General features: G+C 36.8%; 5 protein-coding genes and 1 long non-coding RNA gene across 14 annotated transcripts in view; 3 read left to right on the forward strand and 3 right to left on the reverse strand.

The window, feature by feature from the left end:
• Positions 1 to 16,833: 16,833 nt before the first annotated feature.
• Positions 16,834 to 98,705, reverse strand: LOC120534014 (death-associated protein kinase 1-like). 5 transcript variants are annotated; one of them, XM_039761224.1, is made up of 17 exons: positions 80,895 to 80,931; positions 79,349 to 79,431; positions 79,122 to 79,220; positions 78,113 to 78,217; positions 72,459 to 72,557; positions 70,166 to 70,264; positions 59,616 to 59,714; positions 57,934 to 58,056; positions 54,315 to 54,395; positions 53,998 to 54,138; positions 48,248 to 48,341; positions 31,941 to 32,104; positions 27,231 to 27,348; positions 26,972 to 27,126; positions 23,868 to 23,942; positions 19,321 to 19,434; positions 16,835 to 18,643 (listed from the first exon to the last, which is right to left on the reverse strand). In XM_039761224.1, exons 1-17 carry the CDS (start codon positions 80,914 to 80,916, stop codon positions 17,468 to 17,470), a joined length of 2,847 nt encoding a protein of 948 aa, XP_039617158.1. In that variant the 5' UTR covers positions 80,917 to 80,931; the 3' UTR covers positions 16,835 to 17,467. The 5 variants fall into 5 exon arrangements, with proteins under 5 accessions (XP_039617161.1, XP_039617158.1, XP_039617157.1 ...); XM_039761223.1 differs by having other exon boundaries at positions 79,325 to 79,431; XM_039761226.1 differs by lacking the exon at positions 80,895 to 80,931 and adding an exon at positions 98,685 to 98,705 and having other exon boundaries at positions 16,836 to 18,643; positions 79,325 to 79,431.
• LOC120534016 (protein SCO2 homolog, mitochondrial) lies at positions 98,246 to 112,854 on the forward strand. 5 transcript variants are annotated; one of them, XM_039761231.1, is made up of 3 exons: positions 98,246 to 98,333; positions 99,982 to 100,052; positions 111,096 to 112,854. In XM_039761231.1, the coding sequence occupies exon 3, from the start codon at positions 111,097 to 111,099 to the stop codon at positions 112,069 to 112,071; it is 975 nt and encodes a 324-aa protein (XP_039617165.1). In that variant the 5' UTR covers positions 98,246 to 98,333; positions 99,982 to 100,052; position 111,096; the 3' UTR covers positions 112,072 to 112,854. The 5 variants fall into 5 exon arrangements, with proteins under 5 accessions (XP_039617165.1, XP_039617164.1, XP_039617167.1 ...); XM_039761230.1 differs by having other exon boundaries at positions 98,254 to 98,337; XM_039761232.1 differs by having other exon boundaries at positions 98,273 to 98,348.
• A 232-nt stretch (positions 112,855 to 113,086) lies between these two features.
• On the reverse strand, positions 113,087 to 149,786 carry ncaph2 (non-SMC condensin II complex, subunit H2). The gene is made up of 21 exons (XM_039761229.1): positions 149,655 to 149,786; positions 146,164 to 146,285; positions 145,861 to 145,962; positions 140,925 to 140,980; positions 138,397 to 138,478; positions 134,197 to 134,268; positions 130,927 to 131,006; positions 130,435 to 130,586; positions 128,433 to 128,531; positions 128,141 to 128,253; positions 127,958 to 128,035; positions 127,190 to 127,256; positions 126,942 to 127,049; positions 123,044 to 123,097; positions 119,093 to 119,151; positions 118,900 to 119,008; positions 118,690 to 118,767; positions 118,554 to 118,603; positions 118,260 to 118,361; positions 114,903 to 115,052; positions 113,087 to 114,549 (listed from the first exon to the last, which is right to left on the reverse strand). Exons 2-21 carry the CDS (start codon positions 146,272 to 146,274, stop codon positions 114,409 to 114,411), a joined length of 1,863 nt encoding a protein of 620 aa, XP_039617163.1. The 5' UTR covers positions 146,275 to 146,285; positions 149,655 to 149,786; the 3' UTR covers positions 113,087 to 114,408.
• Positions 149,787 to 196,115: 46,329 nt separating this feature from the next.
• socs2 (suppressor of cytokine signaling 2) lies at positions 196,116 to 201,869 on the forward strand. Its single transcript, XM_039761236.1, has 3 exons — positions 196,116 to 197,092; positions 197,589 to 197,845; positions 200,927 to 201,869. Exons 2-3 carry the CDS (start codon positions 197,719 to 197,721, stop codon positions 201,382 to 201,384), a joined length of 585 nt encoding a protein of 194 aa, XP_039617170.1. The 5' UTR covers positions 196,116 to 197,092; positions 197,589 to 197,718; the 3' UTR covers positions 201,385 to 201,869.
• Positions 201,870 to 208,298: 6,429 nt separating this feature from the next.
• On the reverse strand, positions 208,299 to 280,994 carry LOC120534020. The gene is made up of 3 exons (XR_005634665.1): positions 280,880 to 280,994; positions 238,424 to 238,503; positions 208,299 to 208,392 (listed from the first exon to the last, which is right to left on the reverse strand). It is a non-coding gene; the product is annotated as an uncharacterized LOC120534020 (long non-coding RNA).
• The window catches only part of cradd (CASP2 and RIPK1 domain containing adaptor with death domain), a 102,306-nt gene continuing 94,468 nt past the window's right edge, over positions 280,521 to 288,358 (forward strand). The window contains exon 1 of the mRNA XM_039761235.1: positions 280,521 to 281,002. Within this exon, the coding sequence (XP_039617169.1) occupies positions 280,696 to 281,002 (307 nt within the window). The 5' untranslated portion in view covers positions 280,521 to 280,695. The remainder of the gene's footprint in view (positions 281,003 to 288,358) is intronic.

Genomic DNA, 288,358 nt, shown 5'->3' on the forward strand with positions numbered 1-288,358 from the left:
GCCTCACCACTTCTTTTAAGTTTTGTTCTTGGAATTCTAAGGAGACACTCATTTGAGGATCTGAGGTTACGATTTGGAATATAAGGTGTCAGACATTCCGATATATAAGATGGGGCGAGATTATTCAAGGCTTTATAAACCATAAGCAGAATTTTAAAGTCAATTCTGAATGACACAGGTAACCAGTGTAGTGACATCAAAACTGGAGTAATGTGTTCGGATTTTCTTTTCCTAGTTAGGATTCTAGCAGCTGCATTCTGCACTAGTTGCAAACGATTTATATCTTTTTTGGGTAGTCCTGAGAGGAGTGCGTTACAGTAATCTAGTCGACTGAAAACAAACGCGTGAACTAATTTCTCAGCATCTTTCAGTGATAAAAGAGGTCTAACTTTACTTATGTTTCTTAAGTGAAAAAATGCTGTCCTAATGATCTGATTAATATGTGATTTAAAATTCAGATTACAGTCAACAATCACCCCTAAGCTTTTTTTGATAGGCTGCATGGCCTCAGCTTTTCCCATATGAGAATTGTGTGTCTCAACTTCTCAGCTTGTGGAGATCCTGCTCTACTGCCCTTCTTCATCACTCTCTCTTTTTCTGGTGTCCCTGGCAATAATTTTATTTTTAAGTGCAAAACCTAAATTAATAGTCAACAAAATGACCTTCTCTTCACACCCATGTTTTCAAAGGCTAACATTTGAATGCAGATGGTGAGAAGCACTACAAGGTTTTGTATGGAAGTTAGGACGGGCCATTGTCTACACAAGGTACCAAAGAACCATCCTGGATTTGGTGTGCATCAATGCCCAGTTGGGACACCAAAGATTAGTATGGGAGTTGCCATAAATCACCGCTTGGATAAAATGTCAAGAAGCCATCTGGGAGTTGGCCTGAACCACTTTTCTGACCAGATTGTCAAGGAGTCATCCACAGGCTGGAAGATGCTACACAGCATAAGGACATGGAAAACTTCTGAAAGAGATCACAATGCCAGGGGCAAGTCTTCCATGCCTGTCAGAAGCAAGAGGAAGCTGGCACATTTATGGGTGCTATTGTGAGTTTAAGGGCCCTACAAAGCCCAGATACAAATACTTCATCTAAAAACTAGGCCTCAGAACTCCAATGAGGCCTGTAAATATAAACTAGGCCTGGCTCTGGAAGCCAAGAAGCAGGCTTGCAGGCAAAGCCTATAAATACTAATAATGGCAGAGGGGAACTTTACACTCCCTGGGCCAAAAGTGCAGAACAAATTTTTAAAAACAAAAAGAAAAATAATAAGTACAATACAGAACATTGTTTCAAAAGTCAAAAGCAAAGAGCAAATATTTCCATAAACCCGAACTGAGCCCAAAAAGAGCTAAACCCCATGGGTAGGATATGTGCAACCTTGAAACCAAACTGAGACTTATCAGGCCTTTGTAAAGGCTGAAGGTGGTTCCCGCAGCAGCTGTGTTGGGGGACCCACCCCCTTGGGCTGAACATATAAGACACAATAAGTAACAAGCTAAATTGACATTCCTAATAATAAAATTATCTGAAAACAAAGCACCTTACATAAAAATATCAAATATCAGGAGTTAAAAAACAGACACACATAACAATAACCAAATCAGAAAATAACAAAATAAACAAACATGTTCAAAGAAAACAGAGACCTGTGAAAAAGCCCTAATAAAGCCACAACAGATGCCCAGCCTTTTATTTCATCAGCCATATTCATCCCAAAAGGCTTTGTGAAGCCCGCAATTACACCCCAGCTGGATGGCCAGTACTCCACAAGTATTCTATCTCTGAACCTATGAGCTTGGACTCATCAGAGAAGAGCAGGCAAAGGGTCACTCTGTAAGAAGAATGAGGAGGGAGGAATACCCAGAAGTTCGAAGTGATGCAGGAAGATGACTGTGACTTTTGTATCCCCCTGAGCCCTTAACTACTGCCAATAAGCCCTTATTTTGGCTAAACTCTGGTGTGTCTGAGCATCCTTCGGTTTGAGAGTCATTCAGGAGAAACCCCCTACAATTCTACAACTTTACAAAAACCACGACCCCAGCTGCTGAACTTGATAACATATAACTACACTGTTCCAGTATCTCACTCAGTTCCTAAATAATGGCAGGGAACCTACTTATACATTTGACAGTTATAGTTAACAGTATGTAGAAAGCCTTTTGTCTTTTTTCGGAGACCAATCAGCATGTAAATTGGCACACTTTTAAAAATGATAAACAAAAGCAATGCAGTGCCAAAAATGAAATTAGACACGTCTATAAACTGCAATTACTTCATATAAATTGATGCCCTATTTGACACAAATAAACAGATAACAAGTATACTGAAAAAAATCATGACTTCCAATAAAATAAGTAATATGGCCAAACACTGGAAAAGTAGGTCAGAATGAAAGGGAATGAGTGGGAAGGAAAGAGAGAGAGGGAGATGGGCAAGTCAAGAGACACAAAGGCACAGGGTGGGAGGGAGAAGAAGCTGAAAACACTTGTGCACACCCACGCCTTCCCACATTTTCTCTTCTCACAGACCTTCCAGTACAGTATACTAATTGTAGGAAGGGGGATTAAAAAGCATGGTTTATTAGATACAGCAAACAGCCTTGAATGAAGTATCATAACTGATTTTTTTTGTTACTGAGAAACAAGGCACAAGTGCTTATGTAAAAAAAAAACCATGAGATTATATTGTTTCACCTTCTGAAATGCTGGCAATAATTCAGAATTCCTTATTAATCACATGGTTACAGCAGCAGGTAGAAAACTTGTGAGTATGGCAAACAAAGCAGTTCCATATGTACCTTAAGTATAAATTCTGTATAAAAAAGAGCCCTTCTTTTTATACTCAACAGAAAAAACAGAGGCTTGACACTGTGACACTAGAGGGCACTGTCATGCCTCTAACCCGACAGACAGATGTCCAGGACACCAGGTAAAAGTACTAAGAAGTATTTTAATACTTTTTTCCTTTTATAAATAATGCCTCTAAACACCACAGCCGCTATACACAGGCAAGTAAACACAATAATCACACACAATTCTCTCTCTGTCTCCTCCATTCCTCCCAGCAAGCTCTGTCTTCTACCTCCCAACTCCAGCTTGCCTGCTGGGTCCTCAGTAGTCCCTTATATAGTTCTTGACCTGGAAGTGCTTCTGTTCTTCCTCCCATGTGACTTGCCAGCACTTCCAGGTCAGAGAGAGAATTCCAGTTCTTTAATCAGCCCAGAAGTACTTTGTGGCTTCCATTGTCGTAATCCATTAGTACTTCCGGGCTAGGTGAGAATTTATTCTCCTACCATCCTCCTACAGCATCACCTGGTGGCACCCACTGTACCCAGCAGGGCAGTGTTGCTGAGCTCCATGTCCCATAGTGCCCTTTGGGAATCCAGGGCACCACTGCAGTCCAGGGAAGCTGCCATCTAGCATTTTGGGGGAGGTAGTGTCCTTGAAAAGCTGCCTTCCTCTACCTTTTCACCTCAGGGGTGTCCCAGCCGGGTTGGGCTGCTTGCTGTCTCTTACAACACCTATACCAGCAGTATTCATGACTTATAAAAATATTCATCACTAATGAGGAGCAAACCACATGCAGTTCACTTTGCTTTGTGTTTAGTTAAATGACGGAAATGTCTGAACACTCCACGGAACTCCGCATAATGCATTTCAGTCAAAGGGGATGGAGGAACTGAACTAATTTAAAGTGGTGTATAGTTGTGAAATGGTCTTGTAAGTGTTCTAAGGGCTAGCAAAGTGTCTGCCAATTATGCTTAGACTGATTATTTTGGCAAAAAAATGTGATCGCGCTGCTAATCATTGCACCACCATGCCACAAACAACAAAAGCCACAGTTGGACTGAATTCCACAAACAAATACAATAAATGGTCACAAACTGGCAATAAGTAAATTATATATATTATATATTGTGATGGATGGCCGGCTTCATATTCCGGCCCTCACCCCCAGGCCGCCAGGAGGAGCTCTCCCGAGTGCATGGATGGGTCCCGAGTTCCAGCAGGGCCTCATGGACTATGTAGTTTTTATGCGCAGCCCTGCTGGATACCTTGGAGACCACTGGGAGTCGCTGTTGGGAGGCCAGTAGACTCATTTGTGCACTATAACCTGGAAGTTCATCACATGAAGAGCGACGGGCTTCCGGGGTGAAGGAAAAGGACTATTTACCCTGACCCGGAAGGAATAAGAACTTGTGGACTGTTGGCCAGGAACACTTCCGGGTCAGGGACTATAAAAGGACCATGGGAACTCCCAGACAATGAGCTGAGCTGGGTGGTAGGAGGGCAACACGTCTGGGAGTGGAGGATTGTTTATTGTTATTATTATTGGTATTGTTTATGAGTAGTGAGGAGTGGAGGACGCTTAGTGCACATAATTATTATAATAAAAGAATTATTGCACTTTTACCTAGTGTTTTGGCGTGGTACCTGAGGGTTCAAGGGAGCACTAGCGCCCCCTACTGCGACAATATATATATTATATATACGAGGAATATCCAGAATAAAAGGTTACAACAGCTGTTAAAAATTTAAAAATTAATATATTTCAACCAAATTTACAGGGTATGTTCCAAAATATGTGTTTATTTCTCAACATAATCGCCGTCAACTTCGATGCACTTCTTCAGCCTGGGCACCAGCTTTTTTATACCCTCGTCGAATACGCTCTGCTCCACCTCCGAAAGCCACTTCTCCACTGTCTCCTTCACCTCCTCATTGCTGGAAAAACGTTTCCCACCCAAGAATTCTTTCCATAAGTTTCCACTAGCTGACGATGGATCTCGGCCGCGGATTCGCGACGCAAAGTGAGGAACTTGATGACCGAACGAATCTCGCATCGGCAGTATGTGGAGCAAACGGCCTCAGCAGAGGTTGACGAACTCGCTTGCTGTGATGACATTTCACAACTGACTGACGCGGTCCCGGGCTTATTTTGACCGTTCGGACCCCCCTACACGCAGGTATGCCAACCTTCGAAAAAAAAAATTCCCTGCACCCTCCAGGGCACTTGTAACCTTTTTTTCTGGATATCCCTCGTATATATATACACACACAACTCACAGAGTTCCATTGTTGGAGCGCACATTAGTTGTGCAATGGCAGAATGAGAATGGCTCATTCCATTGTTTGAATCACCGGCTCCTGGCAAATACTGAAATGTGTTTTTTGTTTTCTATCTATCTGTGTTGATACTTTGCACTTTATTCTTCCCTCAAGAAGAAAGAACCACTTCATAAACTGTAATAAATCTTTTGTTATTATTATTTCACAGGGTCTGCTGTGCTTTCTGACAAGGGGAGGACTCCTTTAAGGCGTGTTTTGATATGGAAACTGGGCACATGCCATGCAAATTAGCTATGCGGTGCAGTGCTATCAGCATACAGGGGTCACTGTTACATACACAGTGGCAATATCTCATAATATTGCCATTATGGTCAGCTAATGTATCCCAGAAACGAAAATGCTATTAGTTTTTTTTTAAAAAAAAAAAACAACTGCGGGATAGGAAATCTGGCTCAAATTCTGATTGGGTCATGACATCACACATGCCTGAAGAAGATCTGCATCAATCTTACAGTTCACATGTGTGAAAGTTCTACAAATGGCTGCTACATGTCTGTGATGTCACACTGGTCTAGTAAAGCATCATGGGGCATTGAGAAAAAATAAGTTTACCTGAAGCGGTAGCAAGGAGAGGTTACAGGAAAATATTCAGTGAACAAGATCTCCAGGGAACAGCTTTCACCACTATTCATCACTAACCCCTTTCTTTGATGCTTTCATATTTATTGTTTTGTGATTTGGAGTACTTAAAAACTCATTTAATATGTTTTGCCATAAATCAAAACAAAAGATTTTAATGTCAACTATACTAACCAAACTACTTATGCTGCTATCCTGTAGCACAGTACAGAAAAGGAGATGAGAAAATTGAGAAAACAATTGCAAATTTCATCTAGTTTGGTCATATCTCCCAAAACAACGGCAGTAAAGCCTTCAAATAATTTAAAAGATTTGTAGAAAAACAATGTCACTCTGGGGCATTCATGTCACTCATTTTTGACTAGAGGTTCTGTCACATGATTCACAAGAATTTGACAGAACATCAGTACTTTTTTTATTCTTCAGAGAATTGACAACGTGACACAACTGACCTCATGTGCATTGCCGTTAATCTAAACAACTCTTGCCTGGGGACTAGAAAATCAGAGTAGTGCATGTGTAGGAAACGTGTTTACATGGAATTAACTTTTGAATTAAAGAACTGCCTCATCATTTCATTCATTGGTCAAGAATCCCGTCTTCATTTTAAAAGTGTGACCTTATTTGTATGCCATTTTCATTTTCCAGAGATGTCTATTTAACAATAGTTTAGCCAAAATACATGTGTTTTAAATGTTGTGAACATACAAAAGGATAAATGACAAGTGGATTATGTGGCACAAATAACATGAGGGTATTTTTGTATGTTTTTGAAAATATTTGCTCTCATCCACTGTTGGTCACCACAGAAATGTTATTTCTGCTCTCTATTAAAATATGACTGTAAATTTTTTTCTTGGCCATCACTACAAATCATGTGTGCCATTCCTTTATAATAGGCTGGTGGGTTTTGAAATGTATCTGCTAATATGTATATATTACTTCTTGGAAGACAAATCCCATATCAATTCTTGTCACAGTCACACTAATATAATAAGAAATACATGCAGTGACAAATAATAAGCTGTGGTGCAGTTTTCTTGAACAGTCTAGTCAGATAGTATGGTGATCTCGTCCATTACGCTCACCACTACAAGTAGTGGGTTATGGATGATATCCAGTCCATACCACTGTTGGTGTGATCTCCCAGTGAGAATTTAATGAACATCAGCCACAAGGGAGAAGTGGGAAGCTACAGTGCAATAGTACAGTCTGCTTCAAGAAAAAAAAAATCCAGCGTCATTCTACAATAGTGAGCAGATAACGGCTAACCTTGTAATGGAAGTAGCTCCTGAAAGAACCTGCTGTCAGCCTGTAATTCATGGTGGTCGATGTGGTTAGGCATTGTAATATTGAGAAATGACATCAGGTTGGTCTGTCGTGAAAATGAATGGAGCCAGGATCTCCTTGACATATCATTACTTGCTCAAAGTTCTACATGAAGATAAGACACTGCTTGGGTAACCAACTAGCAAAGAAACCCAATACCCCATTTCCTCTCATTCCATCATGGTGCATCTTACACTGCTCTGTAACTGTAGTGGATTTTTTAGAACCTAACGCTGGAAAGCACAAAGCTAATGGCACTGGAAAAAAGAAGGAATGATTTGTAAAAAGGATATCATATGAATGACAGCCCTTGTCCTCTGTACACAGGCTCTGTCTCAAACACATCTCCAAGCTTCTGGATAAAAGCCAGCCTGTATTAAATGTGCTATTTTAAACATCATATGCTTCAGGTCTCACACTGTCATCTGCACAGTGTTGAGTATTCACACTGAGACTATAAGTTATTGTGGGATAAGAATGGGCATCCTGGCCAGGGAGGAGCAGGGTTTATTACCTGGATGGGAAGCTCAAGAAGAATGATGAATGAATGGGCCAGCTGGACGAAAAGATAACATTGTGCCCAGTTGGTATAAAATAATGGAAGGACCAGCAGAAGCCCACCATTACCCATATGCCAGCTGTTAGTGGTCCAAAAATGAGCACCCAGTCAGGACACACATAGGGGCGCTTGCGATATGGAGTCCAGAAAGCACAGCCCTGTTAGGGTCTCTACGTTCCAATATAGGGTGCTTTTGGGAGAAGACCTCCCTACTTTCATTATGGCCCGGAAGTGCTCCATGGAAGACGTGGTGTGGCCCTTGAAACATTCCTAGGTCTGGCATAAAAGGAAGCCTGCTGCCACATACAGGCAAGCCAGAGTCGAGAGGCAGCGGGCAACACTCAGCAGAGGAGAGAAGGAGAAAGAATTGTGCTTTATTGTTCATTAATTGTATTTGTATTGGCTTATATCTGGAGAGGTGATCCTTGGAAAGGTGCTTGGTGTGTATAAATACCTTGTATTTTATTTTAACAACATTTTATTGCACTGTGTCTGTGATTTGGGGCTCTCTGGTGCCTCCTTGTGGTTACACTATGAATTGTGACTGAATATTAAAGGAGGCATCTTCAAATATTGACTTGACAGCATTATTGAAAAGTACAGTATATGTGGACTTAAAAAAGTGAAAAAAATAAGTACTACAAAAATAATACTGCAATGTGCTGGTCTGCCTGCTAAAAATAAATAAATAAATAATAATAATAATAAAACTATGAATGTGAATCTGAATTATTGCACTTTCTATGTAGTTAAGTATTGCTGTAAATACCAGTGACTCAGAATGAGCACATTCAACTGTCATAGCTAAGTAGGACATCGTTTATTAATGTAAGTTTGCATATTGAGGTCCTGGACTACTCATGCAATGCCTCATTAGGTGCCATGCCAGTCTTCCGCTTGTTCCAAAATGAATTTTGCACATTCCTATGTGCTAAATGATCAAGAGTGCATAAAAGCGTCATTACGGGGGACAACCGATCAAATGCACGTCATTTCATATAAAAGTAATTCTCATATATGATTATTTTTGCTTTGTACCATGCAGCGTGTAATACCTTTATTTTCATTATTAGCACCTATGCCGAATTATGGCAAAAGATGTGTTAATAAAAATACACACAAGTCTTCACTTCATGGGTTGTATTTTTGTAAAACAGCCAACACAAATACTGCTTTTGGGGAGAAGCAACCCTATACCAAAAAAGTCTAGACATAAATGAAATTTTATGTTTTTGATATTTTGATAACAGAAAACTGTTAACATCACATTAAAACACATTAATAAAGAACACAACCATCAAACATAAACTTAGTATAAATAAATAAAATCTAGCAATGAGCATCATACTTGCGGTGAAGCATGAGATCAAACATATCAGGCATAAAAATGAGCCAACATTTAGACTTGACTGAAGTCTTGGTGCAAATGCTAACTGTTGTAAGTGCCTAGGCTGATGGACAGATTTCCCGACTGGGATGGAGGGCAATTTCTTGGAAGGATGGCTGGAATGGAGACACAACCCAGCCTGGGACACCCTGCAATCTTAGTCCCAATTGGGAACAAAGAAAATTGGATGGACTAGGGGATGGTAGATGGCAGAAGCAGGTCATTCCCCCAGATGACAGGTGGCAGTGTTCCTCTAGGCTGATCCCAGTTGGGACCCCCACAGGGTGGTGTGGGAATTGCAGTTCGGAAGTGCAGGCCTGTCAGGGTCCATGGATGCCACCAGAGGGTACTGCAAAGGGAAAACTGCCCTGGTTTCTATATAACCTAGAAGTGCTCCGGACAACCAATGCAGTGACACCAGAAGCAGTCTTGGGTCTTGTTTAAAAGAGGCCCCCAGCCTCACCACAGGGGGTCAGAGTCAGGAAGCAGCAGGTGACCCTCACCAGAAAGGCGGAAGGAGCAGAAGAATCTTGCAGTTGTAACTGGGTACTTTGGCTGCGTTCACTGGAAAAGGTGTTTATTTTATTCAGAGTTGTGTTGGGTGACATTGTGTCTGTGGCTTAGGGCTCAGTTGCGCTTCCCTGTGGTTATACTGTTTATCTTTTGATTTAGACCTGTGGATGTTTATTAAAATTAAACTTCTTACAACAGACTACCACGACAATAAAAACAAGTTAAGGTACATTAAGTTAAACAGAGCCATGCTAGATATGTTAAGGTACAGTCTGGCCATATAACCTCTCATTTAGACTCTCAAGGTGCTATGAAGGGACGGCACTAATTTAGAAAGAAACAGTTACTATGTCCGAAAGGGACATCTAATCCTCTTTAATAAAACCCCTGTGTGCGTCCAGGTGTCCGTGTGTGTGCCTTCTGGCGAAGTGCGCATGCATGGGGCTGCGCCGCACATCGGAACCGCGCCCCGCCCATGCGCACAGCACAGTGGACGCACACACACTTGAAACTGGGCACACAGTGAACGGCCTAGCCACGGCCCTGCATGATAAGCAAATACTGTAAAGCACACACACTGGAAACAGGGCACACAGTGAATGGCCTTGCCACGGCCCTGCATGATAAACAAATAAAGGACACCATTGCTGGGGAGAGTGCTGATTGGGTAGTTGCGGCCACGCATATAAAATCCGTTGCTGGGGAGACGCCACACATACAAGAATCAGCTGCACGCCAGCACAGATTAAAATACTTGCTGGGGAACTAAACAGTAAATGCTGGTGAGATGCCACAGGCACGATTATCAGCTGAACGCCACACATTACATCAGTTGCTGGGGACACTCTGCTGATTGCCCACTGTTGTGACAGAAAATTAAAGTCATATTACGGACATCAAAGCCAGTATTACTGTCAGAGAAAATTACAGGCATTTTACGGAAATACAAACCAGTATTACTGCGAGAGAAAATTAAAGACACACAATACAGTGACGCATATTACAGCCACATACAAGCCAGTATTACTGTAAGAGAAAATATTACGGACGTATCTGCTAACAACATGCCACCCAAAAAAAGGACACGTCAAGTAGGACAAAAGACACAGACAATCAAATCCTATATAAGCAACATCTCCTGGAAGAACGGTCAGCTCAACAAGTAAACATCAACAAAAGAAAGGCTGAAAGACAAAGAGAAATACGAACAAATAGATCGATCGAAGAAAAAGAAAATGAGCGTCAGAAAAATGCTAAATGAGAAAGACTCAAAAGAACAAACCTTAGAAAAAGTTGGCATTTACTTGCCAGAACCAGTATTCAGCCACGGTTAGTTTTATGTTGCATTATCAAGAGTTAGAAGTTTTCCAGATGTTGTTGTCAAGGTTGTAGATGGTCCTGAACAAAGCAAACTGTTGCCAAACTCAGACAGAATTTTTACAAGAAATGTTGTCTATAATGAAATTTTATAGAAACATTTCATGAGGTAAAAAAATTGAAACTTTTTCCTAAATATCTTCTTCAGATATTGTGTATTACAGATTGTTACAAAGTTTTACACTAAGGCAATATTAATTATACTTACTGTATTGTCATATACGTTTCTATTTTATTTTTATTATTATTTTAATTTAGGCTTCTTGCAAAAATATTTTTGACAAAAAAAAATTAAGACAGCAAACAGAATGTGGTCAAGGTCCCTTGCCATTTAATACAGACTGTTCCTACTAATGTTTATGCACTACGTTATTGTAACGGGCTTAATATCTAGTATACAATAATCCCTCAGGTCACGGCTGGCAGATGATTAATTATTCGCTTGGATTGCCTAATCTATACCAGAGGTCGATGATTCTGTACAAAGGAGAAAACTGGGTGGCCACAGCAGAGGATGTGGTCTAGGAGTGTGTTTGATAAAGTGTAGCACTAGGCCATTAGTTAAGTCAAGTTGAAAGGACAGATAAGGATCTCAGGCAAGCGTAAGCAGGTTCAAGGTGTGGCAGGTTAATTATGATTTTCTCTTTTGTACTTTGTGTTAAACTCACAATTTACCCATTCCTGTGTTTCTATTTCATGTAGTAAACATATGCTTTTTGAACACCTTCTAAGTTTAAGGATGTCACAAGAATGCCATCTAGCTTCCACAATATATACATATACACAGTATTGCATATTTTGATCATTTGTGCTGTGTTCCGTGCCCTGGCACAGATTCAGCCACCTCAGTTACAGGAAAACACTCTTTTACACAGTGTTCTAATGCTAAAGACTGTGGAACACTCTTCTAAACAGCATTCAGTGCTAAAGAAACACATTCACAGGATGGCAGTTGTCAGTTCAGTAGCTGCCATACCACGTAAAGCAGTCATTGTATGTTACTGTATTACGAGTCTTTAAAGCCAGTGTCACTCACCTGTTTGTTCCGTTTATCTTTTTTCCTGTGCAGACTCCCTCTGACTCAGCCTCTGGCCAGCCAAGTATGTCCAGCAGTTTTGTGTGGTTTTATATTCAACAAAGTCCTTCTCACAACAGCAGTAGAGAAAAACAGTCCCTGTTCTTCCATAGGATGGGTGGACTTCCTCACAGGTATGTCTTTCAGGGCATCAAACTATGCAAAGAAGTTATTTAGAATGTCTGGAAGAAAGGTATCATAATAGCCGAAAAGTGGTGTGCTTTTATAGCCTATGATGGCTTGAATTCCCTGCCACATGAGCCATGTGTCTCTGTGTCCTGAAAGTGGATGTGTTTTTTCTTGCCATATTTTTGCTTAGCTGCTTCGATGCCCCGAGATAGGTTTGCTCTCGCTGTCTTGTCTACTGATTTAAAAAGCCTGTATTGTGTGTTTTTAACAGTGCATGTACCTCCAATATCACCCATGGTTTCTGATTTGGACATGTTGTGATGGTCTTAGAGACAATCACATCATCAATGCACTTGTTAATGTTGCCAGTTGACTGATGAAGCATACTCCTCCAAGTTGATCTTTTGGCCATAGGTGGCAGCTACTTTAAACATGACCCAGCACATGTGATCAAAACAGTCCTGCAGGGCTAAAACAGCCCAATTTGGCCACAGCCTGAATTGTTCAAGAGTTGGTTTAGACCATTTAAGCGGTATTCTGCATGCAGGCAATTGCAGGATGGGAACAAGTTCAGAAAAACTGAGATGTGGGTGGGGTGCAGCTTTGTAAGCCTCGCGAGAGTTTGCAAACAGAAGGTCTAGTTTGTTCTCTGTCCTGCTGGGAAAGTTAATGTGTTGATTAAAGTTGGGGAGAAAAGTCTACAAGCTCATGTGTTTAAAATCACCAAAAAATACAGGGATGCACAGTTTACAGCAGTGTAACCATTCTGTAAAGTACAGTCATATGAAAAAGTCTGGGAACCCCTCTCAGCATGCATAATAATTTACTCTACTTTCAACAAAAAAGATTACAGTGGTATGTCTTTCATTTCCTAGGAACATCTGAGTACTGGGGTGTTTTCCGTACAAAGATTGTTTAGTGAAGCTGTATTTAGTTGTATGAAATTAAATCAAATGTGAAAAACTGGCTGTGCAAAAATGTGAGTCCCTTGTGATTTTGCTGATTTGAATGCATGTAACTGCTCAATACTGATTACTTGCAACACCAAATTGGTTGGATTAGCTCATTAAGCCTTGAACTTCATACACAGGTGTGTCCAGTCATGAGAAAAAGTATTTAAGGTGGTCAATTGCAAGTTGTGCTTCCCTTTGACTCTCCTCTGAAGAGTGACAGCATGGGATCCTCAAAGCAACTCTCAAAAGATCTGAAAACAAAGATTATTCAGTATCATTGTTTAGGGGAAGGCTACAAAAAGCTGTCTCAGAGGTTTAAACTCTCAGTTTCAACTTTAAGGAATGTAATCAGGAAATGGAAGGCCACAGGCACAGTTGCTGTTAAACCCAGGTCTGGCAGGCCAAGAAAAATACAGGAGCGACATATGTGCAGGATTGTGAGAATGGTTACAGACAACCCACATATCACCTCCAAAGACCTGTAAGAACATCTTGCTGCAGATGGTGTATCTGTACATCGTTCTACAATTCAGCGCAATTTGCACAAAGAACGCATGGCAGGGTGATGAGAAAGAAGCCCTGTCTGAACTCACGCCACAAACAGAGTCACTTGTTGTATGCAAATACTCATTTAGACAAGCCAGATTCATTTTGGAACAAAGTGCTTTGGACTGATGAGACAGAAATTGAGTTATTTGGTCATAACAAAAAGCGATTTGCATGGCAGAAGAAGAACACCGCATTCCGAGAAAAACACCTGCTACCTACTGTCAAATTTGGTGGAGGTTCCATCATGCTGTGGGGCTGTGTGGCTAGTTCAGGGACTGGGGCCCGTGTTAAAGTCGAGGGTCAGATGAATTCAACCCAATATCAACAAATTCTTCAGGATAATGTTCAAGCATCAGTCACAAAGCTGAAGTTACGCAGGGGTTGCATATTCCAACAAGGCAATGACCCAAAACACAGTTTGAAATCTACAAAGGCATTCATGCAGAGGGAAAAGTACAATGTTCTGGAATAGCTGTCACAGTCCCCTGACTTGAATGTCATTGAAAATCTATGGGATGATTTGAAGCAGGCTGTCCATTCTCGGCAGCTATCAAATTTAACTGAACTGTTGAGATTTTGTATGTAAGAATGGTCAAAAATACGTCCATCCAGAATCCAGACACTAAGGCTATAGGAGGCGTCTAGAGGCTGTTATATTTGCAAAATGAGGCTGAACTAAGTATTGATGTAATATCTCTGTTGGGTGCCCAAATTTATGCACCTGTCTAATTTTGTTATGCTGCATATTGCATATGTTGTTAATCCAATAAACTTAATGTCACTGCTGAAATACTACTGTTTCCATAAGGCATGTCATATATTAAAAGGAAGTTGCTATTTTGAAAGCTCAGCCAATGATAAACAAAAATCCAATGAATAAATAGGGGATTCCAAACTTTTTCATATGACTGTACATGTAATTGGCTTGAATAAAAATAATGGTAAACTCCCATGGCAAGTAAAAAGGATGACACTTTACAGTTAGACACTCCAGCACTGTAGAACAGTAGGTTGCTTCTACTGCAGTGGTTTTTTAATCATTCCTTGTTCACATAAACACACAGACCACTACTGTGCACCTTACTGGTTGATTAAGCAACTCTGTCCACTTGGAAAGTGGTTAGTCGATCCAATTGAATGGCTCTCTCAGGGATGCTATTATGGAGTCATGTTTCAGTAAAGATAACAATGGAATAGGCCCTCACCTCTCACTGGCTTATCCGTTGATGTCTGAGGTTATGCAGCAAGCAAACATGTGAAAGCACAATAGATGGGAGTCCCGGCTAATTGTATTTTTTTTCTATCCTGATGTGGACACCAGATTGTTAACCTTGCTCCTGATTCTTTTTACTTTATTTATGGCTATCAGCTATCATTTTATAGTCGATTCATGTGAAGCTGTGTTATGGCAGCCGGATCTTCGCAGAATACCAGGGCTGCTCAGCTGCTCCCTTAATACTGAGGTAATGTACGCACACTGTACGTGATCACTGATGTAAAGCACTAGCGACAGTAGGTGTTCTGCATAATATATTGTAATGCGTGAGTCGGTGTTTTGCACCCCAAAACAGGAGGCTGAGTCTCAGTACTTTAGCAAAACCAGCTTTTTTCAGCTTGAAACAGGAACAGCACAGTTATTTATTGTAGCGGGATCTACCATTCTACAATACAGAGACACAGCAAACAAGCATGGTCATAGCCAGGTCAGTGGCCAAGTAATACTGTTCCCTGCATTTTTAAAGATCTTTGCATCACCCATCGACGGTAAGCACTTATAGTGCAACTGTGATAGACTCGGGTTCGCTTTAGCTGCGAGCCACTACAGCATTGGGAGCCCGCGGTTGCCCCAGCAACTGATAGACTGTCATCCACAGACAAGTTGATCGCGATTCGGGATGCTCTTTAGTGTGTCGTCCTGTTGGGAGGAGTCCCAAAAGAGTTCAGAAACCTTACAATATGCATGACAATACACATGTAAAGCAACATTTTTAACACATTTTGCACGGAATTTGTCTGACCCAGAGGAACAACTGTGTCTGCACAAGCCACCAGAAAAAAAGATCTAAAAGAAAATGTGATTCATCAGACCAGGCTACCTTCTTCCACTGCTCCATGATCTACCATATATACTCACTTATAAGTTGAGTCTTAAAACCCGAAAAATTGATCAGAAAGTCAGACCCTGACTTATATGCCTGTTCAAAACTGCCACAATAGATTGTTTTTTTTAAATCTTCTTGCTTCCCCTAATCTCGCACCTGTTTCTCAGGCACATCAAATTTTGTTGCAACAGTGCAGTTACCAAATTCTTTTGCCACTTCAACGACTTTTAATTTAAAAACAGCTTCATATTTTCTTCTGATCGAACGCTCCAAAGTAGATAAGGAAAGCTCTTACGATAAATGTGTATGAGTAATTGAGATACAGAAAAACACACAACAGTGAAAACGTCGCTTCGGAATAGTTCGGGTATTACCGTGTGGTCACATAGGCACAATCCATAGAAAATAAGGCAGTGTGCTCCGTGGTTACTCTCTCAGGTGGGCGTTAGCATATCAAACTCTTCGATCAATAGTGGGAGTTTTCCACATTCAGCATATACGACTGACATTATAAAATACTTAAAATTATACGCTAAAATCAAGCACCGGCTTATCCGCGGGAGAGCTTAAATGCAAGCTTATATGGTGGTTGTGACATTAATGTGTCCATTATAGGCACCACACAGCCCCAGACACCACAAGCTGAGATGCACTATGTGTTATGACAAATTTCGCTCATGCCCAGCTTTATGTTTTTCAGCAACTGTAGCTATTCTGTGGAATCGAACCATTTGGGCTAGCCTTTACTCCCCACATTCATGAATAAGACTTGACTGCATATTACCCTGACACTGGTTCACCAGTTGTCGTTCCTTGCACCGCTTTTGGTAGGTACTGACTACTGTATACTTCCAACACTTCACCTTCTAGAACTGACTGACTGTTCACTTGCTGCCTAATATACCCCATCCCTTGACAGATGCCATTGTAACGAGATAATCAATGTTATTCACTTCACCTGTCAGTGGTTTTAATGTTGTGGCAGATGGAAAAACAGCATAGTCAGAAAAAATGATGAAGATGTGAAGAACATACAAACTCTATACAGACCACGAACAGCCTGAAATTCAAGCCCAGGCTACTGGACCTATGCATCAGCAGTCCTAATCATAACGTTAAACTTGACAAATAAATAATGCTGGTTTGTGTAATACACTTTCAAATGCACCTTGGCAATTTAAGAATGTAACTGGGGTGGTGCAAGGATGTTATGTTTTTAAAATGACAGTACAAATGGCTGGATTGATTTAGAAAAGAACTAAAGTACTCCAAAAAGTAATTAACTAATGCAGTTTATTTAGCTTGTCTTATATACCCATTTGAAATATTGAATATTACCGACTGCTGTAATGTTTAACGACGGGTACTCCACTCTACAGACTTTCTCACACTTTTGATATTTTCTGGTATTCTTATAGTTCTCGGTGGTGCAAAAAACATGTACTTCACCTTACCAGTAGATTGAAATTTATTAAAATACTTTAAAATAATGTTACGAGAAGAATATGTGGTATATTAAACTTAATACAAAATCTTCTTTGCACCTCTGTTACAGATATGGATTCAGTGTAGGCCATAAAGATGAACACGCAATGAGGCAATGACAGGTTGATATTATATTTAGTCTACAACATTGGTGCATCGTTATATACACCCACTTCGGTTTTCACTCAAAGACCCTTAATACACCCTGAAAATTGTAACAGCCTAACACCACACCCATCACTTATCAGCTTATTGTTGTATCACTCCGCTTGACTCCTACAGCAGATACTTCTCAAATAAAATCTTGAAACATAGCATTAATTGCATCCACACAGTCCTCCCTTTCAAGACCACTTAAAGCACAGTTTAATTTGAATATTGTCATGTCTTGACATTTTTGGAACAGCACAAATGTAGGTGATAATCCTTCTCTCTTGGCTTGCTCTGCTAAAGCCTCACAGTTCTGATTCGTTCCATTGGTAAGCACTTCTAAAAGTCCCTTCCAATGCCTTCCAAGGGGATGCTCAAAATCTAAAAAGGCACAAAGTTTGTCAACTGTGTCTGCTTGTAACCACCTAATGCTGGCATCCCACATCAGGTTTTTAACAACAGTCAGGTCATGCCCTGAAATTAGGACATCACAGGGCTTTTCATCACATCCTGTTAATTTATTATAAAGGAGTGTATTACTTTTTTCAGCATCTAGGATTTCCTTCATGGTATAGACAGTAAAATCAGCATTAAATATGCCCATATTGGCTTCCAGTTCCTTAGGGCTCAAATATAATTTTTTCCATTCATCTTTTGTTCCAAACCTCAGAAACAAACTCTCCACTTGAAAACAAATGGCTTCAAGTATTTCAAAGCATTGCTTGCATGAGTCCTGTGGCTCACAGTTATGGCTTCTGTATCCTCTAACAGCTATATTAATGCAGTGGCGACCTTTTGGCACTTGCACAAGGGCCTCTGTGTCATGTATGCATTTTATTCCATTGGACCAAAGTACAAACTTCTCTTTGACTGTGCCATCTTGTCTGAGCTGTGTAAAACATTTCATTAATTTCATTTGAAGCCGGGCAAAAAACACATGAGAAATAATTCCATTTTCTTTTTTCCAGGTGTAAGATATCCCATAATAAACATTATAACATTTATGTTTGGTCCATATGTTTCTTGGCATCTGTTCCTTAAGCCAAGCTGGTACAATATAATTTTCTCCATTTTCACTATAAAGTAACTCCAAGACTTCAAGAACCTTCAAAATTGTAGCTGCAGAGCCTTCTACATTTAAAATTGCCACTATTTCACTTGCTGTCCATGTCTCCTTAGTACATGGTAATTTTCCAAGCCCAAAGCTGCCAAACTTGCCAAATATATCTTGACATAGCCACTGGATATCCAAGATTATAAGGCCACTGTCCTCCTCAGATGCAGAAGACTCAACAGTAAAATCTGGAAAAAAAAGCAACTAAAAACAACAAAAATATAATTAAGGTAGCAGTTCAATATAGTTATACACATTTAAACAATATACTTTGTTTGCCCAATAAGTAGCTTTAAAAACTTAAAGCAGAAATATACAGAATTCATTAAAATAAGTTTATCTTCTCATCATCCATGACTATCTAGACAGAAACTGCCGAAAGCCTGTCTGGCATCCTAGAACTTCTTGAATTCCAACCCCGGCACCATTTTTATCAAAAGCTTTCTTCTGGATAAATAGTTTAAGCCTATAACGATAAGATTCACATATTTAAATATTTTCATTATCTGTACAGTATTATTCACTTGTCAGAACTCGAAAACTAAAAACTACATAGGAGTAATTATTTCGTACATTCTCATGGTAGTATTTTGCATATTGTATATGACCATATTGTACAACAGTCCCACACAACGAGACAGTTCAGAGTTAACAATAAACTGATCTCCAAACCAAACCGCTGGAAATGAAGACAAACTATAGTTCCTTTAGAAAAATTATGCAGATTGGGGGGTGGGGGGGTGTGATCATGCCAGGATTTGAACTTAAGTCTCCTGGAGGATCAAGGCAACACTGCTATCTACTTTGTTATTCATTCTACAGTACATTTACAGTCAAAAACTAATGTTAATAGGGTGATGAATACAGAAAAATAAAATCACCTCAGAAATGTTGTGAAGATATTCTATAGTTGTTTTCAGGGTTTCACAGCTAACATCTTCTGACAAATTCTTTTTAACAGATAAAATAAAATCTTTCCAGAGCAAGAATTTAACCTGGAAAATAAAATGCATTTCAATTTTGAATGAGTTAAAAAAATATCAAAATGATTAGCAGTTTTTGTTTCTATTGCATTGCAATTATATTTTATTTATATGGATCTGTTTACCACTTCTTATCAATAAGATAGATAGATAGATAGATAGATAGATAGATAGATAGATAGATAGATAGATAGATAGATAGATAGATTCACTTTCTGCACACTTTATTGTGCTGTAGATTTAATTTTAAATTGATGAATTTACCATTTTACCCTTCAGTCTATAATAAATAACATGCAATGACAACGTGAAAACATGTTTTCACAGGGGTTTGGAAACTTATTACAAATTAAAAATTGACAACTGAAACCCCCTTTTAAACGGTGATACAATGGGAAACAAATACTGTTTCTTTTTACCTCCTCTTTGCTTGATCAGTTGCTGGCTTGCTGCTGCAGTGCCATGTCATCTGCATCTCGCGTGGCGCTTTGAACATTTAAAAGCCTGTACAGTATCTATCCTTTTGTCTCACTGCCTTGTTTCGCTTCTCCCCCAGACATCCTCTGCTCCTCCTAGGGGTCCTGCTCCCGAGACACGCACCTATGAAGTGGAAGATTTTCTATTCTTTTAATTAAGAGACGGAACTGTCCCCTCCGACTACACACAGAGCTCGGTTCACTCCAGAAAGAGACTTATGTTTGTTTGAATAATGTTTCTGTCTCTAAAACCTCCTATGTATCTGTGCAACTCTGTGATTCAAGCGTATGTGGATTTCACTTTCACCAAACAACAAATCTTTTAATTCTCGCAGATACACCTCTTTATTGGGAAGCAACACTACTTTTCCCTGATGGCAACACGACTTAGACAATCTACAAGTCTCCAACTTAAAGTTTAAATCCGAACAATATATTTGATCTTTTTTCGCTGTTCCGTTATTTCACCAAGTAATAATTTCCGGTTGTTTGTGCTAAAGCAATCTTAACTATCATTTTTTTAAGACTTTCTAATTTTTGTACTTTCATTATCTCTGACCTGCTCTGAATGTGTATCACGCCCACTTTTTTGAACTCTTTATGACGTTCTACTTTGTCATCTACTCTTTGTCTTTTATTTACAGCCCCAGGCGTGGTTAAATCTCTTGGCACAAAGTCTCGTCTAGCGGGATGTGAAAGTATCTCTCTGAAAAAGTCACATCTCGTCCCAGGATTTTTTTTATTATAACAGAGAGATAAGTATTCAGACCCATAATTCAGCACTTTGTAGAAACCCTTTTGGCAGCTATTACAGCATTGCATCTTCTTGGTTAAGTCTCTACAAGCAGTGCACACCTGGATTTGGGCCGTTTATCCCATTCTACCCAGCAGATCCTCCCAAGCCCCATTAAATTGGATGGACATTGCCATGTTCAGGTCTCTTCAAAGATGTTCTGTGGGGTTTAAATCTAGGCTTGGGTTGGGTCATTTGAGGACAGTCAGAGACATGTCCCAAGGCCAATCCAGTGTTGTCCTGACTGCATGTTTCAGGTCATTATAGTGCAAAAAAGATGAACTGCCACCTCTTTCTGTGGTGGCATGCACTTTGGAGCAGGTTTTCGTCAAGGAATTGTCTGTATTATTCTGTATTAATCTTTCCCTCAATTTTGACCAGTTTCCCTGCATCTGGCACTGAGAAGCACCCCTATAATGCTACCAGCATCATGCATGTTTTAGGTAGGTTATGAGAAGTTTCTTATCTTTGCCAGACATAGAGCATGGAGTCCAAACCAAAGACTTCAACTTTGTCCTATCAGACCAGAGAATCTTTTGCCTTATGCGTTCAGAGCCCTTTAAATACCATTTGGCAAACTCCACACAAGCTGTCATATGCCTTTAACTTAAGAGTAGCTTCTGTCTAGCCAATCTACCACAAACACCAGATTGTTGGGGTGACACTGAGACTGTCATCTTTCTGAAAGGTTCTCCCATTTCAGTAGAAGGGTTTTGAAGCTCTGACAGAGCAAGCACTGGGCTCTTGGTCAAATCCTTAAGAAGCCCCTTTTTGCCTGAGATGGTAAAATGAATTTAGGGATGCATGGCAGTGTTGCGCTTAGGCTCCAGGGTTGGTGCAAGTGTGTGTGGTAGCGTAGCTGAGTGGCATTAGGAAGCTGATGAGGAAATTGGTTGGGCATACAAGCACATATGGACATAAGCGGCTCAGCCTCATTGCTCAATTCCTCAGCATCTGTCCTCGCTCTGAGGTTTGTAATTAAAGAACCTGTGCCCACTACAGTATAAGAGGACCCTGAGGAGGACAGAAAATAGATGTCAAACAGAGTACAAGAAAGGAAGATTAGAAAGAAAGAACCAGAGCATAAAAAAAGGAAAACAAAAGAAAGGAGAGTAGAGTCAAACGGTTGAGAAATAGTCCAAGGTAGACCAAGAGGATGGCACTCACGGGGGTTAGGCTTAGTGCCCAAGGAGCAAGACTGACCAACTGCTCTGAGTGACTTCTGCAGAATCCAAGGTATAACTTCGGGAGAAGAGAGCAGGGCTTGTGGGGTTCCACTGCTTGTATCAAGGAGTATTTATTTATTTATTACAAATTACACCACACTTTTGCACACTATTTGTATTGTGCTAAATAAAATGCACTAAACATTTTTAAAGCACCTACTTTACTGTGCTATGTGTCTTTATTATCCAGTGCATCATCTTTATTTTACGTCGATCAATGTCCTGGATTCAAGGAGGCAGACAATCTGGGAATGACTCCTGGTTACTCAGTTTGGGTGGATGGCCAACTCTAGGAAGAAGCCTATTGGTTCTTCTGTTTCACAATCATTGAGCCCATTGTGCTCTTGGGAACACTCAAACCTTAAGAAATGATTCTAGACACTCGCCTTGATGTATGCTTCATCACAATTTGAGCATGGCAGTCTAGAGAGAATTCCTTGGAGTTCATGGTTTGGTTTTTGTCTAGAAAAGTAATATCGAATTGTGGGACCTTATATAGACAGGTGTGTGTCTTTCTAAACTATGTCTAATCAGTTCAGTTTGCTACAGTTCTGGACACATTTCACAGTTTTTAGACACATCAGATTTCTTTTTCTGATTTAATGACATTGATTCACATATAGTTAGTAAATGTGTGAAATTTGCAGGTGGCAGATACTAAGGAGGCAGCAGAAAGAAATCAAAAAGAAGCGGACATGCTTCAGAACTGGGAGAACACTTGGAAAATGCAGTTTAATGTAGAAAAGTGTGAAGTGCTACATGTGGGCAAAAGGAACGTCAGTTATAAATACAAGATGGAAGAAACTGTCCTACAGGACGCAACCTCTGAAAAGGATATATAGAAGTTTATGTTGACACAACATTTTCAATGTCTAAGCAATGCACAGAAGCATTTAAAAAGGCGAATAAAATGTTAGCTTATTTAATAAAAATAGCTTAATATAAATGCAGGTGCATTATGCTCAAACTATATGCACTAGTGAGACAACATCTGGAGTTTTGTGTGCAGGTCTGGTCACCACTCTACAAAAACTATATAGCAGCACTTGGAGCTGTGCAGAGGAGAGCAACAAGGTGTATCCCAGGACCTAAGGACATGTGCTACTGTGACAGCCTTAGAGAATTAAACCTGATTATTCTCGAGCAGAGGAGTCTGTATGGAGACCTAATCCAGGTCTTCAGAATCCATTGATAAAGTAGATATAGCAGAATTCTTTCAGTTTAAGTGTGAATCACATACTCAAAGCCATCAGTGGAATTAAGGGGAAGAACATTTAGGATTGAAGCCAAGAAGCACTTCTTTGCACAGAGTTGTGGGAATCTGGACCAAACTAGTGAGGCATGCAGTTGAAGCCAAAACCTTGACAATTTTTAAGAAGTATCTGGGTGAGATATTGGGACAACTTAGCTATTCGCTAAACAAATGAGCTTGATGGATTGAGTTGTCTTCTCTTGCTTGTTCTTAATTAAAGAAAACAGGAAACACCTGACCACAGTTTGGATACTCACAGTATCCAATCACAGTCTGAATACTTATATACAGTAGATCAGAGATTTCAGTTTTTGATTTTTGAAATATTTGTAATCCTTTCTGTAAACTAGTTTTCATGGGTTATTGAGTGTAAAAAATGGCAGATTTGTTCATTTAAAAATAATTTTACAACATGATAAAATGCACAGAAAGTGAAGGGGTCTGAATATTTTCTGAATCCACTGAAAATAAGAATCCACTTATTGATTGACAGATAGACATAGATGTCATTAAAGACAGAAGGAGAACCTTGCAAGAGCCTTAATACACTTTAAAAGTTTTCAAAGCCACTGATTCTCAAAATTACCCATTTAAAGTCTGTCAAAACATAAAAAATCATTGGTCATTAAACATGCTGCTGTTCTTGCAGAACAGTCTTTGTTTCTTAATTTAAGGTCCAGGAACCAAAGGTCACTTACATCACCATTATGTCTTATGATCTGTAGTTCATTCATCACTTCTTTGCATATTGAGGGTAGAGTGCTGTCCACAGACTATAATAAAATGTAAAATAAAAATTATAAAATAACTGTGCTATTCCCAATATAGCTGAAGAAAAGCACAACCAATAGACATGGCATTTGAAATATCAATGTTACAGCAGTGTGCGAATGGCATTTAGGCATAAAATGGGTTGATTGTAAACTCCAAAATACACTTTGTAATTACATTTTAGATCCCTCTAAATTCTAAAAACAGTTTATTACATTCAATGTCTCAGAAGGCTGAAGCGTAGCCCATCACAAAGTAGTGGAAGCTAGAAATTATTAGGTGTGGGCTGCTAGCCTACCATTTGGTAAATGCAAATTCATCCAAAATACTGTGCTGTGACTTGATCAAGGGTGCTAGGTTAGAGCAATATTTAGGAACATCTCCTCAGAGCTGCAGAGACATAGGTTCCCCAGCTGAATCTTAGGTTGTTTGGCAAATCTACATTTGTCCCATATGGGCCTCTGCAAGAGTGTGTCCAGTGATACACTAGCAGCCTATGCAGTGTGTCTTTCTGCATTGCTTTAAATGTTTCTGGGATAGGTTATTTTTCCATAAGCATCTTAAATAGAACAAGACCCCGAGATACTTGAACTCCTTCACTTGGGGCAGGATCTCGCCTCCAACCCTGAGAGGGCATTCCACCCTTTAAGGCTGAGGATCATGGTCTTGGATTTGGAGGTGCTGATTCCTATCCCAACTGCTTCACATTCATCTGCAAACCGATTCACAGAGAGCTGACGATCAAGGCCTGATGAAGCAAACAGGACAACATCATCTGCAAAAAGCAGTGACCCAATCCTGAGTCCACCAACCCGGACCCCCTCAATACCCTGGCTGCGCCTAGAAATTCTGTCCATAAAAGTTATGAACAGAATCAATGACAAAGGGCAGCCCTGGTGGAGTCCAACTCTCACTGGAAACAGGTTCGACTTACTGCCGGCAATGCGGACCAAGCTTTGACACCGGATGTACAGGGACTGAACAGCCCTTATCAGGGGGTCTGGTACCCTATAATCCCGGAGCACAGTGATGCGGGCCCTGCATCGGTCTGTTGTGGTGAAAAAAGAGCTGAGCCGTAAGGCAAAGCTCCCAATTTACCAGTCAATCTACGTTCCTACCCTCACCTATGGTCATGAGCTATGGGTAGTGACCGAAAGAATGAGATCGCGAATACAAACGGCTGAAATGAGTTTCCTCCGCAGGGTGTCTGGGCTTTCCCTTAAAGATAGGGTGAAAAGCTCAGTCATCAGGGAGGGGCTCAGAGTAGAGCTGAGTCAGATGAGGTGGTTCGGGCATCTAATCAGGATGCCTCCTGGACGCCTCCCTGGTGAGGTGTTCCGGACACGTCCAACCGGGAGGAGGCCCCAGGAAAGACCCAGGACACGCTGGAGGGACTATCTCTCCCGGCTGGCCTTGGAACACCTTGGGATTCTCCTGGAAAAGCTAGAAGAAGTGGCCGGGGAGAGGGAAGTCTGGGCCTCTCTGCTCAAGCTGCGACCCCCGCGACCTGACCTTGGATAAGCGGAAGAAGATGGATGGATGGATGGATGGATGGATCTTAAATAGAAAAAATTCAGAAGATTTCAAAACATAAAACATTTGCAGAAAAGGTCAGTAAGTCACATATGTTATATGAAATATGAGTAAAGAAACATGTAGAATATCACACGTGGAGCAACACAAATTGAAATACAAACACATGTAAGGCAGGGATGGCAATAGGAATATTTGTAACTACAGGATGGGATTAACCACTGTTACTGTATAAATTGTCCATAAAATATGTTAAAGAAAAAACTGTAAAAGAAAAATGCATTCCAAAATAGCTGTTAGAAAAAATAAACTGTCATTATTAAAAACCAAGTTTTCATATAAAAGTTTGGATAATTCATACTGACATTGCACCTGTAATCATACCATTCAAATAATATTAAAATAATAATATTAATTTCAGCATTTGTTATTGATGTCTGCTATTCAATGAGAATACGGCAATTAACTAATCCATGTATGGAATTTTTCACTTTCTCAAATTTTCAAATTTTCAAAATCTCACTTATTTTGGAAGCAATCAGGGTTTATTACATTTAATAAACAATTTAACCATTCCATTTTTCTTTAGAGACTCATATAAACCTGCAGCTTATCATAGCATTATAATAAAGCAAGACACAGACAAACCCCTGTTGGGATACCAATCCGCATAAGAGGTATGTATAATCAGTCAGACTTTGTCAGTCATTGCTTTTTTGTTGATAAAATGCAAAGTGCCTATGGTATGGAAGCCATTTGGAGCTGATTCTGTTTGTATCATTTTAACTGGATTGCTCTCCACTGCCTGTATGTATATATGAAATGGAAATATCAAAAAAATCATATAATAAAAGTTTCAAATATAAAGCATACAAATTAAATGATTTGGCAGCAGAAACACAGTGGTTAGCTGTTGTTTCATAGCAGTTCAATTCCAGGTTTAAATACAGTTATGTCTTATATAGACTTTGAATGTTTTCCTTAGGTTTTCCACCCACATCCTAAACTATTACATATTAAGTTAAATGGCATCTCTATATTAGTCCAGCGTGAGTGGATGAGTCCTGTGATAGTCTGGCTCTTGCCCTGTGTCCAGTACTCCCATGAAATGCAGATTAGAAATGGATGACAAGAAAACATTCAACTCACTTGACCCAAAATGGGGTCATGGGGAACCACAGTATATCCCAACAGCATTGGCTACAAGGTGGGTGCCAATACTGGATAAGATACCAGTTGATTGCCAGATACATGCACCCATATTTTGCACAGTGGCTTAATTCAGACTCACTAATTAACATGCCTTGCATATCTTCTGGATGTGGAAGTAGAAAGGAGTGGCTAAGAAATTAATATGGAGAGAACGTGCCAAGGTCAGGAATGAATTTAAACCCAGTGTCATAGAGCTATTAACAACTCTTGCACAACTGTACTGTGGAAATTTAAAAAAATCTATTTACAATTTCTGATTCAAATTAATACAAAAAATGGTGTTTACCTTCTGGAAAGCCTGCATACACTCCATTAGCTTTTCTCTGAGGGGTTGCACATCACTAGCAGATTTACAATTCATTTTGAAGTCTGTTGTATCAATGTCCAGGCAAGTTTGGGAATCCTTGATGTTTTGGTGAATGGACTTAAAAAGGTACTTGACTATAGCAAAATCAAAAGTATACATTACCTTTAAATATTAGCTTTTAAATATTAAATATTTACATTAGAAGAGGCCTTTCTAATAATAACATTGGTTTTCTTACCAACTTGTTCTTTGTTGTCCATTTCTAGTTTGTCATAGTGACTACCAATCAAGAACACTTTAGCTTTATTTATAACGTTGTTCTTGCAGACATCTAGGAAACGTAGCCAGTACAAAACCTGGAACAAATAATGTATCAAAAGCTTGTTCTTCTATATGTGTACAAACGTAATGTTACAGTGCAGAACTATATGTCATTTTAAGCAATGACATGTTACAGTGCAGAACTACATGTTGGTTGAAAAAACACTATATCAAATTACACTAACTTTATACAGTAGATCAATTCTTTTAGAGTATACAACTGTGATAAATATAGCTTTAGCATTTTTCCCAGCTTAAAAGTGGGAAAAATTAAAAGGTTTTCTAAATATGAACAATACTGAGAAATTAAGTCATGCATCTATTTCATGTAGGATTTACTACTGCAATGTATTATTCACAGGTTGTTTAAACCATTCTATATACATTAAATTGCTGTAAGAATTTTTAGTAGAACTAGAAATTACAACCTCATATCTTCAGTTCTTAAGTTGTTATTCTAGTTTTCAGTTAAGCTTGGGGTGGACTTCAAAATCTTCTATCATACATATAAAGTCTTAAATGGCTAAGGCCGTGGTTTCATATCTGATCTTATCATTACTTACACACCAGAGTGTGCATTAAGATCTCAAGACTATGTCCTACTAAACATTACAAAGATTAACTAAACAACAGCGGGAGGTCAAGCTTTTAGCTACAGGGCCAAAATTCTGTGGAATGATCTGCCCGCTAATATAAGGCATGTCCCTTCAGTCTTAGCTTTTAAAGACACTTGGTGTAGGTCCCCAGGGGCCTCATGTATAAATGGTGTGTACACACAAAAATGTTGGGTACGCTTGTTTCCACACTAACATTGAGATGTATAAAAACTAGTGCTGGGCAGAGATGAGAGATATCCTCCTGGAGCTGTGTGCTGTTAGAATACTAGAATGTATACTATTACATTTTACAGATAAATTTTAACTTAATTATACTGTTAATAATTAAACATTGGGGCATGGTAGTGTGGCGTAAGGGCTGCTGCCTTGCAGTAAACTCCTGCTTGGAGTTTGCATGCTTTTCTGGAGGGCTTCCTCTGCATTCTTCTTTCTCCTTACCAAAGGCATGCAGGTTAGGGGATTTGGTGATGTTAAATTGACACTACTAGTGCGTGTGTGTGTGCGCTTCTATTCACCCTGCAAAGAGCTGGCGCCCCATCCTGGAACTGTTTTGGCCTTGAGATTGATGCTTGCTGAGACTAGGTCATGTACATTAAATTTCACATTGATTTGGATTTATAAAGGGAAAGTACGTGGCACTTTGTTTATGCACAGTTTTATGAATCTGAATTTTTTCCTAGTTTTGTCTGTATGCCATGTTTTAGTGTGAATTCTATTCTATTCTGGCATTTGTGCGCTGATGTTTTCACATATATTGTCTCTTTCTTTCAGGTGTGTAATGGAAACCACAGCATAGAGAGAAATGCAATATTATTTGAAAGCGAACAGCGTCCGATCAGCTGTAAAAGTATGGTATTTCTAAATACAGTCAAACTGTATATTTGTCTCTTATTCAGTGCACGCAAGAACATGCAGGTGGCCAGATGCTGTGTGCTACAACATGCTGGCGGTGATCAATGCACATTTTAAAAAAAGAAAGAGACAAATATATGTGATGTTTTGAAGAAATCATTTTATGACACGATTTACCTTTATTTATTTACTTACTTCCTAAAGCCTAAAGTCACAAGTAGTGTGCAGAGGGCATGCTCAAAACTGTGTGTAATGCCACGAAAAGTGCCTGCTGACACTTTAGTATGCAAGCAATGGTATGTGCATTTTTGCTCCGATGTAGAAGGGAGCTGAGTTTACCTCTGTTACAGCGCGTCTATGTGAAAACAGCAGTATCAGATGCGGGGGTGGGGTGTGTTTGGGCTCGTGAACGCGGCTGAGATAATAAAACTGACTAAAAAAAAAAAAACAAAGCTAACCTTTACAAGTATCATAAATTACACCATCTGTTACAGACTGAAATCAAATGTACGTTTTTATTCTAAAATAGTAAGACTAAGAATAGTTTACTTCTCAAAACCGAGTGGTGCAGGATCAAACTCACGACCTTTTGATTGCCATTCTGCAGCTGATTCTATTGCGCCACGGAGGGAGTCATAATGAACAAGCTGTCAATGTCACATGTTAAGGCAGCTTTTTGTTTCTGCAGTTAGATTTTTGAATAAAAGCGCAATTGTGTTAGATTTGTACCTTTTGTGAAAGTGTTTCTTTTATTTGGACTTCAGGCTTCATACATTATATATTTATGCCTACATTTTGTCATCTACTACTAGAATATAAAAATGTTTCTGTTTTAACAATGTGTTTACACAGATTACTGTAGAAACGGAACAGACATGAAATGCGTGTGTTCCAAACAATGATCTATTATTTCCACTCTAAAACTCCCCTTCACTCCCAGAAAATCAATCAAGGCATGAGCTGGGAGAAGTTTGTGCAAGTGGGGGGATGGAACAGCTGGCTGCTTGCAGCCTGATTTTATCAGCACATTTAGATGAGAAAGGACGCTGGTGCAGAGCTGTGAATGATTTTAAGAAGCGATTTAAGGTGGGACGGATTTACGAGTTTTTTCGTAGGCTCTGGTAATTCTAGTGTTAAAGCTTGGTCTCAAAGCATGCCATAACAACAGTCTCCAGCTGCCTAAAAGATAAGTTTAGTACTGTACTTTTCAAGTCAAAGTCATTTCTTCACAAACATGGTACAGTGAACCCTCATTTATCACGGTTAATCTGTTCCAGACTCTACCGTGATAAATTAATTTTCAATTTTTTAAAACCAACCCCATGCCACGAACTGTAATGATTGTGATTTGGTATTTTAGAGCAAACCACCCACCCCAGCAGGGTGAAGGGTTTTTCCACAGGAGGACTAATAGCTGAATCTCATAACACTGGTGGTGTTTTGTTTAAAAATGACATGTACAAACTATTTTACCATTTGTGTATAACTGCAAGATATAGATCGATAACTATTTTGTATTTGGTCAATTTTTAAGCTTTTCCTCTGTGCTACATAGCCCCAAATATATACTAACTCTGACATAGACAGGCAAGACACGAGTTGTCACACAGCACTCCTTTATTTACAGCTGGGGAGTGCTTTTCTCTGCTCCCCATAGCACAGTACATAAAGAACAGTACAGTCCTCTTTTCCTTCTCTCTTCTCTCCGACTCCACTCCTCTCCTGGCAAGCTTCGTCCACTTCCTCCCAACTCTGGCTCCCTGAATGGAGTGAGGTGGCTCCTTTTATTCAGGTCCTGGGAGTTTTCCATGTGGCTCATCAAGATTACCTGCAATCACACCCAGGTGTGAAGAAGTCCACTATAGGGCTCCGCAGCTCCCCCTGGTGACCACCACGGAACCCAGCAGGGCTGAACCAAACTCTAGCTCCCAGCGTGCCCTGTGGAAATCCGTTGTGCCACACCAATATATATATGTGTATATATACCCCATGTTTCTGAGGAAATAATTTTGGCTTAAAAAATATAGAACTTATCCATTAATATGGTTCACAGTTATAAGAGACTTGACACTACCTTTGCAGCACCAAGTGCATGGCAGAAACTAATCCAGGACTGGATGCCAGTCAATCACCTTGTCATTCGCATTACACTCACTCATGCTCACCTGCATTTAACATGTGGCCTGCTCAAAAAATAACAGAAATTGTGACTAATGGAAGACTGATAAACCAACCAAAAAATATATTTTAAAGACAGGATATATACAAATAGGAACAAATATACAACAAAACAATAAAACCCAGCTAGCCATGTATGGGCATGCTTTGACAGGCTTGGGAATATTCAAACAGCAATCAAGACATCTTTCTTCCCTAAGCTGATACTGTACATGTAGAAGTGAAATAGTGAATAACTGCCTGTACTTGGCCAAACTAGGATATTAATACTAAATCCATGGTACATCTCTGGAATAATGGCTCATTAATAGCCATGTTGATGCAGTGCCTATGATTAGCACATTTGTACTAAAGCAGAAACTGCACAGTAGGCATAAGAATACATAAATGTTCAGACAGCTGCATCATTCTCCTAAAGTGAAAATTCAGTAGGTAACAGACGACAGTAACAGTAGTTACTTAGCCTCATAAGTGTAAGTGTTACCTAGTACTGTTGAGACAGGAACCTGAGGGGGACAGAAGACCATTAGGTATCCCGTCTCTTGAAAAATAGTTCAGACTGAAACTGTTATGTCATGAACTGTTTAGATGAGACAATGGATTGTAGCCTCACAACCTAGTTAATTAATTTTTAATCTTAGTGATATGTACTCAATTGATAAGTATGGGCAACAAATGCCAATAAGGAGTCAAGAGGTGAGTCAGGGTGAAGACTGGCAAGGAAGAAGCTTGAGGGTAATGTCTAATAGGGTGACATGGGTCTATTGTGAACATAACATGGGCAAGTTGTTGTTCACTTTAAGACATACAGTTTAAAACAAACATTCTTGCAATATCACTTATTTTGAAAGAAAGACAATTATAACTTATGAAATTTGGTTGGTAATAAAATATTTGAAAAAAGTCACAAGTTAATATTTTAAGCTGTTATAAAATTCTTAAAGTATATTTGTTACAGGAATGAACCTTTGAAAGTGTACCTGAGTAATTGCTTCAGACTGGTTTCCTGTTACTTCACTTTGAATCTGCTCAAGGCTAAAAACAATACAATACAACACATTCTCACTTTGTGTCGATAAGAGCAGGGAATGAGTGAAGTAATATTCCATCTGGCCGGCAAAATCCCATACCACAGCTTTGTCTCCTAAATGAAAGTGAAGCAAAAAATAAATAAATAAACAAATACATACTTCTCCTAAATAAATAGATATGTAAGGAATTTTACACAAATATGAAAATTGGCAAAGGCTCTTTTTACTTCCTTCATAAAGAGCTTTGGGGTAGGAACCAAAACACTATTGAAAGTATGCTAACTGAATGCATCGCAGAGTGGTTTGGTAACCTGACCTGCCAGGATTGCAAACTCCTGTAAAGGGCTGTCCATGCAGCTTCTAAAATGATTGGCCCTGATTTTCCCCAGCTTCATACCATCTACTTAACCAGATTTCTGAGGTGAACTAAATCCATCATCTCTGATGACAGCCACACAGCTCATCCACTATTGTCATTTCTGCTTTCTGGAAAGTGCTACCGGAGTCTCACCACTCGCTCTAGCCACTTCAGGGACTGCTTCTTCCATTAGGCCATATGGTCTCTGAACTCTCTGTTCTTATATGGCTTATGCTGTACCCACCTGCAGGTTTATGTGTAATTGCGCTGTATCTTACAGGTATACTGCCATCTACTTCTTTTTACTCCTATTTACTGTATTTATTTTTCTTCTGCTACTCTTATTTATTTACTGTATGTGTACATCATCATCTTATTATCTTATTGTATAATAGTGGCCATACATACTTCCCTACTCCCATCCACCCTGCCCACAACTGTGACACAAGAATTTCACTATGCTCTTGCAATATATGTAACAGTAAAGGTCTTTAATCTGTAATAAAAAAAAACAAACCAAAAGTACATAATGCAAACTGAATAAATTAAAAAGTAAAATCAAACATTAATTGTACCATTATTAATCTTAACACAATCATATCCATATGATTAGGAATCATTTAGCTTTCTTACATTGTTACATTACAGATATACACAAAAAAAGAAATTATATGAAACTTCAAAACATTACACCTGCATTACCTGCTTTGGTTAAAGTACACTGTGAAATTAATTGATGCCAACTATAAAAGAGGCTTCAACATAATGTATGGTTGCATCCTGGACTGAAGTTATACTGAAAAAGCATCTCAACTGTTGGCCTTCTAATAACACGCTGCCCCCAAGATATTTACCCTGGCTCAGCCTGATATAGTCAAACCATTCTGAAAACTGTTTATCATGGGTCATGGGAAGCCACAGCCAATCCCAGCAGCACTGGGTAGGAACCAACTGTAAAAAAAAACAACCAACTCATAGGAAATCACACTTTCACATTCAACTAATTTTGAGTAGCCAGTTAAAAAGAGTGCATATGTGTTTGTGATATGAAAGGGAAATGGAAGATGTTTTGTATTTTTGCATACAGTATTTTAGCCATTAGTTTTACATTATTCTTAATCCCTGCAGTGGGCTGGTGCCCTGTCCGGGGTTTGTTTCCTGCCTTGCGCCCTGTGTTGGCTGGGATTGACTCCAGCAGACTCCCGTGACCTTGTAGTTAGGATATAGCCGGTTGGATAATGGATGGATGGATATTCTTAATCCACTATTTTAATATTACTCTATCTAATGACACTTCCACCTTCCATTCTCTTCAGATTAGCATCAGGATGGAAATCTCTAGAAAATATTGATGTTTGCAATTCATTTCCAATATGTATAATTTAATTCGCTAGGAGCTGTCAACAACATGAGCTCCTGAAACTGATCCCTCACACTCTGCCTAAAGGCATCACCTAATGGACAAGCTGGTTTACATTTATTTCTTTTACAAATGATTAATTTTGTGATACTGAGAAGGGTATTTGGAGGGAGCAGGAACAAAGGGTTGGGTCTCATTGGAAAAACCTCTGTAGTATTACTAATTTATGTGCACTTCTCTTATTTAAAAAAACAAAAACAAACCTATGATAACAAAAATTGTGTTTGGGTAGTACAATGTGGTTTTTGAATTCAATCAACAAAAGAAAAAGAAAACACAAGCAAATACAATAACATGTTCTGGAGAAAATCCACCAAACTCAACACATACATAGCCTCAACCCAGCTCAGAGAGATAATGAGAAAGTCCCATCTAAAGTCACACATTATAAAGAACAAACCAAAAAATCAATTGAGAAAGGTCCAGCACAGGCTCTGCATGTTCACTTTACAATTACATTAATGAATTCTTGTCAAATACTGAAAAACAAATCCTGAACATGTTCTTACAAGGAGAATTTTTTTTCCAATACGTTTTTTTAATCTGTCTGGTATTAATAAAAATATTACTGTGAAATTATTAGAAGTGATTTTATATCCAAGGCAATGCAAGACATATTCAGAGATTTTGTCCAAAATGGTTTGAAATGTGCTATATTCCCAAAGTATCTGACCTATCAATATGGGCCTTAATGTCTCACGGTTTATATTTAAACAATGTACATTAGAGGATCAGCACAGGTTGAATGGTTGGGAAACAAAGTCAGAGAGTTGAGATTGCGATGGTTTGGACATGTGCAGAGAAGAAATGCTGGGTATATTGGGAGAAGGATGCTAAGGATAGAGCTGCCAGGCAAAAGAAAAAGAGGAAGGCCAAAGAGAAGGTTTATGGATGTGGTGAGAGAGGAGATGCAGGTGATGGGTGTAACAGAACAAGATGCAGAGGACAGAAAAATATGGAAGAAGATGATCCGCTGCGGCAACCCCTAACGGGAGCAGCCGAAAGAAGAAGATATTTTCTAGCTGAATTATGCCATCCTTGGCACATATTGAATTATGTATGGCTAAATTTCATTCAGTTTCAGAAATGATGGTTAAAAGACCTGTTTCCTACATCCCCTAAGGTCATCAATATATACATTCATTAAAACTTGTTGATAAAATCTAGAGATGCTATCCAATTTTTCATTTGGACTAGCTAACATCACCTCAGGGATACTTAGGTAGATTAGTTTTGACAAAGTTTTCATTTGTATATAAAAGGAATGGTGTGTCACCAGGAGATTACATTTGGAGTGTAATAATTCAGAGGATGCGAATACATTATCATCATAGATCTCCAAATGTCCCAATCCCTAGTTACTTCCTCAGAATGAATATTGTATAGATTAAAGAAAGCTGAAAAAAGAGAGTATTGTGTACAAGGCCAGCAGATAAAGGCAGCATCCCCAGCCTTAAAATGTGGCAAATATCAATTACATGTCTTTAATAAATGGTGAATGAACCACTGCTTTTGGAGGTAGGTACCTATGGTCCAATTGTAATTGCAAAAAGCCTTTTGATAATAGACACAGTTGTCTGGTTCCCTATTCTAATTTGAGATAATCATATGTTTTATAATGAAACATAGCAGCACCTATATCAAAACAAAATAATGTTGTGGCACTATGAATTAAATAACCACTATGATCAGGAATATTCTACTGCAATGGTAACTGCATAGAAATGTATTCAACATAAAGAAACCCATATTTCCCATACAAAGCAAATTCTCAGAATGAAATCTCATAACACATTTGAACACTACAGTTAAGAGCAAAACATTGTCATCAGTATAATGACCTCTTCCTTGAATAATCTATCAGCTTTCCTTTTGTTGACTCTTAAGGTATGTATAGTCTATGTATAAGTACATATTTTTAATCTTTGAATCAATGATGGGGATAATCTGTGCAATGATACCCTCTCACCATTTTGTAGTTATACCTGAGAGTACTTGGACCTTTAAATGTCACATATTGCATCACCTAAAAACACTTATTGAGACTGGCCTCTGATGATGAAATTTTCAATGTCTTCATTAATTTTTGGAAGTACTAATGCAATCATGTTTTTGTTGATTTCTTAGCACAATGTAATAACAGACTGACATTTTAAAATACTGATTATGGTGTTATACATAATATTTAACATAAACTGGAGAAGCAACAGAGGTTTCATGTCAGTGTACCAAAATGAGATGGAGAGGGCATTGAGTCTTACTATTGACAAGGTGTATATGGAGGGTGGAACTCATTAAACTGCCTGTTAGACTAGATTAGATTAGATCAACTTTATTAATCCCATAGGGAAATTTTAAATTATTTCCATGAGGAAATTCAATAGAGACCTGGGGCCTCATGTATAAACGGAGCGTATGCACAGAAAAATCTATTGTTAGAAACCTCAATATCGTATGCCCTAATGGAAAATCGTTTGTTTCTTGTTTTCCCGGTGGTCGTGTCCGAGATGTGATGAGACGTGCACCGGCAATCAACGCGAAGCACAAGAACAGGGCAGTTGGAACAACTGTTTTGCATGCCGGCGTAAATGATATAAGGCACCAACAATCGGAAATCCTCAAGGCTGACTTTGCAGCATTAATTAAAGATACGAAGGAGAGGACCCCATCGGCAAAGATCTTCATTTTGGGTCCACTACCTCTCCTCAGAAAATCAAACGAGTACTACAGTCGTCTGCGAGGATTAAACAACTGGCTGCAGGATTTCTGCAAGAAGCAAGCCACAGGTTCAACAACAGTTGGGACCTCTTTTGGGAAAGACTGCGTTTCTTCAAGTGAGATGGCCTGCATCCGAACAGTTTCGGTGCCTGGGTCCTCTCCGAAAACATATCTAAAGTAATTCGTTTATCTTGACTATCTATCTCTGCTCTTAACCCCATCCAAAATGCTATTGCTGTGCTAGGACATGATAATTGTTTAATAAAATCTTCCGTAAACGTGCACAACATTAATACTGTAATAAGCAATCTCAATGCACGCAGAAAATCTAGGCAATACGGCATAAACTCCAATAATCTAATTAAAATTACTATTTTAGCTGAACAATGTATTAAAACTATAAAAACAGATTATATATTAAACAAAAAATACACACAGAGCTAATAAAAATAATTTAGTTCCTATTCCAAATATCAATAAGCACATAGTATTCATCTCTGCCCTCCAAACATTAAATATGGCACTATTAAATGTTAGAGCTTTAACTAACAAGACGTTGTTTTTATCAACGATCTTATTAATGATAAAAATAAATTTTATTGCACTAAGTGAAGCGTGGCTTAGCTCAGATGGCACGGCTGTTTTAATCGAATCTGCGCGTCCGGATTACAGTTTTACTCGTGCAGACCGCCAGGAAAAGGGGGGGCTTGGCAAACATTTACTCGAGCCGTTAAAATGTAAAGATGTCAGTTTTGGTAAGTTCAAGTCCTTTGAGTATCTTGCCGTTGTTATCCATGGAGATTCTCACGTTCTAGTATCCGTGTATAGACCTCCAAAATTCAACGTGTCTTTTTTTGAGGAATTCTCTGACTTAATGTCAATTTTAATTACGAACTATGACACACTCTTAATAGTTGGCGACTTTAATTTTCATATAGATAATCAGTGTGACCAAAAAGTAAAAGAATTTATGAACCTCCTGGATTCTTTTGATTTGAGACAGCTCGTAATCAGCCTACACATAAAGCAGGTCATACGTTAGACTTAGTGATTACTAAAGGTCTTAAAGTTGATATAAAGATCATTGATATTGGTCTATCAGACCATTTTCTTCTACTTTTTAATATAGAAATAATGATAAAAACACTCATGAGAAGCATATTGTTAAAAAGCTTCTTTGACTCATCAGCAGCTTTAAAACTTAGAAACATTCCAAGCAATCAGCCCGTTTACAGTGCCAACTATAATAGCGAGGATAATGTAAATAGTAAGGTGGAAAGATTTAATACTAAAGTGAGAGCTGCTGTTGACATAGTTGCACCTGAAAAGACAGTTAAAAAATCTTCTAGCATTGTTATACCATGGAAGACCCAAAGAGTGTCTGATTTAAAGAGAACATGCCGTAGAGCTGAGCGTAAATGGAGGAAGACTAAACTAACTATCCACTATGAAATATTAAAAGTTAAAATAACAGAATACAATAACACTGTCCGTCTTGAGAGGCGCTGCTATTTCTCTAAGATTATAAATAACAATGCTAGTAATCCCAGAGTCTTATTTTCTACAATTGATGTCTACTAAACCCAGGTAACTCAAAGGAATGCCTCCTAAGTACTTCCAGTAAAACCTGTGAGGCTATGCTGTATTTTTCAATCAAAAAATTAATGATATTAGAAATAACATAGTATATCTCCCCAACACTAAGGATCCTCCTAAACCCCAGCATCCTGTTATAAACAAATTAAACTCTTTCACTAGGATAGATTTACCTGATTTACAAAAAATAATATCTCAATTAAAACCCTCCACCTGCGTCCTTGACCCAATACCAACAAATTATTTCAAAGAAGTATCAGGCGTGCTAATTGATAATGTTCTTGACATAGTAAATTCGTCATTAGATACGGGGGTCTTCCCAGACTGTCTTAAGACTGCTGTAGTTAAACCCCTACTTAAGAAACATAATCTTGACCCTCGCTCTTGAAAATTTTAGACCCATCTCTAACCTGCCTTTCTTAAGTAAAGTTCTGGAGAAGGCAGTCATTATGCAGTTAAATGACCACCTAAATAAACATGCTATTCTTGATAAATTTCAGTCGGGTTTTAGAACAAATCACAGCACAGAAACTGCACTTGTTAAAGTAGTAAATGATCTGTGGGTAAATGCAGACAGAGGCCATTTATCTGTTCTCATCCTCTTAGATCTGAGTGCTGCATCATTGCTCATAATATTCTTAGAAATCGCCTTAGTCAATGGGTGGGCCTCTCTGGCAGGTCTTAAATTGGTTTGAATCCTACCTGGCAGGGAGAAAATTTTGTTAGTTGTGGTAATTACAACTCAAAGACACATGATATCCGATATGGTGTTCCACAAGGCTCTATCCTGGGTCCGCTGCTCTTCTCAATCTACAGTGGGTACGGAAAGTATTCAGACCCCCTTCAATTTTTCACTCTTTGTTATATTGCAGCCATTTGCTAAAATCATTTAAATTCATTTTTTTCCTCATTAATGTACACACAGCACCCCATATTGACAGAGAAAAAATTGTTGCAGATTTATTAAAAAAGAAAAACTGAAATATCACATGGTCCGGGATATCCCTGTACTTGGCCGCATTTATCTTTCCCTCAATTGCAACCAGTCGTCTTGCCCCGGCAGCTGAAAAACACCCCCACAGCATGATGCTGCCACCACCATGCTTCACTGTGGGACTGTATTGGACAAGTGATGAGCAGTGCCTGGTTGTCTCCACACATACCGCTTAGAATTAAGGCCAAAAAGTTCTATCTTGGTCTCATCAGACCAGAGAATCTTATTTCTCACCAACTCAGAGTCCTTCAGGTGTCTTTTAGCAAACTTCATGCGGGCTGTCATGTGTCTTGCACTGAGGAGAGGCTTCCGACATTTATGGCTTCTGCCATAAAGCCCTGACTGGTGGAGGGCTGCAGTGATGGTTGACTTTCTACAACTTTCTCCCATCTCCTGACTGCATCTCTGGAGCTCAGCCAAAGTGATTTTTGGGTTCTTCTTTACCTCTCTCACCAAGGCTCTTCTCCCCCGGTAGCTCAGCTTGGCCGGACGGCCAGCTCTAGGAAGGGTTCTGGTCGTCCCAAACGTCTTCCATTTAAGGATTATGGAGGCCACTGTGCTCTTGGGAACCTTAAGTGCAGCAGAATTTTTTTGTAACCTTGGCCAGATCTGTGCCTTGCCACAATTCTTTCTTTGAGCTCTTCAGGCAGTTCCTTTGACCTCATGATTCTCATTTGCTCTGACATGCATTGTGAGCTGTAAGGTCTTATATAGACAGGTGTGTGGCTTTCCTAATCAAGTCCAATCAGTATAATCAAACACAGCTGGACTCAAATGAAGGTGATCTCAAGGATGATCAGAAGAAATGTAAAGTACCTGAGTTAAAGATATGAGTTTCACAGCAAAAGGTCTGAATACTTAGGACCATGTGATATTTCAGATTTTCTTTTTTAATAAATCTGCAACAATTTTAAAAATTCTTTTTTTTGTCTGTCAATATGGGGTGCTGTGTGTACATTAATGAGGAAAAAAATTAATTTAAATGATTTTAGCAAATGGTTGCAATATAACAAAGAGTGAAAAATTGAAGGGGGTCTGAATACTTTCCGTACCCACTGTACATGCTTCCGTTAGGTCAGATTATCTCAGGGCAGAACGTGAGCAACCACAGCTATGCTGATGACACACAGCTGTACTTATCAATAGCACCTGATGACCCTGATTCTCTTGATTCACTAACACAATGTCTTACTTGTATCTCAGAATGGATGAATAGTAACTTTCTCAAGTTAATTAAAGAGAAAACTGAAATCTTAAGTGATTGGCAATAATGGATACAATGAGGCTATTAGAAATAAACTGGATACATTAGGATTAAAAGTCAAGACGGAGGTAAAAAGCTTAGGGGTGATTGTTGACTGTAATCTGAATTTTAAATCACATATTAATCAGATCACTAGGACAGCATTTTTTCACTTAAGAAACATAGGAAAAGTTAAACCTCTTATATCATTGAAAGATGCTAAGAAATTAGTTCACGCGTTTGTTTTCAGTCAACTAGATTACTGTAACGCACTCCTCTCAGGACTACCCAAAAAAGATATAAATCGTTTGCAACTAGTACAGAATGCAGCTGCTAGAATCCTAACTAGAAAAAGAAAATCTGAGCACATCTCTCCAGTTTTGATGTCACTACACTGGTTACCTGTGTCATTCAGGATTGACTTTAAAATTCTGCTTATGGTTTATAAAGCCTTAAATAATCTCGCCCTATCTTATATATCGGAATGTCTGACACCTTATATTCCAAATCGTAACCTCAGATCCTCAAATGAGTGTCTCCTTAGAATTCCAAGATCAAAACTTAAAAGATGTGGTGAGGCGGCGTTCTGTTGTTATGCACCTAAAATCTGGAATAGCCTGCCAATAGGAATTCGCCAGGCTAATACAGTGGAGCACTTTAAAACACTGCTGAAAACACATTACTTTAACATGGCCTTCTCATAACTTCACTGTAATTAAAATCCTGATACTCTGTATATCCAACTCATTATAATAACTATTCATGGTGGCGCTAAAATCTATACTAACCCCTACTCTCTCTTCTGTTTCCTTTTCCGGTGTCCTCCACCACCATATACTCAAAGCACCGTGATGTTCCAACAATGATGGATGGATTAAAAGCCAGAAGTCTGTATGACCATCAACATCAAGTGACTGACTCAATGAAAACCCTAACTACAAAGAGGACTATTTCATTTATGTTAGGTAGAATGCCCAGACGGGTCTGGGCGGTCCTGTGGCCTGGAACCCCTGCAGATTTTATTTTTTTCTCCAGCCGTCTGAGTTTTTTTTTTTTGCTTTTTCTGTCCACCCTGGCCATCGGACTTTACTCCTTTTCTATGTTAACTAATGTTGTCTTATTTTAATTTCTTATTTTGTCTTTTATTTTATTTTCTTCATTATGTAAAGCACTCTGAGCTATTTTTTGTATGAAAATGTGCTATATAAATAAATGTTGTTGCTGTTGTAAATCGCAATGTAAAAAGCTTAAACTTGGCATAAAGCCACGCAGATCTTCACAGTAGCTCATACCCTGTCATACACAAGTTCTCCACGCGGTTTTGCAGACTGGTGGCACCCAGCGTCAAAGCAGTGCTACTGTTTCTGTGTGGCTTATCTTTCTTTTTCAGATCCACCTCCCTGACGCAGCTTTATAAACTTTATACACTGAAATTAACCACATATTGCTTATTAGTTTAATGCATCTGATTGTAATTAAACTGTAACAATATAATGGTCCACAGAATGGTCAAACTATTCCAAATACCATAACTGCTTTAGCATTGTTACTCTCACTGCACCTTCTTCTTCTTCTTTCAGCTGCTTGCGTTAGGGGTTGCCACATCAGATCATCTTTTTCCATATTACTCTCACTAGACCACTCGGAGTATTTATATCACTGTATCTGAGTGTGAGTCACAGCTGTACAGCAGCAGATCGGAAAGAGAATTATTGGTATACAGCATCAAGCACACGCTGCCTCAGCCATTCGCTATTTGAACTGCTCTCATCCAACAAATGCTTCAGAGTCTTTCCTGTACTGACCTTGCAGTTCAGAAACAGTTTCATCCCAAGAAGTATACACACACTCAATCAATCCATCAAGTGCTCTTTGTAGAACTATCTGTACTTATAAGTACAATCACCGGACTGTAAACTTGTGATACAGTTATAATATTGCACAACCTGAGCTACTTTATAAAGTGTGCATTTACATATGATGATGATATCATTTTTAAGATGAAATGCAGCAAAATATGTTTATTATATTATACAGATAAAACTTTAACTTTAACTACACGGTGCTGCAGCGCTAGCCAGGAGCTGGAACTTCGTTCACGGATTGTTCCTGCCTTGCGCTGTATTCTTGCTGTGGCTGGCGCGACACTGGAAGGATAGATGGATAGAAAAATTAAACATTATGAAGATACTTCAATGCTTCTTAAAAGTTTTGAGGAATCGGCGTTCTAAGCTTACAGATGGCTTAACATCTATTACAGAGCTGATTGTGTGGTGATTGGGTATTTGGAGAAATAAAAGTAAGGACAGGAATTGGGGGTTAGTACATTTGAAAGAGACAATACTGCTACAATAAAGTATTTCATTGAAGGTCGCGCATGGCGCAGCAAGCATCTTGCGTGAGACATGAACAATCACTGCGCCACTGTGTTCCCATGTTTAATAACATGCTTTAACTCCTATCATCATGAAAATGATATCACATATACTTCTCAGTATTTTAATTATTCAGAGAGCTGTAATATTATGAATGTAATGGATTCTGTGTCCTGTCAGAGGAAGAGAAAGCCCAGAAGCATGTAGTGATTCACACACATAGATCACATAGAAGATCAAATACAAAACAAAGCATTTAACATGCTACTTTAGTTACAATGGGATTTGAGAAACTAGTAAATTAAAAGATTTTAATATGAACTTTATAATGTTCTACTTTAATGACAAAATAAACCATGTGATTAAAGTGGAAATTTCGAGATTAAACTTGACGTTTCGTGCTTTTTCCCCACTGTGTGCCTTTTTTTTTCTCTGTACCCTAATAAGCTTTCATATGACACTCAGACGGTGGGCTACGACTTGCCTTTTCATGGCGACTTTGATATGTGACTTCTTTTTTTATTTTGGCACTGTGTAACATTGTGAACTTGAGCTTTCAAGTTTCTCCGACACGCTATGTCACTCGATCAACTTCCTTTTGTTGTTTATACCACTGTTTAAACCAACAAATAGTAAGTTTTTCCTTGCCTCCACTTGGTATTCACTGAAATTCTATTTTCCCTTGTACTTTTGATATTGTCTTTTCACAGAAGGCTGATCTTAAGCGATATTTATATTGATTTGCATATTCAAAGAGGTGTAATTCTGGGAGGAGATGGGGCAGGACAGCAGGCGCATACATGTGCGTTACTTTTCACATTGACCGGGATTTATGTAGCGGAAGAACGTGGAAGTTTGTGAATGCACAGATTTATGCATCTGGATTTTTTTGTGTGTAAGTACATTTCTGCTTTTGTGCTTACATCATGTTATAATGCGAATTCTACGCACGGCGTTATGCATGAGGCCCCCTGGTATGGATACAAGCACATTGTTTTTATTACAAAACTGGGATTGCTGCTGGGAAAAAGCTACCACTTTACAAAAACATTGGCTCCTGCAAGACAGGGGACATTTCACTATACACACTAATACACATGAAGGTCTAATAGATTAAAAACAGATGTTCCAATTTGTACTTCTAAAAGACCATAGTCTATATTCTTAGTTGATGCAAGTTGACTTTCTCTACATTTTCTTTTAGCTATTCATACGATAAAAATAGTTCTAATAGCTTTAGTATATGTAAAAAAAATGTGTCAATGTTAATAAATGTGTCAACAAACTGTTATATTCTTTCAGATGCACAGCTTTATTTGATCTGATCATATTTGCTGCATTTGTCCACTGTGGGCTATTACCCCTTAGCTTGACTGCTATATAAGAGACAATGAACTCATTTGATTGTTTCATTTCATGTCAGACTATTTTTTAATTTTTTAAAACCACATACTGGTTATCCATTATTGATTGAATTGTGTGTGTTTGACAACAGCTGGTTGAATGAATTTAGGTTATGTTTAACAGTCAGTTTGGATCTACTACAAATTTTAATAACCAAAAATGGTACAGGGAAGCTTTAACCTTTATAGTTGTCATTACTCCATGTGCCCACCTCACCAACCTTCACCTGGAATGGGCACTTCAATTTCCCAGCAATTAAGGACAATTAACAACTATGTGTCAAAGATCTCCACAACTACAACACAATCTCTCCCTAGCTTGCCTCTCTCTTTCTTGTTTCACCTAAATCTATAGGTTCTTCAGGATTTATACGCTCAGGTAGGCAGCATTCTTTCCGTTAATCTCATACCAGTTTTCTGAACAACATCCACTAAGCAATCTAAAGCAGTGCATGGCTCACCAGCTCATCTTTAATTTCTTTGAGCCCAAACCTTTTTAAACGGTGAAATTAAAGTTTCCCTTCTCCCTACTTACTTCAGCAGCTAGTATGAAAAATGTTACAATATATTCTCTAATAGGTTTAAATGCCTACTTAAGTTCTAGTAACCTACTGACTGCTATTTCTGAAATATTATATCATATATTTCCTCTCACAATTGAATCTATGGAATAACAACAGGGATGGTCAGCATCATACATAGTAGATGCCCATTCAAGGGACTCATCTTCTAATAATGATATAATATATTCTACCTGAACTTGTTCAGAGGGTAAGTCTTGCGCTACAAATCAAAAACCATACCACATTGATTTAGGAATCCTATACATTTAATAGGATCTCCAGAATAGGCCATGAATGTTGACGACTATTGTCTCTGATTTAATCTATTCTTTGAGAAAGATTGTTTAATTCCCCCACATTTGCTGGAGAAGGGTCATAAATTACCATGTTTGATATTTCAGTCCCATTAGATCCATTTGTAATTGCCTTATATTCCTTTTAACATGTCTCTTTTGGAGTAAACCATTTTTAAAATTCAAGATTGTTTTCTGCTAATAAATGCAGAATGAAATTTCAGACAGAGTTTCAGAGAGACCAGAAGACTAAGCATAATCAAAATAATAGGCCAAAGACTGTAAGCATAAGGGAAAAAGAAATCTGGTTATGTAACCAAAACAGAATTGAAGTAAAAAAAAAACATTCAAAGCAAAAGGGAATCTTTAACTGGGAAATACTTGAGAAAACCACATATGCAAATTCTTTGACTGTCTACAATGTTCAATGACTAGGATGTACATGATGCTGACTTTTATACCCTCACAATTGTGACGTCACATGAATTGTACCTGTAGTCAGTTTTCCATTATAAAATTATGGCATTCGATAGGCAAAATGGTGGCACACACAGAAAACAAAAATATTGTGGGGAAATGATGAAAACAATTTTTAACTATGGTAAAGCAAAAATGAAAGTAAAAATTTATTTCAGAAATGAAATCAGCACTCCAGAAACCCTTTTAAGTATGAACAAGTTACCCAATTGAAGAAAAAAATTAGGAGTGTGCTCCCCTCGACTTTCTCATATACTGAGATAAAGGAAAAGATCATCAAAACCACTTAAAATTGCGCAATATTTCTCAAATATCATATGTCTTTGTTTCTCATCATAACTAATTGATAATATTGATACAGAATCATTTATCTCTATTTATAATCAAACTTTATATTAAAATGAGTACAAAGCATACAATCATTCAACTTAAAATCATCTATCGAGCACATCTGTCTTGTTTAAAATTGTCCAAAATGTTTCCAGGGCAAGATCCAACCTGCGAATGCTGCAATCGAGCTCCAACCTCATTGGGCCACATGTTTTAGTTGTGCACCAAATTAACATCATTCTGGACCAAAATCTTTAAATGCCTCTCAGACTGCCTTGGTGTCACAATCTCTCCTCTAATCCATTAACAGCTGTGTTTGGTGTACTTCCAGATGAGCTTAAAGTGGAGAAGGACAAACAAACTGTAATCACCTTTACTATAGTATTGGCACGTAAACTTATCTTGCTCAACTGGAAGAATCCTAACTCACCTCTTTTCAGTCAGTGGGTAACCGATGTTATATGCTACTTGAAGCTGGAAAAAATTAAATACCTACAGGATCTGTGCAAAACATTAAAAACCTGGCAGTATCTAATTAATAAGATTTTACAATAAGCATTTAAATTGAGGAAGCAAATTGTCTTCCCCTGTTTATTTTATTTATTTACTTACTATTCTACTATTAAAGTTTATATATGTTTGCCTAGCTCTCCTTCTCATGTGTGGGGGTTGAATGGACTTGAACCTAGACATGTAAAATTGTATTTGCTTGTATGGAACGTTGTTTGATTTTAATAAATGCAATAAAATCTTTTTTTAAAAAAATGATATTTTCACACTTAGGTTGGTCAAAAACGGTGGTGGAATGTTTTCCTGATTACATATACATTACCTAGATTACATGCAAAGTAAACAGAGTTACAGTTACCTAAAAACATAGAGAAGGTGTTAGGATTATGTCATATTTATTGCAATAAATTGTTATAGGTAAAACTGCATTTAGCTACATTTAATTGTGGTAATGATGGCAGAAATAAAAAAAAATCATCAAATTAAATCTATCTATCTATCTATCTATCTATCTATCTATTAATTACCAGGAAGATAACAGGGATGTAGCAGCATATTGTTCCCATTATATTTTTATATTTACATGGCAAGTTCAAAGTTTACACGCTATTGTTAAACTGATGATTGTCAGGGATGCCACAGGCAACGACCCGGCCGGGACGCCGTGAGGGACCGGATGTGGGTCTGCGCCCACCCTGGATCACGTGGGGGCCACAATCCTGGTTGCTTTGGGGGCCACGGGTTGAGGGCATGGAAGCCCCACCCTGTAGGGGCCCGTGGTCACCACCAGGAGGCGCCCCAATGCCTTGGGGACCTGTTACCTCAGCACTTCCGCCACACCAGGAAGTGCTGGGAGGAAGATTGAAGAGGACACCAGGTGAGCTGCCTGGAGAACAGCCGGCACTTCCGCCACGCTGGGGCATGGCCAACGGGGGAGTGTCGGAAACACCTGGAGCTCATCCGGGACATGTATAAAAGGGGCCGTCTCCCTTCATTCAGGGCTGGAGTCGGGTGGAAGCAGGACGAGGCAGAAGAGAGTGTGGAGGTGGCCCAAAGAAAGGCATTTTGTGGCCAGGACTGTGTGTGTTGGGGTATCTGTGCACGGGACTGAGTTTGAGTTACGGTAAATTGTAAATATTATTGTAAATAAATACGTGTGGTGGTGATTAACAACATGTCCGCCTGTCTGTGTCCGGGTCGGCTCCACATGATGTATAATTTAAAATAAAATTTATAATAATTATTGAAAGAATATGTATTATATTGAATACAGTTTTTAATATCATGCACATGTTTATATTTCCATTATACAAAAAAATCAGATGGTTGTTTAAATAAAATACTACTTCTGGTTCAGTAATTTTTCTCAAAATTCATATCTGTTTGCTTTTTATCATTATAAATACCTATACAAAATTTGAATCATCTAAATTTTCCAAAAGTATTCAGTTAAAGTACCACTTCCGGTTGCCAGAAGTGGCCCAAAAGTTGATAGGATTCCTTATTTTTGATATAAAGCAGGTATACAAAATCTCACTGACCTATGTCAAAGGTTTTCGAGTTATTGTGTTTACACACAGACAGACATAATTTCAAAAATAATATTTTTGGACTCAGGAAGGTATAAACTGCCAAAATTCATCAAAATCTTGAGGTCGAATTGTTTCAGGATTCCTATACTTTCTCTAAGCTGTGTATACGAGAAAGTAAAAAATTTAAATGTTATCCTTTAATGGCAACTACTGTAGATAATCAGATTTACAAAAATACTTTAATTCTGATAGTACATATATGATTATAACACCAAATAGCTTAATTATTTTAACAAACATTAAATTATTGTTGATTTCACATGAACATTTGAAAACATTTTGAGACATCAAGAGGTACAATAAATTTTAATATAGATACATTGATTAATGAAAGCACAAAACAAATAGACTTTAGAAAGTATCTCTTTGTCATCACAATCTCACCTGCAAAATTGCTTTTTGTAATCTGTACACCTTCGGTAGATGGTGGAGAGTCTGGATCTCTAAACCAGCGTTGGACATAAGATAAAATACCAGTCTTGCAAAACAAAAAATAAGAAAACTTAAAATTTTGAAGAACTTACAAAGGAATTATGTATATACTTTATAAAATAATGTCTACCTGAAGAGTACTGAAACTGATGTGCATTGTAATGATTATATTATTAGAAGCTATTTATGAAGAATTTATAATAAGCTACATAACAACTGGATTTCTGTGGACTAAAATTAACAGACTATAAAGCACTGCTGTAGCACACACTTCTGATTCACAGAGAATCTACAAAATGAATGCTGTGTTCAAAATTTGATTGTACTTGTTTTCTTTTTTTTACTCAATGAAAAGGAGAAAATATGAGATAAACAGAATATTACAATTTGTAATAGAATGTGTCTTACTTAAGAGGAAGGCAGTCCTCTAAAATGACTGCATTAACAGGTTAGCCAATTAATGTAAAATACAACTTTCACAGTAAAAACAACCAAAACATTTTCATTAGTAAGCTAGTTACTCTAAGCACTTAATGGATAAGTTCAACATTTTTTAAGTCAAAGTTATTTCTTCACAATCATGGTGTATCAATTCATCCCATGAAGCTATGTTCCACCGTAAAGCATTTTTTATAAATGAAAAAAATATATACAGTACCATGTATTTTCTTGCCATTTGAAAATATGAGCACCAGTCCAAATTTGAAAACAAAAGTCTTAAACTTAGTGAATATGTTTTTTTCGAAGTAGCAAGTTTTGATTTAAGAAAATGTGTCTTCTGCCTACAGAAAAGATGTAAAACGTGCACCCACATTTATAATAGTCTGTATAATTATACCACACTGCCGACTAAAACATCACATAAAGGGATCATTTTCCTGCAGATCACCTAATGTGGTCTCCCTAATTCTCTGCATGAAATGTCCTGACACTGCACTCTGTGTGGGAGAAACTGGACAAACACTCCGCCAAAAAATAAATTTACACAGGTTCCACATTAAATGTGGCAACACAGATGTTCCTGTAGCGGCCCACTTCAACAGCTATGAACATTGTGAGATGGACTTCAAAGTCACAGTGCTTATGGGCAACTTCAGAACACAGCAAGAGAGAAAAGAATGGGAAGTTAAGCTCATGTTAAAATTTAATACATTACAAAATGGTTTGAATAGAGACAAGAGTTTTATGGCCAGGTATGAGGATTGTTTGCATCTCTCAGACTGACACAGACAACCTGACTACAGATCCACATTGCATTGAAAAACTCATTAGAAACTTCAAAAGACTTTGTTGGACAGTTATCATATCCAAATATCTTGACCATACATTGTTTTTCTCTCTTGTTAAATGAACTCTAGCCTGAAGGAGTCTATTAATTTTTTACATTTAAGATTTCTCACTTTACCATTGCTGTTTTTTGTCCTAGTGTGTATATAAACACAGGGAACTCCAGTCTCTGTTATTACATCTTGCCTGAAGAAGGGGCCAGATGTTGCCTCGAAAACTTTCATATTGTAATCTTTTTAGTTAGCCAATAAAAGGTGTAATTTTGCTTGACTTTTCACTAAGACATTTAGAAATATTTCTGCTTTTTCTATAGATTTAAATGCTTAACTCTCTTTTGTTGATTTCATTATATTTTACCCTTTCTATGTGCAGTTTTCCCCTTTTGTTGTATCTTATTAAAGACAATTAAAAATGGGCAGAGCAGACACACAGGCAAACAACATTAAATAATCAAAGGATGAAACTACTTTAGCGTCAGACCCACTAATTAGTAAATAATGGATTAATTAAACAATTAGAACACCTGGAAAAGTAGAATGAAAATCAAGATGAAATATTGTTAAAAAGAAAAAAAATACATTATTCCCATATAACTGCTTGGTACATTTTAATATTTTTATAATCCTCTTTAATAAAACCCTTGTGTGCATCCAGTGTCCGCGTGTGTGTCTTCTGGTGAAGTGCGCATGCGCGGGGCCACACAGCACATGTTCAGTCTCTTCCTGTGCATTCCCTGTGCAGAGAGATACACACACAGGCGCGCGCGAGTCACGCACACAAACAGGTGCGCTCGAGTCACGCACACACACAGGCGCACGCGAGTCACGCACACACACAGGCGCACGCGCGTCACACACACACACACAGGCGTGCACAGTCCGTGTGTGTGTCTTCTGGAGAAGTGCACATGCGCGAGGCCACACAGCACGTGTTCAGTCTCTTCCTGTGCACACACACACACACACAGGCGCGCGCGAATCACGCACACACACACACACAGGCGCGCACGCGTCACACACACACATAAACACACGAGTCACACACACACGAGTCACACAGGCGAGAGACAGACAGACACACACACAGACACAGAGGCGTGCGCTTAAGAGACACAAACGCGAGAGGCACACACAAAGGTGCACAAGAGAGAGACACACACACAGGCGTGCATTGTTGTAATGTTACTTTTCTTGGTTGTTTATTAAATTACAGATTTTTCAAATGTTCATTTTTTCCCCTGTGCTTAAAACTCATTAAAAAAAGAGTTTTTAGCGAGCGGGTCATAAGGCTATAGCGCAAATTCTTGCAGTGTTAGTTTTCTCTGTTGTTCAAGGTTTTCTTAGTGTTAGTCAATGTTTTTACATTTAGTTTACTATTACGCTGTGCTTTCTATGGTATAGTTAACTATATTTGTGCTTAAAAACTTAAAAAAATATATATTTACATACAGTTCATACGGTCTGGAACGGATTATGGTCGTGAACCGAGGTTCCACTGTATTACTGTCAGACAAAATTACAGGCATTTCACGGAAATACAAACCAGTATTACTGAGAGAGAAAATTAAAGGCACACAATACAGTGACACATATTACAGCCACATACAAGGTCCCTTGCCATTTAATATAGACTGTTCATACAAATGTTTATGCACTACTGTTCTAGCGCCCGTTATTTTAACGGGCTTAATGTCTAGTTTTTATATATTTTTATCATTTCTATATTGTTCCCAAAACACAGAACTTGAGAAATAACAGTTCACTTAATTAGCCCAGGAGTCCAATTAAAAACAGAAGCTGGTTGGAACAAAAACCTGCAGCCACAGGGGGTCCCCAGGACCAAGTTTGGGAAACACTGCTCATGAGTATATGCCTGCCATAAAACCAATGAGACCGTATGTGACTGAAAACATGCAACTCCTCTCGAAGCAGAAATGTATTCAAATTATATATATATATGTGTAATCAAATCATGTTTTCTATATGTAAGCCTGGCACATACACTAAATGAAAAAAAGATACAGCAGTCTGACAGCGGATGTGCACTCAAATCATACAGTAAGTTCCATGATACATTGATCATTCTAGCTACAGCCAGAAAACTGTCATGAATGTGCGTTAGCATCAAGCAACACTATTTACACTATTTAACTACTTAAAGTGCATTTTCATGCATTGCTGGATATGCTTCATCTGTGATAACGTTCTACGCATGCCACATTGCAGCACTATGCTTTTCACTCATGTTTTCATTAGCTTACTCTGTACCATTTTTTCCTTCAATTACATGGAAGCAGGTGCAGGCTGTGCATTAATTACTTCAAGTTATGCTAGAAAAACTTTAATGTATTCGCAGTGATTTCCATTAACCACATTACTTATATGGTGTGTGTGTGTCTTGGAAAGGGTGGAATGGTGGGTGGTTGTAGTAGGGGCCACATTTTGCCTATTACATAATTCTGTGTTGATATATTTTTACATAGCCTGTAGAGTGAGATTCAGGTTGTTGGGGGGACAGCAGTGTCAAGTGTGCAGCTCAATTCTGAAAATAGGAGTTTCATTGTATTTTGTACAGGTGACAATATATCCTAACTTATTACACTACATTATTTTTTTTTTTACCAAAGCCTTAGATTTTTCAAAGTCACTGTTAAATAGAACAAAATAATTATCAATTTTTGATAGTACATGCAAAGTTGCCCTTAATCAGAAAATGGTGGAAACAGAACAATCTAGGACAGCGTTTTTGAGAGAGAAAAAGTAATTAGTGAGTTTCAGTGTTTCTTGTCAGTAGCCATTTTTTCCAAGTCCATAAAATGATTAGGCTGTTCTGGAGTAAGATTCATAACAATTTTAAATCAACTTTTTATGATTTGTAAATAATCTTTATAGCATTACTAAACACTGCTACTGTTGCGGTCTCCTGTATTCGCAGCAGTAATACATATCCTGCAGCAGACTCTGTGTATCCCCAATCACACCCCTGCTGCCGATGCTTTCCATGGCCCTGGACTGAAATAACTGGAATACCAACAGTTTGTTTGATATGTCTAAGATCTTCTTTATCGTATGTAGTGAAAGACTGTGATAGATTATAAGTATGACTTTTTCCTATAATTACTGTCTATGTACCTTCAGAACACAGACAGCAATTCACACCTGGCCAGCTAACATCAAATAATGTTAATAACAGCGGCAGGAAAGCATTTGCATTTTTCAAACCAATGGCACATTTTTTTTAAAAAACAGAGTCAGACTCCTATGGAAAAGTTCTGGATGAGCAGAAGGGCAAAGCTGGTTCCTGGAGTGAATAAAGTAACCTGCAAATGCCTTTGTTTGGAATTCTAGGTTAGGGGTGTTCTTGTTGGCAGCATGATGGCAAGGTGATAGCGCTGGTGTCTTGCAAAAAGAAGCCTGTCCAGGGTCTGCCTGCATTAATTTCGTAGATTCTACCCATTTCCATTTGGATTTCCATTCTGTGCTCCAGTTTTTTCACATAATTCAAAGACTTGCAAGTTAATTGGACTGGTGATACTAAATTGGCTCTAGTGTGTATGAGTGTGAGAGTGTCTGTGTGCTCACCTTGTGATAGTGGGGTTGTTCCAGCTTTACACCCTAAGCTTGATGTGATTGTCCACCTTCTCTGGGATCCTGTTTAGGATATAGCGGACTTGGAAAATGTTAATGTCTTGTTAATTTATACAGTATGAATTTTTATGTATTGTTTGAAAATGATGATACAAAACATGATTTTGAAATTTTAAATGTTCTGTGCCAGCTGGAATGCAAAATCAGTTCTGTAGTGTCCTTTCGGTGATGTGCAGGGTTGGGGCTGAATGAGAGCTTAGTTGACGTCACCAGGAACACATCATTGCTGTTTAAAGGTTGTTCCTGCATACAGAAGCATGAGGGATTCTTTCTTCTTTTCTTGTTAAGGAACTGCTTCTCAGTGCCTCTGTACCCTAAGCATTACAGTTTGCTGATGGTCACTGTCAGTTACTACAGCGCAAATGGCCAGACTGGGAGGAATCTTGGTGTATCTTACTCACTCTGTGAAACAAGTTCTTACTGCCCCAATACTGATCCTGTTTCATATTTTTTATAGCTATCTATGATTACATCTTGCCTGAAGAAGGGGCCTGAGTTGCCTCGAAAGCTTGCATATTGTAATCTTTTTAGTTAGCCAATAAAAGGTGTCATTTTGCTTGGCTTTTCTCTATGCTCCATCATAAATTGAAAAGTACTAAGCACTTTTTCCATTGATTGCTACAGGCCTCTTCTAATCCCCCTTCTAATCCATAACAATTTGTATTTTTCTTTAAGTGCAGTAAAAATAACTAGAATATCATATTCTAATGCCTTGAATATAATATACTGTATAATAACTTAAATATAATATATATAATATATATATACCTGCTGCAGAGTTTGCACTAGGGTTGTCTTTCCCACTCTGCTATGACCACAGATAAATATCTTTGTCATTCCTCCTTCTCCCTCTCCTTCTCCTCCTCCTTTTCCATCTAATTCTTTCAAAAGAGTTTGCCTCTGAAGTTCCTAGTAAGAGCAAGGGGGGCACAGCACCAGTTACTTTAATACACTACACTTCATAAACAACAGTAAATCATAGACTTATCATCACAGGGACAGAAATGCGTACAAAGAACATTGAATTTATGACTTACTGTCTAACAAAAGCAGTTCAATGGCAAATAGAATAATGTTTGTTTTACCTGTGTTTTCTTTTGGATTAATGCTATACTGTTTAGAGGAATCTGTCTCTTCCAGGCAACATCAAGGACTGTCAAACCATCCTTAAAAACAAATAAACAGCCAAAGCTTCACTGAAGTCTTGTAACTAATACTGTTCTGTAAACAATGTGCTTCATGTCATCATCACATTAAAACTGTTGTTACTGAAACACTAATGTAAACATACATTTTCAAGTGGTAACTTATAAGAGTTAGATTGATATAAATATATCAACCACATTTATTTTATTAATTAATATTATTCTTTTTTCCAAAATAGTACAATACAGTATAATCCATGCAAAGTGTGGGAAAAAACTCTTATATCTGCTTGTTTTGATGGATATTAATCTATAACACCTGGACGACAGACAAAGCTCAAAAAGGTTGTGGATATACAATATAATATACAGTATTTAATAATATAAATAAATAATATATTTAATAATATACAGTATTAGTATACAGAGATGTCTTTTTAAGGATAAAATTGACAATAACAACATCAAATAAAATTGATGTCTGTATTGATACCAGATGATAATATTATTTTTAACCATTGCATTTTTGCTATAGCTACAATAGTTTGCAAATAAAGGTGCATACAAGAAAACAGAAAGAAAATAAGATTTCTTTTGTGCCAATTGCAATCTGAGGAAATATACTGTATAATAATTGCAAATATTGCTTTGTCAAAGTATTCACCTTTCAGCAGAACAACTGAAATGTTGGTATCCCAAAACCTTCTAGGAAAGTAAAGAAATTACAGGCTTTCAAAACATCATATGCTGGTAGTGTCAAAAGGTATAAAAAAGCTCTTTTTTCAAGCCCACTTCAAAACAAAAAAAGAAACAAATCAGTACAAAAGATGGCAGTTTTTGGGAATGAGAAGGAAAAAAGACTTGAGCTCACAGTATTAAAAAGTGTCAGGTGAGAGTAGGGGATTATGTGAAATCATGCTGGCCAATGGACTCATAAGTGTATTACCTTACCCTGGAAGATCAATTATTACCCAGACAACATGGTAAGATTACCAGGTGGAATAAGCCATTTATTAAAGGATGATTTATGGAAGCAAGGGATCCATCAATTTGTCTTTAGGTAGTGTGCACGGCTGGAAATGTTTAAGGAGAACCCTACTTTATATGTAGACGTCCAAATTCAGGTCACGTGGCACTTTTCAAAGAGCTTCTGGGTTCTAGAGCACAGTGATCTTAACAACTGTTTAGTACTATGTGCCAGTGGATATGGCGGTTTTACCAGTGACTTCAGACAAGGAGGTAAATTGCATGATTGGTTTTAATGGGCAGTTTTTCCCAGAGTTAAATAACATTGCAGTTATTTAACTGTAGATAAAGGATTTCACTGGGAACAGAGAAGGGAAGTTGGCCAGATTTAGGAGGTGAGAAAGGAGGTGTGAGAAAATTTTAGAGTAAGTGGACAAAGAAAGGACAAAAACACAACTGCCTTCACAAACAGTAAGAAATCCCTCATCTGTAAAAATGTTACATGTACAGAGCTTATAGTGGTTGCACTGTGAATTTTTCTGAACCTATTTTAATATTACTGGAACTCAGGGAACTGAAATGCATCCTAGAAATATCAGGAGCATGGTAAGAGACAATTCTGGACAATGCATTTTTCCATTACAGGCCTAGACATGCACACAGTTTTACAAGTCCAATTTAAGGCCATCTGTTAAACCAACATGCTTGTGTTTGGGGCTGATGGTGAAAACCGAAATTGCTGGAATAAACCTGTGAAAACACAGGGGGAAGGCACATATTTCACACAGAAAATGCCTAGATAGCACAACCACTGCCCTTTCTGCTGTATGTGGTTGTTGTTCCCATAATGTTGTTACACTCCCTAAACTTACTCTCAAAACACTGCATAATGGTTTCAATGACTAAAATACAACGCATTTACAAGTTAGAATTGTTATGATGAGCAAATTTTATTAATTTTTTAAGACTTTTCCGAACTCAAAATTAACAATTTGTACATTGGGCTTTGGAACTCAAGGATTTTTTTTGTTTAAAAACAATATAAAAAAGTAAAATATTTGTACTCCATCTTTGTTTTGCCATGGGCACTGCAATTTCAGAGTAAATGTATCAGTTGTTTCCATGGCAAATGTACCTAGAAGTCCCTGGATTGCATGACACATCATGTTACTGTTTCGACAGTATAAACTTTGGTGCGTGCATTTCTTGAAAATCTCAGATTGTGGGCTGTCGCTTATGTTGTCTACATTCCTCTCCCAGTCACTATCATTCTATACATACTGTCTCAACTCAAGACAGTAAAAGAGTCAAATTGAGGATTGCAATTTATAAAAAAAAATTACATTATCTTACAATTCTTTAATGTGTCTATTGTCACACATGTGCGATTTGCAGGGAGCTGAATGGACCAAGTGGAAGTAATTACCCGCAAGGCCAGGGGGTGGTAGGGTGCGCTAGACCTTATTCTGTTATCTCTGCAGACCAAATATGGGAAATCCTGCCTGATTTAACAACAACCTCACTTCATGGTTCCGGCACCATGAAAGATGTCACTTCCATTTCCGATTCCAAGGAAGACATCACTTCCGGCTTTGGCCTCAGATGACATCAGTTCCGGTCTCACCCTTTAAAACAGCCATATTTTCCACCACCAATTCAGTTCAGTCTGGAGCTCAATCTATAGACATCAGTGCTTACTTAAAAAAACCTTTTGCATCGAGGGACAATATACGGGTGGCTGCCCCAAACCTTTCCAGTGTGTTGAGACTCATTCTTTTACACTATATATATGTGTTAGGGTTTCACTGAGATTCACCTTGCTTGTCTATACTGAAAGCAGCACAATTTAGTACTTGTATAAGAAATTACCAGAAAGTACCAGATATAGGTGACTAATATACATAAATCCTGAAGGATGATCATAGCAGTCAACAATGCACTTAAAACAGGATTCAGCATATGGAAAACTAGGGACAGAAAATCTGTACAATCACGCTTTTTTGCATTACAGACTAAAATGAAAATGCTTATGAACGAATTATGACGTATACTAAGAATTACAAACAAGTTTTCACATACCTTTACATCAAAAATGAAATACTGGCTCCAGTTTCAGAAATTGTAAAAAGAAATAGAAGATTATACATTATCTGAAAAACAGCTTGTATAAGTAATCTTGAGTGTATTTTTGGAGCACAGATGTAAGAATTTGATGAAAGATCATTTCTTAATCTCTTTAAAATAAACTAAAATCTAATGCTAAATAATGATCAAATAAAGCTGTGATATTTGGTTCTATTTAAAACTTAAAACCAAAACTGACAGAAAGGAATGAGGAATATAATTTTTAATACAATGAATATATCAGTTGATCTAGCCACCTGCTGCTATACCCACTTAATCCAATTCAGGGTCATTTAGGGACCAAACCTTATCCTGTGTGTATTGGGCACTTCACACGAAACAACTCTGGACAGATTCAAACTTGATTACTGGGCACTCTTGGTCCAACTAGACCAATTTAGAGGTGCCAATAAAACAAACAGCAAAAATAAATAAAATGTAATAGATTAACAAAATAAACATAGAGTACCTTATTTCTATTTAATAATAGAGATGAAGCCTCTTCAATGAGCCAAGTAACAAGATTATAATAGTCATCTTTAGAGTTGGTGCCTGCACCATTCACTGCACAGAACAAGACATTTTCCGCTTTCTGTAGGAGATAACATGGAAAAAACACTACATTAGTACTTTTTCTTAAATTATTTTTATTTTTCTTATTCATCCAATACAAATTGTTAAACTAAAAAAGAAGGTCAGAATAACTCCATCCCAAAACTGTATATTCTAAAGACCCCCAAATTAAAACATGCATGTGTTTAAAATGTAATATCATTAAGCAAATGCAAAACATTAATTTTTTATTATTTAAAATATATTTTTTTATTTAGTAACTAATGCTATTTTGCTTACAATTTTTAAAGCATATACAAATTAAGTTAAACAATGAAATTCAATAGTTTAGTATAAGAAACCTTTTTCAGTACACAATGCTGAAATATTCTAAAAGGATTTAATCAAGATAGATAGATAGATAGTGTCACAGAAGGCTGGGGTCCTTACCCAGCCGGGACACCTGGAAGGACCGGGAGTTGGCATATAAGTCCTCCAGGCCATGAGGGGGCAACCGCCCTGGATCGTGAGAGGACCACGGGAGAGGAGCAAGGAGGTTCCAGCCCGTTGGGACCCGTGGCCACCGCCAGGGGGCACTCCAAGCCTCATGGAGCCCGGGAAACATTTACTTCCGCCACACTCGGGAAGATGGAGGAAGATCCTTCCAGGAACACCTGGAGTGCTTCCGGGTGCAAGGGCAGCACTTCCGCCACACCAGGAAGTGCTGCCGGAAGGACATCATCAGGCACCTGGAGCACATCCGGGTGGAAATAAAAGGGGCCGCCTCCCTACAATCAAGGAGCTAGAGTCGGGAGTGGAAGCAGGACGAAGCTTCCATGAGGAGAGGAAAGGCGACCACGGACATTGAGAGAGAGGCCCGTGAAGAGGTTGATTGGTGCTGGGAGCACTGTGTGCTGTGTGGAACTTTATCTGTGTAAAATAAACATGCGTTTTTTGTATAAATTTGTGGTCTCAGTCTGGTGGTGTCCGGGAATGTCTCACAATAGATAGATAGATAGATAGATAGATAGATAGATAGATAGATAGATAGATAGATACTTTATTAATCCCCAAAGTCTGCATTTGCAGTGTACTGTAAAATGTGAAGGGCTATAATTTGCCAGAATTTCTGATTACAGAGGGAAATGGTGGAAAGAAGGTTCATATAAGAAATTTTATTGCATATTGGACAATTGTTGCAAATATTTTTTTTATAAAAAGGCAGATACCATATCCTGCTACTGCTCTCTGTTTGTCCCAGTGGTTTAACATCTAAGTGCTGTCTTGTTGGAAGTCAAAAAACCAGCTAGCCCTTCAGCCTTTTCTCTTAGAGTTTCTATTCTACCGGAGACTCCAACATGATGAATTTGATAAAGTGCCTGAACAGTTGTTTGTTTCAAACAGATTACAATTCAGACTATGTGCTATTTTTTTCTAATGTTCAAATGTTTTGTTTTTCACTACCTTTTTTTTTAATATTTCTGGGCTAGCTTTTGACTGTGAGACAAAAGAACATATTTTTCAAGGAGTGTGTGTTCATGCAGAATACAGACCCCTTTAAAATGTTTCTTCCAGATAACACTTCTTTTTATGACCTACCTTATTTTTAGTGTGTAGAGATGCTCCATTTTTAACTAACATCTGACAGATAGGTAAAGATCCACTTCTCACAGCAAGGTGCAGTGGCGTATCACCATCCTGTAGCAATATATTTAAATACATTATTAGATATGTTGATTGTATTAGAATATATTTATATATAAGCATATTTTCATTATCATGTACCCATCCATTTCCTGAACCCATGTAATCCTGTGTAATCCGGGGGCTGAAGTCTGTTTTGGGAGAAATCAGACCTGGACAGTTCATTACTTTTGCATCCTCACACACAATCATTCATACAAGGCAAGTTCCAAAATTCTGTTCAGATAGACTTTTGAATTTGTTCTATATGGTTTATTTTCTCAGAAAATCATACTCAACTATTCAGAAAAACCTCATGAAATTGTCAGGTTTGTAAGTTATCATGGAGACAAGAAATGAAGGTAGAAGTGAATACTGGGCACGTTCATGAGTGAATGAATCAGATGAAATCAAACAAGTGCTCATCCTTTACCACAACCAAGTGTAAATTGAAAGACTTGGGTACTATACCACAACAATGATCCTGCACATCGAGTCCTCCTTATTAGTGCCTCTGGGGTTAACTTACTGGTCTGACTCTGCCCCATTTGATTTCTGGCTCTTCTCCAAAATCAAGGTGTACCAAAAGTAAAACTAACAAGGGCAATATGAAAATTCTTTGAAGACCATGACGGGGTTAAGATGACAATTCAGATTCTAGAAGCTGTGATACAGCAGTTTAAGTATGCCATATATGTCTGTGCATGTGTGCACTTTTCAGGATGGTACTGACATCTTTTTCAAGAATTTTTTTCAAAAGGTTTAAACCATGCCCTTCTAGCCAAATGCATATACTGTCTTTATGTATTGTGGCAGACAATTAGAGGTCATGCCTGGCTGAGACCCCTCTGAAATGAAAGGACCGGGAAGAGAGTGTGCTCAGGGCATTATCTGCCCCAGATCACTAGATTTCAGCCTCCCTGGGTTGCTTTGGCACCTCATATTCCCACAGGGCATACTGGGAATTGAAGTTTGGTGGCTCATCCCTGTGGATTGCCGGGGGTGCCACCAATGGGTGCTGCAGGGTCTCCTGTGCCCTGTTCCATCAGGCTCCCACCTTACCTGGAAGTGCTTTTGGATCAATCGTATGGGACAATGTAAGCTGCCACTGTTCCAGGGCCAGAGTCGGAAGGAAGGTGACAAAACATATGGAGGAAGGAGGATGAGGAGAGAGAGATGAAGAAAACAAGAGTTGTGTGTATTTCTGTGCTATATGGAGTCAATTTGGGAAAAGTTTCCCACAGCCAAAATAAAGCCGTGTGTGTTGCTGGACTTATATCCGCATCTGTCTGGGTTTGGGGAACTAAATAGATAGATAGATAGATGCACTAGTGTTCAAAAGCTTAGAATCACTGATTTCAGAATATAATCAGTCATCAATGAATAATAATGTATAAATCAGTTGTTTGAAACACCAGCATTTGCAACCTTAGTAATGTCTTGCATATATTTTTAAATCAATTTTATATTCTGAAAAAAAGTAACATGAATATTTCTGGATGATTCCAAAGTTTTGAATACTAGTTAATATGTGATTGGACAATTGCATTTTTGATACAAGAAAAAATCAGGGGAAAAGAAGACATATGGACATGGAAAGAAGTACAGATTTTATGCAGACCGAGACTGAAAGTTGAGCCTACTTTCCTTACCTGAGAAACCGGAAGCCTAACTTATATGCCACGGTGCAAACAGTTCACACACACACTTTTGAATGATCATTTTTAAATAATACTTGTAGCATGTTTCATCATAGTATGTTCGTAAAATAACATGAATCTGAAAAGAGAGGAAATACATTTATAATATGTAGCCCTCCCACCATTAAACTAGCTTGTTATTTAGGTCATGGGATAATGAACTGGTGGGATGCACATCCAACATACTCAGATTAAATTAAACACAAACAATAGGTTCAGAGAATCTAATATAGTTAAACCTACCATTATAATGTGTTGTGAAGACTCACCTTTAAGTTAACTGTACAAGATAAGTTAGATATATAAGATATACACTAATTAGCTTTTTGCTTACATGTAGTATATCACTATGCACAAATATGGTTAATATTCAACACAATTATGGATATGCGTTAACAAAAAAAATTAAACACATGTTCAAGAAATATCTTTAAACTTTAGCTCAGTTAAATTGGTCAGAATTATACCTCAGTCAGTATTCACAAGTAACAATACAGATAAATTGGTCATAATAAAATTAAAAGAGGAAAAAGATTATATGCTGTACACATATCCACTACACATAGGCTACTTTCTAGAACGTTTATCGAGGATATCAATGTGGAGTGTGATGAAACACTGCAGCCTAACACTACAATGCTGGAAATGCTAATATCTCCATTCTGAGAGTGATAAATCCAGCGTACCCTTTACATTTCTTTTTGATCACAAAATGCAATGAGACAACCATACACCACTGCAACTTTTTCATAACAGAACTTTTTTTAGACTCGTGTTCATACAATCTAGTGACTTCACCTGCTAAACACATCCTCACACTTCATATTAATATGAACATAAAATAATAAAAAAACTCTTTGTAAGTTCTTTCTTTGCTCTGCCTTCTCCTATTTCTCTATCTTTTCATTGGCAACTAATGAGGTGCTATGTTTTGTTTGGTAGAAAAAAGCATCAATTACATTTTTCTTTCTTTATCTCTTTTTTCTGCTTCTGAATAATGAAAAATTGTGTTACTGTATAAAGTAAAAGAAAATTTGAAGGAAAGGGGCTTGACTGGAGAGGTTGCAGAAGGATGATTGAGCACATTGACCCTACACAGAAATGGGAAATGATGAAGAGGAAAAAGAAGAAAAAAGTTTTAATGCTACAGCACACACGTCAATTAATTGACAATTATTTTTCCATTTCTTTTATCACATTTTGCAATATCGTTTCCATCCACTGGGTGGTTTAGAGAGCTATAAAAAAAGACTATATTTGCCTTGCATGCTCATTATAGTGTGGTGTGTTGGGAACTGAGAAAAAAGCAACAAAACCAGAAAAAACTTTGAATTTGCATCTTGAAAAAAAAAATAGAAAGAAGTGTAATATTATGATTTAGTGGGTGACATTGCAAATGTAACTGGCAAATGTTACTTGTGCATGAACAAGCGGATATTCTATGAAAGTTAAGATTGCTCATAAAAGCTCATTATGTGGAAAATGAATTTAATGTCTCACAATTAATGACTGCAAGGTGACGTTGCAGGGTGTAGTGTCTAATGCTAATGTCCAACCAGAAACCTACATTCTTGAATCAATGCAAACAAATAAGAAATGAAAGTAGTGTTTAGTCCAACATCCAACAGGTTGTGGAATTCAAGATCACACAAAGCATCTTTGCCCCATAAGATGGTTTGAAAAGTAGAAATACAATTCAAGCAGCTGTACAAAATGATACTGTCAAGTAATTAACCCTAATCATTACCTAATCTTTTTTTCTCTCAGTTGGACACAATTAGCCACTGAAACTATTTACTGTTATATGTTTAAACTATGGCACGGGCTAAGGGCATTTAGCATTCTGTAACACACTTTGTTTAATTAAATAAAAAGTACATTTTCAGAAAGACGTTCAAATGTGAAATTCATTTTGACAACAGCAAGAATTGTGTGTCCTCTGAAGTGACAAACTGAGACTGATGAGCCATATTCACATGAAACAGATGTAATGCATATTAACACTGTTAAAGAATTCTATTTAAACTAATTCCTATATGTACCAATGAATACAATACTGTGTCATCTCCTCATAAATCATTTCATATGATGCCTTTTCATCAGCCCAAAGGTACAATTCATGCCTGCTTAAACTGAATCTGAGAACTATTTTAGGCCAAATTAGTACTGCAATGACTATGACTACTGTTTTATTTTCTACTGTAAACTCTGTGTTTTCCTTGCAGCATTATATTGTAATATCTTTTGCTGAATAATAAAATGACAATTGGAATGCTAAAATTCTTTTGGGTGCAATCTTTAAATTAACTAAAACGTTATCAATTACTGAAGAAATGAATACTGTTGTAGCAAACTCTGGCCCAGATTTTGGCTCATTGTAAACAAATAATTAAAAGGATATTGCAATTGGAAGTTTTGAATAATGCATGAAATATAGATACAGTATAAAATATAATCTATTTAATGGTAACTTACTTTGATGTTAACAAAGTATAAAAAAATCTAATTACCTTTACTGTTTATAAAAAACAACCATCTAGACAACATCTTGCCGTATTTATTTTTTCCCATGGTGAATTCTGCCTAGTGTAGTTCTTGGGTCAAACTCACAAGTATGCACTTATATTTTAGGTAACAATAATAAGTATTACAGTTTCATCTTCATCTAGGATAAAAATCATTTGTCTGCGTCTTAATTGAAACCACATAAAAGTTGCAACAAAGGCAAATTATACCTGTAAATAAACCCATTTTTAATTAGACTACTTGTTCTATGCAATTTTTACTTTTGCTTTGGTTTTCTAAAAAATATTACTGTCCAGTGTTCAGCATAATTGTTTTTAATCCTTTAGGGTTATTTTTGAGTAATTTAATTCATAACATTTTACCATATTCCAAGATACATTTGAACTTGAACATCTACATTGGAATTTAAGTATCAATTCTATGGCAAGCTGAATTGACATTTAGAGATATCTCAAAGTGAATTTCAGATATCTTAAAATGTAATCTACTTTTTAAGATATCTGAAACTTGCTTTGAGATATCTTAAAATAATTTCCTTTACATTTTAAGATATCTGCAACACACTTTGAGATATCTCAAATGGAGTTCAAGACATCTGAAATACATTTTCAAATATTTAAAAATAACCATGCCTGCACTTCATGATATCTTCAACTGAATATTTAGATATCTTAAATTGACCTATCATAGATTTTAAGGTATCCCAAATGCATTTCAAGATATCTCAAAACCATTTCCTGTAAAAATGCCTATTCTTTCAATGGGACTTCCTGTTTATTAGACGATATCTTAAAATGTATTTGAGATATCTTTAAATGAGCAGTACGTGATTTTGAGATATCTGAAAATGTATTTGGGATGGGGACATGATGGTGCAAGGAACCTCATCAGAACTGGCCGATGTCAAGAGTGGTGTTCTACAGGGGTCAGTGCTAGGGCTGCTGCTATTTTTAATATATATAAATGATCTAGATAGGAATATAAGTAACAAGCTGGTTAACTTTGCAGATGATACCAAGAGAGGTGGATTAGCAGATAATTTGGAATCTGTTATATCATTACAGAAGGCTTTGGATAGCGTACAGGCTTGGGCAGATTTGTGGCAGATGAAATTTAATGTCAGTTGATGTAAAGTATTACACACAGGAAGTAAAAATGTTAGGTTTGAATACACAATGGGCGATCATAAAATCAAGAGTACACCTTATGAGAAGGATTTTGGAGTCATAGTGAACTCTAAGCTATCGACTTCCCAACAGAGTTCAGAAACCAGAATGTTAGGTTATATAACATGATGTGTGGAGTACAAGTCCAAGGAGGTTATGCTGAACCTTTATAATGCACTGGTGAGGCCTCACCTTGAGCACTGTGTGCAGTTTGATCTCCAGGCTACAAAAGGACATAACATCACTAGAAAGAGTCCAGAGAAGAGTGACCAGGCTGATTCTAGGGCTAAAGGGGATGAATTATGAGGAAAGATTAAAAGAGCTGAGCCTATACAGTTTAAACAAAAGAAGATTAAGAGGTGACATGATTGAAGTGTTTAAAATTATGAAGAGAATTAGTACAGTGGATTGAGACTGTTATTTTAAAATGAGTTCATCAAGAACACGGGGACACAGTTGGAAACTTGTTAAGGGTAAATTTCGCACAAACATTAGGAAGTTTTTCTTTACATAAAGAAGCACAGACACTTGGAATAAGCTACCAAGTAGTGTGGTAGATAATAAGATGTTAGGGACTTTCAAAACTCGACTTGATGTTTTTTTAGAAGAAATAAGTGGATAGGACTGGAGAGCTTTGTTGGACTGAATGGCCTGTTCTCGTGTAGAGTGTTCTAATGTCCTAATCTGAAAATGGACAAGAAGCTGTTTTAAGATATCTGGAAATGTATTTCAGATATCTTAAATTGTATTGAAGGTACCTGAAAATGCTTTTGAGATATTTTGAATTAATTAAGGGTCTTTTTAAAGATATCTTAAAATGTATTGTAGATATCTTGAAATACAACTTGAAATATCTAGAAATATATTGTAAGGTATCTGAAATGGAGCAGAGACCCATTCTAAGATATCATGAACTGAATTTTACATATATAAAAATGTATTTTAGATATCTCAAACAACAAAGAATTTTACGTTATCTATACTAATAAAAGGCAAAGCCCCCGCTGACTCATTCACTCACTCATCACTAATTCTCCAACTTCCTGTGTAGGTAGAAGGCTGAAATTTGGCAGGCTCATTCCTTACAGCTTACTTACAAAAGTTGGGCAGGTTTCATTTTGAAATTTTACACGTAATGGTCATAACTGGAACCTATTTTTCTCCATATACTGTAATGGACTTTAGCCCGATGGCCATGGGGGCGGAGCTGCGTGTCACATTATCACGCCTCCCACGTAATCACGTGAACTGACTGTGAACGCAGTACATAGAAAAGAAGGAAGAGCTCCCAAAGAGCGCTGAAGAAAAACGCATACAAACTTATTCATAAGTGCAGCTACTGTGGAAACAAAGCACTGTGTAAACCATAAGTTTAAATTAAGTTTATGGACACGCTCCAGCTGCCATTTGTCATGCCTTCGTCGAATACTTTATTTGTGAGATACAAGTTTAATGAGAACACACAAGGTCTAAATGAGACTTTGGATCACTTTGTAACGGAGATAAAATTGCTGTAGTGAGAAACGTTTAAGTGCCGGGTCTTAGCTAACATTAAATAAAGCCGTGGACATTGCAACATCACACAAGAGAGCAGCTCACGTGAACTGACTGAACGCAGTACGAGTGATCACTTCCATGCATCAAACCTGCTCAAAAAATGCATTATACAATTGACAAGGTAGGAAAAGAATATGCTCTGAGCTGAGCTCCACAGCTAACGCGGTCTTGCGGAAGCAACTTCGTCACGCTGCCACCAAATACTCACAGAAAAATCCACAAGTTAATACACACGCTGTCTCTAGAGTTTCTCCACACTCAATGTATTCCTTGCATCCCCGTTATACCCTCTGATCTCCCATTTCAATTCAGATGCCTCCAGTTTCCAGTAAGGCTCTGCTGCGCGATGACAAGTAAGAAGTCTCAGGGACAGACCCTACAAAAGGTTGCAATTGATTTCAGGCAAGATTGCTTTTCTCCTGGACAACGATACGTTGCATTCTCAAGAGTGAGCTAGCGCAGCTTCGTCATATTACAACCAGAGTGCTGAACTGACAACGTGCTATATAAAGAGAACTATAACAATCGTAATAAACGAACAATAAAACAGCGGAGAACCCGTGGATTAAATAAAAAGGCAGCTTCCTTGGCAAAACAAGGAAAAAGGATGGCCTTATATGTCATTCGTTTATAAAACAGTGGAGAAGCTGTGTAAAGGCTGCTTCACAAAAAAACAGCGGAGCGCCTTATATGAACAGGCAGTCAGCTAAAGAAGGGAATCAATAAATATCTATAATCGTAATAAACAAACAAAAAATAGCGTACAAGCCATGGATTAAATAAAGGAAATGGATACCTGAACTGTAAAGTAAGTCTCGAATAGCTACACAATAACTATAACAATCGTAATAAACGAACAATAAAACAGTACAGAACCGCGAAGCAAGGAGAAACGACGGCCTTATATGCCGTTTGTTTATAAAGTAGCGGAGAAGCTGTGTGAAGGCAGCTACACAAAAAAACAGCAGAGCGCCACACTCTGAATGTATTCCTCGCATCACCGTTATACCCTCTGATCTCCCATTTCAATTCAAATGCCTCAAATTTCCAGTAAGGCTTTCCTTCCAGATGACAATTAATAAGTCTCAGGGACAGACCCTACAAAAGGTTGCAATTGATTTGAGGCCACATTGCTTTTCTCCTGGACAACTATACGTTGCATTCTCAAAAGTAATCTCAGTACACAGCTTGGTATTATTACAACCGGAGTGCTAAACTGACAACGTGGTATACAAAGACATCCTTAACAGATAGTTATTGGTATATTTTCCGTTTAAAAAGATTTTCTTTTCTTCTTAATAAAAATTTAAAACCAGTTCTTCGTCGCTGCGAAGTGCGGGGATTTTGCTATATACAGTATATATATGTTGATATATATGTATGTATGTATGTATGTATGTGTATATATATGTGTGTATACTGTATATGTAGATATGTATATATGTAGATCTGTATATATATGTATATATATATGTTGATATGTGTATATATATGTATAAATATGTAGATATGTAGATCTGTATATGTAGATATATATGTAGATATGTGTATATGTAGATATGTATATATGTATATGTATATATGTTTATATGTGTGTGTGTCTGTGTCTGTGTGTGTGTGTGTGTGTGTGTGTGTGTGTGTGTGTGTGTATATATATATGACACTCATAACAGTGACAAAACAATTACATTGACAATCATGTTACATTATTTTTAAAATGTTTCCTTTTCTTTTTCATAACTTCTTTAACACACTACTTCTCCGCTGCGAAGCGTGGGTATTTTGCTAGTCTTAATTATATTTCGAGATATCCTAAAATAACTTCCCACTCATTTTAAGATATCTCAAATTCCTTCCCTAAGCTTCTGAGGTGTGACCAAGTGAGCGTGAAGGAAGTAGGAAGGAGAGCCGACCTTGGATGGTCTGGCTGCGATATCTGGAGGTAGCCAAGACGGCAGTCGGCTGAAAGGAGTTCATGGCTGCTGAGTCTCCGCCGGCTAAATGAGCAATGGGTGAGCTGGGGAGAAAGAGAAAGAGGTGGGCTGAGATCGGGAGGAGTTAGTCTGCATTTTAACCTCTGATTTTTAATGGATTTATTTATTCATTTTTATCCCCCCTTTTCACAATGATTTTATGGATTTATTTATGTACTGTTTTCAGAACACTGCACAATGGACACTTTTTTGGTTTTACTTTTGTTTTTGACTGTTTTTGAACAAAAGCACTTGGGCACTTTTTCTACCATCCTCTGGCATCATCAGAGAATTGTCCTCATTTGTCAGCTCATCTCAGTCATAACTATCAATGGTGTTGGTTCAGCAGACTCCCATGTGGGAAGAGGGAGTCTGTAGGGCACCGGCATCGTCACAAACCTATTTCGAGATATCTCGAATTTTACTTAAGATCTCTTGAAATGCATTTCAGATATCTCAAAATGTAGAGCATATCATTTCAAGATATCTTAAAATCTATTTGAGATATCATAAAATGCTTTTTAGATATCTTAAAACATATGTATTTTTAGATATCTGTAATTCAATTTGAGATATCTAAAATACAGTTCTAGATATCTTAAAATTCATTTTGAGATATCACTAAATGTTAATTCAGCTTGCCATAAAATTCAGTTTTCTACCGGCTTCACTGGCCTTTGGATCTGCTTTTGCTTGTAAGTATTTTGACTAACTCTACCTTCAATTGTGAACAAGTCTCAGAGGTACTTGAACTCCACCATTTGGGACAGGTGTCCCCACTACTTTCTAGGAAAGGATGATGACCTTAGATTTGGAGGTGCTTGTTTTCATCCCAATTGCATTACACCAGCTGCAAACTTTTCTAGAGTATTGTGAAGATCACAGTCAGTTGGTGATAAAAGCACAGTATCATTTGTAAACAACATAAATGCAGACTTTAGGTGCCTAATCTAGATATTCTCCAAGTACCTTGATATCTGTTAATGAAAACCTTGCATAACAGAGGAGAAAAGGTAAAAATCACTATGGTAGGAATTGTAATAGGGACTACATGCAATACCTCAACTGAAATGAAACATGTTATTTCAAATTTCAGTGACATTAACAACTTTAAGCACAGGTCTATTACTAAATTACTAGACTGTAAGATAATGTAAACTATGATAATCTCTGGGGTTGGTTTCTGCCTAGTGCCTAATTCTGCAGGGATAGTTTCCTGCATCCCACAAACTTCTACCGAAGACAAAATGTAGAGATTCAATTCTAGAATGAATGAATAAAGGAAGAATACAACTAGAGAAATGTGTAAAGAAGCACTGCATAAATTATAAGTGTGCACATCATCTAAAATGTTACAAAAGCTCTGTAGGAATTTATTATGGAAAGAATTGAAATGATTAGTGGGATATAAAATGCAAGTCAACACTTTTAGAAGTTACGCTGTCACCAAAAGAAATTTTAATCAACTCTTTTAATGCACATTTAAATACAACCTTATACAATACATTAATATGTATATTATGCAAATACGCCAGTCACACTACCTTATTTTTAAGTTCCACATTTGCTCCATATTTTAATAGTTTACTGCAGATGCCCTCTGACTTCTGACATGCAGCAAGGTGCAGGGGAGTTTCACCATCCTAAAAAAGCAAAACATTTGCACATCATGTTGAAAAGAAGCTACTATGTCATCATAAGAATTTTCGGCTAAGTAATTTACTTTGTGAACACATTCCTTGTTGTTTGCAGTATGAAATCAAAACTCTGTATATTATTTCAGCATCTAATTTCCTCTCATAGTCCAATTGGTGATCCTAAATTGTGCTTGGGTTTGGGTGTGTGTGCATGCCCTGTGGTGGGCTAGCGCCCTGCCCAGGGCTTGTTTCCTGCCTTGCACCCTGGGATTGGCTCCAGCAGACCCTCATGACCCTGTAGTTAGGATATAGCAGGTGGGAGGATGGATGGATGCACTTTACATTTATCTGTTATGCACCTGAATTGTACAAACTGCCTCAGCAGTCATGTAACAAGCCCTGTTTCAATCTGTAAACAGTAAAATTGTAATGGGTAGTTTATGAATTCTAAGCACTGTCCAAGATGTCATAAATATTATAGACCTAAAAGGTTTGCCTAGGGTATCAAGATCAAGAGATTTCTAGTGAAAAGTTGAAAGGATGGAAGGGGGTCAGACAATGACAAGAAAACCCTCACTGGCATTTAGAGAGCACCTCTACATGCTACGTAAAGACAATGAGGTGACAGAATGGCCTGTTAAGGGAAAAGAAAGCCATAGGAGCAACTCTCCAAGGTCACTGTAGGTGACAGACAAGAAAACACTGAATTACAAAGGGTGGTATCAGAAGTGAATAATCTGGGACATGTGAAGTTCTGTGGCCTATGACCAAAAAGGTCCTTCAGAAGCGGCCTTGGGAGGCTGTCACAAGGTGTGTTATGGAAGACAAGCAGGGGAACCGCTGAAGTCCACTTCCATCTAATACTGTGAGATATTAGCCATTACATATAGGTTATGAAGGAACACTAATTCCAATTGTTTTAGAAAGAAGTGGAAATGAAGGAAAACGTGGGGAAGTCATAGGATTCTTTGTGAAGACCCTATAAATTTCTGCTGAATTTCATAACCCTATCTGTACAGCCTCTGTGAGACTAAACTCAGGTACAGAGCTAGTGTAACGGTTCAAATGACAAAAGAGTGAAAGGGAGAGAGGAACAGTAGGTTCTAGGGAAAGTATTTGGTACTTTGTTCTGAGCAGCCATGTAAATGAGTCCAGCTAATAGAAAGACCCTCATACCTTATCATTACATGTGAGGCAGCACACTTTTTGTTAAATTTACACTTTCGGGATGGCACAGTAGCTCAGATCTTAGCTCTGTTGCCTAATTGATCTAGTGAACTGGATTCAGATTCTGTGCTCAGTTGATGTCTGTATGGAGTTCCTCCCATGCCCATGCCAGAATTCCTCATGTTACTCCAAATTTGTCTGCTGTGTTAGCTGGAGATGTGAGTCAGTTTGGATCGTGTCCTGAGATGGACTGGTTACCTGTCCTGGGCTTTTTCCTATCTCACTCTCAGTGTTGCCATGACATTCTGTAGTCCCCCAACATTAACTGGATTAAGTTGCTTTAGAATGTATGTATGTAATTTACACTTTTATGTTCTCTATGGGTATATCACTCACTTGTCATTATTAACTTAAGCAAAAGGCTTTATTTCTGATAATTCTACTGTTTTAGTCACTTTTACCTTGGGCTACTGAAACCTAAAAGGAGACATTTCAGTTACAGAACTAGCAGCCAAAGTAAAGCAAACACCTAATAACAAATAATAATAATAATTTCAAGATATTAATATCGATTTTGTTACACTTCTTTGCGTGATTAATCTCCCCCTCGAATACTACATGTTAAAAAGAAAAAAATAATTTAACTTGTTTTCCATAAAATTGTGGTTGGGCAAGATGCTGTATGTGTACATCGTAAAACAATGCAATAAAGTTTTTATTTTAAAGCATGGAAAGACTGTCCCTATATCTTTGTGGTATAATAAACCTTCTAAAGTGTCCCAGAAATCACAAGGGTACATAACACATATGCAAGGTACAATGCCCTAGTACACATCACTAAAAAGTATGTCAACAAAATATCTGGATGCTTGTATAACATGAAAACCTCTCGTGTTCTGAGGTAAGACCTCAGCCTGGGTAGAATAAACTACCGGTAATCTAAATCTATCTAGTTATTTAAGTAATCTAGATTTTTGTGTCAAGCCTTCAATATTAAAAGAAATAACATTTAAAAAAAATGACAAATCAATACCTTATTTTGAAGGTCACAAATTGCTTTATTTTGGAGCAGGAACTCCACTGCTTGAACTGCTTTTCCAATGACAGCTTCATGTAGTGGAGATGACTGATTCTAAAACACAAACATTCATAGTAATAATGTATACCACACAGTCTTAAAAACTAATAATATTTTCTTTAAAAATATTCTGACTATTATAACCTTTAAAATACTTGCCTTTACATTATACTCTTATACATGTCAACAAAAAAAATAGCTCTGGGGTTTAAAAATGTTACATCTCTTTAAAAAGGAAACAATCCTCACAAACTCTTTAATAAAATAAGCAGAACATTTCAACATTTAATGTCATGCTTTAATAGATATCGATGTAAACTCTTTTTTATAATATTTCAAGCAAAGGCACTGATTACTACCTCTTCTCCCAGTGAAAGCAGGGAATGTGCACAGCAGCCTTCACAACTTTCATAACAAAAAAGATACATCTGTTTTCTCCAGTTCCCAGAGCCTATCCTAGCAGCACTGGAAACAACACAGGAACCCTGTTGTATACAATACTAGTCCATTATGGGGTAAACTCTCACACTTGTTCACACTAGACCAACACAAAATGAAAATGAGTGGCATCACAGTACAATTGGTAGTGTTGCACTTGAACTAACAAATACACAATGCTCAACTGTAAAAGTGCAAAGCAATATATAAAGGTCCATCTACCATTCTAACTTCACTCGGCAGGTCCAATCTACTAGATGCTATGCTTAACACACACAATCAGCATTAAGTATTCCACAGCTACCATTATCTCAATACCTGTTGCGGTCACTGTTTATACCAGACATCTCTTCTTGAACTCTTGAGCAAAGTCAGTTACAAACTCTGAAGGGTTTTAAATCCCACCCTGGTGTCACTAATAGGCCTACAAGTAGTTCCACTTTTGTAAAGGAGATAGCAGGTTAGAACTCCCAGTAGCAGACCCTGTTTTCTCTGCACCCTGAGCCATTGGTTGTATTTAAAACATCATCTATAGAAGGCAGGCTCCCATTTTTAGATTCTTGATAGAATAGCTATTAAAATGAGATATGACATTTAATTATGTTTGAATAACAGGAAAGACAGTCTGGTTAAAGATCATAATACTCTTCTTCGTCTTCGGGCTGCTCCTGTTACGGGTCGCCAATATGGATTATCTGTTTCCATATTTTTCTGTCCTCTTCATCTTGTTCTGTTACGCCCATCACCTACATGTCCTCTCACCACATCCACAAACCTATTCTTGGGCCTTCCTCTTTTCCTCTTGCCTGGCAGCTCTATCCTTAGCATCCTTCTCCAATATACCCAGCATCTCTCCTCTGCACATGTCCAAACCAACGCAATCTCACCTCTCATTGTCTCCAAACCATCCAACTTGAGCTGACCCTCTAATGTCCTCATTTCTAATCCTGTCCATCCTCGTCACACCCAGTGCAAATCCTGGCATCTTTAACTCTGCCACCTCCAGCTCCGTCTCCTGTCTTTTCGTTAGTGCCACCGTCTCCAACCCATATAACAAACTGTAGCTGGTCTTACTACCATCTTATAGACCTTCTCTTTCACTCTTGCTGGTAGTTGTCGAAGATCATAATACTAGAAAAGATTAATGCACATAATACAGAAATGAAAGAAAATCATCACTGTTGGAGCAGGCGTCCTGCCATAATTGCTGTAATAGCATGCCACATAATGCTGACGAATTCATGAAGACTCCAGGGTGGCTTGGAATTGACAATTTCTGAATCCACAACAATGAAACACAGGATAAGGGAGGTGATTGTGTGAAGTTACTACATAGGGAACCACTTTCACCTAAAAACATTGCCTTCTGTATCAGCTTTGACCATCTTGGTGTTTTATAACATTACAAAAACAATGTTTCATAGACAGTTGAGGGAAGAACTTTGGGTAAAAGGACACCAGGCTATGTCTCATGCTAAAGCAAAAAGTCATTCCAGATGTGAAGCAGGGTTTTTGGAAGAAGCATAATGGCGAGTGTCTGCTTTGCTACCTCAGTGAACTGAGGAAACAATGAATTACAGGGTATATCAGCAAATTCTGCAAGAGAATATGAGGACAGCTGTCTTTGATCTAAAATGCCAAATACAGGAGTAAATCAATAACAGATTAGAATGATGCAATTTACAATGCTGAAATCTGAATCCTGACCTCAACTTACTAAAATACTTTGTGTGGTCAGATGCAAGCTATTTCATAAATATAAATGAACTCAAACTGCTCTTTGAAGTGGAATTAGCTAAAATACCGACATAATGAGGTACAGGTTTGATCAAGAGTTATGTAAGTGCTTGATTGAGGTAACTGCTGCAAAGGGAGATTCCAATGGTTACTAAATCTAAGGGTTTACATACTTTTCCATTCATAATCTTTAATATTCCATAACTATGTGTATTTATTGATATAATACATATGTTCAATGAAGATATGGCACTGTATATGAACTGTCTTATTAATTTAATCAGACTTCCTTTATCTGTAATTATGACTTATATACAGATCAGATATTAGATAACATTTATAACATAATACACTGAGAAGCTTTTTTAAGGGATAAGAATGGAAAAACAGCATTCTTGGTTTTAAGAGAAATCCAAAAGTGCAGTCAGCCATGCCGGCAGGTTCATTTTCTCTAGGAAGCAAATAAGCTAAAGGACAATTCAAGTCATGAGTTATTAACCAGGCATGAAGTCAATAAATCAATAAACCAGACAATAATTTGAATTCAGCAAAACACAATGTTTTGTTTAATAACGAGTGTTTATTTTGAAATAGAAAACAACACATGTTAAACAATCCACAATCCAATCTTTTATTATGTCTGCCATGAAGTTTAATGGCACCTTGTGAAAACACATCAGCTTTCCCTGAAAACATGCAGCATCACAGCAATGGGAAGTCATAGTGGCATCAATGACGTAACCAACAAAATGGTTAACAACAATTTGTTCATTTGTGAGACATTGCACTGAGCAAAGTAAAGACCCAGAAGAAACCTTTAAAGAAGAGAGAACTGGAATGCTGGGTCATGCTGGTTATATGATAAGAAAATGTTTCATTCACTTGTGAAAGTACTATATCAAAATGACGTAACACGTAACAGGAGTTTAGGGTGTTTTATATAAAAAAAAAAAACAATAATAATAATAATAATAAATTGGTATTTTGTAAGAAGACTTCATACAATTTCAAAACCAGAAAATCCAATTAAATTTAATGAGATAGTCATTACCAGAATGAGGCATGTTAGTGGTACAATTTAACCATAAATAATTAGGGGGGTTGCGAAACGGAAATAGCTAAGCAAACACACTTTGACAGATAAAAAAAATCAGTTTCATATTAATACCCTATAGTCAATGAACAGCAACCATGAAAAAGTGGACTCACAAAATGTTACATTCAAACTTACAAAAAGAAAATTAAGAAAACTGAATAAAGAAAATTTAGAGGAAGACCAAACAGAGTAAGGCAACAAACTTAAGAGATTTATGTACACAAAATACTTCAAAGCATGGAGTAAGAACCAGTACACAGAAAGACTTGCTGAACAATGAGATCAAGTTTGACATTTTGGTTCACAAAGACACTAGTATGTCAGGAACCAATACAGCAATGTCTGTCTGCAGCCATGTCTGAAGTAAAGTGGTAATACTGTCATGATCTAGGGAAGCATTTCAGAAATAGAAGCAGACTTTGATTAATGAATGGTTACAGTACCTTCAACAAAATGACTTATTGGCAAAAACTTCATCTTTCAGGACAATAACTACCTAAACACACTGAAAACATAATAAAGATCTACTTGGAACAGAACCTACAAAATGAAACAGTAACAGTATCAGATTGACCAACTAAGAGTCTCAACTTCATTATAAATGAAGCTGTGTAGGACAAGGAAAAGAATAAAAAGTAGTCATAATCAAAAGCTTGCTTAGGGAAAATCACACAAGAGGCTTGGATGAATGAACTGCAAGATAGCTAGAAAAAAATGATATACAGTAGCAGCATAAGAAGGAATTTCTTTTGTTCTGCGAAGAGAAAAAAATTGACTTGTTTTGAAAATATGAGACATTCTTCTTACTTTTCATTTTAAAAATGTCTATTTGTGATATTCTACAAATACGCACATACTATCCACATAACTAGCTAAAATAAACTAAAAATATTTTTCTTAATACTTTTAAAAAGTACTGAATAAATGAGTTTTGAGTCTAAACCCGAAAGAGGTATTCGATAGTGGTGGTTTTTGAAGTGGTTAAAGATGAGCTCCTATGTGCTAAAATATGTGAATTACACGTTTCTAGCATTTGTGGATAATAGTTAACGGTACTAACTTTCTTGCCAACAACTGTCCACTTCATATGCCATCCTTCTATATAAAAGCCATTGGGATTGTCCTTTCATCCCGTGAGTGCTACACAGGCGTGGAGTTTCACACACGCCCCGTCCATTTTGCAATACACGATGGGATTTGTAGTTTCGTTTTTCCAGGTAAAAGATGATTTTCTACTCCAGACTGTGCGATATCTTCTTCTTCTTTCTTACTATATAAAAGCTGTCGGGATTTTCCTTCCGTCAAATGTGAGTGGAAAGCGTAGCGGTATTCCGCTTATCACAGACTTACTACTTGCAGCTTGCGGTACGAAGCGACATGATGTGAGCAGAGTTCTGGTGCCCCCATCGTTCTCCTGCTTTTGTGCGCGATGCGCTGGAAAAATAGACAAAATTATGTCTCTGGAAATAATTCATGTTGATGGAGTACAAATGCCTCACCGCATAGTAAATATCAGGGGGGTTCAAAAGGGCGACCTCAATATAGAAAAAAAGTTTAAATTTCATCACAAAAATAACAGAAACTACAAGTATTGAAGTAATACCGCTCAAATGCAATATAACCAAATTAATGAGTTTGTATAAATATCAAATTGATCTACATATTGAATTGCCTTAAGAAGTGGTCAACTTAAAAGTCGGTCGCCTTAAAAGGCGGGTCAGCCTAGTAGTCAAAATTTTCTGCTATATAATTTCATCCTGGCAAGAGTTCAATGGCATTTGATACTGACAATATAAAATAATTGTTGTCCCCATCGAATGAATTATAATGAACTGAAGATTAACCACGTGTGAGCTAGCAGACACTACTGGGATTAGTTATGAATCACTTAAATCTACTATTCACAAACAGCGAAACCCAAAATGTTGACTCCTGAAATTAAACATAACCATATCCAATGTGCCAAGGAAAATCTCATGCTAAATCATTAAAATAGGACTGGCATAGAAAACCTTTGTGAATGTTGCAACAAGTATATCAGTGTTCACGAGGATTATGCTGAAATATAAGCTAGTTTGATATGAGTTTCTCTCAATAAGTCAGGCTGAAATCTTTTTGATTACCCCTTGTGTTAATCCAAAGTAAATAAAATTAATCAGATAATGAAAATATGATTACCAGCAGTACTAGAGAGTTATAAAAACATCAGGACATAAATGAAAAATATTATCATTCTTATTGCTTTCATGAGTTTAACATTTTTCTAGTGTAACAGCAACACCTGCTGGCAATGCAATATTGATGTAATGTTTTTAATGGGTCTAAGGAACACTTGTACCTTATCAGCCTGGTAATTTAAAGCTTCTTGGTTTCTTTGTAGAAGGTAAGACAACACCTTCTGACTCCCTCCATAGGCCGCAAAATGAAAAGGTGTTAGCCCATCCTATTGAAAGAAAATGCATGTACATTATAACACCATACAGACACAACAGCAAAATACAATCTGCACAGCAGAGTTGAGTATATTCTTATTTTCAAGATGCATTACAAAAATGTATATAAAACTCAATCTTAAATTTAACTTTAATTTTAGTGTTTTTTTCATTTTCTCTTGTAGTGTTCTATCATACATACAATTCAGAATGTTAATCTCTTATTTGTGCTCCCTTCACAATTCAAATATCAATTCAATAGCTGGAGATTTTACTTTGTCTTTACTGCTCAAAAAGGAAAAGATACTGTAAATATAGTGTGCATGAAATATAGTCAATAATCAGTATGTTATTTATGTTTAAATAGTTGGGCAAACATGTCTGATTTTTAGCTATATGTGTAATTGTAAACCTAGATTTTGGTTGCAAGGATTCTCACATAATAAAGTATTTTAGCTTGTACTAGTAAAAGTATTTTATTTATTATTACGTAATACAGGCAATATATAAAGATCCATTTTTAAGCTGCAAAACTTTGATTAAAATTGTACCATATCAGCAATCATATGCCATAATGTTTACTGTTGGGATTCAGGCAATGATAATCAGTGAGGGTTCTTACTACATCTTACAACATATTTGTTACAATTCTCTAAACGATTTTCTATTTTTTAACATACATTGGCATCATTAGTATTTGTCCATTAATCATTTTTTCTGTTTTTGCACAAAATGTTTCCAGGTCTTTGACCAATGTCTAAAAGTTCTTGAATGATTGAACAAATACTTTTTCATTTGTTTGTTTCTTCATTTAATTAATTTAATGTAATAATCTAATTCTAAAACTAATGATTAAGAAAAGAATGGTTTGATGGATGGTAAGATACTTTTAGTATCTAGTTTTAGGGAATTTACCATATTAGTGCTCAGCATATCTCCGCCAACTCTCATTAAGAAGCAAACCACATTTAGCTTCTTCATGATGGCAGCATAATGAAGGGCTGTGTTAGCATACTGAAAAAAGTAATTAAACAAAATCAGAAAATACAACATCAAATAATTAAACATACAAAGCACTATAAAATGACAGCTCCCTTAACTAGGCAAAGTTTGTATACCTTGTCACAATAGTTAATATTTACTTGATGATCGTAATAAACTTGTACAATCTTCTCATCAGGCCAAATTTTCACACCTTTCAGAAACTCTTCTTCATGCATTGTTACTAGAAGAGAATAATTATATGTATTAAGTACAAAAAAGCATAAAACACAGCATTCATTATACAGCTTTCATATTTATGAAGTCATAACACATTAGCAATTTAAACTCATTTTTAACAAATTTTCTCGAGTGTAACACAACAAACAAGCACAGTTCACATTTGCAAAAATCTAACTATAAACAAAATCAAGAACAACAAAAAAGCATATTAAAAAACAGTCTCCTATTAAAGTTATGGAATACAAAAGAGCACTATGTAAAGCATAGATCACATAAAAAGTTAAAAATATATTTAACAATAGTAGTGCCCTTCTGAGAAAAACTTCTGTGATTCTATTCACTCAGAGCGAGAGCTATAAACAATTGCAATGGAAAGAGGAAAAACACCAAATACTACACAAAGTTATTATTATGTATTTTACTATCTTTCTATTATAATAAAAAAAATCTTGGAAGGAGAGACGAGACGTGACTTTTTCAGAGAGGCAAAGAGAGACATCTTGCAAAGCCCCATAGTATATACATATATAAATCTGGATGGAACATGAAGCTTATTTATACATGTCATTGAACAACTATGACAACAGGTAATATAATGCCACTGTCAACTAAACTGTGCAATTTTTTTTTTTCCAATATTCTGGCCTCTACAGCATTAAAAGTGTCACTTAACAGTTTATTATTTCTTCAATTTATTTTCTTCTAATTAGTTTTGGACAAAATGGTTTTTAATGCCGCCTGAGAGCACCAGGAATCTGTATTTAACCTCCATACAATTTAATATCTTCTGGACAACCAGGGGCATACCACTCCCCAAACCCTGAACCAGACAGGCTGAGACACAAGTTCAACATAGCACATGTTTTATTCTTCAGTGGGGAAACATTTCTGTTGCTCCCCACTTCACAGCACAATAAAAAAAAAAACAGCAAATAATATGACACACAGTTCTTTCTTCTTTCTCTCTCTTCTTCTTCTCCACTCCTCCTTGCAAGCTTTGTCCTCCACCGTCCAACTCTGGCTCCTTGCTGTGAGGTTGGCAAGTCCTTTTATAGTGTCCAACCTGGAAGTGCTTCTGTTCACATGGTCTGTAAGCACTTCTGGGTTAGGTGAAAACCCCATGCCACATGGCTCATCTATTTTTACAGCCCCCCCTGGTGGCACCCACGGTACGCAACTGGGCTGAGATATCGAACTCCAAGTCCCATAGTGTCCTGTGGAAATCCGGGGCACCACTGCAATCCAGGGGAGCTGCTATCTACCGTTCTGGGGGAAGCAGTGCCCTAAAGAGGCTGCCTTCCCCCATCTTTCCACTTCTTGGGGGTCTCGGTTAAGTTGGGCTGCCAGCCGTCTCCTACAACCTGTATGGAGTTTACACATTCTCTTGTATTGCATTGGTGGTCTCTATGTACTTCAATGTGCTCCCAAACTTGCAAAAGTTAAGATTGACTTGTGTGTGTATACCTTGAGATGGACTAACTAGCATCTGTTCCAGAGTTCGTTCCCCTTCTTGTGCTCTATGTAGCTGGCATCAGATCCCCATGATTCCTCCAAGAACAAGGCAATGTCAGAAAAAGAATGACGTTAGAAAAGCAGGACATTTTTCTGGCTTATAGTACCATGTAATGTAGTGAAAAGTCAAGCAAAATGACTGACACCTTTTATTGGCTAACTAAAAAGATTACAATATGCAAGTTTTCGAGGCAACTGAGGCCCCTTCTTCAGGCAAGATGTAATCTTTTAATGTAATATTGTAATCTTTTTAGTTAGCCAATGAAAGGTGTCATTTTGCTTGACTTTTTGCTGCATTCATAATGGCTAACATAGTACAACACCCTAGTACCATGTAATGTAAACCTTTTCAGGTACAATTTATTAGAGATCTTTACTGCGCTTATTTACTACTTGGCAGCTAAACTTAAATTTATCTTTTTTCTGTCCGTTCCAAAAGTTTTTTCAATCCTGTGCTCCTCATCTGGTTATCGTGAACTTTTTCAGAAAAAAATAATTCAATACAATCTTCATGGCATCAGTTGCCTAAAGCTACACTACTGGAAAGTTTCTTCCAATTCTTTGTCCAATTCATACTGTTTGGCTTTTTATTGTACAATTTCCCAGTTATGCCATTCCAAATTCCAAAAATAAGCCTACGATCTCAAGTTTATATTCTGAATCTTGTAGTTACTAAAATGGAAATCACAGCAGCCAAAATAAACCATAATCGATTTGCATGAATCACTTCTTACTTCAATATGTTGATTTTTTTATTCAGAGTCAGTTAGCCTTGCACTTGTGACAATATGCACTATTTTCCTTGAAACCATCTCTAGGACAAAGCAAAAACCCAAAGCTGAAAGGTTGGCATAGTGGCAAAGTGGTTAGCACTGTTGCCTCACAGCCCTAGAAACAAGTGTTTGAATCCAAGCCCTGTCACTGTCTATGTGCAGTAGATCTGGTACTTAAATGCCACAACTGAATCGGTTTTCTTTTGATACTTCCTCACGCTGCAAAAAAAAAACCAAAACAAAAAAAACCCCATAAAATTGTCTATTTGTGTGACAGAATTAAAGCAACACAAAAAGTTTATTTTAAAGTTATTATAAAACCTTACATACTCCGTAATAAAAATATCACGATGTACTACAAGTTATGCTGGCAGAACTAACACTAGAAATGTATTAAAAGTGAATTCAAAAGAGACAGTTTATCTGAACATGTTATTTACCTCAAAAATGTGTTTATTATTCATGACTTAATAATGATTTACATCGAATTAAATAAAATATTGTTTAATTTTTTTAACTTACATTCATACATATTGCTCAGCATGGCCAGTGATGAAAACCAACAATAACAGGGGCCGTTATTCAGCAATATAATGAATGGATGATGCCTTGAAGGTAATCTCTCCCCAGATGTAGGGATAGAATGGAAGACTACGGGGGACCACATAATACAGCATTATACTGGCACCTGGGGCCGCTAGAGGGAGTTCTAGCAGGGTGGCTTCAAGAGTTCCAAAGGGAATTCTGTGGCAAAGAAGTAACTTATGAGCCTTCCCTGGAAGCCCTGGAAGCTTCAGGGCATTATTCAAAACTGCTTGGAAATGGGAAGTTTAATGTTTGCAAAAAAGAGAAGGGCCAGAAGAAGGAGAGAAGATAAAAAAATGAGGAAGAAGAAACATAAAGTACTATGTTGGTGGGAAAATACTTCAAGCACTTGGCATTTCAGATTTGGTAAAAACCACGTATACTTAGGCCCAGAGTGGCTACAGGTTATTTATTCTTCCTTATAATTTTGTACCTGAATATCTCTAATACCCTGTATCAGTCAGTTAAATATATTAAAATAAACTCAGTTTTAAATTCAAAAAAGCTAAAGTATAAATTTGGGTCCAGGCTGATTCTGAGAGTGTTCCCAAGAGTCCACAGCTAGTTAATTTAATTCAATTATATGCTATGTGGCTGTAATGTTGCTTTCTTTGCAAGATGTGCAAGCTAAACTCATGAGAATATGAAGAAACTTACCAACAGTCGAGGAGCAGTGAAACAGGTTTAAAAATGTTTTACATGTAATGCAGGACAGATACATACCTAAATTTGGAATTAATATGAAACTAAAACAAATTCTACAGTGAATTAATAAAGATTTAAAAAAGAAGTTGTAAAAAACTGCTTTATAAGGCATTTAAAACTAATGACTGCAAAGAGAATCATAGAGCATATGAGAACATGAGGGCAACCATTAAGAAGGATATCAGGGAGGCTAAAAGACAGTTGGAAAAGATTATAAAAGATAAGGCGAAAGAAGATCCTAAGAGAAACTTTCATTATTTTAGTAGTAAAAGAACAGTCAAGGGGAAGGTCAAGTGCATCAGAAATAGTAAAGGGGAGTTAAAAGATACAGACAGTGAAATAGCGGATGTCCTAAACTTACATTTTTCTGAGGTGTTTACAAGTGAGCAAGTGGATAACCTCCCAGAGGTAAACACGACTACTAAGGAGGTACTGAGGGAATTGGAAATTGTAGAGGGAGAAGTGCTGCTCAGATTAAACAAGATGAAATCAAACAAATCACCAGGACCAGATAATATGTATCCTTGTGTTCTTAAGGAGGCTAGTGAGTACATATATAAACCCTTGACACATATTTTTAGGAAGTCACTGCGCACTGGAGAGATTCTGAAGGACTGGAAAATGTCAAATATCATCCCATTATATAAAAAGGGTGACAGGGCAGATCCAAGCAAACTATAGGCCAGTAAGCTTAACATGCATTACAGGAAAATTAATGGAAGGAATTATTAAGGATAAGATAAGATTGAGCAACACATGGCAAGGACAGGAGCTATTCTGAACAGTCAGCATGGGATCAGAAGAGGGAGGTCGTGTTTTACTAACATGCTGGAATTGTATGAGCAGGCAACAAAAGGATACGATCAAAGTGGAGCTTATGATATTATTTATCTGGACTTTCAGAAAGCATTTAATAAGGTGCCACATGAGAGGTTGGGCATCAAGTTAAAAGAAGTAGGAGTTCAGGGTGATGTTTTTAGATGGGTGTAGAATTGGCTCAGACACAGGAAGAAGAGTTTGATGGTGCGAGGAACCTCATCAAAACTGTAAGATGTTAAGAGTGGTGTTCCACAGAGGTCAGTGCTAGGGCCGCTGCTATTTTTAACATATATAAATGTCGACTTCCCAACAGTGTTCACAAGCCATTAAGAAGGCTAACAGAATGTTAGGATATATAGCACGATGTGTGGAGTACAAGTCTATGGAGGTTATGTTCAACCTTTATAATTCACTGGTGAGGCCTCATCTTGAGCACTGTGTGCAGTTTTGGTCTCCAGGCTACAAAAAGGACATAGCAGCACTAGAAAAGGTCCAGAGAAGAGCGACTAGGCTGATTCCAGGGCTACAGGGGTTGAATTATGAGGAAAGATTAAAAGAGCTGAGCCTATAGTCTACAGTTTAAACAAAAGAAGATTAAAAGGTGACATGATTGAAGTGTTTAAAATTATGAAGGGAATTAGTACAGTGGATTGAGACTGTTATTTAAAAATTAGTTTATCAAGAACACGGGGACACAGTTGGAAACTTGTTAAGGGTAAATTTCGCACAAACATTAGGAAGTTTTTCTTTACACAAAGAACCATAGACACTTGGAATAAGCTACCAAGTAGTGTGGTAGACAGTAAGACGTTAAGGACTTTCTAAACTCGACTCGATGTTTTTTGGAAGAAATAAGTGGATAGGACTGGCAAGCTTTGTTGGACTGAATGGCCTGTTCTCGTCTAGAGTGTGCTAATGTTCTAACAACCGTTCAGTTCATCTGGCTTATATGATTTTTCAATAGCTAATCTGTGCTAGTATCTCAGCCAAATGTTTATTAAATAGAATGTCCATTTCAATTACATGTCTGGGCTTTATTCTAGCTACAACTATTCTCTTTGTATGTAAATGGGTATTAGTTTTTGTTCAGCATGCTCCTTTCTTCAGTTTCCAATAGTACATTTGACAATTGTTCTGTTTAGCTTAATTAATTATGTTGCCAATGCTTTGTAGAAATATGAGAAATTGTTTTTTTATATATTGATGGAAATCACATTTTCTGGAACGAGAAAACTATAGTTACAGCTTGTGTACTTTCAGAAAAAATTAAACTTTATCATAGAACTTCTATCCCTAGTGTGTGGCTGGGGTTGGTGTGTGTGTGTGTGTTCGCCCTGGAATGGACTGGCACCCTGTCCAGGGTTTGTTCTTGCCTTGCACCCTATGCTAGCTTAGATAGGCTCAAGCACCCCCTGCAACCCTGTTTAGGATTAAGCGGGTTAAAAATTGACTGACTGAGTGACTTCTAACCAAAAAAACAGCTTCTGCAATGAAGAACTACAACTTACCAAACAAAAATACATAAGATGCACTTTCCCACATAAAGGTTTATGTATAGCAATGCCTGATCAAGTCAGCTTTTAAAACGATCCTAATTCAAAGTTTAAGTAAAAGCAAGAAAAGGCCACACTTAATTTTGCTTTTCTGTGCATTCTAAAATGACATCAAAAGCAATGGAGAGGACCTTTAACATGTCATGTAGTAGTGTTACGAGATATTATTAATTAAGCTGTTCCACTGTTTTCCGAATGCAGTTCTGGATACTGGCATGACAGAGGACCATCCAAGATCCAGATGCCCTCAAGTGACCACACCAGAGCAGTACTGATACATGAGTCTGATCCATCAGTTAGATTCTGCCACCATCACAGCCACTAAAGCCACAGGCAAACACAATACCTGTATAATTAATAGTACAGAAAGCGACAGTCTCCATGCTGCAGGACTTAGAGCAAGGTAACCTGTCAGCAGCCCTCTGCTCCCACCTCTTTCTGAACCTGTAGCAGGACTATGGTAGATCATATACCTAGCTACAGTGGTGACAAAAGTGATGAGGAACGACAGTTGATGTGGGTGTGTTCCCTTGACCTGCCCTTTTTCCTGATCATAAAAGAGTACCTTTGGGGTGCCCTAGATTGCAACATTCAGAGACGCAGCCCTCTGCTTGCTTATGGCCAGCAAGTTTGTCAGGTTGTTCTGATGCAGGAATATTACACAACTGTAGATTCAGAGGCTTGCTAGCTCTGTGCATGAGCAGGGCCGGATTAAGGTGTGTGCTATTGATGCTGCATTATTAGGCCCATTCCTGAAATAGGCCCAGATGAAAAAAGACGATAATTTTCCGGAAACTGAACAGTTTTCCTTTGCTATATTAACCTCAAAATTATTCTTAGAATGAAATTTAAGAATAAGAATTTCGGACGCCTAGACACAGAGTTACTTATTATACAGTTACTATTGTTGTTTGCGCTGTGACGTAACTATGACGTTGTTGTGTTTATTGTTAAACGAAGATTTCAAGTTAATGCTATCAATTTTACATTAAACAGTTTACTTAGTAATTTAGCTGCATTTTTTACAATATCTTGGGGATTCTTGCCACTTTATAATTGTTCAGTAAGTACCACGTAGCAAATTTTTCACCTTGAAAGTTAGTTGTACATTAAAAATTGATGGCTATTTAAATGGTTATCTGTAAAGGTAAAACTAAAAGCGGCTCATGGCCTGGCATGGATGTTTAGAATTTTTTAAATCCTTGACAGAATTCTGGTCTATTATGAAATTTAAATCGTGGACAAATTTTTACCCTCAAGAGCCTGAACTGAGTAACTTTGAACCAATGTGTCTGCAAATTCATTTTTTCTTACTCTGTTTCGTAAGAGAATTGCGAAATTTTGTGTATTTCATTGTTAGGTTTTCTGCATTAAGTGCATTTTTCAGACAATTGCTATTGAATGTTGATGTTACATAGTTTGATGTTAATCTTGAGTTGTTATGATACTACGTCGTTATTATTATTCACGTTCAATAAAGGCTGTTTGGTTGCATCGCAAGCAATTAAGGCTCCTTGGTCAGTCTGAGTGTGCATGTACGGTAAGTGTCGAATGCACATGCACCAATGCCGAGAAAAAATAGGCCTTTTTTGTACTGCAGCATCAGGCCCAATTTCGTCTTAATCAGGCCCTGTGCATGAGGTGTGTCAAGCAGTGGTGGCAGCAGGAGAAGCTCACACAAGACACTGAAGAACTGCAAAGCAACTGTTAATGCTCATACTTTGTATTATTTTCATAGTGTTTTTATTGTTGTACAGTTTTGTTTTTCTATTATTCTCTTTTCTTTATTGTTATCTCAGCAATTGTTGAAATTTTAGTGCAACAGCAAGTGCTGCATTTCTCTTTTATGTGCAAAATATTTAAAAACTGAATAGACTGATTTCCTTTTGCTTCTGGGAGAGTGGTATACATTCTGATCCAGAGATGAATCTAGTTGCTCTTCACTGTATAACTTTTAGCGCTGTGATGTATTTTTTGTATCACAATTACAAAACTGAATTACAATGCGGTGTTATATCTTATCATGTCTGAACCAATTAGCAACTTATCAGAACTTTAATTACATCTGCATATTGCCTGAAGAGTTATGGATTATAATTAATCTTCTTGCACTCTGTACATACAGTGTCTACACAAAATTGAATTTAAATGGTTTAACCAGTTTTGATCTTTATTAAATATTCTTTTGCCTTCCCTTTTATTTTAGAGTCTTGATTTACTTGCTACATCTGAATATGCATTACTATTATGAAACTAGGTTTTGGTGTTTTTTTCAGTTTTGCTCTGCATGCATGCAACATATTGTGAAAGCCCCTTCTGCCTATATAATACGGCAGCATACAGTACTCTGCATCCAAGCTTTCAGACTCATTGTAAAGACAAATGTAGCAGATACTAGCAAGTAAAAACAACGTTAGGTGAGGGCTTTGGCATTATTAACGTAGACTTCTGGTTTTGTATTTCTGACCTTGACATATGGTTCTTTTGTTTTTTTAACTCTACCTCACCTTTTGGTATTCTGATTGCTGCCTGCTTAGCCACTTAGATATAAAGTAGCCTTCTCTATATACATCTGTTTATCCCATTGTCATGTTCCTCATTAAGATATTCTTTGTATATTATTTTCTGCCCATAAAAATTGCCAATTGAGAAAGAATAAATAAATTAGCTGGACTTTAGATCATTACATTTGTATAACCATTTTTTAAACTTGCCACTATCAGTTCCATTATTTTACAGTGGACAGGCTTACTGGTTTATAATGACTGGAATAAATTTCACTTGACTTTCCATTTTCATAGTCAATTCAAGCCAACTTTATTGTCACATGTTCTCAGGATAATGAATTTCTCACTTTCAACTTACCTAGGCGATATACTCCACAAAAAGGAAAGGTCCCTTGAAAAAACATTTAGTCATTTAGACCGCTTACACTTTTTCAGCTGTTGTTGGCTTGAAGTTATTCTTGCAGGTCTTTTGTAAACATGTAACTGATAATTTAATAATTAACTAATATTTCACTGGCATGAATCATCTTCTGACTACATTGCACTTAAAAATTTACTTAGCAATAAATGAAAATCTCTTAATAAGGTAACAAAAATAATAATAATAATAATAATAATAATAATAATAATAATAATAATAATAATAATAATAATAATAATAATAATAAAATTATGTTATGAGACAGCAGTGGTGGATGACAGCCCCATGAACTAGAGTTCACACCTCAGTCTAGTCAATTTCACCTTTTCCCTAGGTCTTTGTGTGTGTGTGTGTCTTCAACAGGTTTTTTGACAAATTTAAAACCAAAAAAAAAATACAGTTCTTGGCTAGGCTGACTGGCAATTCTAAATTTCTTTGAATATTACTGAGCATAGGTGTGCATGAGTCCTGGTATCCTGTTCATTGACTGTTCCTACCTTGTACAAGAGACACTCACTGTTACGAAAATACAAGTTTCCATTGAATTTGGTGCCACTTTTGATTTAGCACTGGTGTATTAATGCATGGTTGACTAGGATCTCATCATGTTTGCATGTCTTTTTGTAGTATTTCTCCTTTTGACTTAATGCATGCTCCATGCTACTACAACAACAACATTTATTTATATAGCACATTTTCATACAAACAGTAGCTCAAAGTGCTTTACATATTAAAGAATAGAAAAATGAAAGACACAATTATAAAACAAAATAAATCAACATTAACATCGAATAAGAGTAAGGTTCAATGGCCAGGGGGGACAGAAAAAACAAAAAAAAACTCCAGACGGCTGGAGAAAAAAATAAAAAAAATAGTAATGTCCAAGTGCTTGCAAGTGTATTACATGTTATCTTCATTTTCACAAGATGCTCTTTTTTTGAAAGCTGATATTGATGGTTGGAAAAAGGGATAAAAAAGACACAAAATAATTTTTAAAAAGTATTCAGTATACTGTTGGCCAAGTTTAACACACATTTTATATTAGAAATATAAGATGTACCAAAAGTCACTATACACTTCCATTTTTCTTATTACCACCACCGTTGCAGGGGAAAATTGCCTGGAGATGCTGCAGGAGTTTGCTGTGCCACAACTTCTAACGTCTTTTTTCAACAAGACGGAGCCCCTCTCCACTTTGCTAGGTTAGTCATAGATTTCCTGAACATCAAGTTTCCTGACCGATGGATCGGTCAAAGGGGTTCCCTCGAATGGGCTCCGCGCTCCCCTGACCTTACACCTTGTGACTTTTTTTGTGGGGCTATATCAAAAGCAAGGTGTGTGCCACTAACCCCCGTAACCTGTCACAGCTTGAGGAAAGAATCCGCATGGCCTGCAGCAAGGTTGGGGAAGAGATGCTAAAAATGTCGGAGAGGCTTGCGTCCGAAGGTGGCTAAAAGTTGTTGAAAATGGAGGTGCTCATGTGGAGGTATACAACTAGTCGTCAAGGTGTTAGAATGTGATGGCAAGCCTAGCAAGTAAAACTGCAACGACTCCTTTGTTGATGCTAGAAATATTATTAAACTCAGTTTCTTGTGTAATTTTTAGGAATTTATTAAAAATGTATAGTGACTTTTGGGACACCCTGCACTTAAATGTATTAACTAAATCTCATCAACATAGAAACACGTAAAATTCAACGTAAACAGAGTAAAATGGCAATAATAATGAATACAGTTTCCCCTATCTGCTTGCAAAATAAATAAAATTGTCTTATATGTATATAAAAACCTTATAGCCAGTGTTCTATAATACTTTTTCTGCACTTGCAACCCATGTCGCTTTAAACATAGCCGTGGCTAAGCAGCAGAAATCTATTTCCCAGTACGTTATATCTACAGCTAGATGAATAAAACTGATTCATTTTTACTTTTTTATTTTTGTAGGGGACACATTATGTCTTTCCCCTACCTGGCACTTTCAATATTTTATGCTAAGAAAATAACCTATTTGTATTTTTTTCTTGATTTTAGTAATACTTAGCCCTGCATTACTTGCATATGCATTTATAGCTAACTACATTCACAATTGGGGAAATTCAGAATGACAAAACGACCAGTCAACATGGTGTAAAAAATGGTAGGGATAAGGAGGACTCAAAGGAAACTCATACAGATATAATAAGACTACTTAATTCTACACAAAAGCTATTTGAACTTAATAATGAACCTGAATCCAAGGGAAAAGGTGGAAATGCTGCAAAAGGCATGCTATCCATGTTTTTTCTGTTTGTTGTTGTTGTTTTTTTTATGATATCCTTAAAAATAACACAAAAATGTAATAAGACTACAACAAAGATTAGTGCAACTACTCATACAATAGTATAAACCAGTTTAAAACACCAAAAATATAGCACCATACTTTGTCTTAACAGCTGTGTTCATCATACCTTCTTGCACATGGTGAAGTGAGTCCTTTATTTGGATGACTCACTATTGTTTTTTCATTCACACATATACCCCAAATATTATCTTTGTTTTCAAGTACAGCTGCAACATTTTTGGGACATGATATTTATTGTATTACATTATTCTGACTCTTTCAAGTAGCTGTAGTTGCAACTTGAAACAAAATATAGACATATAGAAATAACCCTATATGCAATTTGTGTATAAAGATGACACAATTCCACAAAAAGATTCTCAGTTTGACAAAAATGTAAAAGAAGAATAAATTGCCAATATTTCCCCTACATTTACATACTTTAATCAGTTTCAAATGGCGATTATTTTTTCAGCTGCAGTTCTGCAAACATCAAAAAGATTTTGGTGAAAATGTACCCAGTGAGTTTAGTACACTTGATACAATTAACAACAGTGTCATATTTCATTTTTGCTGTTTAGTCAGCTTTATTCTATTATTAGCAAAACATTTGTCCTTTCAATATCACAAGATAATGAGATTAGGAGAAACTATTTCCCAATCAGAACACACACATATTGCCAGTGAGCAGGTTATACTTTAATTCAAACATTCTTCGGCGAAAATATACCTTTCACACCCTGTAAATCTGCAGTTCACAAATCGTTCATTGTGTTTAAACGGAATTCTCACTGTTCTCTTTTACTATTATTCAGAAAAGAGCCACAAAATGTATTATATTTTTATTATATATTTGCAATCGTCTTGACGTTTTTGGTTATTAAAAACCAGGTATCAGGTTTTTTTTCTTTTTAATGTGTCTTATTTTTCTTGACACATAAATAAGTTCAAACCTCTTTTCAATAATAATTAATATTAAGAAGTTAAATACCAATACAGTACGACCTTAAAACCTCTTCTATGTTCTGTCCGTGTGGAGTCCTTTATATAGATGTGCAAGCGTTTTGATTGAACAAGGCATGTCGTTGCTCTCAGCTTGTGTTGTACATAGGGTTTGAAATGGGCTGGTAAGCTGCAGTACTCCGCGCTTTGCGAACCGGAGCAAACCTCGAATGGGCCACCCCGCCTATCAACTATATTGCATGTATTTTAGTACCACCAATCCGCCCTCCGTAAGACCCCGTTCATTGAAGTTTATGTATATAACAGTTCTCAACAATCCATTCTGGTATTAGTTTGAATATATTTTATGTCGTATTGTGATGAACAGAAAATACCTGATACTGGGAGTACCACGTTTACCAAAGGAGGCCACTTGCCAACCTTGTCTACTCTGAGTTTCGCATAACCTTTCTTTGTCCACTTCACATCTCATTTGCCATGCAGCTCGCCACCTCATCTCTTTTCCTCTGCACCGCAACTGCCCTTTTTCACTCGCCGCCAACAACACGTCTCCCCGATTAAAGCTACAGCTTGTTCGATGGTGCTGCTCTGCCTGCGGCATTTGTCTGCCGGAATTACATACCCCATTTCTCTGCATGATCACTGCCGAAACGAAAAAAAAGATCACGCTGCCCACTCGCATAAAGCTTTATTAGCAATGAATATCAAGAAACAAACACCTGTCGGCTAATTTTCATTTTTTCTATGTCACCAAATTTAAGTCAAATCTGTCAATACATTTTTAAGATTTTGGGGTATTTAACTTTTCTTTTGGGTGGTTACCCATTATATAGATGTATCGACATATCCTTTCTTCGCAGATGCCTATACTGCCAAATTTCAGCTTCTAAGAAAATGGGAAATAGTGCTTCTGTTGGTGAGTGAGTTCATTTTTTTATTATATATTAGGCCTATCTATCTATCTATATTATAAAATGTCTTCTAATACTTTGTACTTGTCCACATTAAACTTTAATTTCCAACCGTTTCCCCACTTTTAATATTGGCCATGTCTTTCCTTCTACTCCTCTTGTTTCAGTGTTGTCTACTAAATTTCCCACGATATCTGATTAAGTATATAGTTACAAATTATATAATGTGATAGCCTGAGCATACGACTTCCCTACTGACCTTGTGGTTTGTCCTCTTGTTTCTGCGCCTCATTTTAGTTAATTATCATTGGTGCCGATCAGATTCTTTTCCAATTGAACAATATCAAAGTGTTCTAAAAAGTTTACATCATTAATAAAGATTACTACATATGAAGATAACATACTAAACTTTTACTGGCACACCCTGTCTCATACACATTTGGGGGCCCCTTGTGTAGATCGAGAAGGGGATCTCCAGCCGGTGCACTTGTGTCAACTCGTGCCAGCTCCTCAATGGAGGCTCCTCCGACTGGCATCAAACTGCATCCTGAGGGATCTGCAGCACAACAGTGGAAACGATAATGAATGAGTTATTCATTGTGCTAATTACTTTAATAAAACACGTATTTTTTACTATAACATTATGAAAACAGGCGGCACTTAAGGTAAAATGTAATAAAGCAACAAGCTGAAACAGCCAGGCTTGAAGCCACGTGGCTATTATAATACAGCTATCGCCTGGATAATGGACAGTTTTGGAGCGCAAATAGACGCAAGCATCATCAGAGAATAGTCGTGGAGGAAAAGAGTTCTTTCTGTAAATGAGTGTGTCAAATTATAACAAAATACAAGGAAAAGAGTTCACATGCATTTTTAAGCTGGATGTTCCTTTTTATTGTGCCGAGATGCAAAAGAATTGGAAGCGAACGCAAAACGCACATCGAGTCTTGGGCGGTGTTGTAGTGCCAACAGCCGTCGAATGTTATTTTATTTAGTGACTATTGTCAAAATGATGTCTGTAATTCAAAAAATAAGTAGCACCAAATTTAATGGTGTGTTTTAGGTCGAGGAACTGTCGTATAAGCTTAGAAACCAGTTTTTGCGACATTGCAGAGAGGCTCAGTACACAGTACACACACATATTTTGAGCTTTATACTGTATATTAGAAACATAATTATTAGATACGTGATTTTTCTATTTGTTTACATCGTTTACTCAAGGTTTTTTTTTTCTTGTTTGTTTTTTCGTCTGTTGTATGTGGTCTCCGCTTATTTAATACATTTGTAAAGAATTTCGGAGACGTGGGGGATTGGGGGCGACACTCTCGTTCGAAGTAAGCATACGAGCATGTAAATACAGACCACTTCGGAGGGCGGCGATGGCGGTAGTTACCAACCATCTGTAAATATACTGCCACTCCACAAAATATATAAAACTGAAGGCTGTCTAAAATTCCCTAAATGCATTCCGTAAAAAATACACCATTAAAGACAGCGACACTGCAAAATCAGTCTCCATATAATGCACGGACGTAGACGGTTATTTCTTTTGCATGAACCTGTCTATTAAATATCTGAACAACCCACGAACGGCCAAGATATACAGTACGTACATGTGCTTATAACAAATCGGTTTATTAGAGTGCATTGAGACATATAAACAAAGGTATTGACGATCCACCACAGAAAGTCCGGCATTGTTTTTTTGCAAACAGGCATACAGGCAGATAAAGAAAACAGTAAAATGCATATTGCTTGCGGTGCAAAAGCACTTTTTCATTTGCCTGTGGTAATGTTAGTGATGTGTGCTAGTAGCGTGAAGCATGGTGGAACTGCTGCTAAAGACAGGGGGCACATTTGCGAAGTACAGTGAGTGTTTATACTATGTTAAGAGTGTCAATAAAATGTCTATGTCAGTAAAAATGTCTGCGCTCAAGAGGTATTATTAGATAGATAGATAGATAGATAGATAGATAGATAGATAGATAGATACTTTATTAATCCCAAGGGGAAATTCACATAATCCAGCAGAAGTATACTGATACAAAGAAACAATATTAAATTAAATAGTAATAAAAATGAAAAGAATTAAAATAAAATTAATGTTCGCATTTAGTCCCCCGGGTGGAATTGAAGAGTCGCATAGTGTGGGGGAGGAACGATCTCTTTAGTCTGTCAGTGGAACAGGACAGTGACAAAAGTCTGTCACTGAAGCTACTCCCAAATATATATATATATATATATACCAAATATTACTGCCACAGCTTCTACCACCCGCACTCAAGCCTTAAAGCTTGTTTTGCTTTGCATGTATTTCTTGGGTTTTACTGATTTTTCTCCTTCCATATGATAACTCGCTTTCCACAACAAACGTGATGTTCCTTCCTTTTTCGTGTCCCGCCTCACCCTCTGTCCACACTATATTATCAGTGGTGCTGTTCGCGTGGCCCGTCAAGTCGCCACTCATTTGCATAACCTCCCCTCGCAGAATATAGCGCAGGTAATTAATGTTAGCATAGCTACAGTTCTGACCCCAAAATATTGATATATTAGGTAAAAAAAGGGTCGCAATATAGTCTGTGGTCTTCCCCTGATCAAATGAGGGAGCTGTGCAAATTCTGGTAGAGACTGGTCCAACAGTGTGGATTTGCATACCAGTCATACCTGTACATACATATATACAGTATATACAAATAAAACACACACACATTTTGAACTTTTTCTATTAGATGCAAATTTGCACATATTTATATCTCAGTTTAATTTAGAAATGTTGCTGCATGTGGCCTGTAATACTTTGAATATTTAACTTCTTGTGCCTGAGCATTACATTTTACTTTCATATGTATACATCAACATATGCACTCTTTCAAACTGTAATATTTCATATATTATAAAGTGCTTCTTTGACAAACCAAATCCAATTCAATTCAATTTTATCATTTTTTTATAGCACTCTTCACTGAGCATAGGCTCAGAGTATGTGTATAAATTTAAAACTATAATGCAATGTTAGAAAGAATTAAGTTATACGTTGTTTACATACAATATGTGAACACAGTGTAAAACAGCAATTTTAATTAAATTATGACAAACATAAACCATTAACACTATAAATGAGATTCTGCATGTCTAGTCAAAATGCTGGTGAGAAAAACAAAAACATCCGGAACATCATAACTGGGGCAAGGAAGTACTACAGAATAGCACCTAAGCACATGCCGGACAGCTGGATTCCTTCAATTTTCTTTCCATTGTTCAAATAGAAGACACGGGACGGAGATTTCCATCGATTAGCCCCATTTGTAGAAACGAATTTTCTTCCAGATTCAAAATGATGGCAAAGTCCATAATGTAAAGAAGGCGCTACAGAACTCTGTCTGCAAGTTTTTCAATATATTTTGATCCGTTTTAAATATCTAGTTTTAATTATGCATCTAATAAAAGGGAAAATGGATTTCCATAGCATAGCGGCAGACGATGAAATTATTTTCCTTTCCGAGACAGCGAAAGTGGTAACAAGGTGCTATTGAACACTATCTAGCTTTTAAATACACGTTGGACATTTTTTAAAATTCAGTTTTCACAGGTAGATGACAGAAAAATGTATTTCCACAGGATAGCCACATCAGTACGAATGAATGATGATGACACAAATAAGAAGAAATTACTACTGAAACTTTTTGAACGCAATTTGATCAAAGTCTACCTTCAAATTGTCCATGTTTTATACAAGTTATAACCCCTGCTATCAAAATAAACTCCCTTCCCATTTTAAAGTAGTGAAGACATCAGATAAGAGATAGAAAAAAACATTTAATCAACAGCTGAATATCTTCAAATAAAATTTAAAGTTTATGCATTCAGTTTTTCATATTCCAAAACATAACCTGTGAAAGTTGATTTCTTCCAAGAATAAGAAATACAGCGTGCCAGTAGGCTATTTTACCAAGAAATAACCATTTATAGTTTTCATTAAAACAGGGAAATAGCAAATAGCAAACGTTTTAAACAGCAATCGATAAAATTTATATCTATCTATCTATCTATCTATCTATATATATATATATATATATATACTGTATATATATATATATATATATATATATATATATATATATATATATATATATATATATATATATATATTCTCCCGTGTCTGCGTGGGTTTCCTCCGGGTACTCCGGTTTCCTCCCATACTCCAAAGACATCCAGGTTAGGTGCATTGGCGATTCTAAATTGTCCTTAGTGTGTGCTTGGTGTGTGTGTGAGCCCTGACCGGGGTTTGTTTCCTGCCTTGCGCCCTGTGTTGGCTGGGATTGGCTCCATCACACCCCATTGACCCTGTAGTTAGGATATAGCGGGTTGGATAATGGTGTTATATATATATATATATATATATATATATATATATATATATATATATAGTATATAATGTGTGTGTGTTTGTGTAATGGAAATCTGTATGCATGCCAAACCTAGTTAAGATAAGTTAGTTTTGCCTTTACCGAGGTTTCTTCCATTTTTTCCCTACTGGGTTTTTTTTGGGAGTTGTTCCTTGTCTTCTTCTTATTTAGTCAAGGCTGGGGGGCTGCCAAGAGGCAGGGCCTGTTAAAGCCCATTGCGGCACTCCTTGTGTGATTTTGGGCTATACAAAAATAAATTGTATTGTATTGTATAACACTGAGCCCTAAGGTAACACCGCGGAAACCGAAACTCATGGAAGACGAAAATAATAAATACACAAACTCAGAATTTCGACTTAAGGCGGCGCTCTCTTCGTCTCTCTATATCGGTTCAACAGTGCTATGCGAGAGCAGACGGAAGAACAAATGACTAAATAAATGTACGCATTACCGAGAATCATAATCTGTTTCTGGATAAAATCAAAAGGAGTACAGTAATTCGGCAAATGCACTCCGGTACGAAGAGATCACAAACAATTCCACCTTAATGCGCTTCCGCTGCCTTCGCCGAAACTATTAAATGAAAAAACACGTTAACAGTGCGCATATACTGTAACAAATCTCAACGTTAGAACAATTTTGACGAGCACAGGCCATTCTGCCCAAATAGCTGTTCACACAGATTCCATATTTGAAGGTCTATAAACTACTACTGTCTATTAGACTACTTGGTTATTTATCCAATGCATGTACTTTTGTTACAGAGAAGGAAAACTTGTCTCTTAATACATTTCTGTGTGTCTGTTTCTCTTGTTGCAGACTTTATTTTTAAAGTAAACGCGGGGTTCCGCTGTATTTATAATAATCGCATACCCTACTAACTCTGATATAACACTATATCACAAGGCTTTACCGAAAAAAAACTGTCAGTTTCTAAAACTCAACTAATACTTAAGTACGCGTGCGGCTGCTAATGACACCCGAAGCAGTTATAGGAACAATTACAATTACAGACTTAAATACCATGCTATCAATATTTCTTTAAAGCACAAGATGATTTGTGTACTATATTCACTGAAAGCGTTTACCTTTTTTCGAGTCAGCTCACATGCACTTCTTAGTATTATTTTATATTCGGGTTACACATTCCAGAAAAATGTACATTGGGAACTGTAGTCTGCCGCAGATTACTGTGAGGAGAAAAAGTACATTTACTGAATGCGGTGTTTTACCCTACAAACCGAAGAGTCTATACTCGGTTATGGATCAAAACATGCATGCAAATTATTTTTCATTAATTTAACTCAAGTTGAACACTTAATTCATTTGTGTCGAATCAGCCGTAACAGAAGCTGCATAATTTTACTTGCTCCGTACGCAGACTCGTGTGAAGGAAGTATTGCAGGTGTTCCTGAGGTCAAAGAAAGAAGTTGGTTTGTTTCTGGTTATGTTACTCCCTTGTATTTTCATATAACTGTAAACACAAGGCAATGATTTGCTACTGATGATAATAATATGGGAAATATTTACGCGTGTTCTTTCTGTACTGAAATGCAGAGTCGGTGTCATATGCAGTCTTTTCGGTTCAAGCATGTATTGCGAAAACGTATTCATTGTGGTAACCTTGTGAATCGTGTCCAATTTACTTTGGTTTTAGGTTGAACGGCATGCTTCAGTCATCTATATTTAACATTTAGTTTGAACACGAAAGTGCGTATCAGTCTGCACGTTACATCACAGTATATTTCTAATACTGCTAATTGATTTGATCTGCTCTCACCTTACCCGGTTAACTGCACCAGGCGGATGCAGCGCCGAATTGGGAGCCAGTCCACCTTTGCAGTGTATCCTTCTTTTTCTGTGTAAATCGATATGCTTTCTTTATCGGTTGCTCTGTTCATTGAGTCCGGGCTCAGAGCGCCGAATAAATAATTACTTTATAAGTTAATTATGGATTTGTTTCCCAGAATCTCTGAAGGACGGAGCAGGGCCGACATTAAACCATGTTGAATGTGTACAAGTTTATCTTATCGAACTCATTTAGTATGACTTCATAAAGGATACAAGCAAGGATGCAGGCATTCAGATAATACCGTTGGCTTATTTAGTCATTACAATGTGCCGTTGCAAAATTCAATGCAAAAGAAAAAAAAATTCTAGTACAGTATCAATCAGGCAAAAGAATAGAATTTAACAAATTAACCAATTCCACTTGTATTTTACACTTACTATCGAGAAGAACGTGATTAAATGACTTAAAATAAGTATACATATATTAGTGAAGAGGAGAGACCAGGACACGTGGCTTAAATCTCTTGTCAGTTTTTTTTACTACAGTTTCCATTGACTTCAGATTAAGTTTATTAGTGAATTGGTGACTGAATTGCATGGATGTTTGTGTGATAGACTGGTGCTTATTTTCAGGTGTTGATTTCTACCTTCCAATAGGCTTATGCCTATAGCCTATTTGTGCTAATATAGGGATGCAGTTACAATCAAGTTATTTTATGATACTTTAGATGTACATTGTATAAGATATTTGCAGGTGGATCTTTGTCTACAGGGATGGGCAAAGTCAATCCTGGAGGGCCACAGTGACTGCAGGTTTTTGTTCCAACCGAATTGCTTAATTAGAAATCAATTGTTGCCAATAATTTAATTTCATGGCTTGTTACTACTTTAACTCTGCCATGTCAGGTCATTCTCATATCCTAGATATTGTTTTCCTTTCTAAGGATATCATCCAAATGATTTGAAATCTAAAACCGGATGAGTAAGTCTCAGTCCTTCTCGTTTTTTTTTTCCTTCACTTTCATTTCAAGTATTTAAATAAACCAAATAGTGCACAATAAATACACACAAGTAAATGAAGAACTGCTAATAAGGAACAATTAAAAACTGAGACCATTCTTAATGAGCAAGACAACGAAAATGAAGCAGAAGTGTTACTTGAGCAATAAGTGCTTCTTATTAAGCAATTGGATTGGAACAAAAACCCGCAGGAACAACTTTGCCCATCCTTGGTCTACAATAACAACATATTTAGCATCCATATTAAACAGTCCTTTCCATTACAGGGTTGTTAGGCGTCAAAGCCTGTCCCAACAGTATTGGTCACAAAGAAGAACAGACCAGACTTAAATAAGAGGTGAGTCAGTTGAACTGTAAAGCAAGCTGAGATGTTTGCAATGATGTGGTGCCAGAGAGGCAAGTTCCATCCATTATCCAACCTGCTATATCCTAACTATGGGGTCACGGGGGTCTGCTGGAGCCAATCCCAGCCAACACAGGGCACAAGGCAGGAAACAAACCTCGGGCAGGGTGCCAGCCCACCGCAGGAGAAGCAAGTTATTATGGATAAAATTAATTATTACTAGTAGTATTACTGTCTAGCGATGATATTATACATACAATTAAAAATCTAATAAGGCTGGTAATAAACTGCTTTTTTCTTTTTTTTTATCCATAATAATTTCTTGCAGTTCTACTGAATTTATGGATTGTATCAGATTTATTTTCTATATAATTTCTTCCAGTTTTATTTATTCTTATTAAGTGAATTTTTACTTATGAACCTAACACACTATGAAATCTTTACAAATATAGTGTGGAAAAGAAAGAAGTGCAAAATAAACACAGAACATAATATTAATATACACACACAAGCAAAATGCATATATATATATATATATATATATATATATATATATATATATAGGGGGTTCAGAAAGTACTCAGACTCTTACTTTCTGCATTCTTTATTGTGTGGTAGGTTTAATTTTAAGTCATTGTCTAGCTGAACTGTCACTTATTGAGTTGCATAATTAAGTAATTTGCTTGGTGCTCACTTCTCTTATACTTTTCTAAGTATTACTCATTTTCACTGTTCTTTCTCATGTTTACTGCCAGCATAGACATTTATAAAACAATTATGAATTGAGCATATGACTAACATATTTGGAATTTGGAACATGTAGCTACTAAGCTAACTAGCTGAGTATGAAAGAGGGAATTGTTTCCACTAATTTTAAATATTCTTATGTCTGTTGAAGAGACACTTCACTGTTTTGAACCCAGCGTTCTATGTAAAGACTGTATACCATGAATAGAGCTGACGGGCAGTCTCATGCTCATCAGTGATGTTTGGATTCTGTGTGAAAAGTTCTTCATTTTTTTGTTTACTTTCTTAGTGTTTAAAGAGCTTCCATCAGATTTTATCAGATTCTTAGTTTGTGAAATTAGCAGTATTTGGGGTAATTCTAAACTTCTAGCGCATAGTTTGATTTGTAGGCAAATAATTACCAAACCAAATTACTTACAGCTTTTTTTATGGAAATACACTTTATGGCAGTTTGTAGTCAATTTCAGAATGTTTCTGGCATCCTAGGAATAAGCTGTACCAGGAAATTTAATATTTGGAAATATTGCAAGCAATGTACATATGCAAGGGTAAATCAATAGTTATGTGCACTTCTGTGATAATTTTTATTGGGTTGGCTGTACAGCTTTATCCACACATATGTGGAAACATGGCGTGTCTATGGTCACAGTGGTAAAGTTTCTTTGGTTAGTTTCTCTTGTTGTTTTTTAGGAGTAAACATGGCCGTTTCACTCTCTGTTTGCACCAAAGATGAAATCCTTGTTGGTTTGTCAAAATTATGGTACAAACTTGCCTAGTAATGTTGTTTGTAGTGGACGTGGAATGGCGTCCCACACTTTCTGTCTGCTTAACACTTGTATGACAATTTTTAAACTGCTCAATCCATTCATAAACACTCTACAGTGGTAAAACAGTGTCTCCATGTTGTGCTGAAAGGCATGTAAGGATTTTGGCCCCTGGTACTCCTTCACCCCATAAAAGGCAGATCACTGCTTCCTGCTCTTCTTTGTTGCAAGTAGAGAATGGAGAAGCCATGTTTACCTCAAGAAAACAACAAAATAAACTTACTGATCAAGGTCAAAACTTTGCCTCTGTGACCACAGATACACCATGCTTCCACATGTGTGCAGGGAAAGATGTACATCCAAAGCAAAGAAAATTATCACAAAAGTGTGCATAATTATTGACTTGCTCTACTACATTAAATTATTTCAAGCAAGTCATACAGATCTGTTGTTTTTCACACCATTCTGGCCTTCATCTGCTAAACAGCAGTACGTAGATCAGTACATAGAGGACTTTTTGGCTGCAGGTTTTCTTTGTAACAAGTTTCTTACTTAGATTTTAATTGTTGATCACAGCTGGACCTGACTTTCTATTTGCCATTATTTTATATAGTTAGCAGTTATATAAACCCTTGACACATATTTTTAGGAAGTCACTGTGCACTGGAGAGATTCCAAAGGACTGGAAAATGTCAAATATCATCCCATTATATAAAAAGGGTGAGAGGGCAGATCCAAGCAACTATAGGCCAGTAAGCTTAACAAGCATCACAGGAAAATTAATGGAAGGAATTATTAAGGATAAGATTGAGCAACACATGACAAGGACAGGAGTTATTCTGAACAGTCAGCATGGGTTCAGAAGAGGGAGGTCGTGTTTTACTAACATGTTGGAATTCTATGAGGAGGCAACAAAAGGATACGATCAAAGTGGAGCTTATGATATTATTTATCTGGACTTTCAGAAAGCATTTGATAAGGTGCCACATGAGAGGTTGGGCATCAGGTTAAAAGAAGTGGGAGTTCAGGTTGATGTTTTTAGATGGGTGCAGAATTGGCTCAGACACAGGAAGCAGAGGGTGATGGTGTGAGGAACCTCATCAGAACTGGCCAATGTTAAGAGTGTTGTTCCACAGGGGTCAGTGCTAGGGCCGCTGCTATTTTTAATATATATAAATGATTTAGATAGGAATATAAGTAACAAGCTGGTTAAGTTTGCAGATGATACCAAGATAGGTGGATTAGCAGATAATTTGGAATCCGTTATATCATTACAGAAGGACTTGGATAGCATACAGGCTTGGGCAGATTTGTGGCAGATGAAATTTAATGTCAGTAAATGTAAAGTATTACATATAGGAAGTAAAAATATTAGGTTTGAATACACAATGGGCGGTCGGAAAGTCGAGAGTACACCTTATGAGAAGGATTTAGGAGTCATAGTGGACTCCAAGCTATCAACTTCCAAACAGTTTTCAGAAGCCATTAAGAAGGCTAACAGAATGTTAGGTTATATAGCACGATCTGTGGAGTACAAGTCCAAGGAGGTTATGCTCAACCTTTATAATGCACTGGTGAGGCCTCATCTTGAGTACTGTGTGCAGTTTTGGTCTCCAGGCTACAAAAAGGACATATCAGCACTAGAAAAGGTCCAGAGAAGAGCGACTAGGCTGATTCCTGGGCTACAGGGGTTGAATTATGAGGAAAGATTAAAAGAGCTGAGCCTTTACAGTTTAAGCAAAAGAAGATTAAGAGGTGACATGATTGAAGTGTTTAAAATTATGAAGGGAATTAGTACATTGGATCGAGACTTGTATTTTAAAATGAGTTCATCAAGAACATGGGGAGACTGTTGGAAACTTGTTAAGGGTAAATTTCGCACAAACATTAGGAAGTTTTTCTTTACACAAAGAACGATGGACACTTGGAATAAGCTACCAAGTAGTGTGGTAGACAGTAAGACGTTAGGGACTTTCAAAACTCGACTCTATGTTTTCTTGGAGGAAAAAGTGGATAGGACTGGCGAGCTTTGTTGGGCTGAATGGCCTGTTCTCGTCTAGATTGTTCTAATTCTAATTCTAATTTCTCTAAATCTGTGAATTTCAAATATGAATTTGAAAGTGGAAATGTGAAACTGGCAAAGCAATTTATTGGTGCTACAATAATTGATCAACATTGGTTCATTTTTTCACCACCACATTTATTAAGATTTGCTGTTTTTGTTTGTTTTCTTTTTTGTTGTTTCTTTTTATTATATTGGGTTTTTTATTTGTTATGAAACCCCTTGGTATGTCTGGGCCTCTGTGATGTGTGCTATAAATCCCTAGTTTTAAAGATTAGCTTAAGGTAGATGAAAGCAGATCCATGCAGTGGTTAGTCCTTCTGTCTCTTACTATTCAAACCCAGAGTGCTGGGTGTACATCCAATTGCTTTAACCGTAATTACATTGAATTCCTAACTCAAGTCATGCTTGGGGTTAATGCCAAGGAAGTTCATATGCCACATTCCACTATGGTGATTAACCAATTTACTGATGCTTTAAGAGCATAATTAAGGCCAGAAAAAGCATTTCTTAAGGCCTTGTAACATAAAAGAACATGAGTAATAAATGCACTGAAGTGTTGCCAATTTATTGATTATTTTTACTTATCCATGTGAGTTTTCAAGATGGCACAGTACCAGCATTTTGGGAATATCGGTACTGTAAGTAAACAGTAGTTTTGACGGACTTGGTGCTCAGCTCTTATTTCATCCGCTCTCTGATGGGCTGTAGACTCCATGGGGGACTAACCCTTCCCTGCCCCTTTCAATGCACTACAGTTGTGTTTAACTATGGATTGCAAATGTTTGTGATTTGTCGCCACATTGTTGTGCAGTAAAAGTGTACTTTTGTGTTGCGGGAATATGTGTAACAACACCATTGACGCATCACAAAGCTCTTTTGCTTCTATGGCATGATAATATAAAATGATATCCTCACCTCTCATTTTCCAACCTATTAAAAGGTCAGTCTCAGAAGACAGAAAGCAAAGACATTTAGAAGATGGAGAGAAAGGAGGAAATGACAGATGCGCTTGTAACGTAAAGGGACTGCAGTGCTAAGATAAAAATGTCAGAATGAAAATAATAGGGGTGGAGGAAAGATGTGACTATTTTCAGGGTGCTATGAAGGGTGAATGAATTGGGTAAGAGTATGCCGTGCCAGTGTTCTACACAAAATGCAGTTTCAGTGGCAATGAATAACTCCTCTGTGGCTCATGGCATGTTCGCTGTTATGGCATATATTGGACCCAAATCTGTTGATAGAGGCGGAAAGAACATTTACATTAAGTTTGATGTGCCTTGGCAAGGAAGAATTCTTTCTCATCAACTGTAAGACTAAAAAATATGAAAAGGTTGAGATAAGCAGTAGACATTCAGCACATGTGAGTCAGTAGAATGAAACATTACAAACTGGACTGAAATCTTAAGCAAGAGTTATTCCACCACCTGTATAAAATACAAATAGTGCTTACATTTTTTTTTTGGAATGATTCTTTATTTTTTTTTTTTTTCTCACTTAATGGAACTGTTGAATGGAACGTGGGGTATATTCATTTAGAAAAATGTATTGTTAATGATATTATTTAAGGTAAATAAACTGCATCGATTTAATACATTTTTGAACTACTTCCTTATTCAGCACCATATATCATGTGACTAAGTTATGTGACCTTTCATATCTTCGTGTTGCACCCTATTGCTAAATTTCGTTCAGCTTTACTAAATCTTACACTAAGCACTTCCACTGGCAGTGATATACCTTAGGAAGCTATTCCCTGTTTTGAATGTAATTGTTTTAGGTTTTAAGACCCATGTGTTCCTTGTTTTGTATGTGCGGTATAGTCCAGGTGCTCTGGTGTCCTCCCACGGTTCAACCACACACAGGTTAGTGGGACTGGCAATCCTAAACTGGCTTTAGTCAGTGTTTGAGTGTGTCTTGAGTTTGTTCACTCTGTGATGGACTGGCACCCTGCTCAGGAATTGTTCCAGTCTTGTGCCATATTTAGCCAGGATTGGCACCCGCCGCCTCACAACCCTGCTCTGGATAAGCAGGTTTGGATAGATATAGTTAATATTGTTTTAACAGTGCATTTGTTTCCCACTTTTCTTTTTAAGTCATATTCATGTGAGAAACATGCCTGAATGGAAACTTCTCCTAATGACTCCACTGTCATTTTGGAAATAAATCCTCTTCTTGGGTCCTAGTGTCATATCGATTTTCTTATTTGAGCCCTCAGATTAAAAAGTTTTAAGAACCCCTACAGCAGAGAATTCAAATGGTAACTACTGCTTGTACCAAGGCAGTGAGGTGCTCTGTAAGACTCAGTGTGGGACAGACCCCTTAAACACCCACTCCCCTTTGACATGCTTTAGATTTTCCAGTGGACAAACCACCTTACCCTCCCACTTCTTCTATTCAACATGCTCGAGAATGTGTGGGGACAGCAAATTTTGAGACACTGGAACATTCATAGGGAAAACATACTGTAGCTTGTAGCAAAGTAGGGAGGCCTGTGATTATACAGCTTAACAGGTACAGGACACGTTTGTGTGGCATATCGGCTAGGCTAGCAATTGCATGACGGCATTAATAACACCTCTAGTGGAGTGATGTTACTTAAATTGAATGTCAGCCATTTAGCATGTGAAAAAAGTCTGTTCAGTTCCTTTTGTAGAGCTCACAGTCCATTGACAAACTCAAAGCACTGTACACTTTAATAAATACAGTAGGGCCCAAGAGTTCACAAATATTTGACCATGCTAATATGCAACTAAGTACCGCAATTTGTACTTAATGGCTGGACTTTCTTGTTACTTGTGGGAGGGGTGATGAAAAATAAACTGCAGCTGGTTGTTTGAAATATCTGCTTTTTGTCAAAGCAGCTACATACATCATCACTCACTCGTAAAGCTGGCTTCTCTTCGGTCCTCTTCAGGCCAGATTTGTAGCAGCAGGAGAAGTGCATCTCTTGCTAAAAGGAGGTGTTTTCCTTAAGTAAGATGAGAGCACCAGCAAGGTGGACTTGTGTCATGTGGCAAATCAAGGTGGTTTTTTTTTTTGGCAACAAGGCGCTTCCTACTCCTCTTTCTTGTTGATCCTGTTTATTTTCTCAAGCCAAATTCTTTTAAAGGATCAAGGGAAGGAGATGAGTGATATATTTTTCACATATGATCTTGGTTTGGCCTGAAGAAAATTAAGTCTGTGATGCTGCAAATATATGACTTTGTTTCTGCCCATGCTTATTGTATAACTTATTATTTCAAGCACCATTAATTTAGTGGTGCGATTGGTTAATTAGTCCATTGCTTTGTGCAGATTAATATTTTATTTAAGTCTTTTGTGTAGAAAGGGACATTTTATTGAACCTGACAAATGTCTGGATGTAATGGCTGAAACACTCTGAAAAACACTTAAGTATAGCTGAAGGAACAAATAGTCTCTTGCATTTCACCCAGAAATAAATAGTAAACTACAAGGGCAACAGAGTTAAACAGGAATAACTACAAAGTTGATTATAAAAATAAAAGACTTCAACTACTTAGCTTTACAAACAAGAAGAATGCAATTGCAGTAACTTTGAACATGGAAAATAATATCCTAGCCTGTTTAAATATGGAAGATAAAGCCTTGAACACCAGTCAGAAATCAGCAATGCAGTGTGAAATGGAATAACATAGGTAACATATTTAGGAAATTAAATGTTTTACTTGTAAGATCGTAAAGAAAATAACCGTCACACAAAGGTTTTTTTTTTAATAAAATAGAAATCCCATGGATCCAGGCTTCATACAACTCAGTTTTTTTTTTACTTGCATAGGCTAATCAACATGCAACATGTCACCACACCCAGGCACTATCATTAAAAGAGTAGAACTACTAGTTCAGATGGAAGTGTGAGGTTTTTAATCGTGGCTGGAGTGCCAATTCTGCCACCAAACCCCAGGTTTTTCCCTGCAGGTTGGAGGGCCTAAATGCAGGGCTGGATGCAGATTAACATCATACCCAGGACAGCTTAATCTAGACTCCTCAGCAAATTACCTTCTACCTAAAACACTGAAGAAAAAATGAAAGCAATTTAAAATGTGCATTCCAAATGTTTTCTTTAAATGAAAAAATTGATGGCAACAGTAATTTATACTTCCAGGTATAACTGTCTGCCCTCTGTACTTTGTTTTGGGTTATTTGAATAACTGACTAGCACATGCCTACTTCAATTTCTCCCTTACAAGTCAATCATATTTCCCCATTCTTTTAATATACACAATATTTAACAATTACAATGTGGTTGGTGTTATGCCCCCATTGAAGAATTTTAGACCACTGGCAGAATGGTGACAGGTTACCCCTTGGAGAATCGTGGATGATCATCCAAGAATCCTGGTTTTCCCTCTTGGTGAACTGTGGACAAACATCAGATTAGGGGATGAAGGGAATGAGGTTTCAAGGACGATCATTGGAGCAAATTTCATTTCTTAATCAATTCTGTGACCCATTTATCTGTGATATATTTTACTTTTTATCAACTTGTGTGAAGCTTGGTCTAAATTAGTCCAAAACTTAAGAATATACTGGGTCAGCATCCTAATTGTGAGCAATGTTTTCACTTACCTGTCTCTCCGAGTCCTATGTTTCAATTGTTCATGGATTGTTGTAATTCTTATCTTGTTCTTATCTGTTGTTTTATCTACCACTTGTCTTAAATACTCAATTGCAACTGCTAATATTTCAGATGTTTATCCAGTACTAGCTAAGATTCTGCAGTGTATAATATTGTATAAAGGTTTATCTATATAAAACGGTATATTTACAGACAATATTATGCAATTGTGTAAGTTATCTCAAATAGAATACTTTCAACCTACCCTTCATAACAAAGGGAAATGGATGTCCTGTAGACTAGGAGAGGAGAAGAAAGGGTAGTTGATCTGATTGTGCATGCATGTTAGACTAGCCTGTAACTTTCTCATTGTAATGTAATCAACAAAAATCAATAATATATATGCAGTATATATATATATATATATATATATATATATATATATATATATATATATATATAAAATCTAGAGAAAATGGAACATCTCTAATATTGGCAGGCTGGATGAAATTATTACTGTTTAAGGTGGGACACAGTGTTGAGAAACAGCATGACAATGAATTATCACCTCAGCGTCACAAGTAATGTCAGACTTTATGAATAATGAAAAAGATTTTTGTAAATACAAAGTAAACCACCTAATCATGTTGTCTGGGGCAACATAAATATTGGGCCTGTATAGTAGCATGTTTAGGTTACATACCGTAAAAAGCTGCACTTAATTCACAATACATACATTTCTGTCATCTAAAGATATTACAATCTAATGAAAACAAGTTAAAACCATTTCAGTAATTTTCCTCATGGTTGTGGATTTCATGACTAATAACCTTTCTGAGACTTTGGAGAGAAATGATCTATCAATGTTCCTCACCACCTTATCCCAGTACTGGGTCATAGTATGCTAGAGCCTGTATGTATTTGTTAAAAAAAATTCAAGTCTAAATGTGACATCTTTAGGAAGGGTCAAATAGTGACCACTTGGAATGGATCAGGGACAGTCTCTGCCAATAATGAGACATTAATTATACAGGTAAAATTCCATTACAATGAACTGCCAGGGACCTAAAAAATATTTTGTTGTAATGAAAATTTAATTGTAATGAGATTTTGTATTTGTTATTATAGTGCTTTCTTTAACTTGCGTCCATGCATTTGCAATCATTTCAATTGCTAAGTTCTGCTGATGAGAATTGTTCTCAGCATTTCCTTGCGATAATACACTTTCACAGTGCGAATGATACCCAAATCCAATGGCTGAAGTACTGCCTTGCAATTGGGTAGAAGGAATTAAACCCGAACATTAACTAAATGCGGACGCATGTTGTGGGCAGCACAGTTATCAATCAGAAACCGAATCATCCTTTTCTTCTTCTTCATATTGTGAGGTTTCTGAACTCTTTTGGGATCCCCTCCACTGGAAACAAGATGCTGAAGTGCGTCCCAAAGTACGATTTCTGCGTCTGTGGATGATTGTTTGTCTGTTACCGGAGCAGGGCAACAGCAGGCTCACAGCGCAGCAGTGAAGCGCCACAGTAGCAAATCCTAAAAGATTGTGGTTGCGCTATAAGTCCCTGTCTTGCACCCCAAAACACGAGGCTGAGTCTCAGTACTTTATCAAAACCAGCTTTATTCAGCTTGAAACAGGGACAGCACCGTTATTTATTGTTGCGTGATCTGCCACTCTGCTATACACAGACACAGCAGTCAGGCAGGGTCGTGACCAGGTTACTGGCCAAAGAATTCTGTTCCCTACCTTACCCATCGAGATCTTTTCTGTTTGCTTTGGTGAAGAGTCGCAGCAGAGCTGTGAGCCTGCTGTTGCCCCAGCTACAGATAAACACTTCCACAGATGCGGTGATTGCACTTCGGCGTGTTGTCCAGTTGTGGGAGGTCCCAAGAGAGTTTACAAACCTCACATTTTCTTGAATGAGTGCCGCATTAATAGGGATGTTACTTGAATGAGCATCACTGAACCCCATAAAAACGTTTTTTTCGACGTCTTCAAATGCAATAATTTGCATATTTTTGCACCCTGAGATTTTTCTTCTTTCTTTGCTCGGTCTTTCAAGAAAGTTGACAGTGTCGATGGCAAAATTACGAATTCACTGACATTGTCTTTTTTCTTTTTGCCCCAATCGAGAGCTGCAAAAATGTAAAGTTTTTTTTTCTAATATGAACTGTTATCGTTTTTTTGTGTCTGCCGTTTCTATAGGAGGGTGACAATGAGTTAAATTCCAATGGATGTTTTTCAAATGTTGATGAGCAATAAGCAAAATGTATCACTGAAAACAAACACAGCAAAAAACAGTACGAGGAAAGTTCGAAGAAAGAAAAATAAATTTACAGTGTTTGTTTGGTGATTGTTGCGCGCAACTGAGCTGCGGCCACAGAACTAGCTGCTCTGCAGATGATTCATTCAGGTATTTCAAGGTCTTTTGTGCACTTCGTTGTAATGAAAGTATCTGCTGAATGCACTTCGTAGTAACAAGATTTCTATAGAGTCATATATATATTCTATATTCGTTGTAACGGAATTTTACCTGTATTTCTTATGGGCTGTGCAATGCATTCATTCATCCGTTTCAACACTTTTCATTTTCTGAGGTGACACATAAGAAAATGCATAATAAAACAGCATGCATATTGAATGTCATTTTTTTCAGTATTTTCCTTTTTTAGTTTATTTTAAAAGTCATTATTGCTTCTATTGTAGGATTATAACTCATACAGTTCTCTAATAAACATTTCTACTGGATACAAACGTGTAGGGTTGTTTATATACACTTACTATGTTGTGAGAGTTTGAATGTTGTCATCTAAATGTCACATAATGCAAAAATAAACACAAATATTTGACCTTGTTTTGTTTCCTCTTTTCATAGAATGTACCTAACAAACACGAGCAGGCTGATCTGTTTCATGTCATCTTCATCAGCATGTATCTACAATCCTATGAGGATAAAAGCAGCATGGACACAGTTAATGGTAACCAGTAGGAGTCTTTGGAAGTATGGCTTTTTCTTAAACAGAGGTTCTTCCAGACCTCCTGGCAAATCTCAATCCTTGGTAGCCTACTATTGTGGAGTGAAGCACAGCAGCAAAGGAATTCTAGACACTGTGAAACAACTGAACATACCTCATGGTAATGGTATCAACTACTCACATATTAGTAGAAGAACACTATCCCAACAAGCCCATAAACCAACCTCTAGTCCCCAGATTAAGCTGCGAACACGTCTTTTTGTCACATTGATTTTTGGAGGCAGCATACTTGGCTCATGGTGGTATGTTTATGAAGAAAAGGAGAAAAAGAGACAGCTACAAAGAATTGAGCAGCTAAAGAAAGCAGCAATTGGAGAGGGTAATTTTAACCTGACTGACCATAAAGGAAATCCAAAGACAAAAAAAGATTTTTTTGGCAAATGGATTTTAATTTACTTTGGTTTTACCCACTGTCCAGACATCTGCCCTGATGAACTTGAGAAAATGTCTAATGTAGTTAATATTTTAGATCAGGATCAGAACCTACCACCAGTTCAGCCCATTTTTATTACAGTGGATCCTGAAAGAGACGATGCTGAATCCATGGCTAAATATGTTAAAGAATTTCATCCACGTTTACTTGGGCTGACTGGTACACCAGAGGAGGTTAAAAAGGTAGGAAAAGCTTACAGAGTGTATTACAGTGCTGGTCCCAAAGATGATGATAATGACTATATTGTGGATCACACCATCATCATTTACCTTCTTAACCCAGATGGACTCTTCCTAGATTATTACAACAGAAGCAAAACAGATGTTGAAATTGTAGAGAGTATCAGAAAACACATGCAGAACTATATTAAACTATTCTCTTAAAGGCTGAAGGTGTTGTATATTTTGAAATATATTTAATATGTTTATGTGTTATTATTTTTGAACTACTGCATAAAGAATTATTTGTTTACCTGAAATAAAAGTTTATACATATATTTTCAGACCACCTGATTTAGGGTTGCAGGAGGGCAGCACCTATCATAACATCATTTAGCATAAAGTGGGAACTAATCCTGCATCCCCGGTCTTAAAGACACTAGTAGATATATTATACAAAACCATTCTATTAAAGCAGACTGCCTGACTAATTTCTATGGTTCAGCATTAAATAAAAACAGCAAGTATTATTGAATATTGAAGAAAGTTGACTGCAAAAACTAATTTATTGTTACATACCATTGATAAATGGAGCATGCCAGTCAATAAAACATTTAGAATCTGTGGAGAATGAAGGAAATCATTATCATAACTGGTTTAAAAGCCATCTTGCAGGTTTTCCAGGACCTCTCAATATTTTTTTCTTCGCTCTCCACAGTCCCAGACATCCTCTGAGTCAGACCCATATACCACTTCCAGTGGCATCATTTTGGTGCACCACTTAATCAAGTCATTCTCTGACTAATCGTGTAAAGTATAAAAGAATTTTAAGTTTTTGCATGACCAGCAAGATAAAGTGACCAATGACTATACTTTGATGTTAATGAGTTGCTGCTGTCATATGCCAAAAAATGCAGATTCACAAATTAGAGATATTTGAATATTACATAGCTGCAACGACTGCAAAGTGCTTTATAAAAAAAAAAAAAAGCAGTTGGCCCAATTTAAGGCAAATATGTAGAACTTTTATAAGTAACCTTTTGTGCATTCTATAATGCAATTAATCGAAACATGCAAGTGTTCAGCCTTTAGCCTTGACCAAAATGTATCAGATTAAGTTTTTAAGGTCTTTGTATATCAGTGACATTGTATCAAACCTAGAAGTGTGTCTTTGAACTTTAAGGATAACCGGGAGTTTTGGTAGGATACGAAAATAAAGAACATAAATAACCTTAAAAAATTCTATTTGTGTGAAGCAGAAGTTAACATCCTGCTACATTTTTTATTACACATTGTCATTTATTAATTTTATAAATTTTCAATAAAAGGCATTGTAAATGTAGTAAAAGGAAGCAGTTTGAGCAGTAGGAGTGTAAACATTTTCCTGGATTTAAATGTTTATATGCTTTAATAACTGTCCACTTCCAGTTATGTTATCAGATGCTCTCCCTATGCAGATGTTTTTCCAGTTTGCACACTTGAAATGTTTGGAGGCCCAAACGTGACTGGGTGTGTGTGAGTGACCAGGGTTGGGCCTTTTCCAAGTATGAAGAATGATCATAAACAAATGAATGCATGACTAACAATACCTACCAGTCTATTTTAAAGGGCACATTATATGGTGAAAACTATGCCTGAACCTGTAACTAATACAAGACACTGTTGTGCCTTGACATACAAATAACAAACAAAAGACAGTATAAACCTACAACCTTAGAATTTCAAAAATGATAATAAGAACGTGCTGACAATGTTGAAGCCCAAGTATTAAAATAACATATGTATGAGTCATTACTGTTAAGTAAATTCAAGATTAACTATCTTGTTGGTACTGCTCTTTTAATAAAAATATTTACAAACATAGTAAAATAATTTTTGATATGCAGTACAAATAAAATATTAACAGTGACATGAGGCATTTTACCAAGATAAAATACAATAAAACCTCAACTTTTGTTAAGTAGAAAATAACAAGGAGGACAAACCTTAATATTCTTTCCCGAACAATCTCTTAAATGTTCAAGAAATGTGCACATAAATTAATCTACAAGTATTAAATATAAAAAATAGATGCGCCAGAAAGTCTTCCTGGCAGGCAGCATGATGCAGCATTATGGATTTTAGTTCCTGACTTGTGCCCATTACATGTTCTTGGAAGTGTAGCTTTGTAAGATAGTGCACACAAATGGTGTTTCTCCCACTGGGTGTCTGTAAGGAAAATTCCTTAACATTTCAACTGCTAAATCTTGAGTATCTATGTGTATACAATACACACAGCCAATAAAACATATAAAGAAGGGCACAATAATTGAATCAGTTATCAGGGTGGCAACAATGTTATTAAGGATTCAGTATATTTGTTATTATTAAAAACAAATCTCAAAACACTAAATGAACTGATTCTGTACACTGGTAAAAATGTCTTTACAGTATATTTTTGAAAGAACATTACTTTTTTTTCCCCCCAACGTTTTACGGTCATTTGTTCCTCAGCACCACACATAGGATAATCTATTTTCAGTTATCATTCAGAAACATGAATACGGGGAGGCAGAGTAATATTTAATTATCAGAAAGGGAAGGAGCAGTGTATGTTTTAAATCTTTCATGTGCACGTTGCTGGCTGAGTAACTTAAGTCCCATTGTATCGAGTGCTTCATGAAGCCCTGGCTTTTGATCTATTTGCACGGTGTAGTCATTTGCCTGAAAAAAGAAAATTGACAATAAATATAAAATTACAATTTGAAGCCTCCAGTAAATCTAACCTGCACACCTTTAAGGATATACCAGAGAAAAAGTCATACATTAAAAGAAAAGAAAAAAAAAGAAAGAATGTTTACATCCCACGGTGACTGTGCTTGGGCTGCCACTCTAGCCCAGGGCAATGACAATGGAGAATTACAATCAACATCAAGTTCTAAATATAACTGTATTACAGGGTTCCCCAGCTAGGATCTGAGTACCAACTTTCAAGAATATTTCAAATCATGGTGTTGTAAGCACATTTGGAAATGAAGTGTTTTACACATATTAATGGAAATAGGTTTTTAACTTACCAGCTGCAGAGATGCCAACATGTAGCGACACACCTCAAATGCTTCTTTGTCACGGACAATAGAAGCAAATAATTTTCTTTCACCCACATGGTTAAAAGCATCCACAATCTTATTTCCATAATCGTGGATATCAAATGGTATTCTTTCCTCCTGCATCAGAGAAATATTCTAAGTACATCTCTTCACATAATATTCTTATTAATCTACATATACAATGAGAAATTATGCATGTACAGTAAGATCCATGAAAGGCCATTTGGCAAAATCAGAGTCATAGAGGCACAGCAGGGAATTATTCCCAACCTATTTAAAAAGCAATGCATCTTTCTTCCAGTAGATAGAAAAAGGAGACACAGTGTATTGTATACTGAACAACCCAAGAGTTTAGTAATAGTTTAATTGAGAAATATGTGGTAGTTTTACATAAGCAGGCAATGTAATTGATACAGGAAGTGTTGTAATTACAGCATCCTATTTTTCTAGTAGGGCTTCTTCCCTCTTTTTATATTGAAAAAATACAGTCATATAACTCATTGATAACCTTTTTGTTCTGTCAGTTACAATGTTGGAAAGCCAGCATACACATACCAAGAAATTCTGGCTTTAATTCAGTAATAGTGTATATGCCATAATTCGTAAAATGTGATATTAATATGTTTGAAATGATACAATCATGTGACAGCTCTGTTAGGTACACAATGTAAAATGGTACATCCATACTGTTTACATCAATAGTTTATAATTAACCATTGCCAACTGTTGTTTAAGAACATTTTAAGAAGCTGTCACTAATCTAGCCCAAGACAGCATCCGTGCATCTGTGATTTAAACTGCAGGTTTATTTCATTCCCTTAAAGAAATACACCAATACAGAACTTCCTTGATCTAAGCTGTATCACTTTTTCTGTGATAAAACAGTTCAGGAAATTGCTTATCCAGCCTTATTCCCTATAGCACTGTGAACTAACAAAACATACATGGCTTACACATTGGTGGCCTTATTCTATATGTGTGTGGCACCAAAGTAAATTGAAAACAAAGACCTGCATACTGATCAATAAAGGTATTACTAGAGAGGGAATGATTTTGAAGAAGTGAGAAACTTTAGAAAGAGAAGGAACAATCAGAACAAGCGAACAAGAGCAGAGCAGGAAAGAAAAGCACCAGAACCAAAAGTACAAGGCTCCTCTGGTTTGATTCTGGAGAGTCACAGTGGTGGCAGGTTTTTCTTTCAACCCAACTGCTTAATTTAGACGCAAATACTTGTTAATAATTAGACTTTTTTTATTTAATTGTTTAACTTGCTATTGCTTTCATTCTTACGTGCTAAATACCATTCTTGTATAATAGATTTCTCCTTCCCATGAATATCATCCAAATTATTTGTGAACTTGAGCAGATTAGTAATTGTCAGTTTTTCATTTGTTTCCCTTCATTTTTTTTCTAAATATTCTATTGAACCAGATATTGTGCATGGCTCACTTTACAGTATGAAACCAAGTTTCTTCAGAAAGAGATCAGTGGCACATGGAATAAATTACCAAGTAGTATGGAAGAGAGAACTTCGAATCTCAACTCAGTGTTATTATGGGCAAATTAAGTGAATCAGATTGCTGGACTGAAGGCCTGTTCTCACCAAAATTGGCCTAATGTTCTAAAATTTGAAGTCTTTCTCTAGTGCAATCCATTTGACAATCGGTGACTTCTTTTTCCTTGTCTAATTGATCTTAATGTTTAAGCAGTTGTTCCTCAGCCAAATTTAAAACAGGAGTTAGTTGAACTGAGAAGCCACAGACACAGTGGACCCTCTGTATTGAAATTGAAAACCATTGAGTTAGCTGGAGAACTGGTGGTTTCTTTATTATTTACATCTCATTGTTATTTAGTAGCAAGTTAGGAAAACCAAAAGCAATCAAAAACAGTGAATGCAGTTGTTTAAAGCTAAAAAAAAAAGCAAATAAGAGTTTAGGAATCTTAACAAGGGAGTCAGTGAAACTGAAGCACAAAAACACTGCTTAAACTATATTTGATACAGCATTTGAATTAAGAAATTGGAGTGGAACAAACTTCTGCTGCTACTGCAGCCTGCCAGGGCCTCATTTGAGAGCACTGGACAATAGTATATGTGTATACTGTGCCATATACTACTAGTAGCACTGCAGTGTGCACCTTATTAAAAGAATTACAGTGAAGTGGAATGGTGCCAGTAGCAAGCACAGGTGCCTGGAGATGTGGAAGTGGTGAAGGAAATGTACATACTATTTTTCTCTGTTCATTAACAAAGTTCTCATTTGTTATTGTTCATTAACTCGGTTGGATCATTATGAATCTTCACCACATGCCACCACACGTGAGTACCAAGAGTAAGGAGGGGAGATAGAGTGCTTCAAGGTGGTCTAGTGTGAACAGCAGTCTGGGATCTATAAATAAATACAGTGCATAACTATACAACTCAGATACATGAGTCTCTGAACAATTTAGAAGTCAACTTTGTTCTGATAAGATGACTGTCACATTGTGGACCACTTGACTTGTGCTTGTTTGATGACAGACCGACACTGGACTAAGCTTGAGAACCACTAAAACAGGTTACACTCCAAGTTTATTAACATAAATCAAGCCATTCATAAACCATCACCAGACAGCCACCACTCAGTGCAGCCTTGTATGTTTTAATTCATCTGTTGTGGATGGAAAGATGCATATTGTATATGAATTTGATGCTCTTCACAAAATCACCAGCAGCACTGGGGCAACCGGGAAGGGAAGCTCATTAAGCCCTGCAATTGAGTTATAAATATTTTTAGCACAATTTTCCATCTCAAGTCAATTTAACTTATGTGATTCAATGGTTGGTACAATGGCCCATTTAACAGTTTTAGGTGTGCTAGTGGACGTGTTATTCTTGTTCCTCATTACAGCAAGTGTTGCAGTAAATGGTTGTTCAATGAAGGTGGCCATTTTGTGACTGACAGGTTTTGTAAAGGTGAGAAAGAGAGGTTACAAAAAATAAATAAAAAGCACAACAGTAGTTGGAATCAGAGATTTTCTGTGATAGTGACAGTAATTAATGTTAACCAATTGCCAATTTTACCAATCTTCCAGCCACTCAGACATGAAACAGTAAGCTGTCTGGCAGAAAGAATGAAAATTATAAAACATGAGAAGGAATTGGCTGTTCTGTACTAATTCTTACCATCTAAAAGAGGAAAATACAAATTATATATACACAAATAATACAAATATATATACAAATTACACCCACTATAAAACTCACTATACTTTTTAATCACCCAAAAAACTATCAGCTTTGAGAAGTTATGACTTTAACAAAATACAGCACATATTAATGGGTACCTGTTCTGTTAAAAGTGGCCTCATTTGATCTTCCCATTCTTTAATTCTGACGGACAAAGCTGTCTCCTGTGCATACTTTTGAGAGTTGGCAATAAACAATTCCTAAACAAAATAACACAGAATCAGTACTCAAAACCAAATATTCACATTTATAGTTTTCAATGATTAAAGCAAGTAATGTTTAGAACAATTTGCTTTAATGTGAATTGTGAAATGTTTAGTTTTATGTTCTACTTATGCATCTATCTTCAGTTATATGTAAAATAAAACAAGATAAAGGAATTTTATTCATACCACATTTCTCTGTACCAGATCTTCATAACTAAGCCTTTCTTCTCTTATTTCTGAAATAAATAAATAATGTTATGTATTTAAATTTTTCATATATACTGCTAACCTAATATTTATTACATATGATTAAAGAAAATACCGTCTGATAATATTTCTTGCTCATGAACTATGCTCATAGGATCATTTGCATCTTCATCTTCATGATTGGAAAATGAATCTTATAAACAAGAGGAAAGTTTAAGTCAATAAAGTTTGTGTATCATTAATTTCTTTTTTATATTAAACATAAACCTCATGAAATACATTTTTTTCCATTTTACAAAGATAAACTATCAGAAAAAAACTTTACCTTCTTCAACATCAGGATAATCACCATGACGTAATGCTTCAATATCATTCTCATGTTCATTGTCAAAATTATTCTCCACACCACCATTCTCATTTGAAAATAAAATTCCCTAGAAATATAAATACACTTTACTGAAATTAAGCTTAAAAGACAATCATTTTTAAAAAAAAAGATCAAGAAAGATAAAACATACCATTCTCTTTTTTCCCTTGAACCTCTCTTTCATATGCTTCCAGTATAAAATTTCCATATCTATAAAATATAAATTTAAAAAATTGTGCCACTGTTTGAATTTTTATTGATGTGCATGTGAATATGAACTTTGTCACAGTTATATGCCATTAATAAAATATGTAGCATCTGCACACTTAAAACCTAAAGCCCACCCAAGATATACACTTGTACTAGTTAGTAGTTCAAACTAACTCCTGACTGGTCTCCCACCTCATAAGAAACAAATTCTCAGCCTAACCTAGGAGGCTGATTACATCAGTTTGTGCATGCGGAGCATATGCAATTTGCCAATGCATTATTTGTAAATCAGTTTTTAAGCATCACCACCCATTTGCCACATGTAACCAAACTCTCATTATGGTCCTCCATGAAATACCTTGCATTTTCTCTGATCATTTCAATAACAACAATAAAAAAAAAAGATAACACACAAACAGGCTATGTCTGAAAGTGATATGCGAATAAAAGATGATGATCTGAAGAGGTCTAAATATTACACAGTGATGTTAGACAATGCTGATTAAGGACACTAAAATTTTCCATTCAATTTCATATATTCAAAATATAACACACATTAAAAAAAATTGTCATGAATGAGGCAGGCCTGCCCATGCTGAATTCAGAAAAGTAAGTTGATGGACAATGACAAAAAAGTCATAATGTAACCACAAATTAAAAGCCTTCTGACACAAAGTGGTGTGTATTATCTTTAAAGTTTCCCCAAGTGATGCATTTTCCCTATTTTTTCAATAATCACATAACTATAAAAACATTTTTTTTGCATCTTATGTTTGCTTGATGTTTGTCTCCTTTTGCTGTCTTCATACAAAACACCAGTGCTATGCATCATTGCAGTGAAGAAATCTGACAAAATTCTACAACAGAAACATCACTGAAATATTCCCTGCAGGAATTACCATCCATTGGCTTCAGCAAATCCATAAGAATCTCCTTTCACTGGCAGGAGGCAATTCAACACAGATTTGTTCTCCAAAGCGTCACTATGCCTTCCCTGGCTTCACCGTGTTATATTTCAAACTACTTTTCCTCTTACTTCTAAATTATAAGCTCTTCTCAACATGCCCCTGAAAGTGAAGGAGTGTATGAAATGCTGATAATGAGTTTAAGAATTGCTAACTAGATACAATTTTACTGAATCAGTGATGAATAATTTAGAATATATCAGAAGAACACTGCATCTACCAACAGGTCTCAAAAATTCCTTATGAACAAAACATGAAAGAAAAAAAAAACCCCTGTCAGTTTCAAAGGGTATAACAGAGATGATGCCTTGAATGAAGGGGATAAAATTAAACATTTCTGATAAACCAAGTAAACCACTATATAAAATCTCATTTGAACACTTAAGTATTAAATACACTGCATGTTCATTTTTATAGCACTAGTTCTGCAGATTGAGACTGATATTTCCTGAAACATGCCACTGTTTAAAGATCATGTTCCACGAGTACATGTGTTAAAGACTATTAGCATACTATTTTCATAAAGTTTTTACTGCATTTTTTGGGTGAGGTGGAGGTTTTTTTTTATTGTAGTTTATAACTGCAAATTTAAAATTGTTTTTGAGATACATGGGATTGTGTTTCTAACTGAACAGACTTACATTTCTTTAGTTTTGTTTCACTAAAATGTATGTTCCTTTTGTAATGCACGTGTTTGCAAAAAATACATTTTTTATTGCACTTTTACAGGATGTGATACTGTTTTTAATTAACCCTAAAAAATACATCATGTGATGCTCTGCTCCCAGGGTCTTTTAACATTACCTCTTTTTTTATTTTTATACAACTTGCCATGCTAGCCAGCTTCTTCAGCAAACAAGCAAAGCAGACTTAGTCACAAATATGAAAGACCGCTTTTTCTCACTGAATAGATATGTGCATTTCTAACTGATGATTGAAGCTATGCAATTAAAATAGGCCATAGGCCATTCCTAGAAGAGAACGTACAAATATGATAAGTTAGTTTCTAAAGCAACCAAAACAGGCTGATCCTAGGTGTGTATGTGCAAATATGGATACATTTGATGCAAAGTTGAATAAAAGCTGTGGTCTCCCGAAACAGCATCCACAAAAACACAAAGATCAGTTGAGTGTTGAAAATGTTTTTTCCCCTTCATTTTTTACAGTTCATAATATAATATACTTCAAACATATTTGATATTCAGATATTAATTTGACAGACTTGTCACACAAAATTATTTAATTACAATGTGTCCATAAAAGGGTCATGTGAAAAATGCTATTTCCTATGAGGGCGAACAAAGTATATCAAAATCCTAAATAAACAAATTCATATAAAATAAACAAGGAGGGTATCAGCCTTTTTCCTAACTGTACATAATGTATTATATACTATTAGTGAAGATGCATATTGCATTAATAATAATAAAACACTTAGGGCAAATATACATGGATCTAAACAGAAAGAAAAGTTCTTTCACTTCAGACATGCAATTCACCTATAATACTGCTCAGTCTTCATATTCAGAGTAAAAGAAAACATTCACAAAAGTGCATATTTGCAAACCTTCATAATTTTACAGTCAGGAAAACACTTTTTCATGGCACTTCACACCGATAGCACAATATGCAAAAGGATCAGTATACTGTAGATGTGTATTTAATTTTCTATAAACAAATTCAATTATAACACAATGTTACATCAGGCAGAAATATTATTAAAGAAGAAATAATGTTTTTTCCCCCACACAAGAGGAGTATTATATACACATTACATTATATATAAAAATGTTATAATAATAAGCAGTATATAAAAAATGTTTCATAGACTGGCTAAGAGAAGTACTAATCACTCATGAGTCCTCCTCTTTGTTTGCCCCCACTATAATGTATTGTGTGGCCACCAGTGAGCCCCAAACCCCAACACAAACACACAAATACAGTCCTGGGGTCAAATAAAGGGTTGCTTATTATACAAAAATACCTCTGTATAAGCACAAGCAAAAAACATAGGTTTTCTCTCCTTCCAATACCTTTCTTTTCACCACCGCACTGCCCTCCTCCAGTTAAATGTTGCTTTTCTTTCACCAGCTCCAACTTGCCTGGACAAAGAACTGTGGTCCCTTTTACTGAGGACCTAGGAGTACTTCCAGGTCACATGGAAGTCCCACATAATAGGGAGTACCTCTCCCTGCAGCACCCTCTTACCCCAGTAACACTGTGCTGTCGGACTAAAACTCCGGCATTCTCTGCAGGTTTCCAAATGGGTGCCGATATTGAGGGAATAAACACCCATCCACCCAACCCACCACAGACAGTCCTTCTCTATGCTCTTCTTCTATCCCAGCCAGGGAAGGTGCTACACATGTACCTGGTTGGGCCACCTGTCCATTTGCTTGGGGCTTCCTGTCTGGGTAAGGAATCATCCCCCTCGATGGACTGGAATGTCCGTCTATCTACTTGGCTTGGTTAAGTCACCTTTTGCTCTACCGGTCAGGATGCCTGTCCATCCAGTTGTGGCATCCCATCCAGTTAAGAAACCTTCCCCTCTCCAGGTAGGGATGCCCATCCATCCCATGTGGCATTCAAAGTACAGTACTGTATATATTGCCAAATATCATACTGAAACAGATATTCTATGATGAACACGCACACAGACAACGCAAATAACACATTTGCTGATTAGCTGTTGATCCCCTTTTAATTGCATCTAATAACTAGGCTCTAGGTGATTAAGAAAACCGATGTAACTAAAGAGTGTATATATACACGTGCTAAAGTAAAAGAAGCAACTGAGGAGGAGGGAATCTGAAAACAACTGTGTACTATTAACAGTAATGCTGACATATAATTAAAAAATGGAAACCTGCAACCAGTGTCACCAAACCAGGTTTGAAACCCTCAAAGTGAAATATTCAAGTACATACCTGCAAAAGTAGGTCCATTCTTCTTGTTTTTTCTAATATCAGATACTTCACAAACTGCCAGCAACAGGAAAAAAAAAAGTTTCAAAAGGCAACAATGGCTTTTAACATTTTACATTATTTCAAGGTGTACTTAAAATTACCATCTGGGAAAACAAACACAGCATATCATTGGCATTATAGTGGAACAGTTATTACAACTGTAATCCCATGGGGTTCTGGAGTTCTCATTTTGACTCCTGGTCTATCCATTGTGAGTGTGGTATTTGTACATTCATCCTAGTCCCTGTGATTTAGTCCCAGATGCTCGATCTTCTTCCTATGTACATATTAAGTGCAATGACAAATAAGACTAAGCCCAATGTGAGTGTGTTTTCACAGTCAAGAAAAGACCTATTAGTGTATGAGATTGTTTGGATTTTTTGATCAAGTAGTGATCAAGCAGTTTCCAAAAACCTACAGACAAGCAATCTTAGGTAATAAAGTTGCAAATGAGGAAAATGTTCATCTCCTGATTTTATACTGAATTAAGATAAATATCTTCATTATTCAGGTTATTCTTCAGTGAGAAAATATAAGTTTTTGAATTTGCTTAACAGTCATTTCTTATACATAGGTGTACCACTTAGCAACCGACAAGTTTTCTTTAGGAATTATGACATACCAAATTCATTAAGTTTCTGGACTAATAATAACAAAAGTGAAATTAAAAAAGCTGACTGACCCATTACAACACTAAGCAATACACTTCAATATAAAACTGACACATACTAGTTTGTAGAAAAAGACACATCAGTTTAATAAAATGCAGTGGCTAAACAAAACAAAAACTCACTACAAACTGAAGTGTCTGATATTAATATTGTTAATAAAACAACAATTCATTTGCATCCTTCCGATGCATTTCACTCAAGATTGATGCTTGTCACTTTTCCTCGCACTGTAGTATCTTACCTGGTTGCATTCTAAAAATGTAGGAACATTTGAAGTTCATCTATCTATACATATTAAAAGATAAGTTCAATATTTTTCAAGTCAAAATTATGTCTTCATAATCTTGGTATATATTAGCTTGCCACATAAACTTGTGTTCTAAATTGAAAAAACAACCACCCCACTCTTGTGGTTTATAATGGTGATTAAAGGTACTAGAGTTCCATTGTAAAGAAAACCATTAAAATTTAGCAAACAAGTCCACTTTGAAGAACAAATATCTTCAGTTTAAAAAAAAAAAAAAAAGGTTCTGTTTTTCAGAGGCAACAATAAAAGGACAATAAAGCATTTTATCACAGATTCTTGTTTGTATTTTCTCATGGTAAGGATGCATTTCTTGTTCATTTGACCAAACCCAATGCCGACCCACCCCCCCATTATATTCTGTGTTATTTTACATAGCCTACTAAGTGAGACACTCGTTGAGTAACAGCCTAGTTACACATAATAAATAAATGTGAACTGAACTGATAATATTGCATTATTTTTAATAAAAGCCTTAGACTTTTGAAAGAGTCAAGCACCTGTACAAAGCACTCCCTTTGGCATGTTGTGTATAGGCACATTAAAAAAATACTCAGAAAAATAAAAAAGTAGAGTGTAAGTTAAAGAAGATTGACATACTACAAACTAATTATCGAATTTTAGGTGAACTGATGGTTTTTAAGTGGCTGTGTGTGTGTGTGTGTGTGTGTGAATGTACGCCCTGTGATGGACTGGTGCTTCGTCCAGGGATTGTTTCTGCCTTCTGCTCTTTGACTGCTGGGATAGGCTCCAGCTGCTCTGGGACCCTGCCCTGGATAAGCAGGTTAGGAAGATGGATGGACAGATGGATGCATACCTATAACATCTGTTCAATTCTTGTCGTTCCAAAATGTATACACTCTCTAACTGAAGCATATGCATGATTTATCACTCTAGTGCAAACAGGCTATCTTTTTGAAATAACCAAATAAGCTTTGGTATAGTGAAAGAATTATAAGTGTGCCTTTTTCAGTTAATACTTTCTAGTTGTCTGTAGAACAGATACAGCAATTCACATCTGGGAAACAACATTCTATGTAAATAACAACTTTCTGAGGTAAATCCACACCCCTAGGGCTGACAGGACGCTGTGGAGGAAGACTAATGGGATAGATGATGAGGTGAAATTGACTAACTGTCTCCATTTTAAATGGCAAATTCTCCCAACACTAGTTTACTTTTTTCATTTTCACCTTCTTAAAACAACATGAATGCCATGTTTTGCAATAGGTGTGTAACCTCAAGACGTGGATCAATACTCAGTAACATTTTTAGGTCAAAAAATGAATGCATCTGGTTAGTTTTAAGGCTTTTCTTTTCAACAGGACCCTATTACCTCTCATTTCTATTACAAAAGGGTGGGTTAGTTATTTTTCTTTAATTTATAAGATATTTTTCATTTTCGAGCACAATTTCACATTGGAAAACTATTATACACAATGATTATGAATAAATAACTGACTTGAAAAACACCCAACTTATTTAACTATGGATTAAGAACTTTCAAGCAATCAAAAAGCACCTGGTACTAAACTGTTACAAGGCCATAGAAATATATTTAAAAACATATAATGAAAGATTAAACTGTTGGGGGGTAGGGGTTCTTTTTGTCTTGATTGAAGTGAGCCTTATAAGTTATTACCCAATTCACTTATTATTATTTCTCTTGTTTATGTGTATTTTGAAGGAGAACAGCTTTGTAGCACAGTGGTTAACATTCCTGGATTTAAATCCCAAGGTCAGCCCAAGACCTTGTAGAGCCTGTATGTTCTCCCTATGTCTGTCTAGGTGTTTCTCCAAGAATGCAGGAGTTCAATTTTACATTAATAAAACAACTAGTTTTTCGCACTGTTCATAGCTGTTGAGACTGCACAATCAAATCAATCATCATGAACAACAGGGTGGTATTAGGGTGTTCTGTCTGACATATAAGCAGACTGTGTACTATAACGTGGGCATGTATGCTTAGGTCTACAAGGATGTCAGTCTCTGGGGGACAAGGCAACACCCCTTTACATCACTGATATACAATGAAAATTACTGGGAATAGTCGAGACATTCAGCCTGCTTTTATGAAACTAGCAGGCAGTCCTTTGTTTCCTTTTCTATCCACTGTTCCAATGAATTCCTGCCTGTTTTTGTATATTTTGGTGGTTTGTTTTTGCTCTATCTGGTTAACTCTGATAGACTTTGAAAATGAATTTGCAAAAAAGAGATTACATTTTCATTGTATACTTTTAACTTTCATTTCCTTTTTTGTAGAAAATACTTCCTCATAGTCTGGTCACCAGCTCAATCTTGTTTTTTTTTGGTAACCATTGGGTTTGTTTGTCGTAACAGTGTTGCAAAGCCTGTCTGAAACTCTTAGGACGGCTGATGTTTGTGGGCATGCCTGAAGATTTGCAGGACAGGACTGCAAATTCATTTACTGCTAGTACATGAAGCATCCAGCGTTACAGAGGGGTCTATAAAATCAAGGGGGTCTGGAAAGCGAGAACCTGCTTTAGCAAGGAATAACCAATTGCATTTGCCAAAATCATTATAATCTCATTTCCAGTTCTGGCCCAGAGATTCCTCCTCTTCCTGCTTTTTTTAACTATATAACCGCTATATTTCCTAACCTGTTTAGTTCTGTTGTACACCCTTGTCTTTAAAGACCTTTGCATCAACCTTGTTCTTACAATCAACAGCCAATTCTCAATTATACGGGAGGCTGCCCCAAACCTCTTACTGTGTCAAGGCTTGATTATTACCACAGCTGTTATAATATAAAGATTCCAAAATACTAATTTCCATTAAAATACAAGTCTGTCTAAGAGCTGGCATGCACTTGCTGTTTAAGACTCGTTATGCTGGGAAAAAATGTTCATTAAATGGTTCTCACATGTCCCAGAAAAAAACTTTCTGAAGTCTTGAAATTTGGTTGGTGCTTTCCTTTTTCTCTTGCCTCCTGCAGTTTCTTCAATGTTTTTAGGTATAGTAAAATACTTTCCTGGTAAAAATAGAAAATAGATATAGGTAGGTATAGGTGTCAGTTAATGGAAATACAAAGCAAAACATTATGCAGATTAACTGCTAGAAATTCTAAAGTATTGAAACTAATTTTGTCAAAATCATTTATTTTGCACCTACCATTTCTAAACGGTTTATCTTCAGAAGAAGTGAAAGGATCAAGACTTTTCCAGGGATCTATAACTTCCTACAATAAAGTAAAAACATTAATTTTTAACATTTAACATTTTTTTACTGCCTTGATATTACCTTAAAATATACAGTTTCATTAAAGGGTTACTTTTTAAAATTTCTGTAAGAATATAAACTCTGTAGAACATCCCACAGCTGAAATACCACAAAACAAAGAATGCAAAAACAACGAAATGAACATCATATGAACCTTCTGTGACAAAAATTCTATAGCTAATATACTTAATTACAAAGTAAAACCTCATTATAGTTCATCATCACACTATATATATCTGAATCATTAATCTAATTTAAAACTATTAATGAATGATTTTAATTTTCCACATCAAAATAATTGATTCTGATATTTCAGCTAAAACAGATTGCAAGATCTTTTTAATGCAATTTTTGAATGAAAAACATTTACACAAATGAATTATGCCATACATTTATTTCATCATCAATTCAGATTTGTATACTATTTGGTAATTTATTACATCTATACAAATGCTTAAATCAATGTAAACTGATTTTTTAATCAAGTTAGTGAATTTAACAGCATAAAACATGCACAGCTTGTGCTGTATTTTTAATATATTTATAAATGGTACAGTTTATTTTACATTAATGGTGTTTTAAGATTTCAACCAACAATAACAATAAAATATTTACTACAGAAAAAGATATCAAGCAGTATTTTTATAATTTGGCAAATACCTGTACTTTTTCTATCTTTTCTTTGTTTAGCACAAGAGGCTGCTCTCGCAGCAAGTACCTGTCACGAGTAGTCTGCACCTACAATAGCAAATAAAAACATTAATATTTCTAAACAGGGAAACATTGACTAGGCATATAGAAAGGTCTTAATGACAAAATTTCGCCCTTTAGGAGAGGATATACCTTTTGAGTTTCAATATGCTCTTGTGGAGATGTATCCATGTTCATTTCAACATCTTGTGCAAGTGGTAGGAAAGACCTGTCCACAGCTGTATCATTCAGACCATTATCATTACCTGAAAGTACAATAAATGACCATGAAGTACAGCTATTAAAACCATTAATTATTTTTTCCTTTGAAATATACAAATATTAATTGTAGTACTGTACACTTTTAGAACAGATGACCCAAGCCTGTCCCACATTTCTGATCAGTCACGAACAAAATCCAGATCACTTGTTATAAGAAACTTACCACTGGCAGCTGAAAGATCAAGAACGGGCAAGGGGCAGTCATGGCTGCTAGAATCAATGTGTGGGTTTGCAACCTCTTCCATTGGAACAGCATTCAACACTGAAAATATAAAATATTGGAAATAAATGTATCTTGACGGTTCAAAGATATGCAGAAACATTTAATCTTATTTCAGGAAAAAATACACAATAGGGAGACATCTTCTTCTTCTTCTTTCGGCTGTTCCTGTTAGGGGTTGCCACAGCAGATCATCTTCTTCCATATCTTTCTGTCCTCTGTATCTTGTTCTGTTACACCCATCACCTGCATGTCCTCACTCACCACATCCATAAACCTTCGCTTAGGCCTTCCTCTTTTCCGGCAGCTCTATCCTTATCATCCTTCTCTCAATATACCCCGCATCTCTCCTCTGCACATGTCCAAACCAATGCAATCTCGCCTCTCCGACTTTGTCTCCCAACCGTCCAACTTGAGCTGACCCTCTAATGTACTCATTTCTAATCCTATCCATCCTCGTCACACCCAGTGCAAATCTTAGCATCTTTAACCCTGCTACCTTCAGCCCTGTCTCCTGCTTTCTGGTCAGTGCCTCCATCTCCAACTCATATAATATAGCTGGTCTAACTACCGTCCTGTAGACCTTCCTAGGGAGACATATGTATTAGAAATCAATTTATTTTCAAACTTTTATTCTATAATATCTGAGGCTATATTAAGACTACATGATTACCATTAATGTAATAGTTAACCCCAACTTCAAAATTTCCTAGTTACTTTCCTAGCCCTCAAATACATTAAAGGGCAAAGAGCAACCATCAACTGAATTAGTTGTCTAATGCTGTCCATGCTTCAATGGAAATCAACGGAGCAATAATAAAAAATGCAAATAACACCTTCTAAATCAAAGTCAGCTTACACAGGTATTTTGACATTCCATGGAATGGTACTCTGTGTACACTTGGTTTCTGTATCAGGGATTGTCTCCAGCCTTCCAAGATCTTAAAATGGATTAAATAGGTTTGAGAATGTTATTTACAGTTTAGTAATATGGGATCTCTGACTTTCACTGTAACAGGGATAGCATTAGTCTACAGAATACTGCTAAGCAATTTTGTCCAAACTGAAAACAGTAATTGCATGAAACCAAACAGTTTTTAAAAGAAGAAACTGATAAAGAAAAAAGTCATTTACAAACTTTAATGTTTGGAAGCATATATAATATAAACCTGAGCTTACAGTATTTTTTAGAAAAAGAATTAAAAATGATATGCTTGATCACTAAAAGAAACCCCACCATTACCAACATTTATCTTACTCAAATACAGTGTCACTAATTGTAATAACAGTGTTTTAGAATTTTAGAAAATAATTTGCATGTTTTAACACATTTAAAAAAAATTTCCATATACCTGGGTTTATCCACTCAACATAATTCAATACATTTTTATTACTTAAATTATTTTCAACTTTATTATCTCCATGTAAAACATTTTAAATTAAATGTATTGCTTATTCAAATCAACAAAAAAATGGTACATTTCTGGCACAAAGCTGACTTATACAAGTATGTCGTCAACCATTTGCCATCTTTATAACTACAGTTCTTGGTAATTTTCAACTAAAACACTACTGTTACTGTCAATTTTTCAATGTTGTCCTCATAATACTGAATAATTAAAATATTTTTTTGTTTAATACAGGTGTACATTAACATCATTTTAACTTGTACAAACATATTTGTTTCACAACAGTAGCACAACAAGAAAATAGAAAAGAATGTCCAAATTTAGAATAAACAAAGATTAGACAGTCAAAGTACTATTAAAACAAAGTACAGTATTATTGTAACCAATGGGTATACACAACACATTTAATTTCCAAACTTGTATATATACAATAATTCTGGATTTTTTCATATTACTGTTAACACTAAAATTGTAGCTGCAAAGAAAAAATTGACACACACAGCAATTAAGCAGACCACTTGCATGTTTTATATTACCTGAACAGTTTAAGTTGTTAAAATGAAGGTCTCTTAGCATAAGCTGTGTTGGAGATAGCCCTGCCAGCTCCAATACATAAGCTCCATTTACATGTGGTGTGTACGTATTCATGCGGAAATCTTTACAACTTGCCAGAATTTCTCCTTTTCGGCTGAAAAACATTTTTTTCAAAGACAAGTATCATAAACAATCTGCTTTCATGTTGTGCCTATAGAATACCCAAACCTATTTTATTATAATATTGAGCTGTTAAAAAAATGTATCACATTTTTTAAAAAAAGAAAATAAGATTTCTGAGCAAGACCAAATCCTGAGCATTTAAAACATCTGTGTTTCCACTGTTCTTAAAATGATTTACTCTTATGTTAATTTGTTTTACAATATTTTTATTGAACATGTAGGACCTTTTGACCCTCTTATGGTATCAGTAAATATAAATGCATTTTAATAGTTGCTTGAACAGACTAGTAACATGTTTACAAAAATCTTACCTGTAAAGTGGATTATTTTTTTTTTCTTGCTCTTCTGGTGGCACTAAAGCCATAGGTGTTAAAGGAACAATCTCTACAGCCTTCAAAATAAAAATATGAATGTCCAGTTCAAATATAGAAATGAATATCAATAACGTAATATGTAAACAAAATTCTTGAAGGTCAAAAAAATGTAATTAAAATGTTCCACAAAGTAGAAAATTTTATGTTTCTGACTTACTGCTCTCCAGACTGGTTTCAAATCGCAGTGTTAGAATGCTTTTTTTGCAGTTACTGGACCTTATATCTGTTGTGAGTTTCTTTTAACATATATTGTACTCAAGATATCTTTCCCACTTCTCAAGAGTTTGTACATTAATATGCAACTCAAAATTTGCTTGTTACATGTTAACTAGGGTATGTGTAGGATTCTATAGGAATCCTAGGAATTCTAGGATTTTATATATTAAAATTAAAAATATATATATTAAAAATAAAGTATGTGACCTAGAAAAACAGTGGCACATACACACACACAAGCTGCTTTAAAGTGAGGTGCATCATATAGCCTATTAAATGGACATACCTTGGATTGAGTAGAGTGGCGATGTAGAATGTCTGTTTTATACCCAGCTGTCACGGCATCTACAACACTTTGCTGTGCAAAAACACCCTTTGCCACTGCCAGCTGGAGTGTATAAGCAACACAGGATAACCTTGGGACAAAAGTCAATCTATTTTATCAAATTTTTAGCATTGTCATGGACCACAACGTGCACATAACTTTTCGGAATGGCCCAAGTGCCAAGCATTTCCTGAAATGCATCTGCAATTGCTTGGCCTGTATGGGAGAGTGAAACTGTTATCAGTCCATTGTGCAGTTAAGCGGATTATAGATATCTGAGAAATATTGCTGCTTAAAATGTCAGTGGAGAAGCTGACAGCTGTTATGTTGTGCAATAAGCTGCTGAAATGCTTCTTGTTCATCCTTGGCATTACTTGGAAAGTTGTACTTGGATTCTAACACATTAGACACAGGTGCAGAAATCTGACGTTATCAACAAACTACAGGGGTCAATCGTTAAGAACAATATACTGGGAAAGATCTTTTATTTACACTGCCCATGGTTGATGCTGCGCACCACTACAGGCATTTTAGCTTTGCTCATTTTTATGTTTAACTTTTGAGATGTTTAATTAGGTTACTTGTGTGTAAAACATGTTTTCGTACCTCCTCTTGATATTTTAGGAGAGCAAAGTTTACAGTCTATGCTTTGGTTTTGATTGCTAATTTTAAAGAACGTCCACACTGCAGACATGCATTTTCCATTATTTTTTTTGGTTTCCTAAAATTCACACAATCACGTATGTATGTTGTGACAGATGGCCAGTGCCCACGCCCGGCCAAGACCCCCCTGCAGCATATGTTCCAGGGTAGCAAGCATGGGAAACCCAATATCTCCTCCTGGGCGCTAAATGGCAGCCTTCCTGGGTTGCAGCAGTGCCTCGGACTTCTGCAGGGCTTCGTGGGAGCTGGAGTGCTGTGCAGCCCTGTTGGGTTTTGCAGGCGCCGCCAGGAGGTGCTGCAGCAGGAGCTGCTAGCCCCTTTTGGGCACTAGTTTCACCACACCCGGAAGTGCAGCTGGATCTCAGCAATCAAACACCTGGAGCACTTCCGGGTGCCTAATAAAAGGAGCCAGCAACCACCACTCATTGGCCAAAGTCGGAAAGAGGAGGACAAAGTTTAGAGGAGTGGTGGTGCAGAAAGAGAGGTGTGTGCTGTGTGTTAAGTGCTTATTTGTACTTGTGTCTGTGTTGTGGGGATGACAGGGAAGACGTACCCCACATGTGAAGAACAATAAAAAGTCTATTCATTTTATACGTGCCTCCAGTGTGAATCTGTGTCGGGTTGGGCACTTATAGAGCACCTTGTTACAATGTTAAATAGTATTGGTTATAGGCATCAGTGCATTTTTATGAGTATACATACAGTATATGAGCACTGTATCAGACCAAAACCCATCTCCAAAATCTGTATCGTTGCACCCCTAATTAAAAGTCAAGGCAGACGTAAAGAATTTAGGTGTAATATTGGACACTGACCTAAACTTTAAATAGCACATTAACTACATTACTAGGACTGTATTTTTTCACTTAAGGAACACTGCAAAGGTTAGACCTCTTATAACATTGCAAGATGGAGAGGAATTGTTCCATACTTTTGTTTCTAGTTGACTAGATAACTGCAATGTGTTCCCTAATAGGACTACCTAAGAAATGCATTAATTGGTTCCAAGTAATGCAGATTGAAGCAGAAATTCTTATTCTAAGAGTGAAGCATAAAAGAAGTGGCGAGGTGTGTTTTCGATATTATGCACCAAAAATCTGGAATACTTTACTAGAAGAGCATGCCAAGCTAATACTAATTTTAATAATTAAAAAAAAATTATTACCCCATTTTGTAATTTGGATTTTTTGCAGCTACATTTTAGTTGTACTCTTAATGGATGCTATAGGCATAGAATTACCTTTGTCAGGGATTTATAATCTTTACTAATGTCAACTTTTCCCTGGTTTCTTTTCTGCTTCTTCTGTGGTGACCTTTTAAGTCACTACCACCTGATTGAAGTACTATGGATGTTCTGTAATGCCCGAATGAGAACGAAATAATAAGGAATGATTTAAGGATATCTATGTTAGTTAGAATGCTTAGTGGTGGGCTGAGCATTCTTTTGGTCATGGGACCCCTACAGATCTTGTTTTTCTTCTTCAGCTTAACTGGAGTTTTTTATTTTGACCTTACCAACAAACTCTTCTGTAGATACAATATTATATTTTGTACAAAGATGCTACTTTTCAACTACTTTTATGTTAAATAAGCTTGTATGGATGTATTTACGTATTGTTACTTATTCATTATCATTCTTACCTAATTTTGTTTTCTTTTTTTGTAACTTTCTCTTTGCCATCTTATAAAGTACTTTGAGCTACATCCTTTGTATGAAAATGTGCTACAGAAATAAATGGTGCTGTTATTTAGTTCATCAATTTAAAAGTAAAGCTAGAATGATAGAAAAACATTGTACAAGGGTTATTTTTCAGGGTAAAATTATCTGTCTATTGTAATTTTAAATAGATATATTTAGAAAGGATAATACATTTGTAAGAATGCATTAACAGAAAATACTAAATGTTGTTGTAATAACATCATGCTTCTTATGCTGGAGAAAGTTTAACTATACAACATTAAAATATTGAAACTAATAAAAAAACTTTTCCAAAAAAACTTACATTAGTGGACCTATCATTCTTCATATCCACGTTTCCTTTGATTTTATTACAAATATCATCGAGAGAAAGAAACTGAAAAAAAAATGCACATAACCAAGTTAAATCACTACAACTTTAAGAAAGAGTTACATTTAGTTTTAAACTCCCTTTTAAAACAAACATTTTCAGAAAAATAACCTCTTAAAACAGTATGAATTATGAAAGTGTCAAAAATTACTTAAAACAATTTTCAGATCGATCCTGAAGCATTTCTGCTGCATCACTGTGCCTAATTTTACTATGATCAATGCCATAGTTAAAAAAGAGATAAGAAAAGTAAAAAAGATAAGAAAAGACTAATGTGTAGAACATGGTCAATAACCAATGTGAAATCAAAATACTGTAGGTAACAAAAAATTAGTTATGCATGCACACTCCACATGAGTGAAGCACATGATTGATGAAACAGTCAGGCTGCTGCACTATCATACATCTTTCATGCAACAATCATCACCATGCCATTTAAACTCGCATAAATGCAGTGTCAGTAAGAGTTCTTCTACTAAATCATAACATTTTCAAATTTGTTATGACAAATTAAAGAGTTTTCTTCTCCATTTTACATGCATATTGCAATTACTTTATCATTAAATTCAACTATATCTCTCCATTATAAAAAAAATCTTGGAAGGCAGGAAGGAGAGGCAATGTGATTTTCTCAGAGAGACACTTTCACGTCCCACGAGACAAGTCTTTGTGCCAAGAGATTTAACCACGCCCGGGGCTGGAAATAAAACAGAGAATAGATGACAAAGTAGAATGTTGTAAAGAAATCAAAACGTTGGTGAGGTACACAGGCAGAGCAGGTTAGAGATAATGGAAGTACGAAAATTCAAAAGTCTCAAAAAAAGGATGGTAAAGATCGCATTAGCGCAAACAAACTGAAATTATTACTCGGTGAAATGACGGAACAGCGAAAACAGATCAAATACTGTATATTGTTCGGATTTAAACTTAAAGTTGGAGACTTGTAGATACTGTAATTTGTGTTGCCATCAGGGAAAAAAAAGTAGTGTTTCTTTCTAATGAAGAGGCATATCCATGAGCATTAAAAGATTTGTTGTTTGGTGAAAGTGAAATCCTGTGACAGAAATCATTTCTAATTTGTATGAATGCTATTGTCAGACACATTCCTTGTAGAAAGAAAAACAATATTCACTCACGGGCAGTTAGCTATACGTTGCCTTGTTACAATGTAATTCCAAACACGGAATCAAAATTCAATGCGATATTGATGAAACGGTAAAAGCGGAAAGAGATCAAATATATGGACATAGGTTATATGAAAGAAATGCACCGCGCAAGATGCAGATCACGCAGCAATGGCTCAGAGTGTTAATGATACAGAAATGCATGAACACATGTCAAAAAGGAAAACAGCATAGGTCATATCTGGAAATGCTTTTGTGTTCGACCCAAGAAAATTTCAGCGAATGCTGAAATCATACTTGTTATTTAAAAAAAGGGGGAAAAAAGCCCACACACAGAAAGCCTTGCGCTATTGACACTTTTATCTCATTATGTTATCAAATTAATTCAGAAATAGACTTGTCTGTGCTTTGAGAGCAAAATAACATTACCAGTCAAGAGAGTTGGAATCATTTAAATTGTATTGTCACATATTCATAACAGGAGATGATACGATGATATTAATCGCTTTTAAATATTGTCCTACACAGCCCTGATAAATGACCGAAGGCTTCGCATTCATTCTCTGCTTGTAATGAACATGTCTACGGATGCCTGTAAGTCTTTATGTCTGTCCATTTGCTACCCAGTGTATACAGTCAAGGGTTGCATCCCTGTGTGACTTCGACGAATCTATAGTTCTGCATATAGGACTGTGGGATTTGGGAGGACTAACAACAGCTGTAGCAATTAAACATGGATGCAAGATTCAAATAAAGAGGTATTTGGCTTGCCTGCACCAGCTATGACAAGATTTTTTTCCATTTGTTAATGAAAAAATAAAATTTGTCATTTCAATGCTTTAAAAAGACAAGGCGTCTTCCTATTAAAATGACATGTACTGTGTGTGGGATAAATAATCGGCAAATTGCACAGTTATGACAATCAAAACAGCATACTTCATTGCTAAAAGTGAATCATCAAACATTGAATATGTGTTATTCGTTTTGTTTTTGAAGGAAAAATGATGTTCATTAATATAATCCATAAGTAAAAGCACACATAATATACTTGAATGGTACACTGAAGATTGTAATGCAGTCTAAGAGTTATAAACACAGGTAACAACAGCTCAGTTTTTAAATTCTGGATTTGTACACAGGCATAAGAAATAAAGTCTGATTATTCATAAAAGAAAAATGGACAGATTTGGAAAATTAACGCACCATGAGTTTGACGTTTGAAATTTGAATTATATTGACTAGTCCATTAAATATTACTATTTAGTAATATTTTTAACCAGCTAATTATGCAAATATAAATCTTACATTAGCAAATAGCACAAACCTAACAAATTAATTCACTGACAAACCAGATTTTAAAAGCACATGGCTACAAAAACTGCTTTAAAAGGTTAGTTTAAATGGAAAAATCAGATAATTATCATGAAATTAACAAAATCATCTGTACATATATAATAATACAGTACTTGAATTTTTATTTTAGTATGGATTTTAAACAGTAATGTTCAGTTAATGGACAGAAAATGTCAGAATAAATTTAGAATGTGCACATGTTAAGACAATTCAGGTAGTTCATGATATAGTATTCTTTAGAAACCCTATACTAAAAACCTCCACGATTATAAACCCCATTTGTTGTGACACTGGGAAATCTGCATCTATGCCACACACTGAATTTTAAGCCATGCATTGTATAGTAAAAGTTGGGTAACTACATGATGGATATACCAGTATTTTTAAAGCTGTTGTAAGTATTTATATATTTTATACTATATTACTGAAAAAGGTACAAGATTGGAACAGAGGAAAAAAAAGCCATTGATTTCTATTTTTGCTGTGGATCAAAAGGCATAGAGTATTGTAAAACTTCACTAGTACTGGTATCGAATGCAAAACTTTTGGTGGTAGGACATCCTTAGTCATAATTATAACACTATTTATAAAATCCATCAGGATGGTGTTGACTACAGAAAGGCACCCGGCCATGTAAGATGGAAAAATGACAGAGGTCTAGAGCTTGAATTATGTCATAACATTTTCTATCAGCTCAGATATCTACAAGGGAGTGTGGTCTTTTTGGGAATCTAAGATAGGCAAATGACTGCCTTACTGACTGTGTATAATCTGAATCCATGAAGCCAGAATACTATAAATTATAGCTCTTAAAAATTAGAAAATTCTTCATACTGGATGGAAGAACAAATTAATGAATAAGCATACCAATTAGTTAAAATCTTCCCAAATCAGCCTAGGCTACGCACATCAACATTTGCCTTATGCTTTTGACAACAGTAATGCACTATTCTAGAATTATCGAGTCATAACCTCTTTTGCTGTTATTTGTGTAATTTGTAGCAAATTTGTTTCAAAAACATTTACTAACTTATGAAAACATTCAAGTATAAAGAATAAATTGTTCCCACGAATTGCTAAAGACATTTTTGAGTGTAACAAAATTAAATTACTTTTTAATATCAGGGTCAAACCAACATAAAACTGGGATGTGAAACTGGTTGTTGAGTGAAGGGGCAAATAATATGCTGTATGCATTATCAGTTTAAGAAAAACATCAAATTAATGTTTATTGTCATGGGTACAAAATACACAGTGTACAGTTGTGTGAAAAACTATTTGCCCCCTTCCTGATTTCTTATTCTTTTGCATGTTTGTCACACAAAGTGTTTCTGATCATCAAATACATTGGATTTTTTTCTCCCTAAATAATAAAAACCATCATTTAAAAACTGCATTTTGTGTTTACTTGTGTTATATTTGACTAATGGTTAAATGTGTTTGATGATCAGAAACATTTTGTGTGACAAACATGCAAAAGAATAAGAAATCAGGAAGGGGGCAAATAGTTTTTCACACCACTGTACATACTACAATGAAATTGCTTCTTGCATTACTTCTCAAAGTAATCTTGAGACTTTTTTTGAGGCATGAGACTATTATATAGAAAACTAGTACTGTATATTAATAGTAAAACTACAATCATGTCTAAGTTTACCTCTTCCTCTTCATTTCTGTTCACAAAACTGGCATCATTGTCAACACCATCCTGTCCTATGGAAGTAGGCTGTTGGTTTCTCCTGAGAAAGAAAACGGTTAAATTAAGAAAAACACCACAAGAGTATAACAAAATTAAATAAATGGCCACTACTTAAAATTATTATATTTTTTATAATTACAGAATAATCATTACATTAGTTGTTTAACAATCTAAAACAATATCTATCAAAACTGTAATAATGAATTTAATAATAGAAATAAAACTGGAATTCATTTAGACAATTACAATACTTTTAATCTAAACTGTAAGAGTTTCCAAATATTTGGATTAAATTTAAGTGTATGTCTCATAGAAAGAGTAAAAAGTACTTTACCACATGCATACAGCCCAAAAAAAAAAAAAAAAAAAAAAGTTTCGATATATGTCTGTGCTATCTTAACAAATATTTTGAAACTCAGACTTTGATTTCAGAAGCCTGCACAAAACTAATGTCAAAATCAGGAGGGGTTTAGTTATGCAATGAAAGCCATTCAGTCAAAAAGCCAAACCTCAGCCTGAGAAAACCCATTCTTAAGAAATAGCATTCTTGTACAGATGGATGAAATGATATGGTTTCTATTGGATTTGTATTGTATTTTCCAACAGTTTAAAATCAGTGCATATTTTATGGCTGTTTTTTTGCTTTCTCATATACAAAGTATAGGGAAAGTATTGTAATCATCCAAAAATTCAACCTTATGATTTTGATGAATCTCGACGTTTTAGACCTCCTCAAGTCCGATTTACTTTCTCGCAGGGAAAGTATTGTAATCATCCAAAAATGTGATTTTGATGAACCTTGACGTTTTAGACCTCCCAGAGTCCAAAAATGCCATTTTTGGAATTATGTCTGGGTGTCCGTCTGTGTATGTGTATGTATGTATGTAAACATGATAACTTGAATATGCTTGGAGTTAGGTCAATCAAATTTTGCATACAAGCATTAGGGACGAAACGCAGATTTCTATCAACTTTTGAGCTATTCCCGCTAACTGGAAGTGGTACTTTTTTGTTCATGCAGCTTCAGTCCAATTTATTCCACTTTTATATTAATTGTTCAATATATTATTAATTTGATTTTGATGGCTCTAATGTACAGAACATAAAAATATAATCATCCTGCAGTTTACTCCTCAACTATCCATCTCCATATCTGAGTATACGAGAAAGTCTACGGGAGACCACTCCTGATATTTTCATTTTTGATTATTTACATCTAAGGTACATTTCCAAAGTGGCTGTAACTGTAAGTGGGTATGACAAGTAATAGTAACTTTGGTTGAACTGCGAAAATCTAAAACTAGAGGTCTTAATATTATCGGAACAAATGCAATTTATAAGATAAATACGTACAATAATAAATAAAAAATATTCATGCACAGCTAATACATTAAAATGTATTGTTATACATACATACTCAGTTGATCAAGGTGCTCTGTGGGACATCCTGAGGGTTCGCGGGATCCCCTCTTGGTTGCTGGATATTATGGCCGGACTGTATACTGGTACTGTAATTGCTGTGCAGAGTGGAGGCAGAACCTCTGTGTTTTTCCCAGTTGATTCTGGGGTTCATCAGGGGTGTATTCTTGCTCCTACTCTGCTCAAGGTTTATATGGACTGGGTGTTGGGCAAGGTTGTGGGGTCCAGCAGCTGTGGGGCATCTGTTGGTGAAGAAAGATTCATGGATCTCGACTTTGCTGTGATCTTTGCTGAGTCAATGGAGGCTCTGATTTGGGCTTTCGTGAGACTGAGCGAGGAGTCAGAGTGTCTGGGCTTGCGAGTGTCCTGGATAAAAACCAAGATCCAGGCCTTTACTGACCTCTTGGGCACAGCCATCTGCAGTGTGTCTGTCTGCGGAAAGAGCGTCAACCTTGTCGTGAGGTTTACTTACCTTGGCAGTGACATTCATGTCTCTGGTGACTCTTCCTATGAAGTCAGTCGACGGATTGGGAGCGCATGGGGGGTCATGAGGTCGCTGGAAAGGGGCGTGTGTGGTGCTCCCGAAATCTATGCAAAAGAACGAAGGTCCAAGTCTTTAGAGTCCTGGTGCTTCCTGTCTTGCTATATGGTTGTGAGACATGGACGCTATCCAGTGACCCGAGACGAAGACTGGACTCCTTTTGTACTGTGTCTCTCAGGAAAATCCTTGGGTACCGTTGGTTTGACTTTGTGTAGAATGAGCGGTTGCTGATGGAGTCCCAAATGAGGCACATTACCTGCATTGTGAGGGAGCATCGGTTATGGCACTATGGCCACGTGGCACGTTTCCCAGAGGGTGATCCACCTCGTAAGATGCTCATTGCTGGGGACCCGAGTGACTGGACCAGTCCATAGCACATTTAAATATAATTGTTACAAACATCAATCAATATTCTCTCTCTCTCTCTCTCTCTCTCTCTCTCTCTCTCTCTATGTCTATGGCAATTACTCCAAATTTTTCAAAAAAAGAAAAGAAAAAAAAAATTGAAGTTCTCAAAATGCATTACTTTTTATTGGAGATGCAATCCAGTGCTTGGTAAACCATTGAGTAAAGGTATTCCACCTAGAAGAAACAAGGTATTAATAAACATATATTACTATAGACCTGTTGACTATAACTGTTTAAATGGTTTCAAAACTTAGTAAAGAGATTATGTATAAAATGTGTTGCCTAGCTTATAACATACTCTACAGTAATGCCCAATTGGCTATTCTTACAGACTTACAGCAGTCAAACAAACCAGAATCAACAGCACTATTGCATTCATGTCGACTGTTTGCAGTACGATACTCTATCGATAGTGAATGTTTCTTTGATGGAATGCACAGGTTCTAAGCTAGTATTGATGTGCATAAATGCATTATTAAGTAAGTGCCAATATGGCTGGTCAAAATTGAAAAAAATAGTTCACAGTAGTATGTGATTCATGATGTCCATTAATGTTTTAATTCTCTATTAACAAAAGAAGTGTATTTTTTAACATTTGGTCAGTGCCTTTATAAAACTTGCAAAACTAAAAACCATAAGTTTCATAAAGATCTGTTAAAGAAGGGAAAAAAACACAGCATTTATTTATTTTACTTTTACTTGTAGCAGTTACAGATTACTTGATAATGAAATTGGCTACCTATACTTTAGATTTCTACTTGCTTGTATATTTTATATTACATATTAAATGAAACACATACTAAAAAAGCTCTAGTATTTAAGGTAAAACACTGAATAGTTACAATCTGAACATATGAGAATAATTTAATAATTGGTCCTCTTAATAATAAGATCCCTAATTACTTGCACTGGACTTGTTAACTTCAGCCAAATACATGCCATTCAACCTTAAATTACTGTTATTTCACCAAATACAAAAGGATCTGATGATTGCTGCAGAACAATTTAGGCTGATTTTATTTCATTAACACTGTAGATTAAACGTGTCCAGAACTTCCTCTGGTGGTGCTAAAATGGTCTCCACCTTATCCAAATTGGATGAAGCAGATTCAGCCAATGAATTTATAGAAAGAAAAACCTTTAGATTCCTTTAGAATTCCAGCATTTTTGCATTAACATACTGAACAATACAGAAAACTAAATACAAAAAAACTTCCTCATTAAACAGTTTAATGTAGCATTTGCTAACTTCTCAAAGAAGTGAAAATCTAAAATACTGTAATTAAATCTGATAATAGAATACTTTAAGAGAAATGTCACCAAACAATAGTCGAAAATTAATCCAAATTAAATACTGCTACATTGAACCTGACAAAAGTGTAAAATAGAGACCATTCAATATAATTATTACTCTTTCCAGGGACTATAGTCAACAAATCTCACTTACTGCACATACACAACTCCTAAGAATATTTGATTAAAATCTCAGCTACTAAAAAAAGTTCAGCTTCTTACTAAGTCTAAATTATACAAACATGTATTTCAGAGGGTATATGTTTAAACAAAGTCTTCAATACAGATATTTGCTAAAAGAAATTCCAAAGATAAATATATGTTTAACAGAGAGTGAATGTATTAATACATTTTACAAAAAAAGAAACATCATATTAAAAAAAAGTTAAACAAATAAAGACAATCTTAAAGTATTATTAAGGCTTAGTAGTGGTACAAAGATGATATAGTGAAATACTGTACTGCAGTATCAGTCATCATGATATTTTACTGATGCGCTGGAGACAGATTTTTTTATTTGCAACTGTAACACTGTAGTAATCAATGCCATTTGAATTTAGATGATCCTCAAAGACCTGCTGTATGCCTTTTAGTTACACACTTGTAACATCTAGTGGAATTTGTAGGTACTACAACAATGTCAAATGTATCTCCTATTTAATGTAATATAGCTACAGAAAAGTTTGCTTTATGTAATGCCAATTTTCGGTTAAAATGAGAGTATACAGTATATTGTGAAAGCCCGGGCACGTACAGCCACCCTAACCCTGACACAGAGAGGTAGGACACAGGTTTTAGTCCACACAGCACACGGTTTATTCACACAAAAGACAGTCCAGCACACAAGACACAGAGCACAACACAGTCCCTTATGCTGCCTGTCCTTCCGCTTGCACTCCTCCTCAACAGCTTTGTTCACTTCCTCTCAACTCCGGCCACTGAGTGGTGCTGACTGGCTCCTTTTATAGGGCACCCGGAAACAGTTCAGGTGCCCAACGAGCTTCTTCCGGCAGCACTTCCTGGTGTGGTGGAAGTGCTGTCAAATAGGGCCCTATAAATGTACAGGCACCCCCTGGCAGTGGCCAAAGGCTCCAGCAGGGTTGAGCTTCCATGCTCACAACCCATGGCCCCGCAGCAAGCCAAGGAGGCTGCAAATACTTTCTGCCTCGGTCTTTCCAAACTCAGGGCGTCCCGGCCAGGAAAGGACTCCGGCCTCTGCCACAATATCTATAAAAATGTCTGAAAGTGATTTTATTATACTTTATTAATCCCGAAGGAAATTACTTGGTTTTTCGCATACCCCTTGGGGTCTGAGCGCAGGGTCAGCCATTGTACAGCTCCCCTGGAGCAATTGATGGTTAAGGGTCTTGCTCAAGGGCCCAGCAGAGTAGGATCTCTATTGGCAGTGACGGGGATTCGAACCGGCAACCTTCGGGATAGATTGAAAAATAGATTTAAATAGATTAAAAGAAATGTAACATTGAGAAAAAGGAAAACTTGTAGAGACAAAAAATCTGAACTCAAAATCAAATACTGTATGAATGCTGTGATCAATGTTTATTTTTAAGCCGTTAAAAGAGCAAAACAGATTTCTGAGACACTCAAAAGGCATCCAACTTATTGTTTTTCATTTCGAAAACATTACCATATTAAATTTATACATTTTAACTAATTTTCAACAGCATGCAAATGCTTCTTTTCTCAAAGCACATTAATTGCCTGTGATAACCAATGGCAACTGTTACCATTAGCATGGATGCAAACACTACGATACTACAAAAACAAAAAACAGATACGATACTACAAAAAAAAAAACAAACAAAAGACAGGCAACCTATATATATATATATATATATATATATATATACACACACACCATGATCATAATCTGCAAGTATAGTTACATTAATATTAAATGCTCAGACCACACTACAAAGCCTTGTGTTTTAGATGTACTTGAAGCCCACCTCTCTTTCCTCACTTTACGAGTTTTAAATTCTGCTGCTATATTAGCATTACTCAAGGCCTTAGTGGTAGATGATCACACTGATTACAGCATGTCCAAGCTATATATGAACAAAACTGCTCAATCATCTAGGATTTCCTCCTCAGATAGTATGTAAATAACCTGAATTCCAAAGGAGAAAACAATCAAAAGCAGATGTTTACAAATATTTCAAAGCATTTAATATTAAGAACTAAAGCACAAAAAACAGAGACATGCATTGAGAAGTCTGCTAGAGCACAGCAGCCTAAGGATATTATCATCATCTAGTTGTCTACAGAAATGAGACAGCAAATATCTGGGCATCAACATTCCATAAATTCAATAGCAGTGCTTTGAGACTACTCTACAAGGCTAGATGATGCCCCTGGAGCTTAGAGGTGCCACAGAGGAAGACGGCCAAGATGGTGTACAGACAGTATCCTTTTGGATAAACCACACCAAATGTTTCACTTTTCCTTTTTTTTCCTTGCTAAAATGGCATGGACCTTGCAAAACAGGATGTATGTGATATTCTAAGGAAAGGATCAATACTTAATAACATTCCTGGCTTGAGATATGGACTAATTAGGGTTAAGGCTTTTGTTTTCATGTTTGGACCTCAGTACCCTACATCTCCATTATAAATGCAAGTGCAAGATAGGTATTGGAAAAAAAAACATTTAAATGCTTCACTGCAGGAATTTCAAGTGAAAAATTAACACATACCATGACTGTGAAGAAATAACTTGGACTTAAGGATAAGTTAGCTATTTTTCAAGAATGCTGAATCATTGCTATCTAGTGGAATGGTTCAGTATCCATCCATCCATCATCCAACCCGCTAGTCAGTATCTGAGTAGTTAAATTTACATTTTTTGTTGTGTAGATAAGTGTGAGCTGAATGCATTTTATGTCTGATTGTCTTGCAGCTCTTTTATTGTAAGACAATATTATAAAACCAAATAAAATGATTTAATAAAGTCGACATCCACTGGAAAATCTATCTAGTTTTCTTGCCACAAAGAAACCACTTCAAAACATTTTATAGCTCAAAGCAATGGTCTTCAATATCACAAATAAACATAATAAGATATAGTTCTTTACAATGCTGAACTGAGATACACAGATAAAAGAAAATTACTACATACTACCACTGAATTCTGTAATAAAGTGCTTTTCGCAAATGTGACTTGAGAATTTCATCAGCCAATAAATACGCAGTAGAAAAACTCACTATTTGCTTAGAATAAGTTAACAATTCCCAATTGAAGCCAAATAAATGAATACTACACTGGGAAAAAGAAAAAAAAAAAACACACTATCAGGAATAGTGTGGCGATGTGGCGCAAACAAACGTCCAAGAAGTCCAAGTCTTTAGAGTTCTAGTGCTTCCTGTTTCGCTATATGGTTGTGAGGCATGGATGCTATCCAGTGACCTGAGACAAAGACTGGATGCCTTTGGTACTGGAAACATTCAGTGTGTGGCAGTAACCAATCTCAGACAGGATACTATCTATCAAGAAACTTTTTCAGAAACACATCTATACTAACTTGCACCCGGACAATATTAAAACCTTTAATAAACTTCATTTCATATTTTAAGACAGTCATCTTCATGGAAAGTACCAAGTGTGTAACACACTACACCTCTACTATGAGTATATTATTTTATTTTGTATGACACTTTCTCTTACTAAGTTTAAAAAAAGAAAACAAGTTAGAGGAAATATTTTTCTTAACTCACATTGAAATATTATGCTACACTGAAACATACCTTTTTGCTGTAAATACATGCTGATCCTTGAATAAGAAGAGCTGCCTCTGCAAAATTCATTGTGGTTTTTCCACCATCAAATGAAATACAGATCTGATCCAACTGTAAAAAGTAAAAAATGTGTTGGTTAAAGTTCTTAAAGCACTTATTCATACAATATATTGAACTGCACTTATGCTGATCAGCCAGCTTATTGCAACACATCCATATTTCAATTATCTTTTTAATGTCAATTGTTTTTTATTATTAACACTAAAAAATTTTAGCGGTTACACAAAGAGCAAAAATTGGGCTAAATTTTACCTCATCTAGATACTCTCCCAACTGAGCAGCAACATCAACTTCCCAATTCTTAGTCAGGTCCCGAATGGGCTGAAGAAGATGGCTGAACCTTGACTCAGGCTCATCCATCATAAAAAAGATATCTAAAAAAAGCAATACATTTTGAGTATAACACATTTAATAATAAAACTATGGAACAATATGGCTTTTTTTCACAAAGTAAAACAAGTTCCATTTGTTTTTTCACAGTATGTCATACTATTTACTATAAAGACTGGGGAATGTTTTTGTTTCTTATATTCTTAATATATTAAATAAAATGGAATGAATTCATGGCTGCATAAGCTTGCATTTGCAAAGGAAAAAATGTAAAAGGTTAATTCTAAGCTGAAAAAGGAAAGAAGGCTGTATGGCCTTCAAATGCTGCATCTTTCACCTTCTTTCCTTTTCAATGCGTTTTTCCTTATTACATAAACTGGACTGAATATAAAGAGCATAGTGTTTAACACGTCTTGGGTTTATATCTTATTTTCTATCTTGAACCAACTGCAACATGGATATTCTAGCTGCTAAATTGCCTCTGTAATGATTTTCCTCTGGATACTTCCAAAATCCCAAAGATTTGTGGGTTAAGTTAATTGCCAATTAATTCCTAGTGCCTGGTACGCTTACAGCCTCCTCCATGACCCATAACTAAATTAGACAGGTTTAAAGATTTTATGCAAGTACCAACTCATACATTAACTGTGAATTAATAAAGATGTTTGATTCTTAACAAAAACATGAAAAAAACACTCAATGGTATAATGAAACTAACCATCTGTTAAGGACAAGTATCATCTTTCTAGCAATGGAAAATAACTAGCTTATGTATACATTAGTTGTGTCATTATAACATTTAGCTTAAAACCTTGAACAAACCATTGAAAAAACTGTTAACACACTTTAACAAAACTTGACTGTTGGGTGTTATAGTGAAATAATCTTAACCATATAAGCATTTGCTACATTGAATAGCTATGCTAAAAAAACTATGCCCTTTCTAACCCAGACTGTAACTAAGTATAGAGTGAAAAATCTACCTCATCAGTAATCACCTTGCCTAAGTACACATGAACTCACAAAACTGCACAGCACAAACATAAGTTCTATATTCAACTATTCTTCTATATACATTTTAGCATATACCTTTGCTTCTGTTGAACCACGATTTATATGTTAACCCATGAAGCAAAGAACTATTAGAAATACTTTAAATACAATATGAGTGTTGATAGTGTCTTTTCATTTGTGAAGTACGCCCTGCAAACATCTGCCCAACCTATGTTACGTTTACAGTTGATTAACTTTAATAAATTGTAAAATCAAGTGAAAATCCAACCCAGATTAGCTCCTTAGCTAGGAAAATCTAAAACTAGGTTTAGAGTGTAAAAAAAAAAAAAACAGCTGTAAATGCATGCTTGTAAAAAGCGGTCATTTGTGTGGACTTTTTGTCTGTTCTCCAAGAGTTGCAGTTTCCGATAACTATTTTCATCAACTTAATGATCATCTATTGAGTCACCTTTTACAATGACTGTGACTCTAACATGACAAACTAGCAATAACTAAATCTAACTCACACAACTGAAACTTTCATCATGCCTTACTGATATCTTATTTTAAGTACCAGCCTACAGCACCGCCGTTTTCCTAAATACATCAAATAAATTATATTCCAATTACTGCACTTTTTCATTAAACACAAAGACCATTTCTTCACATGATTATGTAATACTAATAAAATGTAACATTGCATGAACTGCTTTAAAATGTAATTGCATTTACATATGGTGTTGTGTGCAACACCACACATAATCTATTTTCAAGTCAAGACTAAAACAGGGGCGTTAGAATGTGGACAAAGAACCTTCCAGTCAATTTTTTTACCCTCTATGTGCCGGAGTTACTCAACAATCAATTTCTATATATCATATCATAACATAACGTTCCCCCAGTTATGCGTTTTGGGTTTAAGGAAAGCAGGAATATATTTTCAGAACAATCATAAGAATTTGGGATAATTTCAAATGTTATTCTTATGAAAATCCAAGTAGCATACGTTTAGCGATGTCACTAAGTGAATATTGTACTATTAGTCTCATATTTTGGGTATCTGTTAACAAACCCAAGTCAATTTTATTTTTTAATTGTGCAACAAGGCTGCAGTTGGCTTAACATGCTCTTGCACCATGCCCTAGATAAGTATGTTAGAAAGTCGGACTATTTTTTTTACTCCTTTGTATTTGTAACATTACTACACTTATATTCTTAACTTGTATGTTCTACCATTGCAAACTATACAAAATGCATTACCATTTATAACATTTTTACTGCACTGCCTGAATGAAACATATCTGTCACACATACTTCTGTTTCACTTGTATTTTCCATTGTATTTTGTTACACAGTAACATTACTTTATGATGGCTCCCATAAAAAAATGACCCGTATTCAATCCATTTTCAAGGGCATCCAGCCCTAATGCGGATTCAGAAGCTACAGCCTATTTGGTTAGTATTGTGCACATAGCAGGAGCCAAGTCTGGACAGAGTGCCGGTTTATCACTAGGCACACCCATGTTGAATACACACACTACCTCCAAATCAACTCAGACTCGCCAGTCTTCCTAACCTGCATTACTTTGGGAATCGAGGATGCAATCGAGGAGACTGAAATACTCGCAGAATATAGGCCCTCTCAGACACTAGATGCAAACTTCACAGGGACAAGTCTAGGGAATTACTTTACAAAAAAAACCCTAATTCCCCATGTCTCTTTGACGTATGTCATTATCCACAGTATATACGCACGTTAGCCATCTATTTACTGAGATTACTAGATTATATATGATGTACTATTAATACTATATATGCATCTTAAAATCGGTCGTTTATAAAGTGAAACTTGTCAAATGTGGTCTTTGACTTAATTACATGGTTTATTTTAGATAAAAGTAAAAAGTTTAACAAACAATACCTAATAAAATCATACCAAGGCTAAAATGAAACTTATGTACCATTTAGAAATAAATGCAAATATACTAAAATGAAAACACCGGTACGGTACAAAATGCTGTCACTAAAATTACAATACAAAATTTTTTAATTCTTATAATGAAACTGGAATGACTTTTTGCGTCATACAATTTATTAAATTTTTCTGACAGCAAACTGCTTATCGTAGTTACTAATAACAAAACGGGGGGAGAACAGAAATCAGACTGGAAGTTATTTTATTTTTTGCAGTTTACACTGCGAATTGTTTGACGGCAAATTCCTTTTTATCTAAAACACTCAACCCACTATGAAAGTCACGCCTTAAAATATAAATCGCTACTCTGTTGGGCAAAAAAGGATGGCAGATGTAAATTGAAACAAATCTACTTAAAAATAACGATCCACTCACAACAAATGAACTCCATAAGAAGGTTACTGTTTCATTTTAATGGTTAATATTCCGTTTGGTAACATTACCTTTTTCCAATAAGATTCTTCAATGACGACAAAAACACAATCCGGTGTGCACTTACTTAATGCAGAAGAAAAAAATGTAATTTCGGCAGGTCTCTCACTTCAAAACAACCGCGCATCCGCCATTTTCGTTTCTCCCGCTCAGCAAAAGGCAGGGTTGACCTCCGGTTTCCATGTAAACATATGAAAACTAATGACGCACTTCCGGAATTACTTTTCTGACTCACCTTGAGGACAATGCACTCAGTCGTTTACAGATATTATCAGAAGCAGGTTTGTTTAAGCTGTTTCAGAGTTGCAAACTTCAAAATAACACTGTTAACTATTAACATCATGCGTTGGTGTCTTATATTATATTACAACGGAACAAAACAATGTTTTAAGATCACTGCAAAGATTACTGGGAAAGGGACATCGGCTGCTTATGCTTATGAGAGGCTTAGGAATCATGGTTTTTAGATGTTTGGTGCATATGTACAGTATATTAGTCTGTAGGCATTTTAATGTGTGGACTGTTTATTAAAGTCGTTCCTTTTCTGCTGTGTCTGTCTGTTTCCGTCTTGTTACTAGAATTGGCTAATACGATTTGATTTGATTATGGTTTAAGGGACCAGCTTTGGCTATTGGTTTTAGAAGAAGAAAAGAAAATAGATCGTCCTCAAATTTGGACTAATCTTAAATTGTTAACATGTCAGTTGTTAAGGAATCCCGGTTTAACTTGTTTTAATCTGAATGCCTGTAAGGAATAGTCGAAACATATATCAAACATATAACTCTTGGAAGAAAAACCCCGTTAATTTCTGTTTAAACCATCTTGGTTTTCTTATACGTGGGCCAGTGGACAAGTCTCCGGTCTCGCAGGCAACGCAAAAATAATAGGTTGGCAAACAAGAGGCCCTTTGAGGGACATTATCGTTATCAATGAGTTTTAATTGTTTAGTGGATTTAAACATAATTTCGCGGAATGCGCTCAGGTCTAAACTATCCATTTTCATTTCCACTTAGTCCATGACAGTAACTTAGTAGTACTGGAACCAGGAAACACACTGGAAAAATCAATAATACAACTTTAGCACAAACGCAAAGCCTAGTCAAATTGATGTCACAAATCAATCTAACGGCACTAATGACAGGCGCATGGTGCAGAAATTTCGGTATAATAAAGGTGTGACTGAAATACATTTTAGAAATGGTAAAAACATTTTTACATTAAAACACTTGATTGTACCTTGTCGCTTTATTTTTTAATGTGTCCTATTTTTTTATGAGTTTGTGAAGGATGTCATAATAGTTGTGTGATTGCATCAATGATCCGAGTTTGATACATGGCCACTGGATTTGCATATTCTCCCTTCCAATGGGTTTTCTTCAGCTACTTTTGTTTTAACCCAATAAATGTGCCTTACTGGTGACTCAGATGTCATTTGATGTAAGTGTGGCCTGGAGCACTGTGTAAGGTTGATTCTAGAATGGCACAGCTGATGCAACCAGATGGGTTGCAACTGTTTATTTAAAAAAAATAAAAAACTTGAAGAAACATGTGCATAGGTCTATGGTTTGGTAAGAACAAATGCATTGTAACAAGTTTGAGACATCAATATGTTAACACTGTCACATCATCATTATGTACAGATGCCTAGTGGGGAAAGTGTGCAAATAGGATGTATTTTTTCAAATGTACCACCTCCTGAATACAGTATTTAAAATTCTTGACTCACATAAATCTGTTTCAGGGTCTCAGACTGGAGCCTATCTCAGTGGCATCATGCGTAAACTGAAACAACTCTTTCAGATGTGGTTAGTTGCCCCTGATGGGTTGGCATTGCTGGGTGCCCACCTTCCATATAGAATAAATAACCATTTCTCTGTTTCTCTCACAACTCTGGTTACTGTCTCACAACAGTTTTCACTCAAATTCCATTTTACGTGAGGAGATTTTAATCCACCTTGCAAAGTTAGTCCCAGCCACAAGTTGTTTCAATATCATTTCTGCAGTCAGGGGTGAATCTTTTCTGCTAAAGACACACCAGTCGGGGGTCCTTCTAGCTGGCTTAATTGATTTCTATGGAATTCACTGTCTGCCCATTCATCTGTCTGAATGTACTAGCCTCCTGCTGGTCCTCCATTACCATGTCATTGTATGGGCAACCTGTGACTTCTGTATTTAGGGATGCTGCACAGCCACCCATCAGCTAAGAGGCCTTAGATATAGCTACATGTCCCTCCCTCTCTCTCTTTCCATTTGTGCCACATCACAATAGTAGAGTCTATACAAAACAGTCTAAAGAACCAAGTCCCAGAGTTTACTAGCATCTCCAGACCATTTGGATAGGCATATTTTGGCCAAGTATTGAGTAAGAATAAGTTAAGTCTAATTTTATTTGTCACATACAAATGCTCAATTAACTCCAAGATTGTGTATTTAAGAAGAACAAAGTTTATAAAGATCAATAAATGTCACTTTGTTAAATGAGTACAATAATATGCATAATAATAGAACTGAAAAATATTTGATAAATAACTAAAACATAGTTAATAGCTTGATGTAAGAGAGTTAACAATAAGGTATCAAGTAAGTCTACTTTCCTGATTGAAGATGCAGATGGACTATGGAAAAAGCTCCTTCTAGTCTCTCTGAACTTGTCTTCAGGCAGCTGTGCCATTTTCCTCACCACTGCACAGAAAAAAATGCTGTGGTTGGGATGGCTGGTATCATCAACAACTTTCCTGGTCTGACATCGCTTGGTGCAGATGATCTGGAAATTAGAGAATGCACACCCAGTGATGGGTTCATGCTTTGCAGAGCCTTGTGCTCCTGCTGCCAAACCAGGCAGTAATTCTTCCTGTCAGGATACTTTGTTGGTGGATTGGTGGATTGCTGGATGTTGAACAGTTCTTAAGTAATTTGGTTGGGGTGGGGAGCAACCTGAAATCCCCCTAATCCCCCAAGTCTGAGGTGGTAAATACATTGTTGTGCTTTCTTCACCAGTATATTAATATGCTTGAACCAGGTCGTGTCTTTTGTGATGCAGACTCTGAGGTGTCTGAAACTGTCCACCCTCTCCACCTGAATGTTGTTAATATTGAGGAGGTGGTAGTGCCCCTGCTGTTTTCTCTCAAAGTTTGTAATCTAATCCTTTGCCTTGCTGACATCCAAGAGTAGACTGTTGTACTGACTCCAGTGTGACACAGAACTCTCCACTTCAACCAGGTAAGCAATAAGCAAGCTAATTGTTGTTTGTTATCAGGCCCACCACAGCTTTTTCATCAGCAAACTTTACAAAGATGTTTGAATTATGCGTTGCCATGCTGCAGGGTAGAGGGAGTACAGCAGAGGACTCAGACCACAGTGGCCCCAGTAATGGATCAGTTCTCTATCCAGAGCTGATTCCTGCCTTGTGTCCAAGTGCTGCTGTGATACTCTGTAGAGTTCTGTGGCCCTCAGATGGATCACACACATTTGAGAATATAATTGTTTTATTTAAAACAGATGAAAGGAAACTGAAACCTTATAATTTTAGATAGATAGATACATACATTATTAATCCCAAGGGGAAATTCACATACTCCAGCAGCAGCATACTGATAAAGAACAATATTAAAGAGTGATAACAATGAAGGTATAACAAACAGACAATAATTTTGTATAATATTAACGTTTAACCCCCTCCACACACACACAACTTGGTGGAATTGAAGAGTCGCATAGTGTGGGGGAGGAACGATCTCCTCAGTCTGTCAGTGGAGCAGGACAGTGACAGCAGTCTGTCGCTGAAGCTGCTCCTCTGTTTGGAGATGATACTGTTCAGTGGATTCTCCATGATTGACAGGAGCCTGCTCAGCGCCCGTCGCTCTGCCACAGATGTCACTGTCCAGCTCCGTGCCTACAATAGACCCTGCCTTCCTTACCAGTATGTCCAGGGGTGAGGCATCCCTCTTCTTTATGCTGCCTCCCCAGCACACCACCATGTAGAAGAGGGCGCTCGCCACAACTGTCTGATAGAACATCTGCAGCATCTTATTGCAGATGTTGAAGGACGCCAGCCTTCTAAGGAAGTATAGCCGGCTCTGTCCTTTCTTACACAGAGCATCAGTATTGGCAGTCCAATTTTAGTTTCAGTGTGTCATTGAGCCTCAATGGGACCCAGACACAGTCTCTATGAAGTTTGTATTTCATCACCATGTCTGGGTGGGCTTTTATTTTCTTATTCCAGTTTTCCACTGACAACCTCATGTTAGGCTGATCGGACACTATAAATTGGCCTAGTGTGAGTGAGTGTGTTCTGAGATAGAATGGAACCATGTACAGTGGGGGTTCCCAGTGGAGCCAGGCTAGGCTCTAGATCCTATAAATCTGTATTGGACAAAATCCTGTTTGAAAGTGGATGGATAGATATAGAGAGCTTTTTTAAAGTATTTGCTTTAGAAATGCTTTTATACCCTTGCCCCCTGATATCTACACCTCACCACAATTTTATTGTGGAGTTCTACAAAGCATTCCTTGGACTTTATGACATGCACTGGGAATTGTGTGACTTTATATACAAGGGTGTGTACCTTTCTAAATGATGTCCTTTCATGATTTCACTTTTTCCTTATGGGTGTATGGAGTGTAGACCGATGGACAGAAATGGCAAATGTATCCTTTTAAAACTAAATGTAAAATACAATGATGCAGAAAGTGAAGGGGTCTGGATACCTGTACTTTCTGAATCTGCTGTAGGTAATGACTAGGCTGTGAAATGAACTGGGCCCCATGGAGCATTGAGGCTGTCACATTAATTGCTGCCCCACTATGCAACTCCTTCAGAAGATAGTACACATAATATTATGTTGCTCAAATGAGGTTCACCATATTTAATATAAGAATACATTGTGGTATTTATCACGTAAGTGCATGTGCTCCTGTTTTGTTCAACTAAAATAATTTATTTTCAGTCAACATTTTTGCTTCTTCCTGTTACCCAAGTACATAAACTGCAAACTAATCCCTTTTCCATATATTTATATTGAGGTGGTTAGTCACACAGGCAATGTGCGGGGGTTTGCATGGGCCACAAGGGTTTTTCTCTGCCTACTTGGGAGTTTTTCCCCTACATGTCAAAGTTGTACTGGTTAAGTTACTGGGTGGCTGTAAATTAGTCTAGTATGAGAGAGTGTGGGTGTGTACAAGTTTGTTTTCTGTGATGGACTGGCATCCGCAATCCAGTGTTAATTCTTGCCTTGCCCTCAATGTTTCCATGATGCATTCTACTTTCCATCAAATCTAAATTAGATTTACAAATACTCTTTATTGTGTAGACTTTACGAAGATGCCTCCTCTCTCTGGTAAGGTACTGTGCACTTCCTCTCCAATTCCCTTCACTCTATAACCTCAAGTAAATACAGTAAGAACAGGCAGGAAAAATACCCGTACCTTTAATTATGTATTATAGGTAATATGTTCATAATAATAAGCAATATAAAATAAGTGTGATAAAAATATCATTACAGCCTAAGTAACAGTGCATCTTGTGTCCATAGGTGGCTCTTGACTTATCTGCTGTCTAGCTTGGTCTTTGCTATCACAAGGCCTTTGAATGGCTTATTGAAAGAAGCTGCATGACAAGGATCTATTAATGTTAATTAATGGAGCAAATATCTTTCTCTGTCTAATGCAGTAAGCAGGATATGATTTCTCCAGTTGAACAAAAATCTAATAGGTAATGAATGTTATCAAATTAGACCACTCATTAGACAATGGATTCTCCATTTGGTATTACTCCAAAGTGGACCTGTAATGAACGAAGACTTGTGCTAACTCCACCATGTCTTGGGTAAGTGTGTTAAAATCATAATAAAATTAAGTTAAGGCCAAAATATAAGACAAAGAATGAGAACCATCAGATATTTTATCAGAAATATGTCTTGTATCTGAAAGACACACAATGAAAATGTTTTTTAACTTCTTCAGTTACATTTTAACAATTTCCTTGATGGTGGCCTTTTTGTGGACTTTATGTTTTCCATTTCTCCTTTCCCTTTGATTTTTCCAATAGTTATTGTCTTTCTTTAGTAAGTCACTTTTTCTCATGTTGTGATTGATATATTTTACATTCATGTTGTTATCATCAATTCAAATGGGGTATGATCTCATATTAATAACAAGTGTGCAGACTTGTATATGTGTGACATATTATCCATCCATTATCCAACCCGCTATATCCTAACTACAGGGTAATGGGGGTCTGCTGGAGCCAATCCCAGCCAACACAGGGTGCAAGGCAGGAAACAAACCCCGGGCAGGGCGCCAGCCCACCACAGGGCACACACACACTAGGGACAATTTAGGATCGCCAATACACCTAACCTGAATGTCTTTGGACTGTGGGAGGAAACCAGAGTACCCGGAGGAAACCCATGCAGACACGGGGAGAACATGCAAACTCCACGCAGGGAGAAGCCGGGAAGCGAACCTGGATCTTGTGTGACATATTAAAAAAAAAAATTATTAAACATGACTGTATCTTGTTCATATTTGAACGTTTGTTCCACTATTAGCATAGCTCAAATACTGGAAATCTCTGACACTAGCATACACTTGGGAGTAGAAATAACATAATTATTTATATAGTTTTATATATACTTGTAAATGAAAGCTTCACTCAAAACCGAGATCTTAATAACTCTATGCCTATGCTTTCAAGAGAGCAATTTTATTAAAAGTTCTTATCTGCCCATTTACTGGAATCAATCATTAAAAATGCAGATGTTGAAAACAGAGGTAGAGCATTTGTTCAGAAAATCCAGTAATGTTTTCTCCAGAGTATGCATCTTACCTCCGTAATTACTCCGTATAAGTTGAACTAGTAAGTTCAGTACATGCAGTATTATTATTACTATTATTATAATAACAAAGACAGTAGCCGTTCAGCCAAACCTTTATAGTGTTCTCATCTTCTTAAATTGTTTTATCCTCTGCATAATGACATTTGGGATATTTCTTATTAAACTCCAACTTAACCTTATGAATCACTGGATGTCTGCATGGTTTAGAACTTTATTTTCTCCCATCTTTACATCCTCACACTTCTTTCTGCTAATACTTTTTCATTTTGTATATGAGCTTGCTCTCTTGAGTCATAGTTCAGGCCAAACAGTTGATTGAAAAAAAAAACTTTTGAGATATCTTGCATCTAATATAAAATACTAGTAATGACGTACTGCACGATAACGTGCAGCGGATACACTTGACTTCTATTTTTCATACTCTTTCTCTGTACGCTTAACATTCATTTGCTCAGAGGTTGATGCAGTTGTTGCTTTGTGAGCAGCTCTTCTTTTCTCCACCCTAGTAGTCCGCTTCTTCTCTTCTTCTGTCGCCATTTTTTCACGTTAAAACTGATTAAGTCAGTGTTTGTGTTGCAATTTCTTAGTACATTTTTCTTAATTTTTCACTTAAGCTGGCAATTAAGTGTTCAATCTGCCTCAAGAATGATTTAAGATATGAAGAGGCAGAGGAAGTGATGGGTAAGGTGGTAGGAATGAGAACAGCGCCCGTATGCATGCGCTGCATGGCCATCCTGCTGGCTGCTGCCGAGATTTGATTCTACAATAACATAAAATAAAAATAAAAACATTAATAAAAATCATCACCCCAAAAGGTCATACAGTATAGTTGAGGTCACATAGTATATATGTAGCAAATTTCAGGTCAACAGGTCAAACGGTTTGCGAGCTACAGGTGATTTAAAATCCTGGACAGACAAATGAGCAGCCACGGGAGCATATTATATAAGAAGAGTTATGCAATCATGTTTCTCTGTTCAGTCCAACTTGACAGAGATGTGTTAGCTAGCCAGAACAGAGTGACACATTACACAAAAGCACTGACAAAAAATAAAACAAATAATAAAAAGTGAGATTTTTTTTATGTAGTGAAAAGCTGGATCACAGGTATACAGATATGCATGCATATGGGGCCCACTATCATGTGTAAAGCACATAAAACCGAGCTACATTAAATCTATATATGGTTATGTTCTTTTATTAATGAGTTGAAAGGACCGAAAAGATCAAGAGATATCCAGGAGATGATATACTTTTAAACAGCAAGCAGTCAAAAATAACCTGACTATCTAAACTAACCTTTTCTTATTTAATTAATTGCTAACCAAAGATTTGCAGATTAGAGATTTTATTGCTAAACATTGGCAGTTTGAATGCTATGCTACCATCTTAAATAGGAGGGGTAAAATGTCAAAACACCTTATGCGACTTTCCCAAGAGCCCCAAAATAATGACAATCATGAGAAAAAGTTAAAAAAACAAACAGCTCAAAAGGGCCTAATATTATGATCTGGACTTTGTTTAAAAACTTTACAGGTTTTACTTTTGGCTAGAGGAATTTAACCTCCTTAGCGCTATGTTTAACGCAGAAAAATTAAGCAAAAATGTTACATTTTTTTTCAAAAGGAACAAAATTTACAATGTGTAATCAAAAAATGTAAATATCAAAATGTCAATATAAATACAGTAGTTTACTGATGCAGAAATAGTAGATATAATATACTGTATATGATATGCTCTGAAACAGTACCAATGCACAGCCCAATGTAGCAATCAGGACAGTTGAAGCATGTTTCTTTGCATACTTTTCTTACAATATTTTTTTCTGGTGCTTGTGCATGAAAGGGTAGCATGTCAATGCCTGATCCACATAAGTGATTTGTCCATTGTTAATCTGTGGAAAGCACCTTGAGTTGCATGTAAATGTACTGTATGATAAGGTGCTATATAAATAAAGTTATTCATATTATTATTATTGTGGTCATACAGTGCTATATGGCATTGTGTCTTTTGATTGTTTTTATTATTACCATCCATCTTCTGATTCTCGTGTTTACATAAAACCGCTACTGCCCTTTGCCGTCTGTACATCTAAGGACTAAACAGTAAGAAAAAAGCCTTTTTATTCATATCAAGACCCAAACAATAAAAAAAAAAACCTCAAACAAATATACAATTTCATTTATTAAATATGGAAACATCCAACAAAATAAAGGAATGCCAAAGATCTGTAAAAAACTAAATACAAAGTAATCACTAGTTCCAAAGGAAATTATTAAATTTCAAAATAACAAAGTGCATACTAAATAAATAAACATGTTCGAAAATGACTGTAAGGTGTAACATTCATGTGCATTCAAGTTTAATAGGTGGGTTCGAGAATCTTCTCAATTCAATTCAGGATTTGCAGGGACCAAAGAGTAACTCACCCAGATTGGGCAAAAGGCTGAAAACAGGCCTTCACATGAACCACTCTCACTCACAAAAACACACCATTTTCACACACAGTGAGAGTTTGTATGTGTCAATTAACATATCCTAAATAAAAAAAAATCCTTCTTTGCAAGATTATGTCTGGCCATTGTAATTTTCATGAAACGTTACTTACAAAGCTATTCAATTATGGCAAATATTAGACAATAACAGAAGTGTGAGGCAAACTTTATTACAGCAACTGATCATTACAGATTGCACTCTAATGATAAATTATAGGACAACCAGATTTTCAAAGTCACAAATTTGAACGCTTGTGCAGCATTTATTTCCACGCATAAAGTCTCATTTGATTAATGCCTATGATTATCTTTTGAGAGAGATCATGACACAGGACAAAAGTCCAAAACACTTTCACAAGTAAACAAATAAATGGGAGTATACTGTCTGTTTTTGTGCTTCTTGGTCCTCCTTGTGATACTGTTCAAGGTTAAAACAAGTTTCTAATCAAGCTGGGTTTCCCTTTTGAATTTTGTACGTGCTGTCATAAATGTATTATGATGATGTCTGCAGCACTGAAAAACTTTATTAGATGGGTAGCCTTTTAAAACCAAGATATTTTGACAGACTGTAATCGGCACAGTCCCTTTCACCTGGATGTCTGGTCATCCAAGTAAATTACAGTGTCAGTGAAATAGTTAATCATTTTAATATGCAGATAATGGAGGTGGAATGTTGGTTTAGTGTAAAATTAATACTGAATAAATGTTTATCTACTTTGTGCATAACAGCTTATATGCCTCATAGTCATACTCTGGCAGAATTCATGAACCTCTTTGATTATAATCAGTATCTGTGTATAAGCTGTCAATTTAAATTTGTGCAGGGCTGCACTGACTTTGCTGGATACCAGTCCATGGGGAAAGCAAAAGAACTGTCAAAGGACATGCAAGAGAAGGTTGTTGATTTAATGTATATAAATCATTAAAATTATATAAAAAGATATCCAGAGATCTAAAAATGTCCGTCAGTAGTGTTCAAACTCTGATAAAAAAGTGGAAAGTAAGGGGTTCTATTGTTACCAGGCCATGGTCAGGTAGATCAACCGAGATTTCAGCCTCAACTGCCATGATCATTTGTCGAATTGTCAAGAAAAAGCACAAGCCACTTGCAATCAAGTGGTGTTTCTGTTTCAATACGCACAATAAGGAGGTAGATGAACAAAAATGGGCTGCACGGTGGAGTTGCAAGAAAAAAAGAAAACATTCCACTTTCAATATGCCAGACAGCATCTGGACAAGCCTTCTGGAACAAAGTCCTTTGGAGTGATGAGACCAAAATTGAACTTTATGGTCACAACCATAAACGTTATGTTTGGAGAGGAAGCAAGAAGGTCCATGAAAAAAGTACACCATCCCAACTGTGAAGTATAGACGTGGATCTCTGATGTTTTAGGGGTGTGTGAGCTACAGCAGTACAAATAACTTGGTGAAAATTGATGGCAAGATGAATGCATTATGTTACCAGAAAATACTGGAGTACAACTTGCATTCATCAGTCCACAAGCTGCGCATGGAATGCACATTGATATTCCAACATGACAATGATCCAAAACACAAGGACAAGTTGTCCCTTCTGTGGGTCCAGAAGAAAAAAGTGAAAGTACTGGAGTGGCCATCACCATTACCTGACCTCAATTTCATTGAGCCACTTTTGGGAGATCTCAAACACGCATTTCTTGCAAGGCAGCTGAAGAATTTACGAACCTGGAGGCTTTTTGCCAAGAACAATAGGCAGCTCACCTGAGAAAACCAAGGGCCTCATCCAGAACTACCACAAAAAACTGCATGCCATCATTGATGCTAAATGGGAGCAATAAACAGTAGTAAGAAATAAGGGTATGTAAACTTTTGAAAAGGGACCATCTCATTATTTTCCTTATTACTATGTTTTGCTTAATGGTTGTGCTGTTCTGTGATGCCTTATACTTTAACTTGGATTCCTTTAAAAATAAATGAAATATCTTTTGGACCCTCAATTAAAAGGTTTTGAGGACCCCGATTTAGAGTAACAACTACCACTAAGTGCATGTCAAAAATTCTTGAGCACTTTGTTTTTTTTTCTTTGTGTGCCTATTTATTTCTTACCTTTTTAACTCTTCCAGTTCCCCATAGCACAGAAATGCCACTTATTATAACTGTTAAAACAGAGCCAGGGTTTCATCCCAGACTTGAGTGTGTTTTCATTTAATTTAAACTTTTTGTTTTGTAAATATTGTTATTAATTGCGTTTTTGATTTTTTTTACCTACAGGTATTTTTAATGAATATTACTACTGTTCAGTGTTACTCTGGTTCATTTGCTTTGGTCCTTGTGCACTATATGTTGAACCTTACCTGGGGGAACCACACCCAGTGCAATTTAAGAGCCAGCTGCCCCTCAAAGGTCTGCTTCAGCATAGTTAATGTTAATGATTCCTTATTTTTGCTCACATTTTTGAAGTTATGTGACTTTAGATGGATTTTTGGCTCTGGTTAAGGTGCTGATTTTAGGATTTTGGACTTGTTTTGTTGGCTTCTGATTTGAAACCCTTTTTTGATATCAATTGCTTTTGTTTTGTTATTGAAGTGTCACTCTTTTTGTTAAAATAAATCTCTACTTATTTAAGGGATTATTGTTCTTGTTTCCTGTGCCAGATGTTTTTTATCCAGATTGTTTCCATCTCTCCCTTTCTGGGTATTTTGATTTTAAAAGCCTTTCTCCCACTGGCCAGTGAATGCTGAATTTGGGGCCAGTCTATTCTGAATAGTTAAGGTTTTTGTTCAGAACTGTGTGAGAGATTCTGGATTCTGATTGGATGCCTATCACCATTTTCAGATTGGGGGAGCAGGCAGAGAATCATAACAATGAACAAGCTCATTAAAAATGCTGAGGTTGTTTTCTCAACCACGGTGTAGGCTTTGATGTTGTTAAACGCAAACTTTATTAAGCTGGACTGTGCTGGACTTACTAGAATGTGATAGATGGTTTCTACCTCTTTGGCCACATCCTATCTTTTTTCATTAATGGTGAATCAACCTCCTTAATGCCTCAGTGTGATCTATATTGTATTTCAGGATTCTTTTTCTGTGATATGTTCATCAGAGTCTTCATTGCTCAATGTCCACATGTTTCTATTAGTTAAGATACCCACCATGGCAGTCTCTTTCATCTTATACAATAATGTATCTAGTTCAATATAAAATGTATGCTTTGTTGTTCAGTAGCCATAAAATGGCTTGCTTCCATCTCACTGATATCAGTGCTAGGATGAATGTACATATTCTTTTAAGCACTAACAAGACAAAAACATAGCTTCATCTTTTTAAGGATTAGATCCTTTCAAATAAATCAATTACTATCTGTAAATATTTATAACATTTTACTTGACAGCCACCTGAATTGAGGTTGACACAACTCTTCTTCTGCTTCTCTTTCACAGCTCCAGTAGACTGGTTTAAATCCCATCCGTGTCATTCTCCACATCATCTTAGTAATCATAATAGACCATATGTGAACACGGTTTTTCCATTTGAGTTCATAACTGTTTCCATGGTAGCTCCTTTCCTGAAGTGGACTAATGGGCCTTGGGACATCTGAATGCCACAAGAGAGAAAATGTTAAACTCAATATAAATCATATATTTTACAAAAAGCACCATGTTTAAAGTTAATCTCATAAACAAGCTCTGTCTCTCAGAGGCACAAAGATTGTTTAGAATGAGTTAAGTCTGTGGATTTAACGGTACAAAAGTTCAAATATATAGTACTACTATTAATAATAATAATAATAATATTAATTTTAATCCTTATTCATAAGGATTAAACATTAGAGCTTGCAATTAATATAACCTGCACAGACTTTTTTATTTTCATTTAAATCATCATATGTGTGCAGGATATTTCATAACAGGATGACTCCATCGCCTTGCAATACCTGGTTTTAAATAACAGTAGAAAGAAGTTATCATAAAGGATTTTTAACTGTCAGAATTATGCTATTAAATGCGAAACACTAGAAATAATAAAATAGCACTTGGAATTTGTTCTTAGTTTTCTCCGTAGCCACATGTGCGTAACAGACAGAAAATGAAATGCATTCATGAATTTTCTGGTTTCACAAAATTGATTTTGCTTTGGAAACATTCTCATCTGTAATGAAGGATTCCTCCTAAACTGTTCTTCTTTTCTAGGAAGGCTGTGAAGCACATGTTCTCCAGTTGGTTGGCTCTTACCAACATTTAGAATTATGCTGTCAGCCTTTGATAGAATCAACTTAGACATTGTTCAGTAGATTTCCAGCTGCACACTGATTTACTGCTCTTTTTCTTTCTTATATTTGTCAGCTTGAAGAAACAGAATTACATTTTATTCTGATTCTTACCACATCTACATTGCCTAATAGTTCTGACCAATGTGAACTGTGACATTTAAAGTCCTTTGTGCCATATTCCATTAATGTCTGAACATGTAAGAGAAACTGTTCTGAAGCGGCAAATTTGGTATGTGTTACTTATTACAGTATATTTATCATTAGTCACTTGAAAATGTGTGTTTTCAAAGCTAGTGATCTGCTTTAGACAGCAACCTGCAACCAGTTACAAACAGAGGATTAATTGTATTTGGATCATAATTTTAATAATGCTTTAATAACATACTTAAGGGGGCACTATTGACTATGCAGATGACAAAAACAAAGCACATCACATCATTTACGTAGATTTTCAAAAATCTTTTGATGCAGTCCTATACTGAAGATTAATTCTAAAACGAGAAGCTGTAGGCATCAGTGTAACCAACAAAACTGGTTCTCCAATTCATTAGCCAGCAGGAGACAAAGAGTACAGGTAAGAGGCGAATGCTCCATATGGAGCAAAGTCATCAGTGGTGTCCCTCAGATGTCTGTCCTGGGACTGTTACTTTTTCTGATTTATATTAATGACATTGATTTCAGAATATTTAGTAAACTTGATATACACTGTTCAAAAATTAAGTTAACTTAATCATCCCAGTCTAGCATTAAGTTAAGCTTCAAGGATATCAATCTGTCCAGTTAGGAAGCATTAGTGATTGTGAATCAAATGAAAGTGGCAACAGGTGCACTGGAGAAGCAACAGCAAGATAACCCCCAGAAAGGGAATGGTTTTGCAGGTGGTGGCCACAGACAATTGCTCTCTCCTTATCCTTTCTGATTGATTCTTCTCTATTTTTGCATTTTGCTGGTGTGCTTGTTTATTTCTGGGTGTGATATTAAATTTGCAAGAAAAACTTGGGGGTTGGTAGCAGGATTGGCACTCCAGCCACTGTAAAATTTTCACACAGCTCTGAAATGGCAGACAGGACTCCTTTCTGCTCTCTGCGAGAGTAGCTCTGCTGCAACAGCCCACAGGAAGGCTGTTTGCATTATGAATGGGACAAGGTAAAGCCCTCAGGAGCCTTATCCCTAGAAGAGTCATAACTGCCAGAGAGCCAATGGGGTCAGGCCTGTTGGGTATCAGAACTGTGTTATGCTGAGATGTACCCCCACAGCATGTCAGCACTTGGGATCGAAATTGAGGCATCCCACCTGGGTAGGTGCATGGAGCATCTTGTCTCTCTGGCATGACGACTATCTTCTTTTGCCGTTAAAGGAGCTTTGTAAAGTCTGCATTTCACGGGCGACACTGCCTGAGGTACACAGACCTAGGACTGGCCAGATCTCTGTAGGTGGGTACACCTTTTATTGGTCTGGTCACTCTGATGGCTGTCATACTCAAGAAGTAGCTGTTGCTGTGGTGGATTGGCTCCTTCAGATGGAGTTCGATGTCACTCATTTCAGTGAATGTAGTATGATACTCAAGTTAAGGCACTCTCTGGGAGCCTTGTCTGTTGTCTCAGTGTGTGCTCCAACCACAGCGAGTAATGTTTCTGTGAGAGAGACATTCTGTTTGCAGCTTCGCTCACCGGCAAGGTGACACTCTTCTGATCATGGGTAATTTCAATGCGACCACTGGCACTGACAGGGCTGTCAATAATGATTGTGTTGATCCCCATGGCTCTGATGACCTTGGTAAAAGTGGCTCTGTGCCTCATGACTTTGTAAAAGGTCATAAGCTTCATATCACTAGATCCTGATTCCAACACCCTGAGCTGCATTGTTGGATTTGGTACTCCAATACTAGTGCTACGGTGAAGGAGATCGATCACATCCTTATGTGCAGAACCTGGAGGCTCCTATAGAACTGCAGGGTGTGCAGAATTGCTCAGTTGGTGAATTTTGGCCACAGACTTGTTGTTGCTACACTGTAGATCCTGCTTAGGTCCAGCAGGCTATCACCTACTAGGATAATGAGGCTAGACTTGGCCAGACTCCAAGATCAGGCTGTTTCTAATGAGATTGCATGCAGTTTGTGTAAAGAACTTAGAGACTTGGGTGCAGCTGCCTAGCCTAATGAGATGTGGGAGACTCTGAAGTTTGCAGAGGGTTGTGTTGGTGGTGTGGGTGTCCCCAGAAGGAGGTGTTTCATCTCACAGGGCGCCCTGGAAATGAGAAGGTTGTGAAGGTTGTCGGGGTATATAAGGAAGTGTCTGTTAGTGGAATCTGTGAGCAAGTAACACACCGTCCATGGTCTAGCAACCCACATCCTGCTTACAGAGGAATCAAAGCATTACACACATCCAGATCTGCTCCTTAGTGAGTCGTAGTCAGGGCGGGGTCCTTATGGATGACGCTGTAGTTATGATACGCTGGGCTGGCTATTTTGAGCCAGCAGCTGTTCAAAGCAAATTCTCCAGCTAGGACATCTCTGGGTCCACGGTTCATGTGGCTGATCCTCCAGTTGGCAGTGAACCACCCAATCTCATTGAGATTGCACAGTGAACCAGCTGAGGGTAGGGAAGGCTGCAGAGGTCCGTGCTATCTGGGGTGAACTTCTCCAGGCTGATGGTAAGGCTGTCCTCTTGGAATTGCAAGCAATCTTTGCTTCCATTTGGGAGATGGGTATCATCCCAACTGACTGGTAAATGGGACTTGCCCCTATCTGGAAAGGAAAGGGTGGTCACCTGGATTGTGGCAACTATAGGGGGATTACACTGCTCTCTGTGCCAGGTAAAGTCTTTACAAGGGTCATCCTCAATAGGATCTGTGATCACTTGCTTACCTACCAGTGACTGGAGCAGTCTGGTTTTACACCTATGAAGTTTACCATCAACCACCTCCAGGCATTGAGGGTTCGCATTGAGCACAAACACGAATATCGTCAAGAGTTTCTTTATAGCCTGTCAAATTTTTGTAAAGCACTCAACTCAGTTGACTGAGCTGCCTTGTGGGATATCCTGAGACCCGAAGTTGCTGGATGTCATGGTCGGCCTGCACACTGGAACTGTAAGTGCTGTGCAGAATGGAGGCAGAACCTCTGTATTTTTCCCAGTTGATTCTGGGGTTCATCAGGGGTGTGTTCTTGCTCCTACCATGTCCAATGCATTCTCTGGGACATCTTTTGTTGAAGAGAAATTTACTGATCTTGACTTTGCCAATGATGCTGTGATCTTTGTGGAATCAATGGAGGCTCTGATCAGCACTCTGAAGAGACGGAGTTAGGAGTATGAGTGTCTGAGCTTGTGATTGTCCTGCATTAAAACCAAGATTCAGGCCTTTAATGACCTCTTGGGCACAGCCATCAGCTGTGTGTCAGTTTGCGGAGGGAATGTTGATCACGTTGAGAAGGTTTACTTGCAGTACCTCAGTAGTAACATTCATGTCTCTAGTGACTCTTCCTATGAAGTCAGTAGATGGATAAGGTGAGCACTGAGCGACATGAAGTCGCTGGAAAGGGGTGTGTGGTGCTCCCAATATCTTTGCAAAAGGATGAAGGTCCAAGTCTTTAGAGTCCTGATGCTTCCTGTATTGCTATATGGTTGTGAGACATGGATGGTATCCAGTGACCTGAGATGACTAGACTGTACTGTGTAGAGTACTGTGCCTCTTCGGAGAATCCTTGGGTACCACTAGTTTGACTTTGTGTCAAACGAGTGGTTGCTCACGGAGTCCCGAATGAGGTACATTACCTGCATTGTGAGGGAGCGTCAGTTACAGCACTATGGCAATGTGCCGTGATTCCCCAAGGTAGTGTTGAGGACCCGAGCAGCTGGACCAGGCCAAGGGGACACCCACGTAACACCAGATAGATAGTCACAGCAATAGCAGATAGATGGTCATTTCCAGAGGGTGGGACTGAATCGTGTGTCTGCCTGTGTTGGGTGCAGAGTCTGTTAGTCCATGCCCCCCAACTTGACCTGACCTTGTCACTATTGGAATCATAAGGCGGTACCTGCAGCCGATGGCAAGAAGGTTGTGTGCCATTGTAAGAAGCTTTGCTGTGTCTCCCAGGACAGTCTCAAGAGCATGGAGGAGATAAAAGCAGACAGGCTGTTACATGAGGACAGTTGGACAGGGCCGTAAAAGGGCATCAACCCTCCAGCAAGACGGGATGATCCAACAGAATTCTTTCAACATAGAGGTAAATAAGGTACTCGAGGACATCAGTGGAAATTAAGGGGAAGGGCATTTAGGACTGAAGACAGAAAGCACTTCCTTATGTAAAGAATTGTGAGAATCTTGAACAAACTAATGAGACATGTAGTTGAAGCAGAAAACTTGACAGCCTTTAAGAGATATCAGGATGGGACAGCTTAGCTATTAGCTAAACAAACAAACTTAATGAACTGAATTGTCTCCTGTCATTTGTCTTATGTTCTTAAATCAATCAATTTATGGAAAATTGGCCTTCTGAAGGTGCAAAACATAAGCATCAGTGTGCTGTGACTCCTCTCAATGACATCCAGGGTATCCTGCAAGATGAAATACCTCCTTCTGGGAACACAGGCAACACCAACACAACCCTCAGCAACCTTCAGGGTCTCCCACTTCACATTAGGATCAGCAGTCGCACCCACGTCTGCAATTTCCTGACACTTAAGCATGACAGAGATTAAATATACCATAAATAGTCATCATCTGACATAGACTGGGACTCTTGTGGTGAGGATGAAGAACAGCTAGGAGGAGAGTAAAAGGGAAAAAGAAAAAAATGTGAAGACGTCAAATGACTAAGGGGTCTATAAGTTAGTTCAGTGCAGGCTGTAGGCTATAATAGTACTTAGCAGTAGTTTAAATTTCAGTGGGAACAGATGCTTATTTACTTTAACATTGTATATGATAACATAACATTTTTAAATCATCTTAAACAAATTCAGAACTGCAGGGAGACAGTGCCTGTCCTAGCAACATTGGGCTCAAGGTAGGAATTAACCCAGGACAGATGCCAGTATATTCACGCACAAATTCACCATCACATTCAATTTACCATCACCAGTTAAACAAACCAGTAAGTCTTTGGCAATGTAAGACTAAAACCAGAGTACTCAAAGAAAAATACACGCAGTTAAAATGTGCAAAATGTGTGTGTAAAGCAGCAGCACTAACGATTTATGCAATCGTTTTGTTCAACCCACTGAATTAAAGCTGAAAGTCTGCATTTCAACTGCATCTGAGTTGTTTCATTTAAAATTCATTGTGGTACTGTACAGAACCAAAATTAGAAAAAAGTTCTCTGTCCAAATGTTTATGGACCTAACTGTATGATCTGCACATGCCATGGTGCATAATGACTTAGGGTACCGTGAAGAATTGTGCAAGATGGGTACCCAAATAGCTTACTGATATGCACAAGCCAACATCCTTTGGTGAATTTCAACAGGTTTCACTCCCTCTGCCCAAATAAATTTCAGTACAGCATGTTGTTCAATAATGGTGCAATCCTACAACAGCATTTATGTTCATTTGACTTTGGCTTCAACTAGACCAAAAGCAGAGCTCTGTATTGTGCATGATCAAACTGCCCATAAGCTATCGCAAACGTGTTGCATTGTGTCAGTTTCGATACATGCTTTCTAATATATGTGGAGGTAGGTGCCTTGCACAAGAGAGGCATGGTGTACGGCATTTGTGTGCCATGTTTCTTTGAATCATATAGGCATCTGTAACAGGGTGGGGGCAAGTGGCTTTTGTCTTTGTCTGCTGCCTGGGGCTTTGTTTATGGGTAGCATTTTGGGTTATGTACTTTCAGGTTAAATAAGACATTTGACCCTTGAAACGTTTTCTGTCTTAAGAATTTTGGCTTCGTTTCCTGGTCCTTTTCTTTGTTATCCTTCCTTCTGTTCATGGCAGAGCACATACAAGTCCATACTCTTACTGAATCTAACAGCTAAATTATGCTTTATAAAGACTTTAAAGTAATTCTTAGTGTTGATTGACAACTTTTAAACAAAATCAAAATTACACAAATTCCCCACAGTCCACTTGTTCATGTTACAAGTTCACCTTCACTTTAAATTTAATTGCCACAATTCCCAGACTAGACTTGTCTGCATTTTAATCCCAGTTGCTTCAATTACAAATGACATGTTTTCTTCTACTTATTTTTCAGGCTATTAATGTGTTGTTTTATTTTACTGTGCTTCCATCATGTGTCACTTGCTTAATTTTTAATTCCTCTCTACTCCAAGACACAGAAGGTTTTTTGGAAACTTGCTTACAAATTAGACAAATTTACTTCCATTAGTCCTGGATTTGTAGATGGTTCTGTGTTTTGCTTGGTTGGCTGTAAATTTCTTTTTCCAATGTGAGATATTTTGAAACAGCATGTTTTCTCAGGCTGAATTATGTCTCTTATCTTTAGAGAGTACTGCTCCTGTGGTAGACTTTAGATATGAATTATACATTACTTTCTCCAGACAGGAATACAGTTCTGTGATAGGTTTTTAAAGGCATGTTTTCTCATAGATTTTTCTTGGTCTGTATGTTATATTGATGATTTAAGAAGGAAGCAAAAACATCCAAGAAAAACTACACCCTAACCACTCTATATATTGAACTTTGCTTAAGTTATTATTGGTTTATATGTTTTAATGATTTAGAGTTGACCTAAGCTGACATATCAATGTCTTCTAAGACAATTCAAATGTAAGACTCTGTTCTGCTTTAGGAAATGTTTAGGTAATCCTCTGTTTATAGGAGAAGGGTCATATTTAAAATAAGAATGATTCCAAAGTTTGGTAAATTCTTAAATTTGTGTCAGTTCGCCTTTTCACTGTTAGATAAGAAATGTATGGTTATTATGCCATTTTTCTTCTTCTCCTTTCCTGTTAGGGGTTACCACAACGGATCATCTTCTTCCATATCATCCTGTCTTCTGCATCTTGTTCTGTTACACCCATCACCTGCTTGTCTTCTCTCACCACATCCACAAACCTTCTCTTACGCCTTCCTCTTTTCCTTTTGCCTGGCAGCTCTATCCTTAACATCTTTTTCCCAATATACCTAGCATCTCTCCTCTCTCCAAACCAAAGCAATCTTGCCTCTCTGAATTTGTCTCCCAACCGCCCAACTTGAGCTGATCCTCTAATGTACTCATTTCTAATCCTGTCCATCCTTGTCACACCCAGTGCAAATCTTAGCATCTTTAACTCTGCCACCTCCAGCTCTGTCTCCTGCTTTCTGGTCAGTGCCACCGTCTCCAACCCATATAACATAGCTGGTCTCACTACCGTCCTGTAGACCTTCCCTTTCACTCTTGCTGCTATCCGTCTTGTCACAAATCACTCCTGAAACTCTTCTCCACACATTCCACCCTGCCTGCACTCTCTTTTTCACCTCTCTTCCACAATCCCCATTACTCTGAATTGTTGATCCCAAGTATTTAAACTCATCCACCTTCACCAACTCTACTCCTTGCATCCTCACCATTCCTCTGACCTCCCTCTCATTCACACACATGTATTCTGTCTTGTTCTTACTGACCTTCTTTCCTCACCTCTCTAGAGCAAACCTCCAACTCTCCAGGGTCTCCTCAGTTATTACACCATTCTAAATCTGGTAATTGGTTACAGCTTGGAATAGCCAATCTACATATTTATTGTACACCAGGATTATAAAAAGTGATACTGGGACTACCTAACTAGAGCGGGATGATTGGTCTTTTTTATTTTCCATTTTAATATGAATTAATGTGCTTTGTTATTCAAACTGCCCACCAGACAGTGAAGCTAGTTCCTTTCACCATGTCTACCTCATGCTTGCATAATACTAAGTGTCCAATAAATTATTATCACTAGGAAGTCTCAGATATGGGTTACTTACCTCAGTTTTGACCATAAATATGACATTAGGACTGCTTACCAATACACCTAATTCATTACTAATTGTTTTTTTTTAATTGTATAACCAATTATTTTCAAAATATTCAAACCCTTCTTCCCTGATTTTAATTCCAGTCTAAAAGGTATTTTCCTTCTTTAGTTAACTGAAGAAGCACAAGTGTTACAGTTCCCTCACTCAATAACTTAAAGAGGCTTTAGACACTATAATTAAGGGAAATTCTTCGGAGTGTAATAGCCTTCCTCCTGAACTTTAACGTGCTTTTCGGAATCATTCACCTAACATGTTTTCCCATATGTTAAATGCTGCCAAAAAATCACTCAAATGAATATGGCTTTAAAAGAAGGCCAGGGGCTCTCTAACAACATATAGTATCTGATAAATTCTGATGTTAGGCTAGCAGAGAAACTATTTGCTTAGAACGTACAAACTGTAATCCACAAATGAATATGCCCCAATAGGACCAGATTTATTCAGTCCCATCACGTTGCACACAACATCCTCCTCCTCCTTTATATTATTGATACAGCTCCAACTTTACATTCTTTAGAAGAGCTACGGCACTGAACTTTAAACCACAAAGTGCTCAGTTTAGTAGTCCCCTCTGTCTTACAGTGTGACCTTCCTTTGCACTAGCTTTAAATTATAAATTAAAACATTTGATGGCATCATTATTTATAAATTGCTTCAAGCATGGGAATAAAATGTAATATTAGAAAAGATGGCTGCTGTCTTGTGTGCCAGTTCATTTAAGTTCCTTTCTTTTTTTTGTTCTGCATTTTGAAGTCTACTAGTTAGTAAGAAAGGGTGTGCTGCTTTGTACAATCTGTTGTGTGGGACTGTTTTATATAACAAAATGATTTGTCTGTGGAACAAACCACAGTGAACTTTTTTTGTACATAAAGACTTCCTCATTATAATTATCACATACTGCATTTGCTGCTAATTATTGAACTGGAGTATAAGACTGCTAATCATGGAAGGTATATTTCTAAATGATACAATGCAGAAGTCCACTCCTGACTCACTCACACATAGAGAATCTTCATTTGAAAAGGAAGAGAAAGCCATCTATCTAGACAAAAGTATTTTATAATGTTCAAATCTGAATCTAGAATATAGAGATTATTGAAATCCTCTTATCCCATAATCTGTACATAGTAATTTTCATAAATGTTTTGTACAGTGAATCACCAAAATTTAAAACTATTGAATTTCATTTCATAACGACAAACTTCCTACAAATGCATTCAAGCCTTAAAACAAAAAACATGATGGGGAAGATTGTCGAGAATGAAATGTGTAAATATAAAAGTGTAATTATTGCAAAATGTGATAAATTGATTTAAAAGGAAAAAAAATAATGATAAAAGATTTCTCCTCAGTGAATTAGTATTTAGTTTAGAAACACATAACTAAAGAAAAGGATGATTAAAAACATTACAATACAAAAGATCACTTGTACCATGAGAAATCAGGTTCCATAATTGACAAGGAGTAGCTCAGTCAGATCTATATAGTATATGTTATTTCATCAATGTGCATTTTTACCTTAATTAACACTTTCTGCTTTTTGTGCATTGTTTGTTTTTGTTATTAAACTGTAACACCCCTAGCCAAATGAATTATTATTCAGGAATAGTACCTTGACAGTCTGATAAATACTGAATCAAAACACTGTGTCATCAACCAGTAGTAACAGTAGTAATGCAAAAGGTTAAATCAAAAATAACAGGTACTCAATGCTGCTAAGACTAACAAAAACGTTCAATTAGCAATGTACTGAGGCAAAGTCGGTGTGAGAAGCAGTCAAATTTTAGGGTTGGAGCTCCATGTTGTGGGTTGCTCATCTCCAAAATGAGATGCCTCCTTCCATGTGTGCCTTGGTTTTATAGCCTGTGGACTGGATGGGTCAGGATCAGTTGCCCTGATTGGGTGTTTTCTCAGAGCTGTACGTGGAAAGGGAGAGAAGGTGTTTAGCAATTGCACTCTCTGTTGTCCCTGGGTGGTAGCGCTTACCTTTGATGAGTCTGGAAAGCAACCCTCTGATATGCACACATGACAACAGTAAAGTTAAAATAAAAGATAAAACTACATATTGGAAAATACAGAAAACACAATGATGAACATGAAAAGATGTACACATGAAAAAAGAAAGAAAAAATCTGTACTCTCAAGTTCCATGTATTCTACATCAGCTAGCTGTCCAGTCCCACTTCATTCATTTTACAATGCACCATGGTTCAGGCAAATGTTAAAAATTCCAGTAGAATATGGTAAAGAGTCATTAATTGGTGATGATATGTGCACACCAAGGTCTTATTCCCAGAACACCAGGGATAAAGTGGTCAAAGTGGTGGAAATGCATGTGCTGATACAGGACACAGAGAAAGCAACAACATACAGATTTCCACAAATATTAAAAAGAGACATGATCAGACTCAGCAGTAGCTTTAACAACAGTATACTATACTAAAAGGGTGTCTTCAGGGCAGGAATTTAAACACTGAGCTGAGTATTCTGTTATTGGCAGGTAGGTTATTTCTTCAGGTTCTATAGGTTAAGGCAAAACAAGGGTCAAATACAACACCTAATACTTTAGGTTTGTATGGATGTGAGGTTTCTGAACTCTCTTGGGACCCCTGCTGCGTCTCTGAAGGGCTTCTTGTCTGTTGCACACCAAAACAAGAGGCTGAGTCACAGTACTTTAGCAAAATCAGCTTTATTCAGCCTGAAACAGGAACAGCACAGTTATTCATTGTAGCGGGATCTACCACTCTCCTATGCACAGACAGGAATCAGGCAGGGACATGGCCAGGTTAATGGCCAGTTAATACTATTCCTTGCATTTATAATGTTAATTATACCTTCCAGGTCTGCCTTTCCTGAATTGGCCTGCTGTCCCACTAGCATACACACAGGGAGGGCAGTGATGGACATGGACAAATGGATGGACAGCGTCATCATCGGATCAACAGACAGCCATGGGAGGGACCCTATTAAAGTAGTTAATGGAAAAGCAACACTCGGTTTTACTGATAAGCAGAGCTAGATGTCATCAGTATATGATAACCAAGGAGAACATGAATAAATGAGTGCAAAAGTTAATAGAGAAATTGAAAATGTCAAAAATTAGCAGAAGACAAAATATTTGTTTTCAAAATATTATCCTAAGAACTCATACTGAAACAGTAACAGAACAAGCCAACAAGCAGATGCATAACCAGAAAAGGAAGAATACTAGTAGTAGTAGCAATAGCAGCAGTAGTAATAGTAGTTTTGTCTTATGTACAGAATAGCAGAGCAACATGTCGCCACTCTGTGGCAAAATGACAGACGTAGTGACTTCTGCTTATACTGATAATCCCTCTGATATACCTTTAAAACAAACAAAAGAGATCTTTGACAATCTCATTAAAATTCATCTGTTTTAATTTTAAAAATTTATCTGTTTGAATTTGCTTGAAAACAATCAGAGGTCACAATGTAGTATAGGTGGTTGGTAACATGCTAACATTCATAGGCAATGTTTAAGAAACACTAATAGACTTTTAGTCTATGGAGTGCTAAGTGCTACTACTGCAGAATTAAAAAGGCTTAAGACAAATAAATGGCCTTAAGCAGACATTTACTTGTGTGCATTTTGTTTGGCCAAGACTGAATTTGGCCTACGTGAAGACAAAATTTAAGTACAGGATCAGGAGATGAGGAGTGAAACAAAGTCAAATCAGACCAGGGCTGAAGTCAAAGTTTCAGACCGAAAGCAAAATGTCACGGTTCAAGACGCAAAACAGAATCTTAGTCAAAAACATGCAAAGCTCTATCTCCTTGAAAAGATTTTTAAAAGTAAATGCTTTGCCAAATCACACAGGAATCCAGACACCTGGGGCCTCATGTATAACGCTGTGCGTAGAACTCACACTATAACATGGCATAAGCACAAAAGCAGGAATGTGCGTATACACAGAAATATCCAGATGCAGGAATCTGTGCATACACAAACTTCCACGTTCTTCCGCTACATAAATCTTGATCAGCGTGAAAAATAACGCTCGTGCACGTGCCTGCTGTCCCGCCCCAACTCCTCCCAGAATTATGCCTCTTTCAATATGCAAATCAATATAAATAGCCCTTAAGCTCAGCCTTCTGTGAAAAGACAATGGGAAAAGCATGGGGGAAAATATAAGAATTTCAGCGAATACCAAGTGGAGGCAAAGAAAAATGTAGTATTTGTTGGTTTAAACAGTGTGTGGACTATGGCCAGCAGCTTATCCCCGCCAAGACCCCCAAGCCGCCAGATGGAGCCCTCCCTGCAATGTGGAGATGCCCCGAATTCCAGCAGGACATCATGGACTATGGAGTTTTAATACACTGCCCTGCTGGATAACGTTGGGGCCGCCAGGGGATGCTGCAGGGAGGCACAGAGACGTTTGTTTTTCATACAGCCCAGAAGTACTTCCATGTCACGAGGATGGAAGAAATAAAGTGCTTCTGGGCTGACGAAGAAAAGAAGAGTTTTGATCCGGAACTGCTAGGAAGTCACATGGACTGAGGGTTCAGAAGCACTTCCGGGTCACGGACTATATAAAAGGACTGTGGGAGATCCCTGAGCTGAGCTGGGTGGCAGAGTGGCAACGCATCTGGGAGAGTGGAAGTTAATTGGTTATTGCATTGATTGTTTATTTATGAGCATTGGGGAGAGGAGGGTGCTTTGTGCACATTATTGTGATAATAAAATCAACTTTTGGACTTTTATCTGGTGTCTGGCGTCTGATCCGAGGGTTCAAGGGGACAACAGCGCCCTCTATCTGTCACAAGTGGTATAATCAACAAAAGTAAGTTGATTTGAGTGACAGAGAAACTCGAAAGCTCAAGTTCACAAAGTCGCACAGTGCCCGAAATAAAAAAGTTGTCACATATCAAAGTCGCCGTGAAAAGGCGAGTCATAGCCCCACCGTCTGAGTGTCATATGAAAGCTTATTAGGGTACAGAGAAAAAAAAATAGGCACACAGTGGGGAAAAAAGCACGAAATGTCAACTTTAATCTCGAAGTTTCCACTTTAATCACGTAGTTTACTTTGTCATTAAAGTAGAACATCATAAACTTCATCTTAAAATTGTTTAATTTACCAGTTTCTCAAATCCCATCGTAACTAAAGTAGCACGTTAAATGCTTTGTTTTGTATTTGATCTTCTATGTGCTCGATGTGTGTGAATCGCTACATACTTCAGCGCTTTCACTTCTCCGACAGGACACAGAATCCTTTACATTCGTAATATTACAGCTATATGAATAATTAAAATAATGAGATTTATATGTGATATCTTTTTCATGATAATAGGAATGAAAGCATGTTATTAAACATTGGAACACGGTAGCGCAGTGATTGTGCGCGACCTTCGATGAAATTATTGCAGCAGTACTGTCTCTTTCAAACGTACTAACCTCCAATACCTGTCCTTACTTTTTTTTCTCCAAATACCCAATCGCCACACAATAAGCTCTGTAATAGACATTAAGCCATCTGTAAGCTTACAACGACGATTCTTCAAAACTTTTAAGGAACATTAAAATATCTTCATAGTACGTGTTTAATTATTCTATCCATTTATCCTTCCAGTGTCGCACCAGCCCAGCAAGAATACAGCACGAGGTAAGATCAATCCGTGAACTAGCTAGCGCTGTGGCACTGTGTCCTCACATGTTTAATTATTAACAATACAGATTATTTAAATGAAGTTAGTTTTATCTGTATAATATAATCAACATATTTTGCTACATTTCATCTTAAAAATGATATCATCATCATATGTAAATACGCGCCATGGCTGAGACAGCGAGTGCTTGATGCTGTATCCAGATAAATCTCTTTCCGATCAGCTGCTGCAGTGATTCCCCACTCAGATACAGTGATATAAATATTCCGAGTGGTGCAGTGAGAGTAATATGGAAAAAGATGATCCGCTGTGGCAACCCCTAATGGGAGCAGCTGAAAGAAGAAAAAGAACGTGCAGTGACAGTAACAACACTAAAGCAGTTATGGTATTTGGAATACTATGGCTATTTCCTGGACCATTATATTGTTACAGGTTAATTACAATCAGATGCATTACACTAATAAACAATATGCGGTTAGTTTCAGTGTATTTATAAAGCCGCATCAGGAATGTGGATCTAAGAAAGAAAGGGTAACCTCACAGAAACAGTATCACTGCTTTGACGTTGGGTGCCGCTAGTCTGCAAAACCGAGCGTAGAACTTGAATACGGTAAGGTATGAGGTACCGTGGAAAAGTGCGTGGCTTTACGGCAAGTTTAGGTTTTATACATTGCAGTTTGAACGTGGAAACGTTCGTACGCAACATTTCTGTGTGTACGCACCGTTTATACATGAGGCCCCTGGATGTTGAAAGTATGTGCGTGCATTTTTTTATAGCATCAGAACTGAAATCACAAAATCTCTGCAGCCATGATACACAAAATGGTAGTGCCCACTATCCAAAATGTGACACAAAATGGAGGTGCAAAAACATCACAATATTAGCTATAAAAATTATTAAAGTTTTTCAATTGAGTATAAAATTGTAAAATTTGTTATGTCTTACACAATCAAAAAACTTCATTGGAGACACATTCAATAAATGTAGAGATTTTATATACTGTGTGTCCAAACCCTTAATTTTTATTATTTTAGAAATCAGTAAATGTCAGTTATAGAGTATTCCTAAAGACTGAAAGCCCTCTGTATATTGCCCATGCATCCATCCATCCATCCATCCATTTTCTGCTGTTTATCTGGAGGAAGTTTCACAGGGGAAGCAGTCTAAGCACAGATGCAAATATGTCCCTTTTCCCTGCCACCTCCTCCAACTCTACAGAGGAGAATGAGGCATTCTCAAGCCAATATATATTTACATTTACATTTATTTTGTTACCAGATGCTTTCATCTAATATAGTGTCTGCCTTGAAGTCTCCTACTTTTCGGACATCCCCGAAACACCTCCCTAGCGTGACGTCCTGGAGGCATCCTAAGCAGATGCCTGAACCATCTCAACTGGCTCCTTTTGATGAGCAGTGTCTCTACTTTGAGCTCCTCCCAAATGTCTGTGCACTTCCCTATTTCTAAGGATGAGCTCACACATGCTGCAAAGGAAACACATTTCTGCCACTTGTATCTGTAATCTTGGTCTTTCAATCATTATTTACAGATCTTGACCATAGGTGAGGCTTCATAAAAATTCTGAACAGAATTGTTCGCAAAGGGCAGCCCTGGCAGAGTCTCACACCCCTGGGAATGAGTCTCACTTACTGCCAGCAATGCGAACCAAGCTTTTGTTCTAGTTGTACAGGGATCAAATAGCCAGTAATAGCAGGCCTGGTACTCCAGACTCCTAAACCATCTTCCAAGATTACAAAACACATTGAGACTGTTTGGGCATAACTCTCCAGAATCCTTGTGATGGTAAAAACCTGCTCCAGTGTTTCCTGCCTGGGAAGAAATCTGCACTGTTCCTCCTGAAACTGAGGCTCAACCAACCCTAGCATAGGCTGTCCTTGGGAAGCTGTGTAGTGTGATTGGAATACACCCTCTGGTCCCCTTTCTTAAAGATGGCAACCACCACCCTAGCTTTCCAATCCAGGTGCACTGTCCCCAACCTCCACACAGTGTTAAAGATGGGTGTCAGCCAAGACAGCTTAACAACAACTTTCAAAACTCAGGGCAAACATCATCTACTCCCTAAGCCTTGGCATCAAGGAGTTTATTAACTACTTCAGCAACTTCAGCTAAAATGATGGGTGGGTTCATCCTTGAGTTCCAATGACTTTTACTTCCTCAAAAGAAAGCATGTTGGTTGGATTTAGGGGGTGCTCCTTCACCACTCGACTATATACCCAGATGATGACAGCATCCATATTATAGATGAGCAGTGAGCAATGAGTCACCTGGCAGTTTACCAGAATTGCTTCAAGGCCAACCAAAAGTAATTTTCCATGGCCTCACAGAAGAAGAGTTTTTGCTTCTGCAACTGTAGCCAGACGTCTCCTTTTACTGCTGGTGTCCACCACCAGGTTCAAGGATTACTGCTGTGACAGGCACCAATGACCTTATGACCACAGCTCTGTGCAGCTGCCTCAGCAATAGAGTAATGGAGCATGGCTCATTTGGATTCAGTGTCTCCAGGCTCCCTCAAAATGCAAGAGAAATTCAACCGGAGGTGTGCTTTGAAGAATTCCTGTAGAGGGTTGTCTGCCAAACATCCCAGCAAACCCTCACTATACTTTTGGGTCTGTCTGACATCTTACCCCCAATCTGATCCAACTCACAACCAGGTAATAATCACTTCACCGCTCAAACCCACTCTTACTCTTCACCCAAGTTTCCAAAACATATGGATGTAGATTTGTTAACATGACTACGAAACTGATCAAATTATGGCCTAGTGCGCTCTGGTGCCTAGTGCACTTATGAACACATTTATACTCTAACGTGTTTGTTATGGACAAACTGTGACTAGCACAGAAGTCCAATAACAAAAAAATGTTTGGGTTTAGATTCGGTCAGCCATTTCTCTGAATCACACCCTTCCAGGTTTCACTGTTGTTGCCCACATGTGTTGAAGTTCCCCAATAGAACAGTTGTGTCCCCAGTGGGTTTACCTTCCAGCACTCCCTCCAAGGTCTCCATGAGAGCCGAATACTCTGACCCAATTTTCTGTGCATAAGCAAATAGAAGAGTCAGAGCCCTTCCCCCAACTCAAAGTTGCAGGGAGGTGACTCTGTCAATCCACTAGGGTTCCAGAGCTGACTAGGTTTCCAGACTGACTATATCTAGCTGGTAACTCTCTAGACTAGCTTGGGTTCCTTTCCCTTTGATAGGTCACATTCCATGACCATAGAATCAGTTTTGGTAGTCAGGGATCAGTCTGCCAAGGACCTTTGTCATCGACCAATGGCCAAATATTGTTCCATAATATAAAAAATGATTGTTTCTCTCTCAATAAAACATATATGTTAAATGTATTTTTAGATACCATACAGTAAATTGTGCTTCACAAACACCAATGAGTTTTATAAGGAAGCTACAAGAACATTTTATATTAATGGAGAATGTGAAATGGCATACCTTGTAAAAATAAAACAAATGAACTGTAAATAGGGATGGTATGGCAGGTGAGAAATATCCCAATTAGTTGATGTGTTACTGAGTTATGCTGAAGTTGTGCTGTTTGTAAACTGAAATCAAGAACATGCTGCTATTCAGTCTACAGATAAAAACTAATGGCGGTGGACAAGTAGGCAGTCAGTATGGAGTCCCTGTTCCTCTTCCAAGTTGACAACTTCCTGGCCATGGACACAACAGACAGGCATGTTATTGCTGGTGTCTTCAAAACTATGCCTCAAAGTTTCTCTTTATTTTTTGTCTTCAACTCACCAGCTGAATTGCCACTCTCTGCACAGTTTATGCTGTTAAAATATTTTTGACAATTGTCCTAAGACTGTTAAATAGAATGTAACAAATAGATACTATTTTCAGAATTTCTAGAGGTCAAAGGAGTGGTTCCAGAGTCAATGATAGGACCTTCACTAGCCAGCTTCAAAGAGACTCATCCCAGATCAGCTTACCCTAGAGAAACTGCCTAAAGACTTCAGCTTGGCTAAACCAAAGGTGGGGGAGAACTCTCTTACTAGCTCAAAATATAGAGGAGATAACCAGAAACCCCTGGCTTGAAGACACAACAGCAAAAAAAGAACATAATAAATTATGATTTTTTATTAACAACATGAAAAAATTTACCAAAATGCTCACAACAGCAACAGGGAGTTGTATAAAAGCCAATCCAAAGCAAACGAGTCACTAAACGAAAACAAAATTTCTCTTGCTCTGGCCTCCAGATAAAGGCAGAGAGAGGACCTAGCCGGGGTGATTTCAGGGTGGCCCTGCCTCCTGGGGCTCTTCCCACAAAGCACATGGATTAAAAGTATTGTACATAATTACAAAAAGTAAGTTAATACATAACATAAATAAGTTAAATTTGCAGATGTGACTAAATTAGGTGGATCAGTAGAGAGAGTCAAAAATATCCAAAAAGATTGACCTGGACAAAATTAAGATAAGGAAAAATAAGTAGAAAATGATGTTTAACGTAAATAAACATGATGTCTTACACATCAGAAATGCAACATATTCAAGATAATTACACATTTAAGGATCTGCATCTACAAAGTACACTTTATGAGAAAGACTGGTGTCACCATAGACTTGTCATTGTCCTTAACTGGACTGTGCACATGGAATTAATAAGGTAAAGAAGACATTGGATTATATAACCATGTACAGAACAGGATTATATAACCATGTACAGAACAATTTAAGGCTACAAATGGAACATTACTTGTGGTTTTGATACAGGGAACAGCAACTAGACTGAACCAATTTAAAAAGCTGTAGGAAACTAATATCATTTTAAGAAAATAGATAATGTGGGATGACAAAGTGGAAATATTTAAAATTATGATGAGAATAAATAGGGTATATTTGTTACTTTAAAATACCTCCTTAGCAAAAACTTGAATAGAAGTTTAAAAGTAAATTTCACACAAATTTTAAACGTATTTCTTCACACAGAAAAACATGAAATATATAACTTGTGAGTTTCATTGAAAGCAACCCCTTGGAAAGCTCCCTTTTCAACTTGACTCAGTAACATTCTCAAAAATTTAGGTGCACAACATTTGGTAAAATGGACTCTTTTGTCCAAAACATTCTCAAACTTTCCTAATCGTATCACTAATTTTCAGGAGGCCAGAGCCTATTTTAGCTGCATCAGGGACTAGCCATGAGTCATTCCTGTTTATTATGGTGCCAGAGAGACAGACACACTGTGTTACATATTGATCGGACATGTAAGTAAGAATATCACGGCCCACTGTATATGTGTCAATACTACTGGTACTAATTTTTTTTATTCCTATAATTTTACATCCATCTAATCTCTAAACCTATTTCCTACACGGGGTTACAGACAGCTGAAGCCTGTTTGCCTTAACAAAAAATAAATTAAACATAAAAAATATGGAACACAAAGATCTCTATTTAAATAAATATAGACATGAGCAAAATCATAATTTGAAAACAAAGGGATATGCCAATAAGAAATATATATATATATATATATATATATATATATATATATATATATATATATATATATATATATATCTCATGAATACACATACATATTTTATTACTTGATTGGCTGCCAGTTATGGAACTGTAAATTTAACTACTTTAATAACATGATAGGCCACACTTTTTTGAGCAATTAACATAAAATTAGGTACCACCATGGCAGGAAAATACCTTTAAACTTTTCTGTTAGCACAAATAGTTCTCCAAAAATAAAAAATAAAAAAAACAACGAAGAACAAAGGAAAATAAAGAAAAACAGATTTTATCAAGTCTAAGAAATTCTCAGTCATGATAGAAAACATGTTTTATCTGGTCCCGTTAGCAGGTGGAAACAAATCAGTAGCTTAGCAAAAAATTAATACTGAATGCCAGCATATAACATAAGATGTGTCTGGTCATGCTGTGTAAAACACATAAAATAAAAGACCAGGACCTCGCCCTATTGCACATAGTGGAATCAGACACATCTCAGTTCTACTTTCCTGTCATATGAAAAAGATGTTTCATTTATGTGTCTTATGAGAATTACTATCCATCCATCCATTTTCTAACCCGCTGAATCCGAATACAGGGTCACGGGGGTCTGCTGGAGCCAATCCCAGCCAACACTGGGCACAAGGCAGGAACCAATCCTGGGCAGGGTGCCAACCCACCACAGGACACACACAAACACACCCACACACCAAGCACACACTAGGGCCAATTTAGAATCGCCAATCCACCTAACCTGCATGTCTTTGGATTGTGGGAGGAAACCGGAGCGCCCGGAGGAAACCCACGCAGACACGGGGAGAACATGCAAACTCCACGCAGGGAGGACCCGGGAAGCGAACCCGGGTCTCCTAACTGCAAGGCAGCAGCGCTACCACTGCGCCACCATGCCGCCCTGAGAATTACTATCCTGTTTATAATGCCTCACATACACACTAAAAGCAATTAAGATGAGCTCAATTTTTTCCTGGGAAAATAAACAGTAAACAAAAAACATTAACTGAATATTTAATCTCTGCAAATACTGTATAATGCGACCTGGCTGGCTACTCTTTAAAATTTTACTTAACAAAATAATGTTAGAAGGACCCAAAGTGATTTCTGAATTGCACAACTTGAAAGGACATACACAGAAAGTTTCCCACTGGGAGGCTTGTATTTCTCACAGCATGTGAACACAGAAAAATGGTACATCCATTTTCAATTCCATGCCTTCAAGTATCAGAACTTAACTAACAATCAATTGCCTACATCTCTGTCAGATAAACAGCAAATTTTACTATGTCATGTTATATTTAGGCAGCTTGCAGGCATATTGGTTAACACTGCTACCACACGGGGCCATTGCACTGAATTTTTATACTGTTTTTTTTCCTTTACTTATTTGACTTGACTCCTTTCTCCAAGGTGACTTACAAAACTTAGAATCTTTTGTTTTCCAATTGGGACACAGGCAGGTAAAGTGACTTGCTCATGATTATACAGTGTCAGTAGCAGAACCTACAACCTTGGGGTTTGAAGTTCAAAGTCTTAACCACTACACCACACTGGATGTGTAGTTGCCTGTATGAAGTTTGTAAGTTATCACCATGTCAATATCGGTTCTCCTCCTGGTTTCCTTCCAAAAATGTTTTCATCTGGTTAACTGACAGTTCTACATTGACCCCATAGGTCAAGGTGTGAGTTGGCCCTATGATGGGCAGGCGTTGTGTTCATGGCTGCTTTTGCCTTGCGCCCAGCACTGCAGAATAAGTTCCATCACTCTATGACCCTCAATTGGATTAATATGGTTTGGGAATATTATTTTACAATGTTAAATTGACATCAAGTGGCTGTAAATGTGTGTATGGGCAGGCCCTGAAATGGATTGGTACCCCATCCTGAACTGTTATTTTTTATTCAGCAGAAAATAAGCTGATATGCAGAATCTATGTGTAATCAAGTTAATGTAGTAATTTTCAGAACCATCTATGGACATAACTTGAACTAACCACTTTCTATATGAATTTTGCAAATGTTTATGTCATAATGGATAATTTCAGGTCCATTTTTTCTGAATAGTATGTACACAAATTATTTTCATGCTTTAGTAGGGTAATGGAGAAGCTAATCATAGATGTATTACAAAAAACTCAAATATAAATTATCTATATATATAAAACAGTAAACGCAAAAACTCATTAACCACTGCCTTGAACCTTGACTTTGCTTTTAAATCAAAAGCTTATGTGTAATGTGACTCCAGAATTGGTGGTGTGGGCATACTTTCCCATGTAACACAGCAAGCAGAGGCATGGATGGGCATGTGCCATGCCTGACAAAAACACTACTGCCCTGCATGTACCTGGCATTGACAGTGAAGCACATTGCACAGGTTGACTGATTGGTTTTGGCACAACCACTGTTCGTGTATGTAGCACTGCCTGTAAAGCGCGCTGCACAGGCCTACTGATAACTGAAAGTCATACACTCTGATAACAAAACAAAACGCACATACTGATGCAAGACTACAATCATCGGATACTAGCACTATAAACACAAATCAATCAGTCTGAGCACAACACATGCCAAACACCCCTTTCCAGACGAAGCAATCTCTTTTCCACCTTCTCTCTCTCCCTCACACCCTCTCTCTCTTTCTCTCCCTATCCATCTTGTCCTTTTTTCCTTCCACCACTTAAACATTCATACACCTCACTTCCTAAATTTAAAAACAAACATCTTTTGGTCATTTAATCGCTCTGCCAATCAAGCCCAGAAACATCAAGATGGAACTCAACTCTAATGACCCTTAGGGTTCTTGCAGTTCTGAGCCTTCTATTACCATTATAGGCCCTGTTCTCCCATACTGTTTGTACTAAGAAGCCAACATGGTACAGATGACTCTGAAACTGTAGGCTTGCCTTCACTGAAAAACAACATAGTCCCACTTCTCCTAGCTTGGAATCATGGACTGCCTCCTTATATGTTGTGTTATATTATACATATGTTTAATCTTTTCTGTTATTTCTAACTTTGCCATTTTGAAATTTCATATGTTGTGTTGTCTCAAACTCACATAACATCATGATGTTAACATCATATAACATGGCAGCACCCACTTCCTAATATCTAATTTTGTTAACCAAAGAACATCTAAACTCTGTAAAAACCACTTATTTTTTGCATTGAAAATCAAAGAAAACTCTCAGCTTTTTTATTGTTCTTTTAAGTTTCCTTTTTTTGTTTTCAGTATGTATCAACCACATCAAATGATGGTTTGAATGATGAATAGAATAAAGAGAAGACAAAAAGACATACAAAGTAGTAAAAGTCAAAACTGGGAGATAAAGAACCAAGAAAATGAAGTTCAGGATGTGAAACCAAAATTTGTATTCAGAGGTGTAACAAGAAAATCAAAAACCAGTAAGGGAATGAAAACTATGTAAGCTGAAAGTCGAATTGTCAAAAAGGAGAGGAAAAAGTGTTGAAATAAGTTAACAGTTATAATGAAAAACCAACTCTACAATTTGTAGGTTGTGTCAACAAACTTAGACAAATCTGGATGGGCATAATGCTGACCTTCTAAACCATGACCTTTCACACTCCCATCTGTCCTTCCTAACAACAGAATATCAACAATCAAGACAACTGTCTGGTAATGGTGGCACCCGCAAAAAAAAAACCCCAAAATGCTCCCGTGGGAGAACATAATTTACTTAAAACAGTGTTAAAAGTGGATCAGAAAACAAATATAACCATTACATTGTTTGGTCCCCAAATCCCCCAACTATTGTTGAGACCAAGGATTAGTTTAAATACATTTAAAAAAAACACCATTTAGTTTTGTTTAACTTAAAAGAAATTCTTTATTTTTGCTTAGTTTTCTTTTCAATAAAGAAATTGTTTTATTTGGAGAAACTCTTCAGAAATTTCTGACTATTATTAATTTTCTTCCATTTGTTACTCTATTTTATCTCGTCTACACACCTTCTTTGTGCTACTGTTTGCCAGCTCACTAAACTCACAATGAAGCTTTACTTCAAAACCTATATATCATGTCACAGCTAGGGCTGGTATTTATTTGTTATTTAAATGTCATTTTTAATTAGTATTTGTTTGTATGTTTTTATGTAATTTGTTATATTTGATTAGAATTTAGCAATTGTGTCCTGTAACTTTAAATATGCAGTCATTCTATGTATTTGGTGGGTTAGGTTTTGGGGCCACCCTAATCCACCCTAATCCTTTTAATTTTTTTGTATATTTTAGATTTTTGTTAATAAATCTTTATTTATGAAGATTTTTGTAAAATCTGTCTCTATATAAGCCAGAGTTACAAGTTTTCTGTCCCTTGTGAAACATTTTGACATACAGTATTATAGGACTTTCCTTGTAGTTTTATATTTTTAAAGCCAGCTTTCCATTTTTGAGGCCTACTTCATCTGAAGCCAGCAGTATTTGGGTTGTGCCTGAGTTTAGATGAACTTCTTCTGGACAGGTCAGTGACAGTCCTGGCTAGCCTTACAGGTCTTTTTGAGGCCTCACAAGCCTTTTTGCCATGTTTGTGACACCGTTACATAGCACTAGGCAACATGGCTCTAGATGAGGCCTAGTAGCAAAATTAGCTGGCACAAGCCAAAGGAAAATAGGAGAAATTTTAAATTCAAAAACTCAGAAAGATACTGCAGAACCATAAACATCCTGCACATATCACTAAAAAGGATTTAATACGTAAAGATTTCAAGCAAAAAACATTCTGACAAAATAAGAACAAAAGAACTCACAAGGGTTAGTAACAAGGCAGACCAAAAGTTAACAAAATCTAGTCAACAATTGAAAAACCAGAATCCAAATAAGGAAGCAGAGTTTAAAACCAGAAAGCCATAATAAACACTTAACCCAATTTCCAAATATTAAAAAACAAATCCAAAACTGAAATCCAAACTAAGCCAAATGAATATGTGCATATGCCAATGCCTCAACAGTCAGTGTAAATAGGGATCAGGGTGGTTGCACAACTGCAGCATCTGGAGGCCCAAACTTATTGAGCTCAATATACAATATAAAAAACAAGGACAATACCTACAAGAATCAACATAATACAATAGTACAAGATAATAAAAAAAACAATTCAGTTCTCAATGTGGAGTGATAAACTTCAAATTGAAAGAAAATGACACAATAAATAACAATTTACAACAGAATACATTTATGACAATAAAATAATAAACAAATAATAGGCACCTCTGCAATTGGCTGCTTCTCATGCAATGTGGGATTAGCCCAGGTTGCGTCTGTCTATTTTATGTGAGGGTGTACCTCTGCCATATTAGGGCACTCAGCACACTTATACAGTGCACAGCCTCCAGTTAGGGAGGTCCTGTGCTACCATACTGGCATAAGCAGGACCTCTTTAACTAGTGCCAGCATGGCTCTCTCTCCTCTGGAGGTCTTCTGCCACCTTGGTGTTGCATCTACCCCTGGCAAAATCACTTGAGTTAGTCACAATTTTGGGGTAGTGTCAGCTCGTGCAGACTGATGCATTGGGCATGTAAACAAATACATTCAATGCCCAAAATTAATTTCTCAGAAAACTTTCTCTTCTCATTTACTAAATGAATAGGACACATTTGAAAACAAAAATGTGACAGCAAAATGTTTAAAAAAGTTTATAATCACTATATTTAACGCAATAACAATAGCAATTGTTGTCTACATTCACCCGATTTAATTCATGTATTGCTGTAACATGATGAAGCAATTATATCCTATTTTAAAGTTACTGCTACAATCAGTGGCTTACAAGAAGAACGTCATAATAGTCACTGTATTCACTACACCCCTCTGCATCTAAACAACTCATATAGAAGATAAGCATTGTATAGCTGCTTTGCACTCCTTTTAACGTATCTCCAGCTATGCACAAATTGATCCCCATTCAGTTCTTTTTCTAAGCACTACAAATGTAAACTCATGTATGGGATCCCAACTGCACAGGGTGACTAGCTCTTTCTTGTGGCTCCCTCTTCTCGTGTTATCATTTAAAAGGCTGACATGAAGCATGCTCTTGTTCACAAACTAGGAATTCTTATGCTAGTAGTTGCTGATTTTTTCCAATCTGAGACTGTGAGCTCCTTTTCTGGTTGAATACCAATAACTATTATTATTAAAATAATTAGTCCTTATTTAGCAAACACACTTATCCAATGTAACTTAAAAAAAGTCAAAATACATAGAAAACATCTGAGAGCTTGGCAAGGGAGTGCAAAGTTAACAGTCAATTTAGAATGTAATCTTGGGTAAAGTACAAAACATTTAATTCGGCAATTTATGCTGGGACTAGATGCCAAACTAGTACCAAATCCACAAGCAAAGTAAACAGGGGAGTAGTTGGATAAAAAAAAAATCTGTAAGTATCCCATGTAGATAAGCATAAGAAAGCTTGTGTAGCCCAATATATTGTGTTATATTATATTGTCCCGGGGCCTCATGGCAAACTTAAACTATAATAAAAGTAACCAATAACATATGAAAAGAATATCAGTTCTTCACTATTTGTCATAACAGAGAAATAATAATCTGGGTGACGGCATGTAAATTAGTAAAAACATCATAAATGTGTTACGCATGAAAATTAAAAATAACATGGATGTCCTACAGTGAGCTCTACACAAGCTCTAATTCTAATTTTTTTTTACTATTCTGTCTCTCCTCCTGCTAAATTTCCTCCTGACTTATGACTCTTTCTCTTCTCCACTTCATCCTTTGTGGGCAATACATCAAATTATCTTTTTGTACTATTTTCTTAAAGGTGGCTAGGTACAAAAATCTTTTGAAACTTCTATATTTTTAGGAGGCAACATTTATAACTTGATTCATTCTAAACTGTGCATACACTGCATATATTAAAATGCATACAATATAGGGTGATATGCATACACTGTAGGCCTATACCAAGATTTTTGTCTTGTAACCTGTACATACATACATATGAAATAAAGACCTTGTAATGAATTGACTTTAACTGATGTGTGGTCTGCCTTAAATTTACTTAATTTGCCATGTATTGGCAGTTAAGTACAAATAAAATTAAGAGAGTTGTGAATTTCTGAGTACCATTTAAGGAAGTTGTGAATTTGCATGTACTGTACTGTGTTGCAAATTTCTGAGCAATGTCCCAGCATAGACAGTATGTACTGTTAAGAATGTCTCCTCATAAGTTTTTACCTGATCATCTTACAGAACTGCTCGACACCATCTTCAGGACATTCTCTACAGTATGATTCTGAAGGTAATTTTGCTCTTGCTTGTTGTCCTTGCTGCTTGTCTTTTATTTTCCTGTACTTTTACTTTAAGTATCTGCTTCTTAGTCTTTTTATTAATACTTCTATTTTGTTTTAATATACGTGAATAATATTTTTCAAACATATTACTTGTGTTCATTGGTTATGTGGATATGTTGCATGTTCTCAAAAAATGTTTAAAAATCCCTTTTCCTGAAAAATGGCTTTTTTCAGATTTACTTTTTTAAAATGGGATGTTTGACTATAGATTTAATAAATTTGTAACAGTTAACAATGTTAATATATTCCATTATATTTGATTACAAAGAAAGGGTTCTCAATTGGGCTAAAATGGCTGCATAACATTTTGGATGAAACGTTTATTTTTATTATACTGGACAAGTCAAGAAACAGTCAAACCCTAAATGTCAGTTGTTTGTAGTTCACACTTCTACTTGTAATGAACAAGTTAAAATTTTTCTAATTAATTAACAGCATGACTTTGAGCTTTAGTGGAAAACTGGCACCTGCTTGAAAACACGGCAAATAACAGTTATGATATACTACTACAGCAGTTGACCATTTACTCTATGTGAATGTTTTGTTTTAGACTATTCTTATTAAGATATAGGACATTTACTGCAATTCTGAATGGTTTTAGTCACAGCACAATGACTAGACATTTCATTATTTCATATGTATCATAATGGAATTATTACTTACTGTAAATTTACAAAGAATGGCTTGGGATCTGTGAATTAATCTCAATAAAGTAACAGATTTGGAGGTTACCTACCAAATGTCTTCTAACTTGCTTAAAGTAAATACCGATGTTTGCATCTGCTCTATTTACATATAATTCAAAAAAGGCAAGAGTTTTCTCATTTTCAATTAAACTGTGTGACATTGTAGAAGAATACATTGATTAATTGAAACATTTTATATCTTCCTACCCTTTGTACTGGGGATTATCGCATACTTTGTATTTTTTTTTTGACTGGTAATATATCTTTGGACTGTAGGTGAAAACAATGATTGCACTTTGATCCCATGATAACATTGGGGAAACATGAAAAGTACAATAAAAAATTAAGAACTGAATCAGGAATCAAGCTCTGTAAGGCTGCAACATTACCTGCAGTGCTGCTGTCTTTTTAAACTGAAAACAATTTTACCAATAACAATGAAAGTAATCATGATTACAAAGTTAAGATTTCTTTAGCCACCTCAAACATCCATGACTTTTCAAAATAAAAGTTAACTTTCAATTCATTGGGAGTTTTTTTCATAATACTCATTTCATAAACCACTTTTAGCCTCAGCCATACAACCCAAGAAAACATTAATAGTAAATAAAAAAAATTGCCAATCACAAAAATTGTGAATATATTTAAAAAAGTATTTTATCCAAATATCAGTGTTAACTGCAATATACATATGTATATAAATAATTATTTTTAAACTTACAATACTTTTTTTAATGTTGCAAAGCTGATAATGGTGTTGTATAAAATACAGATTTGCCCATTAATTGATAAATAGTATATAGAAGAAATCAAGCTTGAAATATGAACAACACAAAAGTGTTACAATTGCCACATATATTTAAAATAAATGTAGTTTTTTATCCAGTGCATTGTAGATCATTTCAGTATTTGTGTTGTAAAGATGTGATGATGCTCATTAGAGTTTGCATAGCACAAAATAAAGCTCCATCAAGGAAAGGATTTGACCTGATACATTTAACAGCCTAGATCACTTTTGATGCCATTACAAAATCTCACATAAGCCAGCTGTGCCACGTAGACAATGCGAACAACACAAAAATCATGCATAAACCTTTACAATGGATAAATAAATGGCCCATTTTTCCAGCAATGCATATTCTGATAAGCCTTAAGTACAATTGTTAATTAGAGAGAAGAAAAAACTAAACAAAAGAGAGTTATAAAAGGTTCAACAACTTACATTGCCAGCCCCATTCCTGTACTATATAAACATGAAAATGATCTTCTGACATGTTCATATAACTAATTATGATTGATTTAAACATAGGTTCTCTCTTTCAGTAGCTGCAACTATAATATAATGTTATCATATCATAAGAATCATATGAGTATCAAATAACAGATTGGCTTTAGTTACAAAGACACAGGAGAGTTTGTTTATAACTAAAGGACGATTTGTTGTTGTTTTCCCCCAAAAAATCCTAAACAGCTGCATGTGGCAGACAGTGTGCCTAAAATGCTGGAATGAAATCACAAGTTTCCAGCTCTGAATGCCATTCCTGGCTAATTGTATGGCCCAATGCCTGCAATCCATGTATATATCTGCTTTCTAACTTTTATTTAAAGTCACACTCAAAAGCACTACTGTATTTCAAGCAAACCCTGGTAATGCCCTTTTCATGTCAGAATGTACTTCAGTCTTACTAAAGTTTCCTGGAACACCGCATAAGGCTTGTATTCATTATTATCTACTTCAAATAAGTCAACAAGGATCTGGGAGGCTCTTGAAATTTCTGTTAATGTTTTTGTATGGGTAAAGTCTTCTTTGAATTTCAATAAGCCTGGATTTCCCAGGAAGAGGCCTTCTAAGAATGCTGTCAAACACTATAAATACGTGGCTGCTGCTGCATATAACAACACAAGTCTTAAAAGGTCTCCGGGCATAGTTTTTAAAGAAGCATCACATAATTCTTTACAAGGACAAAATAACTTATCTTTGCAGCACCATGTCTTAAGCATGAAAAAACTTGCACATTTACTCATACTCATGGTTGTATATGTACATAAATGTAAGAGTACAAATAGATAGATAGATAGATAGATAGATAGATAGATAGATAGATAGATAGATAGATAGATAGATAGATAGATAGAAAGTGTGTGAGCACAATGTATTCATATAATATATACTCACACATATATTGTGAATATCTTACATATTAATGTATGTACATACATACATAAAAAGTATGTAATATATACGTCATAAAGAGTTAAAAGTTGTAACTTTGAGTGTGTGTCCTGCAAACTAATTTAATATTATCAAAAGGGACAAACTACAGACCGTATTTTACTACTTATATTTTTATAAACAATGCTCAATTATACATTTTTATTTCTGGGATCTACAATTAGATGAATTTCCTCTAAAATAAAAAAAATCAGTAGTGTAAATATTAGCTTTAACAACATAAAAAAAATGGGAAGGAATTTAAGATGAAAGACTTTCGGAATTAGTTACCACTAAGAAAAACGGATAGAGCAACTTATAGCGGATTCAGAATGCTAAACGTTTCTTCACATTGGGCGTTTGATTTATGTCTGCAAGGCTTCGTTTCACTGAATAGCCCGACAATTTCATTATTGTCGGCTATGTTTTTGAACTCTGCGCTATTTAGTCAGCAATTTAACAATTGAAGTGGAGCGATTTGCACAAACATATTCTAAAGACATGGCTTATTCTTGGAAAAATATACTACCAACGTTACAAAATATTTTATAATGCCTCATGACATCAGAAAAAGTTTTAAAAGTTATCCGTCAATGTATTAGGCGAATGTGTAGTTTTCTCTCACACAGATATATATTTTCTCCCTTTGTACTAAAATGGGCACATCGTGTAACGCGATTTTCGCCCAATTGTTTTTAATAAACTCATTTGCGAACCAAGTGTTAACGGGAAAAAAATGGATGGCCTTGACATCAAACACATACCGGGTATAATGACTTAATACATTAAAAGCGAATAAGACGCTAATTTAGAACGCCATTAAAATAACAATAATACATTAGGTTAAAACGGAAGTTTTGTTAAAGTTTCGATATCCTGCGTTTCCCAAACACATGCATTAATCAAAACGAGCCGCTTCTCCATTCAGGAATACGCCGAGATCCTCACGAGAAAAACAGGCGCGTATCCATTAAAGATCACACTAAAATAAAGATGCGATGCACATCTGCCTACACTCTCTCTCTTTTTTGATTTCCCACTCTAAATATATTACTAATTTTTAGGAATATCCAGTGATTCTGTGAAGCGTAAGGACTTGCAAAAATGCTTACTAGTTCAAAACTCCTCGGCTCCATTAAGTAGTTCTGTATAAAGTTGTCGCGTTGCTGGTCCCTTCCTCTTTTACAGGTTCCTTCGTCGTCCATCCATTTTCTATCCATGCATTGCACGCTTGACTACATTTTTATTGTTGAGCAGCCACTTACCGTGGTAGCTTAGCATCTGAGCGAGTCAGGAACAACGGCCGGACCCAAAGACAGTACAACACGCAGCATGTATCTAAATAGCCACATCAGCTTATTGATAATTGCTCCATTTTAATTAATTTCACACCCTCTTCGACTCTGCTGTGCTTGAATACTGACCTTTCTGTACATTGGGTGATTTATTATTTATTATTTTTATCAAGTTAAGGTTCAATACATCTCTGCTAATCTGAAATATAATAATGGATGTGTTCTATTAATATGCTTCCTATTCACCTTCACCATGTCCTGTCATCTCAGCACTTAAACTGTTATTAGATCCAGTATGACGGGATGGATGAATAGATGGGAGGTAGAAATAGAAGAGAAAAATCCAAATACGGATCTGGAATCCTTCCAATACGAGCAAAAGAAATGTTCAAGTATCCCCAGTGACAGCATTTAATATGCTTACATCGGGATGAAAGATTTGCATTACGGCATCTTCCACATATTTCAGAGGATACCCTGCACTACAACAATGACTTATTTTATCTAAAAAAATACAACTTTTTGAATGTATAATTAATGGTAATATTTTAAGAAATACCGTTTGCATTTATATATGACTTTTAAATTTATATTTAAAAAATATCCAAAAATAATCCCAGCCAAACTGAATATAAATCCAATTTTCTACATCAAAATGGCTATGAGCAGACCTTTAAGCATAAGATTATGAATCATTGTAAAAAGTCAATAAACATACACAAAAAAAATAACAATACATCTAATGTAGTAGTTTATAAGTAGCACTGGCAAAAAAACTGCAGCTACAAGTGTTAAAAACACGGAACTTAAATTTGACCTACAAATGTACAACCTACAAAAATGTCATAAATATGCATAAATGTCTAAATATACAGCACGTCATTTCTGATTATAAAATAATACTGGTATTTAACCACTATGAGTGTTGTAAAAAAACTATAAAGTATTTTGCATTTGAATGACTGTGTTAAAAAAGCATTAAAATTGGTATATTTCTAATATTTTAAAACACACACTGTACACATCTGTTTAAACTTCATGTAATTCGGTATAAATTTGTGAACAAAATACATTGAGCCTACAGTTATGTAAAGTGGGCCAAAACTCGTATGAAAGGTATGTACTCACTACCTATATATACTTTACTGAATAATGTTTTAATATTATTTTAATACTTACTATTATAACTGAATATGCGAATGCCAAAGACATTTTGTTTATTATATTGTATTTTTTCCTAAATGCAAACCATTTTTCTCAGAAATACATTGGATGGGTATTCTGAGCAGATAGATAGATAGATAGATAGATAGATAGATAGATAGATAGATAGATAGATAGATTCTATCTATCTATCTGAGGTTTTATTTCTCAAAACCTTATTATTATAGTGAAAAATTTTAACGCCCTTCATAAGGATAACACAGTTAAATGGCTGCAAACCCGTTATTTGCTCCTTGGAGAATATTTGGTTCAAAACACTAGACATATCTGGATTCCACAGGCTGTTTATGACAAGAACACTTTCAAAAGTAATCCCACAATTTAAGACTGCACTAAAAGTTATTTGTGCAACCTTGTTATTTGTTCAGGTGAAAAACAAATCGGGCGACAACTGTATTACTTAAAGAATCGCGCATTTAGAAAATCGTGGTGATTAAAATGCTATAGGATGTGAAACTTGTTCGAACTGCAACTGCTGTGAGTCGTGTGCAATTTTGTCGTAGATTGTAAATAGAGTGGCGTAGTTTCCTCGGTCGCATTCTATTAAAAATGGTGTTCGTTACTTGCAAAAACCGGGGTTCGTCTGGCTCCGGCGAACACTAAAAGAACGGACTGCTTGTGCTTTGACGCGGAATGCACGATGCCTCGTCCAGGACAACTGGTAATAAAGGTTGCGTGTCCAGCTATGTGTAGTAATGTAGGCGGCAGGTAGAATGTGATTGGCTTGTTGAGGGGAATATTAACGTTGGTTAATATTTAATTACGATTTGCTCTGTGCAATGGCATGTGTTCCTGCTTTCAGGATTTACCCCTTCTGCGACAGTTTTTCTGATTGTTTAATGTACACTGACTAAACTGACATTTTAACTTTTTTTGGAAAAACTGTATTGCAAGAGAGATAAAGAAAACTTACTTCTTTCAGAATGGATGCGCTCATCCAGATTATCATAAATACTGATGGCTTTGTTTGCGATCAATCCTAGAACATAGGGTTACATTGACAAGAGGAAATCCTTGATATTTCATGCGGCCCATGACCCTCCGAAAATCTCTCCGAGGTGTTACCATTTATCTAATATAGCAGAAGTCAACAGGCGCATTTAGATAAGTCTAAGAAATTTTCAGGGCTCGAACCCTTTGAAAAGTTTAGCTCATTTTATCCACAAATGACAGTGTCTCCGAAAATGAAATGAAGAATAAATGTGACTACCCCTTCCCAAGATGCGGCAGTCCGTTACGGGACCCCCTTCTTTTATTAAGTGACCGTGACGGCGGGAAGAGCCACAACGGGAGCAGGCGTGAGACAGGATCACCAGGTGGCGGATCCACCTTAAGAGAGTCGGGCTGGAGACGCTTGGTCACGTGACGCGATTCCTGGAAAGTTCCTGGAAAGCGGCCTTTGTATTTAGCAGGGCTCGGGTGAGCTGCTTCTCATACGGATTGGATTAAAACAAAAACACGCGCAGACGTACGTGTTTGCAAAACGTTACAGAAAGCTAAGATCTACAGTCCAGAAAATGCATTTTGTCCACTTCTGCGTTCGTTTCGACAACATTTACGCTTCAATGGGACTTTTCAATTTTAGCAGCGCGGCGTCTTTTATTTCTGTCCCCCGGGTCTGAAGTGGTAGTGGAATTCTGGTAGGATTCAAAAGCAAATCTCATTGAAGGGGTGCTGTGGTTTCGGGACAGGGGGCGTGGGCAGGTGGTGGTGGGGGGTCACTCTTCGTCTTTCAGTCTGTAGCACTCCACCAATAGTAGCATTTCACTGGTTGCCAAGAGGTGTGATTTTGGGGAAACGTTTTTTTCCTGCTGTGACAGTAAACAAAGCGAGAAAGGGGTAAAAAAATCACTTGTGAAGTCACACATCCCGACCTCCCTTGAATTTTCGTCTCCCACTCAATTGACACGCTGCGCCCATAGGTGCTGGACGTGGATCCAGCTACTGGCGCTCTAGGCACCGACTGCTACGACTCTCTCTTTTCCTCTCCGTTCTTTGGAAAGCGTGGGTAAAATGGAAGCAGGTAAGTTATCTGACGATATTTTTTCTTTATTTCAGTAAGATTCAATGTTTTGTGTTGCATAAATATAGAAATAGATCGACGCGCTTTTTAGGACTACTGCCTACTTTTGGACAAACGTTGGTCAGTGCAGCGACACCTTAAGTGGACCATTCTCTCACTTCAATTGGGAGAATTCTCTGAAAACCAAATGATTACCGTTTATATGTTACTGCATTATTGATAAAAATTACATTACGGTATCGTTTCAAAATATTTTACGCAATACAAGAGAAATAATAAGTCAAATCTTTACTTTTATTTGTTAATATGATGTTGCCCCAGGCTGCTGTTTTAGAGGAATAGTTATGCAAATACATATTTCTGACACAGTGCTTAATTTTAGCTGTTCCCAAGTTAAAAGATGTCACTTTGCAGCTCTTTTACTTTTATTATACTGCAGCATATATCCACCAATAGTAGACACTCCCCTGAAATTTTGTTTTGTGTCCTTTTCCAGGTAGAAGTTCTGTTGTTCGTGAACCTGGACGGTGGCGGTAAGAGGGACAGCTCATATTCTACTTTTCTGTCTCCCCGAGAACACCTTGGCGGCCCAACCCGTACTTGGATGTATAGTGGAATCATTTCAAATGACTTGTCATTCATCAGATTCAACAGAAGCCATAGACAATGAAAGGAGGTCTGAAACTGAATCCAGAGCAGTAGATTCAGATCAGAACCGCATTGCAGCAGCCATGAGAGAGCTGAGAAGCACAGGTACTGCCTTCTGTTTTTAGTGCCTCTGTCACGTGCCACCTAAGGTTATGAGTAAACACTAATGTGTAATTCTGATTTCTGGAAATGAAGGACAGCAACTTTAATAAATACAATGCCAAATAAATACCATCACTGTGAAAAGGTACATATAAGTACTGTTTTATTTTAAATTATGTACATCTATTTTTATTTTTTTGCATACTATTTCCTTACTTTACCATAGAATTCTGAAGTCTTATTGTACAATGTCAGTTTTATTAAGCATGCTTCTCTCTTTTATTGTCACTTGGCATTTTTTTCATACTGTTCTGGCCCAAAACAAAAGAGGAACTATTTATTTTGTGAATTCTTTCTAGACACTAATGACATTGTAGTATGATAAATACAACATTCCATTAGACATCTATCTTATAAATTGCATATATAAGTAAATGATGCAGTGTTGCTCATTAATGTATGCAGTTTTGTATTGTAATTACTACATTATATGTTTACAAATACTACATTACATGTTTACAAATACAACATTATGCTTACTTAACAGTTTTTACATTAATTATTTCATCATAAAATTTCAAATTGTTTGACATTTAACAATTTGGGGGTTTTGAAGACAAAGAGTTTACATATAACTTACAACTTAACATATACAAAATATTCAGCCAATGCTGTCTCACGGCGTGTACTATGTTACACAGTGTGCTTGAAAAGTGAATTCTTCTCATTTATTTAACTGTGCTTGTTTTGACCCTAGTGAGGATTGTGGTAGAAAGAAGGATGCTAATATATGCAATGTATGCATTTATTTTTATACCATTAATGTAACTTTTACTTTTGGGTAACAGAAAAATTTCACATTGCATTACTGTCCATTAAACAGTTACATGGCAGTGTAAAGAAATACAGGTTTCCTGCTGCCAAACTCGGTGAGGATTCAGCTTTGCCGACTTCTAGGAATTAGAATTAACTTGTCTAGTGGATTGGCCTGCCCCATTAAACAGAGGTAGATTTCTTGGTCAAAGTTCAAAGTGACTTTATCAAGTTATGTTATGTGGTGTCCATGGAAAAAGGCTGTACTTCAGGTCAAGGCAAAGTCCAGTGTGTGATTATTTTATCCGTTAACAAAATGAAGGTACTTAAAATGATACATTTTTTTAAAACTGTTTTACAAGGCTGGGGCTTTGATAAAACTCATACACTTTAAATTTAAGAATGCACTGGGCTTACAAAAATGATTGATATGATTGTGCAGGTAAAGTATGAAAATATCTTTTTTATTTAATTGTTTAAATGGGAATGAGGTTATTGTTGGAGCTCTTCTGTAGAGAAATAAATAGTTTTAACTTAAATGGCTGGTGGATATTTGAACTTTTTTATATATTGGACAGGCAGACATTTGCAGAAAAGTAACATTTTATTTCAATGGTTGCATAGTACACAGGAGGCTATAAAATGCAAACGTCTGCTGTGTGGGTGAAAGAAAAACGCTGTATGCATCAGTGAACTGCTATGTGACAAAGCAAAAAAGCTTTACTAACTTTCTGCATTAAGATCCACTGTTGTAAAATATTGCCATTATTTAACATTTCTGGTGTGGAAGTGTCACATGTGAGCTTTCAGTTTGAAATAGTTCTGGTTGTTCTGTCCTCATGCTGTGTAGAATACTGTGTCATAATGTAGTTAATAGTTGTCATTAAGTCTTTTATATAACGCTGTAAATAACATACTAATAACTAGATGTTATGTTGTACTGATTGTACAGTATAATGTCTTATAGGACAAAAACAGTATTTTACTAGAAAAGTACTGTATTATCTTAAAGAGGAGCAGCTCATACAGCAAAACATATTTAGATTCAATATTGTAATTTAAAGAAATATGCATACAAAATACCAGCATTGCATCCATTTTTTTTAAATGTGGTGAAACCTGCTTCTAAAATATGTACAGCAGCAGAGAAAAAGACATGTGTTCCAAAACTTATTTGCTCACACATGCTCATTATTTTGTATTTATTATAATAGTACATAGATTTTTATGAATTATTTTTGACGTCCAAAATTGTAGTTAATTCAAATATGCTGATATCACTAAGCAAGATAGATAAGCTGTAATGGTGGTAATTTTCCTTCATTGAAGTGTTGTTTTTAATATGTTTTGTTGAATTTGCATTTTAAAACAAAGCACACTATTTATGAATGTAAATATTATTCTTGTAGAAAGCATGTTTTGTTTGTCTATTCGCATTTCAGATCATTGTAGTTTTCTTTACTGTTTTTGTTTATATCATACTCAGGTATCAGCTTTTGTTACCATATAGTAAAAATAATAATTTTTAAATTATATGTTATATATTGATGTTTTAACATCATTGTCAATTGAATTGTCATATTTACTTTTAAAAATGCTAAAACAAGCTTGATGCACTTTATAGATAGTAGTTAGAGTTCTTGTATCAACAGTACATATGTATTGGTCTTCTTTATATTGTTTTTTTTTTCTTGAATACAATCCATAACTGTATTATTAGAGCATAAGAGAAGTAGGGACCTTCACCAAACTATTACTCTGGGTCACAAATAGTCTACAGAAAGTATCAAAAGAATATAGATCTCAACATTTTATAGTATTTTTATTTATTCATTTCCTGAAGTGCTGTAATCATTTGTGAAGTGTGACTGTTCATCAAACAGTTGTGATATTAATGTTATGTTTTATGATTGTATGTTTCATAGTTCTGTAATTTTTTTAAGACTCAAAAGTTCTGTTTTTTCCTGTGGGTTAAGAGCATACATGCAAATTTGTGAAATGCTGATAGCTGGAGAAAAATGGATGCTTGTTCAGTTCTATGGAAATTTTATGGAAAGCATGAAATCTTACTAAAGGAAACTAATAGCTATGCAGTTATTGAAGGAGATTATCTGATTGAATTTGGATAATAGTTTGAAGTGAGAATTCCAGGTGTTTTGTTAGTCAAGCTCCAGCATAATGTCAGAGTAAATCATTATAAATGCAATGAATTGTTTGTTGCATATTGAATCCTGCCTGATTTTAAACTGTTTACCCCCTCCTCTTTATTAGGTTGGTACTGGGGTAGTCTGACTGCCACTGAAGCCAAAGAGATATTACAGAATACAACAGAAGGAACATTTCTGATTAGGGACAGCTCTCAGACGAACTACTTGTTTACAATTTCTGCAAAAACATCAGTGGGACCAACAAACTTGCGCATAGAGTACAGGGATGGCAAGTTCAAGCTGGACTCGGTGGTGTTTATCAAGCCCAAACTCAAGCAGTTTGAAAGTGTGGTTAATCTTGTGCAACATTATGTGTTTTTGTCCAGTGCTTCAAAAAGTTCAGAGTCTTTACTGCCTAATGGAACAGTGCAACTGCTATTGATCAAGCCAGTTTATATGTCCACTCCATCCCTGCAACATCTGTGCAGGCTCTCCATTAACAAATCTACTAAGAAGATTGAGGAGCTGCCCCTCCCTAATCGATTGAAGCAGTATTTGACAGAGTACACTTACTGTGTATGAACTGTATGAATTAAGTTGCACATACAGCATCATAACAAGAACTTTGTACCAAATGCTTAAGCACTTTTATTTACTGTAACAATACTTTAACAATCCAGTTTAATTGTTATCATATCTACGAACATTTAAGTGTACACTATGAAAAATCTTAAGGAACAACATTTGTTTTGTTTTTTTTTTCAATTGATGTATTATAGGTCCTGTTTAATGAAACTTGACTATTTTTTCCATGGGACCTGTAACCTTCAGTTTGAATGGATGTTCCTTTAACAATATCTATAAATAGTTGCACTACAGTACTGTTATTTTGCTCTCTGGCCCAATTTTTAAAATAATGCCAAATTGTAAGAGCAGCTGTTGCCAGAGCAGTCTTTATCTTGAAAAGTGCACATTTTTTGTATGTGTTTATTGCAGTGGTGTATGTCATGCCTCCAAAATATTTTGAAGAGATGTTAGTTTCCTAATAAAAGTTGTCATACAAATTTTATTCCTTGTAAGTTTTTTCTTAATACTTAATATCATGTGTTTGCTAAATTCAGTTTGGTAAACACAAATATTTTTTTATATTGTGTGCTACTTTAATAAAATAGCAAACTTTTTTTTAGTCATGATCCAAGATGACTTCCATATTCAGAAAAGTTAAAAATCCAATTTCTGGACAATGACACATGTAAATGGACTTTTGGTATTAAACCATTTATAGTATCATTTGCTAGCAGTTTACCACAACTACCATCCATTCATTTGCAATTTTTAATAACTGTACAAAGATATGGTGATATATTGTTACATAATATTATACCTTTTGGTTAGAAATTAAAATGTAAGTGTTAGAGCATTTCTAAAAGCTGTTGCATTTAACAAAAATTGATATATGATTAAATTTAATGTTGTGCTTTGTATCCATTAAATAGTTTTTAAGGGTAAGAAAAAATAAATATGTATTTTTGGTGATATAATATCCTCTAATATAGCACTGCATTGCGAATGTTAAATTGTAAATCTAAAAGTGTTAAGGAATATCAGCATCTTCTTTTGTTTTACATAAAATTAGGAATTCATGTTGCAGGTTAGGAAATGGATGCATTAATAAATCACTCAACAACTAAATCAAAGACAATATACTGAGAAAAAAGTAAAACAATTATATCGTAGTAAGTGGTTTTCTGAGGCGGCATGGTGGCGCAGTGGTAGCACTGCTGTCTCGCAGTAAGGAGACCTGGGTTTGGTTCCCGGGTCCTCCCTGCGTGGAGTTTGCATGTTCTCCCCGTGTCTGCGTGGGTTTCCTCCGGGTGTTCTGGTTTCCTCCTACAGTCCAAAGACATGCTGGTTAGGTGTACTGGCGATCCTAAAGTGTCACTAGTGTGTGTTTGGTGTGAGCCCTGCGGTGGGCTGGCACCCTGCCCGGGGTTTGTTCCTGCCTTGCGCCCTGTGTTGGCTGAGATTGGCTCCAGCAGACCCCCGTGACCCTGTGTTAGGATTCAGTGGGTTGGATAATGGATGGATGGATGGTTTTCTGTGTCTTGTAAATTACATGGTTTACAACAGAAATGGTGCATTTCTTTTACTAAAACTAATATTGTCAAAGTATTTTTGTGTTAATTTAAGTTTACACTACCCAGATTTGAAAATTTAGGCATTTTCCTAAATGTCAACTATACAAGTCTAGTGAGGGAGTCTTTGTCTTAATTTTTTAAAACAGATTTTACTGGGAAACACTCACAGATTGACACAACACAGAATAAAATGTATCAGTGTAAATCTTAAAAAGAGTTTTTCTCAAAGATAAACGCGCATTTATGGGAGATATATTGAAAATATGGTATGAAAATATTATCATTTAAACCATTAGTATTTAACAGCTAATAGAATGACTACTTTAGAAAAATAAAATAAGGATTTAAGATTATGTTTTATTATTGCAAATAAATATTTAAAATTTATTGGGTGAAACTTTATTTTTAATAAAATAACACTTGGTATGGAAGAATAATTTGGATATTCATTTGTTATATTAAGATGAGATGGTGTCAGGATGGTTGCAGTTTTGGGAAAAGATTGTAACTTCCATTCCTTAAAAATATAAGGACAAGTTTTATATATATATATATAAAAAAAAAAAGATTTCCGTTACTTTGTGCGTTCCTTTGAAACTTATGGGTTAAAAAGTTTCTTTTCCATCCCAACAACTTACTTATTGCTAGCTTTATACTAAATTCAGAGATGGTTCTGATGGAACTATGAGCCTACTAAGCATACTGCAAATTAGAAAAATGAAAATCAGTAAGAAATTATTGACAGTAGCGATATTCAGCAGTCAAGTCAATCTGTTTGATATTTACATGTAGGTTCTGAATCATTATAGAGGCTTGTTTGGGTCAGAAACTTAAATGCAATGTGTGATTTTCTTTTAGAAAACAGAGTCACGATTTAAATAAAGTTATTGAAGTTGCAGTTAATTAGAACTGTTGACATGTCTTCAGCATGCGTAATTTTGCAAGTAAAATGTTTATGCTTAAGAGTATATTACTAATTAACAGCATACAATGCTCAGCTTATAGGCCACATATGTATCAAAATATTTAGAGAGGACTGACACAATTAGCAGATTAAAACACACACATGCAGTTAAAATGATCTGAAAATGATCGTGGAGAGACAAATGACTGCAAAGTGCTAGGGTGTTGCATGCAAAAAAATTAAACTTTAGTTGGTAGACAAACCTTAAATACACTAAGGTATGAAGTAAGCTAAAAAGAAGTGTTTGATTTTAATCCAACGTGCAGAAGCCACTTAGTTTTAGTTTTCACAATGATGAGGATGGTTGCCAATATAAAAAATCATTTTTTCAAAACCTGTCTATTTATGTGAGGTTACAGCTATGGAGATCTTACACAAAGAAGGTGCCCGCCTTGGAAGGAACTTCAGTCCATTGCAGCACACATTCGTAGATAAAGGACTAATTTGGAGTTTTCATTCTAGTGGAAGAAAGAGGTTTGTCGGAAAAGTGACGTCTCATGAGTAGAAGAATAAGGTGTTAAAAACTTATTTTAGTATAAACAGCATATTATATACATTTAATGGCGCTTTTATGGGAGAAATATTTTCACTAAGTCACTTAACAACAACAATTTTATTTTTCCCCAATTGCTGATGGGTTAGACTCTGGCTCTTTTTAATCATTAATTGGTTAATAAAATGAATGCATGAATACTGCATTGGATGCCGTCAAACACTGACTTTCCAATATATGTCAGATTCACTAAACCTTTATGTAGCCTCCAGATAGCCTTCATGCAGTTTTTACATAAAAAAAACAGTTGCAATCTGTATTTTAGTGCTTATTCTTTTGACACCAATTCACTTTCAAAAATGTAAATTAAGTAAATTTAAAAATGGATATGCTGTTAATTTAGACTGCTTTCCTCCATGTTTTACCAAATGCTTTTTAGCATATGGTTGGTAGAAGAAGCTAGATTGATAAAGATTGATGGATTAATTTATGGGTGGCACAATGGCGCCGCTACTGAATTGCACTAAGGAGATTTAGGTTCAGGTCCCAGGTGCTCTCTAGGTGTTCCATTTTCCTCCCATAGTCCAAAGATGTGCAGATTAGGTGAACTGATATTGTTAAATTGGTCCTAGTATGTGTGTTTGGGTCTGTCCTGGGATGGTTCCTGCCTTGCACCCCATGATTGCTGTGACAGGCTTCAGCTGCCCACAACCCTGCCCTAACTTTTCAGGTTAGGAAAATAAATGGGTGGATTAGTTTAAAAAAAAAAAGTTTTTTTTTGTGCTGGAATCACTTTTAGATGCCACTTTGCCATTAATTAAAATTTTGTCAGGTGCTAAATGTGTACATTTTAATGCAACAGCCAAAAGTCAAAATGGCCCTGCAGCTCCTTTGGTCTAGCATTCAGGTACTACCAGATAATAGAGCTCATCCTATCACAAGATTCTTATAAACATTCCGTTATCTACAACTTTTGCTTTCCTAAGATCAAGCCTCATCACTTCCTTGCCCATTTATTTTACCACAACTTGCAAATGTTGACTAAAGTGACAGTTTATACCCATTTCTGGTCTCGCTTCCTTTATCCAGCATAGAAAGGTGCAAGGTCACTAGACTGCAGCGCCCTGTTGCCGGAAAGCTGTTGCTCCTATTTTCAGCTTGACAAAACTATGCACATGTACTGTAAGTACCATGCAGTTGCCTGCTTAATTAATTTGTCTTCCAGTTCTTAGTCAATTTCTTCTGGGTGTTCCTTCTGTACTAATAAGTAAGATGGTATTGTAGCAGGCCCTGCGCCAGACTCCCCAAGTGTTTCCTTTAACCTAGTGCCCTTGTCAATGTATTTCTGTGACACCAGTTATAAACAGTGGGCTACTGTCCACTTGCAGACTTCTTTTAACCACACTGCCTTCAGGACAGGCTTAATTCATGTAGTTTTTGTATCTTAAATAAAGCCATTTGTCTCTCTTGTGTCCACTTTGTATTTGCTTATCCTCTGGCAACTGAACAAATATACATCTAAAAGATTTGATTCTTATCTTATTACTTTTCACTTTAGTTTTGATTATTATAATACATTTTCCCATCACATTTCTGTATCTGCTTTATCTACTTTCTGTGTCTAGTATTCTGGCTATGGCTGTAGGGTACTGTAATCGCTCCCAGAAAAATATTAGCCCTACATTTAAGAAGTCTCTCCAGTTGTAACTCAAACCTGATGCCTGAGGCCTGTGACAGCCTGTTGTGTCAAACATAAATAACATAAGATACAATACAGTATTTAATTCATTAAAAGAGCATGGGGCATACTGTAAATGGGAAGCACAAAATTCAATGTAGGAATTAGCATTAAAAAAGATGTGTAAAGTCCAGTTACACAAACAATAACAGGGGCAATGTGGGATTGCCATATCTTAGTGATGTGAGGGGAAATATGGAATGCCCGAAGAAAATAATGATGGTAATTATAAGCAGCAGAGTAAAGAATAATAATAGTATTACATCAGAACTAATCTCTTATAAGAAATAAATAAAAACAAAAATACAAAAATAATTTAACACCAACTGTGAAACATAAGTAATGAACGTTGACGTCAGTGTTAATGTTTGCAGTGCCCCATGCAATGCATATTGTAAGTATCTGTTTTATGCCATTTGGAATGTGATTTGTAAAAGCATTGTTAATGTTTGTGATGTGCCATCCATTGGAATGACAAATTGAAACATTTTATTACTAAAAATGTTTATGATGCACAATCTTTTGGAATGACAGAGACACAACAATGTGGTGGATACCCAGACAGACACTTATCGTTTTATTAAGGTGGATATGCGAAAGAATGCATATATGCAAGGCAGAAAGCAATAATAATCAATGAAAATAAATATAGTAAATAAAGACAAAAAGAAAAAAAGAGCTGATACTAAGAATGCAGGAAAATATTGGAAAAACACATATGTAAAGGTGTCAGCATTATAAAAGTACAATAAAAAAGGATAATACAGTATATTACTATTTGAAACCAGAACTCAAAACCGTACCATCTATTTTTAACTGTTATTTTCAGTCTGTAGTTTGATCATTCGTTTGAATTTACCCATTAGCTAGTCCTCAGTTTAACTTGATCACAGAAGTGAGCCCCTTATTACGTTTGTACTTTTTTCTTTATTTGTTTATTGACCACCAATTATTTAGGTTCTAATTTTCCTAGAACATCTGTACTTATTAATTAATTGTTTTCTGTTTTGGTTCCATTTAGCATCCCCATCCTTTTAATACTATTAGTCTGGTAATACTTTTTGTAAGATTTATCCTTTGTACAGCAGGTATCTATTTCTTCTTTTCCTTCTCCCTTTTGTGCTTTCATATCATACACAGTCTGTTTTTCTTTTTTTTTTACTGTTCTTTTTTGTTTTAGAATTTTTCACAAGTGGACCAATAAGAGTGCGTTGCTCTTGAAATGCGGTAGCCCCCTTCCTTGAAATCTCTTTATTTGTATTCACTATTATCCTGTCATTTATAATTCTTTGGATATATGAACTCCGTTTATAATTTTACTGTTTATTTTTTCAATCCACTAATATTACCCTTTGGTTATTTTTCCTACTTACACTTCTTTAGATATTTTTTATGTGTTTTGAGTTTCTACTTTTCTAAACTTGTTTTGGTGTACTGTATACTTACTTGTTTACTTATCATTGCTTTCACTTACTTAATTACACTGTATTATCCTTTTCATTGTACCGTTACCATGCTACCACCATTATATACATGTTTATTTCCAATATTTTCTTAAATTCTGAATATCGACTAATTATTTCATATTGTCTTTATTTACTATGTTTATTTTCATTGAATGTGGTTTCTGCCATATATATGTGTGTGTGTGTGTGTGTGTATACTTTTGCATATTATTATTTTTGTTTTTTCTTTCTTGTAATCGATTATGTTCTGCTAGAATAGTAGTATTATTCTGCTTATAAATCATCACAATTAGTTAATCAAACATAAGCCATAAGCAGGCATTTAGAGAATGCACACACTACCCACAGACAGGGACAAAGGCATTGGTTTCAAATGAAGGCCCCTGCAACAGAGACCACTGCACTACTAATGTGTCCACTCACTCATACAATTAGCCCAGCTACATTCTTTATGCTTTAGATTAGTTCAGACATTATGAGCCTGAGCATCGAATCTTTTGCATATAATACAAAATATTACAGGATGATAGAATCTTTTGCATATAGTAAAATATTATGGTATGAAAGATGTGTTTGAAACTTATCCATTTTTTAAAACGAGGGTTAAAAACATGCAAGTGATACAAAGGGAAAGAACAGGTACACAGACATCAACCAATCAACTATAAACAGAGAAAGATAATCTATTTTTAGAAGGAATGCCGGTGATGATGGTGGTATGCTTTTCTCTCTTTTTGCTTTCTGTGTTCTTTAATAGCTTTATTACTCAAAGTAGAAGACTGGGTTCTGTTCTGTAAGAGATAAGTTAAAACAGTCAAATTAGCTATACAGTACTGTAATCATAGACTAAATCAAGAGATGGTAACATGGGTGACACAATCTGGAAAACTGACTTTGCTCATGAAATGTAAAATAAATATTTATATTTGATATAAAATGTAAAATGTTATAAATGGCAACTACAAACACTTTAACCATTTCCTGAACCTGCTATATTTAGCACATGGTTGTAGAGATATGAAATGAATTTCAGCAGTGCCCAGGCCAAAGCACAAACCACCAGTGTTAGCCACACTAATGCACACATCCACGCTAGACAATTAAGATCAGTGTTTAAGTACTAATTATTTGACATGAACAGAGCATTGTCAAATTCAGAGTTAACCGCATGTAACATGTCACCACTCCCCGACACTATGGTCAGCAAGTATTACTCCTTAAACATGCTTAGTAGTCAGTTTAGGATTGTGGAAGCAGGCCAGGGTATGCAGAAGAATCTGAAGCAAAATTCATTGAAGCACCACATACTCCATTTAGAAGGTTTCCCAGCTGGGGATCAAAGAACAGACCAAGCACTGCACCACTGTGCTATTCTCCTGTATTTTGTAACTGTAACTAATAAACAGTGTCTAATCCCCTCTGTGTAACCTAGCCATGATGCATTTGACACTTGAAGACAAAGCAGACTCTGAAAAAGTGTCTTTGTTCATTAAATGTAAATATAATATGTACAATCTGTTAAAGTCATCAACCTTTATTTACTTTAAATGAACAGGAATTTAAATTAATTTGGCATGAAGACAGTGCAGTGGTTAATGTTACTGCTTCATGGATTCAGTGACCGAGAATCATTTGCCTTACCCAGTTGTTGCCAGTGTGGGCTTTGAACCCCTTAACCACATCCTCAAAAACATGCAGATTGAGTTAACCGGACATCTTAAACTGACCCTTGTGTAGGATGGGTTTATGAGGGACTGGTGCCCTGTGTGAGGTTGGTACCCCCCCAACACACACACACACTTTGAACAGCATTTGAGAATTTCATGTTAGGCTATCCAGGATTTCTGCCTTGTACCCAGTGCTGCTTGGATATGCTCTGGCTTTCTATGACCCCAAATCAGATTAAGTTTTTTGAGAATTTTATACAAGTATTAGGATATGTTTTAGAGCATTCATCATAAGGTGGCATAATGGTAGTGTTACTGGCGAAAGTGACGATGGTTGTATGAGTGTATGTGTTTTGTGAAGAACTGCCACCATCTTTGTGACCTTGAACTGAATAAATGGGTTAGAAAATTAAAAGATATCTAGTCATGCAAAAAGTGCAGTGGCAAGTGATTTTACCCGTCTAAGCTTTTTTCTCTTTTTGTAATGCAGAGTTTTTGCCAATTTACTATTAAAAACATAAAATAGTTTATTTAAATCAATTATGTTTGTTAGTTCCTCATTTTATATTTTAAATATAATTGTAAATTAGTGTGCCAATTAACTAATATTTTCTTTTTAGTGTTCAAGTGATTTACTTATTTAATGCATTTAAAGCAGATTCAGACATTAGGCAGTAATCCAGCTGGTTTCACTTGTGTACAAGTGAATTGGTAATTTCTGATTTTAATTCTAATCAAAAGCAAATGTCACAGTTCCTACTGCACACAATTTAAATCCACTCTAAACCATGTCGGATTCAATGTATTTGAAACTTTCTTTTGCTAGCTCTAAAAGAAACCCATGATGTTTTTTAAAATGAGGTTTGGTAGATAAATTATTATTTGACATTTTTAGTTGTCTTGCTCAGCAAACTTTGGAGCGTAGAAAATGCATTTAAAATTTTTTTGAGAAATTGATATGTTTATTCATATAATTTTATAGCATGGAGAATATCTAAACATAAAGAAAGAAAAAAACTGTCATCTTATTGTGCAAATGGAAATATGGTATGGTGGTTATTGCCTCACTGAGTTTGAATCCAGCACCCAGATGTGTGGAGTTTGCATGTTCTCCCAAAGTGTCGGTATTTTTTTCCAAGTATTCTGTTTTTTTTCCTACTTCCCCAAACGTGTGTGTTTCATTAACTAGCGATTCAGACTTGGCCCTGTGTGAATGCAAATATGTGTGAGTAGGCCCTCCATGGACTGATATTCTGTTCAAGGCTGTTTCCTGCCTTATGCCTAGTGTTGCCGGCAAAGACATCCTCACATATACCTTAAGTTGGATTAAGCAAGTTTGAGGATGTCATTTTTTTAAATATGAAAAGAAAAGACAGCAGAGGAATTAAATAACAAAAATGGCTTCCCTGCCTACATTAACATTTGTATGTAATGAAATGCATAAATACTGAAAATAGAGATGAATTCACCATGTTTTTTCTGGACAAGAGTTGCAAGAAGCCAGAGCAGCACTGTACAAGTCACGAATCATGGATGTGATGTCAATGCATAGAGAATATTCACATACAAAGACATATATACTCTCACTCTCTCTCTCTATATATATATATATATATATATATATATATATACAGTATATATATATATGTGTGTGTCGTGTATATACACACACAAGGTATGAAACTTAAATACTGGAACAGCTGTGTAATGTTGCCCATACTACAAAGTACACGTACAATACAATACAATACAATTTATTTTTGTATAGCTGAAAATCACACAAGAAGTGGGGCAATGGGCTTTAACAGGCCCTGCCACTTGACAACCCCCCAGCCTTGACTCTCTAAGAAGACAAGGAAAAACTCCCAAAAAATTCCCAGTAGGAAAAAAATGGAAGAAACCTTGGGAAAGGCAGTTCAAAGAGAGACCCCTTTCCAGGTAGGCTGGGCGTGCATTGGGGGTCAAAAAGAAGGGGGTCAATACAATACAATAAAATGCAATACACAGAACAGAACATTTCCTCAATACAGTATACAAATAAAAATTTTAAAAGTACGTAGTAGAATTTAACAGTAGATGATATCACATAATATGATTTGGATTTGTTTAGAGTCCTGGAGACCTCGGCCATCAAACTGCTTCCCCCATTTGTCCATTCCACAGCTGAAACAAGTGTTGGAACCGTTAAAATTGTTGTATGGTGAGGATGCTATGAAAAAGTCAAGTGTCTTTAAGTGACATAAGAGGTTCAAGGAATGGCAAGAAGATGTGAATGACAACAGCAGAAGTGAATCATCTATTGTGACAACACACCAAACCATGATGTGTTCACTGTTCACGACTTCTAAGGCTATGAAATGAATTACTAAATTGGATCATCCATCCTATTCACCTGACTTAGCCCCTTGTGATCTCTGGCTCTTCTGAAAGATAAAAACTGCCATGGAAGTCTGAAGATTTTCAGACATTTCTGACATCCAGCATAAAGTGGCAAAGGAACTCAAGGGTATCCCAGAAACAGAGTTCCAGGTATGTTTTTGTGTATGGCAACATCATCAATCTAAATGCAAAGCTGCTGAAGGAGTTAATTGTTAAGGTGACAGTAGTGCAAAGAAACACACATTTTTTTGCAGGGAATTAAACTGTCACACCTTGTGTATATGTGTGTATATTCATATATATACATATATATGTAAGTAAGATGAGAGAGTAGTTTTGTGGCATCTCTGGCATTTCCCAATACCCAGAAAATGACTAAAGGATATTAAAGATATAAATAAAATATTGATAAGGTACAGAAACACAACTGAGAACTCAAACTGCAAAATTAATAACAAAAAGGCAACCTGTTGTCTCTTTGGGCTTTCCTGAACTGGCTCAAACGTTTTTTTCAACTGCAGAGTTAGGTATACCTTAGACAAATGGTGAATTCAATCCAACTATTGAGTTCACTTCCAGTCAAGCCTTTAAATCACTTTAAGGTCAGAAGAAGCCCTTCATTGCATCTGGGGACAACATGTTAGAAGTGCCCCTACCTTCCTTATGAACCATCAGTAGCCTTTATGGTGTATATCATCAGCTGTTCAATCATCCATTCCCTTAAATGGGCAACATGGTCCCATAACTTGTCTTTCATTTAAGTGTTTGGCTTGAAGTCATCCCTGACTTTTGTCTCGCGCAAAGTATGGTAAACCTGGAAACTGCAGAGTTGCCCGCATGGTAACCTTTCAAGAGAAAGCTGCATGTTTCTTATGTCAACATCTCTCTTCTTCTTTGGTCTGTTCTGCTCATTGCATTTTCAGGGATTTACCGTTAAGAGCTGCCTCTGCCTTCCTACACTGGTCTTGGGTCCGGAAAAATAGATGCCATGGAACTGTGGGTGCTGTCCATGAGGTCAACAAAAAGTATACCTAAAAAAGGAAAACTTTTATATCATTTACTCACACTACATTGTTTGTAGCAATGGCCACAGTAAAAAAAAAAAGTCTGTGAAAAAAACTAAAATTAGTCTTGTTATATAACTCAAATATCAAGTATCTAGCCATAGCATATGACATGCCAAACGTGTTTTTGCTAAAATATTTCTAAAGAAACCATTTCTTGTGTAAGTTGAAGCACCTCAGATATGCAAAAATACGAGGCATACGGTGGCCTTAAAGGTCTTTCACTCACTTTCCTTTACTTTTGCAATCCTCTAATTGTACAGCCCTCTCAGACCATGCTTTGCAATGTGAAGCACCATAGTAGCCAATGAGTGAGAGGGAGGAAGGTCTTCAATTCAAAGCGCAATATTAATTATGTAAGCTTCACTATCATGCACAAAATGGTTTCACCAGGTTTGGTTTATCTAAAAATAGTTTAGCAAACAAACTGTACAGATATTTGGGATATTGTGAACATACAGCCAGATCTGTGACACATAAGTAATGCGACACAACAAATTTGAGAATGTTTGTAGATGTTTTAATATTGTTTGCTGCTGTTCAGTATGGTCCCTATTTGAAGTCCTTTGTATCAGGAATTATGTTATCTCTGTTCCCCATAAAAATATGAGATCTGACATTTTTTCAGTTATTACTTCAAACTACACATGGTAAGTAACATGAAAAATTATAATTTGTTTGTGGAGATTTACTTTAAATTTAAGATTTATAAAGGACTTGGGAAGAGTGGTTTTTATGGGTTTGTGCCCAAACAGAGCATTAGATTTAATATTCCCACTACTCTAGTTCTTTAAAAGGTGATCTGGGGTTCAAAAGGGTGATGTGCTCATGCCTTCTTTTGAAAGTCATACCATATCTTGTTCCCAAGATGCCCATAGAGGAAAGACAATTTCAATTGTATTCATAATATGTTAAGATTTTACTTATATTATCTGACAGATAAATTATACCAAAAGGCTATTACTGATGCATAACAGATGTAAAAAAAAATCCCCTTGGGATTAATAAAGTATCTATCTATCTATCTATCTATCTAAAATGGCTGTTACAATTGCTTTGCAGCCTCACAGAGTCAGAGTTCAGATCTTAATTCTGCACTCTAACATTGCCTTTGTGTAATTTGTGTGCTCTCTCCATGTTTGTGCAGTTCTATAGTTAGTCAGGATGGGAGTATACATGAGTGAGTGGACTTTGTAACAGACTAGCATTCAGTCCAGGGTTACTTCCTTTCTTGCATGAGGTGCTGCCGGGATAGTCACTGGCTCTCTGTGACCCTCACCTGGAAAAGCGTGAAAATGGATGGAGAGATTTTAGGCTATAGTACCTGCTATGTACAGTCCTTCTCTGATGTCACAACCAAAGTAAAAGGAAGAGATTCAACTCAGCTTTTCTTCCTCATGTCTTTTGTGTCTTTCTGAATGTGTATATATTTTCTCCATCAACAATAGAATTGTTTTTATTGTAAATGAATAAAATCCTTTAGTAATGACTTCTGCTTATCCTGTTTAATAATTACTATATGCACCACCCACTTACTTCTATTTTGAGATTCTATTTAAAATTCTTTAGCAAAAAATGTGACTTGGTGTAAATCAGGTGGAAAGGGGGAGAGAATTAAATAACAGGCAGTTCACCATGATCATTGTAGAGTGGTTGGTACAAGCCAGATATTTCTATGGCTGCAATAGTATTGACTTCTCATTGTTTCCATGGTAAAAGAATTTTTGTGCACAGATTGCTTTTTGCATTTTTACAAGATGACATGAAGACAGTATAAAGATTACTCTGTGGGAGTATCAGCCACAGGATCATCAGCAGAGATATTTTGGTTTTGAATGGCTTTTTCAAAAGTGGGATTTGATTTGCTCACTTAAGGAAACACTTCAGTATGTTCAAAACATCTTTATGGATCTGCATTTTGAGGGCTTCTAAAGAAATTCAAATATTTAGTTTTCTGTTTATATCATAACATTGTCAAACCTGTCCAATACACAGCCATGAGAAGCCAGGGCATATCACCGGGCAGGAGGTTCTCTCACAACCACACATTCTCTTTGGGTCAAGTTAGAGTTACAAATAAGACTTGCCAGCATAACGCTGGGAATGTAAGCAGCACGTGCAAACTCCATATGAGTACAGGGTTCATATTCCAAAATCCTGGATCTGAGATGCAGGAGCACTAATTGCTGTGTGACCGATTTTATTTTCAATGTTTTAAGATGTTGTAACAACACGAGACTTTAGACATATAAAGGTCTGGGGCAGCCACCTATGTAATACAGTATGTTCCTGGCTGCAAAAAGTAAAGAATTTGTAAGTGCAAAGCAGTTTACAAGACTGAGTCCAAAACAGAACTGAGCTGCAGAGTGAGCTTTTATAGGAAGTCTGTGGAAAGTGATGTCATCCTTGGGGCCGGGGCCAGAAGTGGCATGTCCTAAGTCGAGGCAGTGGTTCCTGGTGGGATTTCCAGGGAAAGGTCTGCAGGGAACTTAGAAAGAGTGTTAGTTTACCCTGTCACCTCCTGGGCAGATGTGTTACCATTATTCTCCAAGCCCTTCAGCTGCCTTCTATTCACACGTGTGTGACAATTTGCTTATGTTAAAAAAATCCCCTGCTGGAGGGCAGTAATTTGATGTAGTAGTCAGAGGTTCTGACTTGTATCTTATCGGACCAGGGTTCAACTCCTTTCATCGTCTGTGTGGAGTTAGTATTTTCTCCCCATAAGAGATCCATAGTTTCCTCTGACTGTCCAAAGATGCAACATAACGTTACACATAGTCTAGTTAAGGGCAATGGGTGTTGGAGCCTATCTTGGCAGCACTGGGTGCAAAGTAGGAAATGTCACTGGTAGAGGGTCCAACCTATCACAGTGCCCTCTTGTACTCACTTTAAAAAGAGTGAATTTTGAACTTGGGGTGTTAGGTGATCTATGTGCACTATAAAATGAATTAATGTCCTGTCTAGGATTTGTTATTTCCTTATTTATGATACTAATAGCACAGGCTCCACCTCCCTCCAACTTTGTATTGGAATAAACTGGTTTAGAAAATGGATGAGTGAATGGAATTTGGTAGAGAGGGAGACAAAGGGTGAAGGACAACGCTATGAAATGGTAAAATGCATCACTTAAAAGCACAGATGGTAATTGTGTAAAGACTACACAAGCTCTCTCCATTGCTGTTGAAAATATAACATTCACAAACCCACTTATTTCAAAGCAGGGTCACAGGAGGTAGCATCTATCTAAGCTGATGCTTTTTATCCAATGTGACTAATAAAACATCAATGCACTGAACAAATGGCTCCAATTATTTCTGGTTAAGAGTCTTTTATATTGGGTAGCTTGAAGATTATGTGTATGACTGTAATGCCTCGTTTAAAATATTTTGTTCTGATGTAACAATTAATACATAACTGCACCCTTCATGTTCCCCATGGCTTGTAGCATTTCACTCATGCACTGAAATAAGTACAACACTGAAAAATTGAATGAGCGCCCCTCTGTTGTCAAGAACGCTCACCAATTTTTTAGTTCCTCATTTGTTGGAGAAAGGCCCAAATGTTTCCATTTATGTTGATGAACTTCTACAGGTTCACAATGGTGTGAGTATACACAAAAGTTGCATTGCATCTTGAGATGGTATTTAGTCAGCCAGGGACTGCAAAGTCCTGAAGAAGCTGGTAAAGTTGACATCAAATATTGTCGGCAACCAGTCGCTTTCTGTTTAGTTCATATGTAACACATAATAACTTAGAAACGCAGACGGGATAATTAAAGAATAAAATTATTTTAAAAATATTAAACCTATCGAGTTTCTGTGTAGCTGTGCTACTATCCATGATTTAATAGAATGACATAGCCAATGCAGCCATTCTGTGCAGCAGCTTCTCTCACACCTCTGTAAGCAAGCCATTTATACACACAACCACACAACAGAAGATTTGTTCACAGGGAATTAGATATATATATATTGTCAACTGAAAAGACAAGAACCAGAAAAAGATTTGGGGCAGCCTCCTGTATACTTGAAGCCAGGCTGCAAATTTGAAATTTGGTTGCACAACAGAGCAATTTTGAGTCAAGAACAGAAGTGACTTGGATGGGACAAAGATGGCAGTTTTAAAGGAAGGCTGAGGAAGTGATGTTGTCGTGGTCGGGGGGAATTTCCCAGAACTGGTCTGCAGTAGAAAGAGAGAAAGGATCAGCACACTCTGCCACTCCCTGGTCTGGGGCATGGAATTACCCCCAACGGGACAACATGCCGAACCATGCCGCATCTGTGGATGACTGATTGTCTGTCGTTGAGGCAACCGTAGGTTCACAGCGCAGCAGCAGAGCACCGTGGACACAAATACGAGCCGATCGCGGTCGCTCTATAAACGTCTGTAGCTGATGCTACATTATAAATACAGGGACAACAACCCAAAACCTATTCTGCATTGCCACCCCTGTCCACTTTTATACCTCCCATCTTTGAATGCAACTCTCAGCACATTCATTTTGCCTTTACTCTGCTTTGTGTGTCTCACAGTTGCATATCTTCATTCGATTGTGTCACTAAAGCCAAAATGAACAGAACAATTGCTTGGAGGAAGCAGACACACAGAGACCTTAGTAGATTATTATATGGTGGATTTATGTTGCATTCAGGTTATGTGATGTTGTTTTTTTGTGTTTTTTTTGCCTGTATGGTACTAGTGTCACCAGTCAGATGAAGAAATGCAAATAAGAATTTCATTGTATTGTGCACACATGACAATAAACTTGAACTTTTCAGCCTCTTTCATGAAAGAACATATTTATACAAAACCCTTTATCAGACAAAAGGAAATGTCAAACACAGCCTACTGTAGTTCCTTCACTGTGAACTTAAATAGTGGGGCTGGCAAAAATTATTATGAAAAACTGCCTTCATTGTGTATATAATACTATTCATGATGGTAGGCATGTTTTATCTGGTTCATATTAAATATAGTCATTTTAATGAGTAAAAAACAATGCGACTGATTTATTTATTAATTCTTGGAAGTTCATTTGTTTCCCCCTTCACAAGCAAACGTGTCTTATTGTCCTGATGTGCATATAGTAATGGTTTGTGTACAAAAACAGAAAATAATCAACAACCCAAAACCTATTCTGCATTGCAAATATTACTAAAATTTCATCTCTCATGGTCTCTATCCAAAACCTGGGTTGTGGTGGCTACGGCCTAACCTTTCAATATTGGGTCAAAGGCAGGAACTAACTCTACCACCAAGGACACACTCTTGCATATGTACTACACAGGCATGCTAGCAGCCTGTTACCTTACGACTCATGGTAGCTAATATTTATCTTCTAATACAAAAGAATCCATTACAATTTTCAAATCAAACTTGTATTTGAAACAATAAAATGTGTTCATTTTGGGTGTTTAAAGTACAGAGTGGTACACAAATAAATTGCCCCACTCAGTGCAAGAGCCCCCCCTCTGGTTTTAGAAGCAGCAAATGTTGTCAGGTGGAGCTAGTGGGAAGTCCCAATGCAGGGTTTTTTTCATTTTGTTAGTTCTGTTATGTAAGTGGTTGTTGGGGAGATGACAAACTGTACTCATTGGAATGGGGTATTATCATTGGGGAGCTATATGTTCATTCAGGGTTCTTTTACATGATATCTGAGGGATTTATGAAACAATATCCTTTTGAAAATGCTCCTGCAAAAACACAAATTTCAGCAGTGACCAAAAAGTGGCATATTACTGGTTCTGTATGCAATGCACAGAGACCAAGAAACCCTTCCGTCTGTATCCCAAAAGCTGCCCCAACATCATGGATCAGATTGAAAGAAGTTCTCATAAGTTGTCCAGCTGAGTGTGTCAAGAAACGTTAGGTCAATGTTGGTGGTATTCATGGATATCATTTTTGATTCTTTTCTTTACTTGTTCTCTCTAGGTCTTTTCTAATTTATGTTCTGCTTTCCTACTTATAGAATATCTACTTAAAAAATATACAAGTAAAACACAGCACGTAAAATATGTGGTAGTGCAGGACTAAGTGGGTCAGTGATTAGCCAGTCTGGACCTGAAACATAGTCTTAACTTATTCTTAAAATGCCTGATTTATGTTTTCCATGATGGGCCACAATAAATAATGCTACAGTTAGCAATTTATCCATCTAAAGTCACTAGTCCTGCAAGCTACTGAGACAGCATTAGGCACAAAGCAGGAACAACATCAGCCGGCTGGATGGTTGAAGGGTACACTTAGAATCATTATTCACATTTGAAAGTTCAGATAGTATTAAAAGATTTTTAGAAACCATGCTGTTACAACATTTTCAACGTGTATGACTGTAACCAAGGAAGTGGGGTTCTGGCCAGAAAAAGAAAAAAAAAAAAAACAGGTAAGTAATGGGGTGGCCACACAAGTTTTATAGTAATTATTTTAACTAGTAGTTATAGTTCTGTTCACAATGTCCAGCTCTTGTTTGATTTTTACCAACCTCTTCAGTATTTATGGTCAGATCTTTAGAGTGTGGGGCTATTTGAAAGTCAGGGATGTTGGTCAAATGTTAGGAGACTAAAAAGCAGCTATGACTTATGTTGGCTGTGTTTACTGGATGTGAATCTGAAAGTCAGATGTGACACTGGCTGGCGGAAATCATCTGAACTCATTAAGTTCATCAGGTAAAAACTACTGTGAAGCAGAAGTCAACAATGTGGTGAAAAATTAGGCCAAAGAAGTGTTCCTAACAAAAGTTGAACAGCCCTTTATCCCCTGAAATAGCCTTGGGTTGTGGACTTGGACTTTAAAGATGTACCACGGCAGGAGGTCTTTAAGTCTAGAATTGAGCGGAGAGTTGTAGCAAACGTTATCTGGTTTCAGAAATATTCAGGAAAAATTATAATCCTCAAGTGCACAGATACAAAAAATAACGTAACAAAGTAGAACTGATACGTTTTCAAAAAGATATTAGCACAGATAGGCAATTTTTAATGTAGAACTGAAGAAGATTATTTATTTAAAGAGAAGTTATTTTACATAGCTTTGTTCATGTCACACAAGAGAACATTACAAAGCAACACTGTGCAGATTATGAGATAATTCAAGTTCATCATAAATGAACTTTACTTTATCAAAAGCCTGCAGCCACCCCCAATCGACCTTTACCATCACTCAGTAAAATCCCGTATAATGTTATATAAAGGTCTACAGAATTTATATTCCTGTATGTATTTTATAGGATGGAACAAACAGTTTAATGATGGAGGAGCTAACTCACACCTTTTCTTGTAGTTCACTTTTACCATTGTTTACAAAATGGGTGTCTGCTCTGTGGGATCTGCATAGTCCAAATACATTCTAGAAAGTTGATTGATTTCACTGAAATGTCTGGGCGTGATTGTATTTACATGTGCCTTGATACAGGCTGGAATGTTTAGGAAGGTTAGGCTCCTCTGTGACCCACAATTCAATAGTTCAAGTTCAGTCAAGTCAGTCAATAGGAGCCCCATTCCTGCAGGTTTTTATTCCAACCAATTTCACAATTAGTGCAGCATTCTTTTTTTAAATTTATATCAATGTTTAGTTATCTAGCCTACAGATATTTCTGTAAAGTATGTGGCAATGCTGGACAAGTGAAAATGATTATGTTGAGATCAGTAGTCAATGAATTGTCCCATTTAAGAATCTCAAAAATATTTGTATTATATTGTTTTAAATGATTACATTTCTTTTGTTGTTATTTATCCTTTTTTATAGAATTTGCTCCCTTAATTGTTTCCAAATGCTGTTGATTGGAGAATATAAACTCAGACACTGGTTCAAAAAGCACTAAATACTGAAGGGGAGCAAAAACTTCAGTGTCATATTCACTTGTCTGATCATTAAGAAATATTAAGAAAAGGGCGAATTAAAAGATTCTAACATAAGTTAAGCATTTAATGTGTTGGCAAAATAATACTTAGTATTTCATAGAATAAGAGATTAAAAAAGGACAGTCACTAAACACTGAAATCAGTTAAAAGTAAGAATGATGAACTGATATTAAAACTGGTTGGCATAAAAACTTGCAGCCACAGTGGTTCCCCAGGACTGAACATGAGAACCACTGCAGTCTTGGATGAAAAAAGTAGGAGGGTGGCTTGACAGATCTTACCCAAAGTGAGAGTAAGGCTGCAAAACTGCATAAATAGATGCTTGATTCAATTAAGAAACACACGGAAGGCATAAAAGGGAACAAACAGAGTGACAATGTTAAATGGAAACTGTTTCACTTTTTACCAACCTGAGTGATAACCAGGCCTTCCTGTTAGTATTAAATAAAAGAGAACAGGTGTTTCTTGGCTTATGTATTATTTCCTTTCACGCATGCTAGCTATTATATGTCACATGTGCTATTAAATTTGAATATTTAATTTGAATATTCAGTTTGAATAGGGACCAAAGCTTTTCAATTATGAACACAATGCTTAATGTGCGTGGCAGGGATTTTTTGTGTGTATTTTCCATGATGTTTCTAATATCATCCAAAACCAAAAATGAACATGCACTTCTCAGTTAGCAGCATTTTGATGCAACATATTTATGAAAAAGATAAAGCACCTTGTGTCATATTCTCCTGAGTGCTGCTATGAATCACCTTCTACATATCCGTGACATTTATGATTCTAATGCCTTCAGCTGACAGTCAAATCAAGATTACAATGAATAATATTTTCTAAAACGTTTCTAAAATTTTCTCATATTTAATAATTTATATTTTATTCTAAAGAATGTATCAGTGAAGAAAAATAAGTTTTTGGGTGCCCTAAACTGTGTTACAAAAAAAGTTGTGCAGTTAGCATGGCATGGGACAGTGTGGAACGCAGGAGGGGATCTGACATTACTTTCTGTTCAGGAATAAGAGAGGGTCTGACATTAATTTCTGTTCAGGAGAGCAGGCATGCCATATCCTCCTGGTCCTTTAAAGCAGTTCAGTGCCTAGTCTATGCTCTCAGGATCTTGTAGGAACTGTTAAGGACACTTTGAAACTGTGTGTGCCCTCAGAAATAGTACAGACTGGGAGATGAATGTAGTGAGAGGTGAAAGGAAAAGTCTGAATCCAAGAAGGAGTGAGAAGGAGAGTTAAACAATAAAACCTGGCATGTAAAGAATAAAACATGGTCAAAAGGACAAGCAAAAAGCTCTTAACTGTGACATCTTCTTGGAAGAATATTTTACTTCTAATGTGAATATGAAATGGGTCCAAAACAAGGATGCATGGATGTGTATCTTAAACACATGGGATGTGATATGTCATGGGACTTCTCTATTATGTGACCTGACGGCACTTGCAAATGAATCCTAAGACAAAATGGCACAAGGTAACATCAAAAATTTAATGTAAAAAATGAATACATCTGAATATATGATTAATATCCAAAACTCCAACAATTAAATAACACTGAATTATAACAGCAGCAACTGTATACTGAGATTCCCTTACGCATTGTACAGCTGATTCTGTCCACAGATGTGATTACAGAGCTTAGCCTTCAAGTTAACCCCAGGTTGATTTTAAATTCTTCTCCATACCACTTCATTTCTGAGTTTTTAGTCAGAAGGAAGGCTTATGTGTAGGTTCAAAGAGAGAAAATAACAGATTGAGCGAGAAGGATGGAGAAAAAGAGTAGTAGCTGAAAGGGAATCCTCTTTAATGTTGGAAAATCGATAAGTGGGGGAGCCACCCTGGTGGACATAGAGACAGAGCAAAGAAATTGTGTAGTTAGCCCCAATGAGTTTGTTTGATTACTAGACTGCAAAAATGAAATCTAAGCAAGTGAAAAGTGTTTATATCATGATGTTAAATCTTGTTTTCTTTATTGTAAGAATTATTGACTTATCAAAAAGCTATTTATAATTATTTAGCTTACTTTAAGAAATCTTGTCAAGTAAATTTTACTTACCCCATAAATAAATAAATAAATAAATAACATTTATTAATAAAAGAAATGCAACTCCCATCTAAAGTTTTTTTTTGTTTAGTGTTTGCATATGCATTTTCTTCAGTGTAGTAAAAAAATATTTATCCTTTTTATGCTTAGGTGGAGCTGTCATGTTTTAGTACCATAATAAAAAGCTCTGGAGTATATTAGAATCTTTGAAAAAGTAACAAATTGTTACTTGAAGTTTCTTGACCTGTCAGAATAATTTTTCAGGCTTTAAAGCAATGACAAAGAAAATTTGTGATATATTACAAATTAACCACATGTTTTGACCACCGCAAGAAACTGTCCCTTATCATTGGCCAACTCAGAAGTTTTTTCTTCTGTTCATAATTCTTGTGGGCAAGCTTGTTCCCATACAGGGTTGTGTGGAGCCTACAGTAGATCCTACTACCATTGGACACAAATCAGAGTTTGTTATGATCTGGTTTGTTTTGCTAATGATTTCTGTGTTTGGACTGTGTTATTGACAACATTTCATCTCCTGGTCCTCAATTTATCTAATCTCCCACATTCCTATTCATGGCAAAACATTCCTGGGTGAACATATAATTCACTGCAGAGCACCCTCACTCACTCCAGCATGGTGGCGCAGTGCTAGCGCTGCTGCCTTGCAGTAAGGAGAGTTGGGTTTGCTTCCTCCCTGCATGGAGTTTGCATGTTCTCCCCATGTCTGCGTGGGTTTCCTCCAGGTGCTCCGGTTTCCTCCCACAGTCCAAAGACATGCAGGTTAGGTACATTGGCGATCCTAAAATGTCCCTAGTGTGTGCTTGGTGTGTGGATGTGTGTGTGTGTGTGTGTGTCCTGCGGTGGGCTGGCGCCCTACCTGGGATTTGTTCCTGCCTTGTGCCCTGTATTGGCTCCTGCAGACCCCTGTGACCCTGTTTTAGGATATAGCGGGTTGGAAAATGACTGGCTGACTGACCCTCACTCACACTGGTCCAACCTAATTTCTAAGACTTTTGGATGTGGAAGAACAGCAGAAAACCCAGACATGGAGTTGATGTACTGAGTGTACAGAAATGATGAATGGTCATTGAGCTGTATTCCTGGAAGAGTGAAGTAGAAGTGCTGACTGCTGTATTTATGTTATTATTTGGAGTCCCACACATGGCAAAAGGGTGTGAAGCTTTAAAAATGACAGAATTAACTAGGCTGGGTCTTTCATAGCCTACCCAGAACAGACCCTACTCCAGGCAACTTGACCCTAAAATTTACAGGCTGGGTTTAGCCTACACAGGCTTAAAATGGGTTTTGGCTGAAAAAAGTAAATAATTCATTTAAAGTCCCAAATATCTTAGAAAAGTCTCAAGGGAAAGAAACCATGATAAAACTCTGGCTTGAATCTTTATAAATGAGAAAATGTATCTGAAAATAAAACGTATAACAAAAAGCACAACAAGAGCAAAAAGGAAATGCCTTAAAGGCAATCCTAGGTGAACAAGTCCTAATATGTAATCCAATGTTAAAATCCAATTAACAGAACAAAAGAAGATGAAAAAACAGTAAATCCAATACAAAAACAATACTTAACAAAAGTCTCCTACAACTTCAATGCACCACTCCAGAGGTCCTCTCTCCTGGCTCTTAAATTGGCAGAGGGAGGTCAAGGGGTGGTGAAGTCTGGGTGGCCATGCCCCCTGGACCACCCACAGAACAAAAGAAACAGTTTAAAGGGACAAAATGTTAATAGCAAATAATAAACAAATCTAACAGTAAAAACTCAAAAAATCCAAAAATAACAACAACAATAAATACAACTCAGGGAAAAATCCTGTTTGAAACATAACAATCATAGAATCATCCAGATAAAGATAACATTAGTTGTGTAAAACTGTGCAAAGCAAAATTCACTGTTGACTAATAGTTGTTATTCACAGGAATGAATAGATAACGACTAGGGTGTAAAAAGCAATTTCAGTGAGAATACCCAGGACTAGCGTGGATGTACATGATACACACAAAAACAAAAATAAAGATAGACAAAAATGTGATGTATCACGGATAAAATTATTATTAAACCTCAGACAAAAGATCATGGTGTATAATTAGTCTGCATACAGTACTTTATAACCATGCTACCCATGTAACACACACTGAAGTCTTTAAAATAATGTCCAGAAGTTATCCAGGTAGATCTTGGATGGATTAGTAGAAACTGATTAATTAAGGATTATTTAAAATAAAGGAAATGGAAAAGAAAGGGTGATTAAGAAACGCTGGGTTTAAACAAAGTGAAATTAACTTGGGTTAGGCTTAGGGTCAATAATTATTCTTGATCCATTAGTCTCTTATTGTTAACATACTGAAAGAATCTCTCACAGCAAAGGTTTTTTAGTATTGTTGATTTATCCAGATGATATTCCATTTCAGAATAATCTCTTTTATGAGACACCCCTGCCAAGACAGTAATCAAGAAACAAACACACTATTCTTCTCCAATGGCCTTTTCAAAATTCCAGCTTTTCTGTTAACTGTCCAAGTGTTATAAAGCTTTATGGTTAACACGCTTGTTATTCTTTGTTAAATACTATAGAGCTCTTGCTCCCTACAACCCTGTGATGAAAATTGTGGATTCATAAAATAACTGGGTGGCCAAATAGATGTGGTAGAGTTAACATTTCCATTGTTTTTCTTATATTCTTCTTTATCCATTGAGGAAGTTTTGATAATTAGATCGAGATGTTCAGAAGATGGTATAAAAAGTTTACCTTATTATATATGCTGTTGTTTTAAATATTCCATATTTCTCATCCACCATGGCTGAATGTATGTTTTTCTTTAAGTCTTTTCAATAATTTCTGTAAAATGTATTTTTTGAAATTAAGTATAATCATTTTTCCAGTTCCCATAATATATTATTTTTCTTGTATTCCACATTTTCTTGGAGTTAAGCTCTTTATAAGTTAGTAATGTTAATTTGTCAGGCACCATCCGACCAGTTATGTCCACAAAAGAAGAAGTGCCAACCTGTAAAGTGTGACTGGCCCTGCTCTCCATAGTGGGTATGCTGGTTGGAATGAGCTAACAGAATGAATGACAAGACATATTAAAACAAACTATATTAACAAAGTGCAGAATCCATTAGGGTAGTCAAAAGTAGGCAAGCAGATAGTCATTGGCAAAAAAGCAGAATGAGAGTACCTAAAATGTGAGGAAAAAGTTGAGGAAAAATCCAGATCTTGTAAGAACAGAAACATATTACAGTCACCAAGGAACTTGGCAAAGGGCTCAATCATATTCTTCTGTTGTTTCTTTCTGCCCTCCCTGGAGAAGCTGCCTGAGGAATGTTGCATACTAATAGACATAAACAGTAGTAGTAGTAGAATTAGTAGTAGTAGTAGTAGTAATAAATGCAAGTAAGAATTTCACTGTACTCCGTACACCTAATAAATGCAATTATTTCACTGTACTCTGTACAGTGAACAATTTAGTAATAAATGCAGTAAGAATTTCACTGTACTCAGTACACCTAACAATACTACTACTGCTACTACTACTGTTGATAATTGAATAGTGAAATTTTTACATACACGTCGAACCAACATACAGGATATCGTCATGACATCTCTCTGACATCACGATGAAGAACAATGTATCAAAATACATAACTTCGTTTTATTTAATATAAAACACAAATCAATTTACTGGATGTAACCCTTTGAGTTAAATTTCCAGTTCCTGAAACCTTATGCAAAAAAAGAGAAAAACTCTAATAAAGGTACAAAGGATTTAGCCATAATGGTTACACTTAACATAGCAATAGTAACACTTCAGTAGATTAGTATAAAGTTATACATGGTTGGCAGGTGGGTAAATGTTAGCTGATACACAAGTGAGTGAAATCTTCATATTCCAGCCAAAGATGAGATACATACATTGTTAGAAACCAAAAAGTGAAAAAATAGACATATAGGAAAAAGACTAAACAAACAAGTGTTTGTATTAATCCAGCACTTGCTTAAATACTCAAAAATAACAAACAAAAAGGGGATTGCCACTGTAATGTAAGCGTAGTCTGACAAGAAACTGGAGATGCCAGCAGCAAGAGGAAGTTCCTAGATAGAAAACAATCAGGCATGGCAGAATCACAATATTGTTATGATCATGATTACAGCTAACTGTAATGTGCTTTACTAAGTGGTAAATACTGCAATTTTTAGATAGGAAGGGCCAAAAGAGGTGGCTTGGAGCAGACCCACCAAATGCTGATATATATATATATATATATATATATATATATATATATATTTTATTATATATATATATATATATTTTATTATATATATATATATATATATATATATATATATATATATATATATATATATATATATATATATTATTATAAAAAAATGTTAGAAGGGAGACGAGACGTGATCTTATCAGAAGACACTTAAAAGACCTGCGAGATGAATGAGATTGGCCATGGAGCTTCTCACGGGGACCTTAAACATGAGACTTGGTGCCAAGAGATTGTCCCAGGACCATCTCACGGGGACATGGAACATGAGATTCTTGCAAGTAACGCACTACTTACAACCATTTTCAAATAAGACCACGTTCATCAAAACTCTCAGTTGTGTAAAGCCTTTTAGCAGACACAGATCCTGTGCTCTCAACTCATATAAAGCATATACGGACAATATGTTCTAGATGAAACATCAATGACTAAGTGAAGAAGAAGGAGCAGCACGGAGAAAAGAGACCCAAAAGCGCTGGAGAGAAAAAAATGCAGATAAGAGATTATGAAAGCAGTGGAATTCGAAAGGCTCAAACATACGATGGCACAATACACATGCAGAGAAAGCTAAAGAATATGAAAGCAGTAAAATTCAAAACTAATAGTAAAGATCGCATTGGCTCTAACACAGAGAAATTGTTACTCAGTGAAATAATAGAAAGGCGAATAGAGATCGAATATATGGAAATAGGTGATATGTCAGAAGTATGGAAATATTGTAAGGCTTTGAAGTTTAAGTCAGACACTTGCAGATAGTCTAATTTTTCCCATCAGGGAAAAGTAGTGTTTCTACAAAATGTGGAGGCGTATCCAAGAGAATTAAAAGATTTGATGTTTGGTGAAAGTGAAATCCACAAGCAGTCAGTCAGTCAGTCATTTCCCAACCCGCTATATCCGAAAACAGGGTCACGGGAAACACAATTTGGTCAAGTGTATATTTATGATCATGGAGAAGCGATGCAAATTTTAACAGCCGACAAGAAAGGTAATGTAGTATATATTCTGCGAATAACATTAGACACCAAAGGAGATCTTGATATGCCATTCGTATTAAAATGTTTACAGTTTCCTGAGAGATTAGCTTTTGCTAAGACAATTAACAAATCACAGGGACAAACATTCCAAAAAGTCAGATAATTTATTAGAGAAAAAGAAACGATATTAACTCACGGGCAGTTATACGTTGCGTTGTCACAATATATCTCCAAAAACGGAATAAAAATTCAATGCGATCTTGAAGAAAAGGTAATTCAAAATATTGTTTTTACTGAAGCTTTAAAGTAAAAGTGCAAATAATGAAATTCAAACAATTCCAAAGAAAAAAAAGCTTTTAAAATTGTATATCCGATTAACCAAACACGGGGTTGGCAAGTGAAGCAAGCAGGGGGCAGAGCCCCCTTGTATATATATATATATATATATATATATATATATATATATATATATATATATATATATATATATATATATATTGTGGAACATGACCTGGACACAGACAGGCAGACACGTGCAAATCACTCCACACACGTTTATTTACAAAGTGCATATTTACAATAGTGCTCAACAGTCCCCCAGTCCCCAAAGTCCTGGCCACAAAACACAATGCCTTCACTCTTCAGGCCGCCTTCTTGCCTCCTCCAGAGACCTCCTCCTCTGCACTCCCGACTCTAGCCATCATATGAAGGGAGGCGGCCCCTTTTATATCCACCCGGATGTGCTCCAAGTGTCCTCCAGTACTCTTCCACCGACATGCCCCTGTGTGGCGGAAGCACTGGCTGTCCAGGGCTCCAAAGGCATAGAGGCGCCCCCTGGAGCTTCAAAGCGCTGTACCTGTGGCCCCCAAAAGAACCAGGGTGGTCGCCCCCACGTGGTCTGGGGAGGACGTAAGCCCTCTTCTGGTCTTCCTGGGCGTAATATATATATATTAATAAAACATACTGACATAAACTCATTGCCATTCCTACTGCAACTGCATTAGCAGAAGGGGCAAGTCCATTATATACTTTAAGTGTCATGTTCTTATTTTCACATCTTCCTCATTTAACCCATACATGACCAATGAAGGGCATTAGGCCAACTAGGACACAAACTCTTGCATAAGATTATCCATCTTAAATGCAAGATTTAATTTATTACAGTGGATAAAACCATTCATACATGTTTAAAATAAAACAATGGGTTTCATAAGGTTTTTAGAGTTAGGTCTTAGTTCGAATAACCGTTTTAAGGTCATTTTAGCCTCTCTGAGTTCCAAAATTTCATTTAAATTGTCCTACTGTCTTAGTATAGGAATGCTAGCAAATGTCCTTGTCCACAAGGTTTGAATCACTTATGCAACCTAGTACAAAGCTTCTTGTGGACAGAAGTGTATTGCAGGCACCTTTATTATGGTCCTCAGCACCATGGTACTGGAAGAACCTCATTGTTAGGTTCCTTCAGATCCTTTACTAGGCATGTCCATAATGAACAATTCCCAGTCTTCTCCTGAGACAGGAGAAGAATATGCTCAAAGGTATTTGCATCCTCTTCAGTGTGTTTCTAGATTGGATGTTATGAGGAGGAGGAAACCATGGCACTTAAATCACAAGATAACCCCCCCACCCCAATTGGTGTCAATGGCTACCTTATTAGTTAAACTTATATCATAGCAAATCAGTCCCCAGTTCCTCTCTAAATAATCTGGACTCAGCAAGACATTAACGGAATGACATAGACTGCTATCCCACATTAACTCCAACATGCCTCAAACGTATTACAAATTAGTTGGTGGTTCTCTAGCTTGCTCTATTGTTATCGTACAGATGCTTAACTGAGATGAGATGGGGAGGTCCATCCTAGCAACCTGAATCCACTTTCTCAGTCCAGAAACCATTGGACTACTCTAGCTGCCTCAGTCTTGAGGCAAGGAGTAGTGTCCAGCTGAAAAAAGCTTATCCTCAAAATACTAGATATGATGGATATTACAAGTATTTGGCCATAGTTCTCCTTTTTTGTCCTGTCTGCCTTCTCTGTATAATGTGTATTAATTAATATTATGCTTGTCCCCATCTATTAGATTTAGTCATGTTTGTTTTTGATGTAATATTATACTATGCACAATTTCAAGTACAATTCTGTCATTTTTTTATTTCAAATTAAAAAAGCAATTTTTAAACATCCATATTATTTTTATTATTATTGTCCTTGCTGCTTATATACTCATGTTACATTTTATTTTGTCTCTAAGGTTCTGCTTTTCTAAGTATTCATTAATATCACTTAATTTAGTTAATATTTGGGTTAGGGTTATTATAAACAGCAAATGTAAATATTAATTTATTCGTAATTTACTGACTTTTTCACCAGTGAAGAGACCTACAACATTCCAATTGCCACGGGGTATACTGAGGTCAAGCATAACAGTTTGTAGATTATAGTGAGCAACGCGCTGCAAAGATTAAAAAAGGGCAAAACACAAATAAATCTCCAGGATCAGACAACCTTTATGCAAGAGTCTACAAAGAAACTAGTGATTATATGTACAAACCCTTAACATCTAATTTTATGAAGTCACCACAATCAAGAAAAATTCTAAGAAGAAGAAAGTAAGTAACATTAAGGCATTATTTAAAAAGGGAGAACAGGCTGACCCTACGAATTACAGGCCAGGAAGCATAACTGGTTTCATATGTACATCAAAGTAAGCAACTATAAAGACATTGTAAATCTGATAAAAATATCAGTAGGTTGCTAACAGACGACTAGCACATAGCTATGGTTTTAATGTACATCCATGAAGTAATAATATTAATAAGAAACAAACATGTTATAGAAGTAAAGAATATATTATCTACAATAATTATCTGCCATAATTAACTTATTTTTAGAACTCACTTTTTATCTGAGGAAATCAGGTAGCTATAGCCAATCCCAGCAGCATCTATCAAATAGCACAAACCAGTCAGTCCACAAACCATAGAGTATAGCATCATCATGTAACCTATACTACTTATGTTGATATATAAAAAAAAGTAAGTAAAGTACCACATGAGCCTTACCATCAAACTTCCAGCACAAAGGATTTATAGCAGAATGAACTGGTTGGTGCAGCATTGGCTTAAAACAAATAACAAATTACTGTGTCAGGACACTTTGTTATATAACACAACATTTTCTAACTCACTTGTTCTAATTTAATCTTGTTGGAGGTTGAGATTGTCCCAGGAACACTGGACTCAAGATAGCAAACAGCCTTTGATGAGGTGCCAGTGAATCACAGCAACTCAGCAAAAACCCATACACACAAAGGGGATGTCATCAACTTGCATCTAGGTGGTTTCTTCACATACAGCTTGATATTGCTTGTTTATGAGCAGTATATAAGTTTGTGCTGGCAAAATAAGTACCCAAATGAAAACATTTAGGTGTTAAACATAAGTTGACTAAGCCTAGTACCTACACGCTCATCATAAGAGAGAGGATGCACTAAGCTCCACTAGTCACCAAATAATGAAGTACATGAGTCCAAAGACAGAAATATATTTACAAGTTCCAGCAAGTCCAGCATAGGTTTACTGGGGTTAGTGGAGTGTGTTATGAACAAAGCACTGAAGGCAGCAGTAACTTCAAGAAGAAAAGTTACAAAAGATGATCGGACATCAACAGTAAGGAGAAGGTCATTCACTGTTCAGAATATAGAAGAACAGTCTCAGTGCTGTGATAAGGATGAAATAATAGAATGATCCAAAAAGATGGTGGTCACAAATACTCATGAAAAAACAAAGCACTCTCAGGTTTTGAACAGAAAAAGATTATTTGAAATTAGGGTAGAAGCTAGTCCAAGTAGAAAAGTCAAGTGTTAGTTACAAAATTCAAAAACCCAGGTGTAGCAGAAAATCAGCCAGACTGAAACAAGATTAATCTTGTGTTATAGTTGTCAGGATTGTAGGTCTGCTTGGCTGTTCATTTTCTGTCATTTCTATTTATCCCTGCTTGCTTGTCTGATTTTGCTTTATGTTTTCTGGCATATAATATTCATTCCCTTACCCCAGTTTCAGTAATTTACAGCTGTCATTTGTGGCCTTGATTGAATCAGCACTTACCTGAGTGCCCTATTTAATATACCTGCTGCAATACCTGCCTTGCATTTGATCCTGTAGTACTGTATATTCTTCAGTATCCTTTGAATGTTTTTATTTAGGTTTCATTCTTATTATTAGGGATTACAATAGATAGATAGATAGATAGATAGATAGATAGATAGATAGATAGATAGATAGATAGATAGATAGATAGATAGATACTTTATTAATCCCAAGGGGAAATTTACATACTCCAGAATACTGATAAAAAACAATATTAAATTAAAGAGTGATAAAAACACAGGTATAAAAGACAATAACTTTGTATAATGTTAACGTTTACCCCCCCGGGTGGAATTGAAGAGTTGCATAGTGTGGGGGAGGAACGATCTCCTCAGTCTGTCAGTGGAGCAGGACACTGACAGCAGTCTGTCGCTGAAGCTGCTCCTCTGTCTGGTGATGACACTGTTTAGTGGATGCAGTGGATTCTCCATGATTGACAGGAGCCTGCTCAGCGCCCGTCGCTTTGCCACGGATGTCAAACTGTCCAGCTCTGTGCCTACAATAGAACCTGCCTTCCTCACCAGTTTGTCCAGGCGTGAGGCGTCCCTCTTTATGCTGCCTCCCCAGCACACCACCGCGTAGAAGAGCGCACTCACCACAAACCGTCTGATAGAACAACCGTCTGATAGAATGTATTTGGTTTTTAACTAATTTTGATATGAAGGATTCTGATTTCAGACTTTGGATGAATTCCTTTTTTGTAATTTGTCTGTTCAGGTATTTATCCTTTTTCTTCTCTTTGTTCTTTTCTTTCATGTGTTCTTTTCCCATCTTTTCTTTAATTTTTTGCATTTTCTGTTTTGTTTTCTAATTTGAAATTTTTAATGTAATAAGTTCAACACTAAATGTTTTGGTAATCTTTTTCAATTGGGTTCTGATCCTTACAAGAGTAACCTTAAGAAGACAGATGGTACAAGTTTGTAATGACGGAAAGGGCAAAAAATGACAAAAATTTAGGAAGAGATGGGGAAAAGTAGATGAAGCAATAAGATTGTGAAGGGAAGGGGCACTTGAAAATGATGATCTTATGTTTAAACAATGAAGCAGAATCAAGGATTTGGGAGATAGTCTTAAAGACGGAACTATGACTACAATGTCTTTCATTGATTTTTCTGTCTTGTTTTTTGAAATGCATGTACAGTATATGTTTATAAATGCGCTAATTTTTTGTTTCCTTATTTCATGTTTTTCTTACTAGGCCATTGACACAAGCCATATGGGTATTAGTCATTTATCCCTTACAGTAGGAGAATTATTGTGCAAATGCTTCAATATTTTCTTTTAAATTGTATTTCTTTGAGGGTACATGTAGGACAAACAGGCAAACCAAAACGTGAATCAGAAGAGAGAGAAAAAAAAAAGAGTACATGGTTTATATTGTTGTAGTTACAAAATTTATTTGAATATTGCAATTTATTTTTCTGCAGTGATTTAACAAACAATAATTTACAGCATTTTAAAATAGAATAATATTAAGATAATAGGCTGTCAATGTTTTCATTCGATCAAATTTGATTTACTGTTTTACTCATGGCACAAAACTGCTTAGTCCATAAAATAACTGGATTACTGTATAGTTGATACATTCTATGATGCAGTATGTATTAATTTTTTAATTAATTGCAATATATTATCACCTGATTGTCTCAGCCATCCATTGCAACTGCCCTTACCTTAGGAATCAGACAGCATCTCCAAACTTGTCACTTGCTCATCCACACCTAGTAAACTACCCTGAATTTGCTGCAGCTGAACCAAGTTATGTGTCATACACACAGATATTGAATGACAAAGTGATAATAACTGTTTCCATGACAGTCCAAAGGTGATAACACTCTTTCTGCTATTCCATCCATCCATCCATCCTCTTCCGCTTATCCGAGGTCGGGTCGCTGGGGTAGCAGCTTAAGCAGAGAGGCCCAGACTTCCCTCTCCCGGCCACTTCTTCCAGCTCTTCGGGAGAATCCCCAAAGGCGTTCCCAGGCCAGCCGAGAGACATAGTCCCTCCAGCGTGTCCTGGGTCTTCCCCGGGGCCTCCTCCCGGTTGGGCGTGCCGGAACACCTCACCAGGGAGGCGTCCAGGAGGCATCCTGATCAGATGCCCGAGCCACCTCATCTGACTCCTCTCGATGCGGAGGAGCAGCGGCTCTACTCTGAGCCCCTCCCGGATGACTGAGCTTCTCACCCTATCTTTAAGGGAAAGCCCAGACACCCTGCGGAGGAAACTCATTTCAGCCGCTTGTATTCGCGATCTCGTTCTTTCGGTCACTACCCATAGCTCATGACCATAGGTGAGGGTAGGAGCGTAGATCGACTGGTAAATTGAGAGCTTTGCCTTACGGCTCAGCTCCTTTTTCACCACGACAGACCGATGCAGAGCCGCATCACTGCGGATGCCGCACCGATCCGCCTGTCGATCTCACGCTCCATTCTTCCCTCACTCGTGAACAAGACCCGAGATACTTGAACTCCTCCACTTGGGGCAGGATCTCTCCTCCAACCCTGAGAGGGCACTCCACCCTTTTCCGGCTGAGGACCATGCTCTCGGATTTGGAGGTGCTGATTCTCATCCCAGCCGCTTCACACTCAGCTGCGAACCGATCCAGAGAGCTGAAGATCACGGCCTGATGAAGCAAACAGGACAACATCATCTGCAAAAGCAGTGACCCAATCCTGAGTCCACCAAACGGACCCCTTCAACACCCTGGCTGCGCCTAGAAATTCTGTCCATAAAAGTTATGAACAGAATGGTGACAAAGGGCAGCCCTGGCGAGTCCAACTCTCACTGGAAGCGGGCTCGACTTACTGCGGCAATGCGGACCAAGCTCTGACACGGTTGTACAGAGACCGAACAGCTCTTATCAGGGGTCCGGTACCCCATACTCCCGGAGCACCCCACAGGATTCCCGAGGGACACGGTCGAATGCCTTTTCCAAGTCCACAAAACACATGTAGACCGGTCGGGCAAACTCCCATGCACCCTCAGGACTCTGCTAAGGGTGAAGAGCTGGTCCACTGTTCCGACCAGGGCGAAAACCACACTGTTCCTCCTGAATCCGAGGTTCACTATCCGGCGGACCCTCCTCTCCAGAACCCCGAATAGACTTTTCCAGGGAGGCTGAGGAGTGTGATCCCTCTATAGTTGGAACACACCCTCCGGTCCCCTTTTAAAGAGGGGACCACCACCCCGGTCTGCCAATCCAGAGGCACTGTCCCGATGTCCATGCGATGTTGCAGAGGCGTGTCAACCAAGACAGTCCTACAACATCCAGAGCCTTAAGGAACTCGGTATCTCATCCACCCGGGGCCCTGCCACCAAGGAGTTTTTGACCACCTCGGTGACTTCAGTCCCAGAGATGGGAGAGCCCACCTCAGAGTCCCCAGGCTCTGCTTCCTCGTGGAAGGCATGTTAGTGGGATTGAGGAGGTCTTGAAGTACTCCTCCCACCGACCCTAGCGTCCCGAGTGAGGTCAGCAGCGCACCATCCCCACCATATACGGTGTTGACACTGCACTGCTTCCCCTCCTGAGGCGCGGACGGTGGACCAGAATCTCCTCGAAGCCGTCCAAAGTGTTCTCCATGGCCTCCAAACTCCTCCCATGCCCGAGTTTTGCCTCAGCAACAACGAAGCGCGTTCGCTTGGCCTGCGGTACCTATCAGCTGCCTCCAGAGACCCACAGGACAAAAAGTCCTATAGGACTCCTTCTTCAGCTTGACGGCATCCCTCACGCGGTGTCCACCAGCGGGTTGGGGATTGCCGCCACGACAGGCACCGACCACCTTGCGGCCACAGCTCCGGTCAGCCGCCTCAACAATAGAGGCACGGAACATGGCCCATTCGGACTCAATGTCCCCACCTCCCTCGGGGCGTGGTTGAAGTTCTGCGGAGGTGGGAGTTGAAGCTACTTCTGACAGGGGACTCTGCCAGCCGTTCCCAGCAGACCCTCACAACACGTTTGGGCCTACCAGGTCTGACCGGCATCTTCCCCACCATGAAGCCAACTCACCACCAGGTGGTGATCAGTTGACAGCTCCGCCCCTCTCTTCACCCGAGTGTCCAAGACATATGGCGCAAGTCCGGCGACACGACCACAAAGTCGATCATCGACCTGAGGCCTAGGGTGTCCTGGTGCCAAGTGCACATATGAACACCCTTATGCTTGAACATGGTGTTGTTATGGACAATCCATGGCGAGCACAGAAGTCCAATAACAAAACACCGCTGGGTTCAGATCGGGGCCATTCCTCCCAATCACGCCCTTCCAGGTCTCACTGTCATTGCCCACGTGAGCATTGAAGTCTCCCAGCAAAGCGAGGGAATCCCAGAAGGTATGCCCTCTAGCAACCCCTCCAGAGACTCCAAAAAGGGTGGATACTCCAAACTGCTGTTCGCGCATACGCACAAACAACAGTCAGGACCCTTCCCCCCACCCGAAGGCGGAGGGAGGCCACCCTCTCGTCCACCGGGGTAAACCCCAATGCACAGGCTCCAAGTCGGGGGGCAATAAGTATGCCCACACCTGCTCGGCCTCTCACCGGGGGCAACTCCAGAGTGGTAGAGAGTCCAGCCCCTCTCAAGGATGATTGGTTCCAGAGTCCAAGCTGTGCGTCGAGGTGAGTCCGACTATATCTAGCCGGAGCCTCTCGACCTCGCGCACTAGCTCAGGCTCCTTCCCCTTCAGAGAGGTGACATTCCGTCCCAAGAGCCAGTTTCTGTAGCCGAGGATCAGACCGCCAAGGTCCCGCCTTGCCACCACCCAACTCACACTGCACCCAACCTCCTTGGCCCCTCCCATAGGTGGTGAGCCCATGGGGAGGAGGACCCACGTTACCTCTTGGGCTGTGCCCGGCGAGCCCATGGGTGCAGGCCCGGCCACCAGGCGCTCGCCATCGAGCCCCACCTCCAGGCCTGGCTCCAGAGGGGGGCCCCGGTGACCCGCGTCGGGCGAGGGAAAACGTGTCCAAGTTTTCATCATTGGAGGTTTGTTGAACCGCTCTTTGTCTCATCCCTCACCTAGGACCAGTTTGCCTTGGGTGGCCCTACCAGGGGCATAAAGCCCCGGACAACATAGCTCCTAGGATCATTGGGACACGCAAACCCCTCCACCACGATAAGGTGACGGTTCAAGGAGGTCCTGCTATTGTCCTGGTTTTAACCCCAAATCCATGGCACTATAGCTATGGATAGAAGACCTTACATTTTCATATGCTCATTCCTTGTACAGAACATAACTTAATGTGTTGGGATTAAAGTAACTTGGTTATTGCTACAACTGTTGTTACACTAAATGTTTCAGTAGAATCTATAAATATTAACTAAACCACCTTAAATAAAAATAATTTATATAAAGAACATAAATACCAATATGCATAAAAATGTTCTACCAGACCAGGCAAGATTTAAAAGGCCAGTCAGTCTTACTATTAATTTTCAACTCAAACTAAACCACAATCAAATAAAAAAATCACAGTAAATTATACATTTCACCTCCACAAAGCTCAAAGGCAGGACCAAAGATTTAACACTCTTTTCATATTAAGTGGCACCATTTAAAAACAATAATAACCTCAGGTATGAAAATAAAAATAGATGGTGCAAAATGGAATATTTAATTCCAGTTAGAAGTAGCACAGCCTTCTTCATCAATAAAATGCATTTGTATTAATAATATTATCTTTTATTTCCCATCAAAAACTGCACTCTCAGTGTAACTTTCAACAACCTTAATGCTTCATCAGAAAGTAACAAAGGTTTAATGAAAACAGACCATTCTGAACAACAATGCTCATCATTCTGTATTCACCTAGAGTGTTCTAAATAAAAATTCAAGTGAAGATTTGAAGGTCCGAGGTATTCTCAATTTCACTTCTTGGTGTTTTGTTGCTTTTATCTACAGCTGTTTGTGGGAAAAAATATCCCCTAACATGTGAGTAAAATTCACCCTTAACCCATATACAGTACATCTACTCCTCAATGAAGACATGGTTTTAAATTGGCCACTGGCATCTAATCAATTACTCACTTAACATTTTTAATTAATATTAAATTTACTTAACTTAATATGAGGGACGTTCAAAAAGTTTCCACACTTATATTTTTGTGAAAGTGGGAGGAGTAGTAATTGGGCATTAGAAGTTTGTATGACGCTGGGAAAATTGCATCGCAAACAAAGATGACTATGTTGAAAAGTGCTTGTAATTCGTTTTGAAACTCTTAATAAATAGACACAAAAAAGTGTGGAAACTTTTTGAATGTCCCTCATTTTTATTCATGTCACCTCTTAATCTTTGCTTAATTTACCCGAAAGGATTCAGTTGCTTCAGTCTTTTCTCATAGCTCATTGATATTCTAGAAAATCAATAAATGGTTATGTGACTTACACAGTGTCACACGATGAGCTGGTGATTTCTGGTTTCTGCTTTGTGGTTTCTTGCTTGTAGAATACAGTGCTTGCTGACACCTTTGGAACAAAATGAAAAATATCAACACTAGAACAGGCCAGAATTTAACATGCATCAGACTTTCAACATCTAGTTAAAGAAATATTTCTTTGGCATCGTTATTTTGTAAGCTGCTGTGTGATTGTGTGCTCTGAGAGATGTCCCACATCAAATAAAGAATGACTAACGCTATCTTTCAAAGTATCTCAAAGCATTGGAAGCATAAATCTGAGTTGTGCCGTGGTGAGCACCGTGATGCCTCTTGGGTTTGTATCCTTCATCTGGTTGTTGCCTATATGGTATCTTCATATTCCTACCATTTTCATTCTCCTCTGTACCAACAACAACAACAACATTTATTTATATAGCACATTTTCATACAAATAATGTAGCTCAAAGTGCTTTACATGATGAAGAAAAGACAAAGTAAGAATTAAAATAAGACAGCACTCATTAACATAGAATAATAGTAAGGTCCGATGGCCAGGGAGGACAGAAAAAACAAAAAAAAAACTCCAGACAACTGGAGAGAAAAAATAAAATCTGCAGGGGTTCCAGGCCATGAGACCGCCCAGCCTGCTCTGGGCATTCTACCTAACATAAATGCAACAGTCCAAGGGAAGGACTTGATGAAGATGGTCATGTAGACTTCAGGCTTTTAATCCATCAATGTAGGAACATCATGGTGCTTTGATTAGGTGGTGGTGGCGCAGGTCGCCACCACAGAAAACCGGGAAAAGAAACAGAAGAGAGAGTAGGGGTTAGTATAGATTTTAGAGCCACCATGAATAATTATGATAATAAATTGAATATACAGATTATCAGGATTAAATAAAGTGAAGTTATGAGAAGGCCATGTTAAAGTATACTGCAGTTTTGCTCCCATGTTCTCCCATGTGTATTAGGTTAATTGTTGGTTCCAGATTGGCCCTGTAGCTGGATGATTGGAACCTGTGGTGGATTAGTTCAGGGTCTGGGGCTGGTAACTATTGTTGCTGGTACAGGCACCAGTTCCCTGCGACTCCATGAATTTGACCACGTGAGTATGAGAATGAATGTTTAATTTGGATACAAAATAAGTAAAATAAACAGCATATCTACTTAGATAAACCTAAGGCATTTTTATATGGCAACTTTCCTTGAGAAAAACACCCAAAAGTATAGTCTAATAAGTCAAAAACAATGTATTTGGAGGTTCGATTGCCCTTTCTTGAGCTAAGACACTTAAACACTCAGTTCTCAAATTAAATGTGTGCATTTCATTAAATTGTACCTATAAAAGAGGATGTTCAACACAACAGTGTCTTTTACTGAAATTGCAGCCAAGTCAAGGAAAGTGTCCTGTCCACACCCCAATGCCATGTGATGCTCAGCGGTGCAGTGCAACTTCAATGTATATAGTGCACTACACATCTAACAAATGAAAAACACATTCACTATTTCATGTTTGTGTATGAAAATATTATTTTATGAAGTCTCAATAGCCAAAAAGTTGCATTTCATATCTTTTTTGGTATATAATTTACTTTTATCTACACTGTTCTTTGATGTGTTTTAATATTTCAAAACATTTTACTCTAGTGAGTACAATTTTAAATTTCCAATTTGTTAGATGAAAATGTAATGGAAAGATGTAACTTGTTTTATCTTACTTAGTGTATGTCTGTGACCCCAATGTGTATGTGCCATGGAATGGATTTGGTGACAATTTTAAGCATTGCTCAATGGTTAATCACCTAAAAGTACTGCTATAATGCCACTCCCATGTGGCTTCAGGTGCTCTGAATTTCCTTATGGGATGAATAAAGTGTATCTAATCTAATCTAATTAAATATAATATAATATAATATAATATAATATAATATAATATAATATAATATAATATAATATAATATAATATAATATAATATAAGTTAATAGAAAGAAACAATGTCAATGTTAAAAATGTCAGTGTCTTAAACCATTTATGACAGAGAATCAATGCAACTGTGTTAACTATCATGTCATGACCAAGAGAAGAAAAACAGCATCAATTTGCTCAGGTGCAAAATAGTGTTCACATTGACATTTTCTGAGGTGTGGGGACATTTCAAAACTTTCCTTTTCATTTGATACAAAGGTTATATGGCCCTACACTGTTCTGTGCTTGTTTCTGTGCTTGTTCTTGTATTGAGTCTAATGCTGCTAGAACAGGCTCATGGCCCAGTCGGCCTTAAAATTAGATTAAGTGAGTAAAGTAAATAAATTGATTATATTAAGCTCTGTTGCTCTAAATACATTTTTAAAAAGTAAAGTCAAATTAGTGTCTAACTGTCATTGGTACAGATCCTGGCCTGGGTACTGCCATGTACATCATGGTAGTGCACAATATACTATAAAACCCAAAGATGATAGTGACAGAACTGGCCACATGTCTCTCTCATGGGTTTAAGCCATTATCTTTGTAGCAAGAAAAGAGAAATGTATGTATGTTAGAAAAGGAAAAATAATGGAAAACTATTTCAGGATGAAGATCTATCAAAACAGGCTCTTCAGATAGCCAGAGCCTATAAATATGTTAAAAGGTGTAAGGCAGCTGCCCAGGTGTTCTGTACATTTTATGCAAAATATTAAAATGACTGAACTATCTGTCTTAATATAAAACACACACCATATATAGTCATATAATTATTATATTATTATATTAAGTGTCTGCTTTATTCTGTTATACTGGACACGTTTGGAGAGTCTAATTTAGTAGCCAAAATAAATATAGAAACATGTTCACACTGTTGTTTTTTTAAACTTTGGTAAAATTGGATGCCCTTTTATTTGAAAATTGTCCCAAGAATGAAATTCAATTTAGTTAAATATTTTCCTCAGTAAAGATAATTACTTTCAAACATAGGCCAAATATATGTCAAACAACAATAGAAGACAAACATGGGAGTGCTAAAGAAGTAAAATCCTGTAAAACTATTAGAAGGACTAATACTTGTAGTAGTACTAGTAGTGGTACTGTCACGTGTACAGAGTACCGTGAAATACTCACTTTCATGCCCGTGCAATCTCATACTAATTAATGTGAAACTCAAATTGGCTTACCTAATATACTCTTTACTGTAGTTTTTATGCTCCCATTACCTAAAACCATGTGGTTTAGCATAGTGCTGAGATTTTAAGAGACACTGTAATAGTATATCCAGGAGATCATGCAACTAAGTCTAAATTACGATGATTTACATATCACACTATTTTGTAATAATTAAAGAGTTGTAGATTTGTTTAGTACCCCTTCATCACCATGGGTTGGCACCATCAGGCACTTCCTGTATAGAGTTTGCTTGTTCTTCCTTTGTTCTTGTAGGTCTTTTTTCCCAGGTAATTGGGGTTTTCTGCTGAATTCCAGAGATGCATGTAGAGTACTGGGGTCATTAGTGCCTCTAAACCTGCATGGTTTAAATGACTGGGAGTGAGCATCCCGTTCCTGCCTTATGTCTAGTGTTTCTGCTACAGAGGATGATCTATCAGTTTAGTGGAAAAAATGGAAAAACATTCTTTCTTTCTTTATGAATATGATGCTTTTCACTAATTAGCAAAGATATGTACTCATATTTACTTTTCACAAGCGTTTTGCAGTTCCTCATTAAAGCAATTTCTTTATCAGTGGCAACATTCTATGATTTAATCTTAACTATTATTTACTTATTTCACACAGTACCTTACAATATGAGTGCTATCATGAAACAATGTACACATCAAATGACAAGATTACAATAAAAGATAATATGACAAAAAGCCACAATAAGTAAATCAAACAATCTATTGCATGACTCGCCTCTCATCTGAAACAAAACAAAACCAAAAATAACAGATGCATCCTTCCATTCATTTTCTTTGGCCTGTTTTGTTTACTACATGGTCATGATAGATTGTGATTGGATTCTGTCCCACTGGAGAGGGTACTTATAAATGCACTAACTCAGTTGCACTGGGCCAGCTTAAAGTTGAAAAATATGGTAAACAAAAACTAGAAAGATGAACACAAGGGTACACCTACTATGGCCAAGAAAGCTGTCCTTCCAAGGACAGAAAGCTACCTAAAAGAACAATAACACAAACACGATTCCATTGGGTCAGTTTTGGCAAACTCCACGCTGTGTTACAATATTTTAGCATATAGAAAATGGTGCCACCAATATACAGTACACCTTAGTAAATGTCACAGAAAAACAAATATATAAAAAGTCTTATCTCATAAAATGAATGTAAACAAAATGAGCAATAATGAAATTAGAGGTTGGAAATAAAGTCCAGTCTGGAAATTCGTTGGAATGGAAAACATCAGTCACAAGGTTCACAGCAAGGAGCAGGACTAGGGAACATTTTTGGAGAAAACACATGCAATGGCCAAATACAGGGTCACAAACTTCACACAAACATCAGTCTTAAGAAAATTAAGGGAGAGAAGAGAAAATGTTTCCGCTTACCATATAATAAAATAAGGGGTTTTGACAACTGAGGGATAGCAAGAGAGAGCAGCCAGATGCTAACACACAGAAGACCAAGACTCACTGGAGACTTGCAGATTCACTCTAAGAGGCATCCTGGTGTTTTTAAAGACAACAGGGTGGGCTTATGTTCTCTGTTTCAAGGAAAAAGTAAAGTATCTACGATTTCATTAGTGGGCGGTAGAGAACTAGAAAGCATTAGTATTTGTAAAACTGACTTGACAGCTGCTGATTAAGACTAAAATAGAAACCCTGGGACCAATAAAACAAGTACTTCTCTTTTAATCCTCTTATTTTATCAATTACGCATGTAACTGGCCTTTGAAAAAAATTAGATCGTGCTCCTAAGTCTTTTGACTGTAATACAAATAAAGCTCAGTCCAGAAGCACATTTATTTATGAGGGCTATTTGTTAATTCTTGATTTTTTGCACTCTCTGTCAGACTATTGTGTAATACGAAAATGGCATGTAAGCACTGAAACTATGTTTTTGCCTATCACACTTATTGAAATAATAGGGCCTGAGCACACAGGATGTGTTGTGTTATGTATTTTGTTTTACCAATATTACAAATAGTACATTAATTTATACTATAGTACTGTTTTTTGATTATGTATAATTTAAAGAAGAGCAGGTTAGTTTTCTTCATATACTGTATCAAGTTATCCTTTTATTACGTTTAATAGACAATTCAGGAAGACAAAATTACATCATATTGTATGAGATTATTATTTTAATTATACAAGATGGAATGCCAATAGTTTTTTTAATATGCAGTGTGGAGAGCTGACCTGGCCTCTATATAAAGATTGGATCATCAAGTTTGTTCAAATGACATGACAAACTTTCACAGGTCCTCCTGTGGCTCCATTAGGCATATTGCCCCATGTGCAAAGAAGCATGGTGAGTGTGCGCCAGGAATATTATTTTAGGTGATGACTGTGTTTGTGATTACAGGAAGGAACTTCAAATAGCCTTGAAATAGGCCTTGCATTTTTTAGTATATTTTGTGTACAAATGCAAAATGTCATGGCTGATACAATAAAATAAAGAATCAGATGCGATTAACATTAATTTCCAGCTATTCACATCTGCTGTTCAGTGCCATTGTACTTCTACTCAACTCACAACTGAAATATGGAACAGATCCTAATCACTTATGTTGAAAATTAGGCCTTCAAATTTCAGTATCATTTGCATTCATTCACTTTTTATTTTTATGCTAGGTCATTTAATAAAATAAAAGTCTTTGCTTGCTAAGTGGAGCATGCTAGCACTATCCAGTGCTGCTCTGTTTGCTCCCTACCATTTAGAGGTATGAGTGACTTAAGTCTGTGCCAGAAAAACTGCCTTCCCAGAACAAAGTGTAACGCCATGCTCCCCTGATGGTTAAATTCTGGGCGCTCAAGTCTGAGGTTTCTTTTGGCAGAACAACCAAACACAATTTTCAAGCTGGCGGTAGACTGTAAGAGCATACAGCACTAAACTGTCCAGATGTAGTCTCTCCTTAATTAGTCTCTTTAAAATATAAAATTATCATTAAATCACAGAGAAGTCAATTTTTTCTGCACTGTCACAAACTAAAGTAGTTAATGTAAGGAACAAAGGATAAGTGATGCATTTTAATCATTTCATACTACAATACCAAAACTAGCAAAGAAAAAAAAACAGGTTTAGTCTGATGCCACTTTCTGTACCTCTTGCTGGCTTTTATAGATTTCTTCCTTTTGTACAGTAGTTTGTGTTACTTTTCTTTCATCTTTTATAAGTGTGGGTTATTAATGGCTTTACAGCAATTGGTTTTACATTATTTTTTGTACCCAGAAAGCAGTAATACATTAAGCTATATTTTGCAGTTCCTCATTTACCATTGCCAAATTACTGCCTCACTAAAGGTCATGGGGTGGTCATACAAGTCAGGAACTAAACCTGGCTCAGGTGGCAGTTCATCATAGAACACATTTCTGCACACATCCGCGGTCACTATTACCCAAGGGGCTGATTGAGTACATGCAAAAAGATGTATAAAAAGAAACTGTAGACAAGGCAGTTCACCTATGTTTGTCGCTAAGGATAGACTTCTAGCTAAGAGTAAGTTGATTTTGGCAAAATAAAAAATTTGCCTTGAATGTCAGAGTTTAAAAATGCATTTGACAGTGTTTTGTCTTGGTATGTTGAATGCCCCATAGTAGTCACAAATGGTGTATTTAATAGGATTGCCAAAATGCCCACAAAGGAACCAAACACAAGCTATTAAGTAATGAATGGGCTAAGGAAGCAGATTTCTGGAAAATGATGTGGGCCTGGCTTACAGAGGCAGGAATTCAAAGAATTACTGTAGAAGAGCTGCTAGTGAGGAGTTTATGTCACACTGAGAGCTCTTGGCTAACGAATCAGTAGACCTCCACCATGGTGCCATTCTGACCACTCCCAATCCATTGAGATTGAGAGGCAGGATGTGGTATTACAGATGGAAAACAGGTGAATTTTGGATAGAAAGTATAAAATCATGACAGATATCCCTTCTTGAGGTAAGTAACAGAGTGGTGCTTATTTGTGTTTGGATTTGACTTGGCCCCCATTGTGGTACAGTGAGTCCACAGCTCATGTTAAAAGGGCCACTTTTAAAATAAATAATAGGCACATTCACGGCTTAGCGAGGGGGCGTGGTGGTGTGTGGCCGAAGCGGTTCCTGAGGAGTTCATGATGTGGCCGTTTCTCACCTGTGCACTTATTGTTCCCAGGAGCTGCTGATTGCCTCAGCTGCCACGTCCTCTTGATAAATAGAAGCGCAAGGCGGCTAAGGGAGAGTAAAAGAAACAGAGGTTGCAGGAGTGTGGTAGGAGAAGGCAGGAAGCAGGAGGAGAAAGCCGGTGCAGGAGAGAGAGAGAGAGAGCGCGAGCGTAGGCTCGCTTGCAGCTGAGCAGGGAGCCTGGGTGTTTGGCCGACACCCCGGGAGCAGTCATAGTGGTCACTCCCGCTGAGTTTATTGTGAAGAGCGGGAGCGACTGGAAGGAGGATGACTCGCCGCGTAAGGCCATGAAAGGCAGCGAGAGTCGGGACTTGGGACGTGTATTCCTCAGCGTGGGCACCCTGGTCGCTGGGGAGCCCAAGTCGCTGTTTGGAGGAGCCTACCAGAGCTAGGGGTCGGTGAGGTGAACCGTTCAGCCGAAGCAGGCAGAGCAGGTCAGCTGCAGCTAGGGTGACTTCCCCTGTTTCGGGGCCCATTTGGGAGAAATAGGGGAGCCGCCAGTAGTAGAAGAAGGATGCACCGGATTTTTAAAAGGACAGATTCCAGCTGTTATTTTAACCTTGTTGTTTTAAAGATTTTTTACTAATTGGATTTTAACCTCCACTTTTCATCCAAGTTTTTACTGGATTATTTATTTATTGAAGATTTTTGGAAGGCACTGCACTATTTATTTGGACACTTTGTTTTTGTTTTCTGGTTTTTAAAGAAAAGCACTTGACACTTTTGCACCATCCCCTTGCTCCATTTGTTGTGCCTGAATGCCATACTCATCGGTAACATTACCAATGGTGTCGGGTTCAGGGCTCCCGGAAGCGAGATGGGAGCATGCAGCAAACCTGCATCGTCACACCCATATACAGTTATTTGTGGGTTAGTGTAGCGAAACATATCTAGTCACTATCATTGAAACAGGTAACATTACTATTGTTTCCAAGACAAGTTAAATTATAACAAAAGTTTAAGTGCATGCAACAGAGATGTTAGAAAAATACCTCCTCACATACACTGCTAGTAGAAAGACAGGTGAGCTTCTGGATGACATATTTTCATCACCATTCTGGAGAAAGACTGGCTGAATACTGTCTCAAGCATTGAGAATTTTAAATTAGTCCACCTTTGTTCTGTTTTACTTGCTCCCAGAGAATGAAAAGATTAGGAGAAATGTTAGGGACTGGAGCCGTGGATATTGTAGAGCCACTGAAAGAGTCAGGACATTGACATTGATACCTGCTTTTAGCTGAAGAATATGTACAGTATAATAATTCCCTGAATAACTTACTGACTGCTTTTTTAAGTCAAATAATTAGTTGTCATTCCCAAAGAAATTCTGATCAAACATGGCACCCCTTTCAGTTACGACTTGTTTAGAAAAATAAATAAATAATTTAAAGTAAAGTATTTCAAAACTTTTCTATATCAGGTTTAGATGGATAATAATAATGATAATAATAATAATAATAATTTATTTTATTTATAGATGCTTTTCAGTGCACACAACGATACCTTAGAGAACACATTAATAACAACTATTTATAAAAAAATTAATAAACTATTACAGTATAATAAAACCATAATAAATATAATAATAAAATTGAATTTAAATTTATCAGCTAAAATTATCAGACAGAATAAGCCATCTTAAAAAGATGTGTTCTAAGATGAGATTTAAAGGTAGGAAGAGAGTCGATATTAGAGGAAGAAGGGTGAGGAAGAGAGGAAGAAGATCTAAGGATACGAGAAGGAATGGAGGTGTAAAGAAGATCAGAAAGATAAGGAGGTGCCAGATTATGGAGGGTCTTGTAAGTAATAAGCAGAATCTTAAAATCAATGTGATATTTTATAGTGAGCCAGTGAAGCTGCTGAAGGACTGGAGTAATGTGTTCTATAGAAGGGGTTCTGGTAATAATATGAGCTGCAGCATTCTGAACAAATTGAAGTTTGTAAAGGAGTGTGCGAGGAAGACCAGAAAGGATAGAATTACAATAATCAATATGATATGTAACCAGAGCATGAACAGGAATAGCAGTGCTGGTAACTGAAAGAGATGGACGTAAACAACTGATATTATTTAGATGGAAATATGCACACCGAGTAACATTATTATTATGCGTCTTTTAAAGTACTACTGAGAGTAACATCTAAGCTCTAAACCTGAAAAATAGATGAGAAAATTATCAATAGTCAATGAAATATTATCATATTTATCCAAAACAGACAGTTCCGACCAGAAGAACCTCACTATTTTAATTTAAGAAAATAAGCAGACAGCCATGATTTAACTGCCTGCAGGCATTCAGAGAGGGACGAAGGTAGAAGAGTGAAATCAGTCTTAGTAGACAGTTAGAGCTGGGTGTTGTCAGCATAACAGTGAAAATGAATATCAAATTTCTTAAAGATATGACCAAGGGGCAGAAGATGAATAATAAACAGAAGGGGATCTAAGACAGAGCCTTGGGGAACACCACTAAAAACTGGGCAAACTTTTGATCTGAAATTTTTTAATTGTACAAACTGTGCACGATCTGAGAGATTAGATCTAAACCAGGCATATGGAGTACCAATAATACCAATCGAATTTAATCTCTCAAGAAGAATATCATAGTCTTATGGAATGCAATACAAACACTCTTAAGCAGATGTTGCAAAAAATAGTGCAGTAGAATGGATAGTTAGCCAGCAATAGACTGTGTTTACTCCATCTCTCTCCTTTCACATTTAATAATTGATTGTAGCAATATAAAATTTGTGAAAAAGCACTAGACAATAAAAGCACTGAAACTAACCAAAGACCATAACTTATTCATGGAAGTACTTTATAATTCCCCAGATACTTTTGCTTACTTTCTTTTGACAGAATGCTAACAGTTTTTGCTATCTTTTTTCAATATTTTATGTAAGCTTTTGCAATTTTTCATGTAAATTGTAATATAAAATAAACCAGGCAAATTAGCTGTATTCTTAAAAATTAACCATATTTGTTCTGTTATTACCTAGCAATTATTTGTCTTCACATTGCTTCAGATGTTGTTGTCTTGTCTTGTTTTATATGGTAATAAAGTTCCTGCCATGAATCACATGGACACAGTATAAGATATGGTTTTAAATGTACGGTTCACATTGTTAGTAAAAAAAATACGTAAATAAATGAACACATCGTATTTATATAAAGTTATGTACACTAACCTGGAGGAGGTGCTGTTGCATAATCATGTTCAGTTGAGAAGAGACCTGCTGTGCTGCTTTGCATCAGTTCAGATTCCCACATAATAACTCAGAGACAAGCACTTGGTCTTTCAAAAGCTGGTTCTCATGTCACTAGGACAACAAAGTTGTTCCAGTTATAAAAGATCGGCACAGCATCAGTCTTAAAGTAGGGTCCAGACTTTTTGTACTCATCAAATTTTAAGTGTCATCTACAAACATACAAACATTTGATCCATCCTCTCTTTTGCCTGCTTAGGTCAATGTTTTTCTGTTTCCAGATGCAGTAATCTATGCGTTCACCAACTTCCACATTCTTCCGCTACATAAATCCCGGTCAGCGTGAAAAGTAACGCTTGTGCACGCACCTGCTGTCCCACCTCAACTCTTCCCAGAATTACGCCTCTTTGAATATGCAAATCAATATAAATAGCCATTAAGATCAGCCTTCTGTGAAAAGGGGGAAAATATAAGAATTTCAGCGAATGCCAAGTGGAGGCAAGGAAAAACGTACTATTTGTTGGTTTAAACAGTGGTACACAACAAAAGGCAGTCGATCAAGTGATCAAGTTCACAAAGTCACACAGTGCCCGAAATAAAAAGGAAGTTGTCACATATGAAATTCGCCATGAAAAGGCGAGTCATAGCCCGGCTGAGTGTCATATGAAAGCTTATTAGGGTACAGAAGAAAAAAAAAATAGGCACATGGTGGGAAAAAAGCACGAAATTTTAACTTTAATCTTGAAATTTCCACTTTAATCACATAGTTTATTTTGTCATTAAAGTAGAACATCATAAACTTCATCTTAAAATTGTTTAATTTATTAGTTTCTCAAATCCTATTGTAACTAAAGTAGCAAGTTAAATGCTTTGTTTTGTATTTGATCTTCTATGTGCTCTATGTGTGTGAATCACTTCGTGCTTCTTAAACCGGCTTTCTTTTCCTCCAACAGGACACAGAATCCATTACATTCGTGATATTACAGCTCTCTGAATAATTAAAATACTGAGATGTATACGTGATATCATTTTCATGATGATAGGAGTTAAATCATGTTATTAAACATGGGAACACGGTGGCGCAGTGATTGTTCATGTCTCACGCAAGATGCTTGATGCGCCATGTGCGACCTTCGACGAAATGCTTTAGTACAGAAGTACTGTCTCTTTCAAACGTACTAACCTCCAATTCCTGTCCTTACTTTTCTTTCTCCAAATACCCAATCGCCACACAATCAGCTCTGTAACAGACATTAAGTCATCTGTAAGCTTAGAACGCTGATTCTTCAAAACTTTTAAGGAACATTGAAATATCTTCCTAGTACGTGTTTAATTATTCTATCCATCTATCCTTCCAGTGTCATGCCAGTCCCAGTAAGAGTACAGCGCGCGTCATGAACAATCCATGAACGGAGCGCAAGTTAATAGCTAGCGCTGGGGCACCGTGTCCTGGCATGTTTAATTATTGAAAATATAGAATATTTAAACAAAGTTAAAGTTTTATCTGTATAATATAATAAACATATTTTGCTGCATTTTATCTTAAGAATGATATTGTCATCATATGTAAATACGCACTTTATGTAGTGCCTCAGGTTGTGCAATATTGTAACTGTAGTGCAAGTTTACAGTGAGGTAATTCTACTTACAAGTACAGACAGTTCTACAAGGAGCATTTGATTGAGTGTGTTTATAGTTCTTGGGATGAAACTCTTTCTGAACCGTGAGGTACGTACAAGAAAGGCTTTGAAACGTTTGCCATGTGAAAGCAGTTCAATAGACAGCATGGCTGAGGCAGCGTGTGCTTGATGCTGTATACCAATAATTATCTTTCTCAGCTTCTGTAGATCTTTGATTCCCCACTCAGATACAGTGATATAAATACTCCGAGTGGTGCAGTGAGAGTAATATGGAAAAAAATGATCTGCTGTGGCAATCCCTAACGGGAGCAGCTAAAAGAAGAAGGTGCACTGAGAGTAACAACGCTAAAGCAGCAATTGTATTTAGAACCATTCCGTGGACCATTATATTGTTACTGGTTAACTACAATCAGATGCATTAAACTAATAAACAATATGAGGTTAATTTCAGTGTATTTGTAAAGCCGCGTCATGGATGTTGATCTAAAAAAGAAAGAATAACCATACAGGAACAGTAGCACTGCTTTGATGCTGGGTGCCGCCAGTCTGCAAAACTGAGCGCAGGACTTGCGTACGACAGGGTAAGATGTACCGTGGAAATGTGCGTGGATTTACGGCAAGTTTAGGTTTTATAGATCACGATTTGAACGTGGAAACGTTCTTATGCAACATTTCTGTGCGTACACACCGTTTATACATGAGGCCCCACAAGTCACACAAAAAGAACATTAGAGAGGTTGTGTGTATTTACAAGAAAACCAGGAAGTGCATAACATTGACTTTTACGCCATTGAGACAATACTGTCATGTGCCATGCACTTCTGGTTGTTCTTTCAAAGCAATGTGGTATCAACCACAAACCAAAAAACCCTCAAAAGGGTAGTGCCCATAAAAAAGAGAATGGCGTCAAAGAAACATGTGAAATAATTTTAACTAGATTAAAATGAAAAGAAAACCAAAAATAAAAAGTAGAAATGAACTGGCTATCGTAAAAAAACACAAAATGAATAGACAGCATCCCAAACTAAACAAAAAAATACAAAATTTCAAAACAGACTTCATCAAAACAGCTATCCTTAATCAAATATTTGGATTCAGAGGGAAGTATGCCACCATCTAATACAGAAAGGCTGTGGTGGCATTACACATTTTACTGTCAGTGACCAAGTATCCCTGCCTGGTTTGGAAACACCATGCATTAGGACCTCAAGGTTCTGAAAATTGTGGTGTGGTCAGCTGAATGGATCACTGGGTATGCACTCCTTCATTTCCAGGATATCTATACTAAGCGATGTTGGACCAGGGCAAAGAAAATTATCAGTGACACTAGACATCCCAACAGTGGCCCCTTATCTGTACTGTAGTCAGCTACCCTGGCTTAAAGTTCAGTTCAGAGAGACTAAGGAAGAGTTTTCTCTCACAGTCCATCCACAAGTTGAATTACGAAAATGCCTAGAATTACATGATGCCCTTTTGTTTTGCCCTTACATGAAGTTATTTAAGTTACTAAGCTATTATGTATTATTTATAACATATATATAAAATTTAATTAATGATTTTTAAATATTTATAAACTTACTGCTGCGGAGGGCTGGCACCCTGCCCGGGGTTTGTTTCCTGCTTTGCGCCCTGTGTTGGCTGGGATTGGCTTCAGCAGACCCCTGTGACCCTGTAGTTAGGATATAGCGGATTGGATAATGGATGGATGGATAAACTTACTGTATGTATGGTTATTGTTCTTCATGAAGGCACAGTCATTCGAGATGTGCAACTAAGCATTTCACTTTATATTGTACTGTATGCATAATTTGTATGTGACAAATAAAATTTGATTTGATTTTGATAAACATGGCCTGGATATAGACATTGAATCTCTGTACATTATAAATAAATTGCCCTTCAAAGTGAGCACTACTACATTTAGAAATAAATTAACAATATGTATCAAACAATACAATGTTTTCATAATATAGTAGATAATACAGTCAGTAATAATCAACAATAATTGATTTTATTTGAAGAAAATAACATTCCATATGATCAAGTCTAACATATACAACAAAGAGCATTACATACACTCAGGCCAAACTGAACAAACCAGAATTCAACCCTCACGCGAGAGAAAGAGAGGAGAGCCAACAACAAGAGAAAATCTTTAAAAACAACAAAGAAGGTAGGATGTTCTTTACCCCAATATAAATACTTATTCTAAATTATCTTTATTAGATCCTCCCATATTTTAAAAGAGTTTTGACCAAACCCTCTTATTGAAAATTAGATTTTGTTCCAATTTCAAATAGTACAGAATATTACTTACCCAGTGACTTATAAGAGCTGAGCTGGGATTTTTCCAGTTGAGCAAGATACGTCTATGTGCTAATTGTAGGTAAAAGCAATTATAGTATGTTTGTCCTTCTCCACTTTAAGCCCATCCAGCAGTACACCAAACGCAGCTACAGTATTAATAGATTAGGAGTGACTGTGACACCAAGGCTGTCTGATAGGCATTCAAAGATTTTGATGCAGAATAATGTTAATTTGGTACACACACAAAACATATGGCCCAGTAAGGCTGCAACTAAATTGTAGCATTCACAGGTTGGACCCGGATACATTTTGGACAATTTTAAATAAGATAAATGTGTTTGACAAAAGATATTAAGTTGAATGATTGAATACTTTGCACATATGGAGCAGGAGTATGTTTTATGCATGGCTTCCTTCCACTCCTTTTCTGAGATGTTAAATGAAAGACCCTTTCCCAACCATACACTGGGATCTTTGAAAGGAAGACTCTTTAAGATGTCTTTTATATATTATTGAGATGCTGAATCTTAAAGACTCATCAATATTTCTTCTTGAACAGAAATATGTGGGAGGTGGGGAAAATTGGGAAGGTTCCTTTTAGCAAAGTTTCTAATTTCTAAGTAGTGGAAAAATTGTGGTGATGGGATGTTAAATTTGAAGCATAATTGTTCATAGGATGCAAAGACATTATCTATATACAGTTCTCTAAGTGTTTTAACCCCAAATGTTTTCCAAACATTAAATACTATGTGGGTTTGAGAGGGTAGAAAAAGGTAATTATCATGTAATGGTGTAACAGATAAAAGCTTCACTGCCTTAATATGCTTCCTACATTGGTTCCATATTCTGAGTGATTGATGGACAATTGGATTATTAGTATATCTATACTAATTAAAGGCAAAGCCCTCACTGACTGACTCACTCACTCACTCACTCATCACTAATTCTCCAACTCCCCGTGTAGGTAGAAGTTTGAAATTTGGCAGGCTCATTCCTTACAGCTTACTTACAAAAGTTAAGCAGGTTTCATTTCGAAATTCTACGCGTAACAGTCATAACTGAAACCTACTTACGTACATATATACGGCCATAGCCTGCAGTTGTATCCCCCATCATCACACCTCCCACGTAATTGAGTGCCTGCCCATATAAGGCCATCCGTTGGCAGCAATCCAATAGACACGCTGCCGCTAAATATTCGCTGGTGAAGGACTGTGCTTATGCAAACGAAGATGAGATGGTCAGGGATAGACTAGTGTTTGGCACAAACTCAGCGAAAGTGTGAGAGTAACTTTTAAGTGCCGGGTCTGAGCTAACATTAAATGAAGCCGTGGACATCGCAAGATCACACGAGATAGCACAAGCACAGCTGAGAACCTTCGATGCATGTACTCCAAGCGGCTCACGTGAACTGACTGTGAACGCAAGCAAGAGCTCCAAAGAGCGCTGAACAAAAAACGCATTACACAATTGAGACGGCAGCAATAGAATATGAAGCGACTGACGCATACACGCATATTCATAAGTTCACCTACTGCGGAAACAAACCACACGGTGGAAAAAGTCAATGTCCAGCTAAAGGAAGACAGTGTAAAAAATGTGGTAAATTGAACCACTTCGCTAAAGTTTGCAGGACTGGGAAAGGTAAACCCATGCATACAGTGTGTGATGTCTCAGATAAAGAGGAAGACGAGCTGCTTATTGATGCAGTAAGAAAGGAACAACCCTCTGAAGCTGAACACGCTTTTGTAAACATATCAATAGGAAAGCAAGGTGTAAAGCTTAAGTTTAAATTACGTTCATAGACACGCTGCCGCTAAATATTCGCAGGCAAATCCACAACTTAATACCGGGAATGCCTGTTAAACATCTTAGATTCATGAGTACCGATTTGGGTAGTGATCACTTCGATGAATGAAACCTGTTATCTTTACAACAGTTGACAACGAAGATGAGATGGTCAGGGATAGACCAGACAAACACGGAATGTAACTTGAACACAACACATCCTCCAAATACGAACATGATTGAAACAAAAAATGATAATCAAATCCTTGATGACAGCAACACTCATACCAGTCACAAAACTATTGCATTGACAATCATGTTACGTTATTTTTAAAATGTTTCCTTTTCTTTTTCATAACTTCTTTAACACACAACTTCTCCGCTGCGAAGTGCGGGTATTTTGCTAGTTGACAATAATTTGTATTTACTGGGGCACAAAGCAGGGAATATAAACAAGTAGAGCAATATTTTATTTCTGTTGCAGACCAGGCTTGTTTATATTTATCATTTTTGTCAATGTCCAGGTCTTTATAGCTTGTATATTTATAGCCCAGTCTTAAAATTGAAAATTAAGAGGTGCCATGTCCAATAAATTAAGCATCTTTTCATAAAAATGTCAGACATATAAGAAAAAGTGAGTTTTCAGTCAAGTGTCACAAAAAGAAAGTACTGTATATACAGTACACACAGGATGAAATTGATAACAGAAGACTTCAACATAAAAGAATTGACTGAATTGCAGTGTGAATGGATTAATAATGGCAATGCAATTTGAAATAGACCTACTATTGTAAGTACTCAGTTTGGATATAAAGATTTAGGCAGTAAAAGGCTAAATCTGCAAACAGCAGGGCATGATTACAAAATAGAAGAATAAATTAGAAATATAGAATTACATTTTTTAGTGTTATTTTTTTTACTGCAGATGATTCCAGTTGGCATTCAGGTTTATCTGATCTAAACTGTCCATTCAGTATGGCTTGCATTCTCTACTTTGCACAGAAAATTTCTACAGAATCATAGTTCAAAAGTATTAGTTTTTTGTTAATGTTGGTTTTGAACAATGTTGACAAGTTCAGCTATTCAGCCGAATACAATTTGTCAATCCTATTCAAATAATCTCTCCAAAATGACGGCAAATTGGGTTTTGAAGGTCTCTAAACTCCTTGCTCTTCACTGCACTATTTGATAATTTTATATTGTGTGTCTGTATTTTTCTGTGTTAAGAAAAACTTTCAAAGTTTTGCAAAATTTATATTTAATAAGTTTGTGTTCCCAATTTCATAGCTGCTGGTAGCCCCTTATGTTTCCAGACTTCTTTTTGCAGCAATCACAATGTTGTGATCCACAAAAGGAAATGCAGTCCTTAAAAACAAATCCAAAAAGCCAGAAGTGCTGTTGTTACAGGTTTGGACCCACTGAGTAGGCCTTACATTTGGTAGTCTTGCCCCAAACTAAAAAGGCAGGCTTTTGGCATGCACATGACTAAAAATGGGGCTAAGGCTTTTAAAGTTTAATCTCTATATATAATCTTCATTTGGATCTTGATCTTTGTTTGTCCATGAATGAATTAGAAGAAGAAGCACTAGATGGCAGTAGAGAGACAGCTAAAACATAGGCATTGCATTAAGAATCTCCTACAAGCTTATACTACTGAAGACTGTAGTACTCCAGTCACACCTCAAAACACAGACATTCAAAGTAAACAAATTGTTGTGCTTTAAATTAACTAAAGAGATCTTCATTTAGATCTTGATCTTTGTTTGTCCGCAAATTCCACGTATGCGTAGACCACCTTCCAGTTTAGTACATTGTTGTTACTCACAGATGTCAACAATGTGCCGGAATAACGAAAGGGGTGGTGGTCAGTGTTACGCTGGTTAGCTCCTGAGGCCTGGTTAGAGAATGAGATTGCCGAAGATAAAAGGTGCGTGCCTACGTAACATATGAATGAAAGAAAGACATTGGGTAAAATGAATGACAACGTAAGAGCACGTTCCGGAAAGTATTATTGTTACGTTGTAGCCGGCGAGTGCTGCGCGTCTCACAGTTGTACCGTGGCTTGCTCACATGTCAGTGAAGTGATCCCTATTTATGCTTTAAAGAGCCTGGATACCTATGTGTCCCCCTTTTATAACCATTGCTCCATGTACAGTATATTGCCTTACTCTTTGGATTGCCACAAAGCAACCTGTGAGATTGGATAAAGGTTGAGAAGAGATCGTGAGAGGAAACGACAGCGTTGTGAAAACGAGACGGACTGTGAACGGACAGAAGCAGAAATGCTCCTACACCACCACATAATTACGATTCGGACAGTGATTCCGAGTAGGCCGTTCCTATCGAATCGATATCCAAGGGTTTTCTTTTGTAATTTTGTTTTCCTTATAAAAAATCATAATGCTGTGCGACGAAGGGCCCAGTTCACGACTGCCAGCCGCGTTTAAACAGGGAGCCCTTCACAGACAACTTTAACACGCACAACGTAGTTGGGCGCACATGGCTAGTAACTTCATAAAATCTAAAATGAAGGTGAGGAAAACAGTTTAAAAACTTCTGGTCCAAGATGATACAAGTGTGATGAATTTATTTGAAGAATTAAAAATTGAGTACAAAAAAGGAAGAAGCAATGAGAGAGCATTGTTAACCACTTATCGTTGAACTTTTCTTCTGCTCAGCTCCTAACAACACTTGCTGCTATGTCTTGCATCTGACGATTAAAGGGCATGTCCTACTCTGAGAATCTCAGGAAATGAAACCTCTTTAGTCTTGAACTGGGAAGGCTTCATTAAGTCCTAAGGCATGGAATAAAGTTGATCCAGCAGAATTCTTTCAATTAAATAGTGAATCTTGTAGTCGAGGACACCAGTGAAAATTGTGGGAAACTGTATTTAAGACTTAAGCCAGGAAGCATGTTTTCATACAAACAAGTTGTCGGAATCTGGAACAGACTCCTGAGTCATATAGCTGAAGTAGAAACCTTAACAACATTTAGTCGTATCTGGCTTAGTGGACGAAATTGTCTCCTCTTGCTTGTCAAACATTTGTTTTCATATTTATCAAGACTGAACAACATGTTTTCAAGTTCTTTCCTTTATATGGTGCCCAGAATCCCCTTTATCAATACCTACCCCACCCTTAAGAAGTCTGTTTATGGTAATGTAATATGCTACTTTGCAACAAGTTTACAAAGTTACTTTCTTTAAACCTGTTTTTCTACAGTTCAATTACTTTTTTAACCTAGTTTTGATAAACAGGACTCACAAAACAAAAAAAAAGACTTCTACATGAAAACTGTTCCTTAGGATTCAAATATGCAATTTTTACGGGTATCTATGATGACTTCCTGGCAGTTTCTTGCCGGGATAATCAACTTCCTGTTGAATGGTGGCCGGCAAACATAATGGAGCAATCGGGACTGTAGTTCAGCTGTTTTTTCAAAAATCTCCCCAAACTGACCATGGCATATATTATACAATTAGTGGAGAGCAACAAGTCATCTAAAAAACTTGAAAAGGGATACAAATTCTTTCATGAAAATGATCTTTTCAACTGTGAAGGTAAATGCTCTCTTGTTAATGCTCTTTTGCTAGCTAGCATCGTATGCCATGCTAATTTATGAATGAAGCAATTTTCATTTTCTTTTGTTATTTGTATGTGATTAGTATCAAGCATGTTGAACAATAAAGGTAGTGGTAAGATGCAGGTGTCACAGATCAATGAGGAAAAGAGAGGAATCACATTCCGTACAGGTTTCTTCTAGTTCTTTTTGCTAACCTAAACTTACATGTTCTGTTATACAGTGGTCTGTTGACATTTATTCACTGCAGTTGCAGATCTCTGTGTTGAATGTTTTGGCACAGGTCTTTCTCAGTGTTAAAGCAACTCTGCTCAGCCCCAATGTTGCTGTGTTTATGGCTTTGCCAGAGCTTTAAACACAAAGTGAATACTGTTTAACGTGCTTAAATTAGTCAGCCATCTAGTTATTATTGACGGTAGATGTCACTTATATTTCAAGGCAGGATAACTTGCTGCAAAGTAACGGTAGTCTTATTTTGCTTGATAATTATACAAATACGATGGCAAGAAGACTGCCTGTAGTGGCTGATTGCCTTAGTGTCATATTGCTCTTGTTTTTCAATAAAACTGTTCACAAGGCCCATGTTCATTCATTAACTTCATCATCAATCATTTATTATAAAAAACATTTTATTCCATGCCTTGTAGTGTCACACACTTCTCTGTCCACCTGTAGGTCACTTTACAGACTGATGAGCCTTTATCATTGAACAGCATGTCATGCTCTTGTGCTGCAGGGAAAGCACTATATAACCACCTGGTCGCCTTTCTTTTCCAGTGTGCGCATTTTAGTATGATGAAGATGCAGACAGCCCCATCACCAGTCCCACATACTAGCTCTCTGTAGACCTGGCATCGGCCAAGGACTCTGGCAATTTGCGTATGTTTAGGTAATATATATACTTTGTAGTATGTTCAGTTAATTTAACTGTTTGTTTTACATTGTCTAATTTGTTTAATGCAATTGTTCAATTTGTAAGACAGAGTCTCTAGATGAGCTGGTAGTCAGGAAACCAAAAGTGTCTGGCAAGAGTATTTGTAAATCAACACTGTATGAAGCATACATGGGTAATAAAACTGTCATTTTTCTTTGTAAATTTTGGTGCTGTTTTGTATTTTGCTCATTGCATAATATGCATTTCACATGAAAACATCTTTTTTTGTATTTAAAGAATTCAGCTTTTTTATAAATTCTCATGTATTATTCTATTTGGTGGTTACTACAATCTGCTTATTTCAGGACCTCCTCCTGACTTGACAGTGATGCCTGTTGCTATATCATTAAGAGTTATTACTCCACAGCCCAGGATCTGCCCTGTTTTGTATGGATTATCAGAACTGTCTTTAGTTTATTCAAGGTTTGGACCAGTGCCACATGGCTCAGTACTATCATACCAGAGCCCACCTGTTACAACCAGAAGGTACATACAACACATAAGTGCTCCAGAGTTTGTGAAACTCCCTGTGCTTGGAATAAAACTTGAGAGCAAATTGAAGTTTGTTCCTAACTTCCATCAGCTACTCTTATTGAAGAGTTTAACAGTGAGTACTGAGATGTCAGCTTTGATAGAAGAGAGAACAAAACAACACTTTCAGTACATGGAGTGCCCAGAAATTTGTAGATCAAGAGTAACAGCAAGTAGATTTCGAGAAGTACGGCATGTACGATGGATGTCAACTGGCCAATCATTGACAAGAAGAATAATCAAAGGAACACGGCAGACTGAAGCAATAAAAAGAGACCTTGCACTTGAACCAGCAGTTTTAGAGCAGAACTCTGAATTCAGCCATATTAATGTGTTATTTTGCATTTTTGTAATTCATCCAGATGCTCCTCATCTTGGTGCCATCCTTGATGCAAAAGTGTTTGAACCAACTGAAAATCCTTTCTTTGGGCTTGCCTAAATAAAATGTACAGATGTTGAGTGTGTGTCTGAAGCAGGACATATAACCCTCATCAAAGGTCAAGCTACACTTGAAAACACATAAGTACGTCAGGCAGGGGCAAGGTCAGCTGGCCATAACTGGAATGAGCTGGTGTGACTTTGTTACAGGCACAAAGGGCAACATCACTGTGGAAAAAAGTGGAAGGGATCATGGAGGGATGATGAAATGGTCTCTAAAATGAAAGATCAGCTAGACCTGTAATACTTTGGTGTCTACATGGCAGAATATTTAAAAATATTTAAATAACTGTGTTGAAGCTGTATGCTTAAGAACATTGCAACAACTGTTTCTTTTTCTACAGTATCAAGATGAGTCCAGGGGCCAAAACTCTAGTGTGATTTTTTTTCTCATAATTGCTTCTGTAATTATCTGAATCCAAATATTTTGTACAGTAAATTTTGAATGTCTTACATATTCTGTTAAATTCATACTGTTTATTAAATATTTTAATCAGTGGCGTAGCGTGGGTGTCAGCCGCCCCCTTATTTAGGTATTTCAATTTAAAAGACTAAAATATACAGTAATTCTTTGCCGCCCCCTAAAAGTGCCGCCGGAGCGGGCCGCCCCTGCCACTCCTACTACACTACACCACTGATTTTAATCTATTTATCAAAACATATTTAAAATGTTTTAAATTTGAGGCTGGTATTAATACTTTTAACTTTGTCAAAATATTAAAAAGTGAGACAAGATTTTGATTAAATAATGTAATTTATTTGAAGAAATACATTAAAGTGACTATCAAAAGTGTGATTTGTTCAGCATGTTTTAAAAGAAGTTAACATTTTGTAGAAATGAAGATTTGGGTGTGTTATGGTTCCTGGTATAACAGGAGCTTTAAGAGAGTCATCATATAGCTTTGTGTCCTTTTACAATAAGTGGCCCTTGAAAGTTAGCTTGCAAAAAGCAGCTGGTCCTAAAGTGGTTCACTGTGCCTGTCAGAGTGAGAGGAACTGCTGTGTTTCCTTCACTCTACTGATTGCTTGTTCTACCAGGATCCGAAGGTGAGCTATGGTTTCTGTTCTATCTGCCTCTTCTTTGCTGAATCGAGGTGCTGTTTTGAATTCAATAATAATTAGTTTTGCCACATTCAGCTAGCTCCCATTCAAATGTGAACCCTTTGTCTGTCATGCAGCCATCTCCTGGATTCCTGATTGTTTAAATATTTCTTTGTAAGAAATGGATCCTGTGTAGAGATTAGAAACTATGGTAATAGCTCCACATAGTGAAACTCCAGTCTTTTGAAGGTGGTGCTGTTCTTGTATGAAGAGAAGAGAGACCTGTGGATAAAATTTGCAGAAATGTGGTGGACTTTGTAGCTTGCACCTGCTGTCTAGTCTTCCAAATTGGCATTGATCCCAGGACAAAGTAAAGGTAACTGGCCCATGTGATTATAATGTGGCTAACAGTAGATGTACTTATTTTAAAAATGTCTTCCAAGACCTTCTCTTTCAGTCCTACTGCAACCCGACAACTATATAAAGAAACTTACGATGAGCTCCAGCTTGTAGTTTGGGCTTGGAGCTGTTTGGTGTTCAGTTAATTCTTTCTTCTGTGCTTTTGACCAATACACTATATTTTTAGCAGATGTTTCAATTGCATGCCAAAACGCTCTGAAAGAGTGTCTCAGAAAGAAAATGTGTGTAAAACTGAAATCTCCATCAGATGCACAAAATCTGTTGATCTACAATTATGACACTCTGAGTTTCTCCAGTTCTATTTCCAGTTTGTTGATAGTTTGCTCCAGCTACTATACTTTAAGGGCAACAGTATCTGGTGCACCTGTTAAATAGAAAAATTCTACATGCTGAAAATGAACACACACATACCAATCAAAAAACAACCAAAGCCAATGTCATTACATAATTTAAAGCCAGAATCAGTATATTCATTATTCTTAATGTTATAAAGGTATATTGCCTATCTGAATAAAACTTGGATGAAACTTGCCAATTTCTTAAAAAAATAAATACATAAATAGTACAGTTGCACACAGTTAATACATAAAACAATAAATAATAATTTATGTTACTGAGTAGAAGAGCTGAATGTCATTATTAGATTTACATTAGCTGTTGATTGCTGATTCTTTGCTAGTCACATAAGTGACAAAAGACAATTGATATATTGGTCTCCGATGACATCACTTCTGGTTTCTGGTCCACTGAGCCCATCTGTTCCCTTTCGCCACTCTTAAAAACCAACTCCTCCACTATTTTGAGGCAGTCAAGTTTTGTCTTAAAGAACATTCTTTATTTTGGTTACAATGTTCTGCAATATACAGGGATCAATTTGTTGCCCCAACCCTTTATGATTTGTTTGTGTTTATTTTGTTACAACATGGAAGTAAATTTTTTTTAGACAATTTCTTTGTAAACAGAATCCAGCAACAAGGTAGTTTCTATTGGCTCTACATGGAGAAAAATGGATGGATATACAAAAAAAAGTAATTATTAGCTAGAACACCACCCTATAACCTTTAAACAGTAACTATTTATAATATAATATAATATAATATAATCAGAATGCCTAATTCCTACCTGCACAGACAAGTTCTCTATCCCCAACTGAGTTGACATTAGAGAATCTGGGGAAGTGGTTCAAACCCACTCTCATGTTCTACCTTACAACATTTTCTGCCAAGATGAAAAATGGCAAGACAAGCAGCAAATTGTGTGATGGATCACAGAAAGAAAGAACCTATATGCTGAAAACAGATTATTACACCTAAACCCAATATGTAATTCAGAATCACTGCTGAAATTCTAACTGCCAAAACTTTCCAGATACTACACAGAAAGATTTGTAAAAAATGTATAAACAAAGCTGAATATCAGAAACAACATCCTGCCATCTTTGATACTGATTAAACAAGCATTCCACTTCCAAAAGGTAAGTTCTGATACAGCTAAGTCTTCTTTTCCATTTAAAGATTGTAACCTAAGCCAAAATGCTAATCAAAACCTAAGAAGTGTTCTAAATCAAAAAAGGTCTTCCCACAAATATTTCTGCTTTATTTATTTATTTATTTTCTACAACTCCAGTTTCATGCAAGTATTCCTTAAGGTTTCTTAAAGTTCAGATGCGTACCTAATGTGCTCTAACATACAATGGCTGCCATGATGTCATGGGTGAAATGGCATGCACATCATGTGTCAAGCAACCATACAACATCCAAGTGACCAGCCTCAATAAACTCAAATAAAGACACCCACAAAATCTAAAGAGAAAAAATGGAAGTACCCTATTAGGATTTATTTTTAACTACTTGAGGATATGAACAAGAGACTTTCCAAAACAATATTGAGAAAAACCAGGGCCAGTAATTAAAGCTAGAAAAAAACAAAAGCCCTAAATTTTTAAAACATGTTGATTCTTTTTCATGAAAGACATTGCTTTAATCTGCGGTGGGTTGGCACCCTGCCCAGGATTGGTTCCTGCCTTGTGCCCTGTGTTGGCTGGGATTGGCTCCAGCAGACCCCCGTGACCCTGTATTTGGATTCAGCAGGTTAGAAAATGGATGGATGGATGGACATTGCTTTAATATATAAAGTTCAGACAAGTTACAGAGTGCACTGCCATTTTATAGGGATGTTGATCCTACACCACATGTAAAGAATCCTATTACAAGCAACAGTGTCATTGCTACAGACAACAAGCTGGTGCTCATGGAAACGATTCACAAAAAAAAAAAAAAAAAAAAACAGCAAAGAAAATGGCAACAAGATGATGTCATAAAGCAGTAGCTTTAAAGACATTTATTAAATATTGTACATATTAAGGGGTTAGAATGTTATTGTATACAACATAAATTTTTAAATGTTATGTCATTTTGCCAGCCAGATGTAAGATGCCATATTCCTTTGAAGACTATGGGTGTTCTTTCAAGTTTTGACCAGGTCTTTTAGAAGATTTCTTAATAAGAGATGTGTGTGTCATGTTGAAATTAATGTCTTGTTTCCCAGTTTTTTTGTTTAGCCTGAGGATTTTCAATATGGGTATTAAAGTCCAAGATATTTAAAAATGATACTGTATACTTTCTTGACACGCATCACCCACAACTATTGGTTTTCTTGAATATTTTCTTCAACATTTATCAACTGACCATTTGTAAGAGTTCTTCATTACTTACAAATGCACAATTCCTAAATATTATGACAGCAGAGTTGTCAGATATTACTGTAAAAAAGAAACCAAATGACTTAATTGTCCAAATCAACATAAAACAAAGGTAAAACACAATGATTTATACTGTCATCTACAAGCTTACTGGAAAAAATATTTTCTTTTCTGTGCCATTCTTCTGTAATTCAGTGTAACTCAGAGTTCAACTGCTTTAAGCAATACTGAATAATGAACACAGAAGATTTTTCCTTTATATTGCAACTATACAATACTGCATAGACTTAATGTTTACCTGTACATATATCTAGTACTCACAATCTGTTTTAGTCTGCAGTACTGAAAAACAGAAATAAGTAAACTAACTTTTTAGTTCATCTGCCTTCTATCTGACGTCTCTTGACAGATTGCAAGATAGGACTATACTAGTTATGGCTTTGATTAGCTAACCATAGTATTGTATACTATTTACTATACTGTACTCTTATTATCAGATAGACAGGACAAGGAGAAACCTCTCTTTCACTTCAGTGTGGCACATTATTATGGCCTGCTACTAAGGAATGAGCAAAGCAGTCAAAAATTACTATGTCAGGACTTGACTCATAGAATTGAATCTTTGGTAAATGAACAAAACACATAATGGAATTACTCCCAGGAAGATTGTCCCTAAGTTTTTCTATTTGCAGAGTATAGTTATGCCCATGGCAGCATATTGGCTCTGCATTTTTCGGTACTGTCTCATGGATCCATGCTTGGTTTCTAATCCAGCATTTGCTTGTCTGTAATAAAGATTGCATGATGCCCTCATATCGGAATGAGTTTTCCTCTGTGTTCTCCAGTATTCCTTAAACATCCCTAATGACATTTACGATGGATGGACTGGTGACTCTGGATTGGTCCTTGTGTGAGTAAGTGCAAGTAAGTGGGTCCTGTACTGGACTGCTGCCCTGGCCAGGCCTGCTTCCTACTATTTGCCTTGTGCAACCACTCAATGACCCTAAACTAAATTAAGTCAGCCTGAAAATGCTATGTGAGCATGCATGTGGTTTACTGCTTGCTGATCTAAAGCCTTCTGAATCTTCAAGAACTAATAGACATCAACAATTTCTTTCTTGGATGTTTTAAGGAATTTTGACGTGTCTGAATGTTAACAATAGTATTTAAACAGATTAACCTCACTATTCCTTTAACTGAGCTGAAATGTCAAAGGGATGGAAGAAAACTTGCGTACTGTTGCACACCAAGTAAGTGAAAGAAGCATTTACCTTATGTCTGATTCTTCTCAGTCTTTTAGTACTACTACAACACACAGAACCTATGTAATAATATTGAAAGTCAGACAGAACTCAAATGCTGTTTTCATAGCAGTTGTAAAATGAAAGTGACACAGTAAGACATAAATACTGAGTCAACAACTGGGGCGTCTAAAATGTGCTTGGTATGTTCTAATGACTGGCTTACTATCAAGCTTATTAGATTTTAGCATGTCTTCAAAATGTATTCTACCATGTTATCACATCAAATTTAGTAACTATGTGGCTGATTACATTCAAATGATTGTGCTATAATATTTTCAGTGTTGCAGAAAGGAAAAGAATGAGTTTCCACTTGTAGTCATTCATCCATTTGTCTATTTATCCATTCATCCATCTGTCTTCTAGTATTACAATCATGGTTAGATCACAGCTGGGTTGGTCCAAATATTTAGGCTTGCAACATGTGCCAATCCTGTCTACCTGGGCCAAAGATATTAGTTTTTATTAGCTGGAGCTACTTTCATAATTAGGAGGTGAACTGTACATTTGATTTTTATTTTTGATATCCTTTATTAATCCTCGAGGAGAAACTATACATTGCAGGCTGATCCGCCACCATTATGTGGTCTTGACCTAGCTGCTTAAATTACCTGTTCTCTAATTACAGAAACATCTAAACAAGCACAAGATCAAAAGAATACAGACAATAAAACAAACACTAATTCATGTTCTGCTCCATATCCGTTCTTCTCCATTTTAAATACAATAAATAACCGTCTTCAACAGGCTAAGGAAATGTGTTTCTGTGGTTATAGAATTTATTTCTGTGTGTCTTCCTGCACTTGAACGTTGAAATAATAATTGCTCATAAAATGCTGCTTCAAAATGAGCTTTCACTACTTATATCGATGCTGGTGATTCCTCATCAGAAAGTCAAGAATCCTTTACCAGAATCTCCATCCACCATTTCTAATTGTATCAAAAGATAAAATATGTACATAAACATAGAAAAATATGAATGTGTGGTTTAAAAACTTGCTAAAATTGCACGGAGTTAACACAGTCACTGCCTTCACTCCTTCACATTGCATTTGCTTATCTTTTAAATGATAATTTAATTGCCATAATATAATTCTTACATAAACTTTTGTGCCACACCATAAATGAAATATTGACAATGCAAGTGTTTTTTGTATCAGTCTTTGGTAAATACTCCTTGAGACGTCGATATGATACTTGAATTGTTGCTTAAAGACACATGTTGAAAAATGCAGGTACTTTAATATCTGATCAACTGATCTAGCATACTTCAAGTCTGAGGAATATACTCAGAATCTACTGAACTATGATGATGACAAACAAAAAACCTTAATCTGAGAAAGTGATTTAAACAATGCAGCAGACTGAAAGGGAGTGAATCAGCTTAAACTCTAAACATAACATCCACAACAGCTTGCAAAGCACACAGACATCACTGAGACCATCTCTTATTTCTTGACGTACACATTCTTTGGAGCTTTGAGTTAAACATGACTACGATATCCTAATATTAAATAGATCTTAAAGCATATACTCATGATAAGGATCATCGTAAATCACAGCTTACTTGGGAGACAAGATACTGTATGTTCAAGATACTTAGGTAAGTAAATGTTTCATTTAAATTAAAGAGGGATGGATCATTATTAAATGTGTTTTCAAAAGAGAAACAACCATACAAAGAAAGCAAACATAAATAGTACATTGAAGTGGATGGCAAGCATATAATGATATATTTATAAATTTTGTTCCAGAGGAGTAATAGCAGTATTGTCACATGAACAGAGTGCAGTGAAATTCTTGTGTAACCAACATGCAATATGTTGGCTCCTTGATAAACAAAAATGTATTAAAACATCAAAATTCATTTTATAATGCACATTAATGGGTCAGCCTATATTCTTGTGGTAAAAAGAGAACTACAACAGCATATGCTATGGCTTGCTATACTTTAGACCATGGAACAGTGTTCCGTGCTGTAGCCAGATTAAGTGCTGCTGACACTTGTAATATGGATACATTGTGGGTAGTGTTGTGGTTAGCATTGCTGCATTGCAGCTCCAGGAAAATGGATTTAAATCCAGCCTGGTACAGAGTTTGTCAAAAAAAAAACAGGTTTATAATATATACAGCATACTTATACAGAGAATGCCTATGCTTATATTGAAGTTTAGTTTTGACAATGTTTGCCACTATTTGCTTTCAAACCTGCTGACTGTAACAGTTTCAGATAAACTGAGAGGCCTTATTTATATAGATATATTTAGCCTACTGTGGAAAATCAAAAAAACTGTCTTGGACAAGAGTTTCATATTCATATGCCACAAATGGTATTCTTAACATGATCATTTGTATGCTATGTTTCTTTAACACCTGAAGGTGGGCTGACTATCTGTCACTAATGTTCCCCTCCTGAATGTCTCCCAAAAGGTAGAAAGAGAGAGAGAGAGAGAGAGAGAGAGAATGTGGAGGTTAGAGATCAGATTCACCTTTACTTTTGATATTATTATTACACGTTTGACTTATGTCTTTATCTACATTGACGTACAACTTCAGGATACTTAACAACTGTTTACATATACTAAGGCAAAATCAGGCTAAGTAACTTGCTCAGATTACAGAGCAAGGCAGAACTGGGGACTGAACCAGCAGCATTGTAGTTTACAGATTATTTTGCCGTAGCCACTAAATCATACTGTACATTCACAAATTTTTATTTTTAATGAAAAATCAGGCCCAGCAAAATATTTTGTGGATGGCAGCAGATCATCTGAGGACACATGAGTCATATGTAGACCTGAGGTAACTGGCACATGCAAACATATTATAGATGACATCACAAGGATATGTGTGCTGATACAGAAACTGTATTTAATATTATACATTATGTATACATTACATTTTGAATGTGAATGACATGATACATCCTTATAATTGCAAAAGTTCATTTATTTGATAAACTATATTTTTTTCCAAGATTGTACTTGATACTTCGCAGAAAAAAAAAATAAATAAATGTTTGACGTTGACATTTTCATGACAAGGCACAAAAATTGGCCGGCTATATTTTGATCAATCATGTCAAATTAAACAAAATATCACACATGCAAATGCTTCAATACATTCAACTAATATTTGCCTTCATAATTTAACACATTAACAAGTTCCTTTTATAATTTTAACAGTTCAGATTGGGCTAAAATATATTGTAATAAATGAAAATGTAACTATCTTAGGTGTGAACTCCATTAATAAAATGCTTTTTTTTGCTTTTGCACAGTAGAATACTGCAAATTCTTATTCCTGGATATGTTGCATTAAAAAGAAAACAAAAAAAATCAGCATGTATATGCAAGAGTAGAAATATAGATTTAAGTAATATAACAATGGTTAATTATGTTTAGTTAGATTTCAAGAATTCTGATTAATAATTATTTTATAGTGAGACAGGCTCAGCTCCACCCCACCACCATACCTAAATAGGTTTGACACCGAGAATGTGAAGTATTTTATATTTAGACATGTTTCTAAGATTTTAATTAACTCACAATTGGAGTCAAGAAAAAAAAATGGGTTAGTAAGAAATTTTACAGCAAAAAAGTGCTTAAAGAAGTGTGGAGATTACTTTTATGATTTAGCTGATACAGTGATTACTTTTGTATAATAAATCACCCAGAATTACTGTATCTGTATTATTCAACATGCATCTTTCAACCAGCAATCCAAGTATCAAATTGACATGTGAAGGATCTGACCAAATCCGAATCCTATTATCCTATATCATCTACTTGTGCTCTGTACTTGTAATATTTCTACAGCACTATTATATTGTATTGAGGATTACTTGTGTTCTGTGTATTGTATTGTATTGACCCCCTTCTTTTGACACCCACTGCACACCCAACCTACCTGGAAAGGGGTTGTTCTTTGAACTGCCTTTCCCAAGGTTTTTCCTTGTCTTCTTAGAGAATCAAGGCTGGGGGGCTGTCAAAAGGCAGGGCCTGTTAAAGCCCATTGTGGCACTTCTTGTGTGATTTTGGGCTATACAATAATAAATTGCATTGTATTGTATTGTATTGTAAGGAGTATTTACTAGAAACTGATACAAAAAGTCTTAAATTAAGCACATTATATATATGGGATGGTACTGAAAGTTAGCACTGCTGCCACAAATCTTTAATGAGTGAAATTTGATCTCAGCCTGGTCACTAGTCTAAATGGAATTTGTATGTTCTCCATATGTCTCCTTTTTTTTCTACCAGGTGGTTTGATTTTCCTCCTAAATTCTAAAGACATGCAGATTAAGTTAATTGTAAATTGCCCTAAAAAGAGCAAGTGTGGATGTGTGACTTACACTAAACCGGTATGAAGCTAGCACGTTCCTCCCATATCTGCATGGATTTTCTACAGCTTTTCTCCACGTACAGAGTGTACTCTATTACAATGTTACCCAGGGTGGTTCTTTCCTTATACTCAATGAGGTCAATAGAGGATACAGACCCATCCTGATGAAATCTCTTGAAGAAAATGATTGATGGGTACATTGATCTTTAGTGGTGGAATGAAATCTAACAATTAAAAAAACAGTAAGGAATAGTCTGGACAGTAACTATACTATACTAGACATTAAGCCCGTTACAATAACGGGCGCTAGAACAGTACTGCATAAACATTAGTAGGAACAGTCTATATTAAATGGCAAGGGACCTTGTATGTGGCTGTAATATGCGTCACTGTATTGTGTGCCTTTAATTTTCTGTCTCAGTAATACTGGTTTGTATTTCCGCAAAATGCCTGTAATTTTGTCGGACAGTAATACAGTGGAACCTCGGTGGAACCGAAGTAATTTCCCCCATAGGATTGTATGTAAATACAATTAATCCGTTCCAGACCGTATGAACTGTATGTAAATATATATTTTTTTAAGCACAAATATAGTTAATTACACCATTGAATGCACAGCGTAATAGTAAACTAAATGTAAAAACATTGAATAACACTAAGAAAACCTTAAACAACAGAGAAAACTAACACTGCAAGAGTTTGCGCTATAGCCTTACTACCCGCACACTAAAAACACTTTTTTTAATGAGTTTTAAGCACAGGGAAAAAAATTAACATTTGAAAAATCCGTAATTTAATAAACAACCAAGAAAAGTAATATTGCAACAATGCACACGTGCGCCTGTGTGTGTGTCTGTCTCTGTCGCAGGCCTGTGTGTGTGCATGCGTGTCTGTCTCTGTGGTGTGCCTGCGTGCCTGTCTGTCTCTGTTGCGGGCCTGCTTGCATGCGTGTGTGTGCGTGTCTCTCCCCCATATGGGCCTGCCTGTGTGTGTGTGTCTCTCACGCGGGCCTGCCTGCGTGCGTGCGTGTGTCTCTGTCTCTCGCATGTGTGTGTGTGTGTGCGTGCGTGTGTGTGTGTGTGCTTGCGTGTCTGTCTCTTGCGCGGGCCTGTCTGACTGCGTGTGTGCGTGTCTATCTGTCTCTCGAAAGGCCTGCGTGTCTGTCTGTCTGTCTCTCGTGCGCACGCATGTGTGTGTGTGTGTGTGTGTCTCTCTCTCTCTCTGCACACACAGGGAATGCACAGGAAGAGACTGAACACGTGCCGTGTGGCCCCATGCATGCGCACTTCACCAGAAGACACACACACGGACACCTGGACGCACACAGGGGTTTTATTAAAGAGGATAATGTTAGAAAATGTTTATTAGTTTAATTACAATATAGTTAAATCTAAATGTTCATTAGAATGCCATTTTTATATAACAAGCTTGATCTGAAATTTTTACAGTTCAAAATTTAGCCAAGTATATACAGTAAAGTACTGTATATTCTGCCAAAATTAAGTTCAAGTTTTTTTCGTGTGTATATGACACAATGAGATTCCTGCTTTGATGTCTCTTACAAATTAGTGACAGTAGTACAATACAAACAATACCCAATGACAGTACAATATCATACAAGTAGTTGTTAATTCAACATCTGACCAGAGTGTAAAAATTGACCCTAAATCTAGTGATATGAATGCTAAAAGTCCTGTGCCATTCATCAGAAACATTCCTGTGCAGAATAGCTGATGTCTTTAATGATAGTGTTTGCCTTTCTAAGGCAGTGTGTGTTATATATGTCCTGGACAGAAGCCAACTGAGTACCAGTAATATTCTGAGCTGACTTCATTACCCTGTTTAGTGCATTGTGATCCAGGGCTGAATAGTTGCCATACCAGGATTTAATATAACTATTATAGAGAGACTTTATTGTGAATCTATATGAGTTGGGGAGTATAAATAGAGACATTTGGGCTTTCACCTGGTGTTGACGAATCTTCTTGATGATAATAACCATACATACTGTGCAAATATGTGTGTGCTTACCATCCAAACTATAGCATTCAAGGATCCTTGGAGAATTAACTGTATTTCTTTGTCTTACAGCCCTGTGTTTTATAGGTCTCAGAAATGACAGGCTCAGTAAAGATAAGTGAAAGTAATAGTAGGAAATTATAGCCATCCATCCTTCTTTCTTGGCTAATTCATGTTCATAAGTAATTAATAGGTGAAAGTGGGAACAAATGGCTTACAGCCAAGTTACAGCACTGCTATCCCACATTAGCTAAATTCAGGAAAATTAAAATTGTCAATCTATAGTATGATAGTAGGGATGAAAGTAAAATTTCTGGAGAAAACAATCTAACATCAGGAGAAAGTAAATACTGTACAGAGATTTCAGACCACTGTAAAAACTTGGCTTGAGCACTGTAAGAAAACAATACAACCCTCTGCAACGCTGCGGCAGCAAGCTTTTGTCTAAATATATCAATATGAATAAGTCTAATGCTTGGATAAAAGCAGATATTTTTAATAGGAAGATATTATTGCAATAAAAAAGTTCATATGGATTGTCAGTGCTGTTTTTCTGGCACCTGACAGTCCATTATGAAATCAGGTTAAACCAGTTCAGGGTCATGGAAGCTTTTATTCCACCTATTTGTGATGAATGTGTCAACAGAAAAAAGCCCAAAAAACTACTGGTTTAAATGTATACTAGATAATTATTAGACTTTATGTGTGGGTGGTAGTATTTAGTGTGAGAAAAGGATAGTATCAATGGCCCAGATAGTGGTGACATTTCAAAACTGAGTTTTGAAATTTCTGTGTTGTTTTCCATGGTGTCTACTTTGTTTATTGCTAATATTCACTATTAGGATTCAGTTAAAGTACTGAAGATGACAGAAAAAGGCAAATAATAGAAAAATGACGGGGATAAGAACTTGATATTATGGCACAAATACAAGTATTTCTAAATTTCTTATGAATGTAAATCTCACACTACTGATCATTTCTAAATGCAGAATAAGAGAAAACATAAAGACCAGGGGCCTCATGCATAACGCCGTGCGTAGAATTCACACTATAACGTGACGTAAGCACAAAAGCGGAAATATGCTCACGCACAAAAACATCCAGATGTATAAATCTGTGAGAAGGCCATCTTCCACGTTCTTCCGCTACATAAATCCCGGTCAGCGTGAAAATTAACGGACGTGCACGCGCCTGCTGCCCCAACCCCAACTCCTCCTAGAATTACGCCTCTTTGAATATGCAGATCAATATAAATAGCCCTTAAGCTCAGTGTTCTGTGAAAAGGCAATGGCAAAAGCACACTGCCCACTGTGTGCCTTTTTTTTCTTTGTACCCTAATAAGCTTTCATATGACACTCAGATGGTGGGCTACGACTTGCCTTTTCACGGCGACTTTGATATGTGACAGCTTCTTTTTTATTTCGGGCACTGTGAAACTTTGTGAACTTGAGCTTTCAAGTTTCTCCGACACCCTATGTCACTTGATCAACTTCCTTTTGTTGTTTATATTACTGTTTAAACCAACAAATAGTAAGTCTTTCCTTGCCTCCACTTGGTATTTGCTGAAATTATTCCATTTTCCCTCGTACTTTTGCCATTGTCTTTTCACAGAAGGCTGATCTTAAGGGCTATTTACATAGATTTTCATATTCAAAGAGGGGCGTAATTCTGGGAGGAGTTGGGGTGGGACACCAGGCGCATGCACTTGCGTTACTTTTCACGCTGACCAAGATTTATTTAGCGGAAGAACATGGAAGTTGGCAAATGCACAGATTTATGCATCTGGATTTTTTTGTGTGTAAGCACATTTGCGCTTTTGTGCTTACGTCACGTTATAGTGTGAATTCTACGCACGGCGTTATGCATGAGGCCCCAGATGTGTGTTCTTTTGACTACAACTGTAACAATGTTTTCAATAGTGTATGTTCAAAAACTTTGCTTAAATCTGCTGCATTTTTTAATGAAGAGTACTGATGCTATCAATTGAGTGGTCCTGACACTTCCTAATGGACCATGGATCTGTTTGAAAACCATGTATACTATCTGAGTTAGTGTTTGGAGAACATTCACGAATGATTCTTCAGTAACACTGTCGTAAATCATCCCACATATGCCACAGGATGAAGATCCTGCTTCCATTGTGTTGATGTTTTTATTTTGTACGCAATTAAATATTAGAGGATAGTGTGCAAATAAAATGTGAGAAAACACATTTGGAGATTTCACAAGATGTAGTTAACCAGGATTTGAGTGGGTATAGATTTTATGGTTAGAAATTATTTTTGCTTTCATTATTTTAGGATTTTTTTCACAAATAGTGAAAGTCTTACATATATTGTAATTGACTTGAAATATAGACACAGAAAACAAACATTTTTCAACAGATTAAAAATAGATGGCATGCTTAGAGTCACACATATTAACAAAAGCAGTTTGTTTTAAAACTTAACTTTAAAGACAGGGTGGAGCCACTTTGCATAGTGGTTATAAACCACTTCCTTTTTACTACATTTTCTCAATCATTTGGATGTTTCAAAGGAACATTTTTTTAGTTTGCAATAGGAAAAATATGGAAAAATAACTTAAATTGTACAATAAAACAGCATTCATAAAATTATGACAGTAAAATTAAATCACAGGGTTACTGACCCCTCTAATTCACTACTTTTCTGCTGCTAGCTGGCATAATATTTTGTCAAAATCCTATTGAGGATGCTATATAGTATATTCCCTAAGGTGAAACATGCATTTTTTCACAAAGCTTTGGTAAATTATAGATGACGCCACAAGATATTTCTTATATTGAAAATCATTACCACACAGTTGAAAATTGTTTATTATTGCTGTGCTCGATTGTGTCCTAAGCACGTGTGTCTACCAGGGTAGGCTCTAGTTCTGTCACTATCACAAGGGCACTTAGCAAAGTAACACAAAATAAAATGGTCAATTCTTAACTTCCATAATGTAAATTTGTATGGCAAATCAAATAAAAGAGAGGCATATGGAGAACTGGTACAATACTGAGATCTAGAGACTATTGGTCTGAATCTGAAACTAAAAGACTACAGAGAAAGCAGTAGCTAATGTTTCATAAACCCTGCTTTAGAGTACAGTATTTCATAATATTTCAGACTCTGTTGTTTCATCAAAGCTAACTTTAATAATTTAGCTATTATTCCTACATTGTTACCAATTACTTACTAAGTAATACAAATTTTCAATTAGTTCATATCTACTGTATATAATAAAATGTCAACGTCTATGTACATGTTCGGTCTCTCCGTGCAATCTAACTGGTCAGTTCCTCTGTTGTTTCTCAGTTAAAAATGATCAAGACAGGATGATCCAGGCAAGAGATGCTGAAACACATAAGGATATCGAGAACAGGTGTAGGAGGAACGCTAAGATTTGCCTTCAAACACGGCAGGTATTAACAAGAATATGAGCGATGTCTTCACTGCAGTAATGGGGGCCCTTCTAACATATGTGGTAGTCAAAAAGCAGACAGAAAGGCAAGCAATGTGCCTTAAAATGACAGAGTCTGAGTGCAGGCATTACTGGAACATGATTGAGACAAGAATCACTGGGCAAAGGAGGTTAAGAAACACAGGATACAGAAGAAAAGCATAGATGGAATGCTGGGGCTACATGAAAGAAAGGAAATATCAAATATCAGATATTTTTTAATGTATTCTGTGACCTGTCTTTCACAGGTGATGTAGCTAATTCTTTATATTCTAGGTGTATAATATTAAAAAAAAACTGTTTTGATCTAAGATAACAACAATTTACATTCTGTTCCCTCATTCTTATTTCTGTTTCTTTTTTGCCTTGTACTATATGATCAGATGGCCCATGCATATTTACATTCTTTTGTGCTCATCTAATAAATGATTGACTAACATTGGATTTCATGGCAAATAACAACCAAATCATGACAGTCTTCCTCCAAGAGTAAAAGTTTAAACAGATTGTTTCTGTTGATTATCTAGATAGAGAATGTAATGTGCAGAGTTAAAGGCAAAATAAGTGCTTTGTCAGTGTAGAAATTCTCTCTGTGGCCAGTTTGGGAATTCATAGCCAGGCCATGCAGGTGAAAAAAAAAAAAAGAAAGAAACATGAAAAACTTGTGGTAAGTGACACCTGAAAATACTAAGGAGTTGGGACTGGCAATCCATGGCTGACTGACAGACTAAGGAGGTCATCAAATCTGGGAGTGACTTCATAATTGTCCAATGATTCCCACCCATGTATGTCAATGCCATTACCAGAATGGAAAGTGACTAATGGAAGTGCTAAGGGATTGATGATGACCCACTCTAGACAACTTTCTCCCTAATGCAGTATCATCAAAGTACCTATTGAAAGGATTGGAGTGTTAGGCAGCTTATATAACAAAGCACAACAGCAACAATAAATAACACTTTAGTTGTGCAGACTGTAGCAGGGAATGAGTCTTCTCTTTGGTAATGTGAAGCAACTGAAAGTGAGACAGATTTAACTTATTTGCAAGCAAAATTCAACTGTTCTTCTAACTCCAGTATAATATGGTAGTTAAGAAGATTCAGGTTCACATTTGCTTATCCACTCCTGACTGCAGCCAGGTATAACAAAGACAAGCAGATTGTATTGGAAATGTATTACTATAAAAACATTTTTTATCTATTAGTAATATTTACATTATTACTAACCTAGAGCTTGGAAGAAAACAATAATGTTTGAATAAACAAAAAGAATCTCTTCAGGTCAGGTACACAAAGCTCTCAGTGCATGTGCCAATGAGCTGGCTGATGTTCTTTGCTCCATCTTCAACCTTTCCTTCAGTCAATGCATCGTTCCATCTTGCGAGTATGATCATTGGCCCCCTTGCTAAAAAATAAGCCCACCGACCTGCCTGAATGATTACAGGCTGGTAGCACTCTCTCCAGTCATCATGAAGTGTTTTGAGAGAGTGGTGCTGGCCCACATTCAGAACAGCATACCAGACACTCTGGACCCCCTGCAGTATGCCTACCTGCCCAACAGGTCCACCTCGGATGCCATCGTAGCTGCACTACATTACTCCCTCTCCAATCTGGACAACAAAGACTCCTACATCAGGATGCTCTTTGTTGACTACAGCTCCGCCTTTAACACGGTTATCCCCCATAACCTCACCCTTAAAATGTCTGCATTTGGCCTGCACCCCACCTTCTGTGACTGGCTCCTAGACTTTCTGACTGGCAGGCCCCAGTCTGTCAGGATTGGTAATAGGATTTCAGCCACCATTATCACAAACACAGGCACCCCACAGGGGTGCGTCCTGAGCCCCATCCTCTACACCTTGTTCACCCACGACTGTGTCGCTTCCCACAAAGATAACATCATCCTAAAGTTCACAGACGACACCGCAGTGATTGGACACATCACTGGTGGGGATGAGGCGGCCTACAGGAGGGAGGTGGACAGTCTGGCATCATAGTGTGAGGACAACAACCTCACCCTCAACACAGACAAGACGAAGGAGATGATAGTGGACATGAGGAAGGAGAGGAGACCTCACCGGCCACTGTTCATCCAGTGCACTTTACATAACAGTTAGTTACAACTTTATGAGTCATGGAAATTCCTAGAGGGTGACCAATGTTTTACAGTTAAAGTTTTGCCTTTAAAGAAATATCTAGTTTAGAGGCGTGAAAGAAAATACACATCAAATATTTTGCTACAAGCACTAGAAAACAAAGGTATCTACATAATTTCTGTACAAAAACTAGGTGTTCCGTCTAAGGTTTTTCCTAATGTTATGAAATAAAAGTTTTGCAGTTATTTTTTCATCTGTTAGTTACCCTGTCTTCTTGGTAGTGATGGACCAGAAAAGTTGTTAATCTAATGTTTTAATGAAGACGAGTGATACCAAAGTTCTGATACAATGGGCGTGAACAGGGATCCACAATGAACATCAGCAAGCAACATCAAAATATTCATTAAAAATTCTCAAATTACTCATGTCTGCACTTGGTCATAGCCATTGATGTGTCTTCATCAACAGAAGAATAAAAAGGCAGTTAACAAAGAGCAAGTGAAGAAGCTAAACCTATTCATAAACATGTTTATTATCATTTAAACTCCAAACAACCAATTAATCTTTAAATCCCCATCTTTATCTTCTAACTTTGCTGCCTTTCACTACCACTCTCACTTTACTTGTCAGTACTGACCATATCTGATGCAGACACAATAGATGAAGCATTGGGTCTGTAACTTTTTTTTCTTTAAATTGTTCACTATGGAATTATCCATTATTTTTACTTTGCAGCTGCATTGTGCCATAATCGTACTGCAATTCCATTATTCCCAATTAGTTAAAATAATTACATTTAAGCAAAAAATACTTCTTTTAATTCATCTGTTGTCTTAGTTAATCCATTAGAAAGTCATGGACATCCAAAACTCAGCACTAGCCAGGAACTAACACTGGATGGAACAACAGTTCATTACTGCATACACTAACACAGTAACACTCACTTACAGCAGTCCAATTTGGAGCCCCTTGATTATTTAAGCAAGAATGTTTTTGAGATATAAGAGAAAACCACAGCACGTCAATAACAAAATATGTCTTTAGGTTTAATGAAAGACCTGATAGAAGATAATTTGCAAGACTCTAAGGAAGCACTTTCCAGAACAAAGGAATTACTTGATAGCTACAAATAATTGTATAAGCATTAATAACAAAATTCCCACAAATAAAATAAAAGATGCACAAGTGCAAAGCTTTGAAGTTAAAATGATAATGTATTTAATTATGAAGTAGTAATGCATCTAACTGCATATTGCAAAAACAAGCTGGAATTATTTAATTTGGGGAATCCAAGGCACACTACTGGGAAAAAAATAGGAAAAATAAAAAAGCAAATCAAATCTTACAAAAGATTTATTCAGTTGGCCTATGATTGTGTACACATGGTATTTTGATCACTCTGCTTATTCTGTGTGAAATGCCAACAGAACTGATTTGTCCACTGAAAGGGCTACACAACATCTTAGGTAATACAAGCATAATTGTATGTGAAATGTTAGGGCAAATAAAGTACTTACCTCTTACTGAAGATTTACTTGTTACTAAGCATAGACAGCATAGCAACCAATATACACTTCACATTGTAGTCTTTACTTGCAGAGGAAGACAAAAAGTTACATAACAAAATATTATCAAATCTGCCTAACCCAATGGAGAGACACAAGGAGTGCCTGCACAGTGCCAGCACCATTGGGTGCAAGGTATAGGTCAATACTAGATGGGATCAATTACGTGGCCCACTCATACACCCACCCTGAATCTCACTCACAATGGGCCAATTTAAAATCGCAATCAACCTTACCATCATGACTTTGGTATGTAGAAGAAAAACAGGAGTGCTGGAAGATACCAATCTGGTATAAATACAGCCGGCACTACCACTACACAACAGATTATCAAATTGCTTAATCAGATCTTTAAAAACAAATTATTAGAAAACAATCAAATATAATAAAACTATTACAACTACACTAAGCAAACTGGTGAAATTTTTAGTTTTTCTTCCAAATTTCATATATTCTGGTACTTCTTTTTTAGCAGAAGCATATGAAGAATGTTAAAAAGATGCAAAACCAATACAGAAGCACCATTCTTATTATAAGCCTGTCATCCTTGGAAGTCTTTACACAGATTTATTACTATTCAGATTTTGTTATTTTTCTCAAATCTCTATTATCCAGTGTGTCTTTGTCAAATGTAACAGTATGAGCAACAAATGTTCTGAGCCAGCTTATAGTGAAGAGCATTATACAGTACATACAAAGGAAGATATGCTGTTCAGAGATGAGCAGTGCTGCCTAACCAATGGCTTTTCTCTATAGAGTATGCACATTCTCATTAATCCCTGGATCTTCTCAGGGTACTTCAGTTTGCTCCCACATCCAAAATTAAATTACCTGTGAACTGTAAATTCGCAAATGAATGTGTGTGCATCTCGCAGTGGTCTCATATTCTATGCAGGGCTAGCTTCTGCTTGGCACTGAACACTGAATTGTTAAGCCAAGCATAATAAAATGGAAAAATCAGTCTAATAAAAAGTATGGTTGGCAAAAGTACCATTGTTTTTATATCTGACAGTAACTGGACCACAACTAATTTCACATCATGGGTATCCCTACATAGACATGACATGTTCTACCCATGTTACATGTATCTGACCAAATGGATAAAGTGAGTGTGTGTAACTGGATATCAGTGTGCTCTGTAATAGATTGGCATCTTATACAGGTATAATTTTTGCTTTGTGAATTAGTTCTGGAATAAACTTTACTACAAACCCTATACTGGAAATACTTTCAGAAAAACGATGGCTGAATTAAAATGTATCCAGTTTCCATGTTATGAAAAGGTGTCATTCTAGCTTTATAGTATGTGTAGAACCCTTCCCACTGGCATATCTAGACAGACCTTCCTGGACAAAATAGTTGGCAATTTTAGCTACAGATCTACGCGGAACTGTTTGTGCATCACATTAAGTTCTGCCCGGAATTCTACTTGTGTGACTCCTTGATCAGGAGGTAGCTTGTTTTCATTTCTATAATTTTTTTTCCTTCTTTTTGTAAAATTAATGGCTGATTGCATAATTTCCAACTTTTTTCGATTCTAAGAATATTTAAATAAAGAACGCGCACTTTTGGAACTTAAATACACATCGTATTCTGGTAATGGATGCAAAACATATAAAGCTTCTTAGAAAGCAGAGACTCCATCTAGCCAAGCAACTAATCGTTGGAGATACAATAGTTCAGTATTTGTATCAAGAAAACATTCTAACAGAAAGTCACGTGGAAGAAATACGTTCTCAGAATACAAATAAGAAAAGGGCTATTAAACTTTTAGACATCTTACCAACTAGGGGACCCAAAGCCTTTGATACTTTTATTGACTCCATTCAGGATGAATATCCCTGGATAAAAACCAAGTTGTTGGATGAGTTGACACGGCTTGGAGACGGCCAGACTGGTTCTGCAGGTATGACATTTATTCAAACGGCTCGTTTCTTTGTCGCTGTTTTCGTTACTTTCGTGTTACACCTGCTACGCAGAATAAGCACACTGTTCCAAGTTTTGTTTTGATATTTTTGCACTGACTGCATGAATGAATAATTACAATCAATTAAAAAGTTTTTTGCCACAATCTTTTTTTCTCTTTCAATTGTTTATAAATTGTTATATAAATATAAACTCATTAAACAATTCCAGCTGTGTATGGTATAATTATAAAGTGATCATATTGAGCGAGACGAACTTGGGAAAGCTAACCACGGAATAAAAGTGAGTAAAAAAAAAAAAAAATCAGTCATTGTAGGGGGTCCACAGTTCAGTTCCGGGGACTACTGTGGCTGCGGGTGTTCATTCCCACCAGTTTCACAAATAGTTAATCTTACGTCAAAATGATCTTTTTTTCATATTTAGCATTCAGAAATAGTATATTTACATCTGAACAAAAATTCAGAAATTTGCATTATCTTTAAATGTTAACTTTGTTTTAACGTGCTCATTTTTTCATTCACCTTTTCCTGTGAACTTCACGATTAGTGACAAACAGTGCAGACACAGGAGCAAATGACACTGACTGCTAAAAAAAAAAAAGAGCCGCCAAATTTTCCGTTTCTATCAATTCAGGATTTGCAAAATGAGTCTGCTAAATTCTTAGGGGAATGTAACAAGCATTTGTGTGTATGACATCACTTCTTTTTCATTTTAAGATTATGTTCTGTTTTAGTGTTCTCGCCATTTAATATTTTTCTTATTAATTAGCTCACAAGAGATTTTTAGCTTGAAGTAGCTGCTTCCCTTTAGTATTCCGTGTCATTTGCACCCGTGTCTGTACTGATCATCACTAATCGTCAATATTTGGATACAATAAGGAAGTAAACCTCACAAGAAAAGTGTGTTTACATATAAATGCACTAGCATATATTTCTGAATGCAAAGTTAGAGAATAAGAAGACTAAACACTCAAGTCATTCAGAAGTAAAACTAAACCATTAATTAGTGATATTAGTTGAAATGAAAACCTTCAGCCACAGTGGTACCCCAGGACTGAATTTAGGAGTCTCTGAATCAATAAGTGTAGCTTAATTGCCATATATACCGAATACAATGTACAAGTATAATGAAATTCATAATTTGAGTGCCCACTTTGCAGAATACAACCATCGACTAACAATTGCAGGAACATTTAACACTATAGTAGTGTAACATTACAGAACAGATTCTGTTCACACAACATGCAACCTGGTCTAGAATTGAGGTGGAATAGTACAGTTGAGTAAATGTTCTGTTGTTAAACTAGTAGTTGTAATCATTTTAGCAGTTTAGGATTTAAGCAATAACTTCACAGATCTGGGATTCAGTAATAATAATAAAGTGCAGTGTAGCTAATCATAAACAGGGCATACATTAGGTAGGTCACAATAAGTAGTGAACAGATGAATGAGAGTTCATGGACTTAGCAGTACAGTAAATGATGTAGTGGCAAATACTGCCAGTATTGCAATCAAAAATAGTGTAACATAAGTACAGATCACTACAGAGCAGCCTTACAGTGACTACAATCAATGCCTCAGCAGAGTTTGCATGCTGTCTGTGTGTGTTTATTTCTTTTCCTCCACATTCCAAAGACACATGCTTCATGTTAATTAGTGAGCCAAAATGTAGTGGACAGGTGTACTGACCACATGTTCAAGGCTGTTTTCTGTATTGCCTTTATGCTGCCATAATAGGCTTCAGGCCTATTTTGACCCTGCTTTGAGCTAAGCAAATGAAAATGGATAAACTGAAGGACAGTGGAAATGGACTTATATGGCAAAGTTTAGATACATGCAATTAATATTTACCCATTTTTGCCAAATTCAGCAACAAATGATAATTCATTATTATTCCACTGGACTTGTTTCAAACATTTTTAAAGTTTATAAAGTTTACTGTAACGTTTAATTTCAAATACACTTTCCCTGAGTCCTTTTCTCCTAATTTTTTTAATTATTTATCTTTAAAACTTCTTTATGTATTTATCTTTATTTAGTATTTATGGAGATATTATTTGTTTTTAATATTGCGTATGCCGTTTTGTCCTTTCTGAATATTTTAGCACTAGACAGGTGCTATATAAAAAACGAATTAAAAATAAAGATGGATAAGTAAAAAATATTATTATTACTTCAAATGGAAAACGTTGAAAGTAATAACTAGACTTTAATATAAAAAAGATGGCTTAAGGGATTTTCATGTAAGCTATATTGATTGAAACAAAGGGATTCAACATTTGGCTTAGTTGTTTCACAACATCAACATAAATTGTAGAGACTACTTATGTTAATTGTGAACTTCATTTTAGAGTAATTTTGTTTCTAACCACCCTTGGAAAATTTGCTAAATGCTTAAGTACATGAAGGATCATTAATAATATATTAATTAAAATAATACAACTCATAAGACTATTAGAGAGTTTTTGGGATTTGCCATGGGTTTCATCTATGCTTCCATTTCCTAAAAAAATATTTTTCTAGTATAGAGTTGTATGTAACTGGATCTTTTCTCTGCTAGTTGTGGGTACAAGGCTGAGACCAGTCTCAGAGGACTCTCGAGTTCATTGCTAGGCATATTTGAATATACAGTACTGAAATTAGACCATTGCAGGGCATGCTCACGTATACACGTACATGTTTGCTCACACAAGAGCAGTTTAGTCATTAGTTATCATAATAGCATATACAGTTGTGGAAAAAATAAGGCAGTAGACAAGAAAAAGGTTTGGGAATGGCCAACCCGTATACTGAAAAATCAGCATAATTAAAAGAAGCACATCTTTACAGATTGGAGTTCACAACTGAATTAAACTAATAGGTTGAGTCTGTTCTATAAATTATGGCGGATATGAGGAAGAGGTGGAGTTAGGGTGGCCAGAACAGGAACTGACATAGCAGGAAGATGAATTCTGAGTACCGGAAGTGATGTCATCGGGGGTTGGCCGGAAATGATGTTAGTGGGTGGTTTAGTAGTGAAGTCACTGAGAGACGGGACCTTCAGCTGAACTGCAGGGAAACAAGAGGAGAGAGGATCAGTTGTGAGCGTCAACCCCCGGTCTGGCAGATAAATAACAGTCTTTGATCCTGTAAACTGTCCCCCATGTGTATGTGTTCGACACAGCACCCGCCTCAGCCCAGACCCAGTGGGGCAGGAGGCCCATATCGAGAGGTCGTGAACCCAAGAAAGAGCATCAGTGTTTGTTTGGAGAGAATCCTGACAATAAAGGACAGAAAACGTATAAGACTGGAGGTCCAAAAACCAACAAGTGACACATTTTATCTCAGTCACCAAAATTATATTTCAGGAAGTGTGATAAGCTTTCGTGATCACAGTTCAGGTTTATTTAATTTAGATTTTTCTGATTCAGTGCTGTACCTTCCATGTTTTTTTTTTCTTTTTTATCCTAGATGTTATATTTTTTCAACGTAAACCAATTTTTTTTTATTGGCTATCTTAATCTATAGGAGCAATGATCCTAAATTTTAGAACAGATGACATTTAAAAAAATTATGAGATATAAACAGACAGTACCCTAAATGTAGAATAAAATCCACAAAAAATGGAGAGTAAACTCCACTAAAGTAGATAGATACATACTGTACATATATAGTTATTTATTTGTCCAAAGTAGAAATTTAGCCTTTACACAAGCTTAAGAAATTTAGAAATATGGTTGGTCAAAATTGACCCAAAGGACATGGCAGGGGTTAAAATGTGTAGCAACTGTACATATTTGTAACATTTGGAAACTTCTTTGCTTTTTTAAAGTTAGAACAACTCATTAAAAGCCCTAAGCATGTCCGAGCTGAAAATAATGCATTTAGGTATGTTTTATGGATTATAAACAAGCTATCCTTAATGTAGTGAAAAATCCATTATAGCCAATAGTGACTTGAAAGTCTTTGCTGTGTTTGAAATGATAGATAGATAGATAGATAGATAGATAGATACTTTATTAATCCCCAAGGGGAAATTCACATGTGTGGCAGTTATAGAAAAATGTGACCTTTATAAACATTTTTGTTTTTTGTAAACAAACAAACTGCTCTAAATGCAGCTGATAATCCATTGAAGTCAATGGTGGGTCAGAATTGACCCTCAAGACATGACAAGGTATTTTTAGAAGCTGCAAATTGTGGAATTTTAAAATTTTTATTTACTGGTTCATTTATTTGAGAAAATATAGGAAAATTCAGATGAACATTCAGGGCACTTTAACTGATTTTTTTTTTCTCATACCAAAACAGAATGGAAAAAGGAAAACTATGGACAAGGATTGTGATTGAACTCACAGTACCTGAAAAAGTTTAAATAGCTTCTGGTGCTGTCAGGCATGATGCCATTTGATTTAAAATGTTGCAAGGTCATAATACTTTGGAAGTCTGTAAGCAAGTAATCTTCTTCTTCTTCTTTTGGCTGCTCCCGTTAGGGGTTGCCAGAGTGGATCATCTTCTTCTATATCTTTCTCTCCCCTGCATCTTGTTCTGTTACACCCATCGTCTGCATGCCCTCTCTCACCACATCCATAAACCTTCGCTTAGGCCTTCCTCTTTTCCTCTTCCCTGGCAGCTCTATCCTTAGCATCGTTCTCCCAATATACTCAACATCTCTCCTCTGCACATGTCCAAACCAACGCAACCTCACCTCACTGACTTTGTCTCCCAACCGTCCAACCTGAGTCGACCCTCTAATGTACTCATTTCTAATCCTTTTCATCCATAATCTGCTATTCCATTCATTTACTAGTTGTGTAATTTGATGGCCTCAGGGCAGTGAGAATCAGCAACTGCAGTGTTTTAAGTGCTCTCTGACTTGAAGTCGTGTAGTATGCTGTTGGCTGAAATGTCCTAAATACAGGCATCCTCTCACTGTAGAATTTTTCCTAGAATAATGTTAACATATGGCATATGGCTATACAGTGTTTTTAGAAATACAAATGAATAATAACACCAAATGGCAGAAGAAAAATATTTTGTTGTTGTTTGTTTACACAGTATTACATATCAAAGTGAAGGGAGAGAAAAATGAGGGTACAATGTCCAATATCCATTTCTTGCATTTCCTAGCCCCTGTTTTCTTTCTTACTTTCTTTATACTAAGACCCTCCATTGTCAAGAGTCCTGTAATTTTCCAACAGTTTTCATAGTTATGTTTGGAGAAGAAAGGGTTATTGTGACAAATCTAGTTATTTTTTTGCTGGCACTGAAGATCATAGATCTGGAGTGCTGTAAATCAGGGTACTTGTATGCTTTTTAAGAGTGGGCTCCCGCAGCAAGGTGGATACAGTTTTGACAGCATAATTTTTCTTTTTTCTTCATTGTTCCCAATGGAGTAGTTTTCAGGCAAGGGAAATATTTAGAATGTGTAAAGATGAGTTTATTTGTTGACTTGTACTTCCAAAGGATCTGATATGAGCATTATTGAATGAGTGAACTTTCATGGAAGAGGAACTCCTTCAAATGTACAGGAAATGTATGAGGTTGTTCAAAAATGTAAACCTTCGTTTAAATAGAAATTATATCAGATCTTCATTATATGTGTAATAATGTCAGTACACTTTGGTAAGTAAAAGTACCTCATATGTAATATTAACTCCTATTTTGATTACATTATATTTCTTTCATTAATTTTTTCTCAAAACCTATTAGAGCCTATACCTATTGCAACAGGTGTGAGTCTGTTATGTTGCACCTTCAGGTTATCTCAAACAAAGTTATTTTTCAATCAATCAATCAACATTTATTTATATAGCACATATTCATACAAAAAAAGTAGCTTAAAGTGCTTTACAAAATGAATAGAAAAATAAAAAGTAAACATAAGTCAACATTAATTAACATAGAATAAGTAAGGTCCGATGGCCAGGGTGGACAGAAAAAACAAAAAACTCCAAAGGCTGGAGAAAAAAATAAAATCTGTAGGGGTTCCAGACCACGAGACCAACCAGTCCCCTCTGGGCAATCTACCTAACATAAGTCAAACAGTCCACTTTGTATTTAGGGTTTTCATGGAAGGACCTGATTTTTGATCCATCTAATATCCAGTCATGCATGTGATGTGTGGCTGGAAAATCTGGAGTACTTCAATGAAATTCTGCTATAGACATGGGTATAATATGCACAATCTAATCTAAGAAGAGAAGTTGAATCTAAATTAAATTAATATTTTTTTTACATGTTCTACACATTTTTGGAATTTGAAACACAGGTCATTTATTTGTAAATTACAAAAAAGTGTTGTTATTCACATTTTATTTTTATACCATTAAGCTGCATGTGCAACTTTTTTGCATTAAAAAGAAAAACAGCTTCAGAGAGTCTAAGGATTTATTTACAGTAAGCTGTGAACATTGTAGGCTGACTACAGTAGTAAATCACATGTCATAAAGTAAGAAAGATAAATCTTGCTGTAAAAGTTTCTGGATAGCTTCAAGGAATACTTGTTTACCACAATATTCTACGTGGAGTAATTGCAAACATTTTTTAAGGTTTTGGATCAGAACTCCCTTTGAGCTTTGCCACATGAACTGTTTCTTTTAACAGGATGTTTTTTTTTTTAATTTTGAAATAAACAAGAGGTTTTCGACTTTGAATACTCTCAAGAAGTAACTTTTTCAAGATGTGACTATTCAGAATGGATATCAGTTGATATCATAGGACAGAAAACTAAATTACTGGAAGCATATGAAATCTTTAATTTACTTAATGGTAGTACACTATTGTTTGGTTGTTTATGGAGGCAAATTGTTCTTTAAATAACATCATTTTCACAGTTAAAATGTTCTTTGCATTGCAGTTGTTTTTAAATTTAATTATGTAAAACAATAATTAATTCCAGGTACTGCCTTGCCAGTTGCTTTTTATTGTGGAGGTAGATCATTTAAAATGAGCTGGTAAATATTTTTTTTTTACCTCATGAAAAAATCAGTAAAAAAGGATTTAATAATTATCAGTTGTCAAACTACATGACCCACCTTGCATACTGACCTTCTCTCTTGCATAATGTTTCTTGGCAATGATAATTGCTTCTCTATTACCTGAGGCCATTTTGCAAATAAGATCATTGTATTTAAAATAGCGCCAAACTTTTGGGATTGCATCAGTGAGTTAGTTTATTTTTTATTGTCAAGCTTTTTTTGTTTAAATCTTATGCGATAATGAACCCTTTCCTTTAGAATGTAAGTGGCACAACAGTGCTTACTTCCTCTGCACTACCACTGAAATAAAAATAATTTGAAAAAAATTTGTAAGGGCTACTGTCTTGCAGATACTGTGTGCTGGGTTTGAATCCTTTC

The sequence above is a fragment of the Polypterus senegalus genome, chromosome 8 (assembly GCF_016835505.1).
Source record: "Polypterus senegalus isolate Bchr_013 chromosome 8, ASM1683550v1, whole genome shotgun sequence".
Lineage (NCBI taxonomy): Eukaryota > Metazoa > Chordata > Cladistia > Polypteriformes > Polypteridae > Polypterus > Polypterus senegalus.

What these genes read in the sequence shown, in the direction of transcription:
- LOC120534016 (XM_039761231.1), top strand. Translation starts at nt 111,097, where the DNA reads ATGTACCTAACAAACACGAGCAGGCTGATCTGTTTCATGTCATCTTCA.
- LOC120534014 (XM_039761223.1), bottom strand. Translation starts at nt 80,916, where the DNA reads ATGCTAGTTAGTCCATCTCAAG. An exon ending in ATATTAACTATTGTGACAAG is followed by an intron (nt 79,221 to 79,324) that starts GTATACAAACTT and finishes TACTTTTTTCAG; the next exon opens with TATGCTAACACAGCCCTTCA. An exon ending in TACAAAAAGCAATTTTGCAG is followed by an intron (nt 32,105 to 48,247) that starts GTGAGATTGTGA and finishes ACTTTCATTTAG; the next exon opens with GAGACAAAGCTGTGGTATGG.
- ncaph2 (XM_039761229.1), bottom strand. Translation starts at nt 146,274, where the DNA reads ATGATGGATGAGCCTGAGTCAAGGTTCAGCCATCTTCTTCAGCCCATT. An exon ending in AGCATATTGAAACTCAAAAG is followed by an intron (nt 128,036 to 128,140) that starts GTATATCCTCTC and finishes TTGCTATTGTAG; the next exon opens with GTGCAGACTACTCGTGACAG. An exon ending in TTATCCTGATGTTGAAGAAG is followed by an intron (nt 118,768 to 118,899) that starts GTAAAGTTTTTT and finishes CTTGTTTATAAG; the next exon opens with ATTCATTTTCCAATCATGAA.
- socs2 (XM_039761236.1), top strand. Translation starts at nt 197,719, where the DNA reads ATGACTTGTCATTCATCAGATTCAACAGAAGCCATAGACAATGAAAGG. An exon ending in GAGAGAGCTGAGAAGCACAG is followed by an intron (nt 197,846 to 200,926) that starts GTACTGCCTTCT and finishes CCTCTTTATTAG; the next exon opens with GTTGGTACTGGGGTAGTCTG.